Genomic DNA, 273542 nt, shown 5'->3' with positions numbered 1-273542 from the left:
TTCATGTATAATCGCTGGATCCCGGGTGCAAGAAATACAACGGAATGTTGAGAAGATTCAACAATTTGGCAGAAATCTCATCATTAAACAACAGTAAACGTAATCACTGATCACTGAGATGATAAAACCACCAATATTTACTGGTCATCTGTGAAGAAGGAATAGCTGTGATAAAGGTAAACATTACATTGTTATGTGTGAGGTTTAAACCACAATAACATTTACCGTTCTTCAGAATTACACAAATAGTTGTAGTCTTAAAAAGCTTTGTTGAATTTCATGCTAGGCCACACATGTATTTGTTTTTGAGAATTCAAGTTAAACAACTGCCATGCGTATTTAACAAAGAAGCATGAGTATATTTGGACTACTTAGTATGGCAATACCGATCAATAGAACAATATATTCAACAGAAGTATCTCCAGTGGACACAAAGGCGTATTTTTAAAGAGTCTTAATTCAGGAAAGTTCATAAGTTGTTTCACGTGTGGTCGAAATCCTGAAAAAAAGATCCTCTGTTGATCTATATAGAACTACACACATAGAGTTTTAAATTACAGAGACAGTCTTATCATGTTGGTGATGTAAAACCAAGCTCCCGTGTGTGAATAAAGAAACCACAATCCCAGCAATGTGGAACGTACTTCCCCATATAAACCCCAATCTCCGGGCAGCCGCCCCATTCGGTCTGCTTACACTGCTCGTATGTACAGAATTCAATCCCTTTTGCTATCGTGTCGGTAGCTCTTCCTGCTGATTTCAGTTCCCCACTCAGTGTTAGATGGTTCATGCATGAAACAAAATAATATCTAGATCAGGCATATTATCTTTTTAAATGATCATTTAATGCAAAACACACTGATAAAAACTATGAACTGGTGACACGAAAAACATTCACAATATCCTCATAGTATAGATAATTCACACCTACCGGAGACTTGAGACACAGTCGGCATATATGCGATGTCATAGCAATCCCGGGTTTACACTGATATTCCTCTCGATCCTCGGTTGGATGGTGAATCTCAGAAGTCCACTCAAACACCAACGCGTTTCGACCTGACTCCTTGGGTTTATTTTACGGTGGCTCAGTGGTTAGCACTTCTGCCTCACAACGCTGGGGTCAGGAGCTCAATTCACAACCATGGCCTTATCTGTGAGGAGTTTGTATGTTCTCCCTGTGCTTGCGTGAGTTTCCTCAGGGTGCTCTGGTTTCCTCCCACACTCCAAAAACATACTAGTAAGTTAATTGGCGGCTATCAAAATTGACCCTAGGCTCTCTCTCTCTCTGTGTGTATGTTAGGGAATTTAGACTGTAAGCTCCAATGGGGCAGGGACTGATGTGAATGAGTTCTCTGTACAGCGCTGCAGAATCAGTGGCGCTATATAAATAAATGATGATGATGTAACCTGGTCATCTGTTTTTTTGTTGATTTATGAATGTGGAAAAGGTGGATTCCAAGTCATATATTAAGGCAGCAGTTTTTGAAACCTATTGGCGCGCTAGTAAGGGATCACATCTAGTTCTTTTGTTATGAGAGTATATTTGCTAGATCTATATCAAAGGCATAAGATGTGGGTGTTAGGAATATAGACTGTAAGCTCCAATGGACAGCGCTGCGGAATTAGTGGCGCTATATAAATAGCGGATGATAAGATCTGCATAAAATGTTTTGTTTTGTTTTTAAAGAAAACTGTTATTTTGTTATGTTTGAAATTTACTTGATAGAAAGATATCCTAAGTTTCTAGTGTCAAAATAAAGGCTGTAATATTCAACAGTATTTTTGTCACAGTTAAGTTGAATCCTATTTATGGTTACATATAATAAATATTTGATTAAACTTACAACACAGAAAAGAGAAAAGCCACAGATCCATCCAAAATAATAGACCAAACACCCGTTTGCAATTTAGTCATTTTCAAATTATTTATTTCATACGCTTTGAATTCTGTAAAAGAATTACATCTAGAATGTCGTACGCAACCCTAAGTAAAAATGCAAAGTGAATTACAAACCGAAAAAACTTTGTACAAAACCGTAGAAATCAGACAGCTAACCTAGACGGACAGTATAAAAACCCCATGCAGACCGGTTCATCTTGCATTGGCTTAAAGAAAGCTGTATGTGTGAATATCCTCATCTCCGAAATCTCGCAGGGTGAAATGACAGACAAGACTGTACAATTAGCCAGATTATATCATAGTTTTTACATGAATGATATCTTCTCCAGTGTGGTATAGTAACAATAATAAGGTAAAAATAAATTAAACATAATACATATTGTCATCTACTGCATACATAAAATTGTTCACATTTCTTAGTTATCGGTGGCAAAGTTATTTATGGCATTGTGTCTATATGACTGTTGGCATGTATTAAAAACTCCATCACAAGCTACACTTTATAAATAAATAACAAAACAAAAAAAAACCATGCACTACCAACCTAACATACAGCTAAATGTCGCAAAAGAACAATTATTTAGCTACAAGACAAAGGTGACGTCTCTAGTCTAAAACGGCAATGTGTGTCCCATGCTTCAAGGTGACGATGGACAAGTGTGAGGTGAGTAGCTCCCATCATATCATCACACTATGACCATCTTTTTCTATACAAAAAAAACAAACATTTTTTTCCATCAGTAGCAAAAAAAATTGTGGGCTTAATAACACTGACACAGACTGGAATATTGTCCTGGTGATCGCTCTTTTCCTGGTCCCCATCGTTCAGTTTGATCAACCAAGACTTGTGATGTTTGACCGACCTCCCGGCGGATTAACGATGCGATGTCCCGTGCGGCGGGGATTGCTGTCATCTTTCTGTGCGCCTGAAATGGAATGAAGCGATACAACTTCAGAACCAATGCATTCTGGGTACTTGTTGGTCACCTTTGTTTCATGTAGTGGGTGAATGTTGGTGCAAGTTTAGTGACAAGGAATCAGGGGAGTTAGCGTCAAGAATTTCACCCATTAATACGGTCTGTACTGTGTATTTTTGTAACCTTATCCTCTCGTTTACTTTCCATCTATTCCACATGAGGATCTCTTTGTCGGCAGAAGCTTAGATGTTTAGCACATGGCCACATAAATCTGTTAATACAATTTGCGTCTCCTGTCATCCATGTCCAATAATGTCATAATTGCACTCTGAATAAATGCAAGATCAGGGAGAATATTTACTAAACTGCGGGTTTGAAAAAGTGGAGATGTTGCCTATAGCAACCAATCAGATTCTAGCTGTCATTTTGTAGAATGTACTGAATAAATGATTACTAGAATCTGATTGGTTGCTATAAGCAACATCTCCACTTTTTTCAAACCCGCAGTTTAGTAAATATACCCCCAAGACTCATTGGTGAATTTCCACTATTTTTTTAGCCCTGGGTGATGACAGAGTCATGTCCCACAGTCCATGTAATTTATTCATGCTTGACCAGGCACCAAAACACTCAGAATTCTTTTAGAACAATATTTTCTTAGAAGTCCCCTCAAGTCACAAAAATATTTATATCATATATTCACAAACCATCATAGCCCATGTATTTTGTAATCAAATGCAGTAGGATTTCTCTCTTCTCCAGGTCACTACAGATAAACGCACTTTTCAAAACTGAGGACTATTCCTTTCGTTCCGCATTTGGTGGCGCAAAAGCAGAACTCGCAGACTGTGTTGGGGGAATGTTGCACGTATGTGGAATGGCCTGTTTTGCAGCAAAATGTGCCAACTTTTAAAGCAGTGTGGCTTATCAATAGCCATATTTCAACCAAAGATCTTAAACAGGGATGGTCTGGGCCTCTAAAACTGGAAATATAGCTAAAGACTGACACTTGATCCAACCGCCAATCAACAGAATAATGTCCAATTTGGCCATAGACGTCGGTAACTACACCTATAGGGTATGACTCCTCGGGACCAGAGGCGGAACTAGCGGTGCAGGCAGGAGGGACCGGGGGCCCATTATCTCCATAGGGCCCGATGCACAGCACCGGCCACACCAATGGTAGTTCCGCCACTGCTCGGGACACACTGGGGTCTGTTACTGTGATCTGAAGACATCTTCACACACATGGCAATATCATTTATGCACATGGTGGATAATCCATACATTTACAGCCCTGGATCCCAGGCTGCTGCCAGAAACACCCTTAATATAATCCAGCATTGTCGTGACTTTTTCCATGTAATTTTTTATTTATTTATACAATTGCCATTTTTTTTTTGTTTTTTTATATATATTTTACTAAAGTCTAGAATTGCCCTTTAGATTCACATTTTGCACTGTCTAATAGTCAGAGTGTCTACCATTTTTGTGCACTCAATACACGGATCAGTCACAACATTAAAACCACTGACAAGTGAAGTGAATAACAGTGATTATCTTGTTACGATGGCACCTGTCAAGAGGTGGGATATATTAGGCAGCTAGTGAACAGTCGTTTCTTGAAGTTGATGTGTTGGAAGCAGGTAAACTGGGCAAGTGAAGGATCTGAGCGACTTTGACAAGGGCCAAATTGTGATGGCTAGATGACTGGGTCAGAACATCTCCAAAGCACCACGTCTTGTGGGGTGTTCCCGGTGTGCAGTGGTTAGTACCTAATAAAAATGGTCCAAGGAAGGACAACCAGGGAACTGGCAACAAGGTCTTAGGAGCCCAAGGCTCATTGATGCTCGTGGAGAGCGAAGACAAGCCAGACTGATCCAATCCCACAGAAAAGCTACTGTAACACAAACTGCTGAAAAAGTTAATGCTGGCTATGATAGAAAGGTGTAGAGAATAAAAAAGTAGAGTTTACTAATCGTAGTGCCCATACGGTCTGTTAGAGTATAATATTATTATGGATGGGTTATTCTCCGAATAAATTTAAAACCAAACTTTATATCATATTACCTTTAAAATATAACAGATCAAAACAGCGAAATATGATAGTGTTGTGTGACAGACGATACAAAATATTAATAAATAAAGAAAACTGGTTTTACAGATATGTTTCAACTCCTATATAATGGATGAGGTATAAGTTCAATTCACTGTATCTTCAATTATTCATATTGCAGTTGTTAGTGTCTGTATCTAGCTCTTTAATAATATGTTTTAACTAGATAACTAGCATAAACACTTTATACTCCAATATAGAATGAAGGAAGTACCGGATACGTTGTAACTGAATATATCTTACAGTTTACAATCAGAAACGAATTCCAAGCAGTCGGTGAGATAATTAAGTTGCTTTTATTGATGTTAGGCTGCGCAGTGTCTGATAGGGCATCCAGTACTCAAGCTTTATAATTATTTGAGCTTTCCTTACGCAGTTTTAGTATACACAGATAATCATGGAGTTCTCTTCATACATGGATCTTTAATAAGACCACGCTTCCAGCATATATATTGCTGGACATTGGTTCTAACTACCGTGCTATTATTACGGCCGCATTAGTAAGCTTAAAACTGAATGGTACCTTGTGGTTTTTACTATTTTACTAACTGATCGGATCTTCAGTGCTGTATGGCATCCATCTATCTAATCCCTTGCCATTGTTCTATACTGAATCTAACATAATGATATGAAACCTTATTTTAATAATTTTTTTTAGAACATTTGCACACAGCAAAAATGCCAATGCCCGATTTGCTGTAACTGGCTTTTTCAAGATTTGGTTTTAAATTTACGAGGAGAATAATCCATTTGTAATGATATTATACTCTAATAAACTGTGCACTACAATTAATAAACTCTACTTTCTTATTCTCTGTATCTGGACTAGTTTAATAGTAGGACCCCCACAGAATCAGTATATTGAAATTATACAGGTAATAAATTATATGAAGGGTAATTACAGTTTGGTCAAGTACCCACAGCTCTACTGGTGCAACAGTTTTTCCTCTCTCTATGATAGAAAGGTGTCAGAAGTGCATCGCAGCTTGCTGCATATAGGGCTGTGCTTCCTCAGACCGGTCAGAGTGTCCATGCTGACCCTTGTCCACCGCCGAAGACACCTACAATGGGCACGTAAGCACCAGAAGTAGACCATGGAGCTATGGATGAAGGTGGCCGCACCCCTTCATGGCACCGGTATTCCCTGATGGAAGTGGCCTCTTTAAGCAGGATAATGCGCCCTGCCACACTGCAAAAGTTGTTCAGAAATGGTATTATGAACATGACAAAGAGTTCAAGGTCTTGACTTGGCCTCCAAATTTCCCAGATCTAAATTCAATCGAGCATCTGTGGGATGTACTGGAAAAACAAGTCTGAGTCATGGAGGCCTCACCTCGCAATTTACATGAATTAAAAAATCTGCTAACGTGTTGGTGCCAGGTACCACAGGACACCTTCAGAGATCTTATGGAGTCCATGTCTCGATGGGTCAGAGCTATTTTGGCGGCAAAAGGGGGACCTACACAATATTAACCAGGTGGTTTTAATATTGTGGCTGATTAGTATATAGAGACATGAAGATGTACTGGACGCACTGACTGATGGAAACTATATGAACTTTCCAGTCTTTCCTGTCTTTAGTGTATCCTAACTTGCTTCTACCTAACTTGGAAGATGAGCTACAAGTTCCTGACTCCTTGTAAAGTGACCAAATTAGATCTAGATTTTCTTTCAGCTTAACCATGTGCATTTACTTGTATAAAAAAATGATCTAATATTAGATTATCTTGGAAGATTAAAGATAAAATTATTTTTTTAAAAAAAAAAGCATTTATATTGCTAAAATCAAGGCTTTAGACTCCTCTCATCTCAACTGCTTCCCTTTGCTTCTAAGATACTCGAACGGCTTGTCTTCAATCGTCTGACCCACTTTCTCCCTTCCCACTCTCTTCTTGACCCTCTCCAGTCTGGCTTTCGTCCCCTTCACTCAACTGAAACTGCCCTCACTAAAATAACAAACAACTTAGTCTCAGTTAAGTTCAAAGGTCACTTCTCCCTTCTCGTATGCCTTGACCTCTCTGCTGTTTTTGACACCGTCGATCATTCTCTTCCCCTCACCCCCCTTCACTCCCTAGGTCTTCATGAAACAGCTCTCTCCTGGTTTGCCTCCTACCTCTCTGGCAGCTCTTTTAGCGTGTCTGCTTTGGACTCCATCTCCCCCCTCTTCCTCTTTCTACTGGAGTCCCCCAAGGCTCTGTTCTTGGCCCTCTGCTCTTCTCTCTCTATAGCACCTGTCTTGGTGAACTTCTTCAATCATTTGGCCTCCATTACCACCTCTATGCTGATGACACGCAAATCTATCTCTTCTCCCCTGACCTCTCTCCCTCCTTTCTAACCCAGGTATCTAGCTGTCTCTCTGCTGTAACTACCTGCATGTCACAGCGCTTCCTGAAACTCAATATCTCCAAATCAAGCTCATCATCTTTCCTCCTGCCAATGTTGCTATTCCCTCCCTATATCTCCCTCTTGGTTGACAACATCACTCTTTCTCCTGTCACTCAAGCCCTCTGCCTTGGAGTCATCCTTGACTCAGGCCTCAGATTTACCCCTCATATCCAGTCCCTCACCAAATTCTGCCACTTCCTCCTCTGTAACATTACGAAAATCCGTCCCTTCCTCTCTCAGGAAGCAACCAAAATTCTGGTCCATGCACTCATTTTTCGTCTCCACTATTGCAACCTCACTGGCCTTGCTCGCTCTCACACACCTGACCTTCAATTCATACAGAATGCTGCGGCTAGGCTCATATTCCTCTCCCATTGAACCTCTTCGCTACTCCTCTGTGCAAATCCCTTCATTGACTCCCTATCCATTTCAGAATTCAGTTCAAGCTCCTTACCCTCACTTACAAAGCCCTTACCACCTCTTCTCCCCCTTCCATGTCTGACATTGTCTCGAGGTACATACCTACCTGGCCACTCCACTCTGCCTCTGACCTCAGCCTCAATTCACCTCTCATTACCTCCTCCCAGGCTTGCCTCCAAGAATTCTGCCGTGCTGCCCCTATTATTTGGAACTTCCTACTCTGTGTCACTCATCTCTCCCCCAACTTTCAGTCCTTCAAACGCTCACTCAAAACTCCCCTTTTCAATCCTACCTATCCTACCACCTCCTGACCATCTTATCCATCACTTCCTCTTCCTTGCCTGCCATCTCCATCTTCTCCCAGTTGGTCTTACTGTCTCTCAACACCCCCTCCCTCTAGAATGTAAGCTCTCATGGGCAGGGTCCTCTCTACCTATTGTCCCATATTGGTCTACTGTCCGAGTCCCTTATACGTCCTGTCATGTATTTTGCTGCACTCTGTGTGTGTCCCCAAAGCATTACTCACACTCATCTGTGCTGCTTATGAGTATTACTTCATCTATTTATTACGAATTTATTATAGAACTGTTTGTATTTCTTGTACAGAAAGATGCCCATCACTGCAGCAATAAGGACCACCAACCCTAGAGGAATCAGCACTGCTGATGCAGTCCTGGATGTTCCAGCACCCCCATCTATAGATACCAGTGTACTCGTTAGATCCAAACTCGCACCATCACTCAGGGTAATATTTACACAGTAGGATCCTGGCTCTGCAAAGGCTCTTCGTAGGGTCACTAACATTGCTTCTGTGGAATCTCCTTTTAAATAATAATAATAATAATAATCTCTTTAATACTTCCAGTGCAAACGTTTTGATGAAAGAGAACAATTGATTGCACTGTGGAATAAGGCTACATATAAACATCTCAGGTATCGTAAATGCATTTGTGATTTTTCCCAATATTCTTTGTTATATTGGATCCACTTTTATGTTAGGCTTAGTTGATTTTCACTATAACAATACAGACATTTTAATGAGAACTTTCCTATAATCCTCTTGTGTTGTCCATCTGTGGGCCTGATGGTTTCGTTACCTGGTCCAGGTGACTATAAACTCATAACGCAGCCAATAGTGATTTATTGGTGAGGAGCAACCAAAAATAATTCTCCAAATTTTACAGCTGTGATTTGGTTTTTATCTAGTTTTACCTGATAAGCTAAAGTTTGACTGATGAAGGTTCCTGATGGGTGGAAGTTGTGTCTTGGAGGGTGAGGATTTAGCGGAGGGGGCCGGGGTTACATACTTTGGAGTGGCTGGGACTTCATACACTGGTCCATCGTACATCCCACGGGACACGGCTTGTAGTCCGCTCACCTGGAAAACATATATCTTATTAATACATAAAATATTGGGGTAAAACAAATTCTAAAGAGTCTCGAACCGAATCAGGTCATAACTTGCCTATGAAATTGCAACAGTTTCATAGACTTTCTTTATATGTACCTACTGGAAGTGATAACTGTGAGTCATGCATTAAAGTTCCCCTCCTAATGATACAGTATATGGAGAACTACCTGTATGTCATGCTTTGTCTTAAATCTGAATTCTGTAATATCAGTGTATAAGTAAGTAATGGAGATGGATGAGAAAGCATCAATTGTAGTAGAGTAAAAAGGAAGGTGTCATGCTTTAACAGACCTCTCAAACAATGTCTATTTGAGTCCACATTAGGGGGAATATTCAATTAAGATTCACGGCCGCGATTACGCTACATGGGTCCAGGTACCGCAACATCGCAGATTTTGGGGTGCGCACAGAAATCTGCGATGTTGCTGTACCATAATGACACTTTACACGTGCAGCCGCGAATCCTAATTGAATATGCCCCTAAGAGGCTCTTTGACATGCAGGAAGCCTTTCTATAAACACTAAAGCAAAGTACTAAGGATAAAAGATTAATTTTCATGGAGACAGACCATGTTTTAGATATAATACATACTGTATAGACTAGTGGTGGAAGTAGGGTGTATACGGTGGTATGTCATACCGTCACTTCTCCTACTGCCTTCATTGTAACACTATCACATTCCAGTCACTTACATCATATATACAGTATATACAGTGGTTGAAGTGGGGTGTATACGGTGGTATGTCATACCGCCACTTCTCCTACTGCCTTCATTGTAACACTATCACATTCCAGTCACTTACATTATATATACAGTATATACAGTGGTAGAAGTGGGGGTGTATACAGTGGTATGTCATACCGTCACGTCTACTACTGCCTTCATTGTAACACTATCACATTCCAGTCACTTACATTATATATACAGTATATACAGTGGTAGAAGTGGGGTGTATACGGTGGTATGTCATACCGCCACTTCTCCTACTGCCTTCATTGTAACACTATCACATTCCAGTCACTTACATTATATATACAGTATATACAGTGGTAGAAGTGGGGTGTATACGGTGGTATGTCATACCATCACTTCGCCTACTGCCTTCATTGTAACACTATCACATTCCAGTCACTTACATTATATATACAGTATATACAGTGGTAGAAGTGGGGGTGTATACGGTGGTATGTCATACCGCCACTTCTCCTACTGCCTTCATTGTAACACTATCACATTCCAGTCACTTACATTATATATACAGTATATACAGTGGTAGAAGTAGGGGTGTATACAGTGGTATGTCATACCATCACTTCTCCTACTGCCTTCATTGTAACACTATCACATTCCAGTCACTTACATTATATATACAGTATATACAGTGGTAGAAGTGGGGTGTATACAGTGGTATGTCATACCGTCACTACTCCTACTGCCTTCATTGTAACACTATCACATTCCAGTCACTTACATTATATATACAGTATATACAGTGGTAGAAGTGGGGTGTATACGGTGGTATGTCATACCGTCACTACTCCTACTGCCTTCATTGTAACACTATCACATTCCAGTCACTTACATTATATATACAGTATATACAGTGGTAGAAGTGGGGGTGTATACAGTGAGATGTCATACCGTCACTTCTCCTACTGCCTTCATTGTAACACTATCACATTCCAGTCACTTACATTATATATACAGTATATACAGTGGTAGAAGTGGGGTGTATACGGTGGTATGTCATACCGTCACTTCTCCTACTGCCTTCATTGTAACACTATCACATTCCAGTCACTTACATTATATATACAGTATATACAGTGGTGGAAGTGGGGGTGTATATAGTGGTATGTCATACCGTCACTTCTCCTACTGCCTTCATTGTAACACTATCACATTTCAGTCACTAATATTATAAATACAGTATATACAGTGGTGGAAGTGGGGTGTATACAGTGGTATGTCATACCATCACTTCTCCTACTGCCTTCATTGTAACACTATCACATTCCAGTCACTTACATTATATATGTAGTATATACAGTGGTAGAAGTGGGGGTGTATACAGTGAGATGTCATACCGCCACTTCTACTACTGCCTTCATTGTACCACTATCACATTCCAGTCACTTACATTATATATACAGTATATACAGTAGTAGAAGTGGGGTGTATACAGTGGTATGTCATACCGTCACTTCTCCTACTGCCTTCATTGTAACACTATCACATTCCAGTCACTTACATTATATATACAGTATATACAGTGGTAGAAGTGGGGTGTATACGGTGGTATGTCATACCGTCACTTCTCCTACTGCCTTCATTGTAACACTATCACATTCCAGTCACTTACATTATATATACAGTATATACAGTGGTAGAAGTGGGGTGTATACAGTGGTATGTCATACTGTCACTTCTCCTACTGCCCTCATTGTAACACTATCACATTCCAGTCACTTACATTATATATACAGTATATACAGTGGTAGAAGTGGGGTGTATACGGTGGTATGTCATACCGCCACTTCTACTACTGCCTTCATTGTAACACTATCACATTCCAGTCACTTACATTATATATACAGTATATACAGTGGTAGAAGTGGGGGTGTATACGGTGGTATGTCATACCATCACTTCTCCTACTGCCTTCATTGTAACACTATCACATTCCAGTCACTTACATTATATATACAGTATATACAGTGGTAGAAGTGGGGTGTATACAGTGGTATGTCATACCATCACTTCTCCTACTGCCCTCATTGTAACACTATCACATTCCAGTCACTTACATTATATATACAGTATATACAGTGGTAGAAGTGGGGTGTATACGGTGGTATGTCATACCGCCACTTCTACTACTGCCTTCATTGTAACACTATCACATTCCAGTCACTTACATTATATATACAGTATATACAGTGGTAGAAGTGGGGGTGTATACGGTGGTATGTCATACCGCCACTTCTACTGCCTTCATTGTAACACTATCACATTCCAGTCACTTACATTATATATACAGTATATACAGTGGTAGAAGTGGGGTGTATACGGTGGTATGTCATACTGTCACTTCTCCTACTGCCCTCATTGTAACACTATCACATTCCAGTCACTTACATTATATATACAGTATATACAGTGGTAGAAGTGGGGGTGTATACGGTGGTATGTCATACCGTCACTTCTCCTACTGCCTTCATTGTAACACTATCACATTCCAGTCACTTACATTATATATACAGTATATACAGTGGTAGAAGTGGGGTGTATACAGTGGTATGTTATACCGTCACTTCTCCTACTGCCTTCATTGTAACACTATCACATTCCAGTCACTTACATTATATATACAGTATATACAGTGGTGGAAGTGGGGGTGTATATAGTGGTATGTCATACCGTCACTTCTCCTACTGCCTTCATTGTAACACTATCACATTCCAGTCACTTACATTATATATACAGTATATACAGTGGTAGAAGTGGGGGTGTATACGGTGGTATGTCATACTGTCACTTCTCCTACTGCCTTCATTGTAACACTATCACATTCCAGTCACTTACATTATATATACAGTATATACAGTGGTAGAAGTGGGGGTGTATACGGTGGTATGTCATACTGTCACTTCTCCTACTGCCTTCATTGTAACACTATCACATTCCAGTCACTTACATTATATATACAGTATATACAGTGGTAGAAGTGGGGTGTATACAGTGGTATGTTATACCGTCACTTCTCCTACTGCCTTCATTGTAACACTATCACATTCCAGTCACTTACATTATATATACAGTATATACAGTGGTGGAAGTGGGGGTGTATATAGTGGTATGTCATACCGTCACTTCTCCTACTGCCTTCATTGTAACACTATCACATTCCAGTCACTTACATTATATATACAGTATATACAGTGGTAGAAGTTGGGGTGTATATAGTGGTATGTCATACCGTCACTTCTCCTACTGCCTTCATTGTAACACTATCACATTCCAGTCACTTACATTATATATACAGTATATACAGTGGTAGAAGTGGGGGTGTATACGGTGGTATGTCATACCGCCACTTCTCCTACTACCTTCATTGTAACACTATCACATTCCAGTCACTTACATTATATATACAGTATATACAGTGGTAGAAGTGGGGTGTATACAGTGGTATGTCATACCGTCACTTCTCCTACTGCCTTCATTGTAACACTATCACATTCCAGTCACTTACATTATATATACAGTATATACAGTGGTAGAAGTGGGGTGTATACGGTGGTATATCATACCGTCACTTCTCCTACTGCCTTCATTGTAACACTATCACATTCCAGTCACTTACATTATATATACAGTATATACAGTGGTAGAAGTGGGGTGTATACGGTGGTATGTCATACCGACACTTCTCCTACTGCCATCATTGTAACACTATCACATTCCAGTCACTTACATTATATATACAGTATATACAGTGGTGGAAGTGGGGGTGTATATAGTGGTATGTCATACCGTCACTTCTCCTACTGCCTTCATTGTAACACTATCACATTCCAGTCACTTACATTATATATACAGTATATACAGTGGTAGAAGTGGGGGTGTATACGGTGGTATGTCATACCGCCACTTCTCCTACTACCTTCATTGTAACACTATCACATTCCAGTCACTTACATTATATATACAGTATATACAGTGGTAGAGGTGGGGTGTATACGGTGGTATGTCATACCGCCACTTCTCCTACTGCCTTCATTGTAACACTATCACATTCCAGTCACTTACATTATATATACAGTATATACAGTGGTAGAAGTGGGGGTGTATACGGTGGTATGTCATACCGTCACTTCTCCTACTGCCTTCATTGTAACACTATCACATTCCAGTCACTTACATTATATGTACAGTATATACAGTGGTAGAAGTGGGGGTGTATAAGGTGGTATGTCATACCGTCACTTCTCCTACTGCCTTCATTGTAACACTATCACATTCCAGTCACTTACATTATATATACAGTATATACAGTGGTAGAAGTGGGGTGTATACGGTGGTATGTCATACCGCCACTTCTCCTACTGCCTTCATTGTAACACTATCACATTCCAGTCACTTACATTATATATACAGTATATACAGTGGTAGAAGTGGGGGTGTATATAGTGGTATGTCATACCGTCACTTCTCCTACTGCCTTCATTGTAACACTATCACATTCCAGTCACTTACATTATATATACAGTATATACAGTGGTAGAAGTGGGGTGTATACTGTGGTATGTCATACCGTCACTTCTCCTACTGCCTTCATTGTAACACTATCACATTCCAGTCACTTACATTATATATACAGTATATACAGTGGTAGAAGTGGGGTGTATACGGTGGTATGTCATACCGTCACTTCTACTACTGCCTTCATTGTAATACTATCACATTCCAGTCACTTACATTATATATACAGTATATACAGTGGTGGAAGTGGGGGTGTATACAGTGGTATGTCATACCGTCACTTCTCCTACTGCCTTCATTGTAACACTATCACATTCCAGTCACTTACATTATATATACAGTATATACAGTGGTAGAAGTGGGGTGTATACTGTGGTATGTCATACCGTCACTTCTCCTACTGCCTTCATTGTAACACTATCACATTCCAGTCACTTACATTATATATACAGTATATACAGTGGTAGAAGTGGGGGTGTATATAGTGGTATACACCCCACTTGTGCTCCTGATTTATTTGCTGTGTCTAGGCCACTTTAAAATAGATGTTAATGTGACCTTGGAGTTGACATCAAAATAAAAACCTTATTCTGCCTGATGTCTAAAATAGGAAATAGTTTTTAATTTGCCCTAGTGACAACCCTTGTAGTACACATAACAAAATCTTGTTTTTATGACTTTTCATTCTTAGCATGGCCCTTTATTATATTATTATTATTGTCAGGATGAGAGCGTAAATCTGATATGATGAAATAGAATATTAAATGTCAGGGCCCAAATAAAATATTACATTGATACATAGAAGTGAACATAATTTTCCCCTCAGATAAATGTTTGTTTCCTTTTTAAAACATTTAGTCAATTAGCCCAGTATAGGGTAATTAGGTTGAGCAAACCCTTTCTGAGGTGACCAGCTTAAGATATGCAGATCCCAGACATCTATTGTTTTGATCATATATTCGACTTCCTAATTGACTTCCTTTCAATAGGTATTGTAAACACAAAAGAACCACTAGGTGTAAATTAGAGAGAGCCATATGCCTAGGTGATAATCTTGGAGACCCAGGTAAAACCTTAAGGCTCTTTATGCAGGTATATAGTAATATGAACTTCAAAGAAAACGCCTTCATATTTCATATTTTGGGAAATCCATGTGCCACTCCATACTGAGGGGCAAAAACCACACCCGGGTTGTGAAATATATTTACTAGTGGTACCAGGGAACAGCTATAATCACATGTCTTTGGGAAAGATATGTCACATTGTCACAATTCCATCATGTTTGGTATTTAAATGTGTGGGAGATTATGAACGGTTTATTTGTTGAAGGGGGAGTTATATCTCTGGGATATATCTGTGAAGAGTTACCAAAGGTCAAAACTTTTGGAATATTTGTGAGCAAACTATAGTGACACCCAGGGGACATTCCTGCCCCAACATTAGCATCAACACTGCCCCTGTGAAGGCCGTCCCATTTCATTTTGCTTAAAAAACTTGTGTTGTGAAGAGGCATATTGTCAGTTTCTTGGTGATCATTTTAATTGAAGGACTGTCCATCTTTTCTGCCTACCCCCAGGCATACTGATTATGATAAGTAAGTTATGCTCTGTACTTTCATCCCATTTAGTTTTAGAACTGTTTGCAATTTTTTTATTTGTATGTCAAACCTTTATCTAATCTTTTTTTTTATTATCTGTAAGCATTTTGTATATTAAATCTAACAATTTAATAGTTCTGTCCTTATTGCTCTAAACAAATCCATTGCCTGTGTAGAAGAGAGAGATTGCTTGGCTGGGTTAACTCTTTAGATACCAGAGTGTGAAGGGTTAACTGTTTAGCTACCAGAGCACCGAGTGTATGCGCAATTGGATAATTAAATCATAAGTTTGCTATGGGCCTTATACGTAGCTGGTGGCAGTTGGCGGAGAGGTGTAGAAATATGTGTCTGTGTTGAGAAAGGGACCAGTAAATCTGTAGCCTTAGAGAAAGAGGTGAGTGTGAGATTTGGGCTGGAATCCTGTGTGTTCCCTTACAGTAAGATTCCAGGGGCTAGATTTACTAAGCTGCGGGTTTGAAGAAGTGGAGATGTTGCCTATAGCAACCAATCAGATTCTAGCTGTCATTTTGTAGAATGTACTAAATAAATGAAAGCTAGAATCTGATTGGTTGCCATAGGCAACATCTCCACTTCTTCAAACCCGCCGCTTAGTAAATCTAGCCCCAAGTCACAAGTTTGTGACAGATAAAGAGGATCAGGAGCGGTTTCCTGACAAAATAGAGATGATATATTGTATAACTGTTGGAATATATGGTAAGATATCAAATCAGGGAGTAGCCAAAGAGGGGTCTTATCCCTGACTATTATTATTATTATTATTATTATTATTATTATGTTGTGCGTACAGAGTACATCTCTCTGTCCCTATTCAGAGAAAATATTTTCCGCATTGTAAAAGATGCTTTATTGCAATGCAACGCCATAGGCGTCTCAAGGCGTAAGCAGCCGTGTAATTTGCGTTCAGAAATGAATTGCATGCAATTGTATTCACTGGTGTCTTTTTCACTCAAGTTACAGCACACAAACGGACTTACATCTGAACATGAATCAGTCCCATTGTTTTTATAAGAAAATAAACTACTAGATTTGTGATAATGATAATGATGAACATACCTTGTTTCTTGTCTTGATGCGCTGGTAAATATATTCTGGAAAAGGTTTCCGAGGTATAAATCGCCCCATGCCTTGATTGACATGAAGGTTACCGTCTTCAAACACAATCTTTCCTTGGCTGATAACCATTAATGGAGCCCCGTGGCACTCCATGCCTTCAAAGATGTTGTATTCCACTGCCTGTCAATCCAAAAGACAATATGTGGTTGATCAGCACCAACTAGTACACAGTGTCTGTGAAGTCATTGTGTCAGTGCTGACAATACCAACACATTGCACCAAACACTGGCTTTGTTGATTGCATTACCAAAAATGTTATAGCTACAGGCTCTAAATAATAGTTCACCAGGAAAATCAAAATATCAAATGTTCCTCTATATTTTATTGTGTATTATTATCATTTAGAGCTTTGCAGTAACAAACACAGCAGATAAATATGAACTTACCGATTTGTGGCTTTTAGCAGAAATTGCCTTAATCTTGTCAGGATCCCAAATAAGCACATCTGCATCAGAACCGACTGCAATCCGCCCTTTCCTGGGATAGAGGTTAAAGATTTTGGCAGCGTTTGTACTAGTGACTGCGACAAACTGGTTCTCATCCATCTTACCGGTGGCCTGTGAGAACATGGAATATATAGAAGCATGAAAACGATGCTTACTAAGAAATAATGAGCATAGGACATCTTCCTTAAATTAATAAAGATATATTTCATGTGGAAAATCCATGTCAATTTTTTATTTAAAGTATGTCAACATATTTAATTATAAAGTATAACTGTGTAATGCATGAATGGTATGAACAACTTTATAAAAAAACGTGAAAGATCCTTGTCTTGTCATCCACTTGCATCACTAGTTATTAAAGACAATGGGCCTGAGTTATTAAGGAGAGCAAAGCATAAAAAAGTAGTAACTATGGGCAAAACCATGTTGCACTGTGCATTTGAGGGGGAGATAAATTTCAAATGTGGGGTCAGATTTATAGTTGGGGTAGGGCATGTCCTAGATCAACTTTTAATGTCAGTGTAAAAATAAAGCTAGCAAGTATTTGTATGTTAGATTAAAAAACAACCAGTATTTTACTTATCTGCAAAATAACAAACTAATTTTCACCCCTTGCATTGTAACATGGCTTGTCCCAGAGAACATTTACTCCTTTTTTTGCCTTACTTTCCTTATTGACTCAGACCCAATATGTTTCACTACGGTGGCCATCTTGGGACATTCCTCGGCGTGACAATCATATTTCACATTTATTTAGAAGCTCTGTTTTAATCATTAACAAGTTGTTTCTCTGTGTCATTCCTTACCTCAAATTTACCTCAGTCACAAATCACAAAGCAGTCACAAGACAGCCCCTACTACTGGCCCCGCCCCAGCCCTTTGTCTATGTCCCAAAGACTAAAGTGGTTAAAATTTTAAAAAAAAGATGTACTTCAGTGGCCCAGTCAGATTTCTGACATTAAACCCATCAGAAATCTGGCATCAAACTTGTTGTCCATTGTCGCTCCCCAACTAATCTTACCTAACGTGAGCCATTTTTAAAAAAGGAATCGAAAAATAGTGCTCCATCTTGTGTTCAAATTAATAGAAACATATCCAAAAAGACTACTTGCTGTAATATCTGCCAGATGGGGTTCAATTTGAAATTCACCAAGGGGGATGAAGGTATACTATTTTTTTTTTTTGGGTGGATTCACAAATACAATTTCCCATTCTAAAAATAAAATGGAGGGAAGCTAAATACTTCTTCAAAGCACTGTATCTGATGAGCAGTGATGTCATCACTCATATTTCCTGAGTAGTGATGTCACTTGTGTCACATGACTCATTATGAGAGTGTTCCATGATGGAATGTAGAACTGTCGGTGAAGGTAAAACACACCTGAATATAAGGAGCAACTCATACCAGCAACTTACTTTGTTTGAAAATTAACCTTGTGTTGTGTTATGAACAATGTGTCCTTTACTAAAAAATAAAAAAGGGTATTAGAGGTAACATGGAGTTCATGCATGGCTTTTAATGTTCTTCAAACAGAGGGTATTAGTACAATACCATACCTCCCAACATCTGGGAACGGTTATGGCCACACCTTGATGAGGTCATGAACACATCCCGGGGGCATGCCTAAGCTTTTAAGCACCAGGCTGCCCCATTCTTTCCTCCCTTCCCCTCAAAAACCCTTAATTACCTTACCCAGCACCCGTTCCATTCAGAGCAGGAGTGAACAGAATACCTCCTAACTTTCTCTCCAATTGAGAAGGCGGGGCAGAGCCCACAAATCAGGACTGTCCCATCTAATTTAGAACAGTTGGGTGGTATACAATACAGTAGGGCGTACATAAATCTCACTATAATACCTTAGGCATGAACAACCCTGTACATTTCTTAACAAAATAACCTTATAATCGGCGAGTTGTGATATCAGAACCCACTAATATAAAGATATTCTGCATGTCTAGCCCTTCAGTACACAGATGCTGCGATTCCCTTCACATCCAGACGTGGTTTTGCTTTGCTGACAGTTGTACTTTTGAGATATACTTATTCAGAAATAGGGAATCAGTAGAACCTATAAGGAAGACTTTACATAAACAAAATGACTTCTGTTATTAAAGATGTCTTCTTTATATGAAGCGTCGCTCCTCTATCCACAGTGCTCTGTGTTGTTTTTTACTAAATAACAAACGTTTTAAACATAACACAGCAAAACTTACTCCATCTTGGAACACTTCTGAAATGAGTCATGTGACACAAGTGGGCAGGGCTTCTTCTTAACCACAAACAGACAGAACCAGGCAAGCGCAATGGGTTTTTTGTGTCTTTTGCAAAAACCACCTAAAATAATGAGTATGTAACCTAAATATCCGCTACACCATCCTCATTCTACATTTCAAATAATTTCCTCTAATTTTCATTCCCATTTATTAATTAACTTTGTTCCCAAAACTCATTAACCATTGTAGTTCATTGACTTATTGCTTCAAGTATTTTAAAACACAATGTTATTATGGTAAGGGAGAAGATATACTGTATGGTTTATGTTATCGGGATATTAGAAGTCTCTTCGGTCTACGGTCTTCCTTTTATATTAGAGGAGTTCTATGGTAGAATACTTATAATTCACTGTACTTGAAACACAATAACACAAATCAACTGCATATAGGCAGCTGTTCCATTAGTTTCTTACCACAGCTCTGTCCCACACAATGGTCATTCTTTCCTCGATTCCATTTACTCCTTCTGGAATTAGAGTGAAGTTATCTTTTCCTATGGCTTTCTGGGCGGTACTGTAAGAACAGTGTCCACTTCCTATTACCTGAAGGTCACCGCTGCGTAAAAAGGTCACATGTTACTTGAGCCCAGTATATGTGTATTCATTCATTGATTTTTATCATCTTTATGCACCTTATTAACGTTAATGGTGAAATAAGTAGGAAAATACATTGTGGACAGCACAGTGGCTAAGTGGTTAGCACTTCTGCCTCACAGCACTGGGGTCATGAGTTCAATTCCCGACCATGGCCTTATCTGTGTGGCGTTTGTATGTTCTCCCCGTGTTTGCGTGGGTTTCCTCCGGGTGCTCCGGTTTCCTCCCACACTCCAAAAACATACTGGTAGGTTAATTGGCTGCTCTCTAAATGGACTATAGTCTGTGTGTGTGTGTGTATGTGTGTGTTAGGGAATATAGACTGTAAGCTCCACTGGGGCAGTGACTGATGTGAGTGAGTTCTCTGTACAGCGCTGCGAAATTAGTGGCGCTATATAAATAACATGATGATGATGAAATACATTGAGTTCATGACCAAAATATTCCTGAGAAATAAAAAAAACTGTAACATTTATAAAACAAACTTTAGCAGTTATAGATTAAAATTGGAGACTCTTTATAGACATAGGGGAGGACTCCTAAATCTCCCATATTAAACCGCATACATGGAGCTGACAGGCAGTAGAGAAACACAACGATAACAGATGTGATGAGCTTTCCTATAGTCTTTAGCTGTGTAAGTGCTGCATTATAACATAGGAAGGTACAAACTCTCGCGAATATTTGATAGCCATTCAACGATGTTTCCTGCCTATAAAGAGGTGACTATCAAGAATATTACATTTGGTCAGTTTAGTAGAATTAGGACAGACAGTTCTTCTTTCTTACATTTTGATACCCAGGTGGAGTATTTAGTCAATACATTGAAATATAAAGGCTGATTCTTTCCTTACAGATCGCTTAATAGGAGCCTGAAAAATTACTAACTAAAAAAACTGGACATGATGGAGACTTCATCAGAACCTTTATTTGTCACTAGATTATCTAATATATAAAAGCCTAGCAGCGTGTGTTAGTGTGTGTGTGGAAAAAACTACCGGGTGACAGAGTGCTCAAGCTGCAGCATTATCTAATATATAAAAGCCTAGCGGCGTGTGTGTGTGGCGATGAAGATGACAAGAACCTTTTTAACACCTTAAGTAGCTTGATTTGACTAGAATGCATGAGTATCATGCACGGGTTAACTTGTATATAAATATATCTAGGCTAATGTCTCTTATTATCAAAAAGCATTGGAATGTTGGAATAGAATTTAACTATTGGGAAATACCCTAGAATCAGTTTTAAAAGAGCAAATACTTTGAAGTTCACAACATTCAACTCCAACAGGATTAATTTAATACATTCTATTCAGAGTCACACAAATTGTCTTTTCATTTTGTATACATAAAAAAATGTATTGCCCTTACACGTTTTTTATTATATTTTAACAGATTTACTTTTATAATTATGCTAATTGAAACTTTGGACTCTTAGGGGTATATTTACTAAACTGCGGGTTTGAAAAAGTGGAGATGTTGCCTATAGCAACCAATCAGATTCTAGCTTTCATTTTGTAGAGTGCACTAAATAAATGACAGCTAGAATCTGATTGGTTGCTATAGGCAACAACTCCACTTTTTCAAACCCGCAGTTTAGTAAATCTAGCCCTCAGACTGAAACCACGCCTGATGAAAGAACCTAACATCCTGAAATGCGTTGTGTATTGGAGTTACCGTCCTTTCTGAGTCTTTCTATGAAGAGGCTGTATTTCCACACGGGGTACATCTGAGAGGATCTCCTCTGTGTCCGAGTTCAAGTTTACAATTTCACAGTCAGTTTTGAGTTTTCTTTTTTGTCTTTCATGTATCTGATTAGCGCGTAGTTGACCCATATACTTTAAATTATATCATAGTACACTGCAGTGAGTATGGCTGTCCATTTGCATTTAACTACTAACTGAGTCACTTCTCAAATAAGCCTCCTGTGTTTTTAATGCTGACATTCTGCAGACTCCAACAAAATGTATTCCGACATGCAGACAATTGGTGCAAGAATCAGATATTGGAATACAAAGGATGGTGAATGTATATTGCGGTATTAAATCTTAAGTTCTTACCATGCTAACATAGTGTTCAGGTAATCGGGTGTAGTGGGGTCCGGACTGAGAGGTGGGGAAGTGATAAAAGATGCAGCTTTTGCCCAATTCTTGCTCCAGTAATGGGTACCGTCTGTTCCTAAACTGGCAGTAATGGGCTCTCCAAACACCAATGCACCTGAAATCGACAAGAACTAATTAAAAGCTTATGTCAGAAACCAATGTGCGCATATATATATTTATGCAGATGGCACCATAAGGGTACAGAAAAAGACTGGAATCCTTACAATAATACAGAATGTTATTGATATTATTAAGACCGTCGTGACCCGGAGGTGAGGATTGCCCCCCCTTCCTTCCCCTCCAAGACCCCTGCTCTTCCATCAGGCCTCATAGGAGCAGAGCGGAGGCCTTTTCTGAGCATTCGTATAGAGCCCTTACCCAAATTGTGTTGTAGGGCTCAGTGATGCACTGCTCCCTGCAAAGACGCACTGTATTAGTGAACTAGGAACCAGTGACCTATGTCTCATTCATCGGGGATCTCACCAGTCTCGGAGGGTCTGAGTCATTAAAGAGAGCAAAGCAAAAAAATGGAGTAACTTTGCACCTTGGCAAAACCATGTTGCATTGGAGGGGGCAGTAAATTTAAAATGTGGGCACAGATTTATAGTTGGGGTAGGTCATATCCTAGACCAACTTTAAATTTCAGTGCAAAAATAAAGTTATCAAATATTTGTGTGCTACATGAAAAACAGACAGTATTTCACTTATGTGCAAAAAAAATAAACTAATGTGCACCCCTTGCATTATAACATGGTTTATCCAGGATCAAATGTACTGGTTTTTTTTGCCTTACTTACCTAAATGACACAGGCCTAGGGAGTTTAGTTGTAAATTCAAATGCATTAGATATCCTTACATCTTGAGCAGGCGAACAAAATAAGTAAAACTCTTTTAATGAGAAACATTGCTCTGAGCTACATATATATATATATATATATATATATATATATATATATATATATATATATATATATATATATATATAGGTCCAATGGGGTTTTATTATAATATACAAAAATAATGTGTACACTGGGGCAGAGGTATGTTTATCATTGAAATAAATCCTGTGACATGCTAAAGAGTAACTAGGATTATACTACTTAATACTCTAGGACAACGCTCTTTAGTAAGTAATTGATCTCTTATTTTTTATCCTATATTTTATCTTTATTAAAAATACATAATGCACCAATTTTTGAATTTATTTATTATTAAACACAAAGGGCCTGATTGATTAAGGAATGCAATCTGAACGCAAATAGCGTTTAAAAACAAACGTACGCAACTTGAAAGCCCGTTTCAGGTAAACATGAATTTCATGCAGTCACCTTCTTTGGTGCAAGCCTCTTTACGCGCATGCGTAGAGCGAAAATACGGAAAGTAGCCATGCAAATGGACCTACGTTCCTTAATGAATCGGGCCCAAAATATTTACTTTTGCTGCATAGTCTCTATTACTGAGGGATATAGTATACTTAGTCACAAATATCTATCATGTACCCTTATGGTAGAGAGAGGGAGCAATTAATTTAGTTACCGCTGTAACCACTTATCCGCAGCACCAAAATGTTTTTGTTAGTATGACGGGTAACTCTGAAGCCAGTGGATTGTAAGCGCTAAGTGTTACCTTTCTTCCTGGCCTGTGCGATAACATCAGCAGCGCTCTTGCTCATGACTTTGGTAATGTACACGGGGGAGTTGATCTGACTTGCTATAGCAATGGCTCTGAACACTGCTTCGGCTTCCAGCTGTAAGAAGGACATAATCTGTTACTGCCAAGTTGGGCATCAGCGGCACCAACACTTCTTGAAGTTTCCACGATACAACAAACTCGGTATTAACAAGGCTGTTTTTGTCACAAGATAACAGTAGCGACTACTTATAACGGCACATCTTTGTGCATTCACAGATGCACACATAGCACCGCAAGTTTGCAGATACAAAACGTCATACAATACAGTTTCTTCTACAGTTCATTCCACATTCCATTAATTTCCTCCTTAATTAAAATCATACTTGCCAAATGTTTAATCTCCCCTCAAGTCAAGTGGAAAGTGTGGGGTGTGTGTGTGTGTGTGTGTGTGTGTGTGTGTGTCAACGCTTTTTGCATCATCAGGCCCCCTGCTCTTGTGGGGAACTCACCGAAATTCGGGAGTCTACCAGCCGTTCCAGGACAGTAGGCACTTATGTATAAAATTGAGTTCTGGTATACTTAGTTTTTTGTTTAGTTATGTATTTACATTTGTAATGAGAGAAAGTCACACGGCTGTGTCATGTGACAGGCATGGCATGAGGGAGAGGTTGGAGCTGGCTGTAGGGTTATTTTTGTGCCTGGTTTGAGCAGTGTAAATTCTGACCGACTTAGTAACATTAGTAAATCACCCCAATACGTTCCTACAGCATGCATAGAAATAATCTCAGGCAACTTCAATCTCTGAAATACAGGAAAGACTGGTTATGTTTACCTGCAAGGTTTGTCTTATTTTTATATTGGAAATAATTCACACAAATGTATTCATCTAAAATATTGCTTTTGTCTTAAATACCTGTGCGTTTGCTTTGTGTATTTAACATCATTATTCATCACTGTAATATACACTATATGTTCAAAAATATTCAAACGCTAGACCATTACACCAACAGGGACTGTAATGACATTGTATTCAAATACATAAACTGTAATATGGAGTTGTCCCCCCTTTAGCAGTGATAACAGCTTCCACTCTTCTTGGAAGGCTTTCCACAAGATGCTGGAGTGTTTCTGTGGGAATATGTGCCCATTCATTCTGTAGAGAATTTATGAGGTCAGGCACTGATGTTGGATGAGAAGACCTGGCTCTCAATCTCCGTTCCAGTTCATCCCAAAGGTGTTCGATGGGGTTGAGGTCAGGGCTCTGTGGCGGCCAGTCAAGTTCTTCCATACCGAACTCATCAAACCATGTCTTTGTAGTCCTTGCTTTGTGCACTGGAGCACAGTCATGTTGGAATAGAACATGTTGCCACAAAGTTGGAATCACAGCACTGTCCAAAATGACTTGCTATGCTGAAGCATTAAGATTGCCCTTCACTGGAGATAAGGGGCCTAGCCCAAACCCTGAAAAACAGGCCCATACAATTATCCCTCTTCCACCAAACTTCCTAGTTGGCATAATGCAGTCAGACAGGTAACGTTCTCCCGGCATCCGCCAAATCTAGACTTGCCCATCTGACTGCCAAACAGAGAAGCGTGATTCCTCACTCTACAAAACTCATTTACACTGCTCCATACTCCAGTGTGCTTATATCACTCCGTCCGACGCTCGGTATTGGTCTTGATGATGTGAGGCTTGCATGCAGCTGCTCAGCCATGGAAACCCATTCCATTAAACTTCCGATGCACAGTTTTTGTGCTTACATTAATGCTAGTGGAAGTTCGGAACACTTCAGCTATGGAATCAGCAGAGCGTTGGCACCTTAGCAGTCATTGACCCCGCTCTGTGATTTTACGTGGTTTTCCGCTTCGTGGCTGAGTTGCTATTGTTCCTAAACGCTTCCACTTTCTAATAATATCACTTACAGTTGACTGTGTAATATCCAGCAGGGATGAAATTTCATGAACCGCCTTATTGTAAAGGTGGCATCCTGTCACACTGTACTACGCTTGAAGTCACTGAGCTCTTCAGAACGACCCAATTTATATCACAAATGTTTGCAAATGGAGACTGCACGGCTAGATGCTTGATTTTATACACCTCTGGCAACGGGTCAGATTGAAACAACTCAATTCAATAATTAGCAGGTGTGGCCAAATACTTTTGTCCATATAGTGTATTTAAACACATTTTCCAAATATACATTTATTAGTTCTTGGAAAGTTGTGGTAAGTAACAAACATATCCCAAAGTGTAATAAAATGCTGATAAGAAGCTCTGGGGATGTACATGTAGCAGGATGAAAATGTTATCATCCACATCATATGTTTAAATGAAACGCTCCTCTGCCCGAGGGGAAGCGTCAGATTTTCAAGGACAATGCACGGAGCGTTTTAGCAAGTGTGAACTTAAATAAATCAGCATTCAAATTTCAGCTGATTCACAGTAAAATCCAGCAATCGCCAGCTAAGGATAACTAATCTTTTCTTATGCTTGATTTATGCTTTTAAACACCTCTCACTGCCTTTCCATAACCACAGCCCAACAGGGACTGTTTTCAACAGTGATAATTCCCCCTCTCTGTTCTTTTCGGAACTGAGTGGGGAGTTTAGGAGGCTACAGCGGCAATGCTAGTCGCCAGCCCACATTTTTCTATAGGGCCCGTCAACGTTCTGTTCCGCCCCTGATCTGAACTCTCCTCTTGCTCAGCTTCTCGACTTTGCAGCCACTTTCTGTAATGTGTTTCAGAACAATGTGTGTCAGCTGGAGACCGTGCTGATCTATCAAGGAATATGTGAGAGTGAATGTATTTATGTACTATTATTTACTACACTGGTGACAATGCTGTAGCCACATGTGAATTTAGATAAAAACTTGTGAGTTATACAGAATTTTGCTAACTTCAGCTTCTACCAGCGGATCGGTGATCCAAGGAAATCCACAGTTCTGAATCGTGAACCATTAATCTCCTTACCCAGTTTTTAACATTCAATAAGGAATGGAAACGGCTGTGCGGCCTTCCATAAAGCAAGGAGCAGCCCTTATATAAGTGCTCTCACCACCCCTGTATCTAATTATTGTGGTCCACGAAGGATGAGTCCACAAAAACTAGTGACAGTCTACACTTAGTAAGTAACACCCTCGCTCCACTCAACCGCTCCCATTGACCAGTGTAGAAGCCACCAATTTTCCGTGTATGGCCCATGCAGTTTGGAGGTAAGCTGGCCACGCCGGTGCAAACTGAGGTGGCCAAAGATACAAATCACATATCATCAAATTGACCCAGACCCACAAATAGTCTGTCTATCTGTGTGTGTGTATGTTAGGGAGTTTAGACTGTAAGCCCCAATGGGGCAGGGACTGATGTGAGTGAGTTCTCTGTACAGCGCTGCGGAATTAGTGGCGCTATATAAATTAATGATGATGATGATGTTCTCAACTGTTTTCTATAATACACACAGATGCTGTCCTTATGTGTCAGTGTTACGCTGTTGATAAAGTTAGAAGAAAAAGAGGAAGTGTGGGCGTCTGTTATACATGTTCTTCTCTTGTTCCCTTTTAATGAGTAAGAGAAAAAGCAGCAAGTTAGGACAATGCAGGGAAAATGTTGATAGTGGACCTGGTTGTCCGCTGCCGCTCCTGCTAACCTCTTGTCCTAGGCCGACACCAATCCGTGGGTTACCCTATGCAATCACATACTAAAAAAGGTTTCAGGCTGTTTCTCACAATTTAATATAATAAAAACACTAATGTTATTACCAGTGATCTGGCCCAATACAGATAGCCTGCACTATCAGGGTTATATATTAAGCACGGTGTAGGCACGTTTTTACTGTGGATAAATACAGAAATCAATGCTGGGGCAAACGCAGAATTTGTAGAGGGGGGTTTCCACACCACGCCGCCAGTGGGCGTGACCAGCATGCATGGGGGCGTGGCTATAATTTTAGACAGTGCTTGGCTGCTCTCAAACTCTTCCTGTCCCCATAATATACATGGGCAATGCTGCGTGCACTACTGTTAGGTGCACGCAGCTCTCCCTTTTCAAGCAGAGCCGTGTGAAGCGGGGGCAGGGTCCAACCACCTCAATTATACAGTGCCCCAGGCTTGGAGGGGGGTTTCCAGGGACTAGGAACCCCCCCTCGGTTTGCCTATGCAATATGCGTCCTTACAAAATTAAAGATATGGGGGAGATTCAATTAGAGAAAAATAAGCACAATGTGTTTCCGAAAGGCCACGGAGACATGTTCCATGTATTTTTTATTTAGTGAAATATCCGCTCATTTTGGTTTACGCCCCATAGATCTGCGAGCAAAAATTAGCAGATATTTGTACCGTACTAACGGTAAAAATGCGCAGCCACAATGTTCTCAGAAACATCGCAGCTAATTGAATCTCCCCCTATGTGTCTAAAACAATTCTGTTTTGCTTCCTCTTATTTTTCTGGAATGTAAAAAGAATGTCCAATGTTAGAAAACCTGACAGCAGGAGAGAAGATCGATACAAGAAGCTCTGCAGGATGGTGAACGTACCTCTTCAGGTCGACTCAGAGCGTGGCCTTCTGGTCCGGTGATTCCCATTTCCAAGATCCGCTTTTGTTCCTGTTCATCAAAAATTTAAATAGTATTTTGTTTGGGGTAACACGTGTTTTAATAAGCATAAGATACACGTTGCTCAAATAAATTGAAATAATCATCCAGTTGAGAACAAATCCATATTGTCCTACAGTAACAAGCATACAAATTATTGTTAGGAACTTTTCTGCATCCTGCTGCCATCAAATGTAAAAAAAGTATATATTAAAAGTGAACTCCAATTAAAACATTTTTTGCCTAATTATAATTATTATGCTATGTAGTAGAACTTACTGGAATACCTTCTGATAATTAAAACAAACCTGCCTGAAATCTCCTGGCGATAACTATAAATGCACACACACTCTCTCCAAGCCATACTCATTAGCAGCCTTACTGTAGTCTTCAAGAGCGGATTATCCCCATAATGTAAGCTCAAACATTTTATATAAAGATATCTGTAACTTATGTTTCATTGCATAGAAGAAAAGTCAAAATGACTTTCTCATAACCAAACACATTACATTCTGAGGGAATCCTAATTTTAGGTCAGGTCTAGATTGGCATTTCCTTAACTGGCGAGATACATCTTTGACCTGCTGGCAATATCATATAAAGTTTTAAGCAGATAAAAGAAAATATGGTATCTATAACTCTCAATTTTTTGTATATATTTGCAAGTCTGCCCCTATGTGAACTTGATCTTTTGTTTTGCATTCAAATGAATGATTGATTTCAGACTAAATACATTAATAATAAATAAAAGTTTGATTGCCCTGCGCTACCCCCAATTGCAGCAATATACACCTTAGGTTTAACATTCAATTTAACCTAAATTACAAAATATCCAAAAAACAAATAAAGTGTACTGTGCGCTATTGGTACTTTATACAATGCAATAAGAATAGAATTTCATTAATTATACCTTAGCCTCCAGCGCTTGGTATTCCCGGGTGGTCTCCAATCCAAGTACTAACCCAGCCCAATTCTTCTTAGCTTCATTCACATTTAGCAAAACCACTTCAAAATTTAAAATTAAATTTCTATATAAGGATCTAACGCAAACTGACACCTGGCAAAGAGATATCACTAGTTGAACCCAGGACAATTTTGTCATATTTTTAAAGTCCCTCTCAGCATCCTCACTACCAGCCTTTCAAAACAATAGACAGAACTTACATCTCCCCTACTCAGGGGATGAATGAGGTCTCTGCATTAAATGAAAACTACAGGAAGGTGAAGTGAGCACTTACCTGAGCTATTAAATCGCCGTTTTCCGCATGCACCATAACCACGGCACCGTGGTCCTTGAGAAAGGTAAAAATTTCATAGAGCTGAAGAGGACATAAAGCAGTATGTTAGGAAAAACATTTCTGAGATGGTTTATACAATGGTGTGTGGTCTACATAACAAACTTATCAGGAAAGAGCTCGGTATGGAAAGTAGAGTTTAGAGAAGAGATACAGGCGATATGATAGACAAAAAGAATAGAAAGCACATAGGAATATAAAAAACCTAAGTCAAATACTAAAAGAATAAATGTGGGTAATAAAGTGTGCCTATGCTTCTATTAGTAATATACATACATAGTTAATTTAAAGAAATCAATTGACAAATGGAAAATATAAAAAATATGTTGGGGGATGAGAAAAAAAAACGTCATCTGTTTGCGGATAAATGGCTGTTCCAGCTCACAGTTAATGGCAGCCTCGTGGAATCCCTATATGTACGGTGGCTAAGTGGTTAGCAGTTCTGCCTCACAGCGCTAGGGTCATGAGTTCAATTCCTGACCATGGCCTTATCTGTGTGGAGTTTGTATGTTCTCCCCGTGTTTGCATGGGTGTCGTCCGGGTGCTCCGGTTTCCTCCCACACTCCAAAAACATACTAGTTGGTTAATTGGCTGCTTTCAAAATTGACCTTAGTCTCTGTCTGTCTGTCTGTGTGTGTGTGTGTCTGTGTGTGTATGTTAGGGAATTTAGACTGTAAGCTCCAATGGGGCAGGGACTAATGTGCATGAGTTCTCTGTACAGCGCTGCGGAATCAGTGGCGCTATATAAATAAATGGTGATGATGATGATATGTAAATGTGAGATATAACCATAAATGTGAAGACGGAAGTACCTGGATATCTGACATTTGGTATAGATCTTTGTAGGCCATGTACACCTGAAATGAATTCACACCTGGTACAAGAAAAATACAAAACACCGTTAAGGCTCTTACAATGCTGAGACTTCATAGTGACATTATGGGGCTTATTAAATAACATGGTCAAAGAATGATGGTATGCAGTAACTAATAACCAATCAGATTAAAGCTATTATTTGTATGACTACACTAAACTACTAATAACTAATATCTAAATGGGGTAATCTGGGTAACACACAATTCCTCTTTGTACCGTGTTATTATATAAGTCTACATTATTGGGTTTAAAGGATTCAGTTTTGGGCGGTGTCAATTAATTTGAACACTAATGCATAATATTTTCCTGGGGTCCTGTGTTGCTCCCAAACCGGCTGGATCGCCAATGTCTTAAGGGTATTAATAGAGTTCTAAATTATTATATTATTTTTAGCAAAAAGATGATTGTTTTACCCTTCCTTTGTTTATTGTTCTACAATTAATGGATTTGCAATTGTATGGGATTGGGATAATGTATTCATCAACAATATAATGCTATTAAAGAAGATATTGTACGCAGATTTTGTTTCTTCTTATATAAAAGAAAATGACATTAATGAGAATTTGAGATGCTATATAACTGTCTCAGGTCTGTACCCCTGATGGAGGGACTTCTTTCAGACCAGGGTACTGCTGCTGTGTCCCTAAGTCATTACTGAGCCAGCCTCTGTTGTGTAAGCTGGACCAAGTCGTCCGGTCAAATCTGTGCCGTAGTTGGACTTTGTATATTTGCCTTTCAATACTAAGATGCAGTGCCATATTAGATAAAGAGTGGGGCTTGATTCAGAAGAGTGAGACAAGGAATTCCTACTGCCTTGCCTTGTGTTCTAGTAGAACAGAAGCACTATGAATCCAAGAGCTGCTGCATTTAACGTACCTTAGGATGGGACGAGCTGGCTGCCAATATGAATGGTATGATTGGCTTATTCTGTAAAAGTATTGAGGCATCGTATCTGGGTAAATGGTACCCTTAGATTGTACGCTCCTCTGAGCAGGGCCATCTCTCCTCCTGTTTCCACCACTTCTAACTCTGCTCTCCAGCTACTTAGCCCTCCTCCTCAAAGGTCCTCCACCCCACGTCCACTTTCGCTCCCTCCTCCCCCCTGGGGGTCTCCCTGTCTTCCGCGCCCCCCTTCTTGGGCCCCGTCGTTTTCGGATCCTCCCTCCCCCTTCCCCGCCCTCTCTAGCTGTGCATTGAGCGTACTGAGTTGCTGTGTTTACTGTACTGTGCTGTCTCCCATTGTATTGTGATTTTGTTTGTCTCTGTACGGCGCTGCGGATGCCTTGTAGCGCCTTATAAATAAATATTAATAATAATAATAATATCTAGGTCAGTGGATTCCAAACTTTTTCAGTTCAAGGCACCCTTAGGGCCTCCATAATTTTTTCAAGGCACCCCTAGGCCAAAATAATTACCAAGTAGTCCCCCAGCTTGCTTACCACTGGCCATGGCCGAGGCACCTTTGTGAGATCGCCGAGGCACCCCAGGGAGCCTAGGCACAGAGTTTGGGAACCACTAATCTAGGTTCTACATTGCAAAAGGTGAGAAGGCTGCCTAGGACTGGTTTGTGTATGAATGCTATAGTATTTCTCAATTTAAATCAGAGTTACTGATTGTGATTCTTCTTTCCCTTTACCAATATAAATTATGTTTACCAAATAATAAAATAATATTATTTTTTTATGTTAAACAAGCATGTTATTATGATACACACAATATTACAATACTAAACATAAAAGTAGCATTAGTGGGTCATCCTCATTGCTCCACGTTAGACTTGGAGATTCCCTAGATGTGACAGATTGACCATCTTACAGACCTTTATCTTGGATAAGAATCTCTAGTTCCTCTCGGATTCCATCGTACCAGCTGGTAATGTCCACATGGAGAGAGTAGTCACAGCACGATTTGGTATCAGCCACCTCGTGCCATTTTTCAAATGAGGCCAAAATATTGGCTCCAGGGTCAGGAACAACATGGTCAACTAAAATAAAATGCACACAAAGTTACCTAAACAACGTATGTATAATATGCATCACATACTATTGTACTGAAATGGTCAGTGATATCAGCGTACATGAAGTTTACCTCTGGTTAAGTTGACACAAAAGAACATTTAGGTGCAGTTGACAGAACAAACCCAAGTTTGAATGAATATACAACTAAATGATTTGGTTGGCACCCTGTACCCTCTCTAACCGGGAAACCCCATCCGAAATATGTAATCTCCACCCTCAAAATTTGTGGGTGTAATAGACATTCCAGCATCTAGTACACATATAGGCAGGAAAGTCTTAATTCGCTCCCCTCCTAACATAAGAAGGAGGAAACTTTTTTACTCCCCAGAGTCACTGTCACCCAGATGTACCAATCTACATGCTTCCCATGTAAACAGGATTAATGGTGCACAAATAGGTGCATCTCGTGAGACTGGCATTTATACTGCAGGATGCTTTTCTAAAGGTTGGTAAATGACCCATTCTGATGGCTTCCTTTTTTGCCCGAAATATTCACGGTAATGCAGATATATTGATAAATGACATGCCAGCTGCTATTAGCTCTGCATTACAATGGGTCTATATAAATAGGCGATGATGATGATGATGATGATGATGATGATAATGACAATTAATGGTCTAGGTTTCCTCTATACCCACCTTGTCCTCATCATTGGGACCATTAACGGTCATTGATAGTTTCATTCCCATTAAAATCCAATGTTTACATTTAGGAAATGTATATACCCCCCAATACTGCAGAAAGTCTACGTCTGTCTACTGCATGTACGGTCATGGCCAAAACTTTTGAGAATGACACAAATATTTTTCTTCACAAAACTGCCTCAGCTTTTATGATGACAATTTGCATATACTCCAGAACGTCACAAAGAGTGATCAGATGAAATGCACTTAATTTTAAAGTCCCTCTTTGCCATGACAATGAACTTTATCCCAAAAACAACATTTCCACTGTATTTCAGCCCTACCACAAAAGGACCAGCTGACAGCAGGTCAGTGATTCTCTCGTTAACACAGGTGAGAGTGTTGATGAGGACAAGGCTGGAGATCACTCTGTCATGCTGATTGAGTTAGAATAACAGACTGGAAGATTTGAAATCATTGTTCTTCCTCTGTTAACCATGGTTACCTGCAAGGAAACACATGCAGTCATCATTGCTTTGCACAAAAAGGGCTTCACAGGTAAGAATATTGCTGCTAGCAAGATTGTACCTAAATCAACCATTTATCAGATCATCAAGAACTTCAAGGAGAGACGTTCAATAGTTGCGAAGAAGGCTTCAGAGCGCCCAAGAACGTCCAGCAAGCGCCAGAACCGTCTCCTAAAGTTGATTCAGCTGCGGGATCAGGGCACCACCAGTGCAGAGCTTGCTCAGGAATGGCAGCAGGCAGCTGTGAGTGCATCTGCACGCACAGTGAGGCGTAGACTTTTGGAGGATGGCCTAGTGTCAAGAAGACCAGAAAAGAAGCCACTTCTCTTCAGGAAAAACATCAGGGACAGACTGATATTCTGCAAAAGGTACAGGGATTGGACTGCTGAGGACTGGGGTAAAGTCATTTTCTCTGATGAATCCAATTTCACATTATTTGGGGCATCTGGAAAAACACTTGTCCGGAGAAGGAAAGGTCAGCGCTACCATCAGTCCTGTGTTATGCCAACAGTAAAGCATCCTGAGACCATTCATGTGTGGGGTTGCTTCTCAGCCAAGGGAGTGGGCTCACTCACAATTTTGCCTAAGAACACAGCCATGGTACCAAAATATCCTCCAAGAGCAACTTCTCCCAACCATCCAAGAACAGTTTGGTGATGAACAATGCCTTTTTCAGCATGACGGAGCACCTTGCCATAAGGCAAAATTGATAACTAAGTGGCTCGGTCAGAACATCAAAATTTTGGGTCCGTGGCCAGGAAACTCCCCAGACCTTAATCCCACTGAGAACTTGTGGTCAATCCTCAAGAGGCGGGTGGACAAACAAAAACCCATAAATCTGACAAACTCCAAGCATTGATTAGACAAGAATGGGTGGCCATCAGTCAGTATGTGGCCCAGAAGTTGATTGACAACATTCCAGGGCGAATTGTAGAGGTCTTCAAAAAGAAGGGTCAACACTCAAATATTGACTCTTTGCATAAACTTAATATAATTGTCAATAAAGCCTTTGACACTTATGAAATGCTTGTAATCTTACTTCAGTATAACATAGCAACATCTGACAAGAAGGTCTAAAAACACTGAAGCAGCAAATTTTGTGAAAACCAATACTTGTGTCATTCAAATGGCAAATAATGAATGACCTAATACATATTTGCATTATAATATACTATTCCTGCATGTAGTTCATTTACTCACTGATCATAGTGGTCCCTCCAGCCACTGCCGCCTTAGTGCCTTGGTAGAAGTCATCGAGTGTCGTCATGCCTAAGTAGGGCTTCTGAAGGTACGTGTTAACATCGATCCCACCAGGAATAACCATACGGCCATTGGCTTCAATAGTTTTCACTCCACCAGGAACAATCAAATTCTCTCCAATTTGTCTAAATAATATAAATACACAAGAAAATAATTTTGGAATTAGTGGGGTCGAATGCATTTATTACTTTCATTTACATATTCCATAGTTCTGCAGAAGACAAACCAAGAGGTAGCAGGCTAACAATACTGAAAATAAAGTGAAAGAGAAGCTAAATTGTTGGACTGGTTGCATAATTTAATTAAGAGCAATATAACACTACTCTTGTGTTGTTGTCCATTCAGCCTCATTACACTGACATACACTGGGGCTGTTGTCATGGGCTGGATCACAATATAATCAAGAAACATAATTTCCTCTTGTGGCCTCAATATCCACCAATCTGACAGCGATCACCTACTTTATAAGGCCATCTTCAAGGTAAATATCTGCGTAGAAAGACTGGTCATCGTTGATGATTCTCCCTCCTTTAATAAGAAGCCGGTCACTCTGGAAACAAAGAACAGGAAGATTATGAAGCATGGAAATGAAGACCTGAGACCGCATACAAGTGATGTACATATCATATTATGGGGTCAGCCTTCACTGTCATTCCCCAGCCGCAAATGTACTACGAAATAGTGGTGTCAAATGTCCCCGTTTTTAAAGAACTGTCCCAACTCTTGTCACTAGAAATCTCTATGTAAGATTATTCATTTTCCTACAAATAATACTCCAAAAGCAACAGGATTAGTGGGAAGACACTGCAGTAATTGTTGTCTATTGTCACTGCACTGTGTATTGTTTAGAATAGATTATTGATGGGCAACAGGCAGCATGCGGGCCACCAGTGTCCGTGCCAGCCTTCACCTGCGGCCCCCAGCTCCTTCCAGATGTATCACCCCACTCTTACTGCCACTGAAAATGTCAGAGCTGGGGCTGCGGGTGAAACATCTCATACAGAGGAACATGATCAGAGCTGCTGCTTCTGCACTGTGTGACCGAAAAACGCGACTGTGTGACCGCACAACGCGACTGTGTGACTGCACAACGCGACTGTGTGATTGCACGACTCGACTGTGTGACAACACGGTGCGACTGTGTGACTGCACAACGCGACTGTGTGACCGCACGACTCGACTGTGTGACTGCACAACGCAACTGTGTGACCGCACGGCGCGACTGTGTGACCGCACAACTCGACTGTGTGACCGCACGACTCGACTGTGTGACCGCACAACGCAACTGTGTGACCGCACAATGCGACTGTGTGACCGCACGGCACGACTATGTGACTGCACAACGCAACTGTGTGACCGCACGACTCGACTATGTAACCACACAACGCAACTGTGTGACCGCACAACGCAACTATGTGACCGCACGGCACGATTGTGTGACAGCACGACGCAACTGTGTGACCGCACGACTCGACTATGTGACCACACAACGCAACTGTGTGACCGCACGGCGCGACTGTGTGACCGCACAACTCGACTGTGTGACCGCACGACTCGACTGTGTGACTGCACAACGCAACTGTGTGACCACACAGGTTGACTATGTGACTGCACGGCGTGACTGTGTGACCGCACAACGCAACTGTGTGACTGCACGATGCGACTGTGTGACCGCACGACTTGACTATGTGACTGCACAACGCAACTGTGTGACCGCACGACTTGTCTATGTGACTGCACAACGCAACTGTGTGACTGCACGGCGCGACTGTGTGACCGCACAACGCGACTGTGTGAATGCACAACGCAATTGTATGACCGCACAACGCGACTGTGTGACCGCACGGAGCGACAGTGTGACCGCATGACTCGACTGTGTGACCACAAGATGCGACTGTGTGACCACACAACTCGACTGTGTGACCGCATGGCACAGGGCATCTAAGTGAGATCAGAGAATTACTAGAGAGTAAAGTGCATTTATCACCATGTAATCTCACACTTTCCTCTGTGAATCTTGACTGACTGACACTGTAAGATCACTCCATTGGGCAGAGTGGTGTCAATTAGTGGTAATTAAGTGTTAATTAGTGGTCGTTATCTGTTAATTAGAACCCCCAGTGATGAGTAGGTGGTGACCTGTGAAGTTTGAGTGACATGGGGAAGCCTGAAGGAAGTACATGTGGCATCTGAGGGCTTGTGGGGCATTTTGTAACAAGCGGTGTCTCTTTCTTTGATTAAATGTATTGTTTTAATTTATTACTGAGATTAAGGGTAGAGTACAGTCCTTGGAGTGTATCCGGTTGCCCAACACTGGTTTAGATCTATTTCTGCTGCAGAATTTACTTAAAATAACATAACACTACAACTTACATTAAGAAATATCATATATATGTTGCATCTGCATCTGATGGATTATAAAGCTCTCAGATTTATAATCCAGCTACTTCTACTGACAGTAAATAATCAAGTTGTCCAGCTGACTACTCATAGAAACAGCTTTGAACATCATATATTTTTAGAGATTTGCCATACGCACAAAATTTTAGAGGTCAATCAATTACAATGTGACCTCTACCTTGTAATAAATGTAGTAACATTCAAAGCAGAGAAAAATACAAATTGTGATGCTCATGGGTTAAGACCAAATTACAGTGTTCATACTGCATTATGAGAGCTATTATAATATGCATATGATAGTACATATAGCTGCGGAGGGGGATAGACATAAAGAAACACAAAATAGCTGGTGTCAGTGGATCTCAGCAAGTTCACCTACACATCCATCTCACCTTTTGTATTATCATTTTACTTTGCTACTGCTCAGACATCTACCAGATATCGCAGAAAGAAAGTCTATTTCACTATACAATCACATTTGGATTGGTAACATCATTTGTGACTCCCACAGCACCCATCCAGTATAATGAAAATATTTGGCAACAATTCAGGATTGTCTATGGAGGAACACTTCTAATTTTCGAACTCTACCCCTTTAAAAAAATATAGAGATTGTATAATCTTTTTAAGTGAAAATACTCACTATTTCTAAGATTTTATTTCCTCTATATTTTCAATTATTGGCTCACTCTACTGTTATACAATTTATAGGTGTGTTACACTAGGCAGTGGCGCATGCAGGTGGGGTTTCTGAGTTTCCAGAAACCCCCCCCTCCGCTAACTATGTGCCAACCATAGCGGCACTGTACTATACAGCAGCCGCGGCGTTGTCAAAGAAGCGTCCGCGGCGGTGCTGTATTGTATACAGCACCGTCGCGGACGCTTCTTAGACAGCGCCGTGGCTGCTGTATAGTACAGTGCTAGCTTCCGAAACAGCAGCTCTCTCGCGGGTTTTTTTTTTTTTGGTCTTGGAGGGGAAATCCCCCTGACAATCCTGCGTGCGCCCCTGCTAGAGTAGGCCTGGCCAACCTGTGGCTCTCCAGGTGTTGTGAAACTACAAGTCCCAGAATACCCTGCCAGCTACCAGCTTGTAGTGTTACAACACTTGTCCATGCATGTTCTAGTGCTTTTCCATTCAATCAAAATGGGCATCTCTAGGATGTCTGTGTTTTTTAAGGGCACGAGCTCAGGGACCGGGTACTTTTCATCTGTTTATTAGGACTTCATCAAAAGTTACTACTTACACTACTTCCTATAATATTCCCCCTGACCTAACTCTCATCTTCTGAGAGAACTTCCCAGATACCTCATGTACTTGTCAAGCTACATGTATCTAGAGACCATGGGCGATCACAAAGACAAGCCTGGCTATCACTGACATGAGGCCATTCTAAATGTAATCACTATGAAATCTGTCCACACATCTGGATCTCTTCTCATACTCCTGGGTCCTCAGTCCGCTTAGAAGATGACCACACACGACGGACAATCTCATCATCACAATGACTTTACCAACATTTCCAATATTGATCAGGTCAGTTTCAATCGGATTGCGACTTTAAAGGATCTGCATAATTAACCAGTGCACATTAACCAACACAATGGAAAATGGCCCGATGCTTAAATGGATTTATCATACCTTATTGGCACAGAGATACCAGTAATATAGCAAAACATATCATACCTTCAATCAAGTTAATGATGAAGGATCTGATATCCCACAACATTGCGTTATGTTACTGATACAGATCCCTCTACAAAACGGAATAATGGAGGCTCTGGTTATTATTACATTTGGTGGACAGGTTGATAGGCTCCAAGGGGTAAATATACCAAATAGCGTTGTTTTGCAAATCGCCGACATCCGTCGACTTTACACGGTAAATTTAAAGCGGCAATGGCTTTAAAGGCAACACTTGCCTTTAAAGCTATTGCCTCTTTAAATTTACCATGCAAAGTCGATGGATATCGGCGATTTGCAAAAAAACACTACCTGATACAGTTACCCCCAAGTCTTAAATTTTGTTCTGCTCACAAAGATATCTCCAGTCAATAAGCGGTTACTCAAAGGTGATGAAAAAGTTAAGTTTCACAAAGTATGAAAGACACCAATTCAACATCCCTGGAATAGAGCAAATATATAAACTCAGTAACCAAAGGGTACTTTTATTATAAACGTCTGGTACTTGTTTGTGCATAGTTAGAAGCTCACAATAGCACAATGTAAGGAAAAGGAGGATAAACTGTCCTTCATCAAGTAAAAGTTATCCTCTGAGTGGTGTAAACCCAGTAAGACCAACAGTTGACCTACTGACCTAATCTACTTTTTAATCACTTGATATCACAAATAAAGTTTGCTCCCATTGAAACAAACCATCTGAGCTGTCCCTTATGCTGACAGTCCTGGGGGGTTATATTTACCAAACTGTGGGTTTGAAAAAGTGGAGATGTTGCCTATAGCAACCAATCAGAATCAATTAGCTATCATGTTGTAGGATGTACTAAATAAATGATAACTAGAATCTGATTGGTCGCTATAGGCAACATCTCCACTTTTTCAAACCCACAGTTTAGTAAATATACCCTCTGGTCTCAAGTGTGGCTAATCCATGCTCAACAATGAGACCCTTACATGGAGAATAATAAGTTGGTGTATTTATAACAACACACTCCTTTACCTCCAGCTCCTCGATATTCCTAAACCTGCACATTATAATCAGTCCCCAGCAATGTCTCACACATTAAAACTAGGGATGTGCACCGGCGACTTTTGAGGTCTCGTGTTTTGTGTTTTGGATCCGGATTTCCGTTATTTTTGAGGTTCGGATTTGTCTCGCAAAACACTTGACGAAAGGTCTCGGTTCGGATTTAAGGTATTGGATTCGGATTTTTTTTGAAAAAAACATAAAAAGTTTAAAAATCAAGTTTTTGGGCTTATTTTCACTCCTAGGCTATTATTAACCTCAATAACATTCAATAACAAGCATTTCCACTAATTTACAGTGTATTGTGAACACCTCACAATATAGTTATTAGTCCAAAACGTTGCAACAAGGTATCTTTCTGGACTGCGTAGAGGAGTGGGTCACCACAATATATATTAAAAACCCTGAACTTTTATGATTCGCACCAATAATTGTACCTGGACTGCGTAGAGGAGTGGGTCACCACAATATCTTAAAAACCCTGAACTTTTATGATTCGCACCAATAATTGTACCTGGACTGCGTAGAGGAGTGGGTCACCACAATATCTTAAAAACCCTGAACTTTTATGATTCGCACCAATAATTGTACCTGGACTGCGTAGAGGAGTGGGTCACCACAATATCTTAAAAACCCTGAACTTTTATGATTCGCACCAATAATTGTACCTGGACTGCGTAGAGGAGTGGGTCACCACAAGATATATTAAAAACCCTGAACTTTTATGATTCGCACCAATAAATGTATCTGGACTGCGTAGAGGAGTGGGTCACCACAATATCTATTAAAAACCCTGAACTTTTATGATTCGCACCAATAAATGTACCTGGACTGCGTAGAGGAGTGGGTCACCACAATATATATTAAAAACCCTGAACTTTTATGATTCGCACCAATAAATGTACCTGGACTGCGTAGAGGAGTGGGTCACCACAATATATATTAAAAACCCTGAACTTTTATGATTCGCACCAATAATTGTACCTGGACTGCGTAGAGGAGTGGGTCACCACAATATCTTAAAAACCCTGAACTTTTATGATTCGCACCAATAATTGTACCTAGACTGCGTAGAGGAGTGGGTCACCACAATATCTTAAAAACCCTGAACTTTTATGATTCGCACCAATAATTGTACCTGGACTGCGTAGAGGAGTGGGTCACCACAATATCTTAAAAACCCTGAACTTTTATGATTCGCACCAATAATTGTACCTGGACTGCGTAGAGGAGTGGGTCACCACAATATCTATTAAAAACCCTGAACTTTTATGATTCGCACCAATAAATGTATCTGGACTGCGTAGAGGAGTGGGTCACCACAATATCTATTAAAAACCCTGAACTTTTATGATTCGCACCAATAAATGTACCTGGACTGCGTAGAGGAGTGGGTCACCACAATATATATTAAAAACCCTGAACTTTTATGATTCGCACCAATAAATGTACCTGGACTGCGTAGAGGAGTGGGTCACCACAATATATATTAAAAACCCTGAACTTTTATGATTCGCACCAATAAATGTATCTGGACTGCGTAGAGGAGTGGGTCACCACAATATCTTAAAAACCCTGAACTTTTATGATTCGCACCAATAATTGTACCTGGACTGCGTAGAGGAGTGGGTCACCACAATATCTATTAAAAACCCTGAACTTTTATGATTCGCACCAATAAATGTATCTGGACTGCGTAGAGGAGTGGGTCACCACAATATCTATTAAAAACCCTGAACTTTTATGATTCGCACCAATAAATGTACCTGGACTGCGTAGAGGAGTGGGTCACCACAATATATATTAAAAACCCTGAACTTTTATGATTCGCACCAATAAATGTACCTGGACTGCGTAGAGGAGTGGGTCACCACAATATATATTAAAAACCCTGAACTTTTATGATTCGCACCAATAAATGTATCTGGACTGCGTAGAGGAGTGGGCACTGGGCACCACAATAAAATATATAAAAAACCTTCAACAGATCTGCATTACACTACACATACGGCTGCTCCTCCATCCTCTCCATCATATACATGTTGGAGTTTTAGCGTGTGACAACCTCTTGTTTTTGATAATGTCAGTGCATTTGGAATATTTTTCAATTTGCCCCACACCACTGAATGTACTTTATCTATGATACGCAATACGCATCTATCTATCTTGACTGCGTAGTGTGGTGGCCCCGGTACACAATTTGGTACCGAGGCCACAATATAATTTAAAAACCCTCCACGTGTCGGAATTCCACCAAACAAGTATCTGGACTGCATAGTGGGGTGGCCCCGGTACCCAATTTGATACCGGGGCCACAATACCTCCTCCAAACATGCTCCAGACAATTCGTCATTGACAGACCCCAGACAGACAGGGTCGTAGTGTTATTGTTTGACTTTGTAAACCCAAAAAAATGTCCCTGTTGCACATAGTCGTGCAATGAAGACTGACTTTTTCATTTAAAGGCACGATCTTTAAAGTGTAGTGTTTGTAAGTCTAAGTCATATTATACTTTTGGTAAAATTGGTTTTTTTTGTTCCTCTTTATGGTAATTAATTAGTAATAGAATTAAAGTAGGAAATAGAATTAAATAGAATTAAAGTAGGAAATAGAGTGGTATAGAGTTGTAGTGTGGTATAGATAGAGTGGTCCACACAATATAATAATAAAACCCTCAACTGGTCTGAATTCCACCAAACAAGTATCTTGACTGCGTAGTGTGGTGGCCCCGGTACACAATTTGGTACCGAGGCCACAATATAATTTAAAAACCCTCCACGTGTCGGAATTCCACCAAACTAGTATCTGGACTGCATAGTGGGGTGGCCCCGGTACCCAATTTGATACCGGGGCCACAATACCTCCTCCAAACATGCTCCAGACAATTCGTCATTGACAGACCCCAGACAGACAGGGTCGTAGTGTTATTGTTTGACTTTGTAAACCCAAAAAAATGTCCCTGTTGCACTTGCACATAGTCGTGCAATGAAGACTGACTTTTTCATTTAAAGGCACGATCTTTAAAGTGTCAGAAAGAGAGAGAAGACACAGGAGAGGAGAGTTGTAGCTGGGGACCTGGGGTGGAAGCTCCGAGGCTCCCCCAGCATTGCCTGGAAGTCTGAGCGTGGTGACTGAGCCAGGGCAAGGAATGTGTGCCCTGGATGAGGGGGAGAACTCCATGCCACTATAGTGAACCCAAGAGAGAGGGGGACACTGCACATGGAAGAGGCCCTGGAGTGAGGGCTGCTACAAGAGGCATGGTAGCTGTAGTGTCAGATCCTGAGGCTGAGAGTACACAGAGTGACGTGTCAGAGCACAGGAGACATTATCCCCGCAGAGGAGGGATGAGCTGCAGTTGAGAGGTCTGTTGTTGAAATAGGACATGCACACTTTAACAAACCAATCATTTCAGCGACAGGGCCTACCAAACAACTTTGGCTGAAATGATTGGTTTGTTTGGGCCCCCACACCAAAAAAGCTATTCATCTCTCCCTGTACAGACTAAACAGGCTCTACTGAGGCAAGATGTCGTTCTCATCCTCAACCTCTGATTCCTCTCCCCCTACAGTGTGTACTTCCTCCTCATCACACATTATCAATTCGTCCCCGCTGGACTCCACAACCACAGGTCCCTCTGTAGTATCTGGAGGGCAGTGCTGTACTTCATTGAGGAATTGATTATTCATTTTTATAAACATCATTTTTTCAACGTTGTGAGGAAGCAACCTCCTTCGCCGCTCACTGACCAGGTTCCCCGCTGCACTAAAAACTCTTTCCGAGTACACACTGGAGGGGGGACAACTCAGGTAAAATAGAGCCAGTTTGTACAGGGGCTTCCAAACTGCCTTTTTTTCCTGCCAGTAACAATATGGACTGTCTGACATGTCTACTTGGATGGTGTCAGCAAAGTAATCATCCACAATTTTTTCTATTGTCACAGCATCCAATGCAGCGAGAGTAGACATGTCTGCAATGGTTGGCAGGTCCTTCAGTCCGGACCAGATGTTATCAGCATCCCCGCCAGTGCCTCTTTTGGGAAAACTGAGCTTTTTCCTCGCAGCCATAGATGTGGAAGAAAATGAGGGTGGAGCTGTTGGCATGTCACGGTCCTCTTCAGAGGACAATCTCCTGACCAGCAGGTCTTTGCACCGCTGTAGATTTGTGTCCGCCGGAAACAGAGACACAACATATACGCTTTAAACCGAGGATCGAGCACGGTGGCCAGAATGTATTCCTCTGACTTTAAAAGAGTGACCACCCTCGGATCCTGGCAAAGCGTACGAAGGGCTACATCCACAAGAGCTACATGCTTGCTGTAATCGCAATGGCTTACCAGCTCCTCCCTCACTTTCTCCAGCTGCTTCTGCAACAGCCTGATCAGGGGAATGACCTGACTCAAGCTGGCAGTGTCGGAACTGACTTCTCGTGTGGCAAGTTCAAATGGCTGCAGAACCTTGCACAACACGGAAATCAGTCTCCACTGCGCTTGACTCAGGCGCATCCCCACTCCTTTGCCTATGTCGTAGGTGGCTGTGTAGGCCTGAATGGCCTTTTGCTGCTCCTCCATCCTCTGCAGCATATAGAGGGTGGAGTTCCAGCGCGTCACAACCTCTTGTTTGAGGTGATGGCAGGGCAGGTTCAAGCTTTTTTGATGTGCCTCTAGTCTGCGGTAGGCACTGGCTGAATGCCGAAAGTGTCCAGCAATTTTGCGGGCCACCGCAAGCATCTCCTGCACACCCCTGTCACTCTTGAGGTAATGCTGCACCACCAAATTAATGGTGTCTGACACCACAAATCCCCATGAGAGTCTAAGTGGGGTAAGCCACTGGGAGATAATTTCCCTCATTTTCTCTAATATGTTGTCAGCGTTGTGCCTCTTATTAAAGCCTGTAATGCACAATGTTGCCTGCCTTTGCATGAGCAGCCATTTTGTAGATGCTGCTACTGATGCAGCTGTTGCTGTTGCTGCGGAAGGGGATGCATCTACCCAGTGGGCTGTCACAGTCATATAGTCCTTCGTTTGCCCAGAACCACTTGTCCACATGTCCGTGGTTAAGTGGACAGTGGGTACAACCGCATTTTTAAGAGCACTGAGGACACTTGATCGTACTTCTCTGTACATTTTTGGTATCGCCTGCCTAGTGAAGTGGAATCTCGAGGGGATTTGGTACCGGGGACACAATACCTCCATCAACCCTCTAAATCCCACTCCACTGATGGCGGACACCGGGCGCACGTCTAACACCAACATTGCAGTTACAGCCGCAGTTATACGCTTTGCAATAGGCTGACTACTATCGTATTTGGTGGTCATGGCAAACGACTGTTGGACGGTCAATTGTTTGGTGAAAGACTTAGCGGTCTTACGACTTCCCCTCTGGGAAGATGACCGACTAACAGCAGCAACAGCAGCAGTGGCAGTAGTAGGCGTACCGCTGCAGGATTCCTCGGATGAATCCCGTATTGAGGAGGACTCAGTCTGGCTGCTGACTTGGGCTGCAGGACTGAATCTGATGGAGATTGTGGAGGAAGTTGACGAGGAGGGTGTTGCTGGTGTGTATCCAACTGGACCACGGGATTTAGGTGTCCCTGTACCGATGAGGGTCCTAGCCCCAGTTCCTGAACTAACCACTGAACTATGAAGGTTATTCAGGTGACGTATAAGGGAGGATGTTCCTAGGTGGGCAAGATCCTTACCCCTGCTTATTTGAGCTTTACATAAGCTACATATTGCCATACATTGGTTGTCTGGATTTGGATAAAAATAACTCCAGACCGAAGAGGTGCATTTTTTGGTCTTCTGACCAGGCATGACGATGGGCTTTTTCATCCCATGGACATCAGCTGTTTCCCCCCCTGGTGCCTCATTTACAATAACCACATCACCATCCTCATCATCAAGTTCCTCCACAGCGCCAGCTACATCATCAATAGCCTCCTCCCGAGCCACCTCTTCCCGTACAGTGATGGGAAGGTCAGGCTTGACAACCACCAACACCCTTGGACTCGCCTTGGGGATTTGTGATAATTTCTCTTTAGAAGGCAGAGTTGTTTGCTGTTTTGTTGCTGACAGCATAACTCTCTTCAATTTTTTGTAGGGGGGGGGAGGAGGAGGAGGGCTAAGATCCGTGGGTGAAGCTGAACCACTAGTCATGAACACGGGCCAGGGCCTAAGCCGTTCCTTGCCACTCCGTGTCGTAAATGGCATATTGGCAACTTTACGTTTCTCCTCAGATGATTTTAAGTTTCTCTTTTTGCTACTTTTTCTTAACTTGGGCTTTTTGGATTTTACATGCCCGGTACTACGAGATTGGGCATCGGGCTTGGAAGACGACGTTGATGGCATTTCATCGTCTATGTCATGACTAGTGGCAGCAGCTTCAGCATTAGGAGGAAGTGGGTCTTGATCTTTCCCTACTTTATCCTCCAAATTTTTGGTCTCCATTATATGTAGCACAAGATACTGCAGAATGTGTGAACTTGGTAATATTGCAGTACCAATGGACTTATACTGCTGGATTGGTTTTGCAAATTTGGTTATAATTATTATATATATATTTTTTTTTTTAATTTTTTATTTTTTTTTACTTTTTTTTTATTTTTAAAAAACTTTGGAATAGTGGGGAAATAACTATGCCCTTAGAAGCACAGAGCACAGGACACAGCACCACTGGACTGAACAGGACACGGCACAGGACCCAGCAGCACTACGGAACTCAGCAGGACAGAGCACAGGACACAGCACCACTGGACTGATACTGCAGAATGTGTGAACTTGGTAATATTGCAGTACCAATGGACTTATACTGCTGGATTGGTTTTGCAAATTTGGTTATAATTATTATATATTTTTTTTTTTTTTAATTTTTTATTTTTTTTTACTTTTTTTTTATTTTTAAAAAACTTGGGAATAGTGGGGAAATAACTATGCCCTTAGAAGCACAGAGCACAGGACACAGCACCACTGGACTGAACAGGACACGGCACAGGACCCAGCAGCACTACGGAACTCAGCAGGACAGAGCACAGGACACAGCACCACTGGACTGATACTGCAGAATGTGTGAACTTGGTAATATTGCAGTACCAATGGACTTATAATGCTGGATTGGTTTTGCAAATTTGGTTATAATTATTATATATTTTTTTTTTTTAAATTTTTTATTATTTTTTACTTTTTTTTTATTTTTTAAAAACTTGGGAATAATGGGGAAATAACTATGCCCTTAGAAGCACAGAGCACAGGACACAGCACCACTGGACTGAACAGGACACGGCACAGGACCCAGCAGCACTACGGAACTCAGCAGGACAGAGCACAGGACACAGCACCACTGGACTGATACTGCAGAATGTGTAAACTTTGTAATATTGCAGTACCACTGGACTTTTACTGCTGAATGTGTGAACTTGGTAATATTGCAGTACCAATGGGCTTATACTGCAGGATTGGTTGTGAAAATTTTGTGGTAATTAAAAAATATTAAAGTAGTTTTTGGTATTTTTTAAAAAAACTTTTTTTTATTTTTTTAAACACAGGGGAATATTGGGGAAATAACTATGCCCTTAGAAGCACAGAGCACAGGACACAGCACCACTGGACTGAACAGGACACAGCACAGGACCCAGCAGCACCACTGACCTCAGAAGGACAGAGCACAGCACACAGCACCACTGGACTGATACTGCAGAACACAGCACAGCACAGCACAGCACAGCACAGCACAGCACAGCACAGCACAGAACTAAACAGCACAGAACTAAACAGCACAGAACTAAACAGCACAGAACTAAACAGCACAGAACTAAACAGCACAGAACTAAACAGCACAGAACTAAACAGCACAGAGGACCACCTAACACACCCTCCCTCTACCCTGATCAATGCCCGAGTGAAGATGGCGGCGACTAGCGGGTAATTTATAGGATCCGAGTATCGCGAGATCCGACAACGGGATTATGAGTCAGAGCCTCAGTTTCACTTTTGAATTTGGCGCCAATACCCGGATCTGTCTCGGATCCGACTCGGATCCGCAACGTTCGGGTGGGCTCGGATTTCAGAAATCCGAGTGCGCTCATCCCTAATTAAAACCAGTAGTACCTGAAATACTATACCAGCAATGCCAGCATATTTCCATATGAAAACAAGATGTAAAATGATAAGCTTCTCTGTAGCACTAAGGGTCAACATTTTGCAGAGAGCTGCTTGATTATTATTACCATTTATTTATACAGCACCACTAATTTCGCAGCGTTCTACAGACTAATTAAATCACATCAGTCCCTGCCCCATTGGGGCTTACAGTCTAAATTCCCTAACACACACACACACACAGACTAGGGTCAATTTGTTAGCAGCCAATTAACCTACCAGTATGTTTTTGGAGTGTGGGAGGAGACCGGAGCACCCGGAGGAAACCCACGAAAACACGGGGAGAACATACAAACTCCTCACAGATAATTGAACTCATGACCACAGTGCTGTAAGGCAGAAGTGTTAACCACTTAATCACAGTGCTGCCCAACTTGTTTGTATTGTTGCAACAATATAAACAAGTTGGATGTACGAAGTTTGTTTCATATAGAGGTGCGTTTGAAACCAGTTTTCCTGCACCAGCTTGTTAGGAGCCTCACACCCCTAATATGTACTCCTTCCTCTCTCTATCTCTGAGTCTGTGACTTCCCGCATGTCTCCATTACCCTCCTCACCATCATCACCACTGCTCCTGTCACATTCAGTCCCTGGCTAATCAGCACACTCCTCTCCAGTCACTGTGACCATTCCCAAGTTCTGATTAACTATATGTTGATCTATCCCCGACGCTTCAACACATTGGCATCCCGGATGAGCAGCTGGAGAAGACTGAACACCAGCGAATAAAAGAGTTGTGTTGACTCCCTGCCAAGTTCTAATGTAATAAGTAGGAAAGAGAGGGCGAATAAACAAACCTGACTAGTGTTGTTTCAAACAGAACTGGACAGCTCACAAGTTGATATGTTAGGATCAACTGTAATATGTGCTTATTTTTCTATTTCTACAGGCAGGAAAAATTCACAAGAAAAATTTGCAAGTAATTTTGTCAATCGGGGCGAATGAATGTTCAGCAAAATTCTTTTTTACAACAACATTTTTTTTAATGTGTGTAACGCTGTTCAGATAGATTTGATGGGACCTACACCTTCCCTGATAGCGCCTTAATCCTTAATTACATGATCATTTTTGGATGCACTGTGCTAAAGGCAAAAAACACTTTTCATGTTCACCAAAATATCTGTTATACTGAGAAGAAAACAGTTCCTCTTGTAGTTCCACTGGCATCATTCATTTTTAGGTCATTGTTATAAAACAGAAAATTGTAACCTTGTATCTTCTTGGTCCATAGTAATCATATACTTCATTTTTGGTGACAAATCAAATATACCCTCCCGCCCCCCAGGGACTGATGTGAGTGAGTTCTCTGTACAGCGCTGCGGAATTAGTGGTGCTATATAAATAGCCGATGATGAAAGCCAGGGGTTGGCAAGGCCCATCCTTGGTATTCAGAGAGGTGGACAAATCTCCCGGGGAAAAAGTTTAAATTCCATTTTAAAGCCCCTTCCACATTAGTTCCACCACTTCATTAAAACAAACTTTTCTGTTTTTCCTCCTGAAATACACGTTGGTTTAGTATCTTTTATGATATTAATCATGAGAGTGAAAGGACATCAGATTTACTAAGCTGCGGGTTTGAAAAAGTGGGGATGTTGCCTATAGCAACCAATCAGATTCTAGCTGTCATTTTCTAGAATATACTAAATAAATGAAAACTAGAATCTGATTGGTTGCTATAGGCAACATCCCCACTGTGTCCGTTCTATCTGTGTGAAACATGTGAATATTTTTATTTCATTGCTAGGAATGTTTCTGGGAATGCGCTTCTCCAGCAGAGTGCAAAATCGGTATCATTAAAAGTATAAAACAAGACTAAAAGATCTGGTGGAAGATCTTTGTGGAGTGCGAAAGCCGAGCACCCTTTACAAAGAAAGGAAGCCCTTAAGAGAGTTCCCCTGCCCCCCCCCCCCCCCCACCATTTAACTTATGTTCACAAACAGAATTGTTGTTTCTGCACTTCTCTGCAAAACGGGGGTCACCAACTACGTTCGGCTTTTGCCCTGCACAAAAGGGCATTTTGGGCTTTGTAAATGACCTCCAGTAATGGCAAAGGAATACCGAGATATGAGGATCAACTCAGACAAGCGACTTGTTTAATAAGAACTGAAGCACGTTATAAAATCTCTTCATCCAACAACATCTGCCTCCAGCACTGCTTTTCTTCATTACTCCTATAAATGCATAGTTAGCTTTTTATAGCCCACTAAGAACAATCGTCATCAGCTATTTATATAGCGCCACTAATTCCGCAGCGCTGTACAGAGAACTCACTCACATCAGTACCTGCCCCATTGGGGCTTACAGTCTAAATTCCCTAACACACACAGAGACAGGGAGAGACTAAGGTCAATTTGATAGCAGCCAATTACCCTACCAGCATGTTTTTGGAGTGTGGGAGGAAACCGGAGCACCCGGAGGAAACCCAGGCAAACACGGGGAGAACATACAAACTCCACACAGATAAGACCATTGTTTGCTTTTTATTAAAACATTTTTTAATTTAATTACTTTACAGTTGTCTAAGCAACAAGTGGACTAAGAATTGGAAACTTGCAGAGAATAATATTAATACATTATTGGTATATTTGAAAAAAAATATCCAAACCATGGCTCTATAGTTACATAGTTATTTTCTTTATTCTCTGCAAACTGCTTAGGAATATATAGGCGCTAAATAACTGTTAATAAATAATAAAGTTAAAATAAAAATATACATGTCCATTAAGTTTAACCTTTCAGAAATTCTAACTGTATTGATGCAGAATAAGACAATTAATGTGTTGATCAAGGGAGGAGGGGGCCCCACCTCTGAAACATTGTGTCCTCTTCTTTTATCAATCAACATACCCCTTTTGGAGAGGGAATACTAACTATTTTGTTTTAACCACTTTTATCTACAGGGATCTAGTGTCACAGCTTCAAATTTAGCCTCAGAGGGGGAAAATCCTTCCGAACCCCAAATTTGGTAATCAGAGAAATCCCCTGGATTAATCACCCACAATCAAAGCTACAAATACCTTTTATTGTTAGAAAGGTATCCAATCCATTTTTACATTTTAGTGAAGTTGCCTTCATCACCATATGTGTTAAGACATTCCACAGCTTAACCCCCTTACAGTAAAGTACCCATCCTATGCTAATGGTGAATCCTTATTTCTTCCATAACAACTGATTCTCTTATGTCCGTCTTACTCAAAACTATACCAAATATTCACGATGTGTTCTAACAAGTGCCCTATACATATATAATATTATATTGTGCATTTATGCCATGATTTTATTTGCCTTTGCAGCAGCTGCCTGGCACTGTGCTGCTGCTACTCAGCTTTCTGTCCACTAATATTGTTAAACCCTTTTCTATCCTAGTTTTCCTTGACTGTATTTAACATAGTTAATACCATGACACTGATCCCAGTTGTACACCATTAATAACTGTAGCCCATTCTGAATATATTCCATTTATAAGTATTCTTTGTCTTCTGTCATTCATCAAGCTATGTGCCTATATGTATACTTTCCCCCCTAGATCTAGTCCTGTCATCTTATTAACCATTGTGTAATGTGGAAATGTATTTCAGACTTTTGCAAAATCCAAATATATCACATCAGTTTCAGGAGTCAATTTATATTTTGTTCCTCTTTTATATGCTGATCTTATTGAACTGACTTAGTTACGAGGGAACACATAGATGTAAGATATAGGGCTAGATTTACTAAACTGCGGGTTTGGAAAAGTGGAAATGTTGCCCATAGCAACCAATCAGATTATAGCTTTCATTTAGTTAGTGCATTCTACAAAATGACAGCTAGAATCTGATTGGCTGCTATAGGCAACATCTCCACTTGTTCAAACCCGCAGTTTAGTAAATATACCCCATAGTGTTTCGATCATTCACTCTACACAAGTCAATTTTTTCCCCGACTGGATAGGACAGAAAAAAGGGGATTACTGGGATATATGCTATAAGTATCTGATTTACACTCTTCTGTTTTGTGTTCTATCATGGTGGGGCGGTTGAGTGAATTTATTTTTGCATTCTGTATGTTGATTACTATTTTGTAAAATTTGCTTTTGGCTCTAGCATTTAATTTATTGTGTGATATAAATGCCCTATGAATAATAGAAAAAATATTTTGAACGTGTAGCAATTTAAAAAACCCACATTGAAAAATAGTTGGACCAGGTGGCAATTGCTCGATGAAATTGGACAAATGCATTTTTATCAAAGAAGTGTTCTTTTTTACATTGAAGTTTCAAGCTTAAGCATAAGTGTACAGGGATAAAATTTGTTTCTCGTAGATGAAACAACTGATCTCTTAGCAAATAAAGAAGCGGATGCTAGTAATGGATAATAATAAAATAAAATAAACTTTTTATAACAATATAAAGTTGAGTTTGTGTAGTGCCAGGGATGTGTCGGTGGTATGCTATGCCAGATGTTGGCACAAAAGCCTCCCAAACTGACACCCTAACATTCAACATGTCAAACTTGACACTCATATGTGTGTTTTGTCAGTTTTAATTACAGCTAACTTGAAATAAAACACCCGGGAAAGCGATAATGTATTTAAATATGTGCACAAAGCCTTGAGCACTGGTAGAGCTAAAGCTATACAGAATACCTTGGCACGGTGTCATGTAAACCACAATAAGAGCTATCGATATGTTGTCCCTCGAAGAATTACAATGAGAAGGATCAATATGAAACTATTACCCTGTAGAGACTTTCTAAACCACATTTACTGACAGGCGTGGTAAACATCAGTATGTGAGTCTTATATCATATTACAATGTATTGTGACTCTGGCTGGCTGTGAAATATTACATTCTTAGCTGTTCATTATGGATCAAGACTTAAAGAAGAATGATGATGAGGAAGCTTAAATGATTTAAACCACTTCTCAAAAAAGCATGAACCCTCCATACAGCAAATAGGGGTCCACCACAACCAGAATTAGTCTCGCTGAACCATACTTGCCAACTCTCCCTGAATGTCAGGGAGACTCCCTGAAATAGGGGTGATCTCCCTCACTCCCTGAAGAGTCCGGCATTCTCCCTGATGCTGAGCCAGTACAAGACGTGGTTGGCTTCTCCATCTGTGGCATGATGACACAGTTCAGAAATTATGTCCTATGTCCACGTATTGATGCCTATGGAGGTGGCCATTTTCATGGAGACCAAGGTTTAATCAAAGACTGACAGGTAAGACAACATGACTTCAGTAATGGAGACAGAAATGTAAAAGACACTTCAGTCTCTAGAGATTCATTAGCTGCTTTTCTTTAATGCATAGTTGCCTGCTCTCCCGGAATGTCTGGGAGACTCCCGCATTTCTGGGAGACCTCCCGGTTCTCGCCCCCGCAATAGCTAAGTGGTGGGAGGCGGGCTCAATGACGCAAATATCGTGTCATCTTAGCCCCGTCCCCTGCTGTAATTGGAAAAAATGTGACAATCGTTTAGGGGGCAGGGTCAAAATGATGCGATTCATCAAGCCCCGCCCCCACACACCCACCTCCCCTGGGATCTCCCTGAAGCCGACAAGGAAAAGTTGGCAAGTATGCGCTGAACCCCCCCCCACAGACACACACACACACACACATAACCTGAAGCATAGAGCGCCACTGGTGGGCTAGGTCTGTCCATAGCTCACAGTACAGATCTATGGAAGAGCCTCAATAGCGCTCTATTATAGAGTTGTGGATGGTGTATAATGCACTTATTGTCCGCTGCAGGGGAAATAAGCAGCAATAATTACTTCAACCCGCTTCAGATATTGGGGGTATAGAAATGGTCAAATCAATGGATTGATTGATCCATGGAATTATTGAGTTCACTGAGCCAATGAATTAATCTGATTTCCTTTTATAAGGTCAAGAAGGATTTATTTTTCCATGAGATGAAATTGACAAATATCAGGGGTTTTGTTTTACCTTCCACAACTAGAACTTATAATAGACTGAACTTGACAGACGTTTTTCAACCTCACTATGTATCTGTAATTATATCATTTAAGTATTAAAACTTATTTACTATAACATCATATTCTCCTCCAATCTTAGGTGGGTGGAGGAGAAGACAGGATTTTACTGTGTGAGGTAAATGTATCAAACCTTTTAAAAAGGAAAAGTAGAGGTCTTGCCCAAAGCAGCCAATCAGATTCTAGCTATGATGTTCTAGAATGTTCTAAATGATAGCTAGAATCTGATTGGTTGCTAAGGGCAATGCCTCCACTTTTACCTTTTTAGAAGGCTTGATACATTTAACGCTTTATTTGCTAACACACTTTCACAAGCACCATTTATGAATGAGTCTAATAAACACTGCACACAAAACATTTATGTTCAAGTTTTATGAGATCGTCCCTTTACATATTTTTATTGCTACCATTTAATTTGCCAGGATCAGGGTTTTTAATATTTCAGATGTATTGATCTTCAGCTTATGCAGGTGTTAATGTGGTTTGTCTCTTTCCTCCCTTTCTCTGATACAAGGGAAACATTAATGAAGGTTTTACTATCGTCATCCCTATACACGTAAAGCCAACGATAGCACTTGTCTGGATAATATGAATAAGGGAGTCTTCCCTGTATAGAGCAAGCATTATTAAATTAATACTGTACTGAAATACTGATTAATGTCACAATAAAGAACAATAATGGTCATGAGGAGAAAATGACTTTTCTGAAGCAAACTCTGCAGTGTTCCATTACTCCTTAACATACTTCACCTCTTGTACGCAGCATAAAGACGTCTATTGTACTAATCAGACTTTTCCACGACCTTTTATATCTTGCACGTTCATTGAAACTTACAATGGAATCTATGTTGAGTTGGAAAAGGAAACTTCTGAATGAAAGGTCAGTTTAGACCAGAATGTTATCGGTATTGCAACCTAATGCCAGAAACAGGAGCAATAGAAGCTAAATGAAAAATGACACAATGTGCTGTGATAGGTAGATGCTATCGAAGCTACAAGTGGTGGAATATTCCTGAGTCTCTGCAGCATTCCACATCACTAGGGCTGAAGCTTGCGCTCTCTTAAATGCACCCCTAACTTCTGGAACCATAACTATAAAAATCTCTATAATTTATTATAAATGTAAAGAGCATAAGGATAGTCATTTAAAAAAAAAAAAAAAAAAAAAGTATATACATGTTTAAAACACAGGTTGAACTATATAAATAATCTAAAACTTATGCAATGGTATAGACACTGGCAGGCTGGGTTGGGGGACATCTGCCCCCCTGGCTGGTCCCATGGTAGGCTACCTTGGGCTGGGTCACTGGGCTACCTACATTTTTTCCTCTTTAAAATGTTCCTAATAGGCTGCTGAGTCGAGTCTTCTGTCCCGGGCTACAATATGCCAGCCCTCACCTGGGTATAGAGCAGGGCTGTATAGTTGGGTGGTGTATATAAACTCACACATATATATGGTAATATAGAGTAATCCACTATAAATTATACACATTGGTGGATGACTGATACATAACAAAATCATTTTTTACTAATGTATCTCTGTGGTCCCATTTAAAGCAAATCTGTAAGGGTATTAGAACCCCATAAAAAAATAAAATGCATTGAATCAATAAAAAAGAACAAGCAAATATGTATCAATGACACATAAATGTAAAGTATAAAGTACTCCTTTATATCTAACATACTTTATTATGCTGCTTTCATTTTTTGCAAGAAGACGCCTACAAAAATGTGATTCATTTGATTTGAGCCCATAATGTGCAATACATTATGAAATGTACAAGACATCGATATGACCTAAAAATGAACAATGGGATCTACCAACCAGAAATCATTCACAAACCTTTTAATTTCAAGGCCGATGGCATGTTCTGTGTCAAGCCAGTCATATTAATATGCCTACAGGGAGCAGAGATATATATTCACATTGACATGAACTGAAGGCATAGCCTTTATATTCAAAGATGCTGAAGCCATTGTCCTGACTCCCATTGATCCCCACTTCAATGTCTCTGTGTGAGGTGGTTCCAAGAATAGATCCGGGGGTGTAGTCTCTCTCATGGCGCCCTGTGCTCAGTCTCTATCATAGCAGACACTATTTGTTACAACATTCCGATTAATAGTAAGGCACAGTGACACTGAACCCTGCAAACACACTATCAAATCTACTATATTAGTGCTTTTTTTTTTTTTAATAACCCATGTTCTATAGTTCCAGTAAATCTAGGAAGATTCTATAAACTGCAATAATAATATACTGCCAATAGCAATTCTATATAGCAAAAGGGAATCAATCATTGCTCTCTCCATTGATCCCTCCTTGCACAGCCTTTGTTGACAGTCTAGTAAGATTATTTCCACCCCAGTGATCACAGCTTTGCTCTGTATGTAATTGTGCAGCACAAGAACAAGACATGATTTTATTTTTCCTATATAAAGACAATGGGGTTAGCCGGCGCCTACACAGTATGCATAGATCTGGGGGTGCTTATAGCACCTCGCCTTATTACACATGGCTGGGAGAAGACACAACAATCTATAATAGAAGGATATGCCACCGCCCTGCACCTCTTAGTGGATTTCCCTCCCAGTGTCAACCTTATTACCATTAACCCCTTTAGCCCTTGGATTACTAACGCCCGACCACGCCAGTCTGCCCCATTCATCCTTTGCACTGACCGCTGCCCATCAACGAACGCAGCGGCTGTAACAAAGGACGGCGCTTGGTGCTGAAATCCATGGGCTGTCCCAGCAGTAAGCTTACCGTGATGTGAGGAATGCTCTTCTTCCCTTGGTAAGACATGATTTATCTTTCCCCGGTAATGGAAATGGGAGTTTAAAAAAAAAAAAAAATATCCTGGAAGTTCCTTGTACAGAAAAATAGGTTATATAAAATATATTTATATATGAGCCACCTTTTCGGCTGCAGCGAAGCAGGGAAGAGCTTCCCCTAGAGATGGACCACAGCTCCTCCTAGAGGCCGCAAGGCGTCATGACAGCGATGAACTTGGGCTTCCTCCGCTATAAACACAGCCCAGGAAGCGCTCACTGATCATCTGCCAATAACAGAACAGTATCCAGCGTCCCCATCTCCCTTCTCAGCCACAGAGTTGCCTGCAGCGCTGACTCTCAGTGTGAGAGAACTCATCCACTGCAGTGATAGGGAAGGGGGGAGGAATAATGACAGGTGATTGCTATATTGATCTGATGTCTCATGTTTCACATTGTATAGATAACAGTAAGTGAACTTGACATATGGATGACATCAGTGTACATACACAATAAAAAAAGATCAATAAAATAATAAAGACCAGCTCTACATCCTGTCAGTTGGTTATCATGGACAATAAAAATAGCACATATACTGTATATATAATGTAAACAGGACAATTGATAGAGGAAAAGACAACAGACAACCAGAAAAATATATTTATATTTTTTTTTAGAAATAAACAGACTTAAAGGGCAAGATTTACTAAACTGCGGGTTTGAATAAGTGGAGATGTTGTCTATAGCAACCAATCAGATTCTAGCTGTCATTTGTTTAGTACGTTCCACAAAATGACAGCTAGAATCTGATTGGTTGCTCTGGGCAACATCTCCACTTTTTCAAACCCGCAGTTTAGTAAATATACCCCCAACTGTTAATTCTACTCATAGATGGCAAATTTCCTTATATCATATGGGGATGGGTCCCATAGAAATGGTCAATCTCCTGGTAAAAATAGTTGAACAGGTCTAGTGCTGTTAAAGCAATAACATTAAATGAATAATTGAAAAAGAAAAATGCCTCCTCATGCATAAAATTATATAACCAGCATGTGAAACCTGGGGCTGAATCTCACAATAGCAGGGAAATTACAAGAGTCAGCTGCTCCTGTCACAAAGAATAGGAGGGGGCTAGTCAATGCAGGGTGCGGGAAAGAAAAATGGTGTAACCCCTTCCTAGAGTACCAACCCTGTTTGTGAAAAGCACTAAAGCTCTATCAGACCTCCTTGGAACAGGGGTATCTTGATAAGGAGACAGTTGGACCTTTGGAGTGCCAACTTTGCCCCCATTGTGGTCCCTCTTAAAGGACAAGAGGTTCACAAGACCATATCCATTATAACTGACATAATCAGAAATAATCAATGTCCATTAAAAAAATCTCTATAAAAAAAAAATCAGATTCCTTGGAAATGTCTCTTTGCACTTGTATATCTACACTAAAATACATGAGTAAAATAACCCCAGCAATTTGCAGGTAGATACCTGGACATTCCTGACAGCTAACTTGTACATTATTCTGTTATTTTCCTTCTATGTGTGTTTCACATTGCAAATAAAAATGACGCTAGTAATGACAATCATATGTTAAGCGGAAGAGGGAATCCCTAGCTCCGCCCATCAGATTTGTTATCAACATAGTGAGGGGGTAAAGTAGTAAAGATAACTAGTATCAGCCCCTGATGTATACTATATAATGTCATTGCTGGTACTGAGAATATGGGGCCTATGAGGAACTGTTGCATCTACATATGTCTGCAGTGGAGGACACATTGATGGCTCACAGTAGTGGGGCCGGGCACTTCTTGGGTGGAGTATGATCTCCCTGTGTTTCTGCGGGTTTCCTCCAGGTGCTCCAGTTTCCTCCCACAGACCAAAAAATATGCTGGTAGTTTTACTGAATTTGGACAAAACTGACCCTAGTATGTGTGTTTGTGCGGTAGGGAATTTAGATTGTAAGCTCCAATGGGGCAGGGACTGATGTAAGCAGTTTTTTTGCATAAGTAAGGGACGAAAACTGTAACTGGTTGTCTTCTCTGGCAGGCTAACAAAATACCAGTGGCAGCAAACAAGGATTCAACAAGGCCCCGCCACCAACTTGGAAGTGGCGTTTACAGTGGAGTAACCAGAGGATGTGTTTGTCCCAGTGAGGGAGTGACGCAGGTTCTACACTGACAGATCATTCTAGGTCTGATTCTTGCAGTGACCCAGCTTATTTTTGGGGAAAGGATGGGATCACATGGTGGATACGTTGGTTGGATCTACCAAACATCCTCTGTCCCTTGTCAGTATCTTGAAGATGGTAGAATCGTCCATGCTAATGATGATCACTCTACTATGACCAATAGTCTAACAATATTTTTAAGAAGTCCGGGTAAGTGTTCCAATATGCAGCAGACGGTGAGGTGACTTGTACACTGTGCAACAACAATCAGCTGCTTAAAGAGGAGGCACTGGCTTCTAGGAGCCCGGAGGTTTTTCATATTAGAGGCTCCATTATATTAGGAACAGTATTATTATTATGATTCCTTATTTATAAAAGGAGCCATCAGTGGTGTACAATCAGGGAGTGTAATTTGAACATACAATGACGGTTAGAGAACTATTCCAACAAGAGCTCAGTGTAGACAGCAGCTCCCTCATTATACCAGAGTTAGAGCGATCAGATAAAGACTAATGGAGGTCCAATCACAGGGCTAACACTTCTATGTTCAATGCCTCTGACTCATCAAAAGCCTCTGGTGGTCTTCATCTGCCGTGACGCTGGTTTGAGGAGGTCCAGAGTGTTCTTTTCAGTTTGAAAATAGAAACGAGATAGACCTCAGGGGTGTGCTGGGTGTCATCTGCATCATTCCAACCAATAACAGTAAGTCCCTATGCAGGGCGGATTACCATTAGGCAACCTAGGCAATTGCCTAGGGCCCTGCGGTCCCCAGAGGGCCCTCCCAGGGCTGGCGGTGAGACCACCCTTTAAAAATGGGCCGCTACTTATGGGCCAATAAGGTATATGTTATGCTAAAAAACTATAGTGCTATGGATTTTTTCAGGGAGGGGGCCCCAAACCAGTATCTTGCCTAGGGCCCCATGTGGTCTAAATCCGGCTCTGTCCCTATGCCAGCACTAGGTCTGTACCTCTTGATGGACTTCTTAATTCAGGGAGAGCAATGCACTTATCTACAGGTATTGTTCTCCAGCTCCTAATTACACCAAGGATGCAGTAGCCAATGATGTTTGGGGAAAACTCCCTATGTCATTTTTTTCCTTCCCATTTCACAACCAGGTTTTCGCTGTTGTGGTAGATAGATAGATAGATAGATAGATAGATAGATAGATAGATAGATAGATAAATAGATAGATATCAGATAGATAGAGAGATAGATATATGTGAGATAGATAGATAGATAGATAGATAGACAGATAGATATATGTGAGATAGATAGATAGATAGATAGATATCAGATAGATAGAGAGATAGATATATGTGAGATAGATAGATAGATAGATAGATAGATAGATAGATAGATAGAAAGATAGATAATTAGATAGATATGAGATAGATAGATAGATATGAAATAGATAGATTATTAGATAGATAGATAGATAGATAGATAGATAGATAGATAGATAGATAGATATCAGATAGATAGAGAGATAGATATATGTGAGATAGATAGATATCAGATAGATAGATTAATAGATAGATAGATAGATAGATAGATATGAGATAGATTAATAGATAGATAGATAGATAGATAGATAGATAGATAGATAGATAGATATATGTAATATTAATTAATCATATACACATAGTAAAGGAAAAGAAAATGAGAAAGAAACAAGAATAAAGTCAGGGAAGAGGAATATGATAAAACGAGGTATAAAGAAGAATGTGACGTAGAAGATAAATGGAAAATAAAGAATTCCACTCCTGAAAGTAATATTTTAAAAAGTAATTTTAGAGGAAAAGTTAATTTGTCAAAGGGGACATTGGACATTTTGAACACTAAGCTTTGTTTTTCTTTTAATGATTCTTTTTTATGACCTGTTTGTGCTTTGATCGATGTTAATTGCATATTTTTCTCCTAATGATTGAAATTCATAGAATTTCAAACTGCCTAATTGTTCTGCAAACTATTCCCAACTATATGACAGGTTGACTGCTACATTTTTCCTACTGCATTATTGATATCATAATGTTCATTAATATTGTAGTCACAAAGAAAAGGGTATGAGAAGACCTGTGATTATTATGCTTTAATCTTCCCACATCAGTTTGATAGAAACCTGACTTCTCTACAGTGTTCTGTGGGGGGCCCTGCTCCTTCCTTCACTATGTACAGATGTAGCAGGTGTTAAACTAAACATTTGAAGGACACAACTTAATTCTTCTACTTAAGAGCAACAGACGGCCCTCTGAGCCGTCACCTGCGGCCTCTGGGTCCTCCTGTTTTATTATCACATTTGTTTGTTATAGCTTGTAAAATGCCTGCTGGTATGTTATTACAGATAGGTGACTATTTAATTTAAAGTGTTGTTTTAACTTATTACTTAGACTAAGTTTATTTTGCTGCCCTTTTGAAGGTTAGAGGCTTGCTGTCACACGCAGGGCTCCCCTTCAGCGCTGAACGCTGCGATTTCCTGATTGTGGCTGCCATCTTGACTCCTTTTATTATCTCCTCCCCCCCCGCTATTGCCTCTCCTTTCCCCTACAGGATATTTAAGGCACCTGACACCTGACCCTGCAGTCAGGTGCCTCTTCTTTGTGTCATATTCTGGCTCCTACTCAGACGTGGCTCCCTGCACTCTGTTACTCCTGCTACAGAACCTTTGTTTACCTTAGTTCGCTACTCCAGTGATACCTGTTTGCTGTTCAGTGGAACCCCTGCGCAGGCTATCACATTCTAGTGTTCAGCTTGCTGCCCAGTGGTAACCTCTCCGCAGACTATCACATTCTACTGTTCAGCTTGTCCAGGAGTAACCTCTCCGCAGACTATCACCTATTGCCTTATCCTCCTAACAGGCCCTGTCTAGTATTCTCTCAGAGGGCCACTGCATGGCAGAGGCCGCAAAGTCCATACCTCCTTGTGGGGATCCCTGGCGAAGACCACCTGCCTCATTAGACTCCGTACCTCTGGGTAGAGTAGGGTCAAACTAGACAAACCCGGGATCTAAATCTTATCCACGGTTTGTGACACTTGCACCATGCAGTGTATCAGGTTTCCTATCACTTCTATAAGGACACATATCACAATGTGTTTTATACACAATCAGATGACACTACTGAACCTAACTGGGCATTATCTCTTCACCTAATGAAGCATGCATGCTTATTCATAAGAATACAAGTGTACTGTAAGTACAGTGATGTCCGTGTTATTGGGACCACACTTTTCTGTCCACAGAGCATTGTAGGTTACATGCCATATATCCATCTTCCCTATATTGTGGACGTTATCTCATGAAGGCAGTAGGACATCATACAGACATTAACGTTTGTCATGGGCACTGCATGAGAACAGCAGCCTCTGTCACCTGGAAGACACAATCTGTTTAACGACTGCGCATCTTTCATGCCCCACAAATTATATGGGCCCCTTCACCCACTATAATAAAAGTTGTATAATGTACTGAATTGTACAGGATAGCCTAAAAAATTATAGCGCTTCCCAATTAATCGACTGAAATGACTGGAGTCAATAATAACTGTAGAAGTGCCACAATTTATTGTACAGTATGTATGCATGCCAAATATAGCGATATAGGCGGGACAATCCCAATTTGAGAGCTCTGTCCCGCCATACTGCCTGTGGACAGCTTTGTCCCAGAGATCTGAGAGTTGGGAGGCTTGTCCAATTCATTGCTGCCCTGCGAAGCAATGGATGGGTGTTAGGTGGGGAGGGGTGTAAGGGGTGGATCAAACACTTCAGAAACACCTCCTGGGTTTGGCCTCACCCCCACTGTGATGTGGCCACGCCTTCCCAGTTATGTGACCACACCCCCACTGTGACATGGCCACGCCTTCCCAGTTATGTGACCACACTCCCACTGAGACATGGCCACGCCTTCCCAGTTATGTGGCCACACCCCCACTGTGACATGGCCACGCCTTCCCAGTTACGTGGCCACCCCCCCACTGTGACAGGGCCACGCCTTCTCAGTTATGTGGTCTCACCCCCACTGTGACATGGCCACGCCTTCCCAGTTATGTGGCCTCACCCCCACTGTGACGTGGCCACGCCTTCCCAGTTATGTGGCCACACCCCACTGTGACATGGCCACCCCTTCCCAGTTATGTGGCCACACCCCCACTGTGATGTGGCCACGCCTTCCCAGTTATGTGACCACACCCCCACTGTGACATGGCCACACCTTCCCAGTTATGTGGCCACACCCCCACTGTGACATGGCCACCCCTTCCCAGTTATGTGGCCACACCCCCACTGTGACATGGCCACGCCTTCCCAGTTATGTGGCCACACCCCCACAGTGACATGGCCACGCCTTCTCAGTTATGTGGCCACACCCCACTGTGACATGGCCACGCCTTCCCAGTTATGTGGCCACACCCCCACTGTGACATGGTAATGCTTTCCCAGTTATGTGGCCACATCCCCACTGTGACAGGGCCACGCCTTCCCAGTTATGTGGCCAAGCCCCCTTCCACCAGCTGTCCTGATACAAGGACAAGCAAAATTGCAGTATGAGTCACATAGACGTCCTGTATGGTACTGATCATGAATACAGATAATGTTAATCCAAAAAAAGGCAAATAAATGAAACAACTGCAACTTTTCCTGGTATTGCTACTAAAGCATAAAAATATAAAACATTTGTTTATATTAAAATCAACTTTATCCCTTAAGGTTGTGCCAGCCCTTACCCCATGTCATTTAGCTACAGAACAATAGTTGTATCATTTTCCCATTTTACTGATCTGTTTAATATTTACCTATCCCACTGTCTGCAGCTGTTGTAATCGCCATTAAGATAACATCCCTTTAACTGATCGTAACAGCATTTAACAATCACACACAGTACAGTAATAAATAATGTATGCAATGTGCTTCTACCACGGAAGGAATTACATTTTTCATTAAGTAGAAAGGACAGTTTACTACTATTTAAACTTAGAATGGTTTCTATTAAAAAATATAAATTGAAAATTAAAAAGGGAAGAATTGATTCTTCACAAGTTAACAATTTATTGAAACAAGAGTAATAAATTGCTGTCAAAGAAATTTTCGCGTCACAAACTGACTGCAGGCATTCCATATACAGTATCTCTGGCTTCTACAGCGATGAATGCACAAAAAATGTGACGATCTATGCACTGTAATCTCAAAAGCAGCCACTCCGTACCAGGCATTCATACCAGGCATTCATTTATGATTGTAAAAGTCAGGTGTCAGATGAGGATGGTGTGGTGGGTGTATTTTGTAGCCGTCGGGATGTCGGTGACCGGAGGGTCTTAGCTGATGATGGAGTGCTTGTAATTTTTTGGGAAGAACTTTCAGCTTTTCCCAACACTTTGCCATGAACTCTCGTCAAATGGCGTAACATAGACGAGGTTCCAAGATGGTTAAGGTCCCTCCCTCGACTGACTGTGGCTTGACATACACTACAAATGGCTATACAATTGTTGTCTGGATTTGGGTAGAAATAATTCCACACATAAAAACTGGATTTTTTTGTTTTATGCCCAGGCATGACAATGGCCTTTTTCTTGTCACGTGCCAGAACTGCTGCCACTGGTGCAGGACTTACACAAACAACCTCATCCTCATCAACATCCTCATTAGCGCCCTCGTCGCCTACACAAATTCTCCCCCTCATCCTCTTCTAATTCAAAAGTGGCATCCTCAATTTGGGTATCACCGGCTACACTCGGGCTGTTAAGGCACACATCAGCAGAATGCTCACGATTAGACATCCCACTGTTGGATGGACACAACCAGGTTTTCGCTGTTGTGGTAGATAGATAGATAGATAGATAGATAGATAGATAGATAGATAGATATCAGATAGATAGAGAGATAGATATATGTGAGATAGATAGATAGATAGATAGATAGATAGATAGATAGATAGATAGATAGATAGATATATGTGAGATAGATAGATAGATAGATAGATAGATATCAGATAGATATATGTGAGATAGATAGATAGATAGATAGATAGATAGATAGATAGATAGATAGATATCAGATAGATAGAGAGATAGATATATGTGAGATAGATAGATAGATAGATAGATAGATAGATAGAAAGATAGATAATTAGATAGATATGAGATAGATAGATAGATAGATAGATAGATAGATAGATAGATAGATAGATAGATAGATAGATAGATATGAGATAGATAGATTATTAGATAGATAGATAGATAGATAGATATCAGATAGATAGAGAGATAGATATATGTGAGATAGATAGATAGATAGATAGATAGATAGATAGATAGATAGATAGATATGAGATAGATAGATTAATAGATAGATAGATAGATATGAGATAGATAGATTAATAGATAGATAGATAGATAGATAGATAGATAGATAGATAGATAGATGTAATATTAATTAATCATATACACATAGTAAAGGAAAAGAAAATGAGAAAGAAACAAAAATAAAGTCAGGGAAGAGGAATATGATAAAACGAGGTATAAAGAAGAATGTGACGTAGAAGATAAATGGAAAATAAAAGAATTCCACTCCTGAAAGTAATATTTTAAAAAGTAATTTTAGAGGAAAAGTTAATTTGTCAAAGGGGACATTGGACATTTTGAACACTGGGCTTTGTTTTTCTTTTAATGATTCTTTTTTATGACCTGTTTGTGCTTTGATCGATGTTAATTGCATATTTTTCTCCTAATGATTGAAATTCATAGAATTTCAAACTGCCTAATTGTTCTGCAAACTATTCCCAACTATATGACAGGTTGACTGCTACATTTTTCCTACTGCATTATTGATATCATAATGTTCATTAATATTGTAGTCACAAAGAAAAGGGTATGAGAAGACCTGTGATTATTATGCTTTAATCTTCCCACATCAGTTTGATAGAAACCTGACTTCTCTACAGTGTTCTGTGGGGGGCCCTGCTCCTTCCTTCACTATGTACAGATGTAGCAGGTGTTAAACTAAACATTTGAAGGACACAACTTAATTCTTCTACTTAAGAGCAACAGACGGCCCTCTGAGCCGTCACCTGCGGCCTCTGGGTCCTCCTGTTTTATTATCACATTTGTTTGTTATAGCTTGTAAAATGCCTGCTGGTATGTTATTACAGATAGGTGACTATTTAATTTAAAGTGTTGTTTTAACTTACTACTTAGACTAAGTTTAATGTGCTGCCCTTTTGAAGGTTAGAGGCTTGCTGTCACACGCAGGGCTCCCCTTCAGCGCTGAACGCTGCGATTTCCTGATTGTGGCTGCCATCTTGACTCCTTTTATTATCTCCTCCCCCCGCTATTGCCTCTCCTTTCCCCTACAGGATATTTAAGGCACCTGACACCTGACCCTGCAGTCAGGTGCCTCTTCTTTGTGTCATATTCTGGCTCCTACTCAGACGTGGCTCCCTGCACTCTGTTACTCCTGCTACAGAACCTTTGTTTACCTTAGTTCGCTACTCCAGTGATACCTGTTTGCTGTTCAGTGGAACCCCTGCGCAGGCTATCACATTCTAGTGTTCAGCTTGCTGCCCAGTGGTAACCTCTCCGCAGACTATCACATTCTACTGTTCAGCTTGTCCAGGAGTAACCTCTCCGCAGACTATCGCCTATTGCCTTATCCTCCTAACAGGCCCTGTCTAGTATTCTCTCAGAGGGCCACTGCATGGCAGAGGCCGCAAAGTCCATACCTCCTTGTGGGGATCCCTGGCGAAGACCACCTGCCTCATTAGACTCCGTACCTCTGGGTAGAGTAGGGTCAAACTAGACAAACCCGGGATCCAAATCTTATCCACGGTTTGTGACACTTGCGCCATGCAGTGTATCAGGTTTCCTATCACTTCTATAAGGACACATATCACAATGTGTTTTATACACCATCAGATGACACTACTGAACCTAACTGGGCATTATCTCTTCACCTAATGAAGCATGCATGCTTATTCATAAGAGTACAAGTGTACTGTAAGTACAGTGATGTCCGTGTTATTGGGACCACACTTTTCTGTCCACAGAGCATTGTAGGTTACATGCCATATATCCACCTTCCCTATATTGTGGACGTTATCTCATGAAGGCAGTAGGACATCATACAGACATTAACGTTTGTCATGGGCACTGCATGAGAACAGCAGCCTCTGTCACCTGGAAGACACAATCTGTTTAACGACTGCGCCACTTTCATGCCCCACAAATTATATGGGCCCCTTCACCCACTATAATAAAAGTTGTATAATGTACTGAATTGTACAGGATAGCCTAAAAAATTATAGCGCTTCCCAATTAATCGACTGAAATGACTGGAGTCAATAATAACTGTAGAAGTGCCACAATTTATTGTACAGTATGTATGCATGCCAAATAAAGCGATATAGGCGGGACAATCCCAATTTGAGAGCTCTGTCCCGCCATACTGCCTGTGGACAGCTTTGTCCCAGAGATCTGAGAGTTGGGAGGCTTGTCCAATTCATTGCTGCCCTGCGAAGCAATGGATGGGTGTTAGGTGGGGAGGGGTGTAAGGGGTGGATCAAACACTTCAGAAACACCTCCTGGGTTTGGCCTCACCCCCACTGTGACGTGGCCACGCCTTCCCAGTTATGTGACCACACCCCCACTGTGACATGGCCACGCCTTCCCAGTTATGTGACCACACTCCCACTGAGACATGGCCACGCCTTCCCAGTTATGTGGCCACACCCCCACTGTGACATGGCCACGCCTTCCCAGTTACGTGGCCACACCCCCACTGTGACAGGGCCATGCCTTCTCAGTTATGTGGTCTCACCCCCACTGTGACATGGCCACGCCTTCCCAGTTATGTGGCCTCTCCCCCACTGTGACGTGGCCACGCCTTCCCAGTTATGTGGCCACACCCCACTGTGACATGGCCACCCCTTCCCAGTTATGTGGCCACACCCCCACTGTGATGTGGCCACGCCTTCCCAGTTATGTGACCACACCCCCACTGTGACATGGCCACACCTTCCCAGTTATGTGGCCACACCCCCACTGTGACATGGCCACCCCTTCCCAGTTATGTGGCCACACCCCCACTGTGACATGGCCACGCCTTCCCAGTTATGTGGCCACACCCCCACAGTGACATGGCCACGCCTTCTCAGTTATGTGGCCACACCCCACTGTGACATGGCCACGCCTTCCCAGTTATGTGGCCACACCCCCACTGTGACATGGTAATGCTTTCCCAGTTATGTGGCCACATCCCCACTGTGACAGGGCCACGCCTTCCCAGTTATGTGGCCAAGCCCCCTTCCACCAGCTGTCCTGATACAAGGACAAGCAAAATTGCAGTATGAGTCACATAGACGTCCTGTATGGTACTGATCATGAATACAGATAATGTTAATCCAAAAAAAGGCAAATAAATGAAACAACTGCAGCTTTTCCTGGTATTGCTACTAAAGCATAAAAATATAAAACATTTGTTTATATTAAAATCAACTTTATCCCTTAAGGTTGTGCCAGCCCTTACCCCATGTCATTTAGCTACAGAACAATAGTTGTATCATTTTCCCATTTTACTGATCTGTTTAATATTTACCTATCCCACTGTCTGCAGCTGTTGTAATCGCCATTAAGATAACATCCCTTTAACTGATCGTAACAGCATTTAACAATCACACACAGTACAGTAATAAATAATGTATGCAATGTGCTTCTACCACGGAAGGAATTACATTTTTCATTAAGTAGAAAGGACAGTTTACTACTATTTAAACTTAGAATGGTTTCTATTAAAAAATATAAATTGAAAATTAAAAAGGGAAGAATTGATTCTTCACAAGTTAACAATTTATTGAAACAAGAGTAATAAATTGCTGTCAAAGAAATTTTCGCGTCACAAACTGACAGTATCTCTGGCTTCTACAGCGATGAATGCACAAAAAATGTGACGATCTATGCACTGTAATCTCAAAAGCAGCCACTCCGTACCAGGCATTCATACCAGGCATTCATTTATGATTGTAAAAGTCAGGTGTCAGATGAGGATGGTGTGGTGGGTGTATTTTGTAGCCATCGGGATGTCGGTGACCGGAGGGTCTTAGCTGATGATGGAGTGCTTGTAATTTTTTGGGAAGAACTTTCAGCTTTTCCCAACACTTTGCCATGAACTCTCGTCAAATGGCGTAACATAGACGAGGTTCCAAGATGGTTAAGGTCCCTCCCTCGACTGACTGTGGCTTGATATACACTACAAATGGCTATACAATTGTTGTCTGGATTTGGGTAGAAATAATTCCACACATAAGAAGTGGATTTTTTTGTTTTATGCCCAGGCATGACAATGGCCTTTTTCTTGTCACGTGCCAGAACTGCTGCCACTGGTGCAGGACTTACACAAACAACCTCATCCTCATCAACATCCTCATTAGCGCCCTCGTCGCCTACACAAATTCTCCCCCTCATCCTCTTCTAATTCAAAAGTGGCATCCTCAATTTGGGTATCACCGGCTACACTCAGGCTATTAAGGCACACATCAGCAGAATGCTCACGATTAGACATCCCACTGTTGGATGGACTCTCCACAGGGATTGGTGTCATTTGTGAATCAGAGCAAACATTATTCTCTAATGCCTTACTGTTATCTTGCAGCTCGGCTTTAATGCGTAACAGTAGTTGTGTACCAATTGTAGGCTCGGTAACTTTTTGGGATCTGCCACTAATAGCCAAAGGTGAAGGCCTCATTCTCTCTTTGCCACTGCGTGTGTAGAATGGCATGTTGGCAATTTTTTTTTTATCGGCACTTAACTTTTGCTCAGTAACACTTCTTTTTCGTTTCAACACAGTAAATTTTTGGGGGGTTTTTGTTTTTTGGACTGATTTCGAAACACTGTGTAGTTTGACATCGCCTTGCCCAGATGACGTACTGGGAACACTAACATCAGGACCGGTGACAGAACCTGGTTGCTCATTCTGATCATATGTGGACTGCTTTGAATCCATTCTGAGCGCAAAGCACTTGTAGTGGTAAAAATTATTTGGTAAGATACTGCTGACAAATATGACTTTTGACAGCCAGAAATATTTATGCACAATTATGGGGGACACCCCAAAAATGCTGGGGAGTGCTAAAAATTATTTGGTAGATACTGCTGACAGATAGTAATTTTGACAGCCAGAAATATTTATGCACAATTATGGGGGACATCCCAAAAGCACTGGGGAGTGCTAAAAATTATTTGGTAGATACTGCTGACAGATAGTAATTTTGACAGCCAGAAATATTTATGCACAATTATGGGGGACACCCCAAAAGCACTGGGGAGTGCTAAAAATTATTTGGTAGATACTGCTGACAGATAGTAATTTTGACAGCCAGAAATATTTATGCACAATTATGGGGGACACCCCAAAAGCACTGGGGAGTGCCAAATATTGGAAAAAAAAAACCAAAACCTCTATCCTTCTCTCTTCTCTAGTGATGTCTGTTACAACAATTGGAATAAGAATATTGGATTCTCTGTCCCTGCTCTAATCAGCCTGTGACTACACCCTGCTCTCTCCCTCTGTCAAATGGCGATGGATTGCTGTGGAGGCGTGTATTTATAATGTTGAAGTATCGCGAGAACCGAGCCCCGAGATCCGACGACGTCACAATGACGTTCGGCCTCGATTTGGATTCGGAGTAAGCGGGAGAGTACCGAGCTACTCAGCTCGGTACTCGGATGCTCATATTTAATGTACAGTATGTATTTATGCTTTGTAATTGTAATCATATTTGTGGGATCACCAACAACTTCAAAGCCACTGATTTTTCATCCATGTATCATTTCATTGAATTGTTCCACATTATCGAACAAAGTAAGGGTCTGAGCTATACTCCTTATTAAAATCCCAGATGATGGTACCGATTGTACACAATATAAACATTGATGAAATTTCTTTTTTTAAGAAACATGAATGTTATAAAGATTTCCTGTATTCTTATTCAATTCTGGCTGTTTATTATTGGTTTGTATCACTGTGTACTGTACCTAATGGAACCAAATGTAGGCTGCTGTTATCCCAATTCACATCATTAATAACGTCAATGAATGTAAGTCTGACAATAATTAGGGAATTCATGTCCCGTTTCCAACTTACGCCCTTTGTGATGAAAAAGATCAATATTCAACTGAACTGAATGCACAGGATCCCCAGTGGCACTCGCTGGTTATAAAACAAATGTACAGCATACAAAAGAGTTTAATTACATTCTTGTTCAAGTAATTTTTTCCTAGGTGTAAAATATGTTTAGTACGCATGCAATATTGTAAATGGAATATAAAAGACTAGATGATTGTATTGCACTTTTTAATGGTATGATGCAGGATATGACTCACAAATAGAGATAGACTTATCCAACCCTCTAAAAAGTGAAGGTGTGGCCATAGCAGCCAATTAGAATGTAGTCATGTATCTAGTCCAGTCTAGAAAATGATAGTTAGAATCTGATTGGTTGCTATGGGCAACACCTCCACTTTTACTTTTTAAGAAGGTTTTTATCAGTCTTCCCCCATAATGTACAGTATTTGTGCATGAACATTTTCTTTAAAAATATTAAAGTTTGTTAATTTTGTGCTAATCAGTAAAGTACAGTAAAGTTTGTACACTGTACAGTATTTGTTTCTTTCAATACATTTTGATTGTTGTACAGTAATTTATGACTCTAGTTGTTTCAATGAACTGTTTCATTGGGAAGCACCAACATTGTAGGTTGGGCAGTACAAAGGTACAGATGCTGTACAATATTATACGTAATACAGCTTACACAGTGGAGGGAGGAGCGGCACACCGTGCGACAGGCAGAGATTGCAGTTTTAAATTAACAATTCTTTGAATGTTGTTACACATTTTAATAGAAGCTATTCAAAGTTTTTATAGTAACCAACCCTCCTTTCAAGCAAATGAAAAATGTAATTATTTCCTCAGTAGAAGCCATTTGCATAAAGTATTTATTTGACACTCACTGTGTGGGCATTGACACAAGGGGTTCACAGTGCAAAGTGTCTTCTATTGCTTTAACCCTGCAAACCACCTAAGTGGTAGAAAAATTCAGTTTGTCAGTCTAAAAGAGCTGCGAAGGGGGGACCAATCGGATTCCGCAATCATGGAGATCACAGCTTCTGATTGGTCCTCCTGCTCACACACCCCATTCCTGGGAAGCTGAGGGAACAAGTTAGCTACACATGGTAATGCAGCAGAAGATCTTAACAAGTACTATGTACCACATGTACAGAAGAGATATCTATGTTTCAGAAGAGGTTCAGGAGCAGCTGTGTGCTGGTATTTGCTTTTGATGGAATTTTGACACTGTCAGGTGTCTAATATGTCTAAAAGATGGGATTCCCCCTGTAAATATTCAACACTCCTGCTTCTAAAATATGGTGCTGGCGTGGCCACAGCAGTTATTTCATAGGAATCCCTGGTGACGTCATGATTGGCAAATCTCCAGCCGGAGAGACTATGAGTCACATCCATGACCTAACAATGAAAGATTAATGACATGCTCCAAAAAGCCTCCTCTGGCCCAATTGGGGTTCTTATAGGATGTAAAAAAAAGTTTAAAAACTTGCCTATCCTTATGAAGGCCACGTACACAGTGATATTGGTGGTGTGTACTAACATTACCACTCCTGCAACCATAACATGTTGATGATACCCAAGAATGATCTGATCAAAGTGCATTGTGTCATCTTCAAACTTGTCCAAAATCCAGTAGTCACCTCTTGACTGCACTAACACGCTCCAATGTGATCCACCCACTTAGCACAAAACCTATGTATCAATTAATACGTTTGACCAAATTGGAAACTGACCTTCAGGCTTGGGGCTAGGGATGAGCATCAGGATTGACCAATGCATAGGAGCAAGCTCTGTGGCCGCTTGAGCACCCCCAATATTTGTGCTGCCACTAACCATTTCTATTCATGGCCTTTTGCACTCATATGGGGAGTACTGAGATCATTCCCAATAATTAACCATTTAACCTCAATAATTAACCCCTTGAACACTCATTTAAGCTACTTGTTGAAAACTTTATTCATAACAAGTAAAACAGAACAGCTATATGTCACTGTGGGAATCAATAGTAATTACTTGCAGTATGGTGAGTGTTTTCTAAGAACTCATTACAGAAGACACTAGGAAGTAAATGGCACATGAAAAATCAATTGATTAATACATAAAGTGATCTATGATGTTTGTCTAATACATAAAATATATAACTATAATTACAACATATTATTTCTAAAGAGGTGCAGCCTCTTTCAACATTGTTTTATCCAAGTAGCTCCAGACAATTATTACAGATGTTTTAGGCTACAATACAAAGACTGCGGAGAAAAGTACGGAATGTTTAGTTCAAATTATAGTTCTACCCATTTACCGGATGTCAGTTCAATGTTAAAATGATAACTAGTCATTCTCCAGCTTTCTCCTCTTCTATTATTGCTACTATATCATTTCTGCACAAGTTTTGTTTGGTAAGCTAAGGAATAGATGGGGTTAAATTATAAGTTAAATCCTATATGGGGTTAAGTTATAAGTTTAATCACAGATGTGATTATGGCGTCTACATCCTCCACAGAAACATTTATTTTGTTTAATATAACAATGTATTTCTACCTAATTTCCTGTTATGCTAATGTCATGGTTAATGGCCAACATTCTACATTTTACATAAATGTTGCCACAATTGTGCATAAAAAGCTTAGGAGAAACATTGACAAAATAGAAAAATCCCAAATAATGTTTTAAATATAAGAAACATATGTGAAGTTTAATGTATGGATAGGGCGTTGATTCATAAATGCGCACATATTCAGGTATGCAGAGAACATACTAGGTAGGAAGTGGTTAAGCTAACTAAAATTGCACTCCTGCCAAGGCAAGCTTGGGTTCTACGTGAATGTCAGCCTATTAATACCTGAAATACTGTCAGTTGGTCCTATATTGGCAAACTCACATTAAGATGCAAAGTGTATGTGTTGGGGCAGAGGGCAGGCACAGGGAGAGGGTGACTGGCAGGGCAGGATTAAGGGAATGGAGGCCCCTGGGATAAGGGGGCCTCCATTCCAACGTGAGGCCCCCCCCCCCCCCATGATCCGAGCCGCCCCCTCACCCCCGTGATCCGATCCGCCCCCAAGGCACTTACCTCTTTCTCCAGGCATTGCGGTCCTTACCCGGCGCGCTGTACGCTCTTTACTGAGGAGCTCTTGTGAGAGTGAGACTCACAAGATCCCCTCAGTAAGAAGACTACAGCGCGCCGGGGAAGGACCGCAGTGAAAGTGCTCCGCAGCATTGATCGGGCCGGGGGCACCCCCGACCGATCAATAATGCTGTTGAGCACTTTCAAGGGCCCCCTGGATGCCCGAGGCCCCTGGGCTGTAGCCCAGTTAGCCCTATGGTTAATCCGGCCCTGGTGACTGGAGGCCTCCCAAATCCAACACCACTGCCTTTGTTACACTACAGCAAAGTATGAATGCACCCTTAATCTGCCAGAACGCAATCACTTGCTCAATGATACAGGCTACTCTAGGAGGAAAGGGTTAAATTGCTCAACTATTGTAAGTTATGATTAAATATTGACTGACAGCTCCACACTATCAATTAGCCTCAAACGCTAATGCTGCAACATTTATTTTGGAATATAGAAACATGCACTTCAATTGACTCATCCTTTTTTCAGACATAGGATTCTGCCCACCAGGCCACTTTACCAATAGCCTCGGCCAATGCAATGACGTCATGTTTTAGAATAACTTGACACAGTGGTTTTGTCGTTCTGAAATAAGCAGGCCAATTTGTTTTCCTGAAATCTAAATGCAATACAACCTTCTCAATTGTGTCATATGTAAACCTACGATTAAAAACACCATAGCTATATAGGTATTATATTAAAATGCCCTGGTTAGGAAGAATAACAGGACAATGCACAATGCATTAACCAACTCATTGTGACCTTGAAAGAAAAACAATATTTTTACACCAACCAGACATCACTATTAGATCGCAAGCTCTTAGGCAAGGAAAGCACTGCATCTGCAAAAAAACACCATCACTGATACAGATATCATCGCAGCAATGCTGCTGTTGTAAATCATATAAAGCTTAATATAAATACAATATAAAGGATTGAATTAAATGTATTTTTCTGAATTACACTGAATTAATATCGTGAGGTCGTTGTAAGTGAGGTTTTGCTGGCAGCAGGGCCTGTAGTACCCTCTGGAAGCAATAGGGTTAATCAATCCATAAAATGACACAATTAACCTGCAGACATGGTACAGCATCCCCCCGTGTGGTTCCTTCTGGTGGTCCCCATCCCCACCCCCCACTGCTGGTGCAGGCTCCCCAGCCTCTCCCTCCTGTCACTCTACCTTGTCATTGTCCTGCCCTTGCAGCAGCTCCTTCCCACCGGAGTACTTGATCTCAATGCCGAGGGTCCTGTCGTCCCTTTCTCCGGGAGAGCTGATGACAGATCCGGAGATCTCACTGACATCGCTGGCTGTCTCACTGAAATTATCCCCATCCATCTCCGGCCTGCTGCTGCTCCTGGGGGTGCGGGTCCCTTTCTTGCCCACGCTATAGGCATCAAAATCAATGGTCTTGTTCTCATAAGCTCCCTCCACATTGGCAAACATCCCCCCGTATTTCACCCTGGGGGTCTGGGCAGTGGTCCCTGGCCTGGCCAGATAGACAGGGAGATCATCTTCTTTATTCCAGTTTCTCTTCCTCTCCGCTGCCATGCTGTAGGTACCCCCTTGTCCCTCTCACTAGATGGATGAGCTGGATCTGCTGCTGCTGCTGCCAGTGATCATATAGAATTGCAGCAGTGCGGTTGTGGAAGCAGAGACACAAGAATCCTATTGTTATCTGCAGAGCAGAGGAAAACGTGCAATCAGGGTATCAGCCAGAAGAATCCTGGAGGTAGATGATGGCTCAGGCTGTGCACATGGAAAGCAGATAGCAGTTGGCTGGGCTCTGGTTCAAAGGGCTGGTGCCTGCTCAGTCAGGAAAGACAAGACCCACAGACAGCCACCCACCCACTCAAGCCACTGCTTTGCTCTAGGGGGAGACACCTCTAGGAAAAAAAAAACCTTAATGTGGCTTAGTTTCACCTCCCACTAATGGGAGACAGATCTGTCCCTCCTCTTCCTGAAGGACTGACTCGCAGCTAGAGAACAGGTCCTTAGACTAGACTGGGTATATGCCTACAGTGACATATTATTCATTCATATAACCCCCCCTCTTCCCACAAGTGTAGACTTATTACATTACCAGTATCTCAATAACTATGACATCAGCACCCCCCTTACAACTTGTACAGATTTTTTAGAAGGGTCCATGATTGTTAAAATTCCTTAGAAGAAAATTCCCAATCTGAATTTATCTGATTTGTGGATCAACAGATCTATGAGCATTTATTTAGCTGGACTGCAATCTTTATAGTGATTTTCAACATTGACTTTTCTATACAGGAATGACTTGTGCTTCCTCTGCAGCAATCCACTCTAGCAGGAAAGGGGTTAACTGCAGAACGTTGTGTTGTTCACACCTGGTAGTTTATGGGTACAGCTTAGTGCTGTCTCAGTCTGCAGTGTGCTGCATTGCTGAATTACCCAGTCACTGGTTTGTCTACTGACACCTCACATCTGCAGGCAGAACTTGGAACCAATCACAGGAGGTTGGAAGAAAACTTCAACCAAACCTGCCCCCAAAATATTTTAACTGCGGGTCAGAGCAAGAGACATGTTCCGCTTGAGAATCAATGGTAGCATTATATACCACGATGTCAGCATATAAAACTGAACTGGGGTATAAGATGTGCTAGATTAGGTGGCAATCTAAACTGTTTAGGAGCAGAGATGGGGATTAAGGGGTGGATTGAAAATTACAGCCCCCAGCATGATCCTTTGTTGGGCAGAGATTGCCTACTCCAGGTATTAATGGTTCCTTTTATTTATGGAGAAACAGGATACAATTAGCAGGATATACAAAATTACTCATCTGTTACTGCATAGAGGGGTATATTTACTAAACTGCGGTTTGAAAAAGTGGAGATGTTGCCTATAGCAACCAATCAGATTCTAGCTATCATTTTGTAGAATGTACTAAACAAATGAAAGCTAGAATCTGATTGGTTGCTATAGGCAACATCTCCACTGTTTCAAAAGTTCAGTAAAGTTCAGTAAAGCTCAGTTTAGTAAATATACCCCAGAATGCTTCGGAGCATATAAACACTCATCTCCCAGAAATTTTTTTTTTAGTAATGGCTTATTCTCAGGACAAAGGTCTTTATCTCAAGCATGTTTATATTCCTATTCTGTTGTTTTTCCCACTACATCTGCTGTACATTTGTTCTAGACATATATTGTCCGAGTTGTTGCAAAATGGTTGCAAATTACGCCCCAAAAAAAATCGCACACAAAAATGACATATTTTCGCCAATATGCAGAGATTTACACATCTCAAAATGCATCTGACTCCGCATTGGCAGCATATGCGCTTGGTTTAGGTAATGTTGCCCACCATCATTATCACCATATATTATAAGATATGCCGCCTAACTGACGTATATGTGTCTCCATGCTGGTCGGCATTAGCCACATTTGCGTGAAAACACACCGTTACTGTACTCAGCGTCGTCAGACCTCCTCTTCCTTCCCCTATTCTGCCTCTCCAGACGCAAGGAAGCACAAGTGCCAGATATGTATATTCTAATCTTGCTTTTATAGCCCCTTATTCCTGGAGTGGTGGATATGGGCATGCATTTGCAAGGTCACTACAGTAGTGGTATTCACACGTAATTGTAGCATGTTCCCTGCAGATGTGGCCTACTGAAATATAGCGGCATCTCCAGACATATTATTTGTGGGTCCCTAAGGACAAAGAGACAACCCGAAATGGATAACTAGCACCAGTACTATACCCTCGGCTAGATATTATTAGAGCAGGGAAAACAATGATTGTTGTTTCCGCCTACAATAGCGGTAACCAGCACTAGGCATTTAGCTGACTCGTCTGGTTATACTATAACAGGGGCATCGATAGTGAGTCCTTCTATTATAATACGAATCAGTTCCAGTCTGATCAGCATGGTGCTGAAATCCCAAAGGGAGTTGGGCCTGCAAAAAAGTGCAGCATCCACCTTCCTAATAACAGCCAGTCTGTGCTGAATTGCACCCGGTACCTACCTGGTACTCTGGGGATTTTGAGTGCCAGGATAATAATGAAACATCAAAAAGAGCTTCTGTACTATTGTAATAGTACAAGTCCCACCAGAATATGGCAGCCAGTGATTGTTTGGTCATGCTGCCACTTCAGAAGTGCAAGCCTCACATATCCTCATAGATGGTGCCCTAGAGGAGTTAATATGCATTGAGAGGAGAGGGTCTGAATCATTAAGGAACGTAAATGTCAATACCTTTCGTACTTTGCATAAAATCGCTCTGCACTTTTCCAGAAATTAACCATACGCTAGAGAACGCAGCGAAGTCCCAGTCATCTTGGAGCGCGAAACCACTCACAGCTGACGATTTCATGGACGGAACGAGGAGGGGACTGGGCGTATTCATGCAGTCAATGTACAGTAAGGCGTGCCAAGCTCGAGTGCACGCAGCATCATCCGATTCAGGCTTTGGGCATCTCACAGGTACGTGATTTTCAGTCATATCACATACACCAGCTACATGCCGCCTGTAAGTGCCAATTACTAGTTTATGGCGGCTGTGTATACATAGGGAACTAGGGATGTGCACCGGCGACTTTTGAGGTCTCGTGTTTTGTGTTTTGGATCCGGATTTTCTCGATGTTTTGGGTTCGAATTTGTTTTGCAAAACACCTGCCGAAAGGTTTTGGTTCGGATTTAAGGTTTTGGATTCGGATTTTTTTTTAAAAAAGCATAAAAAGTTTAAAAAATCAAGTTTTTGGGCTTATTTTCACTCCTACGCTATTATTGACCTCAATAATATTCAATAACAAGCATTTCCACTAATTTACCGTGTATTCTGAACACCTCACAATATAGTTATTAGTCCAAAACGTTGCAACGAGGTATCTTTCTGGACTGCGTAGTGGAGTGGTCCCCACAATATAATAAGAAAACCATCAACTGGTCTTAATCGCACCAAAACATGTACCTGGACTGCGTAGAGGAGTGGGTCACAACAATATAAATTAAAAACCCTGAACTTGTATGATTCGCACCAATAAATGTATCTGGACTGCGTAGAGGAGTGGGTCACCACAATATAAATTAAAAACCCTGAATTTGTATGATTCGCACCAATAATGTACCTGGACTGCGTAGAGGAGTGGGTCACAACAATATAAATTAAAAACCCTGAACTTGTATGATTGGCACCAATAATGTACCTGGACTGCGTAGAGGAGTGGGTCACCACAATATTATTAAAAAACCCTACACGGTTCTGAATTACACCCAAAAAGTTTATGGACTGCGTAGTGTAGTGTTCCCCACAATATTATTTAAAAATTTTGCAGCAACATTCAACGTTGTTTAATATCTGATACACCTCTATCTGGACTGCATAGTGGAGTGGCTCCGGTACCCAATTTGGTACCGGGGCCACAATACCTCCTCCAACCATGGTACAGACCATTCGTCATTGAGATCCCATCAAGTATGTTAAAGACAGACAGGGTCGAAGTGTTATTGGTTGACTTTGTAAACCAAAAAACTGTCCCTGTTGCACATAGTCGTGCAATGAAGACTGACTTTTTCATTTAAAGGCACCATCTTTCAAGTGTAGTGTTTGTAAGTCATATTATACTTTTGGTAAAATTTGTTTATTTTGTTCCTCTTTATGGTAACTACTAATAGAATTAAAGTATTAAATAGAAGCGGCAGTTCCTCTTTATGGCAATTAGTAATAGAATTAAAGTATTAAATAGAGTGGTATAGAGTGGTAGTGTGGTATAGAGTGGTCCCCACAATATAATAATAAAACCCTCAACTGGTCTGAATTCCACCAAACAAGTATCTGGACTGCGTAGTGGGGTGGCCCCGGTACCCAATTTGATACCGGGGCCACAATAAAATAAATACACCCTCAGCTGGTCTGAATTCCACCAAACAAGTATCTGGACTGCGTAGTGGGGTGGCCCCGGTACCCAATTTGATACCGGGGCCACAATAAAATAAATACACCCTCAACTGGTCTGAATTCCACCAAACAAGTATCTGGACTGCGTAGTGGGGTGGCCCCGGTACCCAATTTGATACCGGGCCACAATAAAATAAATACACCCTCAACTGGTCTGAATTCTACCAAACAAGTATCTGGACTGCGTAGTGGGGTGGCCCCGGTACCCAATTTGATACCGGGGCCACAATACCTCCTCCAATTTCCAAGTGTAGTGTTTATAACATCTTAACACTACACTAATTCTAGCTTGTCAAAACTTCTTGTTTTAAATAATGACAGGGCATTTAACTTTTGATTTAATTTATTGAATTTGTTGGCATTTTCTTTTACTTTTTGAACATGGCAAACGACTGTTGAATGGTCACATAATGCCCAAAAAAAAGTTGCAAGATGGAATTGTCCTTGGGCCCTCCCACCCACCCTTATGTTGTTGAAATAGGACATGCACACTTTAACAAACCAATCATTTCAGCGACAGGGCCTACCAAACAACTGTGGCTGAAATGATTGGTTTGTTGGGGCCCCCACACCAATAAAACAATTCATCTCTCCCTGTACAAACTAAACAGGCTCTACTGAGGAAAGATGTCGTCCTTATCCTCAACCTCTGATTCCTCTCCCCCTACAGTGTGTACTTCCTCCTCCTCACACATTATCAATTCGTCCCCGCTGGACTCCACAACCACAGGTCCCTCTGTACTGTCTGGAGGGCAGTGCTGTACTTCATTGAGGAATTGATTATTCATTTTTATAAACATCATTTTTTCAACGTTGTGAGGAAGCAACCTCCTTCGCCGCTCACTGACCAGGTTCCCCCCTGCACTAAAAACTCTTTCCGAGTACACACTGGAGGGGGGACAACTCAGTTAAAACATAGAGCCAGTTTGTACAGGGGCTTCCAAACTGCCTTTTGGAGTTCTACCACGTCATTACCTCTAGTTAATTTAGATTGCAAGGCTTGTAAATATAAATACTTTGAAGATAAAAAAAGCAGGCTGCACAGACTGTGGAGCTAGAAAGTTAAATTAAATGGACCACGTTACTTTGGTGTCTATCTATGCCCCCCCCCCCCCCCCCCGCCCTACACTTGTAGTTGAATATAAATAAAGCAGCCTGCATAGACTGTAGAACTAGAAATTCAAATATACAAAGAAATGGACAAAGGCAGTTTGGTATCTGTCTGCATCAGATCCCCTCTCCACTAGGAGTAAAACAGAAAACTATTCAGCCGTTATATAATCTAGAATATAAATAGAAATTGAGAAAGGCAATTTGGTATCTGTGTGCATCATAATCATCAACATCCTCCTCAGCGCCAGCTACATCAATATCCTCCTCCCGGTGTACAACATTCACACCTTCATTAGCCAAATCTGTAACTGGACTGTGGGTGATCCTTCCAGCATATGCAGAGGGCGTGCTGCAAATGCTGGATGGAGTCGCCTCTTCCCGTACAGTGATGGGAAGGTCAGGGTTCACAACCAACAACACCCTTGGACTCGCCTTGGGGATTTGTGATGTCATCTGTTTAGAAGGCAGAGTTCTTTGCTGTTTTGTTGTTGTTGCTGACAGCATAACTCTCTTAAATTTTTTGTAGGGGGGGGAGGAGGAGGGCTTAGATCCTTGGGTGAAGCTGGACCACTAGTCATGAACACGGGCCAGGGCCTAAGCCATTCCTTGCCACTACGTGTCGTAAATGGCATATTGCCAACTTTACGTTTCTCCTCAGATGATTTTAAGTTTCTCTTTTTGCTATTTTTTGAGAACTTGGGCTTTTTGGATTTTACATGCCCTGTACTAGGAGATTGGGCATCAGGCTTGCCAGACGACGTTGATGGCATTTCATCGTCTATGTCATGACTAGTGGCAGCAGCTTCAGCATTAGGAGGAAGTGGGTCTTGATCTTTCCCTACTTTATCCTCCAAATTTTGGTTTTCCATTATATGTAGCACAAGAGAGCGTACCCCTAAGCCACACACACTCGGAAAAGCCTTTAAAAATTATATGCGGCACAGGAGAGTAGCACTGGACTTATACTGCTGAATCAGTGAACTTTGTAATAGCAGTACCACTGGACTTATACTGCTGAATCAGTGAACTTTGTAATAGCAGTACCACTGGACTTATACTGCTGAATCAGTGAACTTTGTAATAGCAGTACCACTGGACTTATACACTGCTGAATCAGTGAACTTTGTAATAGCAGTACCACTGGACTTATACACTGCTGAATCAGTGAACTTTGTAATAGCAGTACCACTGGACTTTTACTGCTGAATGTGTGAACTTGGTAATATTGCAGTACCAATGGGCTTATATACTGCTGGATTGGTTTTGCAAATTTGGTTATAATTATTATTTTTTTTAATTTTTAATTTTAATTTTTTTTATATCTTTTTTTTTATTGTTTAAAAAATTGGGAATAATGGGGAAATAACTATGCCCTTAGAAGCACAGAGCACAGGACACAGCACCACTGGACTGAACAGGACACAGCACAGGACCCAGCAGCACTACTGAACTCAGCAGGACAGAGCACAGGACACAGCACCACTGGACTGATACTGCAGATTGTGTGAACTTTGTAATATTGCAGAACCACTGGACTTTTACTGCTGAATGTGTGAACTTGGTAATATTGCAGTACCAATGGGCTTATACTGCAGGATTGGTTGTGCAAATTTTGTTGTAATTAAAAAAAAAAGTAATTAGTTTTTTGTATTTTTTTTAAATAACTTTTTTTTATTTTTTTAAACACTTGGGAATATTGGGGAAATAACTATGCCCTTAGAAGCACAGAGCACAGGACACAGCACCACTGGACTGAACAGGACACAGCACAGGACCCAGCAGCACGACTGACCTCAGAAGGACAGAGCACAGGACACAGCACTACTGGACTGAGCACAGCACAGCACAGCACAGCACAGAACTTAACTGAACAGCACAGAACTTAACTGAACAGCACGAGATATAGCAGGACAGAGGACCACCTAACACACCCTTCCTCTACCCTGATCAATGCCTGAGTGAAGATGGAGGCGACTAGCGGGGAATTTATAGGATCCGAGTATCGCGAGATCCGACAATGGGATTATGAGTCAGAGCCTCAGTTTCAGATTTGAATTTGGCGCCAATACCCGGATCTGTCTCAGGTCCGACTCGGATCGGCAACGTTGGGGTGGGCTCGGATTTCATAAATCCGAGTGCGCTCATCTCTAGCTGGAACATGTGTTTGCAGTCAGGAGCAACTGTAAAAATGCATTTTATGTACAGTAGACATTTATAACAACCTAATAAATATATTTTATGGGGGTTGGAACAGAAGACCCCACTTTTTAATTTTTTATGTTCTATCATTAATGACTATGGGCCTGATTCATTAAGGATCTTAACTTAAGAAACTTCTTATTTAAGTCTCCTGGACAAAACCATGTTACAATGCAAGGGGTGCAAATTAGTATTCTGTTTTGCACATAAGTTAAATACTGACTGTTTTTTCATGTAGCACACAAATACTTGATAGCTTATTTGTACACTGAAATTTAAAGTTGATATTTTTTGTGCTACATGAAAAAACAGTCAGTATTTAACTTATGTGCAAAACAGAATACTAATTTGTACCCCTTGCATTGTAACATGGTTTTGTCCAGGAGACTGAAAGTTTCTCAAGTTAAGATCCTTAATGAATCAGGCCCTATATTATTAACAGGTGACATTAATTGAATAGTTTATTTTTTCTGTGCCTCCCTTTGTGACTTGATATTCCACATATGTATTGGACGTATCCTAAAGTGTATTGTCTGTTAGAGCAGAGCGCACCTAGACCAATATTCATCACAGGTGATGTGACAGTACACCAGGTATCGTATATATATATTAGGTTAGCTACAATAATAAAATTATATTTGTTACAGTTTGTAATATCTGCCACCCAGTTATGAGAAAATGCAATCAGTTTGTTTTACATGTTCTGTTCTAACACTCTAGGGGATCATGGTGCATAACTGGCTATGTCTGTAATGGAAGCCAGTCATATGGAAAGAAGAACAGCTCCCAGCACTTACATTCAGAACCATTAGCTGAGGAAAACCGTGAAAACACTTTAAAAAAAAGCAAAAACCTTTTATAAAAGCATTGCTATAGAGAGGGAGGTGCCGCATCATTGACAGATTATGTGTTTGCTGCAAACTGTTACAAAGCAAATTACATGTTTTATACATAATGGTTGTACTAGGCTTCCAGGCAGTATAATCATCAGACTGTTACCAGGAGCTGTCCCTTCAGCACCAGCTCAGCCTGCCAAAGATATACTTTACAGTACATAGAGATCAGATATTACCAACCACTGAGTCACAGCACCAGGTCAGCCTGTCTGCTACATACAGTACAGTACATAGATAGAGATCAGAGATTACCAACCACTGAGTCACAGCACCAGGTCAGCCTGTCTGCTACATACAGTACAGTACATAGATAGAGATCAGAGATTAGCAACCACTGAGTCACAGTACCAGATCAGCCTGCCTGCTACATACAGTACAGTACATAGATAGAGATCAGAGATTACCACCCACTGTGTCACAGCACCAGATCAGCCTGCCTGCTACATACAGTACAGTAAATAGAGATCAGAGATTACTGCCCACTGAGTCACAGCACCAGGTCAGCCTGCCTGCTACATACAGTACAGTACATAGATATAGACCAGAGATTACTACCCACTGTGTCACAGCACCAGCTACAGTTACATTTAAAAATTATACCTGTCTTTGCCGCTGGTCACTGTGGGAGGAGGTGTTCAGTGATCAAGCCTGTATAACATTGTTTTCCATATTAGCTTGTGTGGCAGTGCTCCTCACTGTGTGGCAGTGCTCCTCACTGTGATTGCAGCAGAAAGCACTCAGGATCCGATGTAGAGTTCAACACATTTTATATAAAAACGCAGATGTAAAATGCGTCCAATAAAGCCACAATCACATGTGTAGGCCGAGCTGCACATATATTATATGTTCAGAATTGTATATAAAATAACTACGCTGGAGGAAGATATCATTATGATTACACTTTGATAATTTTCTGCCCATATTTGTGTGAGGGTTCTCTTATTAGGGAGTACTACGCCTCAAGCATATCATGTGGCAGATTCTAGTCATCACCATTAACTTGATGATCATCGTGACATTTTAAGGTTCTTTTTTGAAAAAAACAAACATTTTTTAAATACAAACAAAAAAAATTGCAACCCCTCCTCCTAAAGGTGCTACCAGCACTAGCGCTCATAGCCTAGGCTGGTAGTAGCGATTTCGGGTTGACAACCCGTGTGGGTTCCTCTATAATAAGGACATTCACAGCATGTGGTCTTCCGGCCATAATGACAAATAGCCCTAATCTGTTCAGCACAGGGCTGGGACCTGTAAAAATAATGCACTTAAATAAACATACACACCGTGACAAAGTTCTTTATTAAAAAAAAGACTCCACCACCCATACCCTTATTTAACCATTTATTGTTAACCTAAATCCATGGGATATATAGATATATAGTTATATGGATAATGTTGAAGTTTAATAATTGGATGAAAGCGGTAATCAGCAATTTCTGTACACTAACACTATCGGTTGCGATGCGATTAGTATGTAATCCAACAATTATCTTAGCAGATAACAACATGAAAATAAGTTTAATTCTGGTAAAGAAAGTAATGAATTTTTCCAACATCGAGTTTAGTCTCACCCTGTTCGCAATCGCATGAGAACGCTATTCATAACTAATATTAGTTTTCATATACCAGATAGCAACCCCACAGATGCCATAAAAGAACCAGTTTATACAGGTCTAGGGGCGGAAGCCTTAGCATGGAGAACTGGCTACACATGGAAAGATGACCCCCACCTCAAGAAACAATGACCAGAGGAATCAACCAATGGGCGTCGAGTTCTTGGAAGGTCATGACCCATCGACCTATGCATGTGGACCTTAATACTATAACTGTGTATCTTTGTGATGTCAATGCATTTTACAATTGTACAGTGTATAAATTGTTCACTTATGGCTTTGGAAAGCAGAGTGGTCTTAATGAAACTTGTTGTCAGTGCCGACCAGGCAGGCGTATGCATGTGATACTTTGCTCTGTAATCTATTTTGCAAATAAAATTGTGCTTTGGAACCACAGCAATCGCATCAGAAAATCTTTTATTTACCACAATACAGTGGACGCATATATATATATATATATATATATATATACACACACGCACATGCACTGATAGAGCAGTGTATATTGCAGTAAATGGAGATTAAGGGACAAATCTGTGCAATCTGGTGACATCAGATTAGTTTAGTTAATAATAGCTCATAATAATTGACTTTGCAAAACCATTCTGTGCCATAGCATGTCCTCCACTGTAATAAACCCTACTCCATCTGCATATATATACATCTCTAGAGATTAAACTGTTTCCAGCATGATCCTGTATTTGCTCTTTGTCTTAGAGTTGATCATCTCCTTCTCTTCTGTTCTGTGAGACATTGCCAGCAGTGACAGATATTGTGCTAGGGAGGGTGAGGAAAGATGTTCACTGCCTCTCTCCAATCTTCTGGTACACATTCTGCGGCAGGAAGAGCAGCCTCCAGCACAGGATGAATGTTGTATAAATCTCACTCATACAAACCAAGTGGAAGAGATGAGCACTGGGTTCTGCTGACGCTTGTCCTTCCCTTCTCACTTTCTACTGCTGTACAGGTCGGGAATAAGTGTCATATTGTATAGTCACAGAACACAGGCTGAGTCAGCGGAACATCAGATGTATGTAGGTTATAGGTCATGTGAGGTCAGTCCTTATACAGCACTTGACAAACAGATGCGCTTAGATTACACACTGAACAACTGTGTATGGATCCTACTTTGCAATGAGAAGGGATGTTGATAGCTAGCGTGGAAATAAAATAAGCTTACAGGATAAACTGTTTAGTTAAAATTACAAATATAAAATCCTCGTAAATGAACAAACATTTGCCTCTTTTTTTCTATTTTTTAGAAATATATTTATTCCATACTTGCCAACTTATGGCAAGTATGATCCGGGAGATGCCAAGGGAAGGTGGGAGTGCAGGGGGCAGGGCTCTGAAAATCGCGTCATTTTGGTCCCGCCCCGTGACGCAATGACGCAAATCGCATAATTTTACAGCGGGAGCGGGGCCAAATTCTGCCTGATGCGGGAGATTGCCATACTCTCCCGGGAGTCCGTGAGACTCACCCGAAATGCGGGAGTCTCCCATTCCGGGAGAGTTGGCAAGTATAATTTATTCTTCTTATATCATGATTTGCAACTTTAATCATCTACAATTAATGCATAGCTGTGTTTTCTGTTCCTTTCTAGTAATGGTTGACAGAAGATTATAGATGCATTGGGACATGATAAACAATGTCTCTATTTACACTGATCTATTACTTTATATAGCTATTTTATATACTGGAAACTATGGTTATATGGGGTCAGCGAATCAGTAATGTAACCTGACCTCTGACCCCGATTAGGCTCCCATTCACTCATTCAGCATTACACTTTTCACTTACTGATTCACAAACAGATATAATGGGCCTGATTCATTAAGGAAAGTAAAGCAAAAAAAAAAAAAGATTGACTTTGCACCCTAGCAAATCCATGTTGCATTGGAGAGGAGGTAAATTTAAAATGTGGGAACAGATTTATAGTTGGGGTAGGGCATGTCCTAGATCAACTTTACAATTCAGTGTGGAAATAAAACTATCAAGTATTTGTGTGCTACGTGAAAAAACAGCCAGTATTTAACTTATGTGCAAAATAATAAACTAATATGCACCCCTTGCATTGTACCATGGTTTTGTCCAGGAGAAAACTTTTCATTTTTCCCTTACTTTCCTTAATGACTCAGGTCCAATATGACTAAGGGAGCCAAGCTTTTACATACAAGAGAGTAAGGAGAAGAGATGGAGAGCATCATATTTTAGATACACTTTATTAAGAGATTCATAAAGATATTATTACACCACACTTACCAACCTTTGGTAAGTTCCTTCCGGGAGATCCCTGGCAGGGGGGTGTGGTTGGTGGGCTGGAGGGGCGGGGCACGGTAATTCGCGTCATTTTGAGGATTCGCGTCGGTTTTGTCGCAGGGTGCGGGGCCAAAATTATGCGAATCGCGTCATTTTGAGGGGCAGATGCCATATGCGGGATATTTGCCTGCTCGCCCGGGAGACCTACCCAAATTTCGGGAGTCTCCCAGACATTCCGGGAGAGTTGGCAAGTATGTCTTACACATGCCAGAAATAAAATAAAGGGAGTTATCTCCAATATGCTGTTCCAGTTATTATTCAGGATGGAGAAGAGACAGGGCCTGATTCATTAAGGAACGCAATATGAACATAATTCTCTTTGAAATCAGGCGGAGCTTGCACGCAGGTACGCCTGTATTCAAATACAAGCGCATCTCAAGCAACGCCTCCAGTTGAATACAAGTATAAATATGCTTTGGCTATACAGTACTTACCGCATGCAGACAGACACAACACACTGCAGGTTATGCACAATGCATATGTACAATAAAAAAAATCCCTTCTGAAAGCACAGAAAAAAAAAATTGAAATACATTAACACCTGTTAATACTATAATCATGAATAAAAATGCATTTAAAAATAAAATATTTTTTTTAATATTTTTTTTAAACATGAAACACATTTATCAGGATGTTATTAATGCTTAGTGTACATAAAGTGCATTTTTACAGCTGCTCATAAATGCACAAAAACATGTTCTGGCATGTATAAGTGACCCTCATCACTATCACTCTGCACTTACACCTGCTCTGTAGCTGGTGCCAGTGATACAGCTAAAAATCAGGTACCTGAGAATTTCCCAGAGATTGAATGTGCACGAGCTTGACCTTGGCACGTCCTTACTGTACATTACCTATGTGCATGTGCCCCTTCCACCCCGGGTCCACCCTTCAAATCCTAGGCAGTCGGAAGTGTTATTTGTTGTGGAAGTCAAATAATTGGATGAAGTAGGCTAAATGAAGTAATATTGGATTACCATGCGATTGTGATTAGTACTCCACGTCTAATGACGCAGTCGTACGGGTAAACAATACAAATTTGTAAATAGTACATGTTTTCTAAGGTTCCAATCCACACTCGATTATTCAAATAAATGAATTAAAGGTTATCTTTTACCACATAGTGGTCTGCAGAGCTGACGCTCACTCTACCGAACTCTCCGCCACATAGTGGTCTGCAGAGCTGACGCTCACTCTACGGAACTCTCCGCCACATAGTGGCCTGTAGAGCTGATGCTCATCTCCAGACATCTCCTCTAAATTTGTCTTCAGAGCTGACGCTCATTCTCCTGAACTTTACACCACATAGTGGTCTGCAGAGCTGACGCTCCCTCCACTGAACTCTCCGCCACATAGTGGTCTGCAGAGCTGACGCTCATCTCCGGACAACTCCTCTACATTTGCCTTTAGAGCTGACACTCATTCTCCTGAACCTTACACCACATAGGGGTTTACAGAGTTACACCAATCTGCATTATCTTCATTGCCATTACTTATTGTATTGACCATCCTTCCTACAGTACTACTGCCTGTAGTCTTCCCAGGGACTTTCGTACAGTGCTCTAGTAGGGACCGCGACCTGAAAGGTAGATGCAGCTAAGCCCATACCGCTTTGCGGCGGTTCCTGGTGAACACCGTCTCCTCGTTAGACTCCGCGCCCTGTTGGAGTAGTGCCAAACTGTTCGAATCTCTTTGTTTCGCTACATCTGCCGAGTCTCCTCGTAAGAACCGTGACAAGTATATAAGCAGCCTCTGATTCAGAAACAGACTCACTCTTTGCCAACAGACACCAGAATTGACGGACTGTTCCTGGATCCAGGGCTGCGCAGTGTATGTATCGGTTGTACTTTGTACTATTATTGTGTTCAGCTAAATTTTGCTATGAAATCTCTTTTGTGCTTTGGAACCACATTAATCGCATCGGACAATATTTATTGGTAGCGACAATACGGACATAACATTGTGTTCACAGACTAATTGCATACACTTGGCATAATGTCCATTTCTCAGCATGCGCAGAGCAATTTTAAGCAAAATATGACTCTCAACAGGACTTACTTTCCTTAATGAATCCGGCCCATAATGTCTGCTGGGATCAATAGTACACATAATACATGCTCGTTTGTACAATGTCTATTTTCAGATTTAGGTGTATGGATCAACCAGCCATGTAAGTGACAACACCAGGGGGTAAATGTATCAAGCTGAGAGTTTTCCAGCGGGTTTCAAAACCCAATCAGATAGTTATCATTTATTTAGTACATTCTACAAAATGAAAGCTAAAATCTGATTGGTTGCTATAGGCAACATCTCCACTTTTCAAACCCGCCGGAAAACTCTCAGCTTGATACATTTACCACCAGCTGTTGGAAAATAGATTTATATGTGTTACAAGTCTAATAATATTATTAAATTACACAGCTCAGTGAATTTGGCAAATTAATAAGATGCGTCTTAGAAGAGACACCTGAAGTTCAGCCATGTTAATAGCATTTTTTGCATCATTTATTTGAAACTGGTTTGTACTTTTAATAGGGTGGTTTGGACAAAGAGTGACCTGTACATGATTAATGTCAGATGTTTTCATGTATAAGACTACTAAATATATATGTAATATAATGCATTATGATAACAGTGCTGTATTTTAAGTGATATGGTTAGAACTATTATTCTACTAGATAAATAAGTAATGTTTTAATTATGTTTTAATGATGATTGCTAAAATATATTAATTCAAATATGCTGAGTTTTATTTAGCACTGTACATTTTTGTTGAAGGTTAATTGTACCCTGAAATAATAACTGTAATTAAGCTAATAAATGCCCAAGAAAAGTGCCTAAGTATTGCTTTTTTTATCTTTGGGAACCAGAAATAACATTTGTAGAGGTTTCGACCAATAAGGCCAGTTTTCCTGCTGATACGTGCTGTATTTTGCATAAAATCGCTTTGTGTATGCCCAAATCTGGTCAATACACCAGTGGACGCAGCAACATCCAATTCATCTTCAAGTGCAAATAAATGAACAGTAAACCAAATGATATAAATGATGTGCAAAGGACCCTTATTACAGCCTACGATTTCAAGAGCGTACCGTGGAACTCAGCGCATTGACTACTGCAACCTCCACCTTACTGGCCTCCCCCACTCTCACCTCGCTCCCCTTCGATCTGTACTTAACGCTGCCGCTAGGCTCATCTTCCTTTCTCGCCGCTCCTCTTCTGTCTCCCCCCTCTACCAATCCCTTCACTGGCTCCCCTTACCCTACAGAATCCTGTTCAAGCTCCTCACTCTTACATACAAGGCCCTCGCCAACTCCACTGCACCCTACATCTCCTCCCTCCTCCCTATTCATGCTCCATCCCGCCCTCTCCGATCTTCCAATGACCGTCGCCTCTCTTCCCCCCTGATCACCTCCTCCCACGCGCGTATCCAAGACTTCTCCCGCGCTGCCCCCCTCCACTGGAACCAGCTCCCTCCCTCTATCAGAACTTCCCCTAATCTGTGCAGCTTCAAACGGTGTTTAAAAACCCACCTTTTTCTTAAAGCTTTCCAGTCTCCCACTTAACTTCCTACCTTTTCTTCTGACTCTTCCCCCTCATTCCCCTTCCCCTATCCTTATTCTCTGTTTCTCCTTCTCTCCCTCTCTCCCCTGTGTCTCTCTGTCAGTCTTCCCCTCCCCTTAGATTTTACGCTCCTTCGAGCAGGGTCTTCTCTCCTCCTGTCTTCACCACTTTTACTCTGCTCGCCAGCTACCTAGCCTTACTCCTTGAGGTCCCTCTTCCCCTGGGGGTCTCCCTCTTATCCGTGCCCTCCCTCCTTGGTGCCGTTGTTGGCTGACCTTCCCCCACCCCTCTAGCTGTGCCTTGAGCTCACTGAGTACTGTGATTATTGTTTACTGTTCTGTGCCGTCTCTCCTCGTATTGTTATTTAGTTTGTCTCTGTACGGCGCCGCGGACACCTAGTGGCGCCTTATAAATAAAAATTATTACTAATAATAATAATAATAATAATAAGGGCGTGCCCAGGTCGAGCGCATGCAACAAAAACTGATTCAAACTTTGGGCATCTCAAAGGCACGTTTTTTCTGTTGTATCACTTACACCAGCTACAGGTCAGATGTACGTGCCGATTACTAGTGATGACAGTCTCGTATACATGCTAGAACATGTGTTTACAATCAGGAGCAACTGGAAAAATGCATTTTATGTACAGTAGACAATAGTAACATCCTAATATTCCAAATGAGGACACCATTTAATGCACAGTCTTGTGGCACTACAAGTGGCAGCATGCACTTGTGCCAATGTGTGCCCAGATATCTAGTTGTCGGCAAATGGATAATGGAAATTCAGCTTCCCGTCTGCCCCTCATATTCCCTCCTCCCATGGACAAATCGAGACATGTCTAAGTATATGACAAAATGTAACAAGTACATATTGAATGCAGCTAGATGTCTAGTGGTGTCTAGCTAGAAGAGGACTGACCCAACCACACTGACAGCAGCTATCATTAAACTTAGTCAAGTGCCTGCTTGGAGCATAAAGCCAGTATAACAGTAAATGGTGGGGGCCTTTCCCCTGTCTATGGTGTTATTGTCCACGGCCCCCACAGAATACTTCCTTTATGATCCTTTACTAATGTTCCTCTTTCCATTCCCACCAATATCTCCTTCAGGGAGCACATTCAACATTATGCCTTCTGCCTCCCACCTACATCAGTCATATCTAGGAAAATAGTTGTCTGTTATTGCCAAAATAAAGGTTATATGTTTTTGGGACATGACCTGAACATGAAAGTGAAAATGTTTATTTATATATAGTGCCTTTGCTTTGTCCACCGCCCCCCCCCCCTCCCTTATTTTCTCTTCTGTACTCCTCACCAAACTATTTAAAACAAATAAAATTGAATTGAAAAATAAAACATATTATTTGATCTTATTATTTATATAGCAATAAATGATTACTGTTAAATGATCTTATCCATATTCCTCTTTGTTTCTTATATAGACTGAATTTAAAGACAATTTACAGTATTGTGTGAACAAATGTTAATTTATTAAAAGAGGAGGATGCAATTGTGTAGATTGCAGAGGAGCACCCAATATCCCCAGCACCGGCCAGGACTGTCCCCAACACTGAGGTCAATTTTCACATGATCGATCCATCAGCTCCTCCTGTCAAAATCATCATCTCCTCCAATTTTACACCCACTATAGTATCTTTCATGTCACAACAACATAGCTGACGTTTTTCCTACTATGACACATCAAACAGCTCCACCCATATCACAGCAACTAACTAGTCACACCCATCAGCCACACCCACCAGCCACACCCACCAGCCCCACCCATATCACAGCAACTAACTAGTCACACCCATCAGCCACACCCACCAGCCACACCCACCAGCCCCACCCATATCCCAGCAACTAACCAAGAGGTTTGTCACAGCCATCAGCCACACCCACCAGACACACCCACCAATCACACCCATCTCATCACAATGACTGACATAAGGGGGGTCATGTGACATGACAGTTGCCTATATAAAGGGAAGTTTCTGGCCACTAGACATCAGTCACTACTACAGGCTTAAAGCAGAAGGACCTGTCAGCCTGAAAGCTCTGAAGAAAGGAGATCACCCTGCAGTGGTAACGGCAGTAGGTACAATATGAATATAATGACTTAGAGGTAAGTTCTCAGCATGTAGGTTGTGTGACTGGGCCTCGGTGTTCTCCTTTTAGGCGCAGATGGTGGGGTCTGTGAACTGGTCCATTGTAGAGGAGGGAAGGGGGAGGTGATGACATGTAATTGACGTAGAGAGGAAAGGTGGCTGTAATCCTGAAAATAATGTGATCAGTGCTTTACACTGCTAGAGATAATTTGGACTCCAGTAAGATGGCTTCTCCATATGAGCAGCAGCTAAGAGTTCCTAGAGTCAGACAAGACACAGATAGAGATGTTATGGCAGCTACAAGTGTGAGGATGACAGCCGGCAGAGGAAACTAAATCTTTAGTGTAGATCCTATCTTCTAAGGCTGACTTGCTACATCTTACTTTAAAACGTATATTAGGATTTGTAGAATTGTGGAAGCTAGAGGTTACAGGATGAATAGTTTTCTTAGATGGGTTTTGAAAGGATTCAGTACTAACTAAAATCCATTAGAATCAGTGCCACTAATTATTGTAGACATTGTACGATGATATTACATGCACGTCATCTGCCTGATGTATGCTTCACTTCTATAGCTTGTTCCCTGGTAAAGGATTGTATGGTGTGAATAGGATGCAGCCTGTATTGTACACGAGGATGCTCCCTGCATTGTGTTGTCCTAGGATGTAGTTTGTACTGTACAGTAGAATGCTTTCTGTATTGTAGACAGGTCAGTAGAATGTTCTCTGTATTGTAATGGCCAATCAGCGGTTTTCCCATGTTCCAATCAGACACAGGCCATTCTGATTGGCTGTTTGTGTATTTATCTCTTCATACATTCTCACTGCAGCTCCTCAAGGAGCAAATAGTAGTGTCATTCTCTTAAGGTTATACATTATTAACCCATCTGGATGCATAGAAGAAGAAAGACTATTCATTTAAGAGGCTAAAAAGAGGTAAGTGAGGGCAGTGGAGGATTTTTTATTTTATATAAAATAATTTGAAAATCTGTGTTTTTCTTTACAAATATAGATAAAATTGTGAAATGTTCCTGCATGTGTTTATGTTTGAAAGCCATCCCTGTCCCCAAAAAGAGGTACAGAGGGCTTTGGGATGGAGGAACCTCTTCTTGGGGGCAGGACTTTTCCACCACCATGGCTTTGGGTGCAGGAGGCAGGGATGTCAATATGATCTGTGTTTTATAATGCTAGATAGAATTTGTATCACAGTAAGAGACTTTTCTATATATCCAAGTAGCAGCACTTCACACAGCAGCAAATAGATCCTAGAGTCAGGGCAGACTAAGATGTAGATGTTTATTGTAGCTCAAATGTGAGGATGACAGCCAGCAGAGGAAGCTAAATATCCCACTTTAGAGTAGTTCAAATTACTTTAAAACATAGTAAGTTATCACCCAAGGTTGAAATGCACATATAACTTTAAAGCACAGTAAGTTAGCATTTGTTAAAATTGTAGAAGATAAAAATACATATTCTATCTTTGGAAGCCATCCCTGCCCCCAAGAAGAGGTACAAAGGGCTTTCGGAGTGTAGAACCTCTTCTTGGGGGCAGGGGTGGCATTCAAAGCGGCTTTGTACTGAAGTACTTTAACCCATCTGGAAGACTTCAGAAAAGAACTAAGACCATTCACTATTCATTTAAGAGGCTAATGAAGAGGTAAGTGAAGGTTTTGGAAATTTGTATTTTATATAAAAGAATTTGAAAATCGGTGTCTGTGTTCTTTTTCATATATAGATAAAATTGTAGAATTAAATGTTCCAGCATGTGTTTATATTTGATAACCATCCCTGCCCCCAAGAAGAGGTACAGAGGGCTTTGGGAGGGAGGAACCTCTTCTTGGGGGCAGGACCTTCCCACCATCATAGCTTTGACCCTGTAGAATCTTGGGTGCAGGAGGTGGGTGATGGCAACATGATCTGTGCTTTACACTGATAGAGAGAATGTGGACTCCAGTAAGAGACTTTTCTATATATCCAAGTTTCAGGACTTCACACAGCAACAAAGAGTTCCTAGAGTCAGGGCAGACTAAGATATAGATGTTTAGATAGCTCAAAGTGTGAGGACGACAGCCAGCAGAGGAAACTAAATATGTTACTTTAGATTAGTTTTGTTTGAAATGCACATGTTACTTTATAACATAGTAAGTTAGCATTTGTTAAAATTGTAGAAGATAGAATATGTATTTTTATCTTTGAAAGCCATCCCTGCCCCCAAGAAGAGGTACAGAGGGCTTTGGGAGGGTGGAACCTCTTCTTGGGGACAGGGGTGGCCATCAAAGCGGCTTTGTACTGAAGTACTTTAACCCATCTGGATGACTTAGAAAAGAAGAAAGACCATTCACTATTCATTTAAGAGGCTAATGAAGAGGTAAGTGAAGGTTTTGGGGGATTTTTATTTTATAGAAAAGAATTTGAAAATCGATGTCTGTTCCTTTTCATATATAGATAAAATTGTAGAATTACATGTTCCTGCATGTGTTTATATATGATAACCATCCCTGCCCCCAAGAAGAGGTACAGAGGGCTTTGGGAGGGAGGAACCTCTTCTTGGGGGCAGGACCTTCTTACCCTCATAGTTTTGACCCTGTAGAATCTTAGGTGCAGGTAGAGCTGGATTAAGGCTTCGGGGGGCCCGGGGCACTTAAGACAGGGGGGCCCCTAAGATCTAAAATTAAGGGCATAGTGACACATCCTGCATTATATCACCTACAGCCCACAGTATGACACTTACAGCTCTCCCAGAGGGCTCGCTTAGGTTGTCTGCATAAGATAAATCATTGCTTCCACAAACTAAAATACTGTACATTAAAACAATCATCAAAACACCACATTAAAATGGGTATTGACACCACACATTAAAACTAGCAATGATATCACACATTAAAAACACCATTGATAACGTACACTAAAACTAGCAATGATACCGCACGCTAAAACTAGTAATGATACCGCACTTTAAAAATAAAATTTATAATGCACATTAAAACTAGCAATGATACTGCACTTTAAAAATAAAATTTATAATGCACATTAAAACTAGCAATGATACCTCAAATTAAAATACCATTGATAATGCATCATTGGGCATGGCCAGGCCACCCTCCTACAGACAAAAAAACTGCATTGTTGTGTACACCATTGAACGGTCACAAAAAATTGGGTTTGTCCCACTAGAATAACAACATTTCACAGACTTTGCTGCTCTCTCCTACCTGTTCTTCTCACTTTCACCACCTGTGGTGCAGGTTTCTTTAGTTGCTGCTTGTCTGGATCCTGGAATGTTAGGGGCCCTATTTGGAAAAAAAAATGGGTACATTTAGAAAATTACAGCCACCCCCAGCGTTAAATCAGTACCACCCATGATTAATAATTAGGCCTTCCTCCAGCCCCAACATTAAAATAATAGTATTTACATTTCAGAAATATAGCAACCGTCACTGCCATTAAATAATTCATAGGTACATTTAATAATTGGACCTTATTCTCCCCAAACTCACCCCCACATTCAGTAGCGCCCAAACCACCCCATCTTAAATTAATTAATTGTCCCCACTATTGTGCCTCTATCCCCCCCTTTTTCCTCATGCTGTGTCTCTCCCCCATTTTCCTTACTGTGCCTCTCTTCTCCCCCTTTTTCCTTACTGTGCCTCTCTTCTCCCCCTTTTTCCTTACTGTGCCTCTCTTCTCCCCCTTTTTTTCCTTACTGTGCTTCTCTTCTTCCCCTTTTTTCCTTACTGTGCCTCTCTTCTCCCCCTTTTTTCCTTACTATACCTCTCTTCTCCCCCTTTTATCTTTCTGTACCTCTCTTCTCCCCTTTTATCTTACTGTGCCTCTCTTCTCCCCCTTTTTTCCTTACTGTGCCTCTCTTCTCCCCCTTTTTTCATTACTGTACCTCTCTTCTCCCCCTTTTTCCTTACTGTACCTCTCTTTTCCCCCTTTTATCTTACTGTACCTCTCTTCTCCCCCTTTTATCTTACTGTACCTCTCTTTTCCCCCTTTTTTCCTTACTGTGCCTCTCTTCTCCCCCTTTTTTTCTTACTGTGCCTCTCTTCTCCCCCTTTTTTTCTTACTGTGCCTCTCTTCTCCCCCTTTTTTCCTTACTGTGCCTCTCTTCTCCCACTTTTTTTCCTTACTGTGCCTCTCTTCTCCCACTTTTTTCCTTACTGTGCCTCTCTTCTCCCCCTTTTTCCTTACTGTACCTCTTTTCTCCCCCTTTTTCCTTACTGTGCTTCTCTTCTTCCCCTTTTATCTTACTGTGCCTCTTCTCCCCCTTTTATCTTACTGTACCTCTCTTCTCCCCCCTTTTATCTTACTGTGCCTCTCTTCTCCCCCTTTTTCCTTACTGTGCCTCTCTTCTCCCCCTTTTATCTTACTGTACCTCCCTTTTCCCCCTTTTTCCTTACTGTACCTCTCTTCTCCTCCTTTTATCTTACTGTACCTCTCTTCTCCCCCTTTTTCCTTACTGTACCTCTCTTCTCCCCCTTTTTCCTTACTGTACCTCTCCTCACCCCCTTTTATCTTACTGTACCTCTCTTCTCCCCCTTTTTTCTTACTGTACCTCTCTTCTCCCCCTTTTATCTTACTGTGCCTCTCTTCTCCCCCTTTTACTGTACCTCTCTTCTCCCCCTTTTATCTTACTGTACCTCTCTTCTCCCCCTTTTATCTTACTGTACCTCTCTTCTCCCCCTTTTATCTTACTGTGCCTCTATTCTTTCCTTTTTCCTACATAATGTGCCTTTCTGCGTTATTCCCTTTTTTTTTACTTACCTTTCTGTTAGCGGGGGGGCTGCCATTGACAAAAAAAAAGGAGAATAAAAAAAAATCAGTAGAGGTTAGGCGCGCGGTGGCGGGGGGCCATCGGAGAGAGGGGGGCCCGTGGCACGTGCCCCCTGTGCCCCCCCCTTAATCCGGCTATGGGTGCAGGAGATGGGTGATGGCAACATGATCTGTGTTTACACTGCTAGAGAGAATGTGGACTCCAGTAAGAGATTTCTATATATCCAAGTGGCAGGACTGCACACAGCAACAAAGAGTTCCTAGAGTCAGGGCAGACTAAGATATAGATGTTTATGTCAAGCAAGTGTGAGGACGACAGCCAGCAGAGGAAAACTAAATATGATACTTTAGTGGTGTTTCTATCTTATAAGGATGACTTGCTATATTTTACTTTAAAACGTATGCGTGGTATCTTTGTTGAATTGTTGAAGCTACAGTTTACAGGTAGTTAGTTAATCACATTTTCTAAAATGTCTTTTTTAATCTTTGAAAGCCACCCCTGACCCCAAGGAATAGGTACAGAGGGCATTGGTAAGGTGGTACCTCTTCTTGGAGGTAAGGGCATGCCCACTACCATGATTGTGGTACCCACAGGTGTGCTTACTCTGCCTACCAGTGTTTGCTTCTCCTACAAGTACAATGCTTCTCTTGTGTGCTAGGCTCCTCCCAGCGATTCTCTCACTGTGTGTTGGTTTGGCCTAGCTTGAGGTTTATACAAGTTAACAGAAAATAAATGATTAATAAACTCATTGTTTCAAGTGTTTATTCTTTTACAAACATAAACACTACTGGGTGGGATTCCATTCTGGGCGGGACTACATTCTGGGTGGGACTCCATTCTGCTGGTTTCCCTGCTATAGTGATACCAGTCTAGGCTGGCAAAGCCTAGTGCTGGTAATAGTAAAATGTCTAACTGTGTAGACATGAACATGTAGACATTATAGACCTGAGTCATTAAGGAAAGTAAGGCAAAATGTTCTCCGGGACAAACCATGTTACAATGCAATGGGTGCAAATTAGTTTATTGTTTTGTACATAAGTTAAATACTGTCTGTTTTTATCATGTAGCACACAAATACTTGATAGCTTTATTTTTACACTAAAATGTAAAGTTAGTCTAGGGCATGTCCCATCCCAACTATAAATCTGTCATTACATTTTAAATTTACATCCCCCTCCAATGTAACATGCTTTTGCCCATGTGCAGAGTTACTAGTAGCTAAATAAATATAGTTATTATTTAAACACATTATCCAATCACGTAGGGGTTTGGACAGCCAAATTAATAGTCTTATACTAGATTGTCCCCAAAATATTGCAGGCATGGGAACAAAACAAATAGCAGTGCTAACATGGATGGATGATGGAAAACCTGGTTGGCCGATGATCATGATCTGCCAGTGTGTGCAGGGCTGTATTAACATATGGGCATGCTGGGCAGTTGCCTGAGGACTCCACGAGCATAGGGGCCCCATAGGCTTGTCAACTTTTTAGCATATTATTCCAGGAGATTTATTCCTAACCTTCAAACCCTCTTTATTAAAACGTTTAGGTGGACGAATCACCTCAGTATCAGCTGTTATTTGTACATATGATATTGCTGTTGCAAATACATATCTTAACCTTGACGAAAACAACGTACACGTACTAATTGTACATCAGTGGGTGAGTGGTTGTGTAGGTAGGGCCTCAGTGCACTCCTTTGCCCAGGGGCCTCTAATGTTGTTAAGGCAGCCCTGAGTCTGTGCTCTCATCCGCTGCTGCACATAATGAAGCCTGCATGATCTGGTTGCCTTGAGTGCCAAGATTCTGGACATGCCCTATCTTGGTGGGCATATTGGATACATATCTTATCATATTGTGCTTAGGCCAAGACCAGATGTGCCTATAAATTGACAGCTTAGGAAACAAGGGTATTGGAGCAAACCCCCTCTTTGCATTGCCAAAACAACATTGGATCTTAATCTTATCTTGCTGTAATTGTCTTCAATGAAACCAGGTTACAAACAATAGGACTTCCAGGAAAAGCAGGATTACTAGGAATGTTGATGCCTAAGTGAATCATCCCATTGCTAAGCTTGTCCTCTGATCCTTCTAGGTGACAAAGGTAATGATCACATACAACACTAAGGTCATTCATTCTGCTTGATGTGTGTGGTTACACTTATGCATAAAGCATTGCATTGCATGATTATTAATTGTACAAGCCTCACCCCTGTAGTGTGGTCGATAATCCAGAGAAAGCTCTGTGGTAGAGTATTTAATAATTAAAAGCTCTTTTTATTATGAAAACACTGCAGTAACAGTATTTAATTCACAGTGGATAAAACAAACAGATTAAGGGGTTTATTTACTAAACTGCGGGTTTGAAAAAGTGGAGATGTTGCCTATAGCAGCCAATCAGATTCTAGCTGTCGTTTTGTAGAATGCAATAAATAAATGCTAACCAGATTCTGATTGGTTGCTATAGGGAACATCTTCATTTTTCCAAACCCCCAGTTTAGTAAATATACCCCTAAGTATCTGCAAATGAAGATGTATATTGTATAATATATGATGAAAGCACAAAAATGATAATGGAAAAACTCTGCTCAACCTATAAAAGAGTCACTTTATATCTAATGGGTAGTGAAGCATAATACAGGTATTTAACTTGTCCCTCTTTTTAGCGCATTATATCCCAGATGTCTCCCTCTCTCTTAGATGCGCATTCTGGGCCTGATTCGTTAGGACACGTATTCTAAGCACAACTTGTGTCACGTGTTCTACACGCGTCTGTGTGAGCTGTGTACCCCTGAATTCCACAAGGAATGAATCTCAAGATACGGGGCTGGTTGAATTCTGTTGCAAGCCACCCGCTTCACATAAAATCGTCTTACGTTCATTAGGGTACGCTAAGCACTGCTTGTTATAAATAGGGATGTTTGAGTTGGCTTTTCAGGAGTGTTCTTAGGGGGTGATTTTTCATCATTTATTTTATTTGAATTACATAGTGATTTACAGATGACAGATCCTTCATGTATGTGACCAATAATGTGTCTGTAATTTATAATTTATGCAATTAAAAATGCTGCATTATAGATCTGTTTGGGGGGGGGGGGGAATCTTTTTAAATATAACTGAAGATAATAAAAATCTATGTTGCAATCCTTGTGTAAATATACACCAAAAAAAATGACAGAAAGAATGTACTAAAAGAGCGCAAACATTGAATTAATGTCACATGGCATATTAATAAAATCAATAATGATAAAAAATATTCCCCCATGAAATACATTTATTAGAATGTTGTTAATGTCTACTGGACATAACAATACATTGTACAGTTGTTTGTGATTGCAAACTCTTACAGCATGGATATGAGACTGTTATCCTTACTGATCGGGGCTTAGACTAGCCCCAGAGCTGGTGTAAGTGATTCGGCAGAAAGACTAGCTACTTTCATGGCCATAGACCCGTGGTTGCGTGCGCTCGAGTTTAGCACGCCCCTATTCTGCACCGAATATGGCATCGTGCCCCCTTTCCGCCCAGTTCACTCCCGAATTTGTATGCTGTCAGATGTGCCCCTTACATTCACTTTTGCACGGACGTTGTTTGCGTACACAGCCATATGTCTCTGTTTCTCAGCCGTATCTGCCGGTTCTGGGGCTGCATACAATACGCTCAAAATCGACAGATACGTGCCTTGATGAGTCAGGTCCTCTATCTCCATACACCATTCCAGAGGTTATATCTGAAGGGATTAGCATCTATTTCCTCCCCAAAAAGGTTCAAAACAGTAAAGCTTATATAATAAAGATACTGCAGGTTATACTCATATCCTGTAACCATAGCAATGGAATGTCTCAGTAGAGATTCAAAAAGTTTGATGTCTGTTTTTTTGTTGGTTAAGATTCCCTTTTCCTTACTGCATATCACAAATACATGCTGTCTAGGAGGGGAGGTGATTATTACTTGAATGAACTGGTGACAGTCTTGGTATGTGATTGTGAATTGCTATGTATATTTGGGGTGGGAAGAATAAGTATCTCCAACTCACCAGTTTTATCTGTCACTATTTCCAATGGCATAAAGCATCTTAGAGAATGATTACATTAAGAAAGTGGCTATTAATCCACATAACTTGTCAGACTAGCAAGACTAGCTGGAGAACCATGATCACTTACCACATTTTCCTACCCACATTCACACTACCGATTACCTATATGTAAGCAGATATAAGTAGGATTTAAGGGCATAAACCAATATTAAGTAGTACTGTATATGCAAATTAAATATGTGTGTATATTTACCACATACCAAATCAATATCATTCAATGCTTTGAATAGACCATTAGTCTGTTTTCCAGCTTTTTACATTTCTCCTCTAGATGGTTAGTTGTTTACCTGACTATGGACAAACACTAAATTCATGGTTTTGTTCTGTGACATGTTAGTAGGGAATAACTTTTTCATTTCTTATTTTACACAAGTGAATTTTATGTTGGTTTTTCATGACACGTAGAATTTTCTTATTTAGTGAAGCATTACTTCCCGTTTATGTGGTATCATGAGGGGCGTTCACCTATAACTGTAGCTGCAGAAAGGGACTACACTACAGGTCTCAGGATACCTGAATGGTGTTTGGTTGTAGGCTGAGTGTGTTAAATGAAAAGGGCATCATTAACTCTGATGTAGTTTTAAATGCTTTACTGAACTTCCATTAGGGATAGTGGGTTGGTTGCAGATGCAGGGTCAACAACTTTAAACTTGAAGATCTGTAAACCCAGGTGTAACGAACACGCTCCCAGTTTCCGTGACTTTGGTGTGTTTGCTGTATGAAGTCACACACGATTCCAGCCCGCAGTCTCTCTCTACCTATCACACAGGTTAAAGACCTACTGAATCGCCCCCACACAGCTCTCTCACACCCCCACACACTTCAGGTTTGCCACCACCTATTGAGTACGGGCAGTAGGACCCCAATATACTGTCCCACACTGGCACACAAGGCTTCTGGCTACCCACAGGCTAGCAAAGCCCACACCAGCAATCAAAGGGTTAACTCTTCACACCTCCAGACTGTTACACAAATGTAAATGCAAGCACACACTAGGCTTGTTAGTCAAATTTATTAACAAACCACACACCGGCATTTAAAGGGTTAACTTGGTCGAGCTATGTTCTTCTTAACAGGCTAATGGATTAGTTAGAGTATCAAGGACTCTTTTTACTAAATTTATAGATTTATTATACAAAGGTACAGGGCATTCAAATATAAAAAAAACAATTAATAAACAATTGACATAACATACACAAGCAAAAATAGTTTCAAATAAACGGGGTTACATTCAGAGTATAATTTACATGAGTTGTATAATCTGTGCCATGGAAAATTGTCTAGCGAGATTGACAGCTTATCAATGTGGATTGATTTTCCCAAAAGACTGACAACTTGTTGTAACTGGTTTCAGCTTTTTAAAGACACTTCCACACCTGTCCCTACCCCCAGGGGTTGTGGTTGGTGACACTTTTTTCAATCACCATTTGCATGTTGCCTGATTTACTACCACCCAATGTAACCTAACTTTTCTGTGGAGCGTCACACAGACACAATTTTATTGTTAATAGATCCCTTACAAATTTACCCATCAATTGATATCAGATAAGGTATAGGGTATCAGTTGAGCTTATACTCATTTCCTCAACTTCACTGTGTGACAAAAATCTTAATTTGACATATGAGCAGCCCTTCATCATGCTATTGAGGAATTTATGGTTGATCACTACTTTTATTGATTTTGAGTGGCATATTTTAAAACTGAATTCTTTTTGTTGTATATAAAATATAGCCAAGTCAGCACATGGTCTCTTTGAGCCAGACAGCAAGTTGAGCAGTTCCTTAAAGTCTATTCAGGTGTCAAAACTCCATCCCTGGCCAGGATATATCTCACCGCAGGGACCCTTTGAAGCTGCTACAGGTGACACTGCTATCTTCTAACACTGGGATGTGCAGAGCTACCGAATACACACACAGCAGACTTTCTGACTTCACATTTTACACTTTAGTAGCTCAATTTATCGATGGATTCATTTGATATACCATATTTACACTGCAGTTATGATTTAGGCCTTATTCCCCACAATTATGTGATGGGTTAACCCTTAGAAATAACTGTAAGTTCTCTATGTTGACGACACCAGGTTACAGTAACCTGTTGACCTTGTATACTGAGAGTAGTGACACTGTGCAACAGCTGATGTCAGGAGGCCGATGTCAGTGAAAACCGAGGATGAGTCCATAGCAATCCAAAATGCTGACGAGGATTCCACCAGGTTCTCAACCTCGGTATCCAGACACAACACTGAAAGCTATATATGGAATTTTCCTAGAGCCAACTTTTGTATAACACTGCAGCACACGGTTTAATAAACAGTTTAATAAACAAACTGTCACAATTATGGCCTAATCACAAGTTATAAAAATATAAATGATTAATCACCCAGATATGACAAGTTATAACGGGAAATCACTAAGTGGAGTAAATTAAAGCTTATTACTACTTCTAGTTCAAAGGCAGGTGGAATGTTTATATTGGGAGGAGAGTGTCTTATAACATTTATACTCAGGGTAACTATACACACTATGTTGAACTTAAATGGTAGCCCCATAGAAAATTTATATTAATAAAATAGACTCAGACCTATTCCAGTGAGGTCACAAGGAGGGTGAGGGATGGGAGAAAAGAGTTTTTAAAGACCATGAAAAACTATTATCCATTGTTCATTTCATGGGGATCAATTTTTTAATATTGAGAATCTGTTCTATATTTCAGCTTACCCCGGAAACAGATATAAGAAATTATATTACTTTTTCTATTTCTGTATTTCTCCTTTTTATTTTGAGAAACGTGTTTGCATAATTGTATATTACACATTACTGTATGTCAGTTTATTATATATTTTTAAACCTTAAGCATTGTGACATTTTATGCCCAATTAAACTCCATTTAATAACGTTGTGCATTTGTTTTTTTTTAGGAATTCATGTGCTAGATAGATTGTTTTTTTTTACCACAACAGAACAGAAATACAATTGGATTGTTTGGTCTACGATAACTCTGGTTAATTTTTGTTTTGTTTGTAGTGGGATATAAGTCAAGGAACATCCACAAATTGTGAGCTTTGGAATAAAATCTTAGTGGTGGCACTATTGGACAATTAATATTGAGTGTGAAATTGTGGATTTTTATGATTAACTCCTTGTCACACACATCACTCAGGCTCAGATGAGAGCCGGGTGTGACAATGACAAACTTGGAAACATCCAGCTCCCTCCAATGAGAGCCTGTGACTACCTCATGTGATCAAGACACAAAAGATTAAATCCATTTAGAGCTCTCCGCACTATGGCAAGTAGAGATCTATAAAAATATATGTATGCACACAAAAAAAACCAATACAAAATATTTCTATCTGTCCTGGGTAGGTTACAGTAATATACTTTAATATTTTTTTATTTAATAGTCATTAGGTAGGGAAAACAGACAAACACAAAAATACACTTTTATAGTTATTCATAATCCTTTCCAGAGTTACTTTCACACACAAAAAAATTAAGCTGAAATGTTTTTGTGTCTTTCTTGAGTATAGGAATGACTATTATATGTACTTTGTGTACTCATGTGCATATTTTATAACTTTCTTTCTTCTTTTTTAACTTTTCTCTTAAAGATTTTTTTAAAAAACTTTATGTTTTCAGAAGAAGAAAAATAATGCAATAGGTGCCAGTGATCAAGATTATAACACATACATAAACAATGAAACAGGTTACACAGCCAGCAAGAAATATAGTGGGTTTGTTAAATTTAGATAAAATCGAAAATGGTGTCACGTGGGTGTGAGAGTGACTGTGATAGTAAGGAAGATCAAAGGATGTTAGGAAGTCACATGTGGGAGAGGTTAGGGGGGGTGTGTGAGGACAAGGCTGACACCCATGGGGGCCACAATTCCAAGACGCTAATACTGTTTATGCTAAGAATCGGTTATATATTTTGAAGTTAAAGTTTGATTTAGCTACAGAAGCAGATTTGAAAAGCCCAATGAGGGATCTCGATGGGTGAGTGAGGTGTTGGAAATAAACTAATCACACCAAACTTGCCTCTATTTGTGATATTTATTATGTAATCATGCAGAGAACTTCTCCTTAGCTGGCAAGTTCCAAATTCATATATATATATATATATATACATATACAAAATTGTGCCTCATTTAGTTTGCATTTTGATGCCGACTATCTGTTATTATCATTCTACTTTCTGTTGTTTGTCACAGTTTATTATGTCCTGTATGAGATTCCTCCGAGTCATTTCATATTCGCTGCTTTCCATCACAAAAGTCAGCTGTATCATTTAATGTGACAAATGGTGGAGCCACATAATTGTCTCTTACAGGATTAAATAAATCCTCCTTGAAGGGTGTTGAATATTAATATTACATGGCTAAGGTGAAATTGTCAGTGTCATTGCATTGTGTTCTAGGCAAACAATGGAATCTACAGAAGGATCGTGTGAATGAATCGCCCTTTGCATTGTGTGAATGCACAGTAACATTTCTTTGTTCAGTTCTGTGCAGAAAATTGCATTCAGAAAATTTAGAAATAAGGCATAAAGTGGCTGGGTTATAGGATCCCTCAACTCTCCTCCATGATGAAAGATATCTCCTTCAGTTAGTACCAGACAGAAATTAACATAGTGTAGTATATTTTGAACTACTTTTATTCACTGCAACAGTACAAATATTGCATGTACATGTAATAAAATATACAATTGTTTTTTGAGCCTGGCTCGATATAGCACATGCTTTCAATGGTCTGGTACAGGTTCCCCTTTATCCTCCCGTCTGTTGGATGGTTCCTCAGAAGACAGTAGGTTATTTTTCAAAATGTACCCTACGCATTTCGCTCAGCTTAGCAGTTCATAGGACTTCATCAGTGGGTAAGCTTATGTCTTGGTTTCCATTCAGCAATGTGGGATAGGAGGACCAAGTCCAATCTGCCTGAAGAGGTAACTACATAGACAAAGGGGCTTCTCCGGCTTTGCTTGGTCAAATGTAGGAACTCATAACCTGGTACAAGTGCAGACTGTATTTTAGATTTAAAGGTCAGTTTCTTGGCTATTCTCTATGTAAGAGTCTGCTGTAAGTGCTGAGTTCTTGTCTTGAGGAGGGAATCTAGTCACTCTATGGCCTGAGATTCCTCATACACAGTGACATAACTTGTGTTTAAGTAGTGTACACTATAAAATACAAATCTATTCTATCACTATTAGATCTAGCCAGAAGATGGAAACTAAAGCTACGTCAGCTACATACAATAAAGAAATTTTTGGGGCTGAACGAAAACTCAGTCTATGGGGGAAATTCAGTTGTAAAAAAAATTGCATGAGGTTCCCTTGGAACAGTGCAAGACACCTCCCGCGGATTTTCTTAACAGAAGTAACGCTCCCTTTGCTCGCGCCCCATAGAGGGTCAAGCAAATACGAGTGTTACATTTTCCCCATAGTAACTGTAAAAATGTGCAGCCACGATATTCTGAGAAATATCTGTGACTTCACTGAGTGTTACTAGCTCCAAGTAAATTTGATAAGCGATATTCTCATCAATATTTGCTTCCGCCCATAGAATGGCAGTTTCTACTGTGTGTAGGTGACAGGTGCCTGCCTCACAACATTGTAAAACTGGGACATATTACTTTAGGACCGCAATCCACCCAAACCTCACCCCGATCCGCCAAATGTCATGCTTCTTTCTCATGATACAACTACCTTCTTCTAGTTGGTCACGCTCGTTTTGGCCTCAAAGTCTACAGTCTGAGAAAACTTTTCATCAATACTGCCCTCTGTAACCTGACCTGTAACTATATCCTGACTATGATTATGTGACTACCTTTGCCTGTACTTTGACCACAGTTTAGTGGGTCCTGAGCAGAATCCTCACCTATCATGTTTGTCTGGTGCTGCTGTACTGATGACTACTCCTATTGGCAGAATTATCCTTTAGTAGCCAGAGGATACACTGTCGGCAAAGTGGGTTACAGAACTCTTTTTGGTATCTGGTCATAGGCAAACCACGGGGGAGGGGGGTTCTAGTGCCTGGAAACCCCCCTCCAAGCCTGGGGTACTGTATAATTGAGGTGGCTGGACCCTGCCCCCGCTTCACACGGCTCTGCTTGAAAAGGGAGAGCGGTGTGCACCTAACACTAGTGTCCATGTATATTATAGGGATAGGAAGAGTTGGAGAGCAGCCAAGCACTGTCTAATAGTATAGCCACGCCCCCATGCATGCTGGTCACACCCACTGGTGGCATGGTGTGGAAACCCCCCTCTACAAATCCTGCGTTTGCCCCTGCTGGTGGAATAAAAAAACAGATCTAGACTAGTAAGGTTCTTAGGGGTCTATTTATGACCCTTCATTTTTTTCACTTGTAACTTTTCAATCCTTATCTCCTTGATAAGGATTGAAAAGTAACGGCTATGTATTAAAAAACTTCTCAGGGACAGCAGTGCCGATAACCTGCTGTCCCTGAGAAGTGACTCACCTGATCATCTCAGTCTTTTCTCAAGTTTAAAGGCTGCGGTGATCTTCTCTTTTTTTTTTTTCCTTTTTTGCTAGTGCACATGCACCTACTGAAAAGTTGGTGCATGCGCACTAGCATCCTAGACGGCAAACTGTAGGATGAGTGACAGGGAGGGATCACATGATCCCTCCACACATGTGCTGTCCAGCTCTGCTCTTCAGATCAGAGCTGGACAGCGCGAAAGTTTTCAGATATGTTAATGTACGCCAGCTTCAGATGGCGCCAGCTTCAGATGGCACCAGCTTCAGATGGCACCAGCTTCAGGTGGCGTACATTAACATGTAGAAAAAGAGAAAATTTTCTCTAGTTAGCTTTCAATACATAGCGGTTCTGAGCACTTCCCATACACTGTTATGGGGAGTGTTCAGAAAACCGATAGGAAATGCAAAGCAGCAGATATCTGAGATATCTGCTGCAATGCTTCAATGATACATAGTAATTTCACGGTAAACACCCGAAAACTGTTATTTTCGGGTGTTTAACACAGGAAAAATCGTTGATAAATAGACCCCTTAATGAGTTATAGCTCTTTAGCCAAACGCCCTATTGATTATTTCACCAGGGTACCGTAGCGTAATAGAAATGTATCCTTTAAGTCAAGGGAGAATTACATGCACCATCACTTGTATTCCATTAAAAATGTGCTTAGACTGCTGTATAATGAAACTGCAACAACACATAAATGGGGCTTTAATCTTTCTGAGTATAGCGATTTATAGCAAAACAGTTGAGAACCACAGAAGCCTGTAAAGTCTGAGTTCTCTCCTACAAATCAATCTGTATAAAGTATTGATTACTGCATCAGTTCTATAGCAAGTTGCTGGTTGTCGGTAATATGTTTTTTATTGATCAATATAATAGAGCTCAGAACACTGGCAGAAAAAATACTATACAATGCTAAGAACTCCATCCATAAGAACTGTTACTTCAGCTTATTAAAAGTTATATGTTTATTTTACAAAAGATCTTCAGGTTTTCTGATATTTAAATACCACCCACTCTAGTGTTAGCTATAATAATAATAACTACAACTACAGCAGCACTCTGGTCCTAACAATTCTCTATGCGACCAGTATGCTGCACAACATTAACCTCTAACACTCGGTGTAGTGTACTACCCTATAGGAGGCACCCACAAGTCCGTACAGCCAATCAAAGGAGAAACAGACAGAGAACTATAAGACAAGATACAATACCCAGGCATTCCAGGAGAGTTGGCAAGTATTGTCTTCCCTCACTCAAACAAGTACAAACTGACATTAAATACCAGGGAAAGTAACAAGTCTCCAGCAAAAGCAAAAACAAAACCTACAAAAATGTGGTAACAAGATAATACAAGGGACAGCCGTCCAAAGTAATACTTATCCACCGTAGGACCTGGCCTATGTGACCTGTCTATATCACGTCCTGTTTTAGGCTGGTCACCCACTGGCATTAGGAAAACACTAGTGACGCCACATGTCATGTGCAATGGCCTTTGACATGCAATTGTGGCTGTGGGACCCCAATGCTATCACTAGCAGACTCTGCAAACGCTCCCAACTTCAAGTGCATGTGGTTATGGGGGAAGGGGTCATTGTAAACAATGGATTTCATTCCCATGCCCATTTACATTAAAAGCTGCTGGTAAAAGCATGATTGTCAATGCCAATGGACAATGGACCTTAGGCAGTTCCCCTTTGACTAAATACATTTTAATTTTGTTGGCTCTTAGGGTGCACACTATAGGATTTGCTACAATGTGTGTGGTGAGCTGATCTCTGCCCTTTTCATAATTTCTGTGGCTGCGTAGACTTCATAAGGTTCAGTGACTCTGAGATGCAGTCCATTAATTTTAATAGAACATAAAATTACATTTTGAAAACATACCACCTGAACGTTCAAATAATAAGAGGTCAGTTTATCACTACACAAATTAAACTTTAGTCCCATTAGTTCACTCAATAAATTGTGCTAAATATGAAACAATGCTAGCATACAGGAAAGCTTTGCAGTGCAATGTCTAAGCACGTTAATCCCTTGCTTTGCTATCTGCAGACCTAAATACATTATTGACTGAGCCACCAGCTCTTCCCATCTGTCTAGTTTGCTGGGGTCACATGAAGGTTACCATAGTAACCCGATTTTAGAAGCACACAGCCTCCAACAGGATGTGTTTTTTAAAGAAGGGCCTCTGACGCAGTCGTTGATTAATGCATACATTGCACAGTGAGAAATGCCAATTCATCTGAGACTCATTCACACTTTAGTTCAGAGAGAGTTCACTGGAAAAGCATATTTTCATGTTGAGAAATGTGGTTTGATGAACTTATGTATTTATATACCTTTGTAGAAGAATTTGCTGAGATGTATTAGATACCAAACTATAAATATATGTTGATATCCCACATAGAATATTTTTTTTCTTTTTTAAATAGCTTAAGTTAAGTACCTTTTGAAGCATGCATTTTTCTCAGTTCTCCTACAAATCATTATTTCCTTTTCAAAAGCTCTGCTTGGCAAATAGAAATGGCTGCCAGGTATAAGCACAGTTAGCCTGCTACACAGACACAGGCTTGCAGCTCTCAGCATGTCATGTGATGGCAGAGGGGGGAGAAGGGGGATGTCACAGTGCAGACAGAGCTCAGAGGGGCGTTCTGCTCAACTCCTATAAATAATATCTGTATAGAAAGTGAATTCAGATGTCATTACTTATAATTGTTCAGTTCTGATGTCATCAATTTAGCGTTCATTAGGAAATGCATTGACTACTGTAAATTATAGATATTAGAATTCACTTTGGATCGCTGACCTGTATAAAAGCAGATGGCCTACAATCTTGTGGTTTTATATTGTTATAGACCTCTGTGATAACTTCCAGCATCTCATTCATCTTTGAATACAATGTGAACACGACTTGCGTTTAAAAAAACCTGCACCTAACTTGTACCCATGTGCGCTCATGTTCACATACAAGTGGATCTTAAGATACGTTTCCATTTGAATTTTATGTTGCATATGTGCAATATAAAGCCCCATCAGAATGCATGCAAAAAAAATTATATAAAATTAAAAAAGAACTCTTAATACTATATCATTAGGAACATATTGAACAGGAGAAGCAACTCAGAGAAAATCGCAAGTATAGCAAAGTCCTTTACTTGAATTAAGGTGAAAATATACACTCAGGGTGCGAGCATGGGCTTTGTGAAATTGAGATGCTCTGAAAACTATTCCACGGGGAAATTTGCTATTGAGATACAGTTAAAACGTGAGAAATTGTGGAAGGTCCCAAGTGACCCAGATGACAACCCGGATCTCAATGATGTGGGTAGGGCCATTGGAACTATAGGCTTAGCTGTAGAACAGAGTGTTTATTCTATTATAAAAGGGAAAGAGTCAGTAGAAAACATGTGGGTTGCCCTACAGACAGCGCATGAAGACAAGGGTCTCATGAGAAGGAAAAACCTGAGGCGGACTTTGTACGGAACCAAGTTGTGTGAGTGCAAAGAATACATTAATAGAATGTTATCAGTTTTGCAGCCCTTAATGTCCATCAAAGCTCAAGTGGATGATGAAGAGGTCGCCATGGCTACATTACAGAACCTGACCCCTGAATTCGATTTTCTTGTAGTGGCATTGGAGTCATGTGCTACCGACTTAACTACAGAGGTTAGAAGGGCGAAACTATTGCAATTCCAAGAGCGGATACCTGTGGACATTAAAGCTGAAACAACTGCTTTTATCACTATGGACACTAAGTGGTATATTTACTAAACTGCGGGTTTGAAAAGTGGAGATGTTGCCTATAGCAACCAATCAGATTCTAGCTGTCATTTATTAAGTGCATGCTGCAAAATAACAGCTAGAATCTGATTGGTTGCTATAGGGAACATCTCCACTGTTTTGACAAGAGCTGAGGTGCCATTAGCATTGGTGCATACAGATGTATGTGGTCCTATGGAGACTGAATCAATTAGCGGTTACCATTATTTTATGACATTAATTGATGATTATACAAGGATGACTTAACTGTATTTTCTGAAAGCGAAAAGTGAAGTCATGTTCAAGATCATGGAATTCAAAACTCTGGTGGAAACTCAAACGTGTCACAAACTAAAAGTTTTCAGATCTGATAACGGAGGAGAATATCTGAAAAAGAACTTTGTTGACTGAGAAATCATGGACTTCAACATCAGTTGACTGTGTTGCACACACCTGAACAAAATGGTGTATGCGCAAACCGTACCGTACGATAGTTGAGAGAGCGCGTACGATGTTAAGTGTCGCCAGCCTAAAAAACTAATTTTAGCCTGAAGCAGTGCAAACAGTGATTTATTTAAAAAAACTATGCACCCTCTTTTGTGGTAAAAGGAAAGACACCAAGTGAAGTGTGGTCTGGATGAAAGCCTAACATCAGTCATCTAGGCGTGTTTGGATGCAAAGCCTATGTACACATCCCTAAAGAGAGAAGGCGCAAATTGGACTTTAAGTCACAAGACTGTATTTTGCTTGGATATTGTCTTGAGAGTAAAGGCTACAGGCTTTGGGACATTGTGAATGAGAAGGGTATTAAATCCAGAGACGTCATTTTCCATGAAACAGCATCACCTACTGGAAAGATAGAATGTAAAGTTCAAGGAGAGGTGTTAATACTTGACATTCCCACATCCTCCAGTACATCTATGTCAGAGACTGTGAATCTTGACAACCAGCAAGAGAAAATAAATTCTGTGAGATATAATGAGGAATATACCAACATTGTGTTCTGAGAACCGCAAGATTAGCAGGAAGCAAAATTCAGTTATGAAACGGAATATTGGAAACCAGCCGTAGATAAAAAGATGACATCTTTAGATGAAAACGAAATCTGGACTGTTGTCAACAGGCCAGGCCACCGTAAAACAATTCAAAACAAGTGGGTTTTCTGTAAAAAGATAAATACAAATGGATCAATTGCCCATTATAAAGTTCGTCTTGTTGCGAAGGGATTTACTCAAAGGACCGAAATTGATCACTGGGAAATCTTCTCGTCTGTGGCACAGTACAGTACACATCGTTTAGTGATTTCCATATCTATTTTGACTCTGCTTTCCTAAATGGGGAATTAGCTGAGGAAATCTATATGGAGTCCCCCAGACCATTATAATGAGAATATGTTTCCAGAAAGAAAAATGTGTTTATTAAGGAAATCTCTCTGTGCTGCTTGAAACAAAGTGGTTGATGTTGGTACATCAATCTAAATACTATGCTGACTGACATGGACTTTGTACCATCAGAGACTGACCACTGTCTATACCACAAAATAACAGATGGAAACCTGTTTATCATTGATATGTTGATGACTTGTTGACTGTGGGTCAGAAAAATCACATAAACTGCATAATGTTGATGCTTCTTTCCAATAAACCTCTTTTACTGCTAAACTTATTACTCTAATATGAAATCACGACACGGGCACAGATATAATTTTTGACAAATAAGGTCACAGTTTTAATCATAATAAAATTTGGTGGCTGATAACAAAATGCGAGTTCAGTGAAACAAACCAATGCCAAATGTAACGAGTGTATGGTCAACTGGCCCAGAAGCCCCTAACCCAGGACATTATCCTTTACTGAATGTCCGGCACTTAGTCTGGCGTCAGAGAAACAGGCCCCCTCCTGGACTCACAATGACGTGTCAAGGGGCCCCCCCACACAAAAGGATCAAGAGTCACTAAGTACAATGAAGGGAGAAGTATCCTGCGGCCAATCAGCAAAAGCGCTTGTATTAGCCACTGACCGCAATGCTATCCTGCCAACACTGTATTCCAATAACGGACACGCAGCCCGCCAGTAAGTTATCTACTGGCAAGACCTCACAAACGAAGACATTGGCAGCAACATTCTATTAATAAATCCCCTACATTTCTTTTTCTTGTCCATTTTTGCTCCCAAAGTTTAGTGCTTGAGACAGATGTCTCATTCTACTGCCCTATAAACCCAACTGTGCCTCTATATATAATATTCTGCTTCATTTCCATCAATGGCAACCGAATTGGACAGATCCATTCAATACTAAGGCCAAGTGACCAGATTCCTAGTTAGTGCAGTGAGATAGAGACCACACACAGTGGTAGATCATGGCCATCTAGTGACCTAAGAAATCCAGACCAGCCATCCAAATCACCGTATGAATGGGCTGCCATAGAGAGCTCTGCCTATATTGCACTATACTTCACACAGAAGGGATTTTGTTACGCTTAGAATTGGGAAGATTTACTGTGCACACATTGATTGTGAATGTGTAACATGGGCACTAACTACCCTATGGGACTGCCGGCAATGCTGACTTTTGCAATTAAAATAAGATAAGCTAACAAAACCAACAAGTAATTAAAGGCTTTAATTGTGCAGTTTATAAAGGAAGACAAGCATCTAATGTGAAGTCATTTTAATTAAACTTATTTATATACCTCATGCCACCCGGTGGTTAAATGCTAAATGGATACGAGTTCATAAAAATGTCTCATTTGTTTTTTTGTTTTGTTTTTAAATCTAAAAAAGAAAAAAAATAGCTTTAAATATAATATTTGTCTGTTTATACTTTATTGTCTCATTAATTAAGTGGCTAATTGAACGTGTATTCTATGCTAGAATTTACAGTTTGGAAAAAGTAACTAAACTAATGCCATCGGCTTCTTAACAAAGATCTCAAATTAATGTTTACAAATATGAATTCCCGTCTTCAGATTTTAAGTACAGTTACCATTACTTCTCTTTACCTTATAATCCCGTTATCACCTCTCAGAACCCACCTGTAAATCATATTGAAATGTGAAATAACCCTGTCATAGCGCAGTAGATTTGGGCATTGCCTAGTGGCAATATGTATAATGTCATTGGGGCCGTGTGTGAGGTCATTGGAGGTCTGGTAAAGTCAGGAATGCAATGACAACTAAAATAAGACAGAGAGGTAGTAGACACAACTTTATAAGTTTGTTCATAGCCTGCACAGAGGGATAGCATGACATAAGTGTCTGAACACAAAAGCTCATAATTCTGTGAGACCATAGAGCTCCCGGCATATAGGGAGTTTCACACCACCAGCACTTAATACCCTGGGCCCCTGGTCGTGGGTGGTGGAGGTGAGGAGGCGGCAGTGGGGCACCGTTAAACAAAAGGTGCGAAAACAAGTACTATCAGCAGCTCCACTGTCACAGATGAGCAGTTGATGGAGGATATGGGACCACACATCTGGACATATTTGGCAGGCAACACTATACCCACATTTTTCCCATAAGTAGCTGAATGATTTACTGACAAACCCTGAGCTCCACCACAAAACAGGATTATAATTTTGCCTTTCCCTAAACCTCTTTTTGTACCGCTCCCTCATCACAACCCCATCTTCCAACGGACTCTGCTGCCTCGTCATCTCACCCCCAGCTTCCAAGGGACTCTGCTGCCCCCTCATCTCACCCCATCTTCCAACGGACTCTGCTGCCTCGTCACCTCACCCGCAGCTTCCAAGGGACTCTGCTGCTCCCTCATCTCACCCCCATCTTCCAACGGACTCTGCTGCCACCTCATCTCACCCCCATCTTCCAACGGACTCTGCTGCCTCGTCATCTCACCCCCATCTTCCAGGGGACTCTGCTGCCCCCTCATCTCAACCCCATCTTCCAACGGACTCTGCTGCCTCGTCATCTCACCCCCAGCTTCCAAGGGACTCTGCTGCCCCCTCATCTCAACCCCATCTTCCAACGGACTCTGCTGCCTCGTCATCTCACCCCCAGCTTCCAAGGGACTCTGCTGCCCCCTCATCTCAACCCCATCTTCCAACGGACTCTGCTGCCTCGTCATCTCACCCCCAGCTTCCAAGGGACTCTGCTGCCCCCTCATCTCAACCCCATCTTCCAACGGACTCTGCTGCCTCGTCATCTCACCCCCATCTTCCAACGGACTCTGCTGCCCCCTCATCTCACCCCCATCTTCCAACGACGGACTCTGCTGCCTCGTCATCTCACCCCCAGCTTCCAAGGGACTCTGCTGCCCCCTCATCTCAACCCCATCTTCCAACGGACTCTGCTGCCTCGTCATCTCACCCCCAGCTTCCAAGGGACTCTGCTGCCCCCTCATCTCACCCCATCTTCCAACGGACTCTGTTGCCCCCTCATCTGAACCCCATCTTCCAACGGACTCTGCTGCCTCGTCATCTCACCCCCAGCTTCCAAGGGACTCTGCTGCCCCCTCATCTCACCCCCATCTTCCAACGGACTCTGCTGCCCCCTCATCTCACCCCCATCTTCCAACGGACTCTGCTGCCTCGTCATCTCACCCCCAGCTTCCAAGGGACTCTGCTGCCCCCTCATCTCACCCCCATCTTCCAAAGGACCCTGCTGCCCCCTCATATCACCCCCATCTTCCAAGTGACTCTGCTGCCCCCTCATCTCACCCCCATCTTCCAAGTGACTCTGCTGCCCCCTCATCTCACCCCCATCTTCCAAGGGACTCTGCTGCCCCCTCATCTCACCCCCAGCTTCCAAAGGACTCTGCTGTCCCCTCATCTCACCCCCAGCTTCCAAGGGACTCTGCTGCCCCCTCATCTCACCCCCATCTTCCAAAGGACCCTGCTGCCCCCTCATTTCACCCCCATCTTCCAAGTGACTCTGCTGCCCCCTCATCTCACCCCCATCTTCCAAGGGACACTGCTGTCCCCTCACCTAACGCCATCTTCCAAGGGACTCTGCTGCCCTCTCATTTCACCCCCAGCTTCCAAGGGACTCTGCTGCCCCCTCACCTCACCCCCAGCTTCCAAGGGACTCTGCTGCCTCCTCACCTCACCCCCAGCTTCCAAGGGACTCTGCTGCATCCTCACCTAACCCCCAGCTTCCAAGGGACTCTGCTGCCCCCTCATCTCATCCCCATCTGCCAAACGACTCTGCTGCCCCCTCACCTTACCCCCATCTTCCAAGGGACCCTGCTGCCCCCTCATCTCACCCCCAGCTTCCAAGGCACACTGCTGCCCCCTTATCTCACCCCCAGCTTCCAAAGGACTCTGCTGCCCCCTCACCTCACCCCTAGCTTCCAAGGGACTCTGCTGCCCCCTCACCTCACCCCCAGCTTCCAAGGGACTTTGCTGCCCCCTCGTCTCACCCCCAGCTTCCTAAGGACTCTGCTTCTCCCTCACCTCACCGCCAGATTCCAAGGGACTTTGCTGCCACCTCATCTCACCCCCAGCTTCCAAGGGACTCTGCTGCCCTCTCATTTCACCCCCAGCTTCCAAGGGACTCTGCTGCCTCCTCACCTCACGCCCAGCTTCAAAGGGACTTTGCTGCATCCTCACCTAACCCCCAGCTTCCAAGGGACTCTGCTGCCCCCTCATCTCATCCCCATCTGCCAAACGACTCTGCTGCCCCCTCACCTCACCCCCATCTTCCAAGGGACCCTGCTGCCCCCTCATCTCACCCCCAGCTTCCAAGGCACACTGCTGCCCCCTCATCTCACCCCCAGCTTCCAAAGGACTCTGCTGCCCCCTCATCTCACCCCCAGCTTCCAAGGGACTCTGCTACCCCCTCACCTCACCCCCAGCTTCCAAGGGACTTTGCTGCCCCTTGTCTCACCCCCAGCTTCCTAAGGACTCTGCTTCTCCCTCACCTCACCGCCAGATTCCAAGGGACTTTTCTACCACCTCATCTCACCCCCAGCTTCTGAAGGACTCTGCTGCCCCCTCATCTCACCCCCAGCTTCCAAGGGACTTTGCTGCCTCCTGCTGACAATGGGCACTCAGAAAATCTGTCTGTTGTAACTGAATAATAGCATCATGGATCTTTCCTTGTATACCCAGATATTGTATCATGTGAGATAGGCTACCAATCACAGACAGCAATATAACTCTTTATTGTGCAAATTTAAAACCATTTTTAATTGAAAATACAATCAATGATTAAATATATAACACAGAATATCATGCTATCTCTTGTAAGGCATTTTATTTTCTGTAGCCCAATTATGGTGAGGTTTGTTTTATAACACTACTCTCCACTGACCTTTGGCTTGTGTGCTGACAACTTACTTGACAAATTGCTCTTAACACCAATAGGCCAGTTAAGGCGGTCCCTCTAGAGATCCATTTGTGATTCATCACCCTAACTGAAGGAAAACTGATTGTGTGACCCCGAGAGAAATGCCCCAGCCAGAAGGATCCAAGCTTTGCCTTTAATTAAAAAGTATAGCCTGTGGTTGTATGACATCATAAGGTGAGGACAAGCATTCTAAGTGGTCAATGAACAACAAATAATATGTAAAAATCATTTATACAGGGGAAAAATGAACTGAGCCTTTGTCACGTAGTTTGTCACACTCAGGTACTTTAAACATCATGAATATACAAAAGTGTATGTCAAACTGTGCTGACAAACCTATTGCAGGAACCGGATTCATCTGTCCATTCATATATATTCCAGGGACATTCTCCACACATTTGTAGCTGATCAATCCGTCTGAAAAATTCCATAACATAATAAAATAGAATATCATTTAATATAATATAATTATCAGAAAAATAGAAAAACAAGCAGATCAGGCAAAATAAACTTCTAGGGTATTTGAATATAAAAAGCACCTTATTTGAACATGTTCAACATATTTTTACTCTTTTTTTTTAGAGGGAACAGGTAAGGAAGAGAAAAAGATCGATAACATAACAGTACAAATATATATAACACATAATAAGGAAGTGTGACTAAAGTTAAAAACAAACAAACATAGAATGTGGGGATCAGTTTTGCTGGTGCTTTTTCTTTCATGTTAGAACAGTTCTGGTGAAGAAATTAAGTTGTTTGTTGCACGTTGCCATGTTCCTGTGAAAGTCTTTTTCATACCCAATCCCAGTGACTTTAACTCAGTTAAAGGCACTGTCAGCAGCAGCGTATGCTACATGGGACATTTTCACCTATTTCAGCTGACTTTATAGTATATCACGATCGTTTAGAAAATGGACACCAGGCTAAGCTTTTCAGTCATCATTGAATCTTGTTCAATCAGAGCATATACAGCAGAGTACAGGTCACTTTCAGAGAGTTTATCACATCAGCTTCCATGTCAGCAAGAGTTGAGACTGAAATTCTGCTTTAAGTTGATATAAATCATACATTTATCTAATGCTTGTCTACTCTCCCGGAATTTCCGTGAGGCTCCCGGATCTAGAAGATTAGGCATTCTCCTGGATCTTGGTGGAGGTGGGGCTTAACGACGCTATTGAGTCATTAAGCCACACCCCCACTTTAGGCATTTCATGACAGGGGGTGGGGCCATGGTGACACATGATGTCCCCTCCGGGATCTCCCAGAGCGGAAGTTTTAAAAGTAGGCAAATATGATTTATCTCTTCTTACATGTATGAAGAGATGCCTCCTTCATTCATTTACTAACACTGGATTCAGGTGCATATTTGCACTAAACCAATTAGACACTTTATTTCATTGTCTATTTTGCACTAGACAGATGTAAGCTAATTGCTGATTGGTTGGTATGTTTTAGTGCAATTTAGCCCATACATGCAGTTTTAGCAAATAAATCATATTTGGCTTTAAAAGCGTTTTCCTTGTTTGCATTTCATCCACAGTAATGAAACAAAAAGATAGTTAATTAAACCCATTATTGGATATTTCTAAAAGTGGATGTTCAGACAATTATTGGATGAACAGGCACAATATTTGTATAGCTCCACTGACAGCATTTAGAAATGTCCCCCAACGAGTCTTACGCTCCAGGTCTGACCTGACATAGGACAAGTGTCTTCAGCGTGAGGTATTAATTATGCCAACTTGCAGGGACAAAAAGCTTAAAAACATTCTTATTCTTGTCACAGTTTTATAAATGCCCCATTTAATGTGTAAAAACAAATATTTAATAATAATCTAAGTAAACAATCTTCAGCTTATAAGGTCAGATAACACAGATGTACTGATGATCGAATAACTACAGGAGCAAATAATAATACCAGTCTAAGCAGTTAGAACCATTACACTTGGCTGTTATCTTTCTCTGCTGCACAAGCGCTTGTTAAAATCATTGCTTTCTAGAGATATTGCATTGTCAGTACAAACCAACAGTTCTCCAATAGCTTGATGGATCATGTAATCAATGGTCCGGCTTCATGGTCCATTAAAGGTCTGGAAGTTGTCAGTATGTACTGACATCGTGGCCAAAATACTGATCAATGATCTCTGGTTTAACGGCCGTTCAAACTGCAGCGACCACAGTTCATTGGTGCAAAGTAAGTACCCCTGGATACCTACCTTTATTGTAGTGGCTAACTGGCACCTTATCTGCTTACTATACTTATACATTGCAGTAGTGTAAAGGTCAGGGCTCCTACTCTACTGTTGATATGCTCTATGACTGATTATTTACACTAACAGAAGGGGGCAGATAAAAATTCATGTGGCAGTTATATACTGGGGGACAAATTGCCAATGTGCCGTTACCCTACAGCTGATGTCAAACAGGGCTACAGAAGTCACTGACCTACAGCCGATGTCACACAGGGATACAGATGTCCCTACCCTACAGCTGATGTCACACAGGGATACAGATGTCACTACCCTACAGCCGATGTCACACAGGGATACAGATGTCACTACCCTACAGCTGATGTCACACAGGGATACAGAAGTCACTACCCTACAGCTGATGTCACACAGGGCTACAGTTGTCACTACCCTACAGCAGATGTCACACAGAGATACAGATGTCACTACCCTACAGCTGATGTCACACAGAGATACAGATGTCACTACCCTACAGCTGATGTCACACAGGGATACAGTTGTCACTACCCTACAGCTGATGTCACACAGGGATACAGATGTCACTACCCTACAGCTGATGTCACACAGGGATACAGAAGTCACTACCCTACAGCTGATGTCACACAGGGATACAGAAGTCACTACCTCACAGCTGATGTCACACAGGGATACAGAAGTCACTACCCTACAGCTGATGTCACACAGGGATACAGATGTCACTACCCTACAGCTGATGTCACACAGGGATACAGATGTCACTACCCTACAGCAGATGTCACACAGGGCTACAGAAGTCACTACCCTACAGCTGATGTCACACAGGGATACAGAAGTCACTACCCTACAGCTGATGTCACACAGGGATACAGATGTCACTACCCTACAGCAGATGTCACACAGGGCTACAGATGTCACTACCCTACAGCTGATGTCACACAGGGATACAGATGTCACTACCCTACAGCAGATGTCACACAGGGCTACAGATGTCACTACCCTACAGCTGATGTCACACAGGGATACAGATGTCACTACCCTACAGCAGATGTCACACAGAGATACAGAGGTCACTCCCTACAGCTGATGTCACACAGAGCTACAGAAGTCACTACCCTACAGCCGATGTCACACAGGGATACAGAAGTCACTACCCTACAGCCGATGTCACACAGGGATACAGAAGTCACTACCCTACAGCTGATGTCACACAGGGCTACAGATGTCACTACCCTACAGCTGATGTCACACAGGGCTACAGAAGTCACTACCCTACAGCTGATGTCACACAGGGCTACAGATGTCACTACCCTACAGCTGATGTCACACAGAGATACAGAGGTCACTACCCTACAGCTGATGTCACACAGGGATACAGATGTCACTGACCTACAGCTGATGTCACACAGGGATACAGATGTCACTACCCTACAGCTGATGTCCCACAGGGCTACGGATGTCACTACCCTACAGCTGATGTCACACAGGGCTACAGTTGTCACTACCCTACAGCAGATGAGATACAGAGGTCACTCCCTACAGCTGATGTCACACAGGGCTACAGATGTCACTACCCTACAGCTGATGTCACACAGGGATACAGAGGTCACTCCCTACAGCTGATGTCACACATGGATACAGAAGTCACTACCCTACAGCTGATGTCACACAGGGCTACAGTTGTCACTACCCTACAGCTGATGTCACACAGGGCTACAGAAGTCACTACCCTACAGCTGATGTCACACAGGGCTACAGAAGTCACTACCCTACAGCCGATGTCACACAGAGATACAGAGGTCACTCCCTACAGCTGATGTCACACAGAGCTACAGTTGTCACTACCCTACAGCAGATGAGATACAGAGGTCACTCCCTACAGCTGATGTCACACAGGGCTACAGATGTCACTACCCTACAGCTGATGTCACACAGGGATACAGAGGTCACTCCCTACAGCTGATGTCACACAGGGATACAGATGTCACTACCCTACAGCTGATGTCACACAGGGATACAGAAGTCACTACCCTACAGCTGATGTCACACAGGGCTACAGTTGTCACTACCCTACAGCTGATGTCACACAGGGCTACAGAAGTCACTACCCTACAGCTGATGTCACACAGGGCTACAGTTGTCACTACCCTACAGCAGATGTCACACAGGGATACAGATGTCACTACCCTACAGCTGATGTCACACAGGGATACAGATGTCACTACCCTACAGCTGATGTCACACAGGGATACAGATGTCACTACCCTACAGCTGATGTCACACAGGGCTACAGAGGTCACTACCCTACAGCTGATGTCACACAGGGCTACAGATGTCACTACCCTACAGCTGATGTCACACAGGGATACAGTTGTCACTACCCTACAGCAGATGTCACACAGGGATACAGAAGTCACTACCCTACAGCTGATGTCACACAGGGCTACAGATGTCACTACCCTACAGCTGATGTCACACAGGGCTACAGATGTCACTACCCTACATCCGATGTCACACAGGGCTACAGAAGTCACTACCCTACAGCTGATGTCACACAGGGCTACAGAAGTCACTACCCTACAGCTGATGTCACACAGGGATACAGAAGTCACTACCCTACAGCCGATGTCACACAGGGCTACAGTTGTCACTACCCTACAGCTGATGTCACACAGGGATACAGAAGTCACTACCCTACAGCAGATGTCACACAGGGATACAGAAGTCACTCCCTACATCCGATGTCACACAGGGCTACAGAAGTCACTACCCTAGAGCTGATGTCACACAGGGCTACAGAAGTCACTACCCTACAGCTGATGTCACACAGGGCTACAGAAGTCACTACCCTACAGCCGATGTCACACAGGGCTAGAGTTGTCACTACCCTACAGCTGATGTCACACAGGGATACAGAAGTCACTACCCTACAGCAGATGTCACACAGGGCTACAGAAGTCACTACCCTACAGCCGATGTCACACAGGGCTACAGTTGTCACTACCCTACAGCTGATGTCACACAGGGATACAGAAGTCACTACCCTACAGCCGATGTCACACAGGGCTACAGAAGTCACTACCCTACAGCCGATGTCACACAGGGCTAGAGTTGTCACTACCCTACAGCCGATGTCACACAGGGCTACAGAAGTCACTACCCTACAGCCGATGTCACACAGGGCTACAGTTGTCACTACCCTACAGCTGATGTCACACAGGGATACAGAAGTCACTACCCTACAGCAGATGTCACACAGGGCTACAGAAGTCACTACCCTACAGCCGATGTCACACAGGGCTACAGTTGTCACTACCCTACAGCTGATGTCACACAGGGATACAGAAGTCACTACCCTACAGCAGATGTCACACAGGGCTACAGAAGTCACTACCCTACAGCAGATGTCACACAGGGCTACAGAAGTCACTACCCTACAGCTGGTGTCACACAGGGATACAGAAGTCACTACCCTACAGCTGATGTCACACAGGGCTACAGAAGTCACTACCCTACAGCTGATGTCACACAGGGCTACAGAAGTCACTACCCCACAGCTGATGTCACACAGAGATACAGAAGTCACTACCCTACAGCAGATGTCACACAGGGCTACAGATGTCACTACCCTACAGCTCTTGTCACACAGGGATACAGATGTCACTACCCTACAGCTGATGTCACACAGGGCTACAGATGTCACTACCCTACAGCAGATGTCACACAGGGCTACAGATGTCACTACCCTACAGCTGATGTCACACAGGGCTACAGATGTCACTACCCTACAGCCGATGTCATACAGGGATACAGAGGTCACTACCCTACAGCTGATGTCACACAGGGATACAGAAGTCACTACCCTACAGCTGATGTCACACAGGGCTACAGATGTCACTGCCCTACAGCAGATGTCACACAGAGATACAGAGGTCACTACCCTACAGCTGATGTCACACAGGGCTACAGATGTCACTACCCTACAGCTGATGTCACACAGGGCTACAGATGTCACTACCCTACAGCCGATGTCATACAGGGACACAGATGTCACTACCCTACAGCTGATGTCACACAGAGATACAGAGGTCACTCCCTACAGCTGATGTCACACAGGGCTACAGAAGTCACTACCCTACAGCCGATGTCACACAGGGATACAGATGTCACTACCCTACAGCTGATGTCACACAGAGATACAAAGGTCACTCCCTACAGCTGATGTCACACAGGGATACAGAAGTCACTGACCTATAGCTGATGTCACACAGGGCTACAGATGTCACTACCCTACAGCTGATGTCACACAGAGATACAGAGGTCACTCCCTACAGCTGATGTCACACAGGGATACAGAAGTCACTGACCTATAGCTGATGTCACACAGGGCTACAGATGTCACTACCCTACAGCTGATGTCACACAGAGATACAGAGGTCACTCCCTACAGCTGATGTCACACAGGGCTACAGAAGTCACTGACCTACAGCTGATGTCACACAGGGCTACAGAAGTAACTACCCTACAGCTGATGTCACACAGGGCTACGGATGTCACTACCCTAAAGCTGATGTCACACAGGGATACAAAAGTTACTACCCTACAGCTGATGTCACACAGGGATACAGATGTCCCTACCCTACAGCTGATGTCACACAGGGCTACAGAGGTCACTCCCTACAGCTGATGTCACACAGGGATACAGATGTCACTACCCTACAGCAGATGTCACACAGGGATACAGAAGTCACTACCCTACAGCTGATGTCAAACAGGGATACAGATGTCCCTACCCTACAGCTGATGTCACACAGGGCTACAGAGGTCACTCCCTACAGCTGATGTCACACAGGGATACAGATGTCACTACCCTACAGCTGATGTCACACAGGGATACAGATGTCACTACCCTACAGCTGATGTCACACAGGGATACAGATGTCACTACCCTACAGCTGATGTCACACAGAGCTACAGATGTCCCTACCCTACAGCTGATGTCACACAGGGCTACAGATGTCACTACCCTACAGCTGATGTCACACAGGGATACAGAAGTCACTGACCTACAGCTGATGTCACACAGGGATACAGAAGTCACTCCCTACAGCTGATGTCACACAGGGCTACAGTTGTCACTACCCTACAGCAGATGTCACACAGGGATACAGATGTCACTACCCTACAGCTGATGTCACACAGGGATACAGATGTCACTACCCTACAGCTGATGTCACACAGGGCTACAGAAGTCACTACCCTACAGCTGATGTCACACAGGGCTACAGAAGTCACTACCCTACAGCTGATGTCACACAGGGCTACAGATGTCACTACCCTACAGCTGATGTCACACAGGGCTACAGAAGTCACTACCCTACAGCTGATGTCACACAGGGATACAGATGTCACTACCCTACATCCGATGTCACACAGGGATACAGAAGTCACTACCCTACAGCTGATGTCACACAGGGCTACAGTTGTCACTACCCTACAGCAGATGTCACACAGGGATACAGATGTCACTACCCTACAGCTGATGTCACACAGGGATACAGATGTCACTACCCTACAGCTGATGTCACACAGGGCTACAGAAGTCACTACCCTACAGCTGATGTCACACAGGGCTACAGATGTCACTACCCTACAGCTGATGTCACACAGGGCTACAGAAGTCACTACCCTACAGCAGATGTCACACAGGGCTACAGATGTCACTACCCTACAGCTGATGTCACACAGGGCTACAGATGTCACTACCCTACAGCTGATGTCACACAGGGCTACAGATGTCACTACCCTACAGCTGATGTCACACAGGGATACAGAAGTCACTACCCTACAGCTGATGTCACACAGGGCTACAGATGTCACTACCCTACAGCTGATGTCACACAGGGCTACGGATGTCACTACCCTACAGCTGATGTCACACAGAGATACAGATGTCACTACCCTACAGCAGATGTCACACAGGGCTACAGAAGTCACTACCCTACAGCTGATGTCACACAGGGCTACAGAAGTCACTACCCTACAGCTGATGTCACACAGGGCTACAATTGTCACTACCCTACAGCAGATGTCACACAGGGATACAGATGTCACTACCCTACAGCTGATGTCACACAGGGATACAGATGTCACTACCCTACAGCTGATGTCACACAGGGCTACAGATGTCACTACCCTACAGCTGATGTCACACAGGGCTACAGATGTCCCTACCCTACAGCAGATGTCACACAGGGCTACAGATGTCACTACCCTACAGCTGATGTCACACAGGGATACAGATGTCACTACCCTACAGCTGATGTCACACAGGGCTACAGATGTCACTACCCTACAGCTGATGTCACACAGGGCTACAGATGTCCCTACCCTACAGCTGATGTCACACAGGGCTACAGATGTCCCTACCCTACAGCTGATGTCACACAGGGCTACAGATGTCACTACCCTACAGCTGATGTCACACAGGGATACAGATGTCCCTACCCTACAGCTGATGTCACACAGGGCTACAGATGTCACTACCCTACAGCTGATGTCACACAGGGATACAGATGTCCCTACCCTACAGCTGATGTCACACAGGGATACAGATGTCACTACACTACAGCTGATGTCACACAGGGCTACAGTTGTCACTACCCTACAGCAGATGTCACACAGGGATACAGATGTCACTACCCTACAGCTGATGTCACACAGGGATACAGATGTCACTACCCTACAGCTGATGTCACACAGGGCTACAGATGTCACTACCCTACAGCTGATGTCACACAGGGCTACAGATGTCCCTACCCTACAGCTGATGTCACACAGGGATACAGAAGTCACTGACCTACAGCTGATGTTACACAGGGATACAGAAGTCACTACCCTACAGCTGATGTCACACAGGGCTACAGTTGTCACTACCCTACAGCAGATGTCACACAGGGATACAGAAGTCACTCCCTACATCCGATGTCACACAGGGCTACAGTTGTCACTACCCTACAGCTGATGTCACACAGGGCTACAGATGTCACTACCCTACAGCTGATGTCACACAGGGATACAGAAGTCACTACCCTACAGCTGATGTCACACAGGGCTACAGATGTCACTACCCTACAGCTGATGTCACACAGGGCTACAGATGTCACTACCCTACAGCTGGTGTCACACAGGGATACAGAAGTCACTCCCTACATCCGATGTCACACAGGGCTACAGTTGTCACTACCCTACAGCTGATGTCACACAGGGCTACAGATGTCACTACCCTACAGCCGATGTCACACAGGGCTACAGAAGTCACTACCCTACAGCTGATGTCACACAGGGCTACAGAAGTCACTACCCTACAGCCGATGTCACACAGGGCTACAGTTGTCACTACCCTACAGCTGATGTCACACAGGGCTACAGATGTCACTACCCTACAGCTGATGTCACACAGAGATACAGAGGTCACTCCCTACAGCTGATGTCACACAGGGCTACAGAAGTCACTGACCTACAGCTGATGTCACACAGGGATACAGAAGTCACTACCCTACAGCTGGTGTCACACAGAGATACAGAGGTCACTCCCTACAGCTGATGTCACACAGGGCTACAGAAGTAACTACCCTACAGCTGATGTCACACAGGGCTACGGATGTCACTACCCTAAAGCTGATGTCACACAGGGATACAGAAGTTACTAACCTACAGCTGATGTCACACAGGGATACAGATGTCCCTACCCTACAGCTGATGTCACACAGGGCTACAGAGGTCACTCCCTACAGCTGATGTCACACAGGGATACAGATGTCACTACCCTACAGCAGATGTCACACAGGGATACAGATGTCACTACCCTACAGCTGATGTCACACAGGGATACAGATGTCCCTACCCTACAGCTGATGTCACACAGGGCTACAGAGGTCACTCCCTACAGCTGATGTCACACAGGGATACAGATGTCACTACCCTACAGCTGATGTCACACAGGGATACAGATGTCACTACCCTACAGCTGATGTCACACAGAGCTACAGATGTCCCTACCCTACAGCTGATGTCACACAGGGCTACAGATGTCACTACCCTACAGCTGATGTCACACAGGGATACAGAAGTCACTGACCTACAGCTGATGTCACACAGGGATACAGAAGTCACTACCCTACAGCTGATGTCACACAGGGCTACAGATGTCACTACCCTACAGCTGATGTCACACAGGGATACAGAGGTCACTCCCTACAGCTGATGTCACACAGGGATACAGAAGTCACTACCCTACAGCTGATGTCACACAGGGCTACAGTTGTCACTACCCTACAGCAGATGTCACACAGGGATACAGATGTCACTACCCTACAGCTGATGTCACACAGGGATACAGATGTCACTACCCTACAGCTGATGTCACACAGGGCTACAGATGTCACTACCCTACAGCTGATGTCACACAGGGCTACAGATGTCACTACCCTACAGCTGATGTCACACAGGGCTACAGATGTCACTACCCTACAGCTGATGTCACACAGGGCTACAGTTGTCACTACCCTACAGCAGATGTCACACAGGGATACAGATGTCACTACCCTACAGCTGATGTCACACAGGGCTACAGATGTCACTACCCTACAGCTGATGTCACACAGGGATACAGATGTCACTACCCTACAGCTGATGTCACACAGGGCTACAGATGTCACTACCCTACAGCTGATGTCACACAGGGATACAGATGTCACTACCCTACAGCCGATGTCACACAGGGCTACAGAAGTCACTACCCTACAGCTGATGTCACACAGGGCTACAGATGTCACTACCCTACAGCTGATGTCACACAGGGCTACAGTTGTCACTACCCTACAGCAGATGTCACACAGGGATACAGAAGTCACTCCCTACATCCGATGTCACACAGGGCTACAGAAGTCACTACCCTACAGCTGATGTCACACAGGGCTACAGAAGTCACTACCCTACAGCTGATGTCACACAGGGCTACAGAAGTCACTACCCTACAGCTGATGTCACACAGGGCTACAGAAGTCACTACCCTACAGCTGATGTCACACAGGGCTACAGTTGTCACTACCCTACAGCTGATGTCACACAGGGATACAGAAGTCACTACCCTACAGCTGATGTCACACAGGGCTACAGAAGTCACTACCCTACAGCTGATGTCACACAGGGCTACAGAAGTCACTACCCTACAGCTGATGTCACACAGGGCTACAGAAGTCACTACCCTACAGCTGATGTCACACAGGGATACAGAAGTCACTACCCTACAGCTGATGTCACACAGGGCTACAGAAGTCACTACCCTACAGCCGATGTCACACAGGGCTACAGTTGTCACTACCCTACAGCTGATGTCACACAGGGATACAGAAGTCACTACCCTACAGCTGATGTCACACAGGGCTACAGAAGTCACTACCCTACAGCTGATGTCACACAGGGATACAGATGTCACTACCCTACAGCTCTTGTCACACAGGGATACAGATGTCACTACCCTACAGCAGATGTCACACAGGGCTACAGATGTCACTACCCTACAGCTCTTGTCACACAGGGATACAGATGTCACTACCCTACAGCAGATGTCACACAGGGCTACAGATGTCACTACCCTACAGCTCTTGTCACACAGGGATACAGATGTCACTACCCTACAGCTGATGTCACACAGGGATACAGAAGTCACTACCCTACAGCTGATGTCACACAGGGATACAGAAGTCACTACCCTACAGCTGATGTCACACAGGGATACAGAAGTCACTACCCTACAGCTGATGTCACACAGGGCTACAGAAGTCACTACCCTACAGCTGATGTCACACAGGGCTACAGAAGTCACTACCCTACAGCTGATGTCACACAGGGCTACAGAAGTCACTACCCTACAGCTGATGTCACACAGGGCTACAGAAGTCACTACCCTACAGCCGATGTCACACAGGGCTACAGTTGTCACTACCCTACAGCTGATGTCACACAGGGATACAGAAGTCACGACCCTACAGCTGATGTCACACAGGGCTACAGAAGTCACTACCCTACAGCTGATGTCACACAGGGCTACAGAAGTCACTACCCTACAGCTGATGTCACACAGAGATACAGAAGTCACTACCCTACAGCAGATGTCACACAGGGCTACAGATGTCACTACCCTACAGCTCTTGTCACACAGGGATACAGATGTCACTACCCTACAGCCGATGTCATACAGGGACACAGATGTCACTACCCTACAGCTGATGTCACACAGAGATACAGAGGTCACTCCCTACAGCTGATGTCACACAGGGCTACAGAAGTCACTACCCTACAGCCGATGTCACACAGGGATACAGATGTCACTACCCTACAGCTGATGTCACACAGAGATACAGAGGTCACTCCCTACAGCTGATGTCACACAGGGATACAGAAGTCACTGACCTACAGCTGATGTCACACAGGGCTACAGATGTCACTACCCTACAGCTGATGTCACACAGAGATACAGAGGTCACTCCCTACAGCTGATGTCACACAGGGCTACAGAAGTCACTGACCTACAGCTGATGTCACACAGGGCTACAGAAGTCACTACCCTACAGCTGGTGTCACACAGAGATACAGAGGTCACTCCCTACAGCTGATGTCACACAGGGATACAGATGTCACTACCCTACAGCTGATGTCACACAGGGCTACGGATGTCACTACCCTAAAGCTGATGTCACACAGGGATACAGAAGTTACTACCCTACAGCTGATGTCACACAGGGCTACAGATGTCACTACCCTACAGCAGATGTCACACAGGGCTACAGATGTCACTACCCTACAGCAGATGTCACACAGGGCTACAGATGTCACTACCCTACAGCCGATGTCACACAGGGATACAGAAGTCACTACCCTACAGCTGATGTCACACAGGGCTACAGATGTCACACAGGGCTACAGATGTCACTACCCTACAGCTGATGTCACACAGGGATACAGATGTCACTACCCTACAGCCGATGTCACACAGAGATACAGAAGTCACTACCCTACAGCTGATGTCACACAGGGATACAGAAGTTACTACCCTACAGCTGATGTCACACAGGGCTACAGAGGTCACTACCCTACAGCAGATGTCACACAGGGCTACAGATGTCACTACCCTACAGCAGATGTCACACAGGGCTACAGATGTCACTACCCTACAGCAGATGTCACACAGGGCTACAGATGTCACTACCCTACAGCCGATGTCACACAGGGATACAGAAGTCACTACCCTACAGCTGATGTCACACAGGGATACAGATGTCACTACCCTACAGCCGATGTCACACAGAGATACAGAAGTCACTACCCTACAGCTGATGTCACACAGGGCTACAGAGGTCACTCCCTACAGCTGATGTCACATAGGGCTACAGAGGTCACTCCCTACAGCTGATGTCACACAGGGCTACAGAGGTCACTACCCTACAGCTGATGTCACACAGGGATACAGATGTCACTACCCTACAGCTGATGTCACACAGAGCTACAGATGTCCCTACCCTACAGCTGATGTCACACAGGGCTACAGATGTCACTACCCTACAGCTGATGTCACACAGGGCTACAGATGTCACTACCCTACAGCTGATGTCACACAGGGATACAGATGTCACTACCCTACAGCTGATGTCACACAGGGCTACAGAAGTCACTACCCTACAGCTGATGTCACACAGGGCTACAGTTGTCACTACCCTACAGCAGATGTCACACAGAGATACAGAGGTCACTCCCTACAGCTGATGTCACACAGGGATACAGATGTCCCTACCCTACAGCTGATGTCACACAGGGATACATATGTCACTACCCTACAGCCGATGTCACACAGGGCTACAGAAGTCACTACCCTACAGCCGATGTCACACAGGGATACAGAAGTCACTACCCTACAGCCGATGTCACACAGGGATACAGATGTCACTACCCTACAGCTGATGTCACACAGGGATACAGATGTCACTACCCTACAGCTGATGTCACACAGAGATACAGAGGTCACTCCCTACAGCTGATGTCACACAGAGATACAGATGTCACTACACTACAGCTGATGTCACACAGGGATACAGAAGTCACTGACCTACAGCTGATGTCACACAGAGCTACAGATGTCACTACCCTACAGCTGATGTCACACAGGGATACAGAGGTCACTACCCTACAGCAGATGTCACACAGAGATACAGAGGTCACTCCCTACAGCTGATGTCACACAGGGCTACAGAAGTAACTACCCTACAGCTGATGTCACACAGGGCTACGGATGTCACTACCCTAAAGCTGATGTCACACAGGGATACAGAGGTCACTCCCTACAGCTGATGTCACACAGGGATACAGATGTCACTACCCTACAGCAGATGTCATACAGAGATACAGAGGTCACTACCCTACAGCTGATGTCACACAGGGCTACAGAAGTAACTACCCTACAGCTGATGTCACACAGGGCTACGGATGTCACTACCCTAAAGCTGATGTCACACAGGGATACAGAGGTCACTCCCTACAGCTGATGTCACACAGGGATACAGATGTCACTACCCTACAGCAGATGTCACACAGAGATACAGAGGTCACTCCCTACAGCTGATGTCACACAGGGCTACAGAAGTAACTACCCTACAGCTGATGTCACACAGGGCTACGGATGTCACTACCCTAAAGCTGATGTCACACAGGGATACAGAGGTCACTCCCTACAGCTGATGTCACACAGGGCTACAGATGTCACTACCCTACAGCTGATGTCATACAGGTATACAGAGGTCACTACCCTACAGCTGATGTCACACAGGTATACAGAGGTCACTACCCTACAGCTGATCTGCTCTAATACACAAGGAGCTCCAGGATATGTTCAATGCCTATTTGGAATATATATTCACAAAAGAACACACACACAAAAAAAAACTATTGAATTAATGTTACCTACTAATAATATAATCATTAATGTCAAAACAGGTAAAAACAAATAAAAGCGCTTTTTTTTTTTCCCCACAAAATGCATTTATTAGGATATTTTTAATGTCTAGTGAACATAATTTTTTTTTTTACAGTGCTCCTGTTTGCAAACACATGTTATAGCATGCATACCAGACTGTCATCACTACTACTCAGGACTTAGACTAGCCCTGTAGCTGGGGTAAGAGGTACGGCCGAAAAATAAGTAACTTTGAGATGCCCAGAGCTGGATTCGGACGTGGCTGCGAGCGCTCAAGTTTGGCGCGTACCTACTGTACACTGACTATGGGCGAACGTCCCTTCCCCGCGCCCAGAAATCGTAGGCTGTAGTAAGTGTGCTTTACATACCTAGGTGCATTGAACGATGCTGCGTTTAGTTGTGTACGGCCCTATTCTGGGTATCCGCATAGTGATCTTGCGTCTGATACGCACACAATTGGCAGATACATACTTTGATGAGCCCATTGTCTTTAAGATTCTTGTGGGGTCCGGTTGCTATAGATACACATGGTCGTGTTTTGATGCTATCTTGTCCTTTTGTCTTTCAGTTTGTGATTGATATCTAAGAGCCCTTCTGTAGCAGCATACAGACGTGTTGTTTTTATTTGAATAAGCACAATGTAATCCATGTCACTTATTATGACAGGTACACATTCCCACGTTACATGGTATGCACACTTGTCAATGCAAATATTTTTCTTTGTCAATTCATAATGTAGGCACTTGCCATACTGGATTTTATAAAAGTGTTCATGTAGCTTTAAATTAGAGATGCTCACTGATCCCCGTGTTTTGGTTTTGGCTTTGGTTTCGGATCTGGATTACCTTCGGGTTTTGGTTTTGGTTTTGGCAAAACTACCCTTGTGGGGTTTGGTTTTGGATCTGCATTTTTTTTTTTATTTTTTAGAAAAATTTCTAAAATATGCTAAAATCACATAATATTGCTGTTTTTTTTGATCCTACATTATTATTAACCTCACTAATACTAATTTCAAGTAATTTACAGTCAGTTTTGACCATCTCCCAGGTGACATTATTATTTTCATACACTTTTGGACCAATTCTGCGGCGACCTGGCTGGATGGTAAGCGACAGAGCAATGACTCAAACACACGGCAGTTCCTACCTCATCTAGGACACATTATACACAGCAGTGGCAGAAAAGAAAAGTGGTGCAAGATGGAATTGTCCTTGGATCATGAAACCAGTTATGGTTCATTTAATCACTCCACCTGTTTCTTGGATAAGTGAGGTAATCCTACAGCTAATACATGGCAACGAGCGCTCCACCTGTTTCTTGGATAAGTGAGGTAATTCTACAGCTAATACATGGCAACGAGCGCTCCACCTGTTTCTTGGATAAGTGAGGTAATCCTACAGCTAATGCATGGCAACGATCGATTGCTCCATCTGTTTCTTGGACAAGTGAGGTAATTCTACAGGTAATACATGGCAACGAGCGCTGACCCCCCCGGGATGCGTGCTTTTATCAGACACACACCAATCCAGGGTGCCAGACAATGCACTAAAAAGAGCCATTGAAATTCCCAGCAAACCCAGTATGACCCTACACTTATTAGTGCAAATTAATAAAAAATAGCCTGCAAAGACTTGTAGATTAATAAAAATGACCAAAGCAGCTCTTCTATAAGGGTGTATATTAGACCCTACACTTATTAGTGCAAATTCAGAAAAATACAGTGCAATCACTGCTAGGCCCTCCCTAAACAAGCTAACAATGGCAGAAACACACATGAGTGCCAGGAAAAATTAATGGTGCAAGATGGAATTGTCCTTGGGAAGCCCGCCCATCTCTGCTTTAAATATAGGCCTCTACCCATTGACATGTACTACACGGGTACAAAGAACAACCCAACTTTATCCTAAATCCATGTTTTAATGCATGTGTGAAAGAGCCCAAGGTCACATTTGTTATTGGAATTTTTTTAATGTTTTAAATATTATTTTATAATACTTATCTTTGGACATTGTCCATTGATGGCACTGTAGTACTAAAAGCGCCAGCATGTCCAACCACTTAAAGGACTAAGCATGCTGGGACCTGTAGTGCACCACATACAAAATTAATATTTAATTATATATTTTACTTTATTACCCCACACCCACCACCTAGGGGACATCCCACAAATTATTTTTTTTGCGGCACTGATCTCTCTAGGGAACTCAGCCATGTGCTGACCGGCCCAGGTAGCGGGCATCGCTGCTATAGTGCCACCAGCCCTGTCTGGCATAGCCTAGAGCTGGTATTGGCAAGTTCAGAGGGCCCCCTTGCCTTTCTTTCTGGCTGCTTGTGTGTATCACCATCTTCAAGTGCTTTTATCCAACTTGGATATTATATGAGAAATTTACCAGCTTATGTAATATATTAAAGTTGCCCCCTGCAGCGATCTTACTCAGGGCCCCAAGGTCTGTCTCACAGGTAAGCTGGGATCGGTGGGGGTGTGAGCAGTTAGACCAATCAGAAGCTGTAATGGAGAATGTGGTTTCAGATTGGAAAACTCACCCCGGAAGATATTTTAAAGTGGTATTGAAGCTTTAAGGATACTAGAAGTCCTCTTGGATTTCCTATACCTGTATAAAATTATATAGTCACAAAACTCCTCAATGACTTGTAATAACCTATAAGCTACAGTACTCAAACATGTAGTGATTTCTGAGGCCATTTAGGTCAATTAAGAGCCAATTGGCCCTAAATACCTGCTCATGTGGATCTGCCAGACAGACAGAAAATGACATATGATGACACTGATATTATTATCATCAACCACTCTAATAGTGTTGAATAGGATTTTGAAGATTCCAATCAGCCAAATCTCAGCATGTATAGGCACCTAACTTGTATGTTACCATGTATGAGACTAAATTCCCTGGTGCAAAGGGGAAGCCACAACTCATGTATACAGCCAAAATTACTACTCGATAGAACCCACTTATGGTTATATCCTCTATATTCTGATAGTTGTTTTCCATTGAGACATAGACTGACACAGTTGGAAGTAAGTTTATTTTGCTATTATATTATTACTTTATTGTCTCTATTCCTGTAATTACAATTATATCATAATCTCTGCTGCCATCTAGTGTCTATTAACAGATTAAAAGGCATTTTATTTTGCTATTATTACCTTGATTGACAATTTGATTTGCAATTTATTGCTACTAACTGTCTTGTTGCCCTCTGTACAAAAATATGCATATATTAAAGTTTATTCCAACCCATCCACCTGTGAGCAGGAGATTTTAGCTGATATGCATCAATTGAGTTAGCAAAGATGATATTCAGGACTCTCACATTTTCCTCCCGTGCTCCTATTCCTTGAATTTCTTGGGAATTTACAAGAGCTTTTCCAGACTCCCAGGAGAACAGTGCAACCTCCTACACACTGCTTAATAACGTGATTCACAGCACACGTGCACGTACCCCTCCCCCCAGATTCGATAGGAGGATCTCCCCTCTCCTTCGACAAATTGTTGGTAAGCATGCATTAAGTACATAGAAGACTATGCTGCCGGTAGGCTTTCTGAACACCCTTTAGATGCTGTATTAAAACAAAGGACAAAATACAGTGCTGATACAAGTCCTGGGAGCGACCTAAGTGGCGCCCTCACCCCCATTGCTTCCTTGGCTCCTCAGCCTGTGGCTCTTGGCTGTGACATCATAGCCCAGCGCCACACTCCCAGTGTAACACTGACATGGAGGAGCAGCTGACGGCAGCTTCACATGTAATAAGTTGCCGGCTGATTCTCCTTCATGTCAATGGCCAATGCTATGCATGGGGCCTTCCGCAGGAGCATTAAAATTGCTGCATGAGTTTTAATGTTTTAAGCAGCCCCTGACCATTGGCGCACTAGGCAACCCCCACAGCTCTAGTAGGGCCAGCCCTGTATATGAGGAGTTATAGATTCAGCTACAAACATCCATTTTATATTACTCTCTACAAATACATACTTGCCAACTTTTCCTCCTTGGCTTCAGAGAGATCCCGGGGGAGGTGGGTGTGTGGCGGCCAAATCACATCATTTTGGCCTCGTCCCTAAACGATTGTCACAGGTTTGGCCAATTACAGCAGGGGGCAGGGCTAAGATGACAATATTTGGGCCATTAAGCCACGCCCACTGCCACTTACCTATTGTGGGGGCGAGAGCCAGGAGGTTGCCCTGCTCTCCCTGGAGCCCGGGAGGTATCTCAGAAAGTAGGGAGTTTCCCAGAATAGGCAACTATGCGTTAAAGAAAAGCAGCTAATGAATCTCTAGAGACTGAAGTGTATTTTACATTTCTGTCACCATTACTGAAGTCATGTTGTCTTACCTGTCAGTCTTTGATTAAATCTTGGTCTCCATGAAAATGGCCACCTCCATAGGCATGAATACATGGACATAGGACACAATTTCTGAACTGTGTCATCATGCCACAGATGGCGAAGCCAACCACGTCTTGTACTGGCTCAGCATCAGGGAGAATGCCAGACACTTCATGGAGTGAGGGAGATCACCCCTATTTCAGGGAGTCTCCCTGACATTCAGGGAGAGTTGGCAAGTATGCAAATGTACTGAATGACATTGTGAAAAGCACTGCCTTTCCACTTTATTACAGCAGGGGACAGCATATCACTGCATATCACCCAACGAGCATCACTAATTAATGCCTACTTTCTCTACAGACAAAGAGTAAAAGGAAAATCAATGAGTCCGTTCATTAAACTGCAGTAACATTTTTTACAGTAGTTGATCAATGATTAAATTTACCTTACATACAGCTCATTACCATATATGTGCAGCCCTGTCCATGTAAATACTTTGAAAAGACTGATTACGACATAGAATCCATTATAATATATCTTTAGGAATGTTTGCCAAGTCTGGAAGCACATTTTGCACTCACTGATATATCTGTCATTCATAGGTCCTCGGACATCACCCACTTCCAATCAATTTCGGAGAATACCCTGATGAAATGTGTGACCATTATTGATGACAATCACTTAAGTGGAGGGCTAACAAGGTGGAGGAGGAGGGGGGGGGGGGTGGAGAACAATTACCTCTCTGCCCAAACCGCTCTTGTCCTATTATGTGTGGGCCAGCAGGGACTGATGTGAGTTCTCTGTGCACCGCTGCGGAATTAGTGGCGCTATATAAATAAATAGTGATGATCTGTGCAACAGTCTACTCACAGATGGGATTCCAGCACAAGGGTTTATGAGGAGACAGAGCTCATACTGGACTACTCTCCAAGAGTGTCCGGGAGACTTTCGAATCTTGGGGAGTTCTTCCAGACACCTGGGAAACTAGGCCACCCTCCCGATTCCCTCATCACTTCGTTAGGAAGTGGGCGGGGTTTCGAGTCATCGCGGCCCCTCATCCTTCTGCACGATGATACAATTTGTGTCGTTGGGGGATGAGCCGCGTTGGTGCAAATCGCATTGTCACGCACCCTGCTCTTGAACCTTTCCCTCTGAATCTCTTGGAGGGGAGGTCCCCAATGCCGGTAAGTGTGACATAGGGCAGGAATGAGCGCCCTGGTTGCAGGTTCCTCAGGAGATTCCTTAACATAGTATCTTGTTATTGTAATTGTGTGTGTGTAAGTTATGCTGTACTATGGGCCATTCATATCTGCTTATCCACCGGGCCAAGAGTTGCCCGTATTCTGTTGGGTAATATCCAAACACTGCTTTGGTCTCGCTGTGCATCCCTATTTGTACAAGTCCAGTAGTGCACCTAGATTTCCACCAAGGTGCACAGATTTGCAGAGCTATTGTTGAGAAGGGGGGAGCGCAGCGGTGCTCCTAGTATTGCGGAGCAGAGCACAAACTATATTGGCTTCTGCAGAGCATTGTTATTGACATAGAGATAAAGGGATGGATAGCACATTATTGGGGGCGCACCTCGCTGTGCAGAGGGTGCACGGCCACGTCACAAAAGGTTCTAAACTTTGAGCCAACTTACAGCTGTCTGTCTTCAGGTTTCTTATACTGTGTAATGTGGGCCTCAGGGTGGCTCAGTGGTTAGCACTTCTGCCTCACAGCGCTGAGGTCTTCAGTTAAATTCCTGACCATGGCATTATCTGTGTGGAGTTTGTATGTTCTCCCTGTGTTTGTGTGGGTTTCCTCTGGGTGCTCCGGTTTCCTCCCACACTCCAAAAACATACTAATAGGTTAACTGGGTGCTATCAAAATTGACCCTAGTCTGTGTGTGTGTGTGTTAGGGAATTTAGACTGTAAGCTCCAATGGTGCAGAGACTGATGTGAGCGAGTTCTCTGTACAGCGCTGCGAAATCAGTGGCCCTATATAAATAAATGATGATGATGATGAATGTGACCCCTTTTCCACCTCCATGTAGCACTTCAGTGGAGATGCGCTCTTCTAGGCCCAGTCAGAACAAGGTAATACAACGCTTCACATGCACAACATTGTCACATGTAATAAAAAGATTTACAGGGTCCCCTCACTCTCATCATTGATGCTTCATTTTATTAAAGCAGTGGTATTGAGGTGGTAGGTATTAGAACTTTCATGTGACGTTTAGACTTTTGCACAGAGCGCCTCTGGAGCTCGCTGAGCCGTTTCCCAGGAGTGGAGAGAAGACGCGCATCTTAATGTGCGCTGTCAGGACCATCCAGGTAAAACTAATGCAGAGCACATCAAGTGCCCTTTGTGGATGAGGCCCATAGATTCCTCTACCAGGATCAGGACACAATGATGAAGACCCCAAATCACCAACTCACATTCTCACCCCCTACAATTCCCGGTCACGATTGGTGGGTCTGTCCCATTATATCTAAGGACTTGTATTTATATGATTTGTATAGTCCATGTTATTGCTATTATCTTATCATACAGATTACCATGACAGTCGCTCTGTGTGAATTCTGTAGAACTTAAAATGATAATAAATATTTCATTGTAGAGTCATTCCCAGCCAACCAGTGACGAAGACAACATCGTCCTTCCCTCAGAATGGTGTAGGGGATTCTAGTGCTGGACGTTCATACAGGTAACAAGTAAGAACACACAGTGCTCTCGTACATATTTAATGTTTTTTATTTACTGTCTTTTTATTCATTTTTATTAGAGTCTCTGAATAGCAGGACTGTTGCTGTACAACAAATTTAGTCCAGTTAAAAACTAAATAGTTACAAAAACGGATAATTTAAAGAGTCAGCTGGCAATTCAAGCCAGTCCCGTGATTAAAAAATAAGATGGAATCGGTGTCTGTTTTGGCAGTTGCAGAAGAATCAGATGTTTGTCCCATGTGCTCTTTTCAAACCCTGGAAAACAAGGAAGACGGTGTAAAGGGAAATGGTCACAGAATCATTTGTACAAGATGTTTATTCACTCTTTAGAAGACAAACCCAAAGCTCATAATAATACATTTTTACATTTTATTCTATTGCCCCTAAATTTTCTACAATTTAAGACACAGTTAAACAATTAGGAGCTCAGTTACAGGGTATACATCACCTATGAATGACATCACCGAGGCACAAGGCTTGTGCCTCACACCTCAGTCATATCACGAAGTTCTAGTGAATTGATAGGATGGCTCCACCCACAAAATGACAGTGCGCGCCCCTTTGTATGCGACGGGCAATTTTATATTCAAGTGAATGCATCGTTTTAGCTGCAAACTTTCTCCCCTGTCGAGGTACGATGCTAAGAACCAGGTCAGAGATAGCGAGTTCACTGATACTTGGGAGCAAATGTATGAAGCTGCAAGATTCCGGCGGGTTTGAAAAGTGGAGATGTTGCCTATAGCAACCAATCAGATTCTAGCTATCATATTGTAGAGTGTACTGAATAAATTATAACTAGAATCTGATTGGTTGCTATAGGCAACATCTCCACTTTTCAAACTCGCCGGAAACTCTCAGCTTGATACATTTACCCCTTGGTCTACTAAACAGAATCTTGCGATTTAACACAACATTGTTAGAAAAGGGAGAGAGTCTCAACACTAGGGGGAGACATAACAGCTAGACTATAGGGACCATTTGCTATGTACCAGTGTAACTATTGTTATTTTATGAGAACAAATACTTCTATGCTACACACATAAAGTGTTTTTCAGTTGTATGAAGATAAGTAGATTAAACCATGTACATACACCCACTGTATATGATCTTCGCTAAATAGACTTCAGTTCCTCATGCAGAAAGCATGAACAAAAAGACATTTAACTTCTGTGCCAGATTATGTAAGTGCAACCTTACATCTGAAACCCTCCAATGACCAATAATTACCGTTTTCTCATAGTAGTGCTTTCACCCTCAATCGTTTCTACTTCTTCCACCTCTCCCTGACTATCACAATGGGGGTGGGGGGCTGTGTATGATTTGAATGATACAGACATAACTGCCAACATAGTAACATCATTTCCAGGAACACTTAGCTACTAAGTCGGTCTGAACACATCACTGGAGATTCTATTTAAGCAGCACAATCCACATCGTGTTCAGTATACTAAATGTAATTTCTATTGAACTTTTTGCTGTTTACATGCTTATCTTCAGTAAATATTAGTTTATAAAGCCTATGATATAAGAAGAGAGGGACATAATTGCATCAAAAATGCAGAAAAAGAAAAATACTGCTGTGCAGGTTGCCTGTAGTGAAAAATAGGGACAATTACACTGACAAAAATTTCCAGAGACAAAACTTGAAAAGACTGTCCCTGTAAATTAGGGACAGTTGCCAATTTTACTGCATATCTTAGTGATCGCAGCCTTTAAATGACGTAGATGAAAGATATAATTGATGGTCTTTATTTGGAACCTGTGACAGCTATAGGGCCATCTCCATCATCTACACCACCGCCGGTTCCACGCAACACTTGTGCCTGAATGGGCAGCACGGTGGCTCAGTGGTTAGCACTCCTGCCTCACAGCACTGGGGTCATGAGTTCAATTCCTGACCATGGTCTTATCTGTGTGGAGTTTGTATGTTCTCCCCGTGTTTGCGTGGGTTTCCTCCAGGTGCTCCGGTTTCCTCCCACACTCCAAAAACATACAGGTAGGTTAATTGACTGCTGACAAAACTAGTGTGTGTGTGTTAGGGAACTTAAACTGTAAGTTTAAATGGGTCAGGGACTCATGTGAATGACAAATATTCTCTGTACAGCGCTGCAGAATTGTTGGCGCTATATAAAGTCAAGGGTGCCTCTCACTACCCATCGGATTATTAACCTCCACTGACTTAAAATTCTTCAGGTGCATTCAGGGGTCTGTTTAATGGTAAGAGGTTTTCATTTCATAACCTATTGCTAAGTCCATTGCAGATAAAAGAAGCACATCCATACAGTATCCATTCTACTTTATAAATACCAACCATGTTTGTTTGCTGGAATAGATCGTCAAGGCCACAGAATGAATGCTAGTGAGAAAAACAAAAAAAGGAACAAAAACTATAAAATAAGATCAAAACAAAACAGAAAGAAAGAAAAGAAAAAAGAAAATTGCTGTGAGAGGCGGAGAGTTAAATTGCATAGTATTAATAATGCATAATATTCCTACACAGACAAATCACTATCGCATTTTATATACGTCTCGTGCTCCTGCTTAGAAACACAACAACAGAGGATATCTATCTGCTTAACAAGTTCTGCTTCATAAATACATGTGATTTAGATGTCATATACAATTCTACAGTGTCACAAGCTGCATTTTATAGGGGAAGATTCACAATAGGGCACATAGCCAAGATATATGAGGAAATGTACAGTACCATGTTGGTACACTTTGCTATATATGTATTTATATCAAAATAAAATGATTATTGTAATATATTTATGTATATATCTATATTCCTCAGGCCTCGCCCATTACTACTGTTGCTAAGGCTTACTGATTCCCCTCTAGTTCTGCTCAGTGAATGTGGGGATTACTCAGTGCATCCTAATGGCCCCATTTACTGTACTACATATCAGCAGCCAGGGTACATAACAATCTGTCACTGAATGCACCCCCCATAGGGGTACATGAGACTTAATTACCTTTTCCTCTATTTCTTTGAGTTGCTGCTTTTGAAGTTCTATCCTATCTTCAAGTTCACGGATTCTCTAAGGAAGAAGAGGTAAAATACCAACATGATCCAGTTGTATCAAACAGTCAACGCACATTTTTTTTTTTTAGAAGTCTTCTACTAGGGTCAGAGCGCCTATTGTAGTCATTTAACAACACAGAGGACTTGTACAGGAGATTAAGTGGAAGGGGGCTAGAAAAAATGTAGCATTTAAATGTTATTGTTATCCCTTTTCAAACTGAAATTTCATCTAATCCCTCCCAAATAATAGTACTTTGGTTGGGGTCCCAAACCTGACACCCACACCTCCATCACTTGTCCATAGCAGAAGAGATTCTGCACAGCGGCTCTGAGCGGGTTAAATGTATCAAGCTGAGAGTTTCCAGCAGGTTTGAAAAGTGCAGATGTTGCCTATAGCAACCAATCAGATTCTAGTTATCATTTATTTAGTACATTCTACAAAATGACAGCTAGAATCTGATTGGTTGCTACAGGCAACATCTCTACTTTTCGGACTCGCCGGAAACTCTCAGCTTGATACATTTATCCCCTTAGTATTTAAATCACATAAACCCAGTACAGAGGGAGCAGAGCGTTGCTGAATGTGATCAGCAGACTTTCTGGATACACATAGATAGAGAAACTCTAACGCTAATAGTGTGGATCTCAGAGCAACTGCTCTGTTGGGACGGAATGTAAAATTCATATTTAAAAGTGTGAAAAACTGTTTAATAGCAACACAGAGTATTTCAGCAAAGCCAACTCCTGTGTGAGCATGGACAAGTCTGGACTGGGAGGGCCAGGTCAACACGTAGCCAATGCACGTTAACAAAAGCAGAGAGTAGTCATGTACTGGTCCTGTCTGACCGACGCAGATACTAACAAACTGAAGCAATATATTAAACGGAGACACATTTATGTTGATTGAAAAGGATTGCCCCCTTTCTCCCGCTTAGTTTCTCTCCCTCTCTCGCTGGATAAAAGGTATTAGGTGTGTAATGCTATTTGAGAACTGTCTCTTAAGTCATAATCCAATAACATTCCTAAACTGTGATAGACAGTGTGATGAGACTACATTCATTCCCTTACATACAAGACCTTGTTTTCATTTACTTGATTTAAATCAAACAGAGAATTTTGCTGGAAAGACTCAATTATACTACAATAGAGGCACACTATAAAACATGTCAAAATATAACCATCGTTTTTAATAGTAATTATGAAAATCATTGTAGATGTATTTAACTAGGGTCAGAGCATGTATTCTGTACCACTGGTTACACACATACATACTGGAGATAAAGGAGTAGGAGCCAATCAGAGCATTAGAATGTTAGCGGCACAGAGAATATTAGCTGTCCCAATTGTAAAGCGCTACGGAATTTGCTGGCGCTATATAAATAAATGCTGATGATGATGAATGTAGCCAATCAGAGCACTCAAATGTTAGCAGAACGGTGCAGTGATTTGTGAAACTGGTGTGGGAAGCAGCCAAGGTCGGTACTACATTTGGTGAACCTAGGTGGTTGTCTAGGATGCACCTAGGGCTAGATTTTCTAAACTGCGGCTTTGAAAAAGTGGAGATGTTGCCTATAGCAACCAATCAGATTCTAGCTGTCATTTATTTAGTGCATTCTACAAAATGACAGCTAGAATCTGATTGGTTGCCATAGGCACCATCTCCACTTTTTCAAACCCGCAGCTTAGTAAATATACCCCCTAATGTCTCTCATCCAGTGTTTTTAATGCCCCCACTTCTGACACGGAAGAGAAGCTGCTAAGTGCTGCTCCTCCACGTCTGTGATGGGCTCAGAGTGTGGCGCTTGGCTATGATGTCACAGCCTAGCGCCACACTCCCACTCTGAGGAGCCGAGAATCCCGCCCCCACCTCCCACCTGATAAGGTTAGAAGTAGCGGCAGTGGGTGTGGTCCTGAAAACACCACCTTTATATAAAACAAACTTCATACTGTATATCCGACTTTTTTATTTCAGCGGTGGTCATTATTCCTACTGCGAGACTGTTGACACTTAGTATAGCGACACAAAATGTCCGATTACTATAAGCCCAACATGAAAGAAATACAGACGGACCATAAAACACACAGAGAATGTTCTGACACACCTCATATAGATTCCGACTACAGAAAATGCAGGCAGCAGGGATTGCCGTCACTTAAAATGTCAACAGTGAGATTGTCGGTTTTAAGGGGGCAATGCCAGGACCTGCTGCCTGTATAATCTAATCTAAGGTTAGGGTTAGGCGGCGGGTCCTCGCATTGCCCCCTTAAAACCGGCAATCTGACTGTGACCATTTTAAGTGACTGTAATACCCACTGCTGGGATTTCCTGTAGTCGGAACTTATATGAGGCAGACCAGATATGTTCTCTGTGTGTTTTATGGTCAGTCTGTATTTCTTTCATATCGGGCTTATAGTGATCAGAATTTTTGGGTCACTATACTAAGTGTCAGCATTATTGCACTAGGAAAAACGTGCCCCACCCGTTTATTTTATTACACCCGGTTGGTTCAATAATGCAGCAACTCATGAATCAAACAAGACACTTAAGGATAAAATAGGGCCATTTTAATAAACAGACCAAAGGACTATTGTGCCCACCACAAGACTGGACTGTTTGGCCCTCGCTGCAGGCAAAAGTCTCCATTATCATGTGAGAGGCACATAGAACATTGGTTAAGTGGACATAGGGAAATTTGTCTGGTTATTTACAAACCACATTGGTGTGACAAAGGCATTTAAGGATGGGTCGGTAGGAACACAGTTCCTGTAGATAATAATGTGCAGGAATGTAGTTAAAACAAAGTGGACATGTTTAGGAAGTATTACATAGAACCCAGTTTGGGATTCCTCAAGTAGGAGACTAGTGAGAACTAGTAACACCGCCCAGCTGCATAGTGACTTTATGTGCTCAGTGATTGTGCATTACACCAATTACACGGACTGCAGAATGAGCACAGACTAAGCTGATTACCATGTCTGTATTACCATACGGAAGTTGTAGGTATATAATCTGTCAGGTGGAATTCAGTCTCATTTTATAGATGCAGCAACGGATGCGAGGAACATGGTAAGAAACATAAATAGTCATTCATCAGTGATTTAATAGTTCTCATAGAACTTTAGTTTTTATATTTATAGTTAAATGCCTTTAACCGGTTTCTTCTAATACAAATGTGTAATAATAATTATCATATAATTATTTATTATACCTGCTGGTGCTTAGATTTATCCAGAGGACACATTCTGCTGTTAGACTACAATGAAGTTCCAGTAACAGTGCTCAGTAATCTGCCAGTACAGCCATATGTGTGAGACATCGGCAGTACTGTCAGAGAGACATTGTGCTGTAATGATTTCACTGAATCTATCGGGAAGGTTCTCACGTCCTGTTCAATGCAGTACATGAGCAGGTCTCGTACTTCCTAGAAGAAACTATCTTTGCATTGATTCTTTTCAGGTTTATATTGAAATATAATTAATCCTTGGAACATAGATTGTATTGTTTTTAAATTATTCACCCGCTTTGCATTTTTAAACAGGGTTTGTGTTCTATGCCTTTAAGCAACAGCTTTGTGGGGGATCTTACTAGTAATATAATATACAAAAATAATGTGCCCTCTACTGTAAATTCAAATGGATATCAAAAGTCACCTTGGAATTCTGTGATCTAAATAAGGGCTCTTAGACTACAGCTTCTATGTGGTCTCAGAATGCATCTAATATCCATATAACTTACAGTAGAGAGTGCACTATGCCATATATTATCCAATATTCATGTAGTGGTGACAATTGTAAGCTCTCTGAGCATGGCCCACTCTCTTCATGTCTTCTTGCCCGTTCCTACCTCATTCACCAATGTATTATGCCTCTTGCATGTTCCGTGATACGCTTTATGTTTGTTCTGTATCCTGCCTATTACATGTTATGTACTATGCTTATTTATTGTTACTGCATTTATACTTCTAGAAAGTCCTGTACATTGTTTTTGCTTTGTTCTGTATTTTGTTTGCTGGACCTCTAGGTTTTATGTGCAATTTCCACACTGCAGAATTTTGTGATACCTTTATCAATAATAATAATAATAATAATAATAATAATAATAATAATAATAATAATATGTAGAGCTGTCTAATATGGGAAAGTAATAAACAATCAGTAATACAAGAGGAATAGAAGTTCCAGCAGGTACAAGTTTACATGATTGTTAACGAAAATGATTACAATGGTTACATTGATGATATGGTGATTGGTGATAACCACATATTCAATGCTTTACAGGCATTAAAGATCAAAGTTTAGGGTTTGGCACCATACTGTAATTCTTGGCTCCGTGAGCCTCGTCCATCTGACAAACCAAGAGGCAGCGGGAGGTCGGGTTAGTTGCTATCACAGTGTAAATGACACAACATCCGTCCTTGCTTTGTGCAGTCCATGTGAAGTTAAGGTGACAATACTGATTATCAGCGTTCCATGATGGAATACACCGGTGCACTCACCTCATACACCCGGTACTTGTTACAGTCACACACTGCAGGCAGACAGCTGTAACTCAGTGTTGTGTTGTATTACAGTACAATGACATTTCAGTAAGTGACTGTTACACCCTGAGGGCCTCATTCATCTTCGGATGTAAGTGCACTTGCGTGAAATATCTCGGCACATGCGCCAAAACAGGACTTACGCCAATTAACGCAATTACATGCAATTCATGTCCGCATGCAAATGACATTTACGACTGCCTATGACGTGAAGGCCAGAACGTGATGGGAATTGGCGGACGGACGTAGGTACTGTACAGTAAGAGCTGTCGAGGGCGCCCTAATGCAGATGTGGCTGATTTTAGTTCAGGGTATCTCTTAAGTACGTGTTTTTTAGCCAACTAATAGTGATGACTACACGTATGCATGCCACTATATAGCACAGAACATGTGTCTGCAAGTAATAGAAACTATAAAAATGTATTTTATGTACAGTATGCATTAAGAACACCCTGATTTATGTATTTAATATAAAAAAAAAATATGTTTTTAAAAACACTTTTTTTTTTTATATATGATTATAGTATTAAGAGTTGTTAATTTATTTGGAAGAGTTGTTTTTTTTTTGGCATGCATCCTGATGGGACTTTTTATTGCACATATGCATGTGTGTATCCTGTGTTCTGTCTGTCTACATGTGGCAGGTAAGGTATAACCAAAGCGTACTTGCAATGGAAACGTATCTTGAGATCCGCTAGAATCTGAATACAGGCCTACGTGCCTACAAGTTACCAGCATTTTCTTTTAATTTTTTTTTTAAACGCTAGTTGCATTCAAGTTACAACCGACTACGAACCAGGCACTGAGACTATATACTATGACACCACTAGGGGGCAGATATCAAGATGTTGAGGAGCCATTCTTTGGTTGTTCTATAACTCACACAAGTTTTAACAGTATTATGTACAATAAATTACTAACATTGGACAATGCCCATTCTACCTTCAGGAATGATAACCATTATGCTCTGTCTGAGTAACGCTACTATTACTGCTGTGATTATTACTATGTTTGTACCTGTTGTGCCTGGTGCAGGAGCTCCATACGCTCGTGCAGGATCTGGCTGTCAAACTCCCGGCTTTGTCGCAGGATCTGCCGTCGTAGCTTGTCCACAGCTGCCCGCAAGTCTTCCCTCTGCGTCTCATTCAGGCATTCACTGACTCTCCTCCCGGGCTCATGCTGTAAGGCGTTATAGAGCGTGGCCTCCAGCTCCTGGATTTTCTAGCACAAGTCCCACCATTCACCAGCAGTTATGTGTTCAAGAGATAGAAACACGGATAGGAGCCAATAAGAATACAGCAATAGAACTCTAATACACAGCTGAGGAAACCACACAACGTGCAAGGACAACTGCCTGTCAAAGTGTCACACTAAAGCAGTGGATCCCAAACTTTCTCAGTTCGAGGCACCCTTAGGGTCTCCATAGTTTTTTCAAGGCACCCCTTAAGCCAAAAAAGTTTTAAGTAGTCTCCTGCCTTGCTTACCAGTGGCCCTGGTGGCAGCACCAATGTGAGATCGCTATGGCACCCCCGGGAGCCGTGGTGCACAGTTTGGGAACCACTGCACTAAAGGATTTGTACGTCCTATAGTTTCTATTTTCCGTTTCATGGTGAATGTGGCTCCTGGGAATCACATCACTAGTGTCAGCAATACCTAAGGTGTTATAGAAGGTGGTACAATACAGAGCGGGCGGAGCCTAGCTATATAGTATGTGTGATAATAACTGTCCAATAGGGATTTTACGCCGATTGTATTATCATTGTTAGATTTTTCCAAACTTAATAACAGGCACGCTTTAAATCTGCTAACGACTTATTTGAGATAAAGGAGGTAAATGTCTGTATCTGCCACTTTGAGACTGTACACAATGAAGAGATATTTGTGATTTTATCCTAAAAAAATAATTGGCAAAGCAATTTGCATGAAGTGTAGCTTAATTTTGCGTTTATTTTTATGCAAATGCTAATTTGTTTTCACAAAATCTACTAGACATTTGTTTTCAAAGTTATGTGTTCAACAGGATTACATATGTACAAGAATATTGTAAAATACAACTGATCAGAAGCCCAACTAAACTAACATTAATCCAATTTTATCAGTGCATTACATCTAAATGTAATCAGGTTCATGCTATGTGCCTACCATATGTGCTTGATCAAGAGCTTGCTTCCGGTAGTCCAGTTCTTCTTCTAAGTAGCCTTTCTGTTTGCTGAATAATTCCTAAGAATGAAAAAAGAGGAGTAATTAGTAAGGGCTGGGGGCAAGGTTAAATCCATATAGGAACCTAGGGCCACATGTGGCTCCTCAGGCCTTTCACACACGGATCCAAGATCCTTCCTGCTGTATTGTCTGATTTGTTTTAGCTTGTAACACTTATTTAAAATTCATGCTGATATGTTATTACAGATAGGTGCCTCTTTCGTTGATTAAATGTAGTGTTTAAATTATTACTGAGATTAAGGATAGCGTGCTGCCCTATTGAAGGTTAGAGCATACTTGCCAACTCTCCCGGAATGTCTGGGAGACTCCCGGATTCCGGGTGGGTATCCCAGACTCCCAGGAGAGTATGGCAGCCTCTCACTAGGAAGTGGGCAGAATTCGGTCCAAAATGCCGCGAAACTCAGGGAATCGCTGCATTTTGCCCCACCCCCGCTGTAAAATGACACGTTTGCGTCATTATGTCACAGGGGACGCGTGCAAAATAATGCGATTTTTAGAGCCCCACCCCCTGCACGCCGCCCGGCAGATGCCAACTAGAAGAAGTTGGCAAGTATGGTTGCCTAGCACTGATCTGGAAGATATTGTCCTACAGGGGTAATAATTATTTAGCTGTAACCGGGTGTATTGTTAAATGAACAACATATCATGTAACAAATGCATGAATCCCGCAAAACAAAAAATAAGACAATTGTTTTGCTCCATTTCCATCCCAGGTAAATGTTCCAAAAACAATTGGAAAATGTATCTGGATATCCTAAACAAAATCCTAAATAACTTCCCCAACCAACAAAGCTCCACGACTTATTCACCCCCAACAAGACCCTTTTTATCTATCCTGCAGGTTGCCAAATCTATAGAACTTTGAAAATGAGCAGAGATTGCACAAGTTGTTGAGATGCTGCTGATTGGACAAGTTGTGGTATGTCATAGTTCATCCAATCAGCAGAGTCTTGTCAACCTGCACAACTCTTTACTGTTGCTTTCAAAACTCTCCAAATGCAGCAGTTTGTTTTTGTACTTGGGTGGACAGAGATTTTGGAGGAAAATGTCTTAAGGAGACTCTCCTTTAATATTTCTAAATGTGCATATGATTCATAGTGAACCAACACTGAAGAATACTGTTGTGTTTTGTAATATTAAAGGGTTTTTCCACTTTAAATATGAATTTTAATAAATCCCATCCTTTCCTAATAGTATTTTGCTTTGCTTCCCCCACCTTTTCGATATTTAGCAGGATTATTTTTACATGTTTTCCGCATATTTTTAAAGCTAATAAATGTGCTTTGACATTTACAACATACTGGCCAGCTCTCCCTGAATGTCAGGGAGACTCCCTGAAATAGGGGTGATCTCCCTCACTCCCTGAAGAGTCTGGCATTCTCCCTGATGCTGAGCCAGTTGAAGACATGGTTGGCTTCGCCATCTGTGGCATGATGACACAGTTCAGCTGTCCTATGTCCATCTATTGATGCCTATGGAGGTGGCCATTTTCATGGAGACCAAGATTTAATCAAAGACTGACAGGTAAGACAACATGACTTCAGTAATGAAGACAGAAATGTAAAATACACTTCAGTCTCTAGAGATTCATTAGCTGCTTTTCTTTAACGCATAGTTGCCTACTCTCCTGGAATGTCCGGAAGACTCCCACATTTCAGGGCAACCTCCCGGTTGTCTCCCCTGCAATAGATAAGTGGCGGAGGGTGGGGCTTAATGATGCAAATATCGTGTCATCTTACAGCAGGGGACGGGGCTAAGTGGCCAAAATTGTGACAATCATTTAGGGGGTGGGGCCAAAATGATGCGATTCATCAAGCCCCACCCCCGCATGACCACCTCCCCCGGAATCTCCCTGAAGCCAAAGAGGAAAAGTTGGCAAGTATGAATTACAGTCTAAAATATAATGCAAGTGACTCGACTTCCTGATACAGACCTCCTGACATGAGTTCTCTTTACTTTACAGAACTTTAAACCCCTTTAATAATGAGACCTATAAATGTATGGTAAACATGTCATTTTTATTTTACATTTCTATAGTTATCTTAAAAACTGATCCACCAGGGCAATGCTATCTCACACAATGTTCAGGGTGTTTCTGTGGGTGAAGGATGAGATTAGATGCTGCATAAAGTCCATATAAAAATACCAAGATAAATGCCTGTTCAATATAACAGGGAACATGTCAGTAGACAGTTATCAATGCACTGATTCAACTGAGATTAAAGCATTGTCTGATGCACATTTGTACTCCCCTTTTATTAAACTGAACTAGTTCCCAAACCCCACCAAAGTTCTGCTTGTTAAACAGTCAGAAAACTAGAGGAAACTTTGGGGCTGTCTTTGTTTACAATAGTATAATTGTTAGTTGGCATCTGTGTTTTGCACCAAATAAAAACTTCCAGGATTGGATTAAAATCGAGACCTTTGCAAGCATTCATTAAGGACATCATAAAAGATGAAGAGAGTTAGATAATGCTAAGCAGTGAAAGGGTGAGAAGAATAATGAGTCAATGGAGAGAGTTTGGCAGGAATGGAAAATATTTACGAAAGCTCCACTTACTGGCAGTCTTACCTTCTCATTTTCCACATCGATCATTTTCTGTGTGAGGGCGGCTTCTGTAACCTCAATCTGCTTTAACCACTGCAATCAAACACAAATAATACACCCGACCGATAATTCAAACCAGAGCTTGATTGAGATTTACAGATACAAGTTTAACGTTTTGGGGATATTTTATACATTTTCTGTTCTGAGTTACAAAGATATACAGGTTATATATCTCACCCATAAATTTCTCCTGAATTACTGCTGCTTATGGGGTGTCAGATGGATCAACTGGTATATCAGGAAAGTCTCTGGTGGGCCACATTGTCTGAGGGCTCTGTCAGCTACACTACTCCAATTGACTTTCTCTTTAACTCTGCTTTGAATCTACAGTCATGGCCAGAAGTTTTGAGAATGACACAAATATTATTTTTCACAAAGTCTGTTGCCTTAGTTTTTATGATGCCAATTTGCATATACTCCACAATGTCATGAAGAGTGATCAGATGAATTGCAATTAATTTCAAAGTCCCTCTTTGCCATGACAATGAACTTTATCCCCAAAACAACATTTCCACTGCATTTCAGCCCTGCCACAAAGGGACCAGCTGATATCAGGTCAGTGATTCTCTGGTTAACACAGTTGTTGACAAGGACAAGGCTGGAGATCACTCTGTCATACTGATTGAGTTGGAATAACAGACTGGAAGCTTTAAAAGAAGGGTGGTGCTTGAAATCATTGTTTTTTCTCTGTTAACCATGGTTAACTGCAAGGAAACACGTGCAGTCATCATTGCATTGCACAAAAAGGGCTTCACAGGCAAGGATATTGCTGCTAGTAAGATTGCATCTAAATCAACCATTTATCGGATCATTATGAACTTAAAAGGAGAGAGGTTCAATAGTTGTGAAGAAGTCTTCATGGCGCCCAAGAATGTCCAGCAAGTGCCAGGACATCTCCTAAAGTTGATTCAGCTGCGGGATCGGGCAAAACCAGTGCAGAGCTTGCTCAAGAATGGCAGCAGGCAGGTGTGAGTGCATCTGCACGCACAGTGAGGCGAAGACTTTTGGAGGATGGCCTGATGTAAAGTAGGCCAGCAAAACATCAGGGACAGACTGATATTCTGCAGAAGGTACAGGGATTGGACTGCTGAGGACTGGAGTAAAGTCATTTTCTGTGATGAATCCTCTTTCAGATTGTTTGGGGCATCTGGAAACGTTTGTCCTGAGAAGGAAAGGTGAGCGTTACCATCAGTCCTGTGTCATGCCAACAGTAAAGCATCCTGAGACCATTCATGTGTGGGGTTGCTTCTCAGCCAAGGGAGTGGGCTCACTCACAATTTTGCCTAAGAACACAGCCATGAATAAAGAATGGTACCAAAACATCCTCCAAGAGCAACTTCTCCCAACCATCCAAGAACAGTTTGGTGATGCACAATGCCTTTTCCAGCATGATGGAGCACCTTGTCATAACGCAAAAGTGATAACTAAGTGGCTTGGGGATCAAAACATCGAAATTTTGGGTCCATGGCCAGGAAACTCCCCAGACCTTAGTCCCATTGAGAACTTGTGGTCAATCCTAAAGAGGCGGGTGGACAAACAAAAATCCACAAATTTTGACAAACTCCAAGCAATGATTAGACGAGAATGGGCGGCCATCAGTCAGTATGTGGCCCAGAAGTTGATTGACAGCCTGCCAGGGCGAATTGCAGAGGTCTTCAAAAAGAAGGGTCAACACTGAAAATATTGACTCTTTGCATAAACTTAATGTAATTATCAATAAAAGCCTTTGGCACTTATGAAATGCTTGTAATCTTACAATGGAAGGAGAGTGAAGTGATTGGAGGGCGATTATAGGAAATATGAAGACATTTATTTACTTTTGGTGGAGTTTTGAACTACAATAAGAAGTTAGCAGAAGAAACACAAGATTGCAGCACAGTAATAATATGAGCTTTCACACCAGTTGTCTGATCATTGTGAGAAGGTAAGAGCTAATGATCCCCATGTCTGAGGCAACAACTTATACAACTAACAAATGTCTAATAGTGAATTGTTGACTATAAAATACAGCTACAGACACATAAAGCTTGATTATAACTATAGAGTGGATTATTTTTTAGGAATTTCCTACATTTTGCTGCTCCTAAATCTCACTACCTGAGCCAGCAGCCTAGTTTTAGATCCCTAATCATAGGGTTTATATAGATATTTTCTCTCTGATATGTGTAGAATGGTTCTACGTGATGCCTTTGTTTTATAAACAAGTGTACATGGCTCCCATGTAACCTGAAATTTGCTTGAGCAATAAAATCCACCCCTAATAAGTTAAAACAATTATATAAACATATTCTCAGTTGTCCTGTTATTTGGGTGCATTAGAATTATGGGAAATAAACATTGTTAGTTAAAGATTTAGGGTGGGAAAAAGAGGAATATAATAGAGATGCAGTACATGGACGCTCTATGTATGCAGGTGCAGTATAATCCCTCAAAAACCCATTCCACACCTCTACCAACAACCCAGCAGAAGTACTCTGTGACTACTGAGTATTCCCATGTTCATAGAGCTTCTATCAACCCCAGTTATAGGGTGATGGCAGCAACGCTATCACTCTCCTCCACTAAACCCTGGCCAAGGATATCCTTGCAGAACAGGAAATGGAACACAATCAGCCTGCTCTGTGATTGGCTGATAGCATTCAGCGTTCCTCTTCTCTGTAGAAACAGAGCCGCTATCAGTGAACATACCAGTGGGTGATAGCAGTTCAGAGACAGGACCCAGAAGGGGAGCAGATGTAAGGAATATTACATGTACAAAAACACTTTTCTATATTATACAACTGCCACTCAAAATTGGGCTCTATAATATATACGTGGCCACCAGGGATTGGGCTACATATTGTATACAGAGCCACCAGGACTTGACTCTGTCAACCACTGACTTGTCATACATTACAACATCAGTTAGGTTTTAGGATGCTGTCCTACACTGGTTAACATTCAGGGCTAGATTTACTAAACTGCGGGTTTGGAAAAGTGGAGTTGTTGCCTATGGCAACCAATAAGATTCTAGCTTTCATTTATTCAGTACATTCTACAACATGACAGCTAGAATCTGATTGGTTGCTATAGGCAACATCTCTACTTTTCCAAACCCGCAGATTAGTAAATATACCCCTCAGTGTTTGTTTCTGCATATTCCTCCTCTTCTCTCTCTCTCAGTACAACAAGTCCCTAGAGTCTCCGCTGTTCTCTTTCAATAACACTCCTCTTGGAAAATTAATAAGCTCCTCTGGATTTCAGTATCATTTCTATGGGGATAACACCCAAATGTCTCAGGATCTTTCACCATCTGTATTGGCCTACATTGCTGCTGTTGTTTTATTGCTGCTTGTTTCCAGCTGTAAAGCACTGCGCAGTATGCTGGTGCTATTTAAATAATTGTTATTAAGTCAATAATAACCTCGAGAGCCAAAACAGCCTATGCCACCATCACCCACACTATAGAAGGTTGGCAGAAAATGCTTATACATGCAAAGAAAAGAAAGCATTTTAGCCTTCTATGGGAAATTAGAACAGCAATATTACTGTGACCCACCCCCATGCTGAGGTGGGTCACAGTAACATTGAAAGCAAAAAAGCAAAGCAGCAAAAAGAAAAAAAAAAAAATCAACAGAAATAAACCATTAGGACTTATAACATTGATTTCAAGACCTTGTCCCACTCCACTGCCCCATACATCTCCAACCTCCTCTCCATTCACACTCACGCTCGTTCCCTGCTGTTTGCGCTTGCATTTTTTTTAAGCAAATGTAACGCTAGTGAGTAACTGGTCTTTTAATAATATATCATCATCATCATCAACATTTATTTATGTAGCGCCAGCAAATTCCGTAGCGCTTTACAATTGGGAACAAACATTGATAAGACAATACTGGGTAATACATACAGACAGAGAGGTAAGAGAACCCTGCTCACAAGCTTACAATCTATAGGACAATGGGAGTTAGAAACACAAGGGCATGTGCTACATCATATTGCACAATGGACCAGCTAGACTGCAAAGGTAAAAGTATTGAGTGTGCTGTGTGTGTGGCATTGTTGGTCAGAGGGTTGTTGTCTTGTGTTAGCTGTGTAGAGGATGGTAATAGGGTAATCTAGGGAAATTAAGATGATGATTGAGGAATATCATAACCTTGTCTGAAGAGGTGGGTTTTCAGTGAACGCTTGAAGGTTTGAAGACTAGAGGAAAGTCTTACTGTGCGTGGGAGGGAATTCCACAAAGTGGGTGCAGCCCGGAGAAAATCCTGTAACCGAGAATGGGAGGATGTGATGAGAGTGGAGGAGAGACGTAGATCTTGTGCAGAACGGAGGTGTCGAGTAGGGAGGTATTTCGAGACCAGTGAGGAAATGTATGTCGGTGCAATTTTGTTGATGGCCTTGTATGTTTGTAGAAGAATTTTATATTGGATTCGTTGAAATACAGGCAGCCAATGTAGAGACTGACAGAGTGGCTCAGCAGAGGAATAACGGTTAGTAAGGAAAATCAATCTAGCCGCTGCGTGCAAAATAGATTGTAGGGGTTCAAGTCTGACTTTGGGAAGACCAGTAAGGAGGGAATTGCAATAGTCGATGCGGGAGATGATGAGTGGATGAATTAATGTTTTTGCGGTGTCTTGTGTCAGATATGTGCGTATTCTGGAAATGTTCTTTAGGTGTATGTAACATGATTTAGATATAGAGTTGATGTGGGGAATAAACGACAGTTGTGAATCAAGGATTATACATAGGCAACGAGTTTGCGGGGTAGGATTTATGGTCATGTTATCAACAGAAATAGAAGTGTCAGGCAGGAAGCTTCTGTTTTTGGGTGGGAATATTATTAATTCAGTTTTTGAGAGATTGAGTTTGAGTTGGCGAGAAGACATTCAAGATGAAATGGCAGAAAGACAGTCAGTAACGCGAGACAACACAGATGGTGAAAAATCAGGAGAGGATAGATAAATTATATATATATGGGTGTAATTGGCTTGTTGTTTTCTGTGATTGGCTGGTAGTGTTTAGGTGGAGGATATAAAGACTGCATGCTTTTGTGAGCGGGGTGACAGATGCCAGCTAGTTGGCTGGTGACTAGGCAGATGGACTGTGTCTAGCTAGAGCGAGAGTCTCCTGGTGTCATCCTGACAAAATTCTGCTGTGCTACTTGTGACATGAACAATTAATAGCACAGTTTTTCCAAGCAAGAATTTGTTTGTGTCTGTCTTCTGCCGGGTGTCAGTATCACAATATATTCGGTATCTAGAGAAATATATATATATATATATATATATATATATATATATATATATATATATATATATATATTTATATATATATATATATATATATATATATATATATATGTATATTTGTCTCTCAATGCATGTGGCCTATTTACAGTTTTGTTTCGGTTTGCAGTATGGATTACTTTTCTTTTCCTTCCGCATAAACGAGTAATAAGCCAGATCTATAACTCCCAAGAGAATCTGGTCAGTCCAATTACAAGTATTATACTTCTCTCACAGGGAGCCAGCTGAGGCGCTAAGCAACCGACAGACAAAACACTGTTCTCTAAAAGAGATGAAGCTTCAGAAACTGTCACACCAGTCCTTCCAATACTAAGCTCTAATTAGCAGCTAAATCAGATTAATGGAAGTCCCGTTAAATAATGAGAAAAGTTTTCTCACTGCAGAGTCTGATTACAATTGACAATTACTCTAGTCATTTTTTTTGTAATCTTTACACAATACTATAAGTATTCTCAGTTATTCATTTTTATTTCAGCCAAGATTTGCATCTTTTTTTTCAGCAGAATCAGGGCCATATTTTACACCCCCCAAATCCACACTTTCTATATCACCCCATATCTCCCATCGTTCTCAATGATGCTATCCTTCCATCTATATCATTACATGGATATGACTCAGCTGTATTTGTGCCCATGGGTTTAAATGTGCAATATGTACATAATAAATTATGTGAGCCCTTTAACTCTGCCAGACTTGGTCCAGGGCTATGTCACCCCCCCCCCCTCCCCCAAATAAGGGTTTGAGTAGAACATTTCATTGAAAAATGTGCAAAACGTAAGACGTAAGCAAAATAATTCAGCATTTTACGGAACTTGACCATTTTCTGGGTTTTGGATCACATTGGAACTGAATGGATTAAAATGGCTTATTTAGGGCAATTGCTCTAAAATTGTTCAATTCATAACAATTCTTAAAAAAAAAAAATATAATTTTTTTTTATCCTCCAAAAAAAATCTTTTCAAATTATTTTTTCTATATGAACCAGAGACAAGACACTTGTGAATCAATTACAACGGCATTGTTCCTGTGAAGCATATGGATATTTTCTTTACCTGCAGAAAACGTAATATGGTGTCTCCCCGGCACACAAACACTAAAAGCAAATACGCGAATATCTAAAAAATGTAGTATAGAAAGACTTAAGGGGATAAATGTATCGATCTGGCTTTGCGTTTAATAAAGTTGCTGTTTTAAATAATGACGGGTTCCCAAGTTTTACTTTCACCCAAAATGAGTTTTATGACAAAGAAAATAAAAAATTTTAGTGTTTTAATTACCATTGTGTTAAGAACGCATGTTTTATCACTCTTTGTTTTTTATTTTATTATGTATTTTCTTTTTTGACAAGAGCAACGTAAGCTGTCAGCCTGTCCTACAGTTGTGTCTTGTGACAGGATGATGTAACAGGGTGCTAGCTGGTAACTGCTGAAGTGGGGTTTGGTACAGGAATCTGCGAAGGATATCGCGATCAGTGTAACATCTGGACGAGGTAAATTTAATAGAGGAAAATAGAAATGAAGCAGAGAAGCTGTAAGTACTGTTCAAAAACAGTGTATGAACAAATGTGTAATATATTTTCGACACTCCCTGGTATGGAGGCAGTATGCTCTATCTTGTCCAACTCAGAGAAATACACAATTAGCTTTGATGACAAGGGATGGCAGAGATTAATAAGGATAATGTTTCTAAACGTAGCTGTTACAAATATTCACATTGCTCATATATTATAATTATAGGCAGGATACATTTTCCCTTTAACCAATAGAAGTGGCTTTAAAGGGTGTTTTCCATTTCAATATTAGTTACCCACTCACACCTTGCTTCCATGTAAGAATAATTTGGTGGGGTGGCCTCTGCTAGGACCACCACCAGTTATTGCTAGCAGGGTCCTTACACTCACATATAGCCAGGACCCAGGGGAGGGCTGGCAAATTTTAGCCCAGGGGGGACAAGACTCGACTTCAGCAGCTTATTAGGAACATTTTAAAGGAAACACAATCACTGGTAGCACACTATGGGACAGGCCCAGGGGGCAAATGCCCCCCAGCCCAGCCTGCCCCTCCCAGGACCTCTGCTGATGGTCTTCAGAGCCGCCCAGGTCACTATTCTTATAGGAAAGTGAGGGGGGTCTGGTTGCATTCAATAAATAAGCACAAAAAACCCCATATAATTTGTCCACATAGGCACTGCAGACATAGTATTGGCTCTCCATGTACCACAAACACAACGCAATGATAAATGAACAGGGCCCTCTACAGACAGCTCGGTACCTTCTCACACAGGGACAACACAGTTCCCGCCTGGATGACAGCGACCTGTTCTTCATTCCGCAAATTCTGAAAGAAACAAGTCAGCATTATATACACCATACGGGTTCTAATGTCTCCATACCTGAGAGGAAGTCCTCCTAAATACATTACTGTTACCATAGCACCAGCTAAATCCTCCACCCTATTCCCCAACGCTACGTGTCTTAATAATGCTGTCAAAGTTCACAGGAGACAATCAGTGATGAAGACCAAAGGACTTGTATTGGTTTGAGCACAGTTGACAACAGGTACACTTTAATAACATAACTGGTAGATTAGCCACCATAGTCACAAACTAATATTAAATATAATAACTCTAGGAAACATGGATGTCAGGTTTATAAATGTGTAAATGGATTAATTTATTACAATAGAAGACATATTTTCCTATTGTATGAATATACTAATTATAAATCATGTTTATCAGCACAGTCTTCATTAATGTCTATCCTCCCTATTAACCAGTTCCAGACCCTTTCCCTGTGTATTTCATCTGTTCTTTAGCCCTTATACATTGTAACATCATATGGCCACTGTATCATTTGTTTCAGTACATGTATGTTGTCTTAACCTGTCCCAAAGGCAATTGGTAAATTAAAGTTCTGCATATTCTAAGCAATGGGTGAGGGTATTTTTAATACACAGATATAATCTGGTTGTGTGTAAAAACTATACCTTACCAGTAATGTGATTTACTACCCTGGCAATGCAACATGACGGTCACCCTGAAGAGGCTTCATTCTTACAAGGTGACCTACAAGCTACAGAGAAATTGTGAATCTTATAGGAGATCAGGGACGGTAACTGTGATATTATACAGAATAATCCTGAGTCTTAGCACTTTATCTCTCACATTTGTTTCACTCCAATGCCTTCTGACGACAAGGTGAAGATCACGAAAGCTGGGTACACACTACAGAATTTTCCACCAACTTTTATGCCGATCGATTTTGCATGCGATCGGTGGTCCGATCGCTTGGTCCATGGACTGCATACACACTAGCCTTGTTTAGGACGATGAAGGGAAGAGCGGACGTCCCTTTAGCGACTTTTTACAGCCATGTTGTCGTGAGCAATGACTGTAATTTCGTACTCACTGTTGTGGATCGGTCGGATGTTTATACAAACTACACAGCGGAAACGAGATTGGAACGAAAATATTAAACGGTACAACCAACCAAATGAGGCGACTTTCGACCATGACCCGACTTTTGAACGAGCGGTCGTATGTCGGCTGATTGAGCCGATAATTGGACGAAAACCGTGTAGTGTGTACCCAGCTTAACCCACAATCTGCTTTTGTTTTATACTATCTGTTGGGTTTTTTTTTTTACTAAAAGAACAATTTGCTGGGAACATTAAAGGGACTGAGGTCTGTACCGTGGTAACCACAAAACATCTGGGGTCTGTAATATTGTACCCACCAGAGAACAGGAGTGTGTGTTGTGGTAGCTATCAGATTTCTGGGGTCTGTTTTGTAATCATCAGAGATCTTTGGTCTGTATTGCTGTAGCCACCAGGCAACTGGAGTCTATGTTGTAGTAGCCCCCAGGGAACTGGAGTTTAGATTGTAGCAGCCTCCAGGCAACTGGAGTCTATATTGCAGTAGCCACCAGGCAACTGGAGGTTATATTGCAGTAGCCACCAGGCAATTGGAGTCTATATTGTAGTAGCCCCCAGGGAACTGGAGTTTATATTGTGGTAGCCACCAGATATCTGTGGTCAGTATTGAGGTAACCACACAGTCATGCATTAGTCAACAGGATAACGATGAGAGATTGTGAAATTACCCCATTATCTCCAAGTATATCCAGCTTCTTCATAAGCTCTGAAATGTCCACATCCTGGAAGAGAGTACCGACATAATGAGTGAACAAGACACAAAAAACTCATATCCGGTGCACACAGTAAGACTCCGGAATACACAGTACACAGAACAGCTGAAAGCAAATGTACAGGCAGCAGGGCGACTAGAAGGTGGAGATGGTCTCAAGAAATACATACCATGCAGCTATAGTCTGCAGGATCTGTGTGCCCCTCTGAGGTCTGCAACAGATTGTACAGCAATCAGCTGCAGTGCTGCCGGTCACTGCGGAGCTTCAATCACTACTCCAGCATCAATACAAGCTGTTCTATACAATGGTATGAGTGATACAGTGGTATGACCAGCTATATACCACCGCACTGTACAAATACTAGAGGGACATGCCAGGTTTGTGGTAAAACATTATAATAAACAGGTGTTTTAGCTAAACATTAATGTGCAAAATATTTATAGACTTTGTCCAATTTAATCAGGTCTAGATTAATTAATTACATTTTTAGATTTGTTTGATACTATATATTGTATGTACAGAGCTAAATTAAATGAGCTGATTGATAATTGTATATATTTCACGTTACAAGTAAAACAGATTATTCTGATATTAATAGTGTATGCTGCTAGGCAGTACGTTAGCTCTGGGTGTACATGAAGTTGAATCGATTGCAGAAAGTCAGGATTTGTAGAGGGGGGTTTCCACACCATGCTGCCAGTGGGCGTGACCATAATTTTAGACAGTGCTTGGCTGTTCTCCAACTCCTCCTAAACCTATAATATACATGTGCAATGCTGCGTGCACAACTGTTAGGTGCACGCAGCTCTCCCTTTTCAAGCAGAGCCATGTGAAGCGGGGGCAGGGTCCAGCCACCTCAATTATACAGTGCCCCAGGCTTAGAGGGGGTTTCCAGGCACTAGGAACCCCCCTGTGTTTGCCAATGAAAGTATATCACAGTGGACATCTATTGCTTTTTGAACTTTGTGCAGTGTCCATTTTAAGACATCATCAACCCACAGCACTAACACTGATTACAACAGACACTTCTCTTTAATGTAAAACTCAAACTGATGTGTGATGCAGTGTGGGATCATGCATCTCTCATCACTGGTGGCGGCGTGTGGACGATAGTTGTACACTGGCCCAGCTCTTTGCCCAGGCTCCCACCTTTCGTTATGTAAAATGTAAAGCATTGGATAATTCTGAATACTGTTGGCAAACGTGTCAGCAGCACTGAGGATCGACTTCACACCGAAAAACAAGGCCCTTTTAGCATCTACTGAACTACCATCTCTGATGGCCTTCATCTTCTCCATAGCCTGGTGCGGTTTGGATCAATTGTTCCTTCCCACTCTCTCGTTACCTACCCCAGCTAATACACATCCACATCTCTCCAGCATGCACCTACTCAATTACTCTGCTATTCACGGTCATCACATTTCTCTCCAAACTCCTCTTCTTTCTCCATCATCCTATTTCTCTCCCCTCTTCACTACTTCCCTTCTCGCTAGTCTGCACCCATGAACTGTTTTGTCTCCTGCACCCACCACACTCACCAGCCTACATAAACAGAAATAAACGTCACACCCACAAATCCTCCTCGCATGTCCTCTTTCTCACCCTGCTCCTTCTCATGGCTGCTGGTGACATCTCAACTAACCCCGGGCCACTTACAACCGCCACAATCTGTTCACGCTCCTCGCTCCAACCCAAAACTTTCTATCCACCCCATGCTTTAAATCCCACTAACCTTATCCACATATCTCCACTACCATCTCTTCCCTTCTCCTGTGCACTATGGAACGCCAGATCTGTTCATAACAACCTTGCATCCATTCATGATCTATTCATTTCTAAATCCCTCAACCTCCTGGCTATTACAGAATCCTGGCTCACCTCCTCTGACACTACATCCCCTGCAGCTCTCTCCTATGGGTGCTCTCCCTCAGCCACACTCCCAGACAAGGTGATAGAGTAGGTATTCTATTCTTTCAATCTGCACCTTCCTACTTATTACCTCTGAACCCTGCCTCTCATTCACTTCCTTAGAAGTCCACACTATCCATCTATTTTATCCTCTCCACCTTCGTGTTGCTGCCATTTGTCGACCCTCAGGTTCAGTTTCCCAATTCCTTGACAACTTTATGGCCTGGCTCACTTATTTCCTATCCTTTGACCACCTGCCTACTCTCATACTAGGCAATTTCAACTGTCACCAATAATAAAGGAGAAGTCCGGTGCCGAGATTCCATTAATTAGAATTAAGAGTGATCACAGCTGTTAAAATCCCACAAAAAAACCTAAGAAAAGATAAAGCTATACAGCTCTGAACGCTCAATTAATATGTAAAGAATCTATAATAAATAAATAGTTGGTACAGTCTAACTATAGCAGAACTACTTCAATAATGCTCATAAGAAACAACTCATTCAAAAATCTATACATTTATTAAAACACATAATACATCTGTATCTACCGAACACAAAAACAAAAAATTATTCCTATTGATAATCTTACAATCCCTTCTGCTACTAAACTTACTCCCCCTTTGGTCTCTCCCAATGGGCCTCATCTCCCACCCACTGTGATGGACAATCCCTTGACCTTGTCTTCTCCCGCCACTGCTCCATCTCTAGTTCCTCCAATTTAGCCTTCCCACTCTCTGACCAAAACCTCCTTTCCTTCAGCCTCAACCTTACCTCATGCCCTCCCCCCTGCACCCAAATCCACATGTACATAGCAACACCTAAGTACACTTAACCCAATCCACTTCTCATTTTCATTAAAACAACTATTTTCTCCAATGACTGTATTATCCTGCCTTAATCAGACCGCTTCTTTCTACAACAAAACACTCACTTCAGCCCTAGACAATGCAGCTTCAGCCATCACATATAGTCTCCGACAATCCAAACCCCAACCATGACACACCAAACAGACCCGCTACCTGCAAAGCGCCACTGGAGGAAATATCATTCCTATCCCGATTTCCTCCACTATAAATTAATCCGCCCATCTGCACCTTCTCCCTCTTCCTCTTCCTCCCTCACAGCCCATGATTTTGCCACCTACATCAAAGACAAAATCAACACTATTCAACAAGATATTTCCTCATGCCAAATCCCACACACTTCGCCCACTCTACTCACCTTCACCTACACTCCCTGATCCACTCTCAATTCATACTCTCCAGTAAGTGAATATATAGTCTCACTTTACAACCAGTCCCCGCGACCATATTCCCTCCCAACTTCTCTGCGCCCTCTCCCTCACTGCATGCCCACCTCTAACTCACCTCTTCAAAGTGTCTCTCTTCACTGGCATACATCCAACCTCCTTTAAACATGCGCTCATCTCACCAGTTGTAAAGAAACCATCTCTCGATCCAGCCTCTCATTCCAACTTCCGCCTTATTTCTCTCCTCCCCTTTCCCTCCAAAACTACTTGAGCTATTTCTGTACAAACACCTGTCTCACCTTCTCTCCTCTCACTCCATTCTCGACTCTCTGCAATCAGGCTTCCGCCCCCAACATTCCACTGAAAATGCTCTCACAACAGAGATTGATTATCTACTTACTACCAAGTCTGTGTGTATATTAGGGAATTTAGACTAAGTCCCAGTGGGGCAGGGGACTGATGTGAGCGAGTTCTCTGTACATCGCTGCGGAATTAGTAGCGCTATATAAATAACTGGTGATGAGTATGATAAGGGGCATTTCTCCATACTCATCCTCCTGGACCTCTCTGCTGTTTTTGACACTGATGATCACCCTCTTCACCTACACACCCTTCACTACATTGGCCATTGTGAGACCATTCTTTCCTGGATCACGTCCTACCTATCTAACCGCTCCTTTAGTGTTTCTCCCTCTGGCACATCCTCCCCTCCACTCTCACTATCTGTTGGGGTCCCACAAGGCTCTGTTCTTGGCCCTTTACTTTTTTCAATGTACACCTCTACACTTGTGGAACTAATTCGCTCATTCGGCCTCCAGTACCATCTCTATGCTAATGACACCCAAATCTATATCTTTCCCCTGACCTCTCTCCTTATGTACTATCTTCTGTAACCAACTGTCTTTCTGCTATCTCCACATGGATGTCACAATTCTACTTAAAGTTTAACATATCCAAAACAGAAATGATCTTCCCTCCTTCACCACCTCCCTTCAAACCTCCGTCTCTGTCAATAACACCACAAATCCCTCAGTATTTCAAGCCCACTGCCTTCTTGTCACACTTGACTATGTTCTCTATTTTATTCCTCACATCCAGACAGACTCTCTCCCAGTCCTGTCGACTCCACCTTAAAAACATTGCCAGAATGAGCTCTTTTCTTTCCAGACATGCTACCAAAACTCTTCTCTGCAGTCTTGACTACTGCAACCTTCTGCTATCTGGCAGTCCCAACATCCATGTATCTCTACTTCAATTCATCATGCTTTATTTTGAAAAATTACGTTGGCGTGTGACAGATCATGTCCAGTTTGATGATGTCATAAAATGGGCACTGAACCTTTGACTTTTCCTATTACAGCATTGCTGGTACAACTGGAGGGACTGCTGTCTTCATTTTTGCCGTTTTTCTTTTTATCAGGAGGCTTAGATAGGAGTAAACAGAGGCTCTCCAAACCAGACCCCTTTACTAGAAAGTGTAAGGGTGGGGCACTTGCCCCTTTAATAAAATGACCCCAGGGGGTATATTTACAGGGTTTGAAAAAGTGGAGATGTTGCCTATAGCAACCAATCAGGTTCTAGCTGTCATTTTGTAGAATGCACTGAATAAATGATAGCTAGAATCTTATTGGTTGTTATAGGCAACTTCTCCGCTTTCCCAAACCCGCAGTTTAGTAAATCTAGCCCCAAGTGTGACTACATGGGCTATAGTAAAGTGAGCAGTCAAAGTCACAATACTGGCAGTACTGTATCTCAAAATGACTAAAATAGCTGTCAAAACAACCGAGTCATAACATATTGACATAAATATTGTTTGCATGTATTAGAAGCAGGAATTACAGTAGCAGATAACACCAAACTGCCCATCTAGTCTGACTAATTACTTGCTTATATTCTGTGCTTGAATTCATTTTAGTAAGGTCTAAGCCAAGAAATTCTTCCAACCACTATCATATACACTATTCTCTGATGGTGATTGCTGGTCATTACATCGTTTCTTAATAATACAGTTTTTAATGGTTATTTTTTGATTACCATGTGTACATTGAAATGTGACTTTTTTTTTTTTTACTTGCAAAAGTTATATCACTTTGTAACCCAACACTCAAGTGTCACATGGAGAAATAACAATATACATCTATTACAGTGCACTGATCACTTACATACAATGGAGGCAGCCATTTTAAGCCACTGGTTCCCCAGTGCATGGACAGGCTGAACTATTAGTTCACACAAAATGGCTGCCTTGTTTGTTTTTCAGTGACCAGTGAAACTTATCATACAACGTATAGATATCAGTCACATGGCTTACACGTTACACATACGCCTTACAAAGGTGAGGATGACCATGCATGACAATACATTTAGAATACCAATAATGACATTTAATGCTTCTGTTAGCGTGTGTGCATTAATGATGGGTGGTGAACAGACATGGGATGCACCAGAAGAGGGAAGTGAATCTGCATCTACCTTAATTCCTTCCTGCTGACAGAAAAGCTGCAGAGCGCTTCCATTATTTTCTGGGAAGCTGGCTATATGGAGGTTAAAGGCTGGAGACCTTCTTTCTCTCTCCTGGGGAAAAATGTGTTATTTTACATTTTTACCTAATAGAAAAGCTAGGAATGTAATGGAATATTACCCTGATATACACACAAAGTGGACACGTGGAAACTAAATGGGGTTATTTTGTCACTTGACAAAAAAAAAAAAAAAAGTTAATTTACTTCTAGACCCTCAGACATCTTTCATGTATTGGCTTCTATACGCCATCCTGCAACCTTTACTACCCACACTGTGTTGCTATTTACAAAGACCTTATACAGTGATGCCTGTGACACTCCAGTTGTTGTGAAACTACAAGCCCCAGCATGCTTTGCCAGCTATCCGCTAGTTATCTACTGGCAAAGCATGCTGGGACTTGTAGTGTCACAGGTTAGCCATCACTGCCCTTATATAATCTAGCTCACGGCTGGACAAACTGTGGCTCTCCTGATGTTGTGAAACTACCAGTCCCAGCATGCTTTGCTAGCCGACAGCTGGCAGGGTATGCTGGGACTTGTAGTTTCACAATATCTGGAGAGCCACAGGCTGTCAGGCCTGGGCTAGACCATTGATGATATAGATATGGGGAAGCCAGTCACATCTATAAAGAAATCTATTTATAGGAAAAGTCGCAGGATGGAATTATTTAACTGGCCTGAAGGTGGAAAACCCCATTTAAACAAGTTTTTCTGTAACAAAACCATCACTTACACACAATTTGACAATCAAGAAGCAAAAGTACACAAATGCAACATACTTACTGTCTAAACAATTCGACCATTTTAGGTCTTGTACCAATGACCTTACATTAGTTTATCGATGCATGCATATAATGTAAAAGCAATTACTATGAATGAGGAACACTCCGTCTAGTTTGTGACCCAAAGTGTTTAAAGTAGAACTAACCTCAAACATGAAGAAACTTGTTCCACAATTCCATGTAAGAGAAATCTTTTCATACATGTAAAAGTGATTATTGGACGACATATTCTGAGGTCATATATAACCGCCAATGTCCTTAATTTTCAAGGACAGTCCCTGGTTTTGAAGATGTGTCCCTGTTTTTTAGTATTGACCAATTGCTCATTAAAATTCCTCTCTAGTCTACATCTTATATGTAGTTGTCATCATCTTATCACTGGGAGCATGGGGGCACAGTGGTCAGCACTGCTGCTTCACAGCACTGGGGTCATGAGCTTGAGTCGAACCAAGGCCCTATCTGTGTGGAGTTTGTATGTTCTCCCCGGGTGTGTGTGGGTTTCCTCCTACAGTCCCAAAAAATATTATTAGGTTGTCTTCTGACACGAAAGACACTAGTGTGTATGTGGTAGAGGATTTATGTAAGCTCCGTTGGGACAGGGACTGATGTGAATAATTATATATTCTCTGTACAGCGCTTCATAATAGAAGCAGGGCTATATGAATAGACAATAATAAATCGATTATTTTTCTATAGACATAAGTCAATATTCAAACATTATAATTAACTTCGGTATACATGACATAATAGTAATTGTGATCCACCGAAACACTATTCTGTTTGATGTGCTCCGCAGAAAAGTATCCACAGAAAAATGTGGATATCTATGGCAATATATACCGACATCACTTCAGCTTTATCTACCTCAGAGCGGCCATATTGTTCAGCTGTGCGTTGTATATATCAAGAGCATAGAAAGTTCTCTCATAATGGAGATCCTTTGCTAGGTAATAAAAAGGATTGCAGCATTATACATTACTCCAAACGGTGGAATATAACGGTGACGGGAAAGTAAGACAGCACATCTGATCCTCGGGCAGACAATAGTACACATTTATTGAGCTTAGTTTCACTTTACCAAGAGAAACAAGTTTCACTGCTGGGGTCCACAGCGATTAACACAGCAGTGTCACATTAACTGTCTATAACACAACGTGGTCATGAGAAAAGCTTAGAAAACTGGATACATGTGGCATTGTGATCCATCCAGACATATCCGAGAATATAATGAAAGTCTGTATTACATTCATGTGGCAATAACGCACTACCTTCTGTTATGTCTATGGTGCACAGTAATTGTATAGGTGTATTTAAATCACTATCCCAATTAGTCTGTTTTCTACATATTTGCGCAGAATGTGAAAAAAAATAACCAGGTATAGATCTGTCTGTAGTTAATCTATACTAGGTACAGTGGGGGAGAACAATTAGAATTCATCTGTTATTGGTGGACTACGATATTGATGCATACTGTAAACAACCATCTCATGCCAGTTATAGGTCTAGAATGGCCAGCTTTGTCGTCACGCCATGCTGCCTCCCTATACAAAAAAAAGGGACAGACAGTTTTATTAGAATCACGGCTGATATTGACGATACAAACGTCAACAGAGCCCTAATAAGTACACTGTCATCCGAAGATAGATATGCGGGTTTGAAAAAGTGGACATGTTACCCATAGCAACCAATCAGATTCCAGTTATAATTTTAGTACATTCTACAAAATGACAGCTAGAATCTGATTGGTTGCTATAGGCAATAACCACTTTTTCAACCTGCAGTTCAGTAAATACACCGCTAGTTGCCTTGATTTTTGGACGACAATGACTGCCCTTATTTATTCCTAACTCAGGCCCCTTTCCCTTCATCTGTCTCTAACGGCTCAAACATTTGGTTTGCAGTAATTCCTTGAGAACATTTAATGGAAACCAATTAGGAAAGGGAGGATCATATAGTCCAGACAGTTACTTGTATTCAAAGGTAAAATACACTTAAGGAAAGTGTCTTGTCATTGGCGAGGTTACACCAATGTTGTGCAATATACACCATGGACTGTTCCATTTGCTGCTTTTGAAAAGCAACAAGGGATCTGTGCAACTTTTATAGCATAAATACACAATACGTAAGTGCTAAAAAGACAGCTAAAATGTTTTGAAAGTATTGTGCTATTAACTGATCATCTGAGCAATCAGAGTATATTTTAGAAGGTAGTTCAAACTAATGTCAATGAAGCAAAATGGATTAGTGGATGTTAAAACGGAGTGTAGTTATTGCGATAATGCTTCAATATGACATTCTACCTTATACCAAACAATGGTTTTAAAGAGCAGTTATACATTTTCTTAAAATGACCACTTCATTTTACTATGTAGCGCTGTTTAATGTTAGCTCTACCTCTGGTATATGTGTCTCTAGATAGATTTCCTCAGCCTAACCTGAGAAAGAAGTGGGACGGCTAGTTGCTGATTGACGCTGAGCTCAGTCTCGTGGCTACAGGTATACACCAGTCTTCACTGTTACTACACTGGGAAATAGAATGTGCATATATGAATGACGCTAGTGTTCGGGTGCCCAGAAATTCAGTAAGTGTTAGACAGATTTTTAAAATCTAAGGTCATTAGATATTACATTTGATATGGTAAATGACATAGCTGGAGCTGTAAGACCCAGTTAAAAGGCTTTATCAGATTATCACATTTCTGTCTCCTCTAAGTTAATAACAGATGTACCACTATTGCACATCCCCACTGATGACCCTCTTCACTATATATAGCAGAGGTAGTTTACAAAACCCTTTGATAAGCAGCAAATTTAACTTAAGGGCGATTCAAGGTTGAGGAGAGAGACGGAGTGCTGTTATGAGAACCCAGCAAAGCCTCTAACCTGCAAATGTTACTACTGCTTAGCGGAACAGCGTTGTGTAAGAGAGTAACCCACAAGCTACGAATACTCTATCCTTTGACTGTTGATGCCTCTGGAGAGGACACTTAAGCTGCATGTAAGCAACAATGATAGAGGGGAAGCACTTTACATCTTTATAATAAACATATTACAGTCACCTAATTACCGGAATGTTGGGGATTCTAACACCTGGGAATTTCTCTGCTCCCCAGCACTGTGGAATCCGCACTCTCTCTGAATTCTGTCCAGAAACAGCACAGCGAGGAAACCATTCATTTACTCTCATTCACTGGACAGAACACGGGGTATCTCTGTCAGCCATAAGAGACAATTTTTTTTTTTTAAATGATTGGGGATACCAGCCCCCTCCCCATTGGAGCTGGCTCTTATGCCGTCAGCCATTAGCTGGACTGTGCCGCCCTACACATTAACATTTTACAGTGCGCTGAATCTGGGGCTTGGGCTCCATGCACCATAACATAAAATTAAGCACAACAGGTAGAAGACAGTATAGGTACAGTTCTGTTAATTATATTTACTTTTTTTTTTTTTAACTATGACTTATCTGACAACTAGTAAAACGCTGGAGAATGAGGTGTTCGACCGAGAGGTTGTAGGGTGAGCAATTACTCATTTATGACGGATTCCCTCACAATTAAACTAGGACAGCGCTAATATTAAATACAGCCCACAAAGGGACCCACCTTTATACCAGATAAGAGCAGGTCTTAGCTCTACGTTCCCTTTAACAGAAAATATTTAATGTTTTCTTTTTTTTTTAATAAAAAATAGGTTTTAATTTTTCATCCCGCTAAAGTCAACCCAAGAAAATTACTATTGTAGTTAGATTTATATGGATGTATTATACCTAAATATATGTTAAGAACTTTTAACCGTGATGTATTATTCAGAGCGGCACTAAACGTTCAGCTATTGATTTTCATACTTGTATTCTACAAAGGTTCAACTTAAAACGTCATAGACCAAAGCGAGACTCTGCCTTGGCACATACAACACAAGAGACAATAGGACAAGTGTATAGGAAATTTTAGCAATTTAGTATTTGAAGTGCCAAAATGAAATTAATCAACACGGTTTCATGCTGGGTAATGTCAGAAAATGAAGCGATACAAAATAAACAAGAAAACAGAATTTAAACAACGTGCAAGAAAGGAGATGGTATAAATGAACGCAAATAAAGTGCAAATCTTTTTATTACAAGAAATATTTTTCGTAAAACAATATAGAATTTCAGAAAAACATGTAAAATGAATTAAACATGCAGGGTTACATAACAAAGACATTAAAATGAACAGGGTTAACAAAATTCACAGTGTGCGTGTACATGTTAAACATGCAGAAAATTAGATGGGAACAATGGGCAAATCATAGAACAATCATTATATTTCCACAGAAGTGCAATGAACAGCTTTATATTGGTCAGTCTTGTGCCAATAGGTAACCACTAATTTAAGGCAACACATGTCTTTCAAGTTATAGTCACACTTCCCGCTCCCGTATCCATGTGCTTTAAGAAGCATTTTGTATTAAATATATTTAATCCGAGACTCAAAAGCAATTTCTGTTCCTGGGGACAGTTTACAGAGAGAATCTCTTACTTCAAGTTCTAGAACGCGGAATTCTAACAGTTCGTTCTGGTCTCTGGCATCCTGAATCTCATTCTTCATCTGGTTCTCCTCTGATTCGTATTTATAGATCTGAAACAACACGATATTGTAAGAGAGCTTGAGGAGTTACGGGACAGAACTGTCACACCTGACACTTGTACAGGATAAGGGATAAAATCAGTGAAAGAAATATGGGTGACTAAACGGCAACTCAATTTACGGAGAAAATAAAAATGTTGGGATTTTCCAATAAATGCAGTACATTCATTTCATCCTACAAGTTCTCCATAGCACAGAGTTAAGTGGACAATCTGAGCTATCTGGGGAAAAATCTGATAAGTGTAGCTGTGTTTTGCTTATGATATTTGAGCTATACATAGAATTCCAACTAAGATGGGCTTGTTGCCCACAGGCTGTGCGGGTGTCGTTGCCCCTCTCCTGTGTGCTTTCCGTTTGCATGAATCACGGTTTACAAGTGAGGGGGATTGGCAACAGCACTGTCTGTGTTTATTCAGTGATGAGCAACAGGCGGCCCCTCCAAACCTTTACCTGTGGCCCCCGGCTCCTGTCTGCTATTCTCAGAACTGAGCTGTAACAGGTTGCCCGCTGCTGGTTTAAATCAAGGACTAGTAATAGGCAGGATTAAACATTGGATTTTGGAAAGGATCCTCCTAAGTAAAAGCGTTTATCAGATCCATATAGAACTATTTTACGCTTTGGTTTTTGTGCTACTAAGACACTTGTCATGGTTATAATAAGCACAGTATTTATTTCGGCTACAACAGCGTACTATAGTACTCTTACATATTTTGTTTTATTAAAAAAACTTAAAAGAACTGTGCTTTAATAAGCGATAAAATCATCTTAGGTATTAAGGATATGAGGGTGGAAGTGTACCAGGTAAGTACTTCCCTGCTAATGTGAGAATTCTTAAAGAGCAACTATTGCTATTATTGAACAATAATATGTATGGAAGCCTGTATACTGAGGTGATCAATTTATCTGAAATAGCTGATGTGTTTATGTTGCACCACATGTCTAGCATATAATGTGATCAATCCTTTATCCACTGCTTAAGAGAGTGGAGCAACACAAAGCCAGAACTTGTGAGACTGCCCAGCAAGCCTCCATGGCAAAATAAGTAATCTGTTCATCCTGCAGACGAGTGTATTAATACATAGAGAGGCATGGTGAGTGATGTCACAGTAAACACAACAGACATGCTTTGCTAGGCAATTTTAGCTTTTTGTCCTGAATAAAATCTCGCAGGAAGACTACGCCTCATACGTAAATCATTAGTACAACAGCATGTCAAACGCATTTGCATACGGTTGTTACAAGTGTTTGAGGTCACTGGGGTTGTTTTTAGGCTTTCCCAGTGAATTTGGAAAGAATGAACTCACTGCAACCGATCACTACTAAACCAATGGGTATTATTTTGAGACCCGTTTACTATTGAAATGCAACACCAGTGCGTATAGGGCCACAAGGATGTTGCTTAAAAAGATTTAGCTGTCCTTAAATAAATTGGATGGGACAGTCCGCTTATACTGTATAAAAACCGCGAGACTTAAAATGTTCACTTATGAGAAAATATACCTTGCGCCATGTTTGTTAAATTACATTCTTCAGTTTAAAAGGAGACGGCTCTTGTGAATTGAAAACTTTAGCTTAACTAAGAATGTGTCAAGATTTTTAAATTTGAAATCTACCAGATGTACAGCGTTACTGCCCCTATAAACTAGAGATGGTCACTGACCCCCGTGTTTTGGTTTTGGATTCGGTTTTGGATCTGGATTACCGTCGTGTTTTGGTTTTGGTTTTGGTTTTGGTTTTGCAAAACTGCCATTGCGTGTTTTGGTTTTGGTTTTGGTTTTGTTTGGTTTTGTTTTGCTATTTTGTTGGAAAATCCATGTTTTTGTGCCTAAAATAACCCAATTTAGTGCTCCAACTGTTTTAGAGATAAGTAATCTAATTGTTGAGGTAATAAATCATCCAAAAAAACAGTTTAATTCTTTGTTGGTAGGCCTTCATTTATTCTACACACAAAACAGATTGTCTTCCTCTCCATCTATGCATATTGGCAATGCAGCCATCGTCTTTGGATGTATATTACACCCTACACTTATACTTAAATATGTAAAGAAATGGAAAAAGACAGTTTGCTTTCTGTCTCTCTAGGCCCCCCTCCACTTTTTTAAAAAAAAAAAAAATAATTGAGCCATTATAGACTGTACAATATTAATTGACATAGAGAAAGCCAGTTTGGTTTCTGTCTCTCTAGGCCCCCCTCCACTTGTATAAAATACTAATAAATTCAGCCGTTATAGACTGTACAATAAAAATTGAAATGGACAAAGGCAGTTTGGTATCTGTCTGCATCAGATCCTCTCTCCACTAGGAGTAAAATAGAAAACTATTCAGCCGTTATATAATCTAGAATATAAATAGAAATTGAGAAAGGCAATTTGGTATCTGTCTGCATCATAATCATCAACATCATCATTAGCGCCCTCGTCGCCTACACAAATCTCCCCCTCATCCTCTTCTAATTCCAAAGTGGCATCCTCAATTTGGGTATCACCGGCTACACTCGGGCTATTAAGGCACACATCAGCAGAATGCTCACGATTAGACATCCCACTGTTGGATGGACTCTCCACAGGGATTGTTGTCATTTGTGAATCAGAGCAAATATTCTCCTGTAATGCCTCACTGGTATCTTGCAGCTCAGCTTTGACGCGTAACAGTAGTTGTGCACCAATTGTAGCCTGGGTAACTTTTTGGGATCTGCCACTAATAGCCAAAGGTGAAGGCCTCATTCTCTCTTTGCCACTGCGTGTGTAGAATGGCATGCTTGCAATTTTTTTTTTATCGTCACTTAACTTTTGCTCAGTTACACTTCTTTTTCGCTTCAATACAGTAAATTTTTTTTTGGTTTTTGTTTTTTGCACTAATTTGAAAACACTCTGTTGTTTGACATCGCCTTGGCCAGATGACGTACTGGGAACACTAACATCAGGACTGGTGACAGAACCTGGTTGCTCATTTAGATCATATGTGGACTGCTTTGAATCCATTCTGAGCGCAAACCACTGAGGAGTGCTAAAAATTATTGAGTAGATACTGCTGACAGATATGACTTTTGACAGCCAGAAATATTAATGCACAATTAGGGAGGACACCCCAAAAACACTGAGGAGTGCTAAAAATTATTGAGTAGATACTGCTGACAGATATGACTTTTGACAGCCAGAAATATTAATGCACAATTAGGGAGGACACCCCAAAAACACTGAGGAGTGCTACAAATTATTGAGTAGATACTGCTGACAGATATGACTTTTGACAGCCAGAAATATTAATGCACAATTAGGGAGGACACCCCAAAAACACTGAGGAGTGCTAAAAATTATTGAGTAGATACTGCTGACAGATATGACTTTTGACAGCCAGAAATATTAATGCACAATTAGGGAGGACACCCCAAAAACACTGAGGAGTGCTAAAAATTATTGAGTAGATACTGCTGACAGATATGACTTTTGACAGCCAGAAATATTAATGCACAATTAGGGAGGACACCCCAAAAACACTGAGGAGTGCTACAAATTATTGAGTAGATACTGCTGACAGATATGACTTTTGACAGCCAGAAATATTAATGCACAATTAGGGAGGACACCCCAAAAACACTGAGGAGTGCTAAAAATTATTGAGTAGATACTGCTGACAGATATGACTTTTGACAGCCAGAAATATTAATGCACAATTAGGGAGGACACCCCAAAAACACTGAGGAGTGCTAAAAATTATTGAGTAGATACTGCTGACAGATATGACTTTTGACAGCCAGAAATATTAATGCACAATTAGGGAGGACACCCCAAAAACACTGAGGAGTGCTACAAATTATTGAGTAGATACTGCTGACAGATATGACTTTTGACAGCCAGAAATATTAATGCACAATTAGGGAGGACACCCCAAAAACACTGAGGAGTGCTAAAAATTATTGAGTAGATACTGCTGACAGATATGACTTTTGACAGCCAGAAATATTAATGCACAATTAGGGAGGACACCCCAAAAACACTGAGGAGTGCTACAAATTATTGAGTAGATACTGCTGACAGATATGACTTTTGACAGCCAGAAATATTAATGCACAATTATGGGGGACACCCCAAAAGCGCTGGGGAGTGCCAAATATGAAGAAAAAATAATAAACCTCTATCCTCCTCTCTGCACTAGCGATTTTGGTTAGAGCAATTGCAAGAACAATATGGTATTCTCTGTCCCTGCTCTAATTAGCCTATGACTACACCCTGCTCTCTCCCTCTGTCAAATGGCGATGGATTGCTGTGGAGGCGTGTATTTATAAAGTTGAAGTATCGCGAGAACCGAGTCCCGAGATCCGACGACGTCACAATGACGTTCGGCCTCGATTTGGATTCGGAATGGGCGGGAGAGTACCGAGCTGCTCAGCTCGGTACTCGGATACCCAAAGTTCGGGTGGGTTCGGTTCTCGGAGAACCGGACCCGCCCATCTCTACTATAAACCAAACAGAATGTCACATAAACTTGGGGCTAGATTTACTAAACTGCGGGTTTGGAAAAGTGAAGATGTTGCCTATAGCAACCAATCAGATTCTGTCATTTATTTAGTGTATTCTATAAAATGACAGCTAGAATCTGATTGGATGCTCTAGGCAAAATCTCCACTTTTCCAAACCTGCAGTTTAATAAATATACCCCTTGGTCTTCGTTGCCAGCTAGAGACGGCACAAGGTGTAATGGACAATACCTTGTCTAACAAATCATGGTTCTTTCGCAGAAGCTGCTGTTTCTCTTCCACCCATTTAGAATCCTGAGGAAGACATGAAGGAACACAGCTTAGCATATATCCTGATCTACAATATCATGAATATTGAAGAAGCACACAAAATGGCTGCCTACAACGGGTGTGTGTGACAGAAACACTTTAATGGAAGAGTTGTGGCATCAATGCAAACACAATAATGAATGAATAAAATTGTAAACTGCTATTTACTTGCACTGCACACCACATATCGTAACAATTCTGCCCTATATATACACACACACACACACACACACACACACACACACACACACTGCTGAGACAAGAGGAACGTCCAATAGTCACGGAAGTCAACTTCTGCTGAGCAGATTCCGGGGCTAATATTGAGGTAAGATTATGCCAAATATCAAGATACCGTGGCTGCCACTATAACAATCACCTCAAGCATCATTAAAAAATGACCCAGAAACACAGGTGACAAGGATATGGAGCAGGCTGATTTTTCTGTTACATCATTTAAATATAATTAACCTGCTGGATTATTCCATGGTTCTCCTTAATAATAAGAGATGCACCAAAATACTGATGAGAAATTTGCTCTGAACAATCGCATCCACTCTCACAGCCTCAGGAAGTATGGTTACGTTACCTTAGGCTGTTAGAAGGTTCTGCTCTTATAAGGTCATCTCTTTTTTTTTTTTTTTAGAGATGACCTGATCCTCAATAACACTATTCATACTAATGCACCCTCACAAACTATCCCAATCTCCACTCTGAAACACATTTACTCCTCTTATTTCAGCTGTGCCCACTTCACTTAGAATGTAAGCTCTCCAATGAGCAGGGTCCTCCATACCCTTTGTTTTCATGTCTGCATTTATTTTATTTCTGTTTTCTCTACTGTAGGGTGCTGCGGAGGACTGTGGCACCTTACAAATCTACAATGATAATAATAATGATAATAATAATAATAATAATAAATACTACAGGACTAACATAAATAAATAATAATAATGTTTTTTCCAGTATAAGGCGCCACAGATTCCGTAGCTCCGGTTACAGAAGCAAGTAACAACTAGATGAGGTACACATAAGTAGCACAGATGAGTTAGGAAGATACTTGAGTTAGGACAGTGGGAGAGAGGTCAGGGGAGGAAAGATAGATTTCAGTGTCATCAGCATAGAGGTGGTATTAGAGGTCAAATGATTAAATAAGTTCACCAACAGAGGTGGTGCAAGATCAGAGCCTTGAGGGACTCCAATAGAAAGAGGAAGAGGGGGGAGGAAGAGCCGAAAGCAGAAATGCTAAAAAAGCAGCCAGAGAGATAGGAGGCAAACCAGGAAAGAGTTGTTTCGTGAAGACCTAGGGAGTGGCGAGGAGAAGAGAACGATCGACGGTGTCAAAAGCAGCAGAGAGGTCGAGGAGTACGAGAAGGGAGAGGTGACCTTTGGACTAAGCTGAGAGTAAGTCGTTTGTTACTTTAGTGAGGGCAGTTTCCGTTGATTGAAGGGGATGGAAGCCAGACTGGAGAGGGTCAAGAAGAGAGTGGGAAGAGAGAAAGTGGGTCAGACGACTGAAGACAAGCCGTTCGAGAATTTTAAAAGCAAAGGGAAGCAGAGACACAGGGCGATAGTTGGATAGAGGGTGGGTCAAGGGAAGATTTTTTGAGAACAGGGGAGATGATAGCATGCTTGCAGGCCGAGGGGAAGATACCTGTGGAGAGAGACAGGTTAAAGAGGTGAGCAAGGTGATGACAGGTATTGGGAGAGTGGGAGCAGAGAAACTTGGGAGGGGACAGGATCGAGAGGACAGGTTGTAGAAGAAGAGGAGGAGACAAAAGAGAGGATCTCGGATACAGTTACAGGTGTGTAGGAGCCAAGGGTGGCAGAGTGAGTGAGAGAGAGAGAGGGGACGGGTAGGGGAAGGTGAATCTAGTGAGAGCTGATATCATTGTGAATAGAATCAATCTTGTCTTTTAAGTAGGTGGCAAAGTCAAGAGTTGTGATGGACGACATGGAAGGAGGTGGGGGAGGTAAAGAACTAATGAGATGAGGGACGTGAAATAGGTTTGTTTTGCAATAGAGAGGGCAGAATATTAGGAGGAAAGGATAAATTTAAAATGGATGAAGTAAGCAATGGAGCGGGATTTCCTCCATTGGTGTTTAGAGGAGCGAGAGCACTTTTGATGGAGACGAGTAAGAAGGGAGAGTGCCAGGGTTGAAGTTGATGGAGATGGAGTGGGGTGGCAGGGGCTGCAGTGTCAAGGGCAACAGAGTGAGAAGTTGTAAAAAGTGATAGCTGCATTGGGGCATGATAGGGAAGAAATGGGAGTAAGGAGGGGTTCGAGGGAGAACGCAAAAGGGGGTCAATGCTATTGATGGGACACTGCGTGCAAGCGACTTTGGGTGGGAGAGGGAGACTAGGAGGTAAAGAGAGGGTAAAGGAAAGGAGATTGTGGTCAGAGAGTGGGAAGAAAGAATTGGAGAAATTGGAGATGTCACAGAGATGGGAGAACACTAGGGGTAAATGTATTTATACTCTGGTTTTGTCAAGTCGTCGGAAATCGGCAAGTTGACAGCTAAAATTTAAAGCGGCGCTGCCTTGTAAAGGTAAGTTTCCCTTTGCAAGGCAGCGCCGTTTTACATTTTAGCTGTCGACTCGCCGATTTCCGGCGACTTGACAAAACCGGAGTATAATACATTTACCCCTAGGTCCATGGAGTGACCATCACGGTGGGTGGTGGAAATAATCCATTGGAAGAGGCCATCGGGAGAAGTGAGAGTTAGGAGGCAGCTGTAGTAATAGGAGAGTTGGTAGGAATGTTAAAATAATTCTGTTAGCCATTTTTTTTATTTTCAAAAGCACATTACATACCATTTTAGTTTCAACAAGGGTGTCATAAGAAAACCATAATATGTAACAATTAATTATAGATGACCAAAGCTTTTGGAAATAGAGAGATGAGATTTGGATACGTAACAAATGTACATTAAGACACAGTAAGCCATACAGGTATTAACATTGACTAGAAAATCGCCAGCATAGGAGGGAACAGAAGACTGATGGGGTAGAAAGCTTGAACAGATTGAGGTCAAGGTCTCACAAATATGTTGGAGATGAGGTCACAAGAATGATATATCTCCTGCATATAAAAGTGATACAAGATACAGTGGTGATCTGCCAGCCATTCCCAGAGAATCCACACCTGACTGACAACTTGTTACCTTGCAAATATGATGAGATTGTTTCATACAAGTAGATCCATCACACCTTGGTGAATGAGTATATCTGCGGGGTACAAGGTCAGCCAAACACATCTCTTGGCTGTGCAGATATGAGGGATCAGTATGTTTTCCCTCCCGTGTTCTTGGGAAATAATGCATCAAACACATATCATGCTAAAGCAAGAACCCCAGACCGCTGGCACCAACGGTGAAGAGAACCTGCTGGCTTCTCACAAACAAGAAGTACAGGTAAGAATCTTATAGAAAAATGCTACTGATATAGGAGATATAACCATAAAGGATTTATGCATCTCTCTCCCTAACTATAACATTTAAAGAGCATTTGGCCAAACTTAATATAAAAAAATGTGTCTCCGTTTCTTATCCTCAAGGCCACAGCCTTTTCCATTCTCCCATTCATCTTCAAATGATCCACGTAAGGGTTGTCTGTCATTCTGAATGATCAAACATACAGCCGAGATAAGGGTTCTTATAAATAAGGTCGCAGCTGAAACTGGGAGTTGTGTGAAGACTTCAAAATCCCACCCATAAAGTGAGAAGCTTGAGCGCATCTAAAGAATTCTGACACAGATAGATGTAATTTAGAAGCACATTCAGCCAAGGACAGAACTCTACCCATTAAAATTAAAATCTACCCATTGGGTCCTCTGCGGTGTGTCCAGCCAAAGGATGATGGTCTTTGCCAACCTAGCCGACATATAGTAATGTAACAGGACTAGCAGACTCATGCCTTTTCCCATCAAGACCTAGCTGAGATGCATCTCTTGATCCTAGACTTATTCCTTATAGAGAGATAACCTGTGAGATTTGGGTCTATAGATCTCTGGCCCTTGGAAGCAATTGGTATTGGAAGAATCCAGAGAAGATAGAGGGCCCAGGGCAATGCCGTCATCTTCACGGAATGAATCCTACCAAAAAAGGATATCCTAAAAAGGGGGCACAAGTACATAACTGGTTCTCTAAAGATTTAAAAAAGAGGAACATTGATCAAACCATATAAGAGATGCAGATCTTGTGCAGAATGGAGGTTGGGAATTGGGAGATATTTTGAGACAAGTGAGGTATGTCAGTGCAATTTTGTTGATGGCCTTTTGTTGATGGAATTTTACATTAGATTTGTTCAAAAACAGGCAACCAATGTAGAGACTGACAGAGTGACTCAGCAGACGAAAAACAATTTGCAAGGAAAATCAATCTAGCCGCTGCGTGCAAAATAGATTGTAGGGGGTCGAGTCTGACTTTGGAAAGACCAGTAAGGAGGGAATTACAATAGTCGATGCGGGAGATGATGAGTGCATGAATTAAAAGTTCATGCAGTGTCTTGTGAGAAATATGTGCGTATTCTGGAAATGTTTTTTAGATGTATGTAACGATGTAAATATAGAGTTGATGTGGGAAACAAAGGATATTCGCGAGTCTAGGCAGCGAGCTGGGATTTATGGTCATCTTATCAACAGAAATAGAAATGTCAGGCAGGAAGCTTCAGTGCTGGTGGGCGGGAATATTATTAATTCTGAATAATATAAATATATATATATAATGCACCACACTTGGTACAGAACTTGAATGAGAATGCATTAAAGAATATAAGCTGTTTGTCCTCCGATGATCTGCTGTGCAATGCTTCAGGACGAGATACAAAGTTGTGCTCCTTATAATTACATAACTTTAAAGTATGCTGAATCTGGACCTTGTGTTGTGGCAGCACACACATGTGGCCATGTCACGATGGGACACGCAGTGTTACTTGGGTGAATGCCCAACGGACCCCTAAAAAGACCCCTGAAATATGGACAGTTCGGAGGTATGTAAAGGGCTGCTATAAGCAAGCATTATAATCATATTATAGCACAGCACTGTTCTATAGCAAACCAGTAGTGCTTGATTTTTAAACAATAAATAAAAGTAACTATGACTGCAGCTTATTGTAGTACATAATTATATGTGTGGGTCCAAATTAATTGTAGGTCCTCTCTAAAAAATAAATAAAAAAATCCTCACTGAACCATTTTTTTTTTTTTAACCTTTTTTCTATTGTGCTCAGATCACGATGACTGTACCTACATAGTTGTCCTGTCAGGGATAAGGCTTCAAAAAGGCCTTGTTGCTACCATGTATTTATTCTATATAGATAGGATGTAGTTGTGCTTGGGACTAATGAGACAAATGTGGGTTTATGGGGCACCATGCACAAAGCATCCTAGGATGATAAGTGTCAATCCGGGCCTGGGTACACTATAACCAGCACTAATGATCAGTGTACTGATCCAGCTGTGTGCTCACACATGCCAGCCTTGTGCCCCATACATGCATGCCACGGCAGCCATGTGCCCACAGATAACATTATAGCCTTGAGCCCCACACACAACATACCAGGGGCAGTAACAAGAAAGGAGAAGCAGCAGGTACAACAATGACACATAAAGTCCAGGATCCGGATATCTGCAGGTTACCGCACTCTCGGGGATTGACTAACAGCTTGAGCTCTAAGAACAAGGAATCAATAAATGACCGGCTGCAGTGATCTGGAAGGAGGTAAAGAAACCTCACAATTCTATTACCATGGAGACTTAGAGACCAGCACCACTTCCATCTTTATCATGGAGACATGGAGAACATTAAAAACAATGATCATGGGATATAGGAGAGCAACAAACTGCAAATCAGTTCATAAATACTGTATGTAAAATTATATTTTATTGTTTGTTTTACTACCTTTGAAACAGTGCGACAGTGTTACCCATGATCCGGATCATAGTACCGGAACCAGGTCACGTGCTGGAGCACACACACACATTATGGAGCTATGCTTTACAGATGCTATAAACAGCAGGTGTTACTGACGCTAGAGAGATCAATTTGTAGTTCTATAATTGAAGGGAAGTCGGCATCTTTTATCCTCTCCGTGATAGTGTGAGCCGGTAAGGTGATAATAATGAAGGTCTCACTGAGCAGTTTTTCCATTTATATGGTAATAACCACACTGCACATTTATGTAGTTATTACTGGTCAAATGCTAGTTAGGCTCAGATAATTCTACACAACTAAACAAAGGTTTGTCTCCAGGGGCAAACGCAGGATTTGTAGAGGGGGGTTTCCACACCACGCCACCAGTGGGTGTGACCAGCATGCATGGGGGCGTAGCTATAATATTAGACAGTGCTTGGCTGCTCTCCAACTCTTCCTATCCCCATCATATACATGGGCAATGCTGCGTGCACTACTGTTAGGTTTGCCTATGGTCCCTTCATCTCATCCCCTGTCTCGTAGGAAAATGATGTATGTGATACAGTGAGAGTACCTTAATAAGTAATTAGAAAGCATAAAACCCACCATCAAATCACTACCAATGCTGACGGCTTCCTATGCAAGCTGAACCAGAGTTGAAATGTTTTACAATATGAAGCTTTTAATATAGATATCAATTATATCGTATCAGAAAAGATCAATATTTCCCTTTCTATCTCCAGCCAATAATTTGAATAAAATTATTTGAGCAGACAAAACCTTGGCGGAAAAGGTGGCGTAAGGGGCAATGAGTGGACTGATCCCGAGTGTTTTTTGGCCATACAAACCAAAAACTAATAATCTCGATTCTCATGGCCAAGTCCTAGGAGTTCATGTTTGTTATACATTTACATGGTAGTTTTCTCAGATCAAGTAAATGTTCTACAGAATAAATATGGAAGGGGTTAGCAGAGAACCATGACTATCTTTAATTTAAAAGCAGTGCAAAGTGAATAATGAAAATGAAGCAGGAGAGAGTGATCAAAATGTTTCTTGAGCTGCATTTTGTTCATTTTAATTGATCGGTTACATGATTAGATTACCAATGTTTATTGTTTGGACAGTAACACTTTATTAAAAGATGAAATGAAAATGCAAAAAAAAAAAAAAAGGACTGCCCTTACAAATAGACAGCCCACCACCAAGCCACAAGGGTGGAAACCACGCTGCAAAGAAGCACACATACAGGATTATGGAGAGTCTGGTCTGCAACATTTACCTGTCCTCTCTCAGACAAAGAATTTTCTAAGTCTTCGATCTTTGCCTGGCACCTGAACAGGTCAACTTGCATCTGTTCTCGAGTCTGTGGAGGACAAACACTGATCAGTGGGCACAAAGCAATGTGTTGTATGTACTGGGTGAATGTGAATATAAAACTACTGTACAGAAGATGGCATTCTGTAATAACTTAAATGTATTGTATGTATGTGTGTATATATATTAATTTTAATCTTAGTTCACATTTTCATTAAGGAGAAAGACAATATTCCTGCACTTCCTCTGTCATCTTATTTCTCTGTAAAAACCTTTAAATAGCGCAACAGCACTCGGGATCCATAGAGGGATAGTAAAATATTTAAAGTTAATCAAAACAAGATGAATGTATGAACTTCATTTGAAACAATGGTGAGTTTGACACCTGCATCAGTATACTCTGTGCTGTAGGGGGACCCTGCTCTTTCCTGTCTATTACATCCCTTCTGTTACTTCTTAATAGCCTCCCCTCCTCACATTATAACACTGCCGATTACATGCAGCTACTAACACAACACCTGGAGTGAACAGGTCACTGTCCTTTACATAATCAGTACAGTTATCTCCTGCTGCTAGGAACATCCTGAGTGGCTACAAACAGGGTACACATAGACAAGGAGGAGATAAAAACTGAATATAGTAAGGTGGTCAGATTCTGGTCAAACACACCTTAAAAAAAAAGAAAAAATCTTGTTTGAGCTCATTTAAAGGGATTTTCTATATTTTGAAACGTCAAAGCCAGCCAGCGAGAGCACCGAGAGCCAGCCAGCGAGAGAGCAGCGAGAGAGCAGCGAGAGCCAGCCAGCGAGAGAGCACCGAGAGCCAGCCAGCGAGAGAGCAGCGAGAGAGCACCGAGAGCCAGCCAGCGAGAGAGCACCGAGAGCCAGCCAGCGAGAGAGCACCGAGAGCCAGCCAGCGAGAGAGCACCGAGAGCCAGCCAGCGAGAGAGCACCGAGAGCCAGCCAGCGAGAGAGCACCGAGAGCCAGCCAGCGAGAGAGCACCGAGAGCCAGCCAGCGAGAGAGCACCGAGAGCCAGCCAGCGAGAGAGCACCGAGAGCCAGCCAGCGAGAGAGCACCGAGAGCCAGCCAGCGAGAGAGCACCGTGCAGCTCTGCTCGTCAGAGCAGCGCTGTTTTCAGTGTAAAGTTTCACTTATGTTAATGTATGCCAGCTTCAGATGGCGCCAGCTTCAGATGGCGTACATTAACAAGTAAAAAAAAAGTAATATTTCACCTGCCAGTTTTTAATACATAGCGGTACTGAGCACTCCCCATACATTGTTATGGGGAGTGCTCAGAAAAACGCTAATGGGTGCAAAGCAGCAGATATCTCCGATATGCTAGATTAATACATAGGGATTTTGACAGTTTTCGGGGCTTTACAAGGGGGAAAAACTTTAATAAATAGACCCCTAAGTGCCTAATTGACAATGTAATTGCCATGGTTGGTGGCTCCTGAGGCTCTCTCTACATCGCATTTTACAATGACGCTTCAATGTTCGCTGAACCTCGTTACAGAGAACTTTTGACAAGATTGTGTCACGGGAAAGATCCTTTACGGAACTGAAGAGTCTAACTGTGTCTGAATCAATACGTTGGACAGAAATGACAATTACTCTGGCTTCTCTTTCTGCATCCAGCGTTCCTCCCACTTGTTCTTGGAGTAAGGCATACGCTCTCTGCAGGGCCTGGTACTCCCGCGTCAGCTGCCGAAACCGTAGATCAGCTTCCTCTTTAGGAGTGCTCTTCAAAACAAGCATGAACAATGCACCAAATGAATATAAAATGATTATTCAGGAAAAACATTTTTACATTTGTGAGTAATAAGGCACCAAATTTCCACATGACCAGACTATGCTATGCGGACATTCCCTGTATCCTGAGAAGGTATCCTGACTGCACTGTGCTACAAACCTCTAACCCCAATCATATAGGACGGACAATGTCATCAAAGCCAATTCTGAAACGGCCGTACAGGATATTAGCTGCAAATCTCTACCAACCTCATTATCACAACAGCCAGCAACGAAAACTGACAGTTGTCTTACAATAGATAACGATTTCAGATTTCCAAAAATAATAGCTACATTTTAAATTGCACTTATCCGCCGTCACAGTATAATTCTGTTGCGTGGGGTTATATATATTTAGGGCTCTAAGGGCACAAATGGATCCTGAGATAAATATCATTAGTGAGCCCTTTTGTAAATGTCTCCAAAAACGCAGGATGAACATGGACGTAGGAATTAATGTCAGAACACAGGAGCCTGTATAGGTTCTGAGATACATAACCCGTTTTATAATTATTTGTTAAAACCACTTTTTTTAAAAAAAAAAATAAAAAAAAAATATATATATATTTTTTCCATAGATGGGTTTTAAAACCAAGCTTGCGTGCTGTCGTGTCAGGATAGCAGAGTGTAAAATGTTTTATCTACCCTTAACATACAGCACAAACAAAAACAAAAATGACTGTGAACCATAAGATAACATTAACAGGAGCGCGGACTAGAACTTACGTCTTCGATGTCTTCCTCAGGTGTCGCTGGCGTCCTGTCTGTTCTATCCGTTGTGTACGAGGTGACTGAAGAGGTTTCGGAATCTACAGATTCTTCATCAAATCCAAAAAACGTCTCCACAACATGCCTCTAAAAATGAGAGCTGGTTATTGTCCTGGGCATGAAGAGCTGCACTATTCAATACAATCAGGTGGTTAGTTATCTTTGTCTGACCTCTGACTGACTTTTATCCTTTCATATTATAACACTCCAAAGAAATATGGCAGCATGCACTGAACTTATAAATGAATTCTTGAGGGGGGAAAAAAAAAAAAAAAAAGGTAAAGTGTAATTTATCACCTGTAATAACAATAAATATTTCTTTATAATACATTTTTTTATTACTTTTTAGTAAAACCTTACAGCATAAAGCATTTGTCTACAGCAACTCCCTAATAGTAGGTGTATTTACCATTGTAGTTGAGTTCTAAAACACTGTTCAATCACGGTCATACACATACAGCAAGAAATCAATTCTTTAGATTGTATTAATTAGGTTACATTTCTGACTAATACATTCACTAAGGAAAATAATAATGTGATAGAGCTAATCTGCACTAGAGGAGATCAGGTTATGTACTCAGGACTGCAGCAGAAGTGGGTGGAACATTGTCCCGCGTTTGGTCGACATAACTCTACTTAAAATAGATAATATTTATACCATAATCTTAAATTATTGACATCAAAAGGTATAACAAACACATAATTAAAAACAAAAGAAAAACACCTTGCACCAAAACTGGAGACCGTGTGGCAGTGGGTGCCAGATGCGCTGGCGAAGGCATATGAGGGTTTTTCATGCACAACAATGTCATACGGAGGGTGAGTCGCTGCCTAGATAACATTCAGCCACTGGATAACTTGCACTCACGTGCAGACCAATGATAAGATGGACAGAGGCTGGCTACATCCAATCAGCTAGCAGCAAACTACAACAAAGGTGCCGACATAGCCCACTACTCCTATCTGGTCACAGATGGGGGGAGGCAGCAGAACTCAATCTAATCAGACATCTGTGGGATAAGCTGGACCCAGCCTCTGAGGATAGCAACTCACCACCAGCTAATCTGCAACAACTGTGGGTCACATACGAGTCAATATACCCATGTCACAATTTTGACACATTGGTGAGTCAATGTCCTGATGAATCCAGACTTTGAGGGCAAATGTTGAACAACTCAGGATACATAGATGTACCCAATACAGAAATAAAACCTACAGCTGCAGACCACAGCGACTGCTGTCATCAGTGATAGTGAGTATCTCACAAGCTCGATCAGCAGCAACCAACCCAAAGCTTATGCATCATAATCAGATGCTGTCTGACCTGAACCAGTATTGGAGGGAGCTCAGGGTACCAGCGCGGAGAGGCTGGGATCAGTCTATCTTACAATGTGGCTCCATTGTAGAATTCTTGTTAAACTTGTTTACATTTAATTTGTGCCTTTTTAAAAAAAATGTTTTATTTTTCAATTTTCTAAAGAAATTTCAAAGGGAGAGGGAACAGTTAGAGAAATAAACAAAGAAAACAGACTATAGAGAAAAAGGGAAGAGGCACCAAGTGAGGGACAATTATTATTATCGTTTATCTATAAAGCACCAATCATATCACACAGCGCTGTACAGAGAGTATGTAATCATTCATATCAGTCCCTGCCCCACGGGAGCTTACAATCTACACCACACATACACACACATATACATACATACACTAGGGTCCAATATTGTCATTCGCCAATTAACCTACAAGTGTATGTATTTTTGGACTGCAGGAAACCCAGGCAAAACACAAGAAGAACATACAAAACTACACACAGATAGAGCACTGATTGGAATTGAACCCATGACAGAAGCACTATGAGCCAGCGATGCTAACCACTGTGCCATGTGCAGCCATTGGAAGAGGGGTGGAAATATGAAGCAGCACAGATAAAACAAGGTATAAAGGAGAACTGTTATAAGAAAGGAATTCCACAGCCTAACAACCTTTACAGTAAATAACTCCTCCCTATGCGGATGATCCCAGGACACCTCATGATTTGTTATGTACAAACACCAAACAACTATTTTCTTTCTGTAAACATTTCACATTACGGATGATGAGAATTATTTGGATTTTTGCCTGTGCACAGCTTCGGTCTCCATTATTTCACAGATAAAAGAGAAATAAGAGATTGTCATAGGAAGCCACTCACTTACTTTGCATAGTGTAATCAATAAATAAGGAAAAAACATTAAAGCAGTTCAGTATGTCCCCTTTAATGGCTCAGTAACCTCTTACAAAGTTTACTGTACAAATAACATTGCCAGGGTAAGAAAGAGGATGCTCGTGACCTCCCACTAGTCAGATACAGTCTTATAGTGGTGCCAGACAGGCACTTTGTACAGCTACAAGTGCTAGCATTCATCGCAACTCAAAACTATGTAACTAGGAAATGCTCTTCACGTCATATAGGAGCAATTAAGCTCAGAAGGCTGCGCATGCAACATTATCCCATCGTTATCCCACCTGTGTGACATGTGTGTTCCTCATTCACTCCAACAGTCAGCGTAAAACGATTTAAGCAATATGTATTTAGCGTTCGAAACATATCCAGTCACTGGGTGCAAATATTTGCACCAGTAAAAACATTCTGTGCATGTGTAAAATATAAAACCTAATTTAGAGTTGTGAGGGGGTGCTGCCTAGCCCAACTCCAAAATGCAGTGTAAGAATAGAGATGCCCTTAATTTGGGTGCTGCATGCAAGAGCATGTACTATATGTCCTGCGTGCACAAATAATGTGCAAGTGCACCCGTCAGTGGCAAATGGTTTGCTCAGCCGCAAATCCTGTGAACTGAATCTCATGTGCATGCATGTGTTATTATAGTTGATGACTGCTCAATGATTGAGACAAGAGTAATTAAAGAAATGTAATTCATAAGGGTGTGTATGTGGGGAATACCTGTGTACGTAAATATAACAATGCCTGGTGGAAACAAATGGAGTTACACAAACATGAAATCGAGTGTGTCAGTGTGCCCATCACCAACACACAAGAAAGGCAGCGATGTTACGCACTGAATATTCAGCCTAGGCAAAAAAAAATATCAGGTGCTAAGAAACAACATGGAAGTTAATCACACTCCCACAGATCCTTACTGCAGCTGAATAACAAAAGCGTCAATCCCACATAAAAGGTATAACCAAGTATAATAGTATAAAACAGCGCAAAACAGGAACTGTGGGTAGTATGCCGTTAGATAACCATCCTAATAAAACAATTCAGAAGGAAGAAATCGTAAAGTAGATAAAAATAACAATATTTATTATACAGAAATATTCAGCCTATCAAATATATATAAAGAACTCTGTGCCTCCTGCTGCCCGATGTCACCAGTTATTGATCAATGAACTGAATAATAGTATAGGCCACAACCTGGCTGCAAGATTGTTTTGTAATGTAAGCAAATGTACTCTTAGATGTGCTCTCTCATAAGTGCTCGCTACACATGGTGTCAATTCAACGTTACCTGCAGCATTCACAATTCTTAATCCTCGGAATAAAATAATGTCATAGCCGTATGTACAATACAAAGGTAAGGTAGTCTATATATCTGTGGTAGCATCTAGAATCTTAACAGTTTATTTACAGCTTAAGATCAGTGCAAAATTTTGTCAGCGTATTATTTAAAGATGTTATAGCTATTCATACACTCGTTAATTATTATTACAATTAATAGCATGTTCATGAAGTCTGCCTTTCGTTTATTACAATCTACACATTTTTCCAGGTGCATGGTGTTTAAACGATCATCTAAAACAAAGACCAAACCCATTCACCCTCTCCGAGCTCCTGTAGGATAAACATCCCAAACTGATCGTGCAAACACAAATATCTCAGCAAGTATATTAAAATGTACATTCAATGATAGAAATACAAAATGTGCTAATATATTATATGGAAATAGATTAATAAAGGAGTCCTGGCAACATAAAACAATAGTAAACAAACAAAATAAAAATACCTATGCAGCATATAACAAAATAATTACCTAGAAAGACAGAAAGCCTAAACCTCTGGCGATGTCCCCCCCCCCCCCCCCTTACCTTCGTGTTTATAGGTCAGCTCCTGGCATCCAGAAAAATACAGGCAGACTAAAGCACAGAGGCATATGAAGAAGGAGAAGTATAATATAAGTAGCAAATCTTCCATTGTGTGAGGGTGAACAGCAGCCACTTCAGCTTAATGTATTCTGTTCATTAGCTGCCGCGTTATATGCACTCCTGCCCTGCACGGAGGTAGAACTCGCACAAATGCTGAAAACCGTTCACGCGCTGAACACCCAGGGTGCATAGAATAAAGCCGGTCAATTTAAGTAATACTTATGACAATATGATAGGGAGCAGCCCCTTCCTCATCTGAACTGGGCGCAGGTAGTCTGCTTGTGGCTGGGGTCCCTAGACTATTCCATGCGAGGTCTGTACAGCTAGCAACAGTAACCTGGAGCCGGCATTAACAAACAAGAACACTAAAAATACACTTATACAGTTCAATAACCTTCACAGTGCATTATCCAACAAGTCCCAGCCTTGGTATCACACAGTGTGTAGGGTAATGTATGTTTCCAGCTAGTGTAAAAATACAGTTTATATAAGAAAGCCAGCAGGTAATGATTATACACTGAGATTTAGTGACAATCCAGGGAGTTACTTTTTAGCAACTTACAGGAAAGCAACAAACAAGTCTCTAGACCAGTGACAAGCAACAGGCGGCCCTAGGGCCACATGTGGCTCTCCATGCCTTCACCAGCTGCTTCATGCGCTGATGTCGGATTGGTTTGTGATAACTTGTAACACTCGTTTATCTTACAATATAATGCCTGCAGATATGTTATTACAGATAGATGTCTCTTTCCTTCTTTAAATGGATTGTTTTAACTAATCACTGAGATTAAGGGTGATGTGTGGCCCTTTTGAAGGATAGTGGGCTTCCCCATGTGGCACTGGGAGTGCATCAGGTTACCCATCACTGCTCTACTCAAGTAGCAAATACAGATAACAGAATATAAGCGAAATAGGTCAAATACAGAGCAATAAAATAATGATGTAGTATAGAACGAGAAACTTATAATCATTAATACTACTACTAATAATAATAAATAGTTTTGATTATTACTACTACTATTATTTGGTTTTGCGGTCATAAGATTTGAAGTTGTCCATTTTACCCCAGCAGAATGTACAGTATGACAGAGCAGTATACAGCCACACAGTACCTCATTGACCAGGATAGGGTGGTAGAGCCCAACACGGCACAGGTCATGGTATGACAGACAGATACGTAATGATGTAAGATACCCGACACCAATGTGCTTTGTCCACTGGAGCCAAAACCCACTTCTCACAACCATTTCCTACAGCTTTGTTCAACTCATTCTAACAATATACAAACGTTCTGTATGACATCTACCCTACTGATTCCACCTTGTACAGGAAGCACCTGATCTCAGAGCGCACTAGTCTTAAAAATAAAATTATACAAGCAAAAGAGTGGATAACGGCACATATAAATATACAAAAAAAATGATCAGGACATGGAAAAGTTAATGAGGTGCTTGTGAATACACATTGAAACGCATGCATTGTTTAAGATTCAGAATTAACTTTTTTTCTTTTAGAAATATGATCTTCATGCTTCCGGATTAATGGCTCTAACAACTTCCTCACAGATATTTGTGTCTGACTATAATCCATCACTTCAGGTGATGGTAAAGCAGTATGATACATTTTATTCTGGCCCAACAGTATGACATATCAAGCATTTATCAAGCAGTTTCGCTGTAAATCTCTGACAGGTTAAATCATGCTCACTAATGTTATTCAGATTAGCAGAGCAGAGCCAATCAAGACACATTGACCATATTAATCACACATCTATGAAGTAGCAATTTGCTCGAGGTCACTTGTAATATACAAGACCTTAAGAGCTGCAATCCTGAAATCAGCTATTCAGATAGCAGCTTTTATAGACATATATCATTCGCATATCTTATCATATTTGCATTATTCATGAATACAATCTATTCATTATTTGGTGGACTTTTGTGAATGCGGGTTTTTGGATTCTCTTAAACTGGGATCATACACTGAACTATTAGTGACTGTGACATACTAAAAGCAGGAACTGAATCTGAGTTGCACAGCCTCTGAGGGGATTTGAACGTTATAAATCAGTGCTCTGCAACCACGAGGTAGTGCTAAGTGTACCGCAACGCAATGCCTCCAACAGGAGAAAAAGCACAAGATCCTCTCTCCTACGTATGGTCCTTTCCTAACTTCCTCTCCCACTGTACCCAGAAGTCCTGCCCTCCTCCCTACTTTTCCTTTCCCTGGGTATGGAGCTAGCACTGCACCTTTCCTGCTACTTGTTGTGGTTATCTCGTTTTGGTGAGTTTATGTTCATTTAAACACTTTCTCTCTTTTAACCACTGATCTCTGCTGTCTCTTCCCTCCAGCAGTCTCTTCCTTTCTCTCCCACATTAACTGTAAACCAACAGCACAACAACGTTGGCAAGTAGCGTCTCTCTCTGTCCACGGGCTTAAAGCGCTAGCTCTTCGGAACAGGGACGTCTGCAGTCACGTCCTATATAATTTTTCAAATTATGAAACTGGTGTACTTATCAGAGTTCACGTAAACAGGGCTGAGCCTGAAATAACCCGCACAGTTCATCATCATCATTTAGGCACTGTTAAAATCATAAACATAGTATATTATTGTTTTTGGGAACCATGTCTTTTATTTTATACTGCACAAATAATCTGGTGTCCAGTTAAATAGAATGTACTGTGTGTTGCGGAATTCTGGGAAATGCTTAGGTGTGCCGAGGGTAATTGGAGGTTGCGGAGCTCCTTATTTAATCAGAAACATACACACTGTGTAGAAGAACACTGGCAGTACATGCAAGGGTGCATTTGCTTACCTTTACTTAATGGTGCTTAATCTATGCTCAATGTCATTTTTTACCGTGCTTGGTGCCCAATACAAATATTGGGAGGGAGGTATTTAAGTATGCACACTTACAGGCTTGTCATGAGAAAGGTTCCAGATGTAGGACTGAAACATTGATTTGTCTGCAATAAAATCATTGTACTTCTAAAGGGGCTGCAATGTGCCTTTCTCCCCACACCCTTTATCCTCCTAACTGTGCCCAAATATCAGAAAGGCCCACCCGCTTTCGGATCAGAAATCCCAACATTGGACTAGTAGGAGGTATTATATGGCTGTGGGCCTGCAGCTTGGTTTTAAAACTGTAGTGAAAATGTAAGTGGGTGTTCACTCTGAGGGAGTCAATTTGATTGTAGAGGATCCCATTTTTCCTGCTTCTCCCAGCACCAGAAACTTGATTATAAGTGAGGTATCAATTCTGTGTTTTATCCTTTTTATTTTACAAGAAACAATTGCGTTATATTTGTATGCCTTTTTATTAACTGTTTTATCTTAAGCATTGTGGATGTATTTTCCATATTAAATTACACTTAATAAGTTCAAGTCTCTGTGTTCTTACGAATTCACGCGACAGTTTGGTCAAGACGCTACATGATTGAAACGGGGAGAACATTGTGGTTTATGTGAACTCTGATTAAAGTAAATTGTGTTAGATTAATGCTAGGGAGAACCGAAAGCTTCCTAAATAAGAGTGCCAGCTCTTGTCAGAAAAAACCTTGGTGGTGGCATAATTAGTACCGCAAAGCTAGTGTGTGGCATAGATAGGGAAGGATTTAATCATTTTAGACAGACCAGGGGTTGTTCTTTGGTTAACCCTGTGTCACACACACATCACGCAGGCTCAGGTGAGTGCTGTTCGTGACAAATTAGTACCACCTTATTTGTGTCTCTCCCTTTCCTTTAGAATGTAAGCTCTCATGAGCAGGGCCCTCTTTCCTTGTGTGCTCCTTCTACTGTTCCTTCACCCTCTGTACCTCTTGGCCTGCTTCCCTGGCCCTATTTTCCCTGTTTTCTTAAGCTTTGGCTTTCTTCTCGCTGATTTCTACCATCGCTTTCACTATCTGTCCCAGATTTAATCTGATTTGCTTTACCCTGTCACCCGTGTTTGCATATATTTTTGTATCATGGTGTGTCTTGGTTTTGTTTTCTGTATATGTAATGTACGGCGCTGCAGACCCTTTGTGGCGCCTTATAAGTCAAAGATAATAATAATATTAATAATAATAATAATAATAATAATAATAGTAGTGGTATATATACAGTATATAAAATACACACACATCCTACCAAACACTGCTTCTCATCCATAAACCTGTTATGACCTATATCCTAAGCCTCTTTTGCACCACCTGCACAATGCACTGTAACATTCTCAAAACTTCCGCCTTACTCCTAACCCTTATGGAAAACAGTTCGGGCCATAAGGGGCTAGATTATTACAAATCATTTATTTAAAACAGTACTTTGGCGTAATCCGTGGTAAAAATTACTGAATTAATTCTAATTCAATCACATATGAAAATAAAATATAAACGATAAGTATTTTATTATTATTAATTTTTATTTATAGGGCGCCACTAGGTGTCCGTAGCGCCGTACAGGGACAAACGAAATTACAATACGAGGTGAGACAGCATAGTACAGTAAACAATAAGCACAGTAACTCAGTGAGCTCAAAGCACAGCTAGAGAGGGCGGGGGAGGGGAGAGGGGAAGGTCCGCCAACGACGGAGTCCAAGAGGAAAGGCACGGATGACAGGGAGACCCCCAAGCAGAGCTGGATTAAGGCTTTGGGGGGCCCGGGGCACTTAAGACAGGGGGGCCCCTAAGATCTAAAATTAAGGGCATACTAACACATCCTGCATTACATCACCTACAGCCCACAGTATGACACTTACAGCTCTCCCAGATGGCTCGCCTAGGTTGTCTGCATAAGAAAAATCATTGCTTCCACAAACTAAAATACTGTACACTAAAACAATCAAAACGCCACATTAAAATGGCTATTGACACCACACATTAAAACTAGCAATGATATCGCACATTAAAATTACCATTGATAATGTACACTAAAACTAGCAATGATACCGCACATTAAAACTAACGTAAAAAATAAACATTGATAACAGAACGCCAATTTTGACTAATATATATATATATATATATATATATATATATATATATATATATATATATTACTACAATCTTATTCAATATTTATTCAAAATTGCTAATGGGTGTGTTGATGCAACCTCCTACAGACAAAAAACCTGCATTGTTGTGTACACCATTGAACGGTCACCAAAAATTAGGATTGTCCCACTAGGATCACAACATTTCACAGACTCTGCTGCGCTCTCTCCTACCCGTTTTCTCACTTTCACCACCTGTGCTGCAGGTGTCTTTAGTCGCGGCTTGTCTGGATCCTGGAATGTTGGAGGACCTATTTGGAAAAAAAATGGCTACTTTTATAAAATTACAGCCAGCCCCGGCGTTAAATCAATAATAGAGACCTCATTCTCCCCAAACTCACCCCCAAACCACCCCATCTTAAATTAATAGTTCCCACTAGTTCCCATAGTTTGCCTCTCTCCCCCCCTTTTTCCTCATACTGTGCCTCTCTCCCCCTTTTTCCTCATACTGTGCCTCTCTCCCGCACCTTTTTCCTCATACTGTGCCTCTCTACCGCCCTTTTTCCTCATAATGTGCCTCTCTCCCGCCTTTTTTCCTCATATTGTGCCTCTCTCCCGCCCTTTTTCCTCATACTGTGCCTGTCTCCCCATTTTTCCTCAATCTGTGCCTCTTCCCCCTTTTTTCTCATGCTGTGCCTCTCTCCTCCCCTTTTTCCTTACTGTGCCTCTCTCCTCCCTTTTTCCTTACTGTGCCTCTCTCCTCCCTTTTTCCTTACTGTGCCTCTCTCCTCCTTCCTTTTTCCTTACTGTGCCTCTCTCTCACATCCTTTTTCCTCATAGTTTGCCTTTCTGCTTAATTCCCTTTTTTCAGTTACCTTTCTATTAGCTTCTTTCTTTTCTTCTCTTCTGTCTTCCCTTTTCTTGCTTCCTCTCTGCGCTGCTCCTCACTGAATGACAGGCGTGCTTTGATGACATCACGCCTGTCATTCAGTGTTAACAGAGCAGAGAGGAAGGAGGAGGGATGGCGGCGCCGCGGTCAGGTGAGTAAATATATATTTTATTTTTTTGCCACCCTGCTCCCCCCACCAACGAAGAGGAGCAGCCCAGAACCCGCCCCTAAACCCCCCGACCCTCCCCCCCCCCCCCCCCCGCAAAAATAACAAAAAAAAAACATGGTCAGTGCGGAAGGGGGGGAGGGGCACGGAGCGTTTGGTGTCAGTTGCTGTCAGCAGGAGCAGGTTAGATCGTACAGGGGGGTGCGGAGAGAGGGAGGCCCGGAGCGGTTGGTGTCAGTTGCTGTCAGCAGGAGCAGGTTAGATCGTACAGGGGGGTGCGGAGAGAGGGAGGCCCGGAGCGGTTGCTGTCAGCAGGAGCAGGTTAGATCGTACAGGGGGGCGCGGAGGGGGGAGGCCCGGAGCGGTTGGTGTCAGTTGCTGTCAGCAGGAGCAGGTTAGATCGTACAGGGGGGTGCGGAGAGAGGGAGGCCCGGAGCGGTTGCTGTCAGCAGGAGCAGGTTAGATCGTACAGGGGGGCGCGGAGGGGGGAGGCCCGGAGCGGTTGGTGTCAGTTGCTGTCAGCAGGAGCAGGTTAGATCGTACAGGGGGGTGCGGAGAGAGGGAGGCCCGGAGCGGTTGCTGTCAGCAGGAGCAGGTTAGATCGTACAGGGGGGCGCGGAGGGGGGAGGCCCGGAGCGGTTGGTGTCAGTTGCTGTCAGCAGGAGCAGGTTAGATCGTACAGGGGGGCGCGGAGGGGGGAGGCCCGGAGCGGTTGGTGTCAGTTGCTGTCAGCAGGAGCAGGTTAGATCGTACAGGGGGGCGCGGAGGGGGGAGGCCCGGAGCGGTTGGTGTCAGTTGCTGTCAGCAGGAGCAGGTTAGATCGTACAGGGGGGCGCGGAGGGGGGAGGCCCGGAGCGGTTGGTGTCAGTTGCTGTCAGCAGGAGCAGGTTAGATCGTACAGGGGGGCGCGGAGGGGGGAGGCCCGGAGCGGTTGGTGTCAGTTGAACTGACAGCAGGAAAGTTCATGCGGCGGCTTGCCCTCGGAGAGAGGGGGGCCCGGGGCACGTGCCCCCCCCCCCTTAATCCGGCTATGCCCCCAAGGGGAGAGGAGGGAGGGAGAGGGGATGGGGGGGAAGAGGGTCCTCAAGGAGGAGGGCTAAGTAGCTGGAGAGCAGAGTTAACAGTGGTGAAGACAGGAGGAGAAGTAATGTTTATAACCCCTCTATGTGTATACTGTGTGAATATCCATTAGCCTAGACAAGCGTCCTCCCATACTGTACATAGAGAAGCGTCTGAGAACTGCAGGAGAGGGGTATGAAAGCCGTGGGACTGACACACTGACTGACCGGCCACAGTACTGGTCTACCAGAAGCCGGCTGTCATTTCCACCAGTGCGTAGGACCACACAGCTTTCAGATATGATCAATACAGCGGACACAGGAGACGGATGCATTGTGCCAACAGTAAGGCTCATCAGTGTACTGACCTGAAGGAAGGGGGAGTCAATTGGGTAACCCCACCTTAGGAAATTGAGGCCACAGAAGTCTTTGAAGTTCAATTGCATAGTTAACATTTAAATTGTCCATTAACTAAAAATAGCTGTTATGTATCATAGATACCGGTAATTAAAATCATATCACGATGATTGTTCTGACTCCCAGTCTAGGGTAACTTCCTGTACTGAAATAACGCTAATATTGGTGGGAGCAGGGCGGTAATTACTAGTGAGTCTCATAGGAACACGTGGAGAATACTCAAAGAACAGAATTACTAACATATGACTGTTAATATTTACAGCAGAGGTTGTGTAGCTGTACATCCCAGCACAGTTATTATACACTGCATGCAAGTGCTTGGGCTACAGTGCTGTACAACCAATTAACTCATCAGGTAGAAGATGTCCTTACATCATCATACAGAAGATCCATACAAAATATTTTTCCTCCTAGTCCTATAATATACTTCTACATGGTTCAAGATGAGAGTATTTCTGGACAATAAATTCCAAAAAAAAAAATAAACTACGATATATATCGGTTCAGAAGAAATACCACAAAATATACTGCTTGTTACTGAAAAATATCAGATTCATGGAACAGGATTATAGTAGATGTATAGGGCAAACCACGTGCAGTTATAGGGCCTGAGTCATTAACGAACGCATCTGCCGGGTTTGTGCGTGTTGTTTACAAAAATCATGCTGCTCATGCTCAGAAGCGGACGATACGCGACAGAACGCAGCCACATCGGTTTCGAGCACACACGGCACATACTACAGACCACGATTTAGGGGAGGGAACAGGGGGGTGGGCAATGGGCGAATTCACATAGGCAATGTACCGTAAGGGCGCTCCTGTGCAGCCACATCTAAGTCAGACTCTGGCGCACACAGAAGTGCGCTGGTTGTCTGCCGTATCTCTTGCTGCAACTGGGGGACTAGTTTATGTTCTGAATACTAGTGCTGAGAGCGGAGTACGTATATGAGAGCATGTATTTGCAATCGGGAGCCACTGTAAAAATGTATTTTATGTATAGCAGACATTAAGGACAGCCGTATAAATGTTTTTTTTTTATTTCAGGGAAAAAAATATATAAGAAAAACAAAAAAACATTTTTTTAAAAAAACAAATCCATGTATAACCAAAAATGACTATTATTAACAGGTAACATTAATTGCTTAATTTTTTTTTTTTCTGAGCATTCTTTTGAGATTTTATTTTCCACATAGGTATTGTACATATCCCACAGTGTCTGGTCTAGTACAGCAGAGTAAACCTACACCCGTAGTCCTCACCACACGTATCTTTACCTCCGTTCCTTGTTGTCTTCAGGAGTACACAGAGCAGAGTTACATGTGGTTTATAACAAACACATGCTGCGCTCAGTATACGTATCTTAATGACTCAGGCACGTAGAGTCTAAGTACCACATTAGACCATGAAGGTGAGGTCTACTCACCAGCTTGAATCACCAGCCATAAGATAACCACTGTCTGAACGTTAAACAGTAGTGGTTTGATTCCAAAATATGTACTGATGCCTATGCACAAAGGTAGAGTGCGCCCATGTGAAAGTGGGGCTTATTTGTAAAGCTCCTGAAAGTATCAAACTGTCAACCAGTGATGGACCTTGGACCACTACAAACTCATGACAGGTTTACTGAACTTGTTTATGTTGTTTGTTCCTTTTGCATTTTAAATCACAGCTTAATTAAATATTCATTTGTAAAACCAAGGAAATAATAGGTAGTGAGAATAAGAAGAATAAGACGCTACACTGAGCAGTTGGTCAATATTAAATATAGGACAAATCTTTAAGACCTAGGGCTAGATTTACTAAGCTGCAGGTTTGAAAAAGTGGGGATGTTGCCTATAGCAACCAATCAGATTCTAGCTGTCATTTATTTAGTACTTTCTACAAAATGACAGCTAGAAGCTGATTGGTTGCTATAGGCAACATCCCCACTTTTTCAAACCCGCAGCTTAGTAAATCAAGCCCCTAGTGTCTCTGGATCTCCTTCCCCTTATGTAAATGAGAAGAAAAAAAAACATTTTTGCATAGATTTGATTATTGACAGTGCAGTGCACCATGCAAAAATGTATTACGGCATGGACTTTTCTGATATATAATGCCCATTAGGCGTAGATATGCGCTTCTGTGGGTGGTACCTGTAAAGTATATTAGCATTCCATAAGATGTAACATAATAATAAGTATTGGCTATTTGCACCAGAAGTGGGGGAAGGCATAACATGGACAACCACATGAAGGAGCAGCCACAAAAATCTGCATAGGGTCATCATGTGTAAAGACAGACTAGTAGTGGAAACTGTCCCAATGATGAACCAAACCTGTCTAGAAATGCATTGGGTTATCACACAATAGTGTATTTAAATCTAATGTTTGACAGCCCATTGTCACTGTGTTTGTCTGTTTGGAAGAGGGGAAATCTATCTTCATGACTAACCAGGGGAGGAAATGGCAGCACATGAGAAGAAAGTCCTTGTCTACTGTCCCAGTGGAATCTAGTCCTGATCAGTTGGCTCGGTGCAGTCTACCCCCACTCCCAGATTTATCCAGTATTTTAAATGCCTACTTGAATTATGGCAGGGGTAGAAGTGTTTTTGGCTCCTTATAAGAAGCACATGTTGATGTATCAGTGCGTGTACATTCATTACCTTTAAGTGGATGCCGTGTAACAGCTTTGTAAGAGTTATCGATAAACAAAAAATATCACCGTTCCTTAAAATCCTCCTCTAATCTTGCAAAAGGCCTATATCTGCTGTACTGTTGTGACCAACAGCTAGCACTCTAATCCATCCCCTGGCCCTAATGTGTTGAATCCAGTGTCCTAATCTATAGAACCTGGTCAGGAGGAACCAGTCATGGCCATCAGTAAAGGCGTGCTTCTTATTTTGAAGCCTGAAGTGGATGCTCCCAATAACCCAATGCAATGCCAAGACTGAGCTGGGGGCTTGGGTCTTCTGGACCGTTCCCTAAAGGGAAAGGGCACCTTTCCTCCCCATCCCACGGAAGCCAAAAGGCCACAGAGAGGAACAAGGGTCTTCAGCCCCCCCCCTCGTCAAAGTTAGGGAGAGCCCCTTGACATGCCCGACGTCTGGAGCCAAAAGGCTCCTTAGGAGGCAAGGGTCTTTAGGCCCACCTCCGCCGCAAGGTTTGGGCTGATACGTTTCTCCCCTAGGTAGGCTGAAGCTTTCGCCAAGGAACTGATCCTTCAGCTCCCCCCCAGAGGTGCCTCCGATAACATGGAGAGGGGGTCGCTCATAAAGGTCAATACCAAAACCCCTCAAGATCGTGCAAAACAAACTTAAACCGTGAAAAAAGTGCTATGAGCCAAGTGCTGGTGTCAATGAATAAATAAATTGCCAATTAAGGCCCCAGACTCTGGTCCAGAAATCTAAATATTATCCTTGCAATCAGCCGAAAGGCTAGTGCAAAGGAAAATGGTGTCACTCAAAAATGAAGGTGCTGTAGTGCCAAGTGCCTTACACGGTGCACAGGTGTCCAGCACCACCATGGGTATTTTCAAGCACCGGCTTCATGACCAGGTATTGGCCCAGCACCTGCAGGGGGAGCCTTTAAGCCCCACTGTGTACATGAGTACATGACCTCTGTACATGAGCAGTATATGTACCTTGATGCCGTGAGAAGCAGTAAACAAAGTTGATGCATATTTTATCACAGCAGTTAATTGTGGACGTGCATTTTACATTTTCCACTCATCATAAATCGCATATAGCTGCAGAAAATAAACTGGTTGATGATTCCAAGCTCAGTACATAATATAGTAAGTGTGAAAACACTTGTATCAGTCGTCTCTACTTGAAGAGGTTGCAAATATTTTTTGACCCTGATTTAGAGCACACCCCCTACTCACGAAGAGTGTGTCATAGGGGAGGGTTCCGCTGACTAAAGTTGGCCGCACGCTCATCTTTTTTTTATTTGCTGTTTTGAACAAACACTTGCATTTCTGTACAATGATCAGTACAAAATTGAAGCAGACATTACAATCCTATGCTTTTTCTACATTTTTTAATCATATTGTTAAAAAACAAAAAAAAACAAAACCCTAAAAAACAAAAACATTTTCAGTGCATGTGCAATGTCAGACACTTGTGGAATCAAAATGCTCTAATTGTACAATTGCAATGTATACTCTTCAATTAGATTGTTTATACTTTCCTGCTTTATTGTAATATCTTTTATGCGTAATAATGGCTTGCTGTAAATCCTGCTATATTTTGCAATTAAATATCTTTGTGCTTTGGAACCACAAGAATCGCATTGGACAATGTTTTATTGGTAAGCGATAAAATTACTTTAATAAGTCACACTGAACAATCAGATCCCTGTATGTCGGAACATATAGACTCAGTCGCAGGAAAACAAGACGGATAATAGACTTGATATTTAATTTACTGAAAGACTATAGCTGGAAGTTCACTTAAAGTTTTGATGTACTATATCCAGCGTTATATAGTTACAAGTACAGGTTTTATTTTATGACAAATAGTTTTACGGTTTCCTCTTGGTTACACATTGTAGCACTAATTCTGCTTATTTTATCAAAACTTGTCAATTAACAACCTGTAAATCTCCTGAGGTTTGCATGCGAAAATATCTTGATGATATTGGTAATGTTTTAGATCACAGCCTGAGACACCACTGCACCAAGTCTCAGACAGCACTGTCAGGAGGCAATGTAATATAATATAATATAATATAATATAATAATACTCTGCTAGGACTCATAAACCTGACCGGATTGGTTTGTACAGCAGCCCACCCTGCAGGATAATTACGGATGTCCTGACAATTTGAATATGGTTAAGAGGAGACATTTGTGTTACACATATTACAAGAGATTAAACAAGCAAAAGTAAAATAGAGAAATTGAAGAAAGTCTGTGAAAACACATGGAATAAGGCACTTTAGAGCTGAGAGTTTTGCTACAGGCCCAATTTTCCCTTAAATTGTAGCTAAAACAACCATTCATCCTCTGAACATTCCGAAATATAAGATGCGTCAGGGATGCAGCATGTTCTAATCCGGGTACATCAGGAGGTTTAGTGAGTACAAAAGATGTGTTTACTATTGAGATCAATGATCGCTGCAATCACCAGTGATCAAGCAGTGTCCTCAATGCAGGAGCACATCTAACTGCACCAGAGTTAAATGGTTCTATTTGGGGAGTACGAGGCCTAAGGATTACACGCCCCCTTCCCCACCCAAAAAAAAAAAAAAAGAGTTCCAAGAGCGTCAAACACCCTTGTATCACCCAAAGATTGACAGCACTGTTTGAGAAGCTCAGCCTACAACACCCTTGATATTAATAAGTACACCTTGCCTATGAGGATGGTTCGAACTGTAAAAGAAAGTAATTATTTGAACTATTTTACAAATTTAAAACAAGGGGAGAAAATACCTTTGGATGCTTCAAGCTTTTTCTCTTCGGCTTTTTGAAACGCAGAATCCGTTCTTTTTCCTTAAAACACAACAAACATCATTGTCACATACAAACAACCAACAGGGTAGTAAGGCTGTCCAAATACAGCGTGATTCGCCCAAGCTGAGCATTCATTGTACCATGTGTGAGGTCGTTGTGTCAGATCTGTGTGTGATGAACAACCAGGAAGCCATGTCCCGCACTGTCATGTGTATGGTGCATGCAGTGTGCTTTGGTTGTTACATGATCAGTGTAGAACAGCCACTTCACAACACGTGTGGGCACCCTTGGAACACTGGCAAACCGCCAGCAACCACATTCTAACACCATTTGTACAGAATACCTGTTTCCATACACAGTGGAGATTGTGATTTTGTAGGCTGAAGTCTCCAGCAAATGGACAGGCTGCATTCTCATATTGGTTCAGCCCACAAGACGTTTTTCTCCACTGTGTTTTCGGCATTGAATACACTTTACCGCCCTCTAACCAAGTCCCATATTAAACGGAACTACAGCTGTGACAATAGCTGTGGAGGGACATTGTGGAATAAAATGGACCCATTTATTGTGCTGCAGAAACACCATGAATGACAGGAAGAGGTGGGAGCAGTCTGTGACTGCTGTATTTTACAGTTATTACTTGGTAATGCAGATTTTCTTATGCACGGCTTGCATAATAATTTGGTCTCTTGGTGGCACATTGCTCTTTCAGTAAGAAGGTTGTTGTGAGTATATAGGTACAGCGATATCTTGAATGGCACCAGGATTATGGTACAACACGATTTTATTATGAAGTCAACACATCAGAGCTATTCAGCCTGAGACCAGTCTAACTTGTGCCCAAACCCGTATAAAAGCTATATTCTAATCTAACTTAACTGACCTATACCTGACCTAACTAAACACTAATGTCCTATGATATCTATAAACTAACTTAACCAATGATATAATACTAACCTACGTTATTCCAACGAACTAACTACTCTATACTATACATGCTAAATAAATTAAAACTATCTACACAGCCGTCTAAGGTATTTCTTCCAAGTTGTCTCTCCAGAACTCTCTACTAATCATTTACTAAGCGAGAGGGGTAACCATCACGGGCACCAGAATCACACGGCCCTGCATTTCACACTCCCTTTACAGCAACATTACCCAATTCAAGAGATTTCACGCATTAAAATCCTGCGACATCATCGCTCAGCACTCAAGCAATATTTGTACACTGTGAAATCCTGATAGCAGCAGCGAATCAGAGCACAGGGGATGGGTTCATGTAGGCAGCAGACAAAGGTCAGCTTAAAGTTGCATTGGAGTCTCTAACGGTGCAGAGAGTAAAACCAAAACCTCATCACTGATATTTTGTCAGTAAAATGCTGCACATGCACAATCTGTCCGCGTGTACATAGCTGACTATGGATACATGTCCCTGCATTTGGTGGAAAGAGAGAAAGGGATTTGTGTAAAGCTACAAGGAATGAACACTAACAGAAAATGAACCATCAGCAACACATTTTGTAGGTGTGGACGTTATACATTAATAATAATATTACCACTGTGATGTCATCAATAATTTGCTGCTGTTCCATGACTTGAAGTCGTAGGAATTCAATCTCTTGTTCCTGAGCGATTCCCAGATCATCCAACGTCACATGTGACTTCACAGAACTCACAGTGGACAGCTTCTCTTTCTGTAATACAATGCACAACACATTTGAAGAATTTTTAAGAACAACAGTTCAATAAATACCGACACCTAAGGACTGGTATGCCAAGTGTTAACATACAAAAGAAGAGTCCTTTTAAGTTTCAACATGGAGACCGAAGATCACTTCAAAGACCAAAAGAAATCAAAAACAACATGTTTGGATAGATTACACGGCCAAGTTACAGTCACGGGACGAATATAACAGGGTGCCCACAGTTCTCCTGGTGCGGGGAGGTCTGGAGTCAGTTACGTCATCCACACAGTGAGTACAGTGTTAAAAAGACCCAAAGCAGGCATTACATCACTGGGGGCGGGGCCAAAATGCAGTGATTTGTGAAGCCCCGCCCCCTCCGCCCATACACAACTCCATGACAGCTCTGATGCGGGAGAAATTCCAGCTCTCCCGGGATTCCAAGAGACCTACCCAGCATTCGGCAGTCTCCCGGACATTCCGGGAGAGTTAGCATGTATGCACTATGACCATTAGTTCCTTATGAATTAATAGGCTGCATTTCTACTATATAAATGCCTAGTGGCGTGTGTGGGGAAAAAAGAAAAAAACAAGCTGCAGCGCCACCTGCTGGGCAGAGTTACACACTGACCTATATATTTCTTGAAGGAGAAGTGACAGTTGGGAGTGGTTGGTGGTTGCCGGGGGTGACAGTGGGGAGTTTTTAACACCTTAAGTAGCTTGATGAAGGATGTGGCGATGAAGATGAAGGATGAGGTGATGGAGAAAAATGATGAGGTGGTGACATGTGGACAAAACCACGTTAAAAAAGGGCGCTTGCGTCGGGAAGTAACGCTCTTCCCCTGAGGAGGCCTGGGCTAGCCCAAAAATCAATGACAAGAACCTTTTTAACACCTTAAGTAGCTTGATTTGACTAGAATGCATGAGTATCATACACGGGTTAACTTGTATATGAATATTGGTTTAGTCCACAAAATGGCTACCTCCACTGTGTGTAGGTGGCAAATCCTTACACCATGATAATGCAGCACCTAATGTAAATTCCTTCACTACATAATGAACATTCCTCTCATGAAAACAAATGTAAAAATGTTCACTCACCACTTCTGCATTCTCCCTCGATAAGGCCTTAATTTTTTCTTCCATCCTCTGTATCGTCTGTAACGTGTCATCATTTTTTTTGGACATCCTTTTATTCTTTTCAACAAGAGGCTTCAGTTGACTTTCCGTTTCTCGGGCACGTTTTAGCTGGAGATAATAAAAAAAAATAAAAAAAATAGTACATTAGTAACAATCCTGTTACAATATCACTGAAACAAGACTTATCCTACAGGGTTTTACAGGTAACTGTGGAAAGGGTGCACGTTGTAACCAATCAGATTCTAACCATCATCATTCTAGTGCTGTATCAAAAATTATAGCAACCAATCAGATGTTTGCTTTGGGTTACATCTATTCATCGCAGTTACCTGTTCAGCAGTTTTCAGAAACGATTTTCTGAACCTGACAAGCAGCCAGCATATTTATTTTCAATAGTGAAATAATTTTTGTGTGTGCACATAATTCACAACAACAGTCAATGGATTCATCCATTTAAAATATTTCTTGTGTATATGAAATGCAATTTTTTGTTCCCCAGCTATCTCTATACCAAAACTCACATAGTCATGGCCAAAAGTTTTGAGAATGACAAATATTATTTTTCACAAAGTCTGCTGCCTCAGTTTTTATGATGGCAATTTGCATATACTCCAGAATGTCATGAAGAGTGATCAGATGAATTGCAATTCATTTCAAAGTCCCTCTTTGCCATAACAATGAACTTTATGCCAAAAACAACAATTCCAATGCATTTCAGCCCTGTCACAAAACGACCAGCTGACATCAGGTCAGTGATTCTCTGGTTAACACAGGTGAGAGTGTTGACAATGACAAGGCTGGAGATCACTCTGTCATGCTGATTGAGTTAGAATAATAGGCTGGAAGATTTAAAAGGAGGGTGGTGCTTGAAATCATTGTTCTTCTGTTAACCATGGTTAACTGCAAGGAAACACGTGCAGTCATCATTGCTTTGCACAAAAAGGGCTTCACAGGTAAGGATATTGCTGCTAGTAAGATTGCACCTAAATCAACCATTTATAGGATCATCAAGAACTTCAAGGAGAGCGGTTCAATAGTTGTAAAGGCGGCTTCGGAGCGCCCAAGAACTTCCAGCAAGTGCCAGGACAGTCTACTAAAGTTGATTCAGCTGCGGGATCGGGCACCACCAGTGCAGAGCTTGCTCAGGAATGGCAGCAGGCAGGTGTGAGTGCATCTGCACGCACAGTGAGAAGAAGACTTCTGGAGGATGGCCTAGTGTCAAGGCGGCCAGCAAAGAAGCCACTTCTCTCCAGGAAAAACATCAGGGACTGACTGATATTCTGCAAAAAGTACAGGGATTGGACTGCTGAGGAGTGGAGCAAAGTCATTTTCTCTGATAAATCCCCTTTCAGATAGTTTGGGATATCTAGAAAAAAGCTTGTCCGGAGAAGTAAAGGTAAGCGCTACCATCAGTCCTGTGTCATGCCAACAGTAAAGCATCCTGAGACCATTCATGTGTGGGGTTGCTTCTCAGCCAAGGGACTGGGCTCACTCACAATTTTGCCTAAGAACACAGCCATGAATAAAGAATGGTACCAAAACATCCTCCAAGAGCAACTTCTCCCAACCATCCAAGAACAGTTTGGTGATGAACAATGCCTTTACCAGCATGACGGAGCACCTTGCCATAAGGCAAAAGTGATAACTAAGTGGCTCAGGCATCAAAACATCAACATTTTGGGTCCATGGCCAGGAAATTCCCCAGACCTTAATCCCATTGAGAACTTGTGGTCATTCCTAAAGAGGCGGGTGGACAAACAAAAACCCACAAATTCTGACAAACTCCAAGCATTGATTAGACAAGAATGGGCGGCCATCAGTCAGTATGTGGCCCAGAAGTTGATTGACAGCATGCCAGGGCGAATTGCAGAGGTCTTCAAAAAGAAGGGTCAACACTGCAAATATTGACTCTTTGCATAAACTTAATGTAATTGTCAATAAAAGCCTTTGACACTTATGAAATGCTGGTAATATTACTTCAGTATAACATAGCAACATATCACAAAAAGGTCTAAAAACACTGAAGCAGCAAACTGTGTGAAAACCAATACTTGTGTCATTCTCAAAACTTTTGGCCATGACTGTATATAACCTTTCAGACCCTGTGGCTCCCAACCTGAAATCCTGCTTTTCTAGTCACTTGGGACTAACAGATGAATTGAAATATTGAAATATGTGTAAATGAAGCTGAAAGCATTGATATTTTACACTATGACAACAGAAATATTTCTGTGCATTAGTAACTGGTAACGCCCATCATAATTGTGACATCTCCAACCCCTCCAAGTGTCAGCTGCCTAGTACGAGGTGTTAATAAAGACATTAAGGGGGGTATTCAATTCACAGCGGGATCTCCGAAAAACGAGCGCTCGAAAAATATTACCGTTAATACGGTAATTACTGCCCTGGCTAAAGTCACCAATGACCTCCTCTCTGCAAAAGCCAGGGGCCACTTCTCCCTTCTCATCCTCCTTGACCTCTCTGCAGCCTTTGACACCGTTGACCACCCCCTCCTCCTTCACACCCTCCAGTCTTTCGGCCAGTCCTGTCCTGGTTCACCTCTTACCTTACTCACCGTTCCTTCTCTGTCACCACCTCTGGGTCTCTCTTCCCCCCATCCACCCTTCCAGTCGGGGTCCCTCAGGGCTCTGTTCTGGGACCCTTACTCTTCTCTCTATACACCTCCTCCCTGGGTGAACTCATCAGCTCCTTCGGCTTCAGCTACCACCTTTACGCTGACGACACTCAACTATACCTCTCCTCTCCTGATCTCTCTCCCTCCCTCCTCTCTAGGGTGTCCGCCTGCCTCTCTGCCATCTCCTCCTGGATGTCCTCTCGATTCCTCAAACTTAACCTTGCCAAAACTGAGCTCATAGTTTTTCCTCCCTCTCATACCCCATCCCCTTCTGACCTCTCCATCACTGTCGACAACACCTCTATCTCCCCTGTCCCCCAACTTCGCTGCCTTGGTGTCATCCTCGACTCCTCTCTCTCCTTTGGCCCCCACATCCTCTCTCTTGCTAAATCCTGCCGCTTCCAGCTGCGCAACATCGCTCGCATCCGGCCCTTCCTCTCCCAAGATGCCACCAAATGCCTTATCCACTCTCTGATCATCTCCCGCCTGGACTACTGCAACCTCCTTCTCACTGGCCTCCCCCACTCTCATCTTGATCCCCTTCGATCCGTCCTTAACGCTGCAGCTAGGCTTATTTTCCTCTCTCGCCGCTCCTCTTTTGTCTCCCCCCTCTACCTAGCCCTTCACTGGCTCCCATTCCCCTTCAGAATCCTCTTTAAGCTCCTCACACTCACCTACAAGGCCCTCGCCAACTCCACTGAGCCCTACATCTCCACCCTCCTCTCTATTCATGCTCCATCCCGCCCTCTCCGTTCTGCCTCTGACCGTCGCCTCTCTTCCCCCCTTATAACCTCCTCCCACGCGCGTATCCAAGACTTCGCCCGCGCTGCCCCCCTCCACTGGAACAAGCTCCCTCCCTCCATCAGAACTTCCCCTAATCTGTCCAGCTTCAAACGGGCCCTAAAAACCCACTTTTTTCTTAAAGCCTTTCTGTCTCCCACTTAACTTCCTACCTTATCTTCTGCCTCTGTCCCCCTACTCTCCCTCTCTCCCCTGCGTCTCTCTGTCTGTCCACCCCTCCCCTTAGATTGTACGCTCCTCTGAGCAGGGCCATCTCTCCTCCTGTTTCCACCACTTCTAACTCTGCTCTCCAGCTACTTAGCCCTCCTCCTCGAGGGTCCTCCACCCCACGTCCACTCTCGCTCCCTCCTCCCCCCTGGGGGTCTCCCTGTCTTCCACGCCCTCCTTCTTGGGCCCCGTCCTTTGCGGATCCTCCCTCCCCCTTCCCCGCCCTCTCTAGCTGTGCATTGAGTTGCTGTGTTTTCTGTACTGTGCTGTCTCCCATTGTATTGTGATTTTGTTTGTCTCTGTACGGCGCTGCGGATGTCTTGTGGCGCCTTATAAATAAATATTAATAATAATAATACTCGCTGAAATCCAGTGAGTAAATTACCGTATTAACGGTTTTTAGGCGCATATTACCGTATTAACGGTAATATTTTTCGAGCGCTCGTTTTCCGGAGATCCCGCTGTGAATTGAATAACCCAAGGGGCTTATTTAATAACCTGGTGCAAATAACAGAGGTGTACTGTAACGCATAGCAACCAATCAGATATCAGCCCGTCATTGTTCTTTGCTCCAGGTCATTTAATAAGCCCCTTATACTGCAGTTATTATCAGACACCCCATATATATTACAACAAAAGTAATGTCAGCACCAGCTATGTACCAGCTCATTCCTCTCATCGGAGAGCAGAGTATTCCTGTCCTCCAGCTTCCTGATCACAGCGTACAGCTCAGCAATCTTCAGCTGAAATCTTCTCAGGTCCCGATCATCCACATGCTGGTCCTAGGAGGAGGCAAAACAACAATCACTTGGGGTGTGCAAAGGATACACGAATATACACAGTACACAGTGCATGTGTTATCATTCTACGCTGCCAGTGTCAAAGGGTTCATTTACAAAGATGTCACGTCACTTTCTCCAGTTACTCTCTAGACATTGTATAGTGTAATTACCTACTAGAGAATTATCAAAGAGGTCAACTCATCATATCTATATATAAAGAAAAAGATATAGACAGAGCTCTCTATCAGGTCTGGGCTCTATGATCTGCAGTGCTTGGATTCTCCAGATAAGGGAGGTGCTGTCAAAAAGATATACAGGACCCGAGTCATTAAGGAGAGCAAAGAATTAAAAAGCAGTAACTTTGTATATGGGAAAAAAACATGTAGCATTGGAGGGGGAGGTAAATATAAAATGTGGGGACAGAGTTATAGTTGGGGTAGGACAGGTCCTAGATCAGCTTTAAAATTCAGTGTAAAAATAAATCTATCAAGTATTTGTGTGTGACATGAAAAAACAGACAGCATTTAACTTATGTGAAAAATAATAAACTAACTGCACCCCTTGTATTGTAACATGGTTTGTCCCGGAAAACATTTACTCCTCTTTATAGCCTAACTTTCATTATTAACTCAGGCCCACAGTATCTACCCATGTCCTTTCCCACATCGCAAGGTGGCATTTCTCTTCTTCATTCTGGCAGTGCTCCTCAAAGTGACTGTAGAAAGCAGCACTTGGTTATCATGTAAATGACAATATCACTAGAGAGCAGCAATTACTTTCCCAGTTCACTAGATAACGGGTATCCTGATAAGACATGCAATATTTGTATGTATGATGGCTTATATATACACACACACACATTTACAAACATACACATATAGATTTTTCATTTATTTCAGAATAAAGTTGATTCCTCTAATTAAGTCGGTAGTACGTAAACCCAACAGTGCTAAGGAGATCTAAACGCAGGAGTAATTTTTTGGCCTGAACCAATGTTAAACTCATTATAAACCAGAGACCACTGAGGTACTGTAGACCCACGGAACATTGGTTCCTGGAGAATTTGTCCCTGGCAATCTACGTTCTCAGGAATACTGGTTCAGCTGATAATGGCTGCCTCCGTTCTGTGCAGATAGCAGTTGCTCTGTAAAGCAGCCTCCCTGTCTGGATTTTGGAGCCGCGCTATTAATGAAGAATGTAGTTGTTAAACCTAACAAAAAAAGGTAAACGGATACTGCTTACAATAAGCACCTTTCAGGAGAAGGAGCCAAGTTGTATTAAGAATAATAATACTGAATGAATAATAGGTACCATGTTATTTAGTGGACTTGTATCTTTAGCTTTTACTGGGTGACCCATCATTTCGGAGATGTCGGAGACACCGGCGGGAAGCTCTTTCTTTGGACTGCTGTGGTAACGATCAGCTTCCTTGGCCTGGACAAGCTGCTCATCCAGAGCTTCCTTCTGCAGGAGCAGCTTCTGCGTGTGACCCGCCTGCACGCCCAGCTCTTTCTCCAGCGCCAGGATCACCCGTTCCTTGCTTTTTATCTCATCCATCTGGGAGGAAAGAAAGACAAAGTGTTACCTTTAGTTTTACAAGGAAGGTTTCTCTACAATATCTGCCTCTGTATTGTTCTTTTCTATACATCGTAAAAGAATTTTATGGCATAAAAGTAGGAGAAAAACAAAGTTGTCAGCATATTGGAATGCTTCGTTTAGTTTGTTTTGTTTATTTTTAGCTTTAATTCTTTTACTGCATTACTGTGCTGGGAGATTGAGCCATCGATCGTTCACCCTCTCTATACAGAAATGCTTCCATAGGTTTCTTGCTTTCAAATTCTTTCTATGTATGTTCCAAAAACCCCTTTTTGTTTTAATCGGCTGCCTTTCTGTTCTCAATAATAGCCGTCTGTTTGGTATATTGGGATGTCTGTAAAATACATTTCAGGAAACATTTTGGTGTAAGATAAATGTATAATCAGTGAGTTATGATATTACAACAATCAGACTTATAAAGTTATTTTGAATGTCAACCTCTTCAATACGGAGCTGTTATGATCTGTTCTACATTCGTTCGTAGTGGTACATTGGGCTGAATTATACTCATCCAGGAGTAGAGACTTAGCAGAATATATATGGAAGAAAACATCCACATCCTCTCAAAAATTATGTAATCGTGTGGGCACCCGCCCCCGCACGGTAGGTAACCGCGTGGGCACCCCCCGCACGGTAGGTAACCGCGTGGGCACCCCCCGCACGGTAGGTAACCGCGTGGGCACCCCCCCGCACGGTAGGTAACCGCGTGGGCACCCCCCGCACGGTAGGTAACCGCGTGGGCACCCCTGCACCGTACGCAATCATATTGATGATATGGGCACCCACTGGCTTCTATATAACCATGTGGGCCCATCTGTAGGTAGACAAACATATGGACATATGCAATAGCTGGTTTATTACATGTGGGACCTCTGTCTAGTTTATTATTAGGAGGGCACATCAGGCTGCTATAAACTCATGGGGCACCTCTGACCCGATGACTCTACAGGTGGTATTTATGCTGAACATTGGAAGAGGAGACCTACAACTGGTACCCGGCGTTTGGACTTATCCGGACTCCTAGCAGAAGCCATCCAGTTCAGTCTACAGTACCAATCCTATAACGAAGTCTTCTTCTGTATTATAGGGCTACTGTGCCGCTTTACGCTGGCAGCGGAAGACAATTGAGGGTATTTTATATTGGAATTTGCACCTGCACCCGACGTGTTATTTCTGTATGTTGCAGTGTATATATTGGTGGGGGAACTGAATGTGTCTGTTGCAGCTAAATATTGTGGATGTATCCATACCTAAATGGTAAATACACTATTAGTGTGAGTCCATGTCTTATTATTTTAGGTCATTATGTATAATTGAACAAATACACTTTAAAAAATATTAGGAAAGAGCACGTCATGTTATATCCAGCCATCCACTGCAATGGTCTGACAGGGCCAGCTGTTCTAGAACTTACATTTACATACACTAACTTCTATGAAACAATATAAGCAATGCCCCCAACACTCGTTAGCGGCCTTGTCTCTGCATGAGGTGAGGAATGATGGAATAGTTTCCAAAGTAACAGTCAGTTGTCATGGTTAGTGGCTTTAGTGAGAACACTGCACAATGTGTTCAGCTCTGTAGATCGGTGTTGGTGCCTTATTCTCATTACCAGCCAGCAACTAAAACCTTAGAGCGAGACAGGGTTATCCCCCGTGTAGAGCGAATTGGGATGGTACACGATTTACTACAAAACACATTTTATACATAAAGAAAAACTCTGCAAGGATTAACCATTATTGGACAAGTGCCTCAAAGAACGGACTGTGGAAAAACAGCTTGAACCAACGAAGGGTGGTCACAGTGCAACAGGCAATCAACATCTGTATTCAGGGCATTAGTAGCCACAGCAGAGTCTGTATACTTCCCTTCTATGGCTGAGAGATCAGTGTCATACTGAAATACAAATAGGTGTTTGTGATTTCAGCAAAGGATTGTGTTATAAAATATCCAAAATCTATCGATTAATATGGCTCAAGATATTTGTACACATGTCCAACATGAAAATAATAAATATATATATATATATATATATATATATATATATATATATATATATATATATATATATATATATATACATATATACACACACACACATATATACACACACATACATACATATATACAGACACACACACACACTGTATACAGACATAGGACACTACACCCCCAATATGACCTGACCACTGGACATGATAATATAGTTATATTACCCTCTATACATTACTGTAAGAGGTCACCTATATGTGGAGGGCAGTGACATCACTCCTGTAAGAGGTCACCTATATGTGGAGGGCAGTGACATCACTCCTGTAAGAGGTCACCTATATGTGGAGGGCAGTGACATCACTCCTGTAAGAGGTCACCTATATGTGGAGGGCAGTGACATCACTCCTGTAAGAGGTCACCTATATGTGGAGGGCAGTCACATCACTCCTGTAAGAGGTCACCTATATGTGGAGGGCAGTCACATCACTCCTGTAAGAGGTCACCTATATGTGGAGGGCAGTGACATCACTCCTGTAAGAGGTCACCTATATGTGGAGGGCAGTGACATCACTCCTGTAAGAGGTCACCTATATGTGGAGGGCAGTGACATCACTCCTGTAAGAGGTCACCTATATGTGGAGGGCAGTGACATCACTCCTGTAAGAGGTCACCTATATGTGGAGGGCAGTGACATCACTCCTGTAAGAGGTCACCTATATGTGGAGGGCAGTGACATCACTCCTGTAAGAGGTCACCTATATGTGGAGGGCAGTGACATCACTCCTGCAAGAGGTCACCTATATGTGGAGGGCAGTGACATCACTCCTGTAAGAGGTCACCTATATGTGGAGGGCAGTCACATCACTCCTGTAAGAGGTCACCTATATGTGGAGGGCAGTCACATCACTCCTGTAAGAGGTCACCTATATGTGGAGGGCAGTCACATCACTCCTGTAAGAGGTCACCTATATGTGGAGGGCAGTCACATCACTCCTGTAAGAGGTCACCTATATGTGGAGGGCAGTCACATCACTCCTGTAAGAGGTCACCTATATGTGGAGGGCAGTGACATCACTCCTGTAAGAGGTCACCTATATGTGGAGGGCAGTCACATCACTCCTGTAAGAGGTCACCTATATGTGGAGGGCAGTCACATCACTCCTGTAAGAGGTCACCTATATGTGGAGGGCAGTGACATCACTCCTGCAAGAGGTCACCTATATGTGGAGGGCAGTGACATCACTCCTGTTAGGGTCCAGTGTTAGGACCGAAACTTGAAACTTGGAGTGTCGATCATTTATGTCATACTTTCCAACTCTCCCTGAATGTCAGGGAGACTCCCTGAAATAGGGGCGATTTCCCTCATTCTCCCTGATGCTGAGCCAGTACAAGACGTGGTTGGCTTCGCCATCTGTGGCATGATGACACAGTTCAGAAATTGTGTCCTATGTTCATGTATTGATGCCTATGGAGGTGGCCATTTTCAGAGACCAAGAATGACAGGTAAGACAACATGACTTCAGTTAACGGAGACAGAAATGTACAAGACACTTCAGTCTCTAGAGATTCATTAGCTGCTTTTCTTTAAGCATAGTTGCCTGCTCTCCCAGAATGTCTGGGAGACTCCCGCATATCTGGGAAACCTCCCGGTTCTCGCCCCACAATAGATAAGTGGCGGGGACGGGGGCTTAATAAGGCAAATATCGCGTCAAAATTATGTGATTCGTCAAGCCCCGCCCTCCTCCCCCGGGATCTCCCTAAAGCCAACGAGGAAAAGTTGGCAAGTATGGTTTATTCTGAATCAGGAAGTGGTGACACCAACATCTGTCAGAGATCTCCTCATCTCTGTCAACCTCTGACATCGCTAGTGATTAAAAATAATATATTTCACTACCTACGGTGTCAGGACATTCCTTAACCATGCCAGAGAATGACGAGCATAACTACATTTCACATTTATTTATATACATTGTGTTTAAATATTACCTATTTCTCAGTTGCATTCATCAAATTTAGCTCACAAATTTACATCTCCTACCCCATGCAGCACCCTTATGCAGATAGAATCACAAAACACAACTATGTGACCATGATATAGTATAGGTATACCAAAACAATTTAACACAATGAAAATTAAAAACACTAAACTGCTTTAATGCCTTTGTCATAAAACTACTACTTCTACATTATAAGGAATAATGCACCTCTACTGTGAAATCAAAGGCTAAAAGAACCTGGGACTTCGATCATAATGCAATTAAATGCACCCAATACATCTTAATGTAATATTTCAAAATAAAACGGACATTGTCATGGACCTTACACAGTTCTTATGCATTTGGTAGCTTTGTAAATAAATCACATATGTATAAAACAATGTGAAATCACAGATAGGTCTATGTATAAGTGGGGACTGATATTAAAGGATGTTTTAATGTTAAGAATACTAAAGGAAAATTACATGGAGGATGTGCTCCCATCTAAAGTGTAACTGATGCAGTAAAGAAGTTATTTTATTCAGAATACAGGGGTGCACTCGACCTCTCTCTGCTTGTGTGCGGGTGAGAGAAGCTTAGAAAACTGTGGAACCAGCATTTCTTAGACATTACACCTGTTCCATCATCTCTTAGATCTGACTTGGTGTTGCCGAGGACATAGAAACGATATGCTGCATGAAAACAACAAATGAACACTGGTACCATCAGTTGCAGGAACATCACCATAGTCGAGAGAAACAAAATTATACTTATACTTAACCATAATAATTGGACTGTCACCCTATAACATTCTAACCTACTATCAATGCTTTACAAAGCTATTACACTACATGACACATTTCCAGTCTGACGCTGGGTTTGATTAAAAAAAGACTAGAAATGTAAACATAAAGAAACCACTATTCTTTTCCACAAAGCAAGGAGCTGGACTTTTGGAAACTACTCAATAAGGATTGCACCAGGTAAATTGCCCCTACAGCCCCCTCAGTTTAGAAACTTTGTGAAGTACTGGTAATTCTATGAATTTTGTTTGAAGTGACTCATCGGTGCATTCATTTCTGGAAGACCCAAAGGAAATTCTATATACTATATAAAACAGTCTGACCTTTCAAATCAGTCATCTTGGAAAAGACAGTATAAGTTCTGAGACTTGAAAGACATAGTACCTTGCCACTTAATTCACCAACAGAAAGCAACTCTGAAAACAAAATAAAAAATACCGTATTTATCGGCGTATAACACGCACTTTTTTCCCCCTGAAAATAGGGGGCAAATGATGTATGCGTGTTATACGCCGATATAATGTTAAGAAGCCATGTTTTTACCATATACACCGCCGATATACCGGTAATATTCCGTACATACCGCACAGCAGCGTGGATCAGTAGCAGCGTGTGGAGTGTGAGGCAATCAGTAGGCAACGGCAAGCCGCGCCTTCCTCACGTCTAATTCTCTTTTTTTAAATTTAAACTTAGGTAAAAAGTATACCACTGCAGTGTGACTACTGGTATCCCTAATGGATAATCTTCCAGTTCAGTGGAAGTCAATTTAGGAACCAATTTTAAAATGTTTACTGCGTTTCAGCAGCTTACTTACAGTCTGTCAGTAATTGACATATTGGGTATAAGCGGAACTCCTCCCCCCCCGAAAAATAAAATAATTCTCTATATTAAAGAAGACGAACAATTGCATTATCTTTCTCAGATTATAAAAATATCTAAATTTAAGCACCACACCAGACTTAACCCTTCATATGTTATTTCCATGTCACATTTTCTAGAAAAAAAAAATATATAGATAACCAGAGCCCCGCCTTTATGAGCACAGAATTATTTTTTCCCTCACTATATGGGTCACGGTACCGCCAACTTTGAGAAATTTGTCATGGTAGCCCCCAATATTAAAGGCTGAGATTGCTAAATGGGCGTATGTCTCTAAATAGCCACTTATCACAAACACATGCATACATTTATTTTCATGGACGTATGAAATATTTAAGAGTTTTATCATTAGGATTTCTTTATAATGTATACCCCTTAATTTATACATGAGGGATTGTGTGCGTGTGTGATAAAGAATTACATTGTAAGCTACACTGGAACACGGGCTGATGTGATAAACATTCCCCAATTGTAAAGCACTGTGTAATATGTTGGCGTTATATAATTGAAGGATAATTATATGGTTACAAGAGGGACTGACTGAAGACATATTTGAAAGTTATGGTTTAAATACACACTAATACCCCTCATACAAGACAAGATATCGGATTATAAACATGGTCTGTTCCACACACACAAAATCTATTGGTATGTATCCAAGAGTATTTTATACAGCAAGCTTCTACAAACTGTTGTGGAACTACAAGTACCAACATGCCCTGCCAGGAATCAGGATAGCTTGTTTACCGCTTGTTTTTTTTATTCCTCATAGAAATACATATAATAATAATATATAATAAAGATCCACTGCATTCTTATCCTGATCCTTTTTCAAGTTAGCTGGATAGTCTTCAGGTACTAGTTTTCCAGACTACATTTTCATCTCGAGAAGTCATTGCAACACATACTGTTACCACAAGATGGCAGTGTGGCAAGATTTCAGTAAAACATTGCAGTACTATTGTAAATCAATATTCAATAGAAACTCCTATATCAATCACACAAATGACAAAATATATTTAGGTGTATACATACTGCCTGCAAGACTAATGTTTCTCCGATTATACAATTGTTTTTTTGTCTTGCCAATGCAGTTACTTTCTCCTTTTCAGGCTAGATGGTTGTCAGTCCTTTTCTACCACAGCTCATGCACTGATAAATGCATTAACAGAGTCACAATTAAAAAATGGTGTTCACATTGGAATCCTATTCCTAATGAAAGCTACTTATTAACATCAGGGATGGTGCTAGGTACTCTGCTCACCTTGACACTGGACCCGATAGGACCATGACACTGAGGGACGTTCAGCTCTCCCACAGTCTTCTATTCCTGTAATTGTTTACCCCCTCCCTCATCTAGAATTAGCTCCCTCCTCACCTGTAATGTATTTCTCCCTCCTTATCAATATTCACCAGACCATCCCTTATCACCCACTTTACATTGTCCCCCTCGCTGTAACTGACTGATTGTTTCTTACCCTGTAGAGCAGGTGGGCAGAGGAGTTTGCTAGGCTCAGGGCCATGTGATCATACACCTTGTTTGTGTGTTTAACTTAAATCCCTGGGGCTTTCATCATCATCGGCTATTTATATAGTGCCACTAATTCCGCAGCGCTGTACAGAGAACTCATTCACATCGGTCCCTGCCCCATTGGGGCTTACAGTCTAAATTCCCACACACACACACACACATACACATACACATATACAGAGACTAAGGTCAATTTAAAAGCAGACAATTACCCTACTAGTATGTTTTTGGAGTATGGGAGGAAACCGGAGTACATGGTGAGAACATACAAACTCCACACAGATAAGGCCATGGTCGGGAATCGAACTCATGACCCCAGGGCTGTGAGGCAGAAGTGCTAACCACTGTGCCACCGTGCTGCTCACTACGCCCAATGCGGAGAAAATAAAAACACTGAATGACTGACATTATGTAAACCTTGACGTTCTAGGCTGACTAGGCAAGCCCCAATTAACAGTGCTAATAGACCACTGGAATCTTTCACTGGTGTAATGGAAGGAAATGTCTGATTGTTTGCTAGGGTCATAGTGCAGATTTGCACCTTGCTTTATCCATACTAAGTCACAAAGCAAGCTCTGCTTACTGGGAAAAAACATTTGCAGATCTAACCACAACTTTTATAGGATATATTCAGTCAAAATTGGCGTTTTATGCACTACCCGATCCTTCGGTGTCCATGTCATTGTTTTACAGTCAGTACCCTGAACCATTCAGCTGCTCCTTCTGGTCACAAAATGCTAAAATGTTGAAAAATAAATAGGTCAAAGAAGTAAAGGCATAACAACATGACATCAGAGGACCGAGGGCTGCACATGATGACCGTGCAATTGACAAATAGTGCAGACAAAACAGGTCAGTGGCTCTTATTTGGTCAAATGTGAAGATCTTGCAGGAATCACCAAGACATCTGTGTGCTGTATAATATGATCACTGAAGTATTGTTAGTGCTGAATACACAGTTTTATTATAAAATGACTGTTTTGGGCAGCTCGTACACTGATAACAGATGTCCAGGCCTGAATTTGCACAAACAAATTTCAAACTCAGTAATTTTCCTGTTGCTATGTAAAACGTCTCCGGATAAAGACACCAGATGTCTCCGTAATTCAGCCACAAGCGCTCTCCAGCTGTAAAATTCGGGTCTGAGAAAGATGTTTATTGGAAGGTACATATGTTATTGATGGTGTGCAACAACTTACATTATCTTTTAGCTCAATAGAAAAATCATACATTAATATTTGTCAGACTAACCAGCAGAAAACCAGTGTAAAGAGGTGCGCTTTCGTTACTGTTCCTGTATTTCCACCATAAGCATTTATCTAATATGCAGTTACATGCAATCCACACACCTCAGTCTCTGAGTAATGGATATGAAACACAAATTAAAAGTGGATCCATCATAAAGAGATTTCTTGTAGCCAATGAAAAAAACCTGACCAGCATCCAAAATTTGGAGTCTGTCAGCAACATTGCATTTATAAGTTAACGCTTCTGTGCTATAATGAACCCCACCTATGTGATCGGCCCACTTGGTGCGTCTACTCCCTTCTCAACTAACCCCATACAGGTGTGTGGGAGCAACCATGGAATATGCGCCATCACGGCCCAACCTCCCACGCAGCGGCACGATCACGTCATTGCGCAGCAGGGGCGAGGGCCAGTTTCACGTGGTTCTCACATAATTAAGCCAAAAAAAAAAAACTCCGCTCACTGCAGAAGATTATTCGGGATCTGGTGGGGTGGCTACCCTGCCTTGGGCCCTGGATTACTCCCCGAAATTTAGGAGTCTCACGGACATTCCCGGGAAACTAGGCAGACATGTCTGTGCACCCCCCTCTGGCACAGACTTATTTTGTGTGTGTATGGTTCCTATCTGTTTGGTCTCCACTCACAATGTGATTTTTGAGGTTTAGATAAATGGTTTATGTAACTTGTATCCCCATTGTGCAATTTGGAATCCTTAAACATACATTTCTGGGAATTTCAAAACAAAGAAAAAAATGGACCCACACACATTTAGAGGAAGTCATTGTGTGAGATAAATATTATTCCTATCAACTCACTATCCCTGAAAACACCCAAGCATGCCTTAGTGATGTCACTAATTCGAGTGCATTGATAGGCTGCGTTCTTGGTGATGTCACTGGTTCCTAGTGAATGGATAGGTTGTCGTTTTAGATAAGTTCAGTCCACAAAATGATCACATTCACAGGTATAAGTGACAGGTCAATATCCCAATACAGAGAAACAGACATCACCAACCTAAAGTATAGCACTAAATACAAGGTTGATTTGCATATAATAAATACAGGAGGCAGCCTATAAAACCACAATTATTTTTTTTAAAAAAAATGCCATCTTCGAGCAATAATTAAAGGAGAAACAATAGGGCATATGTATTTAGTGTGTGAATTCGGTATGGGGTTATACCCTCATGACTATGTCTCCCATAGCACTCATGTAACAGTCCATTTAACCGGGTCATGCACCAAACCTACAGGACACTCCTGCCCCCTTTACCTGCTATTAACTGTGACAGTGGGGGTACGAAAACATATTTTGCTTCCTTGATGAATAGATCATGAGATGTATCTACAAGTGTGCTACACCTTCACTAAAAATAAGAATACTGCACAATTACTGGTATCCAGGGGGATCTGCTGTAACAGGGCAATGCTGGCATTTATCAAGTGTCAGATTAAAGAAACCAGTCACATCCGAATCTCCCCTAGTGATTGGACATGAGAGTTCTGGCTAACAAAGGACAATCCACAAAGGTTATTCCTTGGCAGATGAATTGGAGCTATGTGCAGGGTGAAAGGCACAGTATGCAGAAAGCATAGTAAATCAGTGTGTATATAGCTGTCTACTTCAGCACATTAGCTTCCCATTTGCAGTCATCCACATGCTAGAGAGATAGGTCAGGCTGCGGGGGAGAGGGGTCCGTTTTCTGTGTCCTCAGATGTCGGACCCTACATTAACGGGCAGGTCAGTAACTCTGTGCCTTTCGTTAGCTAGTTGTCAACTTTTTTTTGCGCAGAGCCTCATGTTGACCATCAGTGTGTGAGGTGATCAGGTTGGAATACGTGAGTTAATAGCAGTGTAATGTAATAACTGACAGTCTGTAGCCGATGTGTCATTCACTCTTATCTTACTATCCTTTTACAGGGCAGGAGGGCAGCAGCCAATGAGGAAGAGCGATGCTGAACTGGTAGAAATCAATTCCACATGGAATAAACGCACGACAGTAACGCACATCAGTAGATTCAGTTTAAGGGCCCATTAGTGTTAAAAATACATTACAGTACAATATAAAATTACATATGGTATTTTGAACACATTACTCAAGTATTCTAATTCAAACAGCTCTTCCTGCAAAGCAGTCGGGTCGCCACACTCTAGCCTCCCCACCCACAACAGTCGGGTCGCCACACTCTAGCCTCCCCACCCACAACAGTCGGGTCGCCACACTCTAGCCTCCCCACCCACAACAGTCGGGTCGCCACACTCTAGCCTCCCCACCCACAACAGTCGGGTCGCCACACTCTAGCCTCCCCACCCACAACAGTCGGGTCGCCACACTACGCTCTAGCCTCCCCACCCACAACAGTCGGGTCGCCACGCTCTAGCCTCCCCACCCACAACAGTCGGGTCGGTACGCTCTAACCTTCCCACCCACAACAGTCGGGTCGGTACGCTCTAACCTTCCCACCCACAACAGTCGGGTCGGTACGCTCTAACCTTCCCACCCACAACAGTCGGGTCGGTACGCTCTAACCTTCCCACCCACAACAGTCGGGTCGGTACGCTCTAACCTTCCCACCCACAACAGTCGGGTCGGTACGCTCTAACCTTCCCACCCACAACAGTCGGGTCGGTACGCTCTAACCTTCCCACCCACAACAGTCGGGTCGGTACGCTCTAACCTTCCCACCCACAACAGTCGGGTCGGTACGCTCTAACCTTCCCACCCACAACAGTCGGGTCGGTACGCTCTAACCTTCCCACCCACAACAGTCGGGTCGGTACGCTCTAACCTTCCCACCCACAACAGTCGGGTCGGTACGCTCTAACCTTCCCACCCACAACAGTCGGGTCGGTACGCTCTAACCTTCCCACCCACAACAGTCGGGTCGGTACGCTCTAACCTTCCCACCCACAACAGTCGGGTCGGTACGCTCTAACCTTCCCACCCACAACAGTCGGGTCGGTACGCTCTAACCTTCCCACCCACAACAGTCGGGTCGGTACGCTCTAACCTTCCCACCCACAACAGTCGGGTCGGTACGCTCTAACCTTCCCACCCACAACAACAGTCGGGTCGCTACGCTCTAACCTTCCCACCTACAACAACAGTCGGGTCGCCACGCTCTAACCTTCCCACCTACAACAACAGTCGGGTCGCCACGCTCTAACCTTCCCACCTACAACAACAGTCGGGTCGCCACGCTCTAACCTTCCCACCTACAACAACAGTCGGGTCGGTACGCTCTAACCTTCCCACCCACAACAGTCGGGTCGGTACGCTCTAACCTTCCCACCCACAACAGTCGGGTCGGTACGCTCTAACCTTCCCACCCACAACAGTCGGGTCGGTACGCTCTAACCTTCCCACCCACAACAGTCGGGTCGGTACGCTCTAACCTTCCCACCCACAACAGTCGGGTCGGTACGCTCTAACCTTCCCACCCACAACAGTCGGGTCGGTACGCTCTAACCTTCCCACCCACAACAGTCGGGTCGGTACGCTCTAACCTTCCCACCCACAACAGTCGGGTCGGTACGCTCTAACCTTCCCACCCACAACAGTCGGGTCGGTACGCTCTAACCTTCCCACCCACAACAGTCGGGTCGGTACGCTCTAACCTTCCCACCCACAACAGTCGGGTCGGTACGCTCTAACCTTCCCACCCACAACAGTCGGGTCGGTACGCTCCTGCCTTCCCACCCACAACAGTCGGGTCGCCACGCTCTAGCCTTTCCACCCACAACAGTCGGGTCGCCACGCTCTAGCCTTCCCACCCACAACAGTCGGGTCGCCACGCTCTAACCTTCCCATCCACAACAGTCGGGTTGCTACGCTCTAGCCTTCCCACCCACAACAGTCGGGTCGCCACGCTCTAGCCTTTCCACCCACAACAGTCGGGTCGCCACGCTCTAACCTTCCCACCCACAACAGTCGGGTCGCCACGCTCTAACCTTCCCATCCACAACAGTTGGGTTGCTACGCTCTAGCCTTCCCACCCACAACAGTCGGGTCGCCACACTCTAGCCTTTCCACCCACAACAGTCGGGTCGGTACGCTCTAACCTTCCCACCCACAACAGTCGGGTCAGTACGCTCTAACCTTCCCACCCACAACAGTCGGGTCGGTACGCTCCTGCCTTCCCACCCACAACAGTCGGGTCGCCACGCTCTAACCTTCCCATCCACAACAGTTGGGCTGCTACGCTCTAGCCTTCCCACCCACAACAGTCGGGTCGCCACGCTCTAGCCTTTCCACCCACAACAGTCGGGTCGCCACGCTCTAACCTTCCCATCCACAACAGTTGGGTTGCTACGCTCTAGCCTTCCCACCCACAACAGTCGGGTCGCCACGCTCTAGCCTTTCCACCCACAACAGTCGGGTCGCCACGCTCTAACCTTCCCACCCACAACAGTCGGGTCGGTATGCTCTAACCTTCCCACCCACAACAGTCGGGTCGGTACGCTCCTGCCTTCCCACCCACAACAGTCGGGTCGTCACGCTCTAACCTTCCCATCCACAACAGTTGGGTCGCTACGCTCTAGCCTTCCTAAAACAATTCAAAAGAATGCACAATATAACATATAAGGCTGGAAGCAACCATAGAATCATACAATTCTACTATAATAACTACACAATTAGAACAACTATGCAAGTGGAGCTCCACATATCCAAAAGTTAAAGGTTTGGAAAACTTTCAAAACATCAACTAACTTACAGCTATAAAAAGCGCCTTTTTTTTTACATCTGTAATCTCAGTAATAATTGCATACTAAGATGAGACATGAGAATGTGAACAAACATAAAATCAAGATAATGGATAAAAGAAAAAACACAATTCACCTGTTAATATTTTATTCTTAGAAGAGGTAATGATTATCAGCACAATTTACAATCTTGCCAACCTATTATGTACTATTATGTATTTAGTGAAAATTGAAGGAATAATCTGGTTAGCAACAGCACATAAAATGTCATAAGTGAAATAAACAAATCCATTTTTCATGTTCTCCAAGGTTGGGTTAATGCCAATAGCTGTAATTATCATAATTGTGTCTAGTTACTGTAAGTAGAATGAATGAGGTCTTGTGATATATTAAACAGGTGAGTGTTTATGACAGCACAATTTCTTGCTCCTGGGGCAAGTTACCTGTATGAATCATTGTTTATGGGTTACAATGACATTATCCTGAACTATATAGAAATTTTCTTGATCCCTTACTTGTCAGAGAGATGCTTTGACTGCAAAGTTAAGCCAATTAAGTATTTTCATTAAAAGTATAGCTTGCCACTGGGGGCACCGTTTCACCACACTTATAAAGGATCCATCAATATGGTGGCATGAGATTTTGTCATAGTTAAAGATACTTTAGGTCTGTCTCTCCCTCATATTAGCACTCCCAGAGCTCCAGACTAGTAAAGAGGGGGATTGATGACGTGGAGCTCTGCCCATAATTGCTCTCGATTATAGCATACAGGAACCATGCAGGGCAAAATTCTGTCTCTCCCCCTCCAACTCCTATTCCCCATCACTACTTCCAAAGTGCCCTACTGGTCATGAGAGTTGGCAGTGCGGATGAGCACGAGGGAGACTGGAGCTGGAGACAGAAGATGCACAGAATAGATCCTGTATATTACTACTGCCAATGCTTAACTATAAATAAAAGGCATGTCCCTATCTATATATATATTCAGTGTAAGTGTTGGCTTCCATTGTTATCTGAATGTATATTCACACCACCAGCACCGATGACCAGGGGTCTGATTCATTAAGGATCTTAACTTAAGAAACTTCTTGTTTAAGTTTCCTGGACAAAACCATGTTACAATGTAAGGGGTGCAAATTAGTATTCTGTTTTGCACATAAGTTAAATACTGACTGTTTTTTCATGTAGCACACAAATACTTGATAGCTTATTTGTACACTGAAATTTAAAGTTGATATTTGTGTGCTACATGAAAAAACAGTCAGTATGGCAGTGCATGATAGCAATCTATCAAACTGGATATCCCTAAACAATAACGCCAATACCAATGAGTTACCACACAAAAAAAATAGTAAAATTGCTTCTCTTCTTCAGGATGTAAATTCTGTACAAATGAAAATGGCAACCTTCAACTTACCAGCCTGCGGATATCACGCTCGCACTCCCGCTTTATCCGGGTAACCTCGTCCTGATGAGTTTGATAAGCTATCCGCAGATCTGCTGCTTTCATCTTATCCGCCTGCATGACATTGTTCAAGGTTTCCTCGATTTGTTTTTTGCCGGCTTTTAATTCCAGTATCTCCTGGTGTAGTTTAATACGCTCGCTATCAAAAGATTTCCTGGCTTCTTCTTTAGTCTCGTTCAATAAGGCCGTTTTGACTTTGTCCGGCGCCCCATCCCGTAAGACGTTGAGTGTAGACTGTAAACGCTGAAGTTCAGAGTCCTTAATTTTCACCACGCGGGCTATATCCAGTTCATGCTGACGTATCATCACTTCACGGACAGACTGAAGCTCCTTCATCTTTTCCTCGTGCAGCTTGGCCTTCAGTTCAGAAACATACACCGTATGTCTGTGCTGCTCCTGTTCCCTCTCCTTCTTCACATCTTGTATCTTCTCTCGAAGCTTGCCCACCTAAAGGATTGTAACATAATGCACATAATGGTTAATGCAAGGCTGAATTAGATACGGATATAAAACAAAGGCTAATTTCAACAAGCTCAGACATGTCCTCTAAGCACATCGACCGATATTAATGCAATGTAAAAATCAACTTTTGTGATGCAACAATATACAAAAATTAGCTGTTCCCACTTAAGACCAGAATAAAGGATCATTGGAATTGCAAATGGGTTTAAAAAAAATAAAAATAAACAATGATCAGGGGCAAACACAGGATTTGTAGAGGGGGGGGTTCCACACCACACCGCCAGTGGGCGTGACCAGCATGCATGGGGGCATGGCTATAATTTTAGACAGTGCTTGGCTGCTCTCCAACTCTTCCTATCCCCATAATATACATGGGCAATGCTGTGTGCACTACTGTTACGTGCACGCAGCTCTCCCTTTTCAAGCAGAGCCGTGTGAAGCGGGGGCAGGGTCCAGCCACCTCAATTATACAGTGCCCCAGGCTTGGAGGGGGGGGTTGAGGCACTAGGAAACTCCCCCCCCCCCCCCCTCGGTTTGCCTATGATGATATACTTGACCAAACATAAATTATTTATATAGAGATGACGTCAGAGGATAAATCTACATTGTGGATGTGTAATTATTTTGCATGTTCATGTAATTCATCAAAGTTTTTCAGTAAAGTTTCCCTCCACTACCTCTCCCCCAGTGTACAGCGTCCGTTATACCAGTTAATCAGCACTGAAAAAATAATTGTAAAGTGGAGGATTCTTTTTCTTCTACAGAATATGGATTTTCTTAATTAAAAAACAGTCACATTTGATTTCATACAAAATGTCTTAATCACATTTCTGCACAATAATGGATATTGCACGTTACATTAGATGTGGAATTTAAAGGGGGCAGTACCAGCCTCTCTTATATAATACGGGGGATAGGATTTCAATAATATTTGGTGAAAAAATAAATAAATGTTATATATAAAAGAGACAGACTAGAAGCCTATAACTGATGTTTGAGTTACACTATACAACAAATTCTGAAAACGTGATAATTTCCCTTCAAGAAAGGAAGGTTGTTCTCAAAGGCCAATTCTGTATTAAAAAAAACAACCCTGCATACATCAATATGCGATAGACGCCCGTGGGTACCAGCTGTCTGTGTCCTCATCTCTGCCACATACTAGAGGAAGGAACAAGCCAGACATTTACTTTGTGCTATTCCCAAATAACCCAAAAGGAAGATTTGTACATCACAGAAAGTCTTGTATTTATCTCGACTTCATTTCCGCAGATTTAGGTCAGACAGATTTGGGGCTCTAATTTAATATAATCTTCTTCAACCGAAAAAAAACAACAACTATTCAAATATCTAAGCAAGTTTATAATGTATACTATATGCATGGCACATAGATATCCTTTATTCAATATACTTTCATTACCTCACATTTACTATATTTAAAATGTATAACAAAAAAGCCTGTGTGGGGCTTAAATACTGTATAACCGTGCATTTTGTTAAAATTTGCATAACAGAAAATCAAAGTAGACCCACAATACGCTAACAGAAGGCAGCCATTATACGTGAGCACTGACCGTCTCACACATAACTAGATGAGCAATTGACAAAATGGCCGCCAATCCGCAAAACAACCAGAGGCCTCGACTTATTTAGAGCCACACAATTGCTGAAAACAATTATGTTGTTACATGAATGTAGATTCTCTCTCTCCTCACGTCAGAACAAGAAATCGGAATACGGTACCTTATTTTTCTCCTGCTGATACTCTATTTGGATGTGAGTGAGTTTTGTCCGGAGTTCCTCGTTGGCGGTCTGAAACGCCTCCATTTCCACTTCACACTTGTCTCCTTTGGCTCGATTTTTCTTTGACATGTTTCTTTCAATTGTTTCTGCACCACATACAACCAATTATTATTTCTATTCCCACTGTTTTTCTCTTTGGCATTGAAAATAGAGGCCAATCAACTATTTTTTAATTTGCAAATCCTGTGCGTCAGACTCTTAGCCATCCTCCTTTTCTCTGTTCACCTGCAAGAGAAGAAGCAAAAAAAAAGTGTCACTTCATCAGGAGCACGAAATAACCTAATTAAGCTACAAAAGAAATAGGAAGCAATGCTTCTATGCAGATAGTGATTGGTCAATGTGTCAGGTAATTGGGTAGAGGTAAAAGAACATCCTCAGTCATAATGTAGGTTTTCCCCTCCTATAAGAAAACTTTCCCCTCAGGGTACTTCATTTGTGGTCACCACTTGAACCAATACAAATGCCGCCATTATCTGTGCACAGAGATTCAGCCGGACCATACACTCACTGCGGCACCTGACTGTACCGTCATGGCCGCCATCATTACTCCCTGTGACTGTGAGACAAGGTGATGTCTCCCCCAGATGGCAACCTAGATAGAACCTTTCTTCAATGGCAAAATTCCATTTTGTCTGGAGCTTCTCTTTAATACAAACACAGAATTATAGGGTCTCAGGAGCAGAAGTTAAACTTCAAGTATTTGTATATGAAGGATATTCTATGCTTCACCCTTTGGGAGAGGACTCTTCGTCTACTATGATAGCTACCGAAGCAAAATCAGGGAGAGGGGGTCTATTTTATTTCTCAAAGCCAAATCATAATTTTAACCTCATATCTTATTGCATGTGTGTGACTACCCAATAAACCACTAGTTGGAAAGCTATCCAGGAACCTGACCGTAGCTCAATAACTACAGTCTTAAAGAGAAGCTGTCACCAGGTTCTCTCTCCCGTGCTGCCTTCCTTAATACCTTAATTAATTACCTTGGTTACTGCACCCAACCTGCGCCCTTGAGCCCTTACACAGTCACAGAACTATTCTATAACTTCCAATTTACTCATAACATAAAACACACCTCATGTTAACCTGCATATAAGGTCATGGGCAGACAGCGGTCTTTATATCTGTCTCTTCCTCTCCACTGTATCGTAGAGTAAGAGACTCGAGGCGGATAACTACTCTATGGAACCCTACGGTCTATCGGGCTGACCATGCACACGGGTGTGTTACTGGAGAGGATGTCCAAGCAGGGACGGGGGAAAGTGAAACCTGTTTAAAAATACACCCAAACTTAAAATCTCTGGCTGATAGACGTAACCAACTTCCGATAGAATTGAAAAAAGGTACAGAAATATACAGAAAAGTACTTGTCTTTTAAATGGTGTATACGATTACTTACAGTCTGGAACAATATGGTGTAATAACCAGTTAAAAAAACGATTGGGGTAGATTTCTACAGACCGGGCTACAGGCCCAGGTTAAGTGGCATGAAAGCCCAGTATGTGTAACGTACAACCCCTGCACTCAGGGCCCAAATTACATTTAAGGACCCTACGTTTATCTACGTAAAGAAAATCATATTGTACTGGTAACTTTCCTCTGCTAGGTCAATGCAGAATTATTTTTGTTAAACATAAACGGAATACAAAAACCTGTACTTTGTTTTATGACAAACTGTATAATAAAACCTAACTAGCACTGCGGCCCAATAAAACCGATAGGAAATTTCCATACTCTCCAATAAAAAGCTGTGTGTCCAAAACAAAGCCAGAGAGTATTGAGAGAGCCTTTCCCAAAAATTATACCATAAAGCACTTTCTCCATTAGGGCCTCTAAAGTATAACAATATAATAGTCTTTTATACCAGTCACTAAGAGGAGACTACGAATACCCCTTATAATCAACAGCAGGTGGAATGTTATTGCTTATAATACACCAGATGCGTCCTTAAGAATGAATATAATACAATTCTAACGTGGGACATCACCGACACATAGAATCACATTATTACCCAGATTAATGGAAACAGATCCATATCTAGTAAGGATCCCTAACACTAGTAAACTATTCATTATACAACAGAACGCACAAGAGTTGGCAAATTTATTTCCACAACCACCTCGTTATGTTTGTTACAAAAACAATCTGAATGTGGTGCTGCAGTATATTTTTTTAAAATATTTTACTATATCAAGTTACAGCTCGTTAATGAGCTATGATGTATTCCTATATACCCCTTTTGCCCTAGTCTACCAAGACCTGTTCTCTAACATTTCTTATTGAGGAAGAACCGAAGACTAATATTCCAGATTAAAAATTACAATAGTGTTGGAACCATATTATATTATAGATCTGCTCCTTATAGTACATTAAAGTTCCTATAGGATATACACTTTCATTCCTGCAGGGCTAAGTACAGAGATTTAGACCTAAACTGTGTGACATCCAACCATACCTGGTCATTGTTTGCATCCGCTTGTTTAAGGACATATTACGTGGATGGGAGATTTAGCTAGTATACACTGTCTGCGAAGCAGAACCCACGGATTACTGAAGCATCTAACACAATAATGTGCTTTAGCAGATCACTGAAAAGACACATATATATCATGTTTAAACTGCAAGAGAAAAAGTGTCGGAAAAAGAGCTTGTCCCCTTCAGCTTTCCAATAAGAACATTACACCCATTTATAAATCAATAATATGTTCCTATAAAAAGGTGCATCAGTTTGAAAAACAATGCACCTAACAGGGAACAAGAGGCACTTGCCGAACTTTTAGCAAAAAGATCTGTGACTAAATATATCACGTATCTTTACATTTGTGGCAATGTTGTGTTTAATGGGAGAGGGCTCAAAACTTGCCTGGGACACAAACTACACCCCCCACTCTCTCTCTTATCTATCTATATTAATATATATCTATATCTATATATCAAGACACAAGCAGAAATCAGGAACTCGCATGAGGCAATATTGTTACTCTGCAGGAAATAGTGTATTAAACGACATGTAAACATAATGGCTTCCGTCTGGCCACAGATTGTACTTGTGGGCTTGAGGAAAAACTCAATGTTTCACAAAAGGGAAGTGACTGCAGTGTGTACTGGTTACAATCCGCATTCAGATTCTTTTAGTTTTGTTTCTCTTTCCTCCCCTGTTACACTGCCTGTGTACGGAGAATAATCCGTATGTCAGCAGTCGTTCCTTTGCATGAATAACACACACAAAAATTAAAGTCGTCTGAGCATGGGTTTTATCTAACTTTTTTTTTAATCCAAATATAACTAATATACGGTTCTGTTAAGGAACAAATGAATTAAAATATTAACGTTTAACATACTAAAAACGACAATGCAAAAAAATGGCAATAAATATACGGATAACCAAAAGGTCACACTAATAAATAAAATATGTAGCATTTGCCAGTAAATCCCACACAGGGAACACATACATTGCAGTGTCCCAGGCTAGACATCTCTGACATTGTAGCCTATGAAGGACTAGAAGAGAATACAGAATAGATGCACACACACAAGATAAATCATACTTACCTAGCAGCTAGATCTGCCACATCCCCCAAATACTACACAAGATCTCCCAGAGAAGGCGACTGAGGAGTGGCGTACATGGCCTTATCCATAAATTAAGTGTCACCGTGAATTAAAAGATGTCCATTTAACTTACTTTAGGCCTTTGTTTTACTTTAGAAAAACAACAGCACAAAAGGTCAGTTAAACCTCATGTCAAAGCGCAAAGGTGTTTGACATGTGGTTATTAATTACATTTTTGTTTGCACTCGGGAGGTCACTAGAGGTCGTCTAAATGTCCCAAATACGTCCACTGGTGGTAAAAGGAAGCAAATGGAGCAGCCAGCATTCAGAAAAACGCCCCGTGAGTAACATCGCGAGTGGGTTATGGGGTCACTGGAAACAATGACTTCTATATTCTGTCCTGTTTTCATGCATCGTACTGGTCTTAAAAACGTTTGTACAAGGCTGCATCGGCTTAGCGTCTCATGGAGCAAGACTTGTAGCAGAATGCAAATTACCATCCTCATACTGCTCTAAATTACCCCTTCTCTACCAATATTCATCTTTCATCCACTTTGGTTTTGTATTTTCCTTTTAAATACTCAAAATCTAAAACAACTTTGAATTTTCAAAAGAAGTCCGGTGATGTAAGAAGGTTAAATTGCATTGACAATACAATTTTTTGAACCACAAACAAAAAACAACAACAACACAGAAACGTCAAAGAAAAAAACACCAGTGGATTATGAGGTCTTAAGGTTATTTTTCAGTCATATCACATTAATTGTATTTAAAGTTGAAAATGAACTAGACGTTTCAGAACTATTTCCCCAACCCCCACAATGTTTATGTCCTTTTACACACTGGCATTAATAATAACCATGCCTTTACTAGCAGTTTTTCGCACTAATAAAAGCATGTAAAACGATGAGCTATTGGACCCAACGACCCCATACCCACTTCTGTGCATCTGTAAATGATTCGGTTTCTGCTCTGTTGTAAGACCCTCCCCTCAGTCAGTGGCAGTCTAGGTCCAAAAACGGCAGCTATAAACGGGGCAGCATAAAAAAACTGCTTCAGATGTTTATAGCGACTGTCCTATACCTACTGCGGCTGCTTGGCTAGTGGGTACAAATTTACAGAAGCACCACAACTATTTTAGTTGTCTGTATTCGTTGTTATTACCACTTATTGTTATAAGTATTCAACACTCTTTTGGGTTCAAAGACACTTTTGATGCCAATGCCTAGAAGATCAATTATGTGACATTAGTGGGCAGGGAGTCTGTAGATCTATGAGTAGGGAATGAAGTACAGGCTGGAGGTGTGGAAGAGAGAAATGATTTACAGGCTGTGGGGGCAAAGAGGGTAAGTGGGGGGGGGGGCGGTTTTACTTTTCTCTGTATTTTCAATTCAAATCTACAATGATCTTTCTGTCCCTATATTACCTGCTCTGACTATCTCTGATTTGATTTTTTCACTTTGTGTCTATGCTGCCAGGCCGTTACCAGTGATGGGTCCCCCACGTCTCCTGCCAGGGAGATTCCAGCGATGGGTCCCCCACGTCTCCTGCCAGGGAGATTCCAGCGATGGGTCCCCCACGTCTCCTGCCAGGGAGATTCCAGCGATGGGTCCCCCACGTCTCCTGCCAGGGAGATTCCAGCGATGGGTCCCCCACGTCTCCTGCCAGGGAGATTCCAGCGATGGGTCCCCCACGTCTCCTGCCAGGGAGATTCCAGCGATGGGTCCCCCACGTCTCCTGCCAGGGAGATTCCAGCGATGGGTCCCCCACGTCTCCTGCCAGGGAGATTCCAGCGATGGGTCCCCCACGTCTCCTGCCAGGGAGATTCCAGCGATGGGTCCCCCACGTCTCCTGCCAGGGAGATTCCAGCGATGGGTCCCCCACGTCTCCTGCCAGGGAGATTCCAGCGATGGGTCCCCCACGTCTCCTGCCAGGGAGATTCCAGCGATGGGTCCCCCACGTCTCCTGCCAGGGAGATTCCAGCGATGGGTCCCCCACGTCTCCTGCCAGGGAGATTCCAGCGATGGGTCCCCCACGTCTCCTGCCAGGGAGATTCCAGCGATGGGTCCCCCACGTCTCCTGCCAGGGAGATTCCAGCGATGGGTCCCCCACGTCTCCTGCCAGGGAGATTCCAGCGATGGGTCCCCCACGTCTCCTGCCAGGGAGATTCCAGCGATGGGTCCCCCACGTCTCCTGCCAGGGAGATTCCAGCGATGGGTCCCCCACGTCTCCTGCCAGGGAGATTCCAGCGATGGGTCCCCCACGTCTCCTGCCAGGGAGATTCCAGTGATGGGTCCCCCACGTCTCCTGCCAGGGAGATTCCAGTGACGGGTACTCTCTCCTGCCAGGCACATACCAGTGACGGGTCCTCTCTCTCTTACAGCATAATTGTTCAGTTTCAAGCTTAAAAAACTTTTGGAGAATAGATAAGAGTTGAAAATAATTGGAGAATGAAAGATGCACCTGTTCTACTAGCCAAAAAAGAAACAAGGTGGATTTACAGTTGGCCCCCACAGGTTTGCGTTTAGAACTTGAATTAAAAAAGGTTCTTAAGTGACGATTGATAGATCAAAAATATTTGGTAAACCATAAAACAAAGTTCTTTTAATTATCGTTGCTTTCAATAAAACAGGAGCAAAGCTCTAGCGAGATTCAATAATTAACTATAAAAAAGGATGAAATAAGGATTGATACTTTAAGGTTTAAAACATAAAAAGGCTTTTTATAATTATTACAAATTATTTATTTGTTGTTATATCTGTTGTGTAATAAAAGCAGCGGGTGTTATTTCATATGATCAATCACTCAGCCGGGGGTTGATTAATTATTTTTGTGGGATAAGAATGAGAAAAGTAAACGGCCAGCCCTATCACCATGTGAAAGAGGAATCCTGACTGAAACGCGTTGGTGGAGAGCAGGGGAGCAGTGCAGTTTACATGTGGCTGCCATCTATCCCTGTAGAAGCTTGTTGTGATGAGCGGTTCCCGGGGGATGCAAGCACATCTCTCATGCTTACTTACCTATTATATCCGGTACGGGGATAACTATTACACAAAAAAATAAATAAATGGCATTAATGCTATTAATCCTAGTGTTTGTTTCCGCAAAATTTGTAGGACTACACAGCTCAGCGGGTCCTGGATGTCAGGGCATGCTGGCACTTGTGGTCCTCTAAGTGTCATCATGCCCAGCCTGTAAATAGGAGCCCCAGCTGGCTGGGACTTGTAGTTTCACAAAGTAAAATGGTGTTGACATACACATTAACCATTTAATTACCACCCAGGAGTGTAGGAAGAGCCCTGATGCTTTCAGTAAGGGGCTGGGTCTCCCTAGAAAGGGGGGGGACTGCACTTTATTTTATTTATTTTTTTACAGACCCCACTCCCTAGGGAATTCAGCCCCATGCTGAACAGCCCCCCACCCCCCCTGCTATAGCGCCACCACCCCCAGCTGGTTATCCTAGTGCTGGTTTTTGTGAAAGCGGGTGAAACTCACGCTTCCCCCCCACCCCAATTTCACGGAAACCAGCAGTAGGTTGGCAGTACTAGCGTCAACAACATAAGTAAGGAGAGGGGGGTGGGGGCTATTTATTTTTTTTACACTGTATTAGAGCCGGCAGGTCAGACAGATCCAATACCGCCGGCTCCACAGTCACCGACAGGTACATACGTAACTGCGGCGTCCTATGTAGGAGACAGCAGCCCTGCACCCAAATTCAACAGGGCACAGATCTGGAGATCCGTGGCATGATGAATTCGGGCACACGCAAACCCTAGATAAGTGCGCATAATTCTGTGTGAGGGATGCGCTTAGAATGCGTACCATGACGAATCAGACCCTATTTATGGTTTTTTCTTGGGCATTATAGATATTTATGGTCACGATTCTTATGTAAATTTATACAGGGATATAAGACTAATCCCTATTTATTACTCAGTTACCAATGTCTAGTTTGTACTAGTAGATGGAAGCGCTTGTGTAACTCATGTTTTCTCTGTTGAATATTTACTGTTAACCGTAGGTGTGACTGTTATTAGAGGGTTATAACACGAGCTGAACCCAAGCCCCATTCAGTGAGCAATTCTCCAATCTTGTTACCTGCGACGGGTCACCGCTCTGTTACTGTCACCTCAGACACTCAGTCTCCCAGAATTACCTACGACCCCCTACTGACAGCTCCCTCACTTGCCTTGCTGTGATTGGCCCAGCAAAGTGGGGCTTGATCAGCAAGCCTCCCGATTGGTGCCCGCCACTATTAAGAGAGGCATATTACTACACAGGCATGTAAGTCCTAAACAATTTAATTAAATTATGCACACTGGGGTATTCCATGCCCACAAGGGAGGAGGATCTGGAGGGTTGAAGCCTCACCTGGGATTCCTGGTACCCTAGACCCAGCTCTGAACGTTCCCTGCATTTTGATTGGTGGCGAGGAGCGCTGGAAGACACTGACCTAACCCCAAAAACATGTCACCGCAGGAGCTACAGAACACCTCTGTATCACCAGCATGACTTACAAAATGCAATGCAACACAATATTATAACAATTATATATATGCACAAGGAAGAAAAATCTGACATATATACCAAACAAAAAAGCAAACTGGTGACATGTTTCTCACTATACACAAGTGATGTTAGCAGATGCATAAACTATTGAAAAAGAATATGTGTATACGAGTACTGATGTTATCACTTATAATGTCATCGCTTGAGGGGAATCCTGTGTATTATATTGCATACAAATCCCCTTACTATAATTACAGATACTACAAGTCACCTTAGAGCTTGTGACTGCTTCCTAATATCCATATACTCTACAGGAGTACATTATCGCATACATACAGCATATCTGTTCTGCACTGGTAGCAAATGTAACAACATTGCTTCTATGTAAATATACCAGAGAGCTTCATTTTTCACTACAATGGAGAGCGGAATATAAATGAAGACATATTTACCGTAGGTGGCTCCTGTATACTCTGCTCACACTTCCTATGCAGTACACCACAGCGTTTCCTCCTCATCAGACTACAGCGCTGAGACGGTATCTGTGAGAACCTATTACACCCATTGCAGTATGCAATCTGCAGACTGATAAAGCTCCTTATCAGCAATTGTGAAACTAACCTCTGCTCACCAGTGTGAAGCAATGGAAGCACATGGAAGTGCATTTAATAACAGTGCAAAGATCACAGGAGCTGTACAACCCACAGAATCCAATCACATCACATTTCAGTGTGTTCCTGTAGTTTGAACAATGAAAGCTAGCAGCTCATTGGCTGCTATGGGTTGCAGCATAAGCACTATTTCTACATGAAGGGCTTAAGCAAATACTATACGTAGTAAGTAGTCATTAGCACCTTAATGACTGGAACAAGTTATCATTTTATGTGCTGCACTGACTTCAGCAGTAATTCTGTTATTTTTAAGACTCCTAGGTATGGTGATACCAAGTATATATGTTATTTCCCATAGTTTGAGGTAGCTAGCCCTGACCAATGGTATGATGTTTCTATGTTCCCCTGCTACCGCTCCTGAGACTCCAATTGGTCTATTTCAGAACCAATAGATGCAATGCGAGCTGGATCTGAAAGGAAGTAGTACAACAATATTACAACAATTTTTCATTTATCCGTAAGTATTGTTTCACACGGGCAGCCTGATTCAGGTCTCACATGCCCATCTACCCTGCATGAAGAGGGCACACATGATGGTGTCACAGGTAAATTCTATTACAAATTCAGAAGTTCATTGTGGCATTTAACAAACACACACGCATATATACACACACACACACACTCATTTAGAGTTGCACAACACAAAAAGCATACCTCCTAACTGCTCCGATTTTGGGGAGACATCCAGATTAGCTGGCTACAAAAGAAACAGGGCTAGACAAAAAGTGGGTGGGGTTTTACACACATTTGCCCATTTGTAGGCGGAGTTTGGTTGGAACAAGGGTGGGGTTTATTTTTCCTGGATTTCAGGGTTCTAAACGCGGGGTGGGGGGGGGGGCTGTAAAAGTGTTTTGATCCACTGCTCATGCGCTAAAACATATGCGTGTATTTAGAGTTTCAAGTATCTTGTCTTTTAAGGAGTGAACACGCCAGTGAAGTATGTTCACAAGATGCCTCCTATTTAGAGTTGGAAGTAATTCCAGGAGGCGAGTCTTTTGCACATACACAAGCATGGTGCAAGCTTACACGCTGAAGGCGATGACTTGCGTATTTCTCATTGTTAAAATAAATAGCATAAAAAAAGAAAATAATAATAATAAAAAAAAATACCCTTAACCAGCACCTACGTTATAAAGCCTGACTGGTCCCCATGAAAACAGGGGGTCAAACAAGCATGGGGTTCCCGCAGTTGTTCAGCTTATTAATCTTGCAGCAATAGCGATATCAGCCTTAAAACAATATGAACTGCCAGGCCAGGATCTATGGAAAGGCCACGTGGGCCAGCAGGGAGGTGATGACCGCACTCTGCTCAACTTGCACATGATTACGTTTTGCTTATTTTTGGGCATTTTGCATATTAATAATTCCTTACACACATTTAATCACAGGCTGTATTATTGCCATTTTTGCACATGGAAAGCAGTAGGCAATTGTGGTGTGACCTACAAACCTAATTGCAATTGTTTGATGGATAACTCCCTCTTAAATGCTGGAGGCCCCCATAGGCAAACTGAGGGGGGGTTCCTAGTGCCTGGAAACCCCCCTCCAAGCCTGAGGCATTGTATTATTGTGGTGGCTGGACCCTGCCCCCGCTTCACACGGCTCTGCTTGAAAAGGGAGAGCTGTGTGCACCTAACAATAGTGCATGCAGCATTGCCCATGTATATTATGGGGATAGGAAGAGTTGGAGAGCAGCCAAGCACTGTCTAAAATTATAGCCACGCCCCCATGCATGCTGGTCACGCCCACTGGTGGCGTGGTGTGGAAACACCCCTCTACAAATCCTGCGTTTGCCCCTGGGCCCCCACAGTTTCACCTAAACTCCACCAGCTTTTTGTCTCCTGCGTTGACGACCAGGAATACTCATATCTGATGTCAGTTCTGACGCAGAGCAGTGTGACCCTCCCGTAGGTGGACTTGCCCATATCAACAAATATCCTGCAGCACCAACAGAAAACATAAGATGCTCATTAAAGTTCTGCACCAAAGAGATACATCCCAAATTAGAGTGTATCTAGCTTTCTTCCCACAACACTGGTTTATTTAGGAGGAGCGTGGGGTTTGGAGGATACCAAGTCACAAAATTTTGCCCAATAGAGGGCAAGCTCCCCTCCCACCAAAAAACAAACAAAAAACACAGCATTACCATTTATGACCACCAGAACTCTTCCTTTCAAATACCATATTTATTGTACAATGTAGTTTGTATCTTATACTAGGGTAGTCTTATGCCTATATCTATATATATATATATATATATATATATATATATATATATATATATATATATATATATATATAAAAGCTGTGCTTGTTCGCATTCTAATCCATCTCCATCTTAAAATTTTATCTGTCATAAGTCCACAATATGTACATTTTAGAGGACAGAAGACTATTTTGTACATAAGGTGTTTCAACCTGGTTAAGGAAGTTAGCACTTTCCTTAATTTTCCTTGTATAGAATAACAATACACTTTCATAGACTAGGGCGTATTGAAAAATGCAATGGTAATGTAAATGAATGCTATTTGATAGTTTTACAAATGAATCTAGTGGGAGAATGTCATACCACTGTGCACCAGCCCACTTTGACCACTGGGTAAATTAGTAGTAACTCCCAATAGATGTATTCTTTTTATTTGGGGGGGGGGGGGGGGAGAATAGCGGAATGTAATCATATTTAAAGCAGTAACCCCATGAAAAAAAGTGATGTGTTTTTTAATATAAATCACTGAGGCAGGCTATAAAAGCAGCTTGGTAATTAGTTTTTTTTTTCTTTGCCTGTATCTTCAGACTGCTGTTAATGATTGATGATTTTGCAGATTTTCCACAGCGTTATGTGACAACCACATTCATACAGCACATAATGTTGTGAGCAGAGATACTTTGGAATGCTCCTCTGAGCTCTTTTCTTTGTGACATCCTCTCCCTCTGACACCATGTGAGTCTGACATCCTAGGTCAGTGTTGGCCAGCCATACTTCATTCTTTCCTTTTCAAAATCACTGGAGGGAAAAGATTTGTAGAAGAAAAATGCTTGAAAAATCCAAAACAAACATACTTATCTTGTGATTTAAAGAAAAAAAAAAACCAACAGCTTTTATTTGTGATGGCTGCTGTAAGATAAAGAGGTCTGTCTGTCTGGAGACTAAACTACATTTAATGCCAGCCACACATTCCTGTGTATCCCTAAAACGTTAATGGCATATTGTGCTTATAAAAGTAATATTCAGTCTCCATTTGGATACCTCTGCACAGGATCCCAGATGTGTACCCTCGCAGGGCTCACTGCATGCCCTACTTTGAGAAGCTTTCCCTGCACACAAACCTTTTTCCTGGAACAAGTGCTTTTATTATGAATAATTCATCCAACCCCCACCACAGGCATAATTAAGAATTCAAAAGACAAGCTGGGCAATAAAGCCAGACATTATTTATGCAGGTTGCAGCTTCCCAGATCCGAGTCCCTACCAATCAATCTGTGCATTTACTGAGGAAACAGGATCACCGCTGACTCAAACACCAAGAGACATTTTCAGACATTTTGTCTAAAGTGGTTTTAGTATAAACTTTTAAAATTTGTCAGGTTAATTTCAAGAAGCATTGCTGTAAATCTCTAGAAAAAAAAACCCCATCAACAGCGCCAACACATAACTTTAAGACACATCCATCACCAACACACAGTGGAGGCAGCCATTTTGTTAGGCTGAACCAATATCCGTGATAATGCAGCTTATGAATCACTCTTGTCTTCTCTCCCGAGACTAACAAATTCTTGCAAAGAATAACACATTTGCGTTATTGTGGCCCTGCACCCCTGCTGGATCATTGTGCAGTGTGTGTGGGGGGCGATCACTTGATTCACCTCCGCAATTTGTGTCATCACATCCTCCCAGTTGCCCTTTGGACCTCCCCTCCATAAATAGACAAGTATGTTATCAATTCACATCACTGAGGGAAGACACTAAGGGGAAGAATCAATTGCTGGCGATGTGGCAATTACGGGACAAATCTACACTCATTTTCCCCTTACACTTCTATGGGGGGACATTCCAGAGACACTTTGCGGTCTAATTGAGTCTCCCCCTAAATGGCAATATATTTTAGGTAACCTCTTTTAGTAATGGAAATTACAATGTAAATGCATACATAATACTTGCCAACTTTTCCTCGTTGGCTTCAGGGAGATCCCGGGGAATTAGACGTTCGGGGTCGTGCTTGATGAATCACATCATTGGCCCTGCCCCCTAAATTTGGGCAATTACAGCAGGGGGCGGGGCTAAGGTGACGCGATATTTGCGTCATTAAGCACCTGAAGTCTTGTTGTCTTACCTGTCAGTCTTTGACTAAATCTTGGTCTCCATGAAAATGGCCACTTCCATAGGGCATCAATACATGGACATAGGACACAATTTCTTAACTGTGTCATCATGCCACAGATGGCGAAGCCAACCACGTCTTGTACTGGCTCAGTATCAGAGAGAATGCCAGACTCTTCAGCGAGTGAGGGAGATCACCCCTATTTCAGGGAGTCTCCCTTACATGGTAAGTATGGCATACATTCACTCACCTTTTCGGCACACAAAAGGAATAACGGATACGTTTTTGTCAGGAATCTACAGCAGCAATGCTACTTTAGTGTTTTACAGAGATAGAATATTTTGCAGGCAGGAAAGAATAATAATCTGCCAACATTCTAATGTGATTTAAAAATTCAATACTTCTGATTAAGGCGCTGTGGAGACAGGAAGCAGGAAACATGTTCTCTGTCATGGACCACCAAAATAGGTGATTCAAGGATGAGCATGAGAGGTCTCTTCATCATAAACACAACCTCAATTCTGCCACGTTCATTATGGAGAAATACTAGGACAAGATATAAATTCCAGGACCTAAACAAGACAGCCTGGATCGCCGAGAGAGGAAAACACACCTGTCTATATGGCACTGGTGGAGGAAAACACGTAAAATGTAGTAACAGAACGCAGCTCTTTAAAGCATGCCAAGGACTCTACAATTAATTACAAATAAATACCAACCGATGAGGCAAAAATCAGCGTGCCAATCCTGGGGGGCTCATGAAGGAAAATTGTTTTAAAAAAAAAAAACATTTTGTTTTGGGTGGAGCACAAAGACCAAGTAAAACTCCATAACATTACTCACACCCATCTGTGCTACTTATGTGGATAACATCATTTATTTTTTACCTGCTTCTGTATCCGGCGCTATAAAATCTGTGGCGCCTTATAAATAAATAATAATGTTTTGGGGTTGCTGTGCTGCGTCTGGAATTGGGTGACTTGAACGTGTGCACAGCATAAAGAAAGTCTGTAGATTACCAGGACATTTTTGAGCACAATGTTTAACTTACTGTCAGAGCTGGGTCTCCGTCATAGGTCATGGGGTATTCCAGCAGGACATGTGCCCCAAATACGCTTCCAAAAAGCACCCAGCAATGGTGCAAGAATTGTTGTGCTCTAGAAATGAGTCCGGTTTAAGAGTAGAATTGAACCTTATTGCTTTGAATTTGCCCAACCGTTTTTTGATCTTAAATTCTTGTTAAAGTCTCCCCTTTAGAACAAACTTTTATTATTTCAGTCCTTTTATTTTAGAACTGTGGTTGTTGGACAATAAATTCAATATTTCTCTTTACGGCATAAATACCCCATAATTTGTATATCTGACTGGGTGGCAGAAACTTAAACATGATGAATCTACCCCGCACGTCTCTTTCTAATTCTGGGCCATATAAGGATTTCTGTCTGGAATAAACCATGACGTAGTGACCTTTTCTGCTTTTAGTGCTTATATCCACTGCAAACCAAACAAATACATATGTGGATACCAAAATATATCTTTTAATTTCAACAGTTTTCCTAAAGGAAATGGCGATTAGAAAAACTGCAAGGGCACCAAATATTTATATATATTACTATATTAATATATTACTTTTCCATAACAAGTTAAATGAGGACTATTGAATAAGAAAATATTCTGAAACAGATTCACTTCACATACGGTTATTATGTCCCCTCTATTCTATAGTCGTTCAGAGAGAGCAGTGACAAAAAGTGATACTACCCAACAAACCAAGTGCATCAAAAAAAGGAGCAGGTAAAGCTACAATTTGACCATACGTCCCAGCTGTCCTGATTTCAGTGAGACAAACCTGATTTCAGTGCTCTGATATTTGGCCACACCCCCGGTACGCTGTTACCACACCCCTTTGTGGCCTGGTCACGCCCCCTATCCCGCTGCCAAGGACAGACATGTTGGGAGGTTTGATTTGACATTATTCTATATAAAAGGCTGTGCATTACACAGTTAAATAATATACATAAAACTGGAGTTTTTATACGGTAGTAAATATGTTAAGGATGCTTTTCTCATGCCTCTGCAGCAGTCTGCATTGTTAGGAAGGGTGCCATAGGCAAACCGAGGGGGGGGAGATTCCTAGTGTCTGGAAACCCCTCCCAGCATAGGGCACTGTATGCTTGAGGAGCTTGCCCCATATATATATAATGATGAGGATAGGAATTGCCTGTGTATATGATGTGGATAGGAAGAGTTGGACAGCAGCCAAGCACTGTCTAAAATTATAGCCATACCCCCCATGCATGCTGGCCACACCCACTGGCGGCGTAGCGTGGAAACCCCTCTCTACAAATCCTGTGTTTGCCCCTGGGTGCCTCTATTTTCTAACAGAGCAGACACAAATTGTTTTGCAAAAATGCACTTTTTGGACTAGTGGAAACATACCCAGGAGCATGGCCAGTTATGTCGCAGTAACACAAATGATTCAGTCCAAGCTTCTTGAACTTATCAAATAAAAAAATGTTTTTTTTATAAATTTACTGTGTGAAATATATGAAGGTCTTTAATGTATTTCAATAAGGAAACATACTTTGATACTAGCCAGGTGCCGTCCAATGACAAGCGGTATATTGGCTCATGTTCAATACCACACTTACCAGGTTTGGATATTCTCCCCGTCCAATCACAGTTTCAGGCATTCTTTGGGCGGTCATTCAAGTAGACGGTACCATCACCTGACTGCTATATGCAAAAGTTGTGGGCACTCAGTCATTAGGGTAAATGGTTATCTGGATGCAGATATCAAATAGCACACAGATCTCTAGAGAGAATGAAAAATACTTGTGCATAGTTCAATTCTTCAAATGAATGAATGTAAAAAGACCTCTGTATGGATCCAACGTACAGTCAGTGCAACAATTCTGTTAAATCACAATCTCCTGAAAGGTTTGGTCAGCACCTCGTGAAGGTGCATCCGGCTCTACAAGGCAGGGTAACCTGCACTTTATTAGAGGTTATTATTGTTAGGTATGCGGTTCAGCTCACTGGGACATCTTCCTGGGAAGGAATATAAAAGTAACACTTCTAAATTACTTCTCTTGCCCCATTTCAGGCCTCCAGAGACACTTGCCAATGCAGGCAGCACGATGCCAACAGAGCTCTATAGAGCTGACCTAAGTGGCATCGTGATGCCAATGAGCAATGTTAGAATGATAACTAAATAAAACAATCCGCGGCTCAACGCTCTCTCTGCGACTCCAGAAATGGTCAGTAACCATCAGTAACAGTGAAGTAAAAACATTGTAAGCCTCCATACAGTGACAGGTCATTAATTTAGCGCTTTCACTTTTTCCCACGCCTATGGATCTAAATTAAACGCACCACTTCTCTCAATGGCTGACAAAGAGGAAGAGGCGATGTGTTTAATAGTTCAAAGTAAACCGAGCTGGCCCCGCACGCTCCCTACCAGTAGCGTTGCTCCTTCATGTCGCTCTGGGAGTGTGATGCTGTGCTCAGATGTGGCATCTCAGCACCACACTCACTGCCTATCACTGACACGAAGGAGCAGCAGCCGGCAACATGACATCTTCCCCCTCTACCTGCCGCCCCTCCCACACTTGCTACACACAAGGTAATGCGGGGATGAGAGGTGCACAGGTTATTGGTGAACTTATAGCACAGCTGCCTACTCTCCCAGACGTTCTGAATGTCTAGTTCTCCCGGACTCCCGGGAGTGCAGTACACCCTGCAGCATCCTGCCCGCTTCCCTAGTGATGTGGATGGATGCGGGGCTTAATGACGTGTGGGCTTCCTGGCCCTGCCCCCCGCTGTATTATCATCACCATTTATTTATATAGCACCACTAATTCCACAGAGCTGTACAGAGAACGCACTCACATCAGTCACTGCCCCATTGGAGCTTACAGTCTAAATTCCCTGATATAGAGACAGACAGACAGAGAGAGAGACTAGCGTCAATTTGTTAGCAGCCGATTAACCTACCAGTATGTTTTTGGAGTGTAGGAGGAAACCGGAGCACCCGGAGGAAACCCACACAAGCACAGGGAGAACATGCAAACTCCACACAGATAAGGCCATGGTTGGGAATCGAACTCATGACCCTAGTGCTGTGAGGCAGAGGTGCTAACCACTGAGCCACCGCGCTGCCCAGGTCCTACTCAGCTCTGAAAAGAGCGGGCGAGGCTTCTTCTGAGACTCGCACTTTTTCAGAGCAGAGTGGGGTATACGGAAAGCGACATCGCCAATCTCCTAACAAAATGTTGTTTTGGGCCCTGCTGATAATTTGTTCCTCCCCTGCTGTTCCCATGAAGTGCAAACACATAAACGGTCACCAGTAACACTTGAACGGAATAATCATGCTACATATGGACACGCTTGTGGGCCCTGCTGTGGAATCAGTTCTTTCTAAGACACATCTGAATATTGAAGGCCATCATAACGTGGTCACTGTTCTAGAAGATCGTTGTGGCAATCCTTCACTGTAAGTAAGTAGCCCCAGAAACATCACACAGCTCAAACCTTGGGGTGCAATGACCCTTCATCAGTGGGAGATTAAACTCATGTGCTCAGAAAGCTGAAATTACGACACAAAACGTAGGCATTGCAGAAGTAACTTCAAGAAATCATTACACAACACTTGTGTTCTTTGACGATAGTGGGGGTCATTCATAAAACTGACCAAAAAATGATGTCCCACCTCTCGATGGGTCGAACAAAGTAATAGACATTAAAAATATATATAATTGTAACTATTATATAGGCAGCCTCATTAGAAAAAATAATAATATCTATTAACAAGGGGTGGGCCAAATGGGTTAATAGGCTAAGCTTTGGGGCTACTTTAGGAATCATTTAACTCAGAGGCAGTACAAAGAGTAAGGTATAAATTCTCAGTGTACCAATCCCTACTCTAGACCCTGTGAAAACAAAACTTTATTAACAAATATTAAACTCAATAATACACAACATAGAAAAAAAAAACAAATACCGCGGCTTGGGAAAGAAGTCACTGGTATCTATCAATAGAGTCAAAGGCTGAAAACTTATTATCACACTATAATTGTATCTGGCCTGCTGTGATAACACAATCTATGAAAGGCAATTGGGTCCTTGCCTTTTATATACTGTGTGATCATAGAGAGCCAGATGTGTTTATACAGAGGTATCAGGCGTTCAGACTTATGGTGCATTTAATAGACAGCAATGTAGGATTGCACCAATATTGCAAGAAAATCATTTATGGCCAACAAAAATATGTTTTAGTTCCCAAGGGACAAATCATCCAGCTGCTACAATGGCATAACTATTTGGTGTTTTAGTACTCTTTACAGAGCTACCAAGCATTGACGGTCCCCCCTCACTGCCAGCACCCATGGCAGCAACACCCCCTGAGCCCACTGTAGCTCTACACCTCACATGTTTAGGATACCACCATGATGGGATCACATAAAGGTCAAAAAACTGAGAAAGCAGTTATCTGAGCTACTGTGACATCACTGGCCCCGCCCCTTAGTATGAATCCACCAATCCACACAGTGCATTCATGCAAAGCAAGTCTACCTAGCTGTCAGTCACTACTTAGTTAAGGAATCACAACCTGCTGCAGAGAAGTGAAGAGGAGCACTGTGGACACATTTAGTGAACTATAAATATTATTATAAATACAATACAAGTATATTATTCAGCTCAGCAACACTATGGGGCATATTCAATTCTCGGCGGAAACGCAGAAAATCCCGCGGTCCGCACACTATTACCGCGGAAAAAACCGTTATTACGGTAATAGTTAGCAGAAAAACCGTTAATACGGTAATTTTCTCGCTGGATTTCAGCTCTCAGTTCCCTGAGCTGCGAGCTGAAATCCAGCTAACTACTACCGTAATAACGGTAGTAGTTTTTACGCGGCGGGACTTCCGGAGAATTGAATATGCCCCTATATATAAATATAGGGAGGGAATTAAATTCTGTGCAAATCTCATTAGGGGCCTCACGCAATTCGGACATCACCTGAATGTCCGGCTGCAGCTAATACGGTACTAACATCTCAGCTAATTTTCCCTCGTATGTCTATGGGACGCAAGGAAAAATGAGCAGAGATTTCTGTAAAAACGCTGACGTGCTGCGTCTCCGTGGACACAACTTGTCCCTTTGCGTCAAACTGAATCTGCCCCCTTATGTAGTGGCTATAATTCTATTATTTATTTTATGACTCTTTCTGACATGTCATCTTTGCAGTTCAGGATACGGTAAACAGTCAAAGTCACGTCAATACCCTTCATAAATAGTCTCAGTACTTCACACAGGAATATGGAAAGGTCTAATTTCTGATCAGCAGTTCCCTTTTAGAAGAACCAGATAATCTCATTAGTTTCTCCCTTTTACAACTTCCACGGCATAAGCTGCCAGGAGCCCTAAGCATGAACCATGCACTTATTACACATACTTAATTTTAAATACAGTCCTGTAATTCTGCAGGAGGATGAATGAAACTTAAAATGTTTAATCAACTTAATAACTTAGGCGCTGCCAAAAGGACTCATTGTATTTTACTCTTTTTTTTTAATTTATTTTTTATTTCAGCCAAGGTCTTTTATCCTATAAATAGCATCTGGCTAAGTATTAAAGCAGACCTGGCTGAACATAATTTTAATGGACAAATAGAATTAAAGTAAGTAGTATGATCTAATAACATAGGAGCCTTTTGTTGCTGTTCTTCAAATAACAGATATTTCAGCCAATAATAGCATGTTATGGAAAACATATAATGGAAAACAAAGTTGAAGTGTTTTACAGGAAAATAATTTTTACTATAAGATAAATGTGAAGTTCATTCATTACCTACCAAAAAAAAAACAAAAAACAACAATTTGGAACCTATATATTTACATTCCTGGGGGTAAACGTATCAAGCTGCGAGTTTCTGGCGGGTTTGGAAAGTGGAGGTGTTGCCTATGGCAACCAATCAGATTCTAGTTATTTATATAGTACATTCTATAAAATGATAACTAGAATCTGATTGGTTGCTATAGGCAACATCTCCACTTTCCAAACCCACCAGAAACTCGCAGCTTGATACATTTACCCCCCGGCAGCCATCTTCTGTAGAGGTCATGAAAATTAGGAAACTGTTTACCAATTGTAAAGTGATATTTCCAACACAGTCCTATATTTAACATATAGCTGAAATCCTAGGCCTCACACAAACTAAGTTAAAGCATATTTGCCAACATGGGCAAGATGATTTCCGGGAGGTACGGGCTGCAGGTGGGTGTGTGGGGACGGGGCACGAAGAATTGTGTCATTAGCCCTGCCCCCAAAACGAACATCACTACTCTGAACCAATAAAAACAGGGGCCACGATGGTGGGTCTGTGATGTCAACTAGGCCCCGCCCCCTCCATTTAGTTTACACAGCTGGCCAGGATCAGGGAGAATTGCCTGCTCTCCCGGGAGTCCGGGAGAACTCCCAGAAATTTGGGAGTCTCCCGGACATTCCGGGAGAGTAGGCAACTATGGGTTAAAAATAAAAGTTATGTTTGAGGTCCAATTGCAGTCTTCATCATACATCATAGGTCATACAAAAGACATTAGCACATAGTGCTTTCCAGGAAAGTACAGAGGAAGAGTTTACAATAACAGACATTCTAACTGTGACCTCCATGTAGTGTAGAGTAACTTATGTTTTAAATTTTTATCATACATAGAAGCCTACAGTATGTTAAGTTTAACTCACAATCAAAGGACTATTTATGCTATTATGCAGAAATGTATTCGCCATTAAACATGTACATACAGTCTTATTATATTGTGTGCTAGATGTTCAGTAAGATCTTCTGTCATTGCACTACGGAGAGACTGTACCAGTAATCTTTGGCCAGACCCCTGCAACCTCCTCTCAGTGGGCCCTATTCATCAAGGAACACATACCGAGCGCAACGTGTGCTTCTTTTAAATGCAGGTAAATCAGCGCTGCTCACTTCCAAATTCAACAAGGAGTGGATCTGAAGATACGAGCGCTGATGAATTTGGGTGTAGGTTTGCTGTACTCTACTACACAAGACACTGCAGGAGATGTCCAAAGCCTATGTGGAATATATAGTCACTAAAAAAAAATATCTATATTTGTACATTTATAAGGATAATCTTAATGTCTACTGAACATAAAATACATTGCAAACACATGTTATAGCATGCATACCAGACAGTCATCACTAGTACGCAGGACGTAGACTAGCCCTGTAGCTGGGGCAAGAGATACGTCAGAAAAACAAGTAACTTTGAGATGTCCAGAGCTGGATTTGGATGCTGCTGCGTGCGCTTGAGTTTGGCACACACCTACTGTACATTGACAGCACATCTTCCCCGCCCCGTTCCCTCCCCGAAATCGTAGGCTGATAAGTGTCCTTTGCATACATAGACGTTTATTTTTAGAAGCTACTGTAGTCTAAAACTAAAGGAAGTCTCCCGGCATGAATGGGAAGTAGACATATCAGAGAGCCGACAAGCTGGTACCGACGTGTCCGTATGATCATCTTCTCTTTAGCTGCAGAACTGTTGATTATTTGTGTATAATACATACATCTCATATTTGTCAACATTAGTTAAAAGAAGAAATAATCAAAATTGTTTAAAGTAGTTCACAATAAATTTTGGAAGTTTAGATTAAACTAAAACCTTCAGCAATAGGAACACGTTTGACCCTCTCCATCATGCTTAAGGTTAACGGCTGCTGCATTGTATAGTGTTTTGAACAGATTTCTATGCGAAATTTAAACTCACAGTGGGGCCGTAACATAGGCGAGATACAGAGAGAGGGGGGGGGGGAGGGCATGTGCGAGATACAGAGAGGGGGGGGGGCATGTGCGAGATACAGAGAGGGGGGGGGGCATGTGCGAGATACAGAGAGGGGGGGGGGCATGTGCGAGATACAGAGAGGGGGGGAGGGCATGTGCGAGATACAGAGAGGGGGGGGGAGGGCATGTGCGAGATACAGAGAGGGGGGGGGGAGGGCATGTGCGAGATACAGAGAGGGGGGGGGGGGCATGTGCGAGATACAGAGAGGGGGGGGGAGGGCATGTGCGAGATACAGAGAGGGGGGGAGGGCATGTGCGAGATACAGAGAGGGGGGGAGGGCATGTGCGAGATAGAGAGGGGGGGAGGGCATGTGCGAGATACAGAGAGGGGGGGAGGGCATGTGCGAGATACAGAGAGGGGGAAGGGCATGTGCGAGATACAGAGAGGGGGGGAGGGCATGTGCGAGATACAGAGAGGGGGGAGGGCATGTGCGAGATACAGAGAGGGGGGAGGGCATGTGCGAGATACAGAGAGGGGGGGAGGGCATGTGCGAGATACAGAGAGGGGGGGAGGGCATGTGCGAGATACAGAGAGGGGGGGAGGGCATGTGCGAGATACAGAGAGGGGGGAGGGCATGTGCGAGATACAGAGAGGGGGGGAGGGCATGTGCGAGATACAGAGAGGGGGGGAGGGCATGTGCGAGATACAGAGAGGGGGGGAGGGCATGTGCGAGATACAGAGAGGGGGGGAGGGCATGTGCGAGATACAGAGAGGGAGGGAGGGCATGTGCGAGATACAGAGAGGGAGGGAGGGCATGTGCGAGATACAGAGAGGGGGAGAGGGGATGTGCGAGATACAGAGGGGGGGGGGAGATGTGCGAGATACAGAGGGGGGGGGAGATGTGCGAGATACAGAGGGGGGGGGAGATGTGCGAGATACAGAGGGGGGGGGAGATACAGAGGGGGGGAGAGATACAGAGGGGGGGGGAGAGATACAGAGGGGGGGGAGAGATACAGAGGGGGGGGGAGAGATACAGAGGGGGGGGGAGAGATACAGAGGGGGGGGGAGAGATACAGAGGGGGGGGGGAAATGTGCGAGATACAGAGGGGGGGGGGAAATGTGCGAGATACAGAGGGGGGGGGGAAATGTGCGAGATACAGAGGGGGGGGGGAAATGTGCGAGATACAGAGGGGGGGGGAAATGTGCGAGATACAGAGGGCGGGGGGAAATGTGCGAGATACAGAGGGGGGGGGGGAAATGTGCGAGATACAGAGGGGGGGGGGAAATGTGCGAGATACAGAGGGGGGGGGGAGATGTGCGAGATACAGAGGGGGGGGGGGAATGTGCGAGATACAGAGGGGGGGGGGGGAAGTGCGAGATACAGAGGGGGGGGATGTGCGAGATACAGAGGGGGGGGATGTGCGAGATACAGAGGGGGGGGATGTGCGAGATACAGAGGGGGGGGATGTGCGAGATACAGAGGGGGGGGATGTGCGAGATACAGAGGGGGGGGGATGTGCGAGATACAGAGGGGGGGGATGTGCGAGATACAGAGGGGGGGGGGATGTGCGAGATACAGAGGGGGGGGGATGTGCGAGATACAGAGGGGGGGGGATGTGCGAGATACAGAGGGGGGGGATGTGCGAGATACAGAGGGGGGGGGATGTGCGAGATACAGAGGGGGGGGGGATGTTCGAGATACAGAGGGGGGGGGGATGTGCGAGATACAGAGGGGGGGGGATGTGCGAGATACAGAGGGGGGGATGTGCGAGATACAGAGGGGGGGGGGATGTGCGAGATACAGAGGGGGGGGGGATGTGCGAGATACAGAGGGGGGGGGGATGTGCGAGATACAGAGGGGGGGGATGTGCGAGATACAGAGGGGGGGGATGTAAGCCAGTTTGTGCTGCGTATCTTTCAGGATATTGCTCTGTGTATGCCAAGAAAGTGAGAACACGGATAGCGACATTGGAAATGCCATATTTAAAATCGGCAATGCCAGGTCTTGGCACCTAACTCTAACCTTAATCCTAATCCTTAGATTAAATTGTACATTTTCCGGCATTTCCTATATTCGGAATTTATAGCAGACGGATCGGAGATCTTCTGTGTCTCACTTATAGTAAGTCTAAATTTTATTAATGTCGCACTAATACTATTTGGAATTCTTTTGTCTATAGATTAAGTGTCGCAATAACCGCCTCATAATAACTAGTACAGCACTATGCAGGGCCAAGCATGATCTTTTATTATATGACACACATCAAACCACTACCTCTATTCTTCAGCTGCATCTATGTCTATCACCAAGCAAATATTCCCATCAGCATCTTGTGCTGCTCTCCCTGACATTTATAATGCTCACCTGGGCCCACCATAATGACTTACCCTGGTGGTATCCTGCTTACCTGTACCCTCTATCCTTATCCTTAATGAACACTCTGTAACCTAGCAACCGGTGCCAGTCAATCACACAGGCCTCAGAGCCAAGAAGCAGCCAGGGCCGGGCTCGGAGTAACGCTGGACAAGTACTGGTGGGAGGATGTACAAGTAACATTATGTTATATGCATCTTACCATTAATCCTTTAATAGTGAAACATGTGAAGTGCAAAAAAAAAAAACTCATCCACAAATACAGCTTTAACCTAATCTATTCACACTGGCTTTAATAAACTCAGGTGTTCACTCAAATTTATGCACATTTTATTCATTGCAGGCAATGCAAACCAGCAAAAAATGCCTCATCAGTGCAGATTTTATTATGAAAACCTCTGTGTATAACCCCTATCATTGTCGAAAAGGCATGCGTTTGCTTTTAGTTCACTTTCTTGCAATTTCAATCAAATAAAACCTTTTTTTGCCACGTCACGAGGTATAAAGAACATCAATATTATTTTGAACAACAAAATTCAAAGCCTTCTGAAATAAAAACCAAGGTATTTGTGTGGGTACAGCCTGAACAATTTGCCGATATTGATGTTGGAATGTGACCAGCCCCAAAAGTGGCAAAATAGTGCAGCACAAGGGTGAGAAACGCCTCAGCAGAAAAGGGGTTAACTCTGAGGCTTGCTGTGAATTCTACTAAGTGATGTGGAACTGACATTATATTAGTAGTGCTGGGGCGATCAACAATTTATTTTCTTTTTGTAAAAAAAAGTATGTGGCGGGAGGACCATGGCCCATGGCAGTCTTCCTTTGTTATGGCACAAAGTGTTTTTTATCACGGCAGGTGGTACTCTGCGGGGCACAGGCTGGTATAGTTCATGTTATGTTGATTATAATATACTGGACACTGGGGGGTAAATGTATCAAGCTGAGAGTTTTCCAGAGAGTTTGAAAAGTGGAGATGTTGCCTATAGCAACCAATCAGATTCTAGCTCTCATTTTGTAGAATGTACTAAATAAATGACAGCTAGAGTCTGATTGGTTTTTCAAACCTGCTGGAAAACTCTCAGCTTGATACATTTACCCCTGGAGCTGTATAATATTTCAGTCATTTTGCATGTTGATTATTTAGATTTTCCGTTTGCAAACAAGCACTAATATTTATTTTAATAAAAAATCCATTTCCTGATTGTCTGGTTTTTTTTTTTATAAATATTAACTTTTAGTAAAATCCTATTCGTATGCAAAGGCAGGAATTGGACACTACCATAAACTGCATATAGGTATGTAAACATCACCAATAGGCTACTAAATGCACAGGTTAATGGTCAACAGTTTATACGCATGAAACTATTTAGCAACTGAAAACAAATGTTAAACACATGTTAGCATAATAGACATTATTTCTAAAGACCTTACCACATAACCTGCCTTCTGCTATACAGGGCCGGTGCTAGGGTCCATGGCGCCCTAGGCAAAATCGCCCCCCCCCCCCCCGCAAGAATCGGCGCCCCCCTCCCCCCTCACCCCGCCTTTTCTTACCTTGTCTCACCACTGCCGCCTCTCTGCTCCGTCTCCTCCCCTCCACTCACTGACACTAGTGAGTGGAGGGGAGGAGACGGAGCAGAGAGGCAGCGGTGGTGAGCAATAGCCTCTTCCCCCCCTCCCCATGCATCTGAATGCTGTGCGGCGGCCGTGACAGGTATGGTCAGCGGTCGCCGCACAGTTTTAAAATTAATTTCCAGTTCTGTGGCGCCCTCCAGGCGCCCTCCAGAGCCCGGCGCCCTAGGCAAGTGCCTAACCTTGCCTAATGGGAGCGCCGGGCCTGCTGCTATCTAGAGGTAACCTGTGGGTCTTGTGAGATTATTAGTGAGTGTAACACACCTGACACTAAATCTGCTCTCAGCATCAAACAGGCTTATTGGTATCATGACAGAATGTTGAGTTATGTCTTTTAAAGTACACTTGTGTCTGTAAATACTTACCAAACCTATAGGTGATATTAACCAAGCATATATTCATGTACAACATAATCAAGTGCTGATAAGTCAGTGTATATGTATGTATATTATTTATTCTTTACCATTGCAGATATGGGTTTATAAGCGGTACCCCAGGGGTACACATACCAAACGTATGTAATCCTGAGATTCTCAACAATTCTTTATCAATAAAAAATGTAAACACACTCAGAGGTTTTAATGTTTCAAATATTATAACGATTCAACTACATAGCTCTAAAGTGACTCTTTTTAAAGGATAACAAGTGTATTAGTTTACTAATTTGTACGAGATGAGGTGACGCACAAATATTTGCAGAGGAAATTGCAAACAACTTGTGATCAACCCACACTGCTAATGTAATAGCCAAACAGTACAATCTTCATTGGGTAAATCACTTTAATAAGTATCAGTGTGCAGATATTTCGATTCATTACAACAGTGACATGACTGATGTACAAAGGAACTACTACTAGGTTATTAAAGAACAAGTAAAACCACTTTGCTATGTAAATGTATTGAAGGCTCTGTATTACAGAGTTAAAAGATATACATGAAATAACTGGAGTTTGTATACTTAAATAAACATGTCCATCACGCTGTCACTCGTCTGCTGCAGGATGCCACCTTAGAGGGAGGTGCTTCTCCAGCACAGCAGAGTGTGACTGACAGCCGGGCAGGCTTGCTCTGCAGAGTTGTACTGTGTGCATTTGTGGAGTTATACACAGGGGGAAATGCTTGAATACCTGCAGTCTCAGCTTTTGACCTGTGTTTCTAATCCCATTAGGACACTGCCCTGACCATGTTGGTGGGAGGTTAAAAAGAGGAGTGTCAACTATTTATTTACTTTCATGGCTGACATGTGGCCATTTTAATTTTGGGGTTTCTAAATAGGACCAATCACAGATACTCAGATGTTAATTATTTTTTCTTTACTACATAGTGCACAAGGCACTGTTTGCTCATTTGGCGATAGGAACAAAAGCGTGACCACCATAGAGTCATGGGGTGTAGCAGGGACCCACAACTGAGGGGGGGGGGCACCTTTCCTGCCAAATCCCGATGTGCACAGGTGGGTTTTTCACCATTGGGGCCATATAGATATTTATTATCTAGTTTGCAACCCTGTTTAGGCGAAACGGCGGGGGTGGGGGATTAAAATCATTCTTGCCATCTCTCCCGGAATGTCCGGGAGACTCCCAAAATCAGGATCGGTCTCGCGGACTCCCAGGAGAGCATGCAATTCTCCCGATTCCCGGCCGTCTCTGCAAATTAAACGGAGGGGGCAGGGCTTAGTGGCGCTGTGTACATGTCATTGTGGCCCCACCCCCTATTTTTATTGCACGGAAAAGGTGATAATTGCTTTGGGGCAGGGCTAACACTATTCTTTGAGACCCGCCCCCACACACCCACCTGCCTTCCGGACCTAACGGGACACAAATTGCCAATGCTGGCAACTAAGATTAAAATATGTGGACAGACAGAATTGGGAGGGGGTGTCCTAGCTCAGCTCTACCTCCCAGTGTACAAATAAAGCTGAACAGTGTTTCTGTGATAAGTCCACAAGTAGCCTTTTTCCTACATGCAACCGAAAAAATGCATTTGCACCCCCTGTAACACGAAATGCTTTGCCCTGGTGGATTTGTTCTTAAGACTTAATGAGGCACTGCTGTATGTAGTTAGCAGACTAAAAAGGATTCCCAGATAAAAGATGATGACTTTATTTTAGGCCTTGTTTATGCGCTCTGCTGTCTCCCCGGCAAACTTTCTTCAGTCCACACAGCACCAGAGCTATTGAGGAAGCCGATGCGAGGGACAAGCTCTATTCTCAAAGCTCGACTCATCATCATCATCACCATTTATTTATATAGCGCCACTAATTCCGCAGCGCTGTACAGAGAACTCACTCACATCAGTCCCTGTCACATTGGGGCTTACAGTCTAAATTCCCTAATATACACAGACAGACTAGGGTTAATTTGTTAGCAGCCAATTAACCTACCAGTATGTTTTTGGAGTGTGGGAGGAAACCGGAGCACCCGCAGGAAACCCACACAAACACGGGGAGAACATACAAACTCCTCACAGATAAGGCCATGGTCGGGGATTGAACTCATGACCCCAGTGCTGTGAGGCAGAAGTGCTAACCACTGAGCCACCGTGCTGCACACAATCTTCCGTTTACCTTCCAAGTCTAGTTTCCACAGTGCACTATGCTCCCTCCCAGGCAATGCTCCCTGTATATCTCACACTTTACCCCCCATGTGTTTGCTGCTGGAAGACAGCCCAGGAGAGAACATAATGTCCTTAACACAATGCTCTCTTCAATTTTAATAAAGTTCCGGAGCAAAAAGGAACTATGTAGTAAGCGGGTGACCGTTCTTTAAGCCATTAAATATATATTGTAGGTTTACTTTAGACTCAGTATAGCTCTCCCCCGAATGCGGATTGTTCTCCTTTCTACATTGTCCCATTTACAGATACATAGAGGGTGCGCACATCCTATTGAACATGCATTACTCCCAACAATACAAACAAGAAAAGGGGACACAATAGTTCCTAAACCACTTGCCCCCGTTCCTAATCTGACCAATTTACAAAGTTATTACAATTTAGACATTTTGGACCTTTTCAGGAGCCAGTGATGCACCAATTTAAATATACAGAACTTACTTATGACATAGCTAAATATCTGCTGGGACTTAACCAGCTCTGGGTACGACCTTGTATGTGCTCTTGTTATATAAGTGCATGAGTTAATGTCCTGTGTTATCAGTCACTTTAGAATCTAGAAGGCTCTAAGCAGTGTCCTTTAATAGGCCCGTAGACAAGCAGTCTGCTGTCAATTCAAATTAATAAAGTTCTTTATGCACAAAATACCTCCTTATGTCAAATATATTTCACTACAACAAGTTTCTGAAAGATGTTTCACATATGATGGTCAGTGATTCTCAGCAGCAGGATTCTTGCAGCACCCCTGATATCTATGAATGATTCCACCAATACTTCATGCAAAGCAACTTGCACATCACAGAAGACACAATCCAAAATTCGTGGGTGATCTATTTTATTCCCTGGCTGCTACATGTCACATATGGACACCCCCACCTGTGTTATTGATTTCTAGTTGATTTGTGAATTATAAAACTGCTTAGCACTCCTATAAAGGGTAATTGGACATTGTTTGTATGCAACAACTCAATCTTCTACCTGACTGACCAATAAGGATTCTGTCACACAATGAATGTGCTACGCTAATTATATTCTTGTTTTCCTGTGATTTCTAGACTCCTATGTTTGTATGCAAAGTATTGTATGTAGTGCTAAACATCCAATTTGTCAACAGGTGGTTAAAGAGGACCAGTACAAATTTAAGGCTATTTGAACAGACAACACAAAAATAAACAAACGTTATTTTAACGTTCACCCTTTTACATGTCGGTATTAAGTATTAGACAGGTATACATGAGTATTAATGAGAGTGTGAACATCCCTAGTACTGGCAGGAGCATGCTCAGTGTGGACCTCCGACACAGCCTGTGACATCATCAAACTGGAGGAAGTATTACAGATTTCAAGACATTTCTCTGATTGGCTCTTAAATCTCACATGATATTAGGGTCAGTGTCCTCCGCTCAGGATAACGGCTATTTTAAATAATACTGGAGACATACTGAGTACTAGACAATTGGGAAAAAATGCACATACTATGTATGTTGAGGTTATATTTTCCAAAATTGCAACACAGGTACACGTCAAATTGGAACCAATACTTTCATAGTCATATAATAATGCATTGGGTGAATTTTACATATAGTCTTTGTTATATGGTTTGAAGACAAGACTGCTCAGTACTTAATGAATAAACACTGCATACACGTATCATCCATTTCTGATTCTATATGAATAAACCCTACATATCCATAAGCATCATTGGATATTTTAAGCTAGATTTTTATGTATCCCAATATTCTGCTCTCCATACATAGATCTGTTAATTACATGTAAGTAATTTTTAAACATCTAATTATTTTGCACTAAGAGAAATATATTCCAATCAAGCCACAAGGCGCGCACACAAGGAAGTAGCTACTGTACATACGCATTGGCTTCAAAGTGCTCATTTCAACTATAACATTAACTCACGCTCCATTATTTTACTGTTTTGGTCCACTGCTTCAGGACCTATATCAGTGTTGGCTAACCTGTGACACTCCAGGTGTTGTGAAACTACAAGTCCCAGCATACCCTTCCAGCAGTAAGCTGCTATATATTGGCAAAGCATGCTGGGACTCATAGTTTCACAACACCTGGAGTGTCACAGGTTAGCCAACACTGACCTATATCATGGCTCAGAATCATTACTGTGCTTCCTTTTTTTTTTTTTTTTACTTTAAATATGGCTTCAAATTAGGCTACATACACAAAAGCGTTAACGTGTTAGTAAAAATGCATATAAACTGCATTGGCATTTGGTATGCGCTTGATAGAACTTTGATATGAGTTGTGATGCGTTCAATCTGCTTTTAGTCTTGTTTAAACTTTCGTTTATCTTCACAATGCTCTTCCTTTGAGGTGAGTGTAAACTCTCAAGTGCCCCAACGTGTTTCAGAAAAAAATTGAAAATGAAAGGCTCAAAAAATGCAATGAAACACATTAAAAATATGTACGGTCTCATTTGTTACAATGATTTTCATTTTCACAGCTGTTAACAGATGCTTAACTTGTGCTGGAAATGCATCTTAAACACTGAATTTTAAAGCAAATGTGTACTTAGTACACACTTAAGTATATTAAGCATTTTTTACACATAGGAATGCACCAAATCCAAGATTTGATTCTGGATTTGAACAAGAAAAGTCCTTATTTCCTTGGGCTGAGATTTAAATTAAATATGAATGCTCAATTAAAAATGAATGTTCAATATGTATGTGCTTCCAGCTTAATTTTAATAGACTGCAATAAGGCTTAGACTAAGGCTTTTATATTAAACTTAATATTTTGCGAAATTACTTGATATTCATTTAAACCCTAAAAGATGGATTTGGGGAAACCACATTGAAATGTGCATTTTAGGAAATTCTTAGATTAGAATTAAAAGATCATATTAATATATCACTAATAATTAGTATTTGTTTATTAGTTGGTTATACACAATCATTTTACAAGAGAAAGGATCATATAAATCTATTTTTTAGGTTTTGAACCACTCAGGTCAAGGTCCATTGGCCTAATAAATCATAAAATAACCATAGCCACCTTTTCTTCATCTACTGATCCAAAACTTCTCCCCATAATATTCAATGTACTCATTGCCATTAAACAAATGTCAGTCAGCCTAAAATAGCACTCATTTCTGCATATGTTTTTAAACGTACACTTTTCCATATGAATAGTTTTAAATATTAAACATAAGACAATAAAATGAAAGCATAAAACAAACCTAACAAAGTTACATTAATATGTAGGCTCCTTCCATATGTAATACACCAAGCCTAATTGCCCATATGCAATACATCATAAAGCAGCTATGCTATCCACACTGTCCAACCAATGCAGCATAGCTATATACTGAATAACAGGTGCATACACAACCAGTAGAGAATGCTCAGCTTCCTCCTATATGAGAGCCTTAAGTGCTCACATCACCAGTCTTCTTTCCACCACACCCTCAGAGCCATACACCAGTCTGCAGTCCTGCTTATCTATGACAGCCAGACATGCTAGAATCACATCAAGAAAAAAAAATATATATATATAGTCAGGCTGGCATTATGCAAATATGTGAAAAAGAAAAATATCTTGGTGCTATGAACACTGGAGATCCACTGCAGCTCCATGGGAATACACAGAGCTTTGCAGACATGTAACTGGGAACCCCTTATGCAATGAAGGGTTAAGGGTGGGTCCCTTCTCCTGCCCAGCTCATGGTATTAAGGGCACAGAGATGGCACATATTAATAGCAGTACAGCAATCACATGCATAGCGATATATAAATGTACTTTATCACCGTTTGCATGGAATATGTCTATGCAAAGGTTACAATGCAGAACCAGCCTGGCTGATTACATCCCAGCACACAGAAAGCCTCCACCTCTCCCCACTCTGTGATCATGCACACACACTTACAGGAAATGCTGCTAGTATAGATCCTCCATTCACCATCCCGTCAGGAGGAGCTGTCTCTCTGTACCTGGTGCTGCTGCAGTGCTGTCTGTGCTCAGAGCCTGGGAAGCAGCAGAGCATGCACCACGTGTTTCTACTTCCAAGTCGGTGCTAGTGGGTTACACTGCGCCACCTACTGGTGGGTTTACCAATCACCTCTCAACCTTCTCATTCATTCCCAGGACTAGATACCTGTATCTCCAAACACATCTTATCTCAACTTCTTTATGCAGTGCTTTGTTCTCTCATCGGAAAGCCGACTAGTTGGGAATTGATGATTTAAAGAGACAATTCATCCTTGAACATACTGTAGATTTAAACAGTATCACCAAATAGAAAATTAGTTTTGGGAGAGTTCACTAGGGCATGATAAGTTACACACTTAACAGCCAAGCTTCCCTCTCCTACTATTATTCGCTTTAGTCAAGGTTAGCAGAATTGTGTATATTTTGTCATATGTTAGTGAATTCCAGCAGCTGACATTTTACTAAGGAAACAATCTAGTCAAGATTGATCTAGTAAATTACCATGGAAAGCTCCAAAAATAGGCTCACTGATTTGAGACACTTGCGATAGAAAACCATTAAGAAGGGTGAGGACAGAAGAAGCCTTTTATGCATTTACAAAGCTTTGCCATTAATTTCAATGGTCATTCAGTTCAACGGGGTTCCCAGCGCACTCATTACATGCAGAGACCCCATTGAAATGAATGGGCCATTGCAATAAATAGGAAATGTCCTTACATAAATACAATATGTATTATACATATGTAACAATGGGCAGTGCAGATCCTCTAAAAACCTTAACCAGCCCCAGTAATATATAGTTTGTGGCTTGTTTCCATTAAAACAATGAAACTAACGAGCATGGGGTCCCCCTGAAATAGTGGAAACCAGTCACAGGCTAGGGCATGGTCCCACTATAACAGGGAAACGTGCAGCATAGCCCCCCCCCCCCCCCCCAGTCAGCATAAGGCTGTTACCAATATCAGAAGGGGGTCGATTGTTGTGTGTTTTATTATTATTATTATTATTATTATTATTTTCCATTGGATTATAAAATTCCTGTTCATCTAAATCAAGGGTAGGCAAACTGCGGCTCTGAAACTACAAGTCCCAGCATGCTTTGCCAGTAGATAACCTGCAGATAGGTTACATAGTTACATAGTTACATAGTTGATGAGGTTGAAAAAAGACACCAGTCCATCAAGTTCAACCTATATTGGATCTCCTGCGATCCTGCACTTATATTTGAAATTAATCCAGAGTAGGCAACCGCCCATCTGTTTCAATTTTGAAAATCCCCCCAGACTCAATATTGCAATCCAATTTTTACCCTATATCCACTACTATCCTTTATTTTAAATTAACGGTCGTATCCCTGGATACACCTTTCCGCTAAAAATTTGTCTAACCCTTTCTTAAACATATCTATTGAATCTGCCATCACAACCTTCCCTGGCAATGAATTCCATATCTTGACTGTCCTTACTGTAAAGAACCCCTTCCTTTGCTGGTTGTGAAATTTCCTCTCCTCTAACCTTAGGGGATGACCACGTGTCCTGTGTTTAGTCCTTGGGGTAAAAAGTTCCCATGAAAGCTCTCTGTATTGACCCCTAATGTATTTGTACATAGTAATCATATCTCCCCTTAGACGCCTCTTTTCTAAAGTAAACATGCCTAAACTGGCTAACCTTTCCTCATAACTTAATGACTCCATACCCTTTATCAATTTTGTCGCCCTTCTCTGAACCCTTTCTAGTTCCAAATTATCTTTTTTATAGAGTGGTGCCCAGAACTGTACTGCATATTCAAGATGAGGTCTTACCAACGATTTATACAGTGGCAAAATTACACTGTCTTCCCTTGCATCTATGCCCCTTTTTATGCATGCCAATACTTTGTTTGCCCTTGCAGCTGCTGCTTGACATTGAGCACTATTGCTAAGTCTACTGTCTACGAGCACTCCCAAATCCTTTTCCATTATAGATTCTCCCAAATTAATTCCATTTAATTTATAGATTGCATTCTTGTTTTTGATCCCTGAATGCATAACCTTACATTTATCTGTGTTAAACCTCATATTCCATTTAGCCACCCAATCCTCCAGTTTATTTAAGTCTCTCTGTAGAGAAGCTACATCTTGCTCTGATTTTATTACCTTACAGAGTTTAGTGTCATCTGCAAAAATAGAAACTTTACTCTCTAAACCGTCACCAAGGTCATTAATAAATATATTAAAAAGCAGTGGTCCCAGCACGGAACCTTGAGGTACTCCACTTAAGACCTTTGACCAATTAGAAAATGTTCCATTTATCACAACTCTCTGATTTCTATTCTCTAACCAGTTTTCGATTCATGTACAAATTTTGATTTCTAGACCCAGTTCCCTTATTTTGTAAACCAACCTCTTGTGTGGCACTGTATCAAAGGCCTTTGCAAAATCTAAGTAGACCACATCTACTGTCCTGCCCTGGTCTAAGTTCCCACTAACTTCCTCGTAGAAACTAATTAGATTAGTTTGAAATGACCTATCCCTCACAAATCCATGTTGATTCCCACTAATAATTTTATTGCGTACCAAGTAATCCTGAATACTGTCCCTTAAAATACCTTCAAGTAGTTTCCCCACTATTGATGTCAGGCTTACAGGTCTATAATTCTCTGGTTGTGATCTCGTCCCCTTTTTAAACAACGGCACCACATCTGCTATTCGCCAATCCCTTGGTACTGAGCCTGATGAGATTGAATCTCTGAAAATTAAGAATAGCGGTCTAGCTATTTCTGAGTTTAACTCCATAAGGACCCTTGGGTGTATGCCATCTGGACCTGGAGCTTTATTTATCTTAATATTCTTCAGTCGCCTTTGGACTTCTTCCTCTGACAACCAACTATTAATTAATGGCATGGTTTCATTCCCATTTTTATGTATTACTCCTGCCATTTGTTCCTCTTTGGTAAATACTGAAGAAAAGAACGTGTTTAATATCTCTGCTTTTTCCTTAGTATCATTTATCAATTCACCCATCTCACTTCTTAGGGGTCCTATATTATCTTTTTTAATCCTTTTGCCATTTATATACTTAAAAAACTTTTTGGGGTTTGTCTTACTTTCTTTTGCAACGTGCCTTTCATTTTCTAATTTAGCCAATCTAATTTCCTTTTTGCATGTTTTATTACATTCCTTGTACCTATGGAAGGACTCCTCTGACCCTTCAGACTTAAACAATTTAAATGCACGCTTCTTCCTTTGCATTTCTTCCCTTACCTTTTTATTTAGCCACATTGGTTTAGACTTAATTCTTTTACATTTATTTCCCATAGGAATGAACTTATACGTGTATGTTTCCAACAACATTTTAAAGACAGCCCAGATTTCCTCCGTATTTTTTCCTTCAAAGGCTTTGTCCCAGTCTATGCTCTTTATAGACTCCTTTAGCATATTAAAATTTGCCTTTTTAAAGTTTAAAGTCCTAGTTGATCCCTTATACTGTTGTTTCTGGAAACTAATTTCAAATGAGACCATATTATGATCACTGTTTCCCAAGTGCTCCTTTACTTGAATATTTGATATTACGTCTACATTGTTTGTTATTACTAGGTCCAGTATAGTCCGGTTCCTAGTTGGTTCCTCAACTAATTGGGACATGTAATGGTCTTTTAGCGTGCTCAGAAACCTATTTCCCCTAGCTGTACCGCAGGTCTCAGTACTCCAATCAATGTCCGGATAATTAAAATCCACCATAATTAAAATTTGACCTAGTTGTGTAGCCTTTTCAATTTGCTGTAGAAGTTGGGCTTCCTCAATCGTACTAATATCTGGCGGTTTATAGCATATCCCTATCAGAATCTTCTCTGAACTTTTTCCTCCGCTGGATATTTCCACCCACAATGCCTCTATATTATCACCAATATTCTCGTATATAACTTCCTGAATACTTGGTTTTAATTCTGGCTTAATATAAAGACATACTCCTCCTCCCCTTTTATTTACCCTATCCCTCCTGAAGAGAGAATAGCCTTCCAAGTTGAATGCCCAGTCATGTGTATCATCCCACCAGGTCTCAGTAATACCTATAATATCATACTGCTCATTCATTGCTACTAGTTCTAACTCCCCCATTTTACCTGTCAGGCTTCTTGCATTTGCAAGCATACACTTAAGTCTATTGCCTCCCTTAGGTATTTCTTTTTGCTTTAAAAAGGGCTTCTCCTTATCGACTATGCTTCCCTTTCCCCCCTCTCCACCCCCTTTACTCTTGTTAAATTCCTCTTTACTACTCTCAATGTCTATCCCATAAATACTTGCTTGCCCCCCCCCCCGGAGCCTAGTTTAAAATCTCCTCCAACCTTCTAACCATCCTCTCCCCTAGCAGTGCAGCCCCCTCCTCATTCAGGTGCAATCTATCACGACAATAAAGATGGCAACTGACCGAGAAATCAGCCCAGTGCTCTAAGAATCCAAAACCCTCCTTCCTACACCAATCTTTTAGGCACGCATTAACCTCCCTAATCTCCCGCTGCCTCCCTGGACTAGCGCGTGGCACAGGTAGTATTTCCGAAAATACTACCTTGGATGTCCTTGCCTTAAGTTTGCGACCTATGTCCCTGAAATCATTCTTTAGGACACCCCTTCTTCCTCTAACTCGGTCATTGGTGCCAACATGCACCAAAACCGCTGGGTCATTCCCAGCCCCTCCCAACAATCTGTCCACCCGATCCGCAATATGCCGAGCCCGAGCACCCGGGAGACAACACACTGTTCGGCATGCACGGTCCCGGTAACAGATTGCCCTATCTACCTTCCTAATAATTGAATCCCCTACCACCACAATCTGCCTGGGTCCCTGAGTAACTTTGGTCCCCTCTATGCTGGAGAGACCATTCCCCTGGTTGCTAGAGGAAGCAGTGTCATCCAACTCTACCAATTCTGAACTGCCTTCCACAGTATCTTCATCCAATCTGGCAAATCTGCTGGGATTGCCTAGCTCAGAACTGGCCTGCCTCTTCCTCCCTCTGCTACCCCTAGTAACTGTTACCCAGCTGCCTACCTGTGCATCCTCCTCTGTCTCTGCTCCACCCTGCTCAGATAACACATCAACGGTGAGCTGTAAACTCTGCTCCAGGTTGGCACTGTCTCTCAATGTTGCAATGGTCTGCTTTAGATCAGTTACCTGGGCTTCCAAAGAGACCAATTGCTCACATTTCTCACAGAGGTATAAACCTTGGAACACTTGCTCCAAGTGTGCATACATATGACAAGATATGCATTGAGTGAGATCATCAAGCCTGCTACTACTCATCTTATTATGGCTAACCTAACTTCTTATAGCCTACAGTGAACTTTAGTACTAGCCTTTCCTAGCCACTTACCAGATTAAACCCCTTACTGGATTCAACTCCTTACTGGAACCAACTCCAAACTTTAAACAAAAACAGCACTTGAAATCAAAAAAGCAGTGAAATCACAAGCTCAATGAAATCGCTTGCTACCTCCTGTTAAATAGAGCTTGCACTAACCAGCTGTATCAACTATGCAATTAAACCACACCCACTAACTCTAACAGGGAGAAGGAAAAAAAAATGTGGTAATGTGGATATGAGTTAAATATTATTTAAAAAATAATCTACACCATTATATATTTATTTTTACCAAAGGACATCTGACTGTGTGGAGGATGAGTCCACAAATGCTGCTGGCACTTCTACTAATGTCTCTGCCGCTGTGGAATGTGTCAGGTCTATCAACTAATAATCCACCTACTTGGATATATGAACCCCCTTAAAAAAAAATTCGATGGGACATGGTGATTGCTAGTTATACCCCTGGATACAATGCTAGATGGTACTGTCCAATCTGTCATCAGTTCTCTGTTACAAGAGGAGACAGCTAAACTACTATCTGTAGCTTTGAGGCCACCAATGCCTCACGGAGTCCCCGTTTCCTCATGGCTTGTACTAACAGCCCTTGCAGATAGTACAAAGCATGAGGAAATGGGGACTTCTGGTTGTGGAAAAAAGGGCCAATAGTTGGTCAGAGAGTCTGCAGGCTCATGCTGGGGAGGAAGGATAGATAGGAGGTTTTGTGTTGTGGGTGACCGATGCTGGATTAGTTGCCCAGTGACTAGTGAAGTGATTGATTGTTTAGCCAGAAACAGGGTTGTTGGAAATTGTAAATATTTTGCTGGAACTGCACCTCTTGCTGATTGTGCCATTTTGACATCCTGAATAAAGTTCAGCAAAAGTGGATGCAAAACTGTATGTGAATCATCTGTTTGCTTATCACAATAAGTACACAGGTAAGTAATTGGAACACCAGGTATGTAGAGAATTCCTATTGGGGAACTCCCATGTAAGGGATGTAGGTTTGGGAGTAGGCAGTGATGACAATATGAAGAGGTGATATGTCTACACAGAGCTACTTGTTAAAGGGATCATAGGTGCATTCTAAATATTGTTAAAGTAACTAAACAGAAGATAAGTAGATGTCATTATCCACCTGGGGACAAATGACATGGCGGAGCATGATAAAAGAGACGAGCAGAAGGAATTCAGGGAGCTGAGGACCACTCCTAGACGTGCAGATAACTCAGTGTCTTTATCAGGAATATTAGCAGCATATAGAATTTAATGTGTGACTCTGTAAATTGGTGTGACATGGAAGATTTGTGTTTGCAAGACATAGTTGTAATTAGGCTCGGTTCCCCAAGAACCGAACACACCAGAACTTAGCAGATCCCTCAGAAATGAAAACAAGGCAAAACGTCATTGTTACATCGTCAGATCTTGGATCTCGCAAGTTTTGGATTCTATAAGTACCGCCCTCCACAGCGATCCAGCACCATTTCACAGAGGGACACAGAAGGGGTAGCACAGTTCTTGGCAATCTCTAGTGCAGTTGGGCAGCATCATAGGTAGAAAAGGAAGAGGAGGGGTAGCAGTGTTCTTCAAAGTCTCCAGTGACATTCAGGAGAGCTCCATTGCTAATTCTTATTTCTGAAATAGAAATAATAGGTCTGGCAGGCTTAGTCTTCTAAATCTGCAGTATTTATTTGAAAGTGTTTGAAAATAATATTGTGACCTGTGAGGGGGTCAAAATTGACTGCAAATGACTTGAAATTAATGTTATTGAGGTTAATAATAATGTAGGGGGAAAAAAAGCAAAAATATATGATTTTAGCAAAAAAGATAGGGATTTTAGGAAAAAATTGGGATCCAAAACCAAAACACGCAAGGGCGGTTTTGCCAAAGCCAAAAGCAAAACACAAAGTTAATCCAGATCCAAAACCAAAACCACGGGGGTCAGTGAACATCTCTAGCTGTAATACTCGGTCAGATACGGATCTATATAAGAATGATTGCCTGTACCCAGCTTAGAGCAGAGCCAACCTATTAGATAAACAGTTCAGAGGCTTAATAATCAGGTATTTAAACAAACCAAGGGGGCAATGAAATGAGTTAGGGAAAAAACAAATAACTCCCCACTTTATTAGATATTCACAGGAGAGGCGTCTACAGCAGGTTATGTACACAGGGAAATAGAGAAGAGCTTACACAAAGATACGGTCAATAAAACATATAAAAGAATCCTGTAGTAATTGGGGTGATGCAGAACATTCTCCTTGCGGAATCTCAGCACGACTGAAAACTAAGGAAAAAGCGGCTTGCTTGTGATTGGCTGCTCGTGTATGGATCCCACGTGGGCTATGAATGAGCTACACCGTATAAGGTATGTGTGGCAACGCTCTACAATGGGTAAAAATACCTGGAACACAATGGGGATGAAATTATACACACACTGGGGCTCATGTAACGTTGGATATAGGTCCTTTTTACTTGTATAAAAAAATAAAAGCAAGAAGACTCCCATAGAAGTAAAATAACATGTTTGTATTTAATATCACATCATTTCATTGAACAGAATTTGTATTTTGCAGTTGTGTTTGTATTTAAGTAAACTTTATATGGTAAATGCCACTTTCGCATTTATTAGGAACTCTGCCAAGACAATATTCTCCCTTGAGTATATGACACTTCATTACATTATTATATTATGTACAAGTAGGGTAATGCGACGTTAGCATTTACTACCAATACCATCAAGCCAAATCTCTACAGTTTCTCCAGGTTAAGTAAACACATAAATGCCGTTTTCAAGCGCGCCTCTGTTACTGTTCACATTTGGGATCGGGTTTTAGGATATTACCTCTTGGCTTAAAGAATATTTCCCCCGAAAAACTGAATTTCCAGAAAAATCCTTTAAGACAAGAAGCCCATAATGTGTTGTTCTTATGCTATTCACACTCATTCATGGGTATAAACTTATTACTATTAATTAAATTAATGTTCCATTTAAAAACAATGAATAAAAACGCCATTCACTGTTTTTACATATTCTTGTACGGCTTGGTGTCTGTTTGTGAATCATTTTCCATTTTTTCATTTTAATTGTCTTTATTTTCCAATAAACGGCATTTAACAGAGAGATGCAAACTGCAAAAGTCAACAGGTGTACAGAATTATTAAACACAAGTTAACCCGTGCATGATACTCATGCATTCTAGTCAAATCAAGCTACTTAAGATGTTAAAAAGGTTCTTGTCATGCATTT

General features: G+C 41.9%; 2 protein-coding genes and 1 long non-coding RNA gene across 10 annotated transcripts; 1 reads left to right on the top strand and 2 right to left on the bottom strand.

Annotated features, from left to right (window-relative positions):
* Positions 1 to 1902: 1902 nt before the first annotated feature.
* On the bottom strand, positions 1903 to 76722 carry CRMP1 (collapsin response mediator protein 1). Of its 2 annotated transcripts, none has more exons than XM_075194623.1 (14): positions 75948 to 76722; positions 35845 to 35933; positions 35324 to 35508; positions 32774 to 32938; positions 30891 to 30952; positions 30022 to 30102; positions 28727 to 28795; positions 24191 to 24311; positions 22523 to 22679; positions 20284 to 20425; positions 17537 to 17707; positions 17091 to 17270; positions 8954 to 9119; positions 1903 to 2829 (listed from the first exon to the last, which is right to left on the bottom strand). In XM_075194623.1, the coding sequence occupies exons 1-14, from the start codon at positions 76314 to 76316 to the stop codon at positions 2738 to 2740; spliced, it is 2049 nt and encodes a 682-aa protein (XP_075050724.1). In that variant the 5' UTR covers positions 76317 to 76722; the 3' UTR covers positions 1903 to 2737. The 2 variants fall into 2 exon arrangements, with proteins under 2 accessions (XP_075050724.1, XP_075050735.1); XM_075194634.1 differs by lacking the exon at positions 75948 to 76722 and adding an exon at positions 57383 to 57579.
* A 65544-nt stretch (positions 76723 to 142266) lies between these two features.
* On the bottom strand, positions 142267 to 265033 carry JAKMIP1 (janus kinase and microtubule interacting protein 1). Of its 7 annotated transcripts, none has more exons than XM_075194608.1 (22): positions 264897 to 265033; positions 232462 to 232746; positions 230209 to 230703; positions 215374 to 215619; positions 213943 to 214062; positions 209599 to 209745; positions 208372 to 208509; positions 206795 to 206854; positions 189697 to 189825; positions 188794 to 188922; positions 187144 to 187227; positions 179877 to 179939; positions 175061 to 175159; positions 169709 to 169810; positions 164033 to 164086; positions 162204 to 162269; positions 154598 to 154678; positions 151960 to 152037; positions 150835 to 151038; positions 145230 to 145295; positions 144566 to 144641; positions 142267 to 142509 (listed from the first exon to the last, which is right to left on the bottom strand). In XM_075194608.1, the coding sequence occupies exons 2-21, from the start codon at positions 232588 to 232590 to the stop codon at positions 144591 to 144593; spliced, it is 2541 nt and encodes an 846-aa protein (XP_075050709.1). In that variant the 5' UTR covers positions 232591 to 232746; positions 264897 to 265033; the 3' UTR covers positions 142267 to 142509; positions 144566 to 144590. The 7 variants fall into 7 exon arrangements, with proteins under 7 accessions (XP_075050709.1, XP_075050667.1, XP_075050710.1 ...); XM_075194566.1 differs by having other exon boundaries at positions 144566 to 144610; XM_075194609.1 differs by having other exon boundaries at positions 154610 to 154678.
* Positions 176170 to 180117, top strand: LOC142135771 (uncharacterized). The gene is made up of 2 exons (XR_012687428.1): positions 176170 to 176259; positions 179907 to 180117. It is a non-coding gene; the product is annotated as an uncharacterized LOC142135771 (long non-coding RNA).
* Positions 265034 to 273542: the final 8509 nt, after the last annotated feature.

The sequence above is a fragment of the Mixophyes fleayi genome, chromosome 1 (assembly GCF_038048845.1).
Source record: "Mixophyes fleayi isolate aMixFle1 chromosome 1, aMixFle1.hap1, whole genome shotgun sequence".
Taxonomy (NCBI): Eukaryota; Metazoa; Chordata; class Amphibia; order Anura; family Limnodynastidae; genus Mixophyes; species Mixophyes fleayi.
This window is presented reverse-complemented; position numbering and strand designations above follow the sequence as displayed.

Bases quoted from the DNA above. Each gene is read 5' to 3' on its own strand.
- CRMP1 (XM_075194623.1), bottom strand. From the start codon at position 76,316: ATGGCAGCGGAGAGGAAGAGAAACTGGAATAAAGAAGATGATCTCCCT. The intron at 35,509-35,844 runs GTAGGTGATCGC...TATATTATTTAG, and splicing joins CTTGAAGATGGCCTTATAAA to ACAAATTGGAGAGAATTTGA. The intron at 30,953-32,773 runs GTCTGTAAGATG...TTCTTGTACCAG, and splicing joins GATTCTTATCCAAGATAAAG to GTGTGAATTCATTTCAGGTG.
- JAKMIP1 (XM_075194566.1), bottom strand. From the start codon at position 232,590: ATGTCAAAGAAAAATCGAGCCAAAGGAGACAAGTGTGAAGTGGAAATG. The intron at 162,270-164,032 runs GTAATTTCACAA...TGTTTCTTTCAG, and splicing joins ATATACTTGGAGATAATGGG to AATTTGCGGAATGAAGAACA. The intron at 145,296-150,834 runs GTACAAACATAG...CTTCTTCCTTAG, and splicing joins TCCTGCACCAGGCACAACAG to AGAATCCGTGAACTTGAAGA.